General features: G+C 40.9%; 1 protein-coding gene across 2 annotated transcripts; it reads right to left on the bottom strand.

The window, feature by feature from the left end:
- Positions 1 to 23656: 23656 nt before the first annotated feature.
- On the bottom strand, positions 23657 to 185673 carry KCNJ6 (potassium inwardly rectifying channel subfamily J member 6). Of its 2 annotated transcripts, XM_055803180.1 has the most exons (4): positions 185335 to 185673; positions 140744 to 140792; positions 65512 to 66432; positions 23657 to 27016 (listed from the first exon to the last, which is right to left on the bottom strand). In XM_055803180.1, exons 2-4 carry the CDS (start codon positions 140766 to 140768, stop codon positions 26691 to 26693), a joined length of 1272 nt encoding a protein of 423 aa, XP_055659155.1. In that variant the 5' UTR covers positions 140769 to 140792; positions 185335 to 185673; the 3' UTR covers positions 23657 to 26690. The 2 variants fall into 2 exon arrangements, with proteins under 2 accessions (XP_055659155.1, XP_055659156.1); XM_055803181.1 differs by lacking the exon at positions 140744 to 140792.
- Between the last annotated feature and the right edge of the window lie 21891 nt (positions 185674 to 207564).

Genomic DNA, 207564 nt, shown 5'->3' with positions numbered 1-207564 from the left:
GGCATGCAACTTATTAATTAAGGAGCAAATTAATGCAATGGTAATAAAAGCCCATTTCAGACGTGCTGAAAAATTAATCTCATGCTACTTGGCTATCATCACAATATCATCATGAACTATCTCTGCTAGCTTTTTGTAGGGACTGTGTTATGACAGTATTTGAGTGTCACACAGTATTTACAATACACCTAATATGTTCTCAGATTCATAATTTCTTTTGTGGAAAGGAAGGAGAAAGATATTATCCCAAGGCTTCTAGGTGTATTTTACAATGAAATTGCAAGAACTAGCAGCAATGAAACAGCTAGAAGAAACATTTGCTTCTACATTTATTTAAAATTTATTTTTATTAGGAATCAAAGTATCAATATAAACATGATATAGGTCTTAAATGGTATTAGTTACAGTCTGAAAGCAAACACTTCAATATAAATCATACAGGTAAACGGAGGATGAGAGAGGTGGAATAAAGAAAACTAAAGGTAGTACAAAGAAGTAAAGAAGGAACATGAAATTAATGAAAATTATGATTTGTTTTTTAAAAATAGAAAACGCTGTTTGGGAAGGAACAAGTCTCACAGAGCACCACAACGAAATGAAAATTTGAGATGGGATGTTGCAGGAAAAAAGGTGAAGAAGAGTAAATATACATAAGGGAACATTAATGGTAAAGTACAAGGGAGAATGACTCTTGAGAGAACCTGTTTCCACCTTAATGCTCAAGGTTCATTTATTATTTTTTTTTTACTCATTTATTGAGTCTTTACAAGAAGGGGCAAAGCATAAAGGGAAAAGGGCAGAAAAGTTTTGACCTTATGTAACCTTTACCATTTTTCTCATTGTCTTTTTTGTCACCTAAAGAAAGGCAAAAGGAGTGAGAGAGGCTTGTCCATAAGGCTGAGGTGTTTAAAATAAAAGGTTTTCAACCTGTGGATGCCTGGAAACTGAACCACTTAAAAGTTTGCAAAGTTAACCATGGGGAGCAAGCCTACTGTCAGTAGGTTGAAATTTGCTTTTTCTAGGCTGCAGAAAGCACTGGGAACTGGAGCAAAGTATGACGAGGGATAGTAACAACAAAAACCTAAATTCAGGACCTGGTCACTGTGATTATTGGAATGTGAGAAGGAAACACGAGATAAAATTTGAGAACTTAAAGTCTCAAAATAAAATAATTTGTTGATTAAATTTTACTATATTGGGCTTAATTGGAAATGAGCACTGCTAAGCAGTGGTTGAATTATTGCACTAGCTTTCTGCCCTTGAAGTTCAGATTTATAATCTGAAAGACCAGTAAATCATGCTGGAGGACCCTGCCAGATTTCCAGTCAATGTTTATCTATATTACAACAGTATCCTGCATTTTTTTTTAATAGGATATCTATCAATGAAGCATAAAGATACTGATAAAGATACTGAGAAAATCCATTATTTAGGTAGATTTGTAAGATGATTATTACTGAGAGCAGCCCTGAGGTGAAGGACTTGGGGGTGTTTGCTGGTTGATAAGAAACTCAATGTGTCCCAGCAATGTGTGCTTGCAGCCCAGAAAGCCGGCCAGCAGGTCCAGGGAGGGGATTCTCCCCCTCTACTCTGCTCTCTGGAGACCCCACCTGGAGTGCCGTGGTCAGCTCTGGGACCCTCAACAGAAGGACATGGACCTGTTGGAATGGGTCCAGAGGGGGGCCACAAAGGTGATCAGAGGGCTGGAGCACCTCTCCTGTGAAGACAGCTTGAGGGATTTGGGGTTGTTTGGCCTGGAGAAGAGAAGGCTCCAAGGAGACCTTATAGCAGCCTTCCAGTGCCTAAAGGGGCCTACAAGAAAGCTGGAGAGAGACTTTCTACAAGGGCATGTAGTGATAGAATCAAGGGCTAATGGCTTTAAACTGAAAGAGGGTAGATTTAGGTTAGCTATTAGGAAGAATCTTCACTATGAAGGTGGTGAGACACTGGAACAGGTTGCCCAGAGAAGCTGTGGATGCTCCATCCCTGGAGATGTCCAAGGCCAGGCTGGATGGGGCTTGGAGCAACCTGGTCTAGTGGCAGGTGTCCCTGCCCATGGCAGGGGGCTTGGAACTAGGTGATCTTTAAGGTCCCTTCCAACTCAAACCATTCTATGATTATTTTAAAGGTATTTTTCAGGTACATATTATTATTTGTGCAAGACAGTGTCTGTTCAAGTTGTTGTTAATGGTGTGCATCTGATTAGTATTCTCTATCTTCCAGTACACTCAGTCTTTCAATGACAAGTGCAGCTTCTAGTAAAACATATAACACATATAAGGGAGATACAGAGATCACGTAGAATTTTATGGCCCATAACCAGTGTAGAGAAGTCACCACAACTTGCCTAACCTTGAAGACCTGAGGCAGACTATGAATAAATAAGATTTAAAGCAGGGTCAGTCCTTCCCCTGCCCATGCCTTTCTTCCCTACCTCTGCAAATGAGAAATGTTCCATGATAAGATGAGTATTCACACAAGTTGTGCAAATAGTTGAGCATATGTCCATAAAACTTGCTTTCCAGCAGCACATTTGGAATGCAGTTTGATTGCTTGGATGTTCAAGAAGAGCAGACATGAAGTCAGCTGAAACAAATTTTCTGCTTTGGTCTAACAAGTCATTGTTGAAAAGTCTGGCATTTACACAGTTCTAATTATTCTGATATGTTGCATGTGCTGTCTCTCTCATCAAGGCCTTTTGGCATCTATGGTAAATCCATCTTGTTTTATCTTTCTCTCATCTTTCTGTGCCCTCAGGTGAACATATCTAGCCTTGGTCTTTCTGAAAATGAATCTGTTTGTTCACTATGTCTTCCTGTTGATGTTTTTAATAATAAAATGTTTTAGTAGCTTTTCTTTGTAATGGAGGTAGGTTTGTCATGCCAAGGTTCTTGCTCTAGCCACTTGATACCATGTGGAAATCAGCTGTAAAACTGATGTACCCAGTAATGAAATCATCCAATTTAGAGATCAACCTCTGGAAGATGTATTACACTCATCCAAGCGCCAGTTACATGGGTCATGGCTGCAGAGAGTTTAACATTATCCCCCCCTTTCTGGGCAGATTTTGCTTCTTGTTTCGACCTATAGAAGATAAAGAGGCCTCCCATTTGCTCAGATCTCTGCCAATTTGACATGAGTTTCCCTTGGTAAGAGAACTGATGTCGTGACTTTTATCCCTTGCTCTTCATTGCCTTTCACAAAGTAGAGCCTGCGCAATTTAATTTCAGTAAGGGCTTTTCCTGGTTCAAATGCCAAAATGTTTCCTGTTCAAATGTTCAAAAGTTTTTGGCTCTGGAGTTTTTTGGCTGTGTGGGTGTTTTAAAATTGATGCAAAGCATATGCTTAAAGGAAATGTTTTTCTCATCATGGAAAACATTGGGATTTTAGTAATTTGAAGTGATTTGAGTGGTTTAGTTGCTAAATGTAGTAGTTATCGATAATTTGAATAAATGACTGAAAATAGGAACTCAGGATAGAGGTAATTTATGTACCTGATCCTTAATTATCCATCTTACCATAAAATGAAATTATTTATGGCATCTTGTTTTCTGTTTTGTTTAGTAATTTTTTCTCTGATCAAATATTGAATTCAGAAAGATGCAAAAATATTTCTGTAAACAGAAGTCATTGACTTAGAAGAAGATGATCAAGAATGATGAGGTTTTTAGCACATATTGATAATACAACTGCAACTTGTAACTGTGGGATCGCAATATACCTCTCAATACTTGAAGAGATTTTTGTTCAAACAAGCTTGCTTTTCTTTTCTGATAGCTGTTCTAATATTCTCATATGTGCCATCTAGAGGTTGCTTTGGTGGATCAGTCTAGAATAACTTGAGGAGGTCATGTAATAACGTCCACGAGCAGAAGTAGTAATTTGATTCTTACCTTCTTTGAGCTGTACAAAGAAAAACATTGTTGAGAAACAAGATAATGCACATTTTTTTGCTTTAACTATGATGCAAAGCTTACATCCTCATGTAGCTTCTTATAATCACTCATGCCTCTCATGGATTAAGAATGGTAACAAAGAGAAGAAACACAGAAAAGAAAATGTAACTAACTGTATCGTGATCACCCTCAGGAAAACTATGCTCTACTTGGATCATATTTCCACATTCACATCTTCTTCCTCATCAGTATAACCTTAAAAGTCTTTCTGCACTGTGTGCCCACTGCTTTGTTCCCTTTCCACAAAGGGTTCCTTTTCTCAAGATTTTCTAGTTTTGGCAGAAGACAAGAAATGAGGGGACACAATGAATCTACTTGACTGGAGTGCTCCACTTTCGCTTTCAAGGAGGAGTCATCACAGAACCCAAATTCTGAGGATCTGAAGAAGAAAGCACAAGCAGAGGAAAGGGGGAAGAAAACAAGCAGTTATTAATTAATTACATTAAAATTTATCCATCTACCTGCCTACTGCGATACTGTACTTGTGTCACACCATCTGTGTCCAAGGTTGTAAACTCATTGCAGTAGAAACTGTGAAGGGACCGACTGATGCACCTGCAGATGATCATTACAGAATGAGGAAAGGTAGGTCAACTAGATACCAGTGGTCCTTAGGGTAATTTAGGGAGTCCTCCGAACCAGCCGATGCCTCTGAGAACCTCTGTGGCCCCCTAGGCTGTAACTCTACGTGGTTTATTGCCAAGAGGTCCTGCCTCACCCCATTCATCTTGTGAAAGGTTTCCAAAAAATTTTGCATGGCTCCTGTCTGGATGGTCTGCTTTTGGGAAACCCTTGATCCTGGAAACAGAATACTTGGCAACTTTCAATCTGTTGTGAAAGGGCCACCTTGAAGTGACGCTTTTTTGAAACTCCCTGTTGGGTTTCTAACAGCACTAAGCACTCCTTTGGCAGATTGGTAAATGGGGTTCTTCAGCCTTTGGAAACAAATGTACAGTGTGGATGAGCAGCATGTGAAAACTTAAGAGCTCTGATGAAAGTCTACTTGTGAGTCTTATAGCAGTTGTTACACTGTCTTTAGATGGTACCTCCACAGGACATGCCAGATGTTGGTTGCTCCTGCACCAGAACTGAGTAAAGGGGAGATTTCTTCCAGAGTGAACCTTGGACCTGTGCCCACACTACTAATGCAGTCTTGTTTGAATGGAGATGCTGGGCAGTAAACTGTGACAGAGGTGTAGGCACATATTCCCTTCTGCCATGCCTGCTTTGGCAGTGTTATGACAGACAGCTGCAACAAAGATGCTTAGCTGCTGGTGTGAGATTCTCCGAAGATTATCCATCAAAGCTAGGAAGTCTTTATGGGAGCAGCATTTCCAGAGAGGCTTTATAGTATAGTTTGCTCTGGTTTGCTCCCCACCCGACTCCCCGCTTCCAACCCCCCCCCCCCCCCAAAAAAAAAAGTAAAAAAAAAAGTTTACTGAGCTGTTTAGAAATACATTAGGAATGACTGTAAATGGAGAAACAGCTTTTGAGCTAGTATTTCAGGCTTTACAACTGTGGAGTCCAGAACAGCTCACTGTGGTGCTATCTGTGACCATACTTAGATGGCAATCTCAAATGAGGAATAATAAAATAGTTTATCTCCTGCTGTAAGATACATGTGACAGTTGGAGTCACTCAGTGTCTGTAAAGCCATTTATCTTGAATAGTAAGTCCTCTTCAAGCTTTAAAATCTTTGTTACAAGCAAGAAAGTAATTTACATTTCTTAAAGTGGTCTTTCTTATGACACCACCAACTACTTTGCTTTTTTGACAAAATCATTGCCCGCAACTATGGTAAAATAAGAGTTCTGGAATAAATGTTAAATCTTGCAAATGGTACAAAGTACTTCCAACCGATCAGTCTTTAGAAAACATAGATTATGAAGTAAAACAAATGGTTTTGTTTTAAACCTATTAATAATTTTCAAGCATAAGTACCACCATTGAACTGTCTTTTAAGACTTTTTAAAAGCGGGGGAGAGGACAGGATGAGAAATAGAACAAAAGGGACAAGTCTGTTCATCAGTGTTTAAAGTTAGAAAAATAGACAAGAATGTAATCCAAAATGCAATTTATTACCACTTCTGTTGAGATAACATTTTATTTTGTTAAGTAAAGAAAAATTCATGCTGGCAATTGTCCTATAAGGTGCATGATTTCCTTTTTCATTATGATAGTCACAAGCAGATGTGGCTAGTACACAGGGGAATCTGGTTGGGAAGTCACCTTGCTCAGCTTATGTTTTGCTGGGCGTTTCTTTTCTGAGTTTGCTTCTGAAAAAGAAAGTGAAGCCTCCAGGTTGGAGTTTGGATGAGGGTGTATATTAAAACTATATGCATGCACAGTAAAGCTGGAGACATCCAGAATGCATCAGACCAGCAAAGAGCAACTTAAGAAAAAACTGAGTATATTGCACTCGCTGTGTGTTATTGCAGTTGTGCACTGGCTTCCCTGTGCATACGCTACTTATTGTACACATATGCCATTTCGGTAAGGCTTCTAGAAGTTCTGTAGATTAATATTAAAAGTGGTTGTCTGTCACTCAGGTTGTAGACTTAGAAGATAACCAAAGGCAGAAGTAACTTCTGGAAGGTAATGCCTGGATAACAATCACCCCATTTCATCATGGTCAGAAATGAAAATAGTTACTAATAGCTTACGTACTAATCTTTTATCATAAAACTTGGAAGATTACTATACTAAAAATCTTGTTTTGAAGGAAATTGTAATGAGAAAAGAAGTTTTGACATCTATCCAACCCCCTTTCCTTAATTCTCACTTCTGAGGAAGGAGGGAACGCCCTCTTTTGTGGGTGAGTGCTTATGCTGCCCTGAGCTCACCCCCCTACTTGGCCCTGTCAATCTATTTCCTTCACTGAAAATAATAATTTTCAAGAGTATGAACAAGTAGCTCATGAGTTCTGTAGCTGGCTGTAATTTGGACAAGGGCAACTAATAGAGTAAGTGTTGGAAGACCCAGTTTCCTTCCCTTGAGGGAGGGATGGTGAAGCAATCAGACAACATCCTAGGGTCTAAGGCACTGGGTTTGCGTTACAGCAAGCTTTCCAGGCCTTTGTTTGTCCTGTGACGTGGAGGTAGTTGCATTTTCCTGTCTGTCAGGGTGTTATGTGAAAGCAGATCTGGTAAAGATGTCTTTAGCTGGAGAAGAACCTAGTTCCACTGTTGTGTAATCTGGAGTGGTGAGACTCTGGTCCTCCATGTACTGTCAATTTTGTCAGCGCAGGCACATTTCAGGTCCATTTCTAAGCACTGCAAATGCTTCATTAAAACTTTTTAGTTCTCTGTCAAATATTTCCCTGTTTTCTGTTCAGTTTTGTCTTTTATAGGATTCTGTTTTACAGGTGTGAAAAAGGCTGAGAGAACTTTGTTGCCAGAGAACTGATACGGAACTTCCCTGAGCAAAAGACCAGTATTGCCAGGGGAATACTTGGAAGACACAAGCCATTGTGGTCCAAAGTAGAGCTGTCTGTAATTGTCTAACCTAGGAAGGGCTCAAGTCCAGACTTTTCTCATTTTTCTATGATTCTTCTCAGCTAAGATATATTTATGTCCAAGGCAAAAAGAATATGGTATGTCCTTAGCACTGGTGGCTGGTCTTGTAATTACTGACTTGAACCCGACATATTTCCATTGTGAGCTGACCAATCTTCATTTGCAGTATGAGTAGGTTTTGAGCCTTTTGCTTAAAAATATTCTCTGTTTCTGCCTTCAGGTAGTAAGTGGTACCTTCTCTGTGACATGGTGCGAGTACATGTTGAAGATTACGCTAAGCCCATTTAAACTCGTTTTGCATGTGGCTCAATCAGTGTGTACCACGGAAAAGGAAAGGAAGATTAATGTGATAAGTCATTTTACCAGACATTTGCTTCATTGCTGTGTAAATTCAGACCAGAAACCCCAAGTCCTTGTTTGTTTGGGTCAGCTTGCTTCAAGAGCTATCAAAAACTTGACATGTCCTCTTGACTTCCTTAGAAAAGGTGCCGTTCACTGGGGAAAGAAACCAGACTGTGGCACAAGTTTAAAATAAAAAACCAAAAATAACCAACACCCAAAATGATGGTGAGGAGATAAACGGCAAGCTGAATTGTAGTGTCTGATAATAGAACAAATAATAATGGAAGTGCTCTGAGCTTCTCCATCTAATAGAAAGTTGAGCTGCAATCACCATATTCTTTATTTGAATGAAAAGCAAGCAAACATTATTCTTGATAGAGAAGTGTGTGTCTTTTACTCTGTTCCATCATCTGGAAAGCAAAGGGAACAGGATGATTCCTCCCCTATCTGCATAGCTCTGGCTGTGTAGAAAGAGATTGAAGCCATCTGCAAAAATGGTTTCTGCTGTTGAGGACATGTTCCATGGGAGCCTGGGGGTCCCAGAGTACAGCAGAACTCTGTTTTAAAGGGCAGAAGTTACCACAATACAAATGAAAGCAGTAACAGTATTTGAGGTGACAAGCAAAAGGTCCTGGATTAGGACCCGCATCCTTACTAGACATTTGGAAAGAGGGTGAGGAACACAATGACAAATCCTGTAAATGACACGGGGTGGTAGACTTGGGCAAAGTTCATGAAAGCTGTGAGAAACTTGAGAGGCACCTCACCAAGCTGGGGAATTCACTGAGCGGCACGCTGCCTGCCATGGGATATCTGCAGCTCAGTGACAAGGTCCAGGAGGAAGGACTTGGAAAGGAGCAAGAAGAAAGGATGAAGCGAATGGAAAAGCTCTCATGGAGAGAAACTGAAAAGGCTCAGGTTGTTTATTTAATGTGAAGGGATAAAAAGCCTGTAAAGGAACTTAAGAACATGCCCTGGTAGAGTGTAGTGAAACCTTCTACTCACCTTTTTATTTGAAAGGTGAAATATCGTGAAATGGTTTTGCTTGAAAAATTGAAGTTCAAAGTGACAAAGTCAAAGCTTTTCTATGCTTTGCTCTTCTAAGGTGGCGTAACTCCTTCCCATAACTCTCGTTGGAACCAAGGACTGAAGAGAAAGCATTAGAGAGCGTATAGATAATGCTTAATCAAAACGAGTAACAGATACTGAGGAGTATAAGCACGCTTAGGGGAATTAATCAGTTCTAATTATTGCAAGTTAGGAGAAAACTTCCTCGCTACTTCTTGGTACAAAACGCTGCCCGTGCTGCTTTCTACTGTAGCTACTCAGAAACCTGGGGGCTTGCTGCAGTTGGGGAGAAGATAGTGAAGATCTTTTCTATGACCATGTAAGAGCTTTATCAAAGCCTGCCTGTCCTGCAACCTTCTTCATCACCGAATCCACATGCAGCTTCAGCTGTATTACATAAAAAGCTTCTTGTCCCTTTTTTTGAATGTTGGCCAAACTCACACAGCTGTGAGTTCAAGGCGGCATGTGTTAAAATGTGAACAAGGGAGCGAAGGATTTAGGAGGGGTAATAGGAGAACCAGGAAAAAGTAGATCTAAGCATGCACATTTCTACTGACTTGTTTTTCCTCTAGTTTGGAAAGAGAACCCTTACAAGGTAACTCTTCATCATTATCAGAAATAGATTTCAGTCCAACTCAGTGAAAGGGCGTACTTGAAAAACTTTAAGAAATATTTGAATTAAAGTGGGTTCTTAACACATCTGACATGATTTGTTCATGTCTAATTATAGCTACTGCTCTGTGCGTGCATTTGATTTTTGCAGCGTGGCTTGGAGTAGCTGTTTCGCTTGGCAGTGCGTGTGCTGGCCCACCCCCCCCCCCCCTCATTCACTGAATTCTGACACTATGTTTAGAAGCACCAGCCACCCAAATCATAATGGGCCTCATACTTTGCATTTAGACTGCAGAAGTTAAAGCCAATTAAAACAAGTGCCTCAGCATCTGATTTTTTTGTTTTGTTTTGGTTTTTTGGTGGGTTTTTTTTGTTTGTTTTGGTAAACTTCATTTAAAGATATTCTCTTAAGGGGAATTTTTAATGAAATCTGTTTTGGTATGGTACACTGAAGATATGTTTATTTAACAGGCTTATTTTTTTTTAATCCAGTGCACTTCTCATGCATTTGATGTAATTTCCCCTCCAGTGTTAATTTAGAAGAAGGAGAGAATACTTCTTAAACATGGGTTTGAAGAGGAGGGAAGAAAATGTCTTCAGACACATAACCTCTTCGTTCTCCCAGTAACAGTGGCTGGAGCAGTACCTGCCTCTGGGCACGAGAGGGGAGAGTAAATTCATGTGTGTTCAGCCCCCTTACCAGCTGCGGTGAAGCAATGTTGACCCCTAGTTATTCTTTGCGTGTGTGGGGTGAGGGTTAAAGGCACTAAAATGAATCCTGAAAATCAAGCTCTGTACTCAGCTCTCTGTGCCAGCTTTTCAGGGTGGCTTTAGACAAGCTACTTTACTACTTCTGTTTCTGGGTTAAGCACCCTGCAAAAATCTGTAATAACGGAGCTTTTTATAAAAGATTGTTTCAGTCTTGCATCTTTTTGGCTATGATTTCTTCATGCAGTTTGAGTTATTTCTCTTATGGGAACAAACTTACATAGTACATAAGGCAAAATATTATACTTCTCCTGAACGGGTATCTCTGTTCATTCACTCTGGAAACAGAGGAAAGGCACTGTGTAGTTTGTGACTAGTCTCAAGTAAAGAGACAAAGCAAAAGCTTACAGCAGTGTGTCTGCTGAAGAAACAAGAAAACCAGTGAAAGTATGCTTGAGTCCAGCAGTTCTGGACTTTGTCTAGGTATAACATGAGCAAAAAACCTCACGAGGCTGAGTTCCTCAGCTTGGGAAAGCTAAAAGGATATTTTGACATTCATTAAGGAATTTAAAAGGCCATTTGTTACAAAGTAGCAAAGGTGAAATTTGTGCTGTATTTCTGGGGGCAGAAAGACAAAAGTGCTAACTCAGTCTGTGATGCTTCAGGAGAAAATGAATCAAGAATGGGAAGACAGACACAGCAGATTAGATAAAGTGCAGAGGCTGCAACTGTCAACACAGAAATAACTGAAAGTTAATTTGAGGTAAGAGATATGAAGGATGAACAGCTATTAATAATAATGAGACACTGAAAAAATCCCACAGCCGTTGATGGAAGAAATCTGAGAACGTAATGCTATTAGAAGGATTTGTAAAAATAGTAAGATATGTTTGCAGGGGATGTTTCTCAGTCATATCGGTGGAGTAATGGAATATAAAATGCAAGTTTCTAGAGTGGGTGCATCAGAGGTCCATAAGCAAGTTAGTTTCTGGAGCTAACCAAATCCATGCCAGAGGAAAAACCTTACAGAAATAGCTGAACTGCTGTATCGGATGACTGCAGCGAGACTACATTTGATATGGTATGGAAAGTAGAAACACTTGTACACATCAATCAGGAGTGGAACGTGACAGGAAGAAAGCGGAGTGGATAAAGCTCAAAGAAAGTAAAGAATTTAATCTAGCCATGAAAAAGAAAGAAAGAAAGAAAACCCCAGTGAAATCAATCTATTCTTCTCATGCAATTATAATTTTCAATGGGTGGGAACTGTTTTTTTCCAGTCGTTGAGTCCGGACAAGAATATGGAGGGGAAAAAATATAGTGCAGGCTCAGCAGAAAAGGTAACATGCTGGCTGGCTGGGATGATAACAGGTAATGTTTTCCCCATGAAGTACAAGTGAAAGAAGAGCTGTCTGGCTGATAGCTCCCTCTTCTTCACAGCGAAAGTTAAAGAAATGTGTTTGCATGCATTCAGCATCTCTGACCTGATTCAGTTTATAGAAGAAATATTTACCAAAAAAACCCCCCAAACTCCAAATGACTTTCCTCTCATTTTCGGTATTGATATGAACATAGAGGATGTTGCTATCATAGTTTGTTAACCAGCACTAGCATTAGGCATAGAGTACCAGATGGCACTGAGGCCTTCCTGCATGTCCCTTGGACCTTCAGCTTCCAAGTAACCTGAGTCTTAAGAAATTTAAAGGAAAGCATCGATTTTCATGGATCATGACAAAAACAAGGCATAATAAAAAATCCCTCTATGAAATGGATTATTTCACATACATCTGTATTTGCTTCTGTTTGCTGAGAACGAGGAAAGCCTTGCCAAACCAGCAAGATTTTTTTTTTTTCCCCAGTTCCAAATGAAGCAAATCTGCCTGGAAAGATTTCAGCCAGCTCTGCTGATGGCTACTGGTTGTTGCATAAGAGCATCCCTCACTTGGAGGGAGACGTGGCTCCCCTCGCTGACCTCTTGGGCAGCAAAGAGCTCCATGCAGGCAGCAGGCTGAGCGCGGCTCTGGAGTAAGACTGGTAACAATAATAATGCCCTGGTTAATGTTCTGTGAGGAGTAAGTGAAACAGCTTTGCAGCCCACCGTGTTAAATGGAATTCAGTGATGTGTCATTTACAAAACCAAATTGTTTTAAGATTATTCCACAGTGTGCTGAGTGGCTTTCATAATGTTCATAGACTCTAATTTGGGAAAGGTATTTGTGCACGCCCATGACCTTAAGCGCACAGCTCTGTGCCTGTGCTTAAAGACAAAATTTCCTAAATCGGTGTCACAATACCTTCAATTCTCACAGAAAAAAAACCCCCAGAATTAAAATTAAAATGATCAGAATGTTAGTCTTGTTACTCCTCCAGGCCATTTTAGCAAAACACAAGCAACATTATTTCTGCAGGTTACGCTAATGAAACATGCATGTGGTTTGCAGGGTGTAGGCATATAGTTTGTGTGTATAGCAGCAACTTTTTCCTTAGTTTTATGCAAGATTTTTCTCTGAAGATTACGTAATTTTTTGCTATCCTTGGTTCTTTTACAGAAGTTATCTAATGTGACATAAAATTTGGCATGAAAGGAGTAATAATCTACTGACATCATATAAAACTGTATCTGAGTGTACTCAGTTCTTTAAAACCAGCAGATAACTGAATCATGGATAGTGCTGTTTCTCTTCTTTGATTCCATAACAAAATAAAATCATAGAACCTGATTTTTAGCTATTCACTAAGTTAAGGAAAAATGAGTATTAGAAGTCAGGTGTGGGAGTTGTGTATTTTAATGATTCAAATTCCCAGGATTGGGTGGTTTTTTTGTTTTGTGGGTTTTTTTGTTTTTTTTTTTTTCTTCTCCATTCGTTTTGGTACATTACCTACTTTTCATGATTTTTATCAAAAATAGTTTGAATCCAATCATTCAATCTGAATATTCAGTTTAGAGGGGATATAATCCTACCAAGTAGTTTGAAGTCCACTCCCCTGTCATATGGAAAGTAAACATGAACCAAATATTTGCAAAAAGGTGAAAACCAGCTAGAACTTTGGGGAACAGAAGAAACAGGAAAGGTAAAAGGACCTTTTCTTTTGTTCTCTTCTTCCCCTTGCCCTCGAAAGTGTTCCCGTGTTTGATCTCTCCAGCACATTTTTATTCCATCTTCACCTATTTCTCCCTAATCTTTTTTACATTTTATCACAGCATTAGTGATCTTGCCCATCTTCCTCCTCCTGTTCATCTCTTTACTCACTGAGTGCACTGTTTGTAGTCACTGTCATCTTTCTCTTTCCATGCTGTCCCTTGTCCCACCCTGGCTCTCCCTGGCAGGGATGTGGGGAGGCAGCTTTGCAAGCCAATGTGGGAAGAGTGCTCCATCTGCCTCCAGCCTTTGCGTTGGAGGCACCTTGTGGCCTTTTAAACGCCAAACTGCTGTTGCCTCCCACTAGCTTTCTTGCGTGGGATCTCCTAGAGTTCGGCCATCTAGAGGTGCTTCTTCAGCATTTCTACAAGCGTATACCTCAGTCCCTCCAGAATTTGCTGTGGGAGATTATTGGGTCTCTTGGACCCCTTCTCTTCTCTCTGTCCATCCCCATTTCTGTCCCATCCTGTCTTTAGACAAAAGACTAGCAGCCACCTGTGTGGAAAACTCTGTAATCTACCTCTGTGCTTTGGTCCTGCCTTGTCTGTCCCTAGGGTCAACTTTGCTAAAACTCAGACTTATGGGCCCAAAAATTTAAATAAAATTTAAATTTAAAATGCGATTTTCTATATTATAAAATTAAGTGTAAAATATCAAGTCTTCTCATCTTCCTTGTGTTTCCCTTTTGAATTTGAGAATACCTTTCCATAAATAGTAACAGCTTTAATACATAATAGTAATAGATTTAATTTTCCTCTTGGTAGCTTCTATTTTTTTTTGGTGACAATTACAAAAACCTTAATACTTGTTAGTCCACATGTTCACTGATAATGAAGACTTACCCAACTTGAAAATAATGCTGCATCGCTTCTTTTTCTCTTTATATTTATCTGTTGTCTCTAGCTTTATAGTTGAGACTTGTCTACTTAGGACGTCAATCTAAATTAGCTAATAGTATAATTTGAAGTGGATTAGTTTGATTGCACAGAATCAGTTTATGGCACTCAAAATGTAAATGGCTTTAATTTGATTCAGTTTATTCCACTCTCCAAATAATGATCGAACAAGGTTGAGTTAGAGTTAATTCTTATGGGCTTTTCAGAATAAGCAAATTCTAAAGAACTTGAGCAATGAGAAGCAGAAATTTGCCTTGGGATGTGGTGCAATGGGTGGCTGGGATTTAGTATAGCAAAATGGCTGATGAGGCAAGGGATGGGGTACAGAATGGAAAGCTGAGTTCTCCCTGAGAGAACTGAGTTCTGGTAAATTAAAATTCGCTTAAGTATAAAGCACATTTAAAGAAATAACTGTTGATTTGAAATCTGATTTTAGTACATTATGTGACAATCTAGTGTTGCAACATTTAGGGAAAGTATAAAGGAAAATACACTTCGATATAATGTGAGAAAGTGCTACCTGTAACTGTTGAAAAGCAATTTCAAAATGTCTTAGAGACGGAGATTATTACCCACCAAAACTCATTATTTAAAATTTTGTATGTACAATTTATTAGCTGTTTTTCCCGTTTAAATCAAAGCATAACTCCATAGACATATGAACTGTAGAAAATATCTTTATCCTATTGTCCTATAACCTAACAAAGCACTATTAAATTTCAAGTGTCCTAGTAGCAATAATGATGCTCTTCCTAGGACAGTGCTTGGAGGCTGATCTTTCATAGCCATCTTGCCAATTTAGGAGCACAGGACTGACTAAAAGTATCATATCTTTTAAAATATTATGCCTGTTAAGATAATCTCATATTTTTTAACCTTTTTAAAGACTGGAGTTTGTAATATTGGATAATTTAAAAAGCACCAATGGAAAGAGGTTGTATCTCATCTACTAGAAGGTAATTTTAGTGTTGTAGGTGAGACTGACACTTTTTTTTGTCCCTTTCTTTCTCCCTTTCTGCTTTTCTTTCAGCAAATAATCAGTGTTTATGTGAAATGGTCTAACCCCGTAACGGTTAACGGTGCAGAACTATGTTTATAGAAGAAATGTGACCTGGCAGCACAATACACAAACCTCATCAGTTTTGACTGCATGTAGATTCCTAACAGATGATTTCTGTGACCAGATATCCTGTTTTCGGGCTAATGTTGGTGCATATTCCTGTAGTGCCATAAAAGCAGTGACTGATGTACGCCTACATGTGTTGCAGCAGCTTTGAACTGGCTAGTTCAAGCCCCAGCAAGGTGCCCACAGCAACAAACCCTTGGAGACCTCTGGAGCCGTGCAGCCTGTGTTCAAGCCACGTGCACCGCTAGCATTTGCAGGACAGATGACAGTGAGTTTGCAGGCAACCTGGACATGATAAGTCAGATAACATTTTGCTAATTTTATGATAAAACAACTGCCAGATCAACCAAGAGTGAAATGCAACATACCGACGAGGAATGTAGCTTGCCTTTGGCTGAGGTGGGTAGACCGTAAGTCAATGAAAGTTGTGTCCCACTTCTAGACCTGAGGCTGCAATGCGGTTCTTGTTCACCCACACCTGCTGCAGCATCCATCATTTCTCAAAATGTGGAGCCTTGTAGGTACCCCACCTGTGGGTGAACGTAGGCTCACAGAGCCACTCGTTGGTCTGTGGTATGGGAAGAAATCCAGCTCCAGTCATACTCATGCCAAGTTTAATTAATACTGCAATGAATCAAAATCCAGTGAAAAATTGTTTTCAAAACACATGTGTGAATTTTTCCCCTGGGACCTGGAATCGTGTAAGAAATTCTCTGGAAAATCAAAGATCTGAAAAAAGGAGCCTGAACTCTAGGCTATGAACTAAGGAAATCAGATTTTCACTCTAAGCTCTCACCTATAGCCATCCCTCCTGCTAATAGCACACTGGCGTTTCAGTGGGTTAAGCGTAATCAAATTAAATCAAGACAGTGTCCAAAGCTGTTTATTGTTCCAGAGGAAAGGATTTATTTATTAATATCCCTAATTTTCCTAGAACAGCACTTTCATATGTATTTTATTTAGAAATTCAGTTCTCTAAATACCCGATTTTCTTGTGCTTTCTTCATAAATATGCTTTCACCCTTACTCATTCACAGATGTTTTGAAATTATTTCTAGTGAAAGACAAAAGCATGCAAAGGTAGGTTAATAAGAAAATGATTGGTTTTGCTTACCTACCTTGTATCTCTTATCTGAGAGAATAATCATACATAGACACTGCTATGACACCAAGTAGGTAACTGCATCTTCCACAAAAGTTTTTTTCTGATTCCTGCTTATTTACTGGCTAAGATGATTTGTGTATGTGCATGTGCAGTTTTACTAATTTCATCAAAAACTTAGATGTCAGTATTTTAGGATAGATACAATTTCCTAATTTGCTAACCTAATGGTGTTAATATTCAGCTTCTGAGATTTATGCAGAAATACAGACAAAAGGTATGTGATATCTGACTACATTATTATTTCTTACTCTACTGGGAATGATATAGCAGACTTCAGGCTTTGAAAAATTTGGAATTTGTGACTACTGATAAAGTCAAAATCTTAATTCATGTTTATCTGAAGTAGTTGCTTTAATTTCTGTTTGTCCCTTTGCTGGATTATGGATTAAATGCAAGAAAAGATGGTAGTAATTGCCTCTCAGACTCTGACTCTAGCCATTAGTGATATTAAAATATGATACAGCTTACAGGGAACTTAAAATACTGACCCAGACATTTAAGATACTGTCATTTGTTTAGCAGTTAAATTACTCAACATTTTGATATTCAAAATTAACTTTCATAGTGAATTTTTGCAAAATGACCATATAAACAACAGAAAAGTGATTTTAGGTGGCTTTTTTTTTGGTGTCAAGTGGACCTTGTTGATCCGTACCACAAAGATTTTGGGGCACATAATTTTAAAGATGTTTGCCTTTGTCCTCACTGCACCCATGTGAGGTTCATTCTGTGGCACATGGAAAATGCTGAGGAGGGCAGTGCTGAGGGCTTGTTACCAGCTGGCGGCCTGCAGCACAGATGACTGGAGGGCCAGCAGTCTGAGAGGAAAATGTTCCTTGTTTTAAGGGCTCTATCCAGGGCTTCCAAGAAAAGTGTAGATTATTTGCTACTACATACATGAATTGTCAAAAACCACCCCTTTTGTTCCTTTTCCCCTTGTTTCCTTTTTTCCTTGTTTCCTTTATTCTTTTTCCTTTTCCCTTTTTTCTTCTTTTTCCCTTTTCCCCCTTTTTTCTTTTTCTCCTGTTTTTCCTTTTTTCTTTCTTTTCTCGCCCCCTCCCCCTTTTTCCTTTTTCCCCCCTTTTTTTGTCCTGCAATGGAATTTTTCCACTGTGGGACAGCCACAATGCAGAAAAAAAGCAGCCAGTGTTTCTTTGGTGTTTCAGATGCGACTCGGAGTGGGCTTTGCTGGAACACTCCATCATTTCCATCCCCATGCTCATGTAACCCTTTCCCCTTCTCCTGCTGCTCACAGGCTGTCAGCTTTGATCATTTTTTTAATTATTCATTTTTAAATGGCTATCCACTCACTCCAGGTAAACGAGGATAGACTATATTGCCTTTCAGTCTTTAGAGGTACAGCTCCAGTTTCAGCCAGTGCCTTGAGAGAGTCTTTGTATCTCACTGTGAATTTTATAGTAGATTTGACCAGAATTTTTCAACTTAGACCCAATATTATTTTTTTCCTTTTTTCCTGGATACTTCTTCAGATTGCAACAAGCTGACTGATAATTTGTAACCTGGTGGGTAGAAACTGCCAGGGGAGGAAGAAGATCTGCCTTGAGATTTTGCAGCTCTGTATTTAAGATGATCTAAGATTAAAAATTCTTTTATGAGTCAGTTATGGCAGGAAGTTGAGCCTACAATTCCCAGATCCCAGGTGGGTCCTTGATATTTTGGTCCAAAGCCTTCACAAGTCCATTTTTGTGAAAATGTACAGAATATCATATTGGGAAGAGTTTAATTTTAGCTGTAACCAGAGTAATGGAAATGACTGACTCATATTGTAAGGGTGAGCTTCGTGGCAGAATTCTTCAGCGCTAGATACCTCCAGCAGTGCGTTTTATTAAAAAAAAATATTAATACCTATTCATTTTTATAGTAGGTAAACAGACTTTAATTTGCTGGTATGAATTTGTTCATTGCAAAGGTGAGCAAATATGTATTTTTCAACCTCCTTCAAGAAAGTCTCCAGCTGAACAAAACATTTTGTTCTAATATCAAAATACTTCAGTACTTTATTGTGGAAATGTGAAGGGAAAAAAATCTGTGAATGGAATATTTCCTTATGATTTATAAAGTAACAGATTTTAATTTTTGTGATTTTTTTCTCTGAAGCAGTTAGCTATATTAATCTTGTTCTAATTATCAGTACAAATCCACAGATTACTCAATAATTAATAGCTGAAGACCTAAAATAAATTATTTCTTTACAGAACTGGAATTACTTTTGAAAGGTCATATTTTCATGGCCATGCAGTTTTTTAGCAAATTAGAGTGTTTGTTGACATGAAGAGAGAACAAACACTGTCATTTATAGAGAAAAAAAAATTGTTATCTAAAGTTATTAAATAAAGCCACATCTTTGCCAATTTCCAGGAAAATTTCTGTGTTGAAAAATGAAAAAAGAAAATTTCTTTTTCTGTTTCTGTTCTGCTGCTTCTTCTCTGGGAAATGAGGCTAAGCAGAACCTTAACTCCCTTTATATGCATTAGTTATCATATTAGATGATCTTGTGATTTTTCTTGAAGTTGATTTTGAATTTGTGCCTCTAAAGGGATAAAAGCTTTTCTACACTCATTACTGTAGGTACTAACTAGCATACAGCTAGTTCCTTCCTTGTTATGTAGATGGTGGCAAAACCCCCTAAAGATGGGGTCTTGAAAAGGGACAATGTTTTTTGTGCATTGAACATTTTCCTCTTTCTTTTGAATTCAAGAAGTTTAATGCCAATGCCATCTCTTGTTGGTATTACTTGAATGCATTTCACAAGGGGGGAGAAGTGCTGAATGGGGTTTAAGTGATGAATTTTCTCCCTTGTCTCTTCTCATTATACAGATTTCATTTTGATGATTTGGCTAGCCAACATTTTTAAGCAATAGTTTTCATCACACTGTGCTTTAATATATTTATTAACAGTAATTCTGTGCATGTCAAAGAAATGGTACTTGTGTATAAAAAGTAAAAAATGGCCAGTAGCTTGGCTTAGCTTTGAACTCTTGATACCTGTGGCAGTGCCTGTTGGCCAACATTGTTGGGTTTCATCTGCGGACTTTGCAGTTGTTTTTTTTTCTTCCTTTCTTTTTTTCAGGGATCTTTTGTATTTGCTATGAACCATTTTGCCTTTTGATTAGAAAGTGCATTATCTTGTCTTCCCATGTTTTAAGTACTGAGTTTATTAGAAATGAGGATTGCTGTTTTTCTCTGCTAAGTGATGGCTTCCATTTTTTCCTGCAGAAGCTATGTGTGCCTAAAACCTACTGCAGCACGTGTGGGTTCTTTAGGACTTTAGGATGTATTTGGTGCGGATGGCATTTCAGGGAAGTGGAGACCTCTCCTGGCTCCATCACCTCCTAGGGAGCCTAAAAGCAGGAGCAAAAGGCAGCACAAAGTTCTTACATAGTCATCTGAACAGATGGTCTCTCTTCACAGAAATGCCTCCTGATTCCTCTTGATGTTGGTAAGAGCTGGTAAATGTTCAGCATTTCTGAAAATGACAAGCAGAGATTTAGGAGGTTAGCTCTAGCATCCCATCTATCTAAACCAAAAATGTTGCCGTGAAAAGGAAATAATTCTATCACCATCTGAACAAGATTCATTATAATGACTTCAAAGTATAGCAGTTTGGGTTCCCCACCACCAATCTTACTGGTATTTTCAGATTAGAGATTTCTCATTAAGTTATCATAACCTTTTTTTTAGAAAAGGTCCTTTTTATTTAGAGTTTAATTTGATTAGAGTTACATTCTTGGGAAGATTTCTTAGGCATCTAAAGAGCTCTGCTAGTGGTGCAGTGCTCCAGCTCTGTTTCCTCAGCTCAGCAGAAGGTTGTGTACGAAGTGCTGTGTGCGTGAGCTGTATCGAACACTATACGTTGCATTGCCATCCTTTCTGAGCTAGAATGGTGCCATCCCAAGCACCACATCACACATCCTTTGGGATGGATATTTCAGTGAGAAATTTGGGTCCTCTCGGTCACGATGATGGGGAAGCAGGCAGTGAGGGTGGCTGCGAGGCTTGGTGCTCATGTGCCAGGCAACCTCCTTTCCTGAGCTGGAAGAAGTCCAGAGCACTCCAGTCCAACAGACTGTGAAAAACATGTGGAGGAAAGTATGGTGGGGTAACAGTTCTCCACCAGTTCTTCCAGTTCAAACCTTCCAGAAAAGAGTGCAATTGACTGCCTATAATCATTTGAGGGAAACCAACTCTATGGCTTGGAAGAGTGGCTGATACAGACTTCAAAGCAAGCTGGTAGCAGGATGGTGCCTGTAGCTTCCAGAGGACTGCCCATGAGCTGCAGCTGTGAGTTTGGAGCTGCTGCCTTTGATATAAAATGAAAAAAAAAAAAAAAGTGGGGAGAGTTCTCCCCAGTCCTGCCCTCTGAGAAAAAAAATCTTCAAAGCGGCTGGTATTATTTGAAACTCTTCAGTTTTTATTCTGTGTGGATGACACACAAGTTAGGGAGGATGAGGAAAGAACTGTGGTTTATACTTGTGAATTTTCTTGGAATAGAAAACAGATTTCACACTTGAGATGAAATAGCAAGATATACAGTTCTCTTTAAAACACTGTCCTTAGTTATGACGTCTGTGTGCTGTCTGTGTGAAACTGTGTTACAGCATCACTACCCAGGCAATAAATGGGAGAGTGGCAAGTGGTAAAACAAGTACACCATTACACTGAGGTTGCCACTAGATTATAATTTCTGGAAATCTAGAGGATTTGAAAAAATGGAAATTGGTAGAAGTAAGCTTGAACTAAATGTACAAAATGAAGCATGCCCTGGAATGTCTAACAGCACCCCTCCTTCCTCCAAAAAGCCAAATCCTAGAAGTTTAAAATTCACTCAGGATGGATAAAAGATCATCAGTTAATATGAATAATAAATAACAGCTTTCAGGTCTTGTCTTTAAGAATTATTTACAACATGAAACCCAAATTTATGCTTGCTTTCCAAGCACCTCTTTCCAGACAGCAAGTTTACCAGCTGAAGGAACAAGAGTGAAAGAGAACCCAACTGTTGTTCTTGTTTTATTATGTGTGATTTACAGCCTAAAAAGTGTCTGAGTAAGGCAACATGCCTTGTTAAGGAGGCTGGTATTCTGATAAGAAAGGTGTTTTGATGGACAGAGAATACCATTATGGTAAAAAGTTTTTGTTTCACAGTCAGAAGCTCTGGTGGTAGCAGCTAAGGGAAATGTGCTGCCCGAGGTGCCTGACCTGAGGTTGCTATATAGACAAATTTTGTTTTCAGTGTTGAGCCTCTAATTCACATCCACATTAAATAACTGGAGGAAGGAGTATAAATTCACCACCTGCTTAAATTAAATTAATTAAATAAAAAGACAGGAGGCCCAGATACGCCTTCCTCCCACCAGCCGGGATTCTGGCATAACTCCGTGCACTCTCAGGGCTGCACACTGCCGTACCCATCTCACAGCCAAGCGGGAGTGAGGTAAAATGGCTTCCCTCCACCTCAGGGCAAGGCTGGGCTGGTGGGTGGTGGCCAGGGCACATCAGACCCAGGCCTCGCGGGATTTGACCCCCTAGGAGACATGGTAGCTGGTTGCACTCAGAAACATAGGCCAGGGCTGTGGCACTGCCCCTCTGCAGACAGCAGCTGGCTGCTGGCCGTGCTGGCTTTGGAGGTGAGAAACTGGAGCACCATGCCTTTCCCAGCCTGAGGTCTGCCATTTAGCCAGGGAGCACCCTGGTCTATAGGGTGGAGGCTGTTATGGACCCAGGGAATGAAGAATTTTCCATTCTTCTGTTAAAAACACAGGATTTAAAGTTTCTTTGGGATGGCGGGAGAATTCGAGAGGCAGGCAGCCTTTGGCATAGGGGCTGAAGTTCTGCTGTTGCTTTTATGGCAGGCCTAGTTTCCTGAAAGAAGTTGGATGCAGCTTTGAGCCTCCCTGGGCTGAAGAGGGCACTGAATCCAGACCTTCCCTCTCCTAAGTAGGCCAATACTGTGCAGCTGAGCAAAATGGAAACTTCTGTGCTGTGGCTGAAAAGAGAAGAGTGATTTCTTCCCTGGTTTTGAAAGGCCTGATTTTCCCCTTTAATTCCAGCAGAGGAACATGGGCAACCCCAGATCTGGGCACCTCTGTGCACCGGAGTTAAAGCCAGACCCTGCCTTGAAGTTAACTTCAAACCAGGCATCAAGTGTTTTCCTCTTGTGTTTGCCAGTGCCTTGTCCCACCTGGTTTGCCCCAGCTGCCTTCTGAGGACCCTCGTTTGTCACGCCACCTCCTTCCTCCACCTTGCAAGGGATGTGCAGTCCTCTGACTCAGGGCTGTGCAGTCCTCACCGCATACGGTGCAGGTGCCTGCACGCTTGCAGCAAGGACCTTCACAGAAGCAGACATTCAACTTTGATCACAGGAGTTAAATTTGTTGGGATGGCTCACATCAATGCTGATGACTATGGTTTTGTAGGACAAAGATCTAGATCATACCAGCTATACACATCTAAGAGAACATTTGCATTTCTGGATGTTTATTTTGAAATAATTTCTGAAATTCATTTTAATGCTGGTAAGATGGTATTTATTGCTAAATGATAAGCCTGAGTATTTGCCGAAGGTTAAATTCTCGCCCAGTATAAATTTGTGTTGCTTTGTTTAAAGCAGTATGTCTGTGTCTATTATGAACACCTGACAGATCTGGTTTGGAAACTTGGGTGGAGGAGAAACAATTAGTGTGTTATTAAAAAAAAGAAGAAAGGAAAAAAGTGAGAAGGAGCAAAAGAGGACTGTGCAAGGCTGTGCATGAAGTCTGTACAAAGCACCTCTGCAGCATTTGTGTTCATTGGACATGGAACTGAGAGCTGCAGCAGATTACTGAGAGCTCACATGTATCTCTGGAAATCCTTTTGCTCCTGGAAATCACAAGATCCTCTAAGAAAAGGACATCAAGATATATTAGTGAAGTATATAGAGATGTAATGGGTCTTGATTAATGATGTAGTCAATTATATTGAAGTGTGGCATTATTCATGTTCCTTTAATGTGATTTGCCAAAAATATTCCTATAGGGCACTGATATTTCACAGTATAATTTTTAGGATTAGGAGATGAAGTTCCCAGGTTATTTGCTGTTAATGAAAACACCACGCAGTATATACGGCTTGAAAATCCATTGTTAATTAACAGCATTCAATTCTTAATTGTCTTTTTACCAGTTCAGTTGAAATCATTGACACAAAATACATTGTTAAACTGCTTAATCAATCATTGTAGAAAAATAGAGGTGTTTGATAGGGACATTCTAGTACAAAGTTTACGTGAAGCTTCCCCAATGAAAGCTCTGGAGGCTTCTATTATTTTTAAAGCTTATGTTACAAAAATGAGATTTCATAAACTTTACAGTCCATACTACATTAATACCAAAGACGATAAAATACAGGGGGAGAGAGAGAAAGAGATGAACACACACACCTTAAGCTTTAAGTGCCCTATTCACAAAAATATAGCTTACACATGCGCATGCCCCAGTGGCGGAAAGTCTATTTTTTTGTGCTAAAGGACACAAAAAAGGTTTAATTAGGGCCCTGAGCTGCTGTTCTAATTAACACAAACTTTTGTTAAACTGCAGCAATGAATTCTAGAGTGGCCCAGTAAATTACAAGAGCAAAAAGCAGGTTTATCCTCAGAGGAATGCTTTGCTTTCAGCTCATGCACCTTTCGCTAGGACTGACACGTGCGGGCGGCTCGTTGCTATCGATGCCATGCTGCCCCTGGCTCCTCTGCTGTAAGGCTTCTGTCCTCCAGCGGAGCTGTGGAGCCACCCTTCCTTGAAAATGCTCAGTACCCTTCATGGGTGGGTTGTGAAGGATGAACTGGAGCACTGGGCAGCTGCTGATGCTGGGGCAGAAGAATGAGCTTTGAAAGATCTGCAGCCAAATGAGCGCTATCTTACAGAAGTTAAGTGTTAAGTAACCTTTACCAAGTTGGCAGAATTGGCTATCCTAGGTGAAGGGAACAAAAATCCATATTCTGCACCGTTCCTTACATCATGCTGCTTTGTGAAAGCCTTTTAGGGAAAATGTTTAGAGCTGAAACAAAAAACATCTTTCTGTTCAGCCTGATCTACCAGTCCCTGGTGTGCAGCCCTTTCCCCACCCTACTCTGCCTGCCTCAGCAGGAATCACAGCTGGGCGACCTGCAGAAACCCCCACTGATTAGCCACACTGTGAAAATTATCAAGGGGCAACTGTTTCAGCCAAAAAAATGGAAAATAGGTGTGAATTCAATGTGAAAGCTATATCACAGTGCAAATTTTCCACCTGCCCACTAAGTATCTCCTGAGGTTATTTTTTTTTCTCTTCTATTTTAATGTAAATGTTTCTGTACAAAATAGTTTCAGATTCTCTTCAGTGTATTCTTTCTTTCCAGAGCAGGCAGGTATCAAAAAACAAAATTAAGGCTGCAGCTTCTTCTCCTTCGCTGACAGAAATGCAGTTCTTGATGGGCCTGAGCGACAGCCCAGCAAAAGCAATGCTTTTTTCAACAGGTAGTATTTTATGCATGTTGGGCTTGACTGAGCAGTCCTTAGCCCCGCACAGTGCCACACCGTCTGAGCAGCCCCTTACAGAGCATGTCCATGGAACTGTGACACATCAACTCCCCCTGCTCACGTGAATGTTGCCATGTAAGGTACGCAAATTATCACTGCCTCGTTTATTTTAAAGTTGTCAGGTCAGAATGTACAGGATTTACACTGATTTACAACAGCCGAGGAGCTAACCTATGGTGAAGAAAATCATGAGGGAACCACTCTCCTGAGCACGGGTGGCAGGAACCATGTGTTTATCTGAGGAACCCTGCTGAAGGATGTACCCAGGGATGTTGCACCACCCGTGACTCTGCAGGACTGGCCGAGCACTGGTGCTGTCAACAATTGAATTTCATTTATTATGGGTTCAGATGAAATCCAGCTGTTTCTTTCCCAGCTGAGTAGCTAAAATCTGCTTGCTAAGGTGCGACAACAGGTTTTCAATGGCTTGTGCTGTTTGTATACAAACTACTACGCTGAAATCCCATGGTTTGGCTGGGGAGAAGGGAGAAGTTTCCCTAGATATTGCACATAAAGGATAATACCTCCACATGAAACATGCTCGCTATATTAAGAGTATAAAGGAAATTCTGGTTTGCCACAGCCTAAATTTTAGGTTGAACTGCCAAAAAAATAACCGGGAATGGTTTGCCTTATTTGTAAACATTTTCACAGTATATCAGTAATTATGTTACACCCTGGCCTCTCCCAGACTTATGGCTTTTTAGAGTCATTGAAACGATCTGTTTGGCAAACAGTGAGGTACTCTAAATAGCTGCCAGTCTGGTACACTGAAGAAAATGTCATGCACTAGAAGAGCCATAGATATAAGGGGGAAAATAATCAGTATTACACTCCAAATATTTGAAGAGAAATGCCTACTTGATGGGTAGTTAGTTTTTGCATCCCGATATTTCTAGAACTCTGTTTCTAAACCTACATTAATTACACATCTGTGTACATTATTTAGAAGTTCTTTACTACAGTACTTTTGTACATGCGGTATTTATTACTAAATGTAAAGAGAAAATAATTACATAAGGCATATGTACAGTATCGTGTTGGATTGCAGATCCCTCTGCTCACCTTCATCTTAAAGCTGCAAGGCCCATTTCATAGAGGCTTGTCACCCAGTTCGTGAAACTGTCCTGAAACACATAAAAACTGGAGCCAAGGCCCATTACTTCGATGAACATTAATTAGTCTTTCCTTCTAAATCCTTTATGTATATACCCATTGCTTTTGTTTGTTTGTTGGTTTGTTTTGTTGTTGTTGTTGTGTTTGGGATTTTTTAATGTGCATAAACCTGGAGGTCTGAACTTGGAGAGGTGCCGAGAAGGCCAGCAGTCATTACCAGGGTGGGGATAGAGATTCCACCATTGATAATGGGTATTGCAGCTTTAACCCATGCCTTTGCTTAGTCTGTGAATCTCTTGAGTTTAAATTGGGCAGGTAGATATTTTGCATCTTGAGTATTTATTTTCCCAGAATTAAGAATAACACAGAAGGAAAAAAAAAAAAAAAAAAAAGGTGTGCTGGAGAAAGAAAAGGGGAGCAAAGAGAGAGAAGATAAAGGAGGTGGTCTGGCCCTTATGCCCCTAGTGGTTCTACACTTTGGACTCATTCTCCAAGTTGGCCACATCACCGTTTCTTTCATTTTGGTCTTCTTGATTCTTTTCTTCCTCTTCAGTTTCCAGCTCAGCATGCTGGTCCAGCTTGCTGGAAACCGACCATGTTAGGGGCAGTTCTGCTCGGCTGGCCATCTCTGCCAGCTCTTTGGCACTGTAAACTGGTGTGTTGGTCTCATACGTTTCATGAAAACTGTTGTAGTCAACTTCATAAAATCCATCCTCCAGAGTGAGGACAGGGGTGAAACGGTAACCCCACAGGATCTCACTCGTAATGTATGAACTTCGAGCTTGGCAGGTCATTCCTGTAACAGAGAAGGAAGAATTGCTGTAGTAAGGACCCACTGCTTTCCCAAATCCTTAATTATTTTTTCATATAGGAAGACAAATATATGTAAAAAGGCACATGCCAGAAAAAAATTAGGTTTGACATCATATGAGGTTGGGCTTAGAAAGCAATTTTATGGTGTGTAACCTCTTTGACATCCTTTCCTTCTGTGCATATACATAACAACAAGTAGTGGGTCTGTGAGCAAAGATTAAGATTTCTTAAATGCTTCCTGTATTGCATCAACAAGTAACTCACCTGCTGGCAAGTCTCAGATGGCTTATTGAGAGTCTATGGGACTAGCACCATGCCATCCTTTGGTTCCCTGGTGTGTAACGAACCTATGCTACCACATTCAGCACTTGCCCAGGTTAAGTAACGTACACAAAACTTTTTCTCTGCTGGAGTTGACCCCTGAGCCTGTGATCCATGGGTTGACTTGGCTCCCCTAAAGGCTGGAGCCACCTTTCAGTTACGCTGCTTTGAGGTTAGGGCTGGTGGCCAACACACGAACGTCAGCAAAACTCCTGAAGGACAGGAGTGTGCAGTGTTGAATTCAGATAGCTGGGACTAACTTCTTTGTTACCTTCCCTTCATGGGTCTGCTGAACTTCACTCTGGGAGTTGCTATAGGGCAAAGAGATCTGTAAGATACTATATTTTGTTAAAAGGCATGGAGACAGGCAGTTGTTCCGAGCTCAAAGTAGTCCGGAGTATCCTCTGGGTGAAGAAACATTTGGCTATGGCAGGGACCTGTGACTTGGAGAGCCTGCCCCATCTCAGACAGACAGCCCAGGGAAGTACTGCAATAAAATATTAATGCTCAGAAGTGGAAGAGGGAACCCAGATGATGAGGAAAAATGTCAGGAGAAGTGAATTTAAGAGACAAAACCATATTGCTAAAAATGGAAATACATGGAGAGGATGTGATAATTTTCCTTTAATTATTTGCACATTATTAGCTATATATTACTAGGGAAACTTCAGCTGAACAGTATACGTTGAATACTTAGTAAACACAGTAACATACCCCCCTGGACAAACCTGCCACACATCAGTTATTTAGAAGGTAATCATAAGCAATTAAAAAGAATATTTAATTTTGGGCGCACAAATGGCTGTCTGTAGAAATGCACATTGTTTCTCTGCACTGCTGGCATCGTATTAGGTCACATGGAGAGTCTCAGGAAGAGCAAACATTGGTAGCTTTATTTTTTTCAGGGCTGTGCAAACTGCTCCAGGTAATTCTGCCCTCATTCTCTCGAGCCTCCTCTCCGAGCTCAGGTGGCTTGCTTCTGATGGGTGAAAACTGCTGTTTCTTGCTACTCTGTATTTTTCACTTATAACATTAGGTTTAGAAAGACATTTACCAGCTGTTACCACACTGTGGTACTTCAGCCCTTCTGCAGTGTTTCCCTCCACTTACTGCAGCGCCTCAGACCCTGCAAAGCGGTGACTGTCAGGGAAAGCTTTAGCATGAAAACTGCTGCACCATACCTACCTGCTACAGCCAGGCAGAAATGCGACCGTCCTGCTGTGCTTACTGATCTTAATTTCTCTTTCCTTATGCCTAACAGAAATACTCAAGCCTTCAGTTTTTTCGGTGCTGCAGGACAAGACATATTTGCATTTCAATTCTCAAATAACGCACAAATGGAAATATAAAGATCTTACCATTTTTCTGTTCACTTCACAGTTGGGAGGGGTGGAAGGACACGAGACCATATGACAAAATCATCTCTTGTGAGATTTCCTGTGTGATTTTTAGTCTAAAGGAGATCTTCTTTCCCACAAAATGACAGAGGGAGAAGAACCCGGCAGCTCACAGAACACTATACGTGTGAGAAACGTACCAGTTGTGCAGCAGCTTCCCCAAAGGGTCATTTGTGGTTTTTTCCAGCGCTCCTCTGGGCAGACCCAGGAGTGTGGGTGCAGTATTTGATAGGATCTCTCTGCCCTGGGAGGGGGGCATCAGCAGGCTGGGGGCAGAGAGGGGTGGCAGCAACCAGTGTTGGTCACGATGTCTCTCCTGCCATCTCGGGCACCTCTCTGGGCTGGTCTCGTACCAGCTCCTTTGCTGCTCCTCGGTGGTGTGCCAAGACCAGTGACCCCTGGAAAGGTTTCCCCAAAGGAGTGTGCTGTTCCTTAGACTCATGTGTTTCTAATCCCTTTCCCTGCTACTGAAATTCAACTTAGACGTGAATGGGAAGTTTCAAGTTTTCATTATAAGGGCAATGGAATTAAAAAAATAATATTGAAGACTCTTTGAAACACTATTACCTTCCTGTGCTCAGACTAAGTACTCAGTGATCCTGCTGCTTTGATTAGGAAAAATTTGCTTAACTTGTGGGAAAGAGGGGGGCAATTTTGTGCAGAAGTCAAGAGAGTTAATTGGATTACATTAGAGCTAGGGCTCATTAAAAGCAAACACTCATCTGAAATTTTGACCTGTCAGTTTTTAATTTAGTCTCCCATTGAGCAACGCTTTAATACCTGTTTCTTTTCCGCAGTAGTCAAAATACTTCCAGAGCTAGAACGGAAGAGTTAGGATTTTTCAAACAAATAAGTTGAAATCAAGAAAAAGACTTTACCTAGTGAGGGACGTGTGTATGAGAGAGACCTTATTAAGTTCTCTAAAGGTTGAGAAAGCTAATACAGAAAAAAATTGTAAGTGGATTAGAGGGTTTCCAGATTAAAATGTGCAACAGTTGTGGAGACCCTTGCAGTGATTGCCAGTGCACCTGCATTTCTTCATGGTGTGGCTTTACCAGCCTCTACCTGTGCTGGTTCAGGGGTCCTTCAACTCTGCAGTCACCAGAGCTTCTGGACTGGTTTTTTTGCATTTAAGCCCTTATCATATATTATCATCTAATTTACATGTGTTGCATTATACTCCATGGTTTTAATTGTTCTTTAAAAGGTATTGTGACTTTTATCATTTGCTGCAAGTTCTGAGCATGCTCTGGGTTGACAGGGGAGGCTGTGTCTTGAGTAAGGACATTTTAGATTTTAGGTTTCCAAGTATTGTGTCATTTATTCAGTAATTATGTGGTTTATGTGTAGCCATAGATCTGTTGCACAATGGCTTTAAAAATGATGGTGGTTTGACATTTTGACTAGTGTCTCATTTTAATTGGACCTCTTCAGGGTAGATGAGAGCTGGGGAGCCTTTGGAGCTACTTAGCGCAGCATTAGTTGGACTTTTTCAAAATAAGCTGGGAAATTAAGAGACCCAAATAATTCATTCTACATTAATTAAAACTATAACTGGAAGGAACGGTCTATTTGAGACCATTTGAAAACCTTGAGGCTGGGCTCTCAGGCCCTGCTGTGATGGGCATTGAGTGAAGCTGGGGCAGCGGGTGGTGACAGAGGAGCATTCCTGCTGGGCTGGGCAGCCACTTGCCCCTGCACGTCCCAGTATGGAGGCTCCGCAGCTCCCTGCACCATCTGTCCCTGCCGCCCAGCACGGGGGAATGGCAGTGGCAGGATTAGGTTGCAGTGCAGTGGGCTTGCGCTTGCACCTGTTCACCTCGCTGCACACTGTATTTTAAACGTGCCATAAGCTGATGAAACCTCTGATGGTTGCCCTTAACTGCTGTCTCACTCCTTTAAACTCAAAGCATTTTTAATGAGCAGTAATGAGCCTTTGTATATGTTGCAGCTTTCTGTTAGGTCTTAATGACAGCGTTTCAGTCTGTTTGTTTTATGTTTGCACAGGCTGGGGAATCACAACCGAGTGTTGTGCAAATACGTGATTGCTGGGCAAGTTACCTAAGTAGTAAAATTAATTGCCACCTTACTTCATTGTGGGTTTTTTTTATTATGTTTGATGTTCTGTTAGAGCTTTGTGGGCTGTAACCAGCATCATAAGAGTTGCCACTTCTCTGTGAAAGACACACATCATGTTCCTATATATATACTGTTCCTATAGCTCCTGGGTCAGACCTATTCAAGGTGAATTGCAAGCTGAATTTTGGTCCTTATTATATCAGAGGAGACAAACTAAATTATGGGGATTGGGTGAAGGAGACTTTTTTTTTTTAGGTAGCCAAGCTAATGCAGCAACATTTTTATTGTTTTGCTTTCAAATAGGGACAAAAAAAGTCCTGCTGACAGTGCTGGGATTAGTTCTGTGTATCTGAAATCAGCAATTAGTTATGACTAGTTATGACAACCAGTGTAATTAAAACTTTAATTTATCCTCTAAATGTTTATTATTCCAGTTCAACAGGTGAGGAGCTGTACAGAGACTTGAGCAATGCTGGAGAGTGACGAGTGGCTTGTGAGCAGGAGCCGGCCTGCTAAGCCACTTTCTGTCTGCATTGGATTTGACACACAGCTGGGCTCTCGCCACAAGGTACCTGTGCTGGGGTGGGAATGCTGTAGAGGGCTTGGTCACATCTGTGACATTGTGTCCTGTTTGCTTCAACAAGAACTGGGGACCATGCTCTGGCTCCTGGTAACACGTGGGCTGCTCCTCTCCAGAGCACAGGCTGCAGTGGCTCCGTCTGCCTGACTGGCAGCATGGACACTGTTTCAGCGTACCCCATCAGCAATTTTCCTTGCAGCTAGAATGAAAGGTTTTATCAAGCTTAATCTTTGCACCACGCAGTCTAGGAAAATGACAGAATAATTCCCCTAAGCTGCTGCTGATATGCGGGTAAGGTTACAACCAACTTTGACTGATTAGAATTAATAACAAAGTTGACGCCACCTCCAGATTCGTTACTCTTGAAAAGTTGCCCTGTGCAGTTATTTTGAGGCTACAGTTTGTTCATGCTGTCTACTGCTATTTGGCTTATGCTTTCACTGTCTTGCAGTGCTACGAGGGTTTGGTGTGGTGACCCAGAGTGACTTGATGCATTTCCCCCCAGTGCACTTAATTTAAGATTTCATGGTAGCTTACACAATAATATGTTGTGTCATGCACTCTTACCATATATTATTTCACTTTGTGATGGGAGCCATCAAAAATAAAATGCTATAAAAAAGTCAGGGGGAAAAGGGGACTTCAGAATCAGGGAATCAAATATGTTTGGACCAAAATACAGTAATATGCAGCTCTAGGTCAGCCTACTGCAGATTACACATAGCAACAGCCTCATTCAGCTTTTGTTTTACTTGAGCTGGTCTTTGTTACAACAGGACGTTTTATTTTGAAATTCCACTCCTGTGATAAAAAAAGGACTCTAAATGAAATGAAGGGAGCAAGAATTATGGCCCATTACTGACTGCATCTCTTTGGCTGACAGCCACAATGTCAGGCCGATTTTGAGGTTCAGCAGTTTCCTGCTGGCACTTAGCAGAACAAGGCAGACGTTTGGCTGCACAAAATCGAATGGGATACCCCATAAAAGCAACCCATTTCCAGTCACTGCATGGGAAGTTTGCTTCACAGTTCAGCCTGGAGTAAGACCTCAGCAGCAGAGGACTCAAGTGTGCACAGAAATCAGTGGTGTCCCCATTTCTGGGGTGAGAGGAGTTTCGCTCGTGTACAGGAGGCACAGAATTTGGTTGGTGGTCTCCAGCTGAGAGCTGAGACTTCCGTTTGCTCATGCGATGCTCCTATTATATTGCTTTTACCCTGTCTTTATTCATAGCATCCTTTGCTGAGGTTTTGATCTCCTTCATCAGAAGGTTCATTTGTATTGTGAGAATGTTTTAAAAACAAGCCCAGACATGTAGAAAATTCTCTGCCCCTTGAGATGAATTCCTACAGCCTCTGTGTCAGTGCTCATGATGAAACTATTTTGCTGTAGGAATTATGAAGAAGAGGGAGGTGCTGATCTGTAGCATTAGAGCTGACTTGTACCTTGCCTAGGGCAATGGTGAGAAGATGGGAGAATTTTACTTAAACAATGCGATAATAGCACTAATATTGAGGTAATTAGCTGAATGTGCACCTAATGTCTGAAACTCCAGTGTAGTGCTTAAAAAAGCTTACAGTGACTTTCTTGTTTTGTGGCTGAGCTTTGCTCCTCTGCTCCTTAGTGCTACAAGGCAGAGAGATGGTCTCTGCCCGGATGACCTTTTGGTCTCAAATATATTTGGTGCAAGATTTATCAGTCTGTTATTTTTAGATGTTAAAGAGAATGAGAAAGCTATGTCTGCTATTAAAAACAAGCAAAAGGCTAGGAGTCAAGAACTCCTGATTTATACTTTGGTTCTCCTGTGGACATTGTGTGGGCTTTGGCAAATTACCTAGCTTTGCTGGGTCTGTTTTATTGGTGTGCCACAAGGGACATGCTGAGATTTAAAGGCAGTAGATGTACTTGCAGTATATTTTCCTCCTCATCTAGACTTTCACTGTCAGTTTTGTACTAAACAATTCTCCCTGATGTGAAAATGATTGCCTCAAAAAAGGACAGAGTTTTAGAACAAATTTTCATAGTTCCACCAAGTTATTATCAGAAATATTCCACATTAGCTACTTGGTTCTCTTTAATCAAGCTAAAAAAAAAAAAAAAAAAAAGGAATGAAAAAAAGGAAAAAAAGTCATGTTGTACCCTGAATTCACTGCTTTTTGTGAAGCCCAAAGCATCAGTTGTTATTGTTGGAAAATGCTGTAAATACCTGTAAATACCGTGCTCTGGTAAAAGAGTTTCCTCCTCCTTTTTGAATTTAGGTACACTTGAGAAGTAATCAGTGTTGGTTTTCCAGTTTTATTTAATAACCCCATAAATATATATATATATACATAAATATAAATATATATATATATAACCTCTTATTCAGAGCTGGAAAAGGGGAATTCCCAGGGTTTCTGATAATTTGATTAAGAACACACCTGGAAATTGGATGCTTATCTCATCCTGACCAGTGTTTAAAGCTCTTGGAAGAAGTAAAAACTGGACAGGTGCCTGTGAGCATTTTAGTCTATCTTTGCTTCAGCATGCCTAGGAATCTGTGCATGACATCCTCATCTTGTGGGTTATGAATGTTGTGCGTGTCTTCTCCATGTCCCAGCTACATCGCAGCGTGGCCACTGCTGGCGCTGGTGCAGGAACTGGGGAGAGGAGTGTGTATGTGAGTGGGAGAGGAAGGGAGTGGGGACAGATATTTTTTTCTTATAAGGATAAAAGAAATAAGCTTTCATTGGAGTTTTTTTTTTTTGTTTTCTTTTTCCTTTTTTGATGTTAAATCAGGTACTTTTTTCTGTTAGCAATTCAAGTAATTTGGTATTTCTATTTTCATATTTCTTATTTAATCAGGCAAAGAAGCTGATCACTATATTTGAAATTTTATAGCCTTGATCTACTGCCATCTGTGACTTCTGATCAGAGGTCTTTGTGGCATCTTCTGTCTTCATCACACAGGTGATGACGGCACCAGGGACAAACTCGACATCAGAAAATGCGAGTTGCCATGGAGTGAGCCGGAGCAGCTGGCCTGCCCAACACCAGGAGTAATAAAATCACATCCCCCATGGGAGAACACATATATTATTGGGTCATGTCTGCACAAGAGGAGAACATGCATAGGAAATTGAGCTGATGAGAAGCCATAATTTCAAGTCAGTGGGACTTTCTGACACTCCAAAATCTTTTTCGTTCTAAACAAGATAACAAATGTGAGGAAATGGAATTATGTTGAGTTAAATTCTAAACAAAGCCTAACCTGGATTAGTCATTCTATTTTCGTTCTGACTTCTTCACATGTGATATATTGCATAATGCAGCATCTAAATTAGAAGAAGATGGCCATGCTTTAGTCTTTTTCAAAATATTTTAAAATGTACATTTTTCTGCTCAGTAGGAAATTCCAGTGCCAGTGAAATTATATTTTCCAATGGAAAAATGCTGGATTATAAATGTTTGATTTACTTAGTTATCCTATCAGGAATTAAATATACTTCATTGAGTGTCTTGTGTCTAATTTCTTGCTTTCTGACTACATGTAGCTTAGTCTGAGAAATGGTAAATGATAAGGTAGAAAAGCTTGTCTGATTCAATCTCAGATGTGCTGCTACTTTTAGCTAACAGTACCATATACAGTCTCAATAAACAGCTTCTCAAAGAGATGGTACAAATACTATTCAGCCAATATTTAACCTTCATTTAGCCTTATATTCAGGCCAAGCCCAGCAAATCAAGCTGCCTGATGTGTATGAATTTTAATCATTTTTTTCAGCTGTGCTTTTTCAAATGGATGATGATTACATTTTTCTGTCAACTAAATCTGTGAAATTTAATGTATCAAATAATGCAGCGTCTGACCAGAGAGAGAAGCTTGTTCCTCTGAGAATTTGCACTTGGAGTCCTTGGAAATGGGAAACTCAATTCAGTGGAGCCGGAACATGAAGTACCAGGATTTTGTACCCTACTCTTTCTTTCACAAAATCACAGAATGATCAGAGTTGGAAGGAACCTGTGGAGATCATCAGGTCCAACCCCCTGCTAAAGCAGGTTCACCTACAGCAGGCTGCATGAGTTCCCTTTGCATGAGTTCCTGTTGGCTCCCTATTGCTTTTCCACATTCATAAGCCACAGCTTTAATTCTTATACCAGAGACCCTCAGGAAATACATAGTTCACATAAATATTCCCGTTTAGTTACCTCAGCACTTCAAAGCACTTTGGGCTCAGCCTGTTTTATAGTCTCTCTCCAGCCACTAGATTCACTGCCATGGAGGAAGAACGTCTCATAAAAGCACCAGGAGAGGAGAGGACGGGGGACATCCAGCTGCACACTGGTGTGCAGCGATGCTGTGCCACAGCTGGCTTCCTGCAGCATGATCTCAGGTTGGGAGAAGCTAAAGGGAGTCCATTTTCCTCCAGGGGCTCTGGGTGCCCTGCCCTTTCCCTCACCTTTTATGAAGGGGTGGAGAGCCACAGGAAAATCTAGTTTTGGATAAAATAAGGGTGAAGAAGGAAATGCCTGAACTGCTGCATTGCTCATCTTGGGGAAGAAAGCAGTTGAACAGTTCTTCTTCTTCTCTGTTCTGCATAAACCCAAAGGCTAAATGAGGTCAGCACCTCAGAAGCAGGTTCTTCTCTCTCCACTCCTTGCTGGGGAGGCAGAAGATGGGAATGGGACAGATATGAAAGCAGAAAATATAGAACAGAAAATGCATCCTCTAACACTTCTAAGCTTCACAGTTTGATAAAACCCTATGTCTTTTTAAAAACTCCAGCTTTGATTTGCAGTTTGGATGGGAACTACTTGCACCTCTCCAAAACTTTCAGACTAACGTTGCAAGGTGCATGGTCTCCGATGCACCTGCGGTAAGGTCCCCGGGGAAATGCCCGCGGACAGCATTAGTGGAGCTGGATGCTCGGCAGGTTGCCTGCTGAACTGCTGAAAATATGAACCTTAAATGCATTTGGCATTGGAAAGGGGTAGAAACATTGTTTATATGAGAGCTCTTCCAAGATGGCATCCTTTAAGATGTATAAACAGAGAGCCAATCTCTTGTGGAAAAACATAGCTGACTGCTGTATTGGCTTTATGCTACATAATGCACAGCATATGTGACCCTCTTGAGGAGCATGTGTTTAGCACACAGTGGTAACCGGGACTGAGAGTAGAACAATGCGTGTTTGGGCATTGCTGAAATTCCACATGAGCATTAATACTAAGGGACAGCTGGGAGAAAAACCCCTTTAGTGGGAAAGATGCTTGCTGTGAAAGAAGAATTTTCTGTAACAGCTTGTACCTGCTGCACACTTGTGCTGTCATGACTGTGAGATAAACATTTAATTAAAATAGATGTGTGATCTCTTTCACCTCTTGCTGTGCAGATTTCTTAAACATGTAATTTGAGTCTGCGTGTTTGGATGTGTTTTGTTTCTTTTCAAAAATGCTACTTTACAAAGAGAACAGAACATCCAAGGTTTGCTCTATCCTGAACTTTACTGACTTAGAGCTTTTTATAAAAATCTCACATTTTACTGTGGAAATATTTCTGAACCCAGGATTAAAGACAAAACAGTGTGAACACATAGCTTGGCATGCTGTAAAATTCAGGAAATAAGGAAGATCACTAGCTTTTTGACAACAAAATCTGTGAATCACCCACAAAGTATTCTGGTGGTTGTTTGTAGGTTTGTGGCTAATGGCATTGCTGAAGCCTGGTTTAAATGTTGTGAAATCAGAGGAGGAGATGAAAGAGAGTTCAGGATAAAGCACTTATTTCTGCCAGGCAGATGTTTGTGAGAAGTAATGTTTGGAAATGCAGCACAAATAAAGTGAAATTGTGTGCTATCCAAAATCACCTGGATTTTTGGTAAGCAACAGAACGTTTCAGTGGGGTTGCCTGGGCAGTTTCATAATGGTGCATCCTTTTAGGTGGGCTGGAAAACAAGCCTAACGTGGGTAGGTGGTACTTACTTTTAGAAGAGACATCTTGAAGAATTTTTTTTTTCTAAAGATATCTTAGTTTCAGAGATTATATTTTTGATTTATATTTCATCCAAAAGAGTACCAAGAGGACTGGTGTATGGGTGCTCTCTGGTTTTCAGAAGAAAGCTCTAAATCCTGATGGCATTGCTGAAACTATCACAGCTATCATTTGAGAAGGCTAGCTAGTACCACATGGCAGCCTAAAAAAGCAGCTGGGCATGGAGATGTGTGAGAGCTGGATCTGTCCAGCTCTGTAGCAGGGGCTAATAACAGCAGAGCTGCCTTCTGGCTCTTTAACCAAGCAAACAAGCAATGAGCCCTTTCTCTGTGCATTTTGGACAAAGCTGAGCTTGACCGCATTGCCCTTTGGTGATGGCGTTTGGACCTGTGCTTAATTCAGCTGGCACCTCCTCCTCTCTTCTTCCTGGTGGCTTAAGCATGGACCTGCCTCTAGCCCCGTTCCTCTTCCTATGACCTGTTGGCAGTAGAGCTCTTGGCAGATGGAGAAATTCTGCTCAGATACTTTGAAGTATGTCCCTGGTTGGACAAAAGTTGAAGCTGGAGGGGTTCAGTGCTGTCTGAAGGACCCCCACACTGTACATGGCTTAGCGCTAACTTAGCTGCTCTGGGAGGAGGAGGATATCTGGGCTAGTTTTGTTAGTATTTCAAAAGATGTGTTTAGATAGCAGACCTTATATCCTTTCATTTTCTTAATAGGAGATAGTTTAAGCAACCAAACATTTTTTCATGCTATTATTTAGTGTGATTGGTCAAGTTTTTTTATAAAAATCTTTTTAAGGGAAACTGTTAAACACACTAAGCTTAAAAAGTCATCTGTTGTAAAATAATCTTTAATTAGCATTTAAATGAGGTTTATTGATTTGGCTGTTGTTACCTTTATCGTAACAAAAGAATCAGCCAATCCCAGACTTCACACAGCTTTGATTTTTTATGAACTTTTGCAAGCCTTCTAGCGATTATGCAAAGAAAATCATCTACACTGTTAAAATCCTCCCACTGAATAGCAAGCAGGTTTTGATTTTTCTTCTTTTTTTTCTCTTTTTTTTTTTCCCCAGTTCATAGGATGAGACTTATTAAGTTGATGCTTTCAGGTTAATAATATTGGCTGTCAACTTAAGCAGCATATTTTTGAAATGCAGGACTGAGCAAAAACTAGCTGCCTCAGGGAATGAGATGCACAATCTTTCACTTCTGAAACACTATTTAATATTCAAGTTATGTCAAAATTTGTATCCATATTTTAGCTGCTTGGCATCCTGTCTGATAATAGGTGCTATTAATATACCTGCTTGTAGATCAATAACCGTTTTAGAAAAAATAGTACTTCACTTGGTTTTAATTGACTTTGGTTTTATTTGAGGTGGTAAGGAAGAAGCTGATTCTGATCTTTAATTACTGCCTAGGCATTTAGCAATGAGTTCAATAAAGGAGAACAGCAGCAGTAGAGTTGGGATTTTAGGAAAGCTTCAGTACTGCTCTCCTGATATTTCTATTCTGGGAAAAAATAGGAACAGCACACTTCATGCTCTAGCCTTTTCAATCTAGCACTTTCCTCAATACCTGAATTCATTAAAAAAAACCCCAAAAAACAGCACAAAGCCCAGCAAAAAGTTATTTTGCTCTATTCCTTGTTCATGTGTTATAAATATTTAAGCTAACTGTTCCTGGCAGGGGCATAGACAAATCAGTCTCTGAGAATATGTGTCTGATTTTGCCAAAACATTTCTAAGTGGTGATGGAGCAGAGAAATTCCAAGTTTCTTTGACACATGCACCTCATTTATAGAAGCAACAAAGAGTCATTAGGGCTTTTTAGCACCGAAATGTCTTCTTAGTTTAACAACGTTTATCTCAGCTGGTGAGAAAAATTAGTTGTTTTAAGAAGGAAAAAGTAATTGAGAAAAGGTGGCTAGGTATGGGGAAAGCTATTTGAGGAAGCAAGGAGAAGAGGGTGCTCACACTCCAAATTGCACAGTTCCCAGAGGAGAGGTACCTAAGATAGTGCAGAGGAGTCTGAAAGAAAACAACGGGGCTTTTGAAGCAAGAAACACCTCATATAGAAGCTACATAAGGTCTGTTTCTCCTGAGTAATTAATTTCTGTTCAACACCGAGGGTGGGCTTGGTGGTCAGCAAAGATGTTAAGCTTTTTCTGGTGGAGCACAAAGCACTTGTTTGGCAAAGGAGTGTTTGTCTCAGGTGGTTGAGGTGCTGGCTGGGTACACAGGGCATGAGCTGTCCCTGTCCTCCCCGGCAGTGAGCAGCACTTGAGAGCTTTCAGCTTTTCTGCTGTGGGTTGTTTCATTCCTCTGTATCAGTCATGAGGTGGCACTCTTCTACCAGAAGAGATAGCTTACAAAGATTTTGAAGTGTGCATTTATCTAAACTAAGAAAAAAGAAGTGATGCCTGGAAAATATCGTTGAGAGATTATTGCAAAAGTTTTGAAATGTCTGGGCAGGCAGGTGGATCACCACCGGGATGCTGCGTGTTTGTGGCAGGAATGTAGTATCTGGAGGAGATACCTTGCTGAATGCTCTTTGAGCTAGAGGTTAGTAGCTTACTTGGTTTTCTTCTGACCCCCATAGATATTTGAGACATTTCTGCACACCACTTGCAGACTAACTATATTCTTCTTCATGACAAGCACAACTCGACAGTCTCTTTCTTGCAGCTTTTATTACTGCTGCCAGACCACTGCTGATCTGGAGCACTTCATTGATATGTGCTTTGTACAATGAACACTTGGCTAAAACTAGACATACTTCACTCTGATGGTATCCTGCCTCTCAGAAAATAAACTAGACCAGGCTCCCAGTTTCAGAGGTAAATGGGAGAAAAAATTAAACCCAGGCATTTCTGGTTAAAGAGCTCTCTCTCTAACATTGCATAAGAGTGTTAAACGTGCGGTTTTAAAAAATGTATGCCATAGCAAATGGAAAGCAGAGCACCAGATTCTAGTCTCAGCCAGCAGCAGTTCAAATCAGCAGCATCTTCCATCAGGATATAGTTATTCCAGACTGTGCACCTGACTCAGGTCTCCACAGTTTTTTACGCCCACGGGGTCCCTGCTAAGTCCCAAGGCATCTAGCAGATGTTTGCTTGTGAGGCAGCATCCTCTGGCTTCTGCTTGTTCCTAAGGCACGCTTAACCTCCAGGATGGGAAAGAGAAATAAAACTTGGCATGCTCTCTTTGAAAGCTTGCTGACCCCTTCTCTTCATGCTTGCACTGAACCAGGCTTAGGTGGTAGGGGAGCTCAGGGATGGCTTTACAGCTAGTTGTGTTTCCTTCAAACAGTGTAAACCACAACACATGGGAGGAATAAGAGTTTAGAGACAAGGCAGGTTGATGAAGGGGGTGGGAATTTGGGGTGTGAGTTTGGGAGGAGTTCAAGGCAGCATCAGAAGAATGTTGAACCCAACCAGCTCTGTGCCATGCAGTGAGCCTTTCTCTCTCTTCCCACCATAATAAAAGGTTTCCCTGGCTGCCAAATTAAATGCATTGCCACTGCCTTCACCTTGTACTTACTCCAGGCAGAGCTTTTTTAAACCAGAGAGATAAAAAAAGGAAAAACTCTGGACAAGGCACTTTATTATCTAACCAAAACTGGGAGGTGCTCCTGGGACAGGTGACGGATCAATAAGGCCACCTTGGCTTCTTCCTCCTGGTTTTCCTCAAAGTACACTGGAGGATCTGCGCCCTGGTGTAAGTGCTCATCGCTCCCCCCAAGGCTGAACTGCTGCTTGGCTAACCTGAGATCAGCGCAGGCAGACCTGTCTCAAGGAAAGAAGACACTTTTGTCTTTTTGATCACACATTTCTAAAGAGAAAAGGGAGAAAAAAAATGCAGTCACTTATTCCCAGCATGGATGTGACTACTGGAAATGAATTGAAAAATGTAGCAGCTCCCCAAAAAGTCCAAACCCTGACATTATACATCGCTTTAAGAAGCAACTACAGAGCTGGCACATGCTGGGTTTTATGTGCATAGAGCATTAGCTGCTATGCATTCAGCACAACCCGGATTATTTGCTTCTTGTGTTTCCTATCAATTTTTAAATGACATTTTATTCTGTTTTTGCTGGAAATGGAGGTCAATGCAAATACAATACAAGTGCAGAATTTATTATGCCAATAAGTTTACATCAGAATCCAGAAGCCCAGCGGGGAGTGAATTACTGAGGCTCAGAAAAGATAGTACTAGTAATGTTTGGCTTTTATTTCCTGTGACCTTTCATCTGAAAGTCTCAAAAGAAGGGAAATGTTGTTATTTTTGATTTGCCAATGGGGAACTTGAGGCAGTGAATGGTGACTTGCCCTAAGGCCTTATAGAAGGTATGTAGCAAAGAAAGGCTACCGTGGTGAGGATGCATGCATTTTGATAGTCATTTAGGGGCATGCTGGCTATCTGTTGTGCTTTGATGTGAACCAGGAGGATTTTTAGGCCTAAAGCTCAGTTTTCATGGAGAGCTAATGTTTCGGAATGGCATTTTTTTCAGATCCTGTTACTTCAACAAAAGGCAAGATTCTGCTCATTACCAGAGTCTCAGCAGAGCTCAAAATCTTTCCTAAGAACATTTCTCTCCTTTGCTTTAAGCAGAGCAGGGTATGGATGACAAAACTGGAGAGCTTGTTTTGGGAACAGAAGGCAGATGAGATGAATCATGTGTGGAATGTGAATGTGTTTTCCTGGAGTCGCAATTGTGCTTCCTCAGCCTTTTCCTGTTCTCTGTGCAGTGGAGCTCTCCCCTTCTTTTAATTGTGATTGAAAATTTTCTGCTATCAGAATAATGGAGATTTTGCCTGCGGGTGCTGCAATGACACGAGGCATGGCATGCACACATGTACAGATAGAGAGAGATGTACAGAGATACTGAGGTCAGTGATTTTGCAGTTCTCCTATATCCAAAATAGCAAATCCTTGATGTGTCAGCCTTGGAAGTCCTCAGTCACTTCAAATGCTTAATGAGATAGGTTGATTATCATCAAATTAAAATTACTTCTGTTGTATGAAGGGAGGAGAAGAGAATTTAACTGGCAGCAGTGAGAAGACAATTAACAGACTTCAGAGAGGCACTGGGACAGTTAAGACGTTGTTACAAGAAAATGATGGAAATGATGGACAGATCAGGCTATTATAAGCATATGGTGAAACTGAACAACAGAGCACCACAAAATACTGTGGTATGATGGGATTAAATCAGCCAACACAATTAGTGATGTTCTGTTGCACCACCACAGCACAGAAGCATTTGGGTTTTGAATTTTTGGGAAAGTTTAATGGCATTTCCTCCCTCTCCCCCAACATAGAAACATTTGTAGTGCAGAAAGCTTCACTTGATTTCTAATTTGGGAAAATGCTGTACCAAAACTCATAATTCTTTTTCTGCACAGTTTACCAGGGTAGTATTACACATTTTGGCTGCAAGAAAGCCCTGTAATAAATGATAGCTCTTTCAGCCTGTTGGCAGTATACGGTCCAGCCATCAGTCTTGTAAATGTTCTCATAACCATTGCAAACTTGAAATAATTTGGAACTGTGGCTTAACACATTATTAATCAAAGAACAAAGGGTTTGCTTTTCTTTCACCAGGCATATTAATGTAAAAAACCCTGTGATCCTCTCAGGTGTCTGCATAGGGATAAAAGCACAGCTCATCATGATTAAAGTGCTGCTCCCATGATTAAATACAGGCTTCAAGCCCAGTATTCCAGGGAGCATTCCTCAAAGTTTGGTCAAGTATGAAGGCTTTCATTTAATAAATCCCTTTGTGAGCTTGTACAGGTTGTTTGTGTGTTGATGTGCATGTCTGTGAGTGAAGGAGAAGCTGATTAATAGCTTGTTCACTTTCTTGACTGATAAAGAGAGTTATGATATGGTCCCTTCATGAACTGACTGCTCTACCTGCAATGCGTGCCTTTTGTGCTAACCAGTGATTTCATTTCCACAGGCTGTCATCTGGTGGGTCCAAAGCCAATGACAAGGTGATGGCCCAATCCAAGCTTCACAAAAGTCAAAAGTGTCTTGCTGCATTTCTTGGCTTTTGGAAGGAAGTGGTTTAAGTCTGGATAAGAGTGAGTTGCAAAAGCCTCTATAGGAATGGATTTGTTCTTCAGGTTCCTTTACCTTTGGCAAATTTCTCCAGTTTTTCTTGTGTCTGCTGAATCACATGAATGTTTCTGAATCCAAGTGTGGTGATACGTATGGAGTGACAACAAAAGAACTCGTTCAAAGGAAATCAGCCCAAGGTAACGAGGGGACCATGCAACAGCTTTCAACTACATACAGTGCCATGTCCAAGCCAGATCAGGCTGGCCTGCTGTTGTTTGGGTTATTGCTGTACCTTGAACTAAGTTGCTGTGAACAAATATATCAAAAGAAGGAGCACAATGAGAGCCCTGACACTGCAGAAGTACTGAATAACACTGTAGCTTGCAGCTCTGTTGCTAATAGGAGAAAGATGGAGAGTGAGATGGCAGCTGCAGAATAAAATTCACTTTGCAGCCTTTTCACACTGTCATATTTAAGAAAGAAAGCCACTAGTACAACTGATGAGGTGTGATGCTTTAGAGGAGGACAGTTTGGATTTGCAAGAAGCTTTAAATGTTTTGTTTTCCCACAAGAACTGCTATCTCCCTTGATAAACTAATTTTAAAAGTTAATGGACTAGATCCTCCATTGTGTTAATGCTGCATTGTACTGCTTCAGTGGTGTGGAAGAGCACTAAAGTAGTCTCCTTCTGTTGCTGGAGGTTTTCCTCTGTCCCAGGGAACTGCCGGACAATACAGGTCAGCTAGAAGGGATCTTCCATGAGCCCTGATATGTCTGGAGCAAAGACTTCTGGGAAAGAAGTGGGTTGAGAGGTGTAACCGTGTATCTCAGTGACTACTGCTTTAGAGTCATAGGCTGACAGCAAAAATAATTTTATGAGCAACTGATAAAGCAAATATTCCCAAGACTGGAAGAGCATTGAGACTCCAAGTGGTTTTTGCATTGCCACCACACCTCCACCCAACCAGGAGATGTGGGTCCCTGCTACTGTTGGCCACATACTTGGAAGAAGATGTAAAAACCAGTGAGGGATAAAAGAGTCTTTGCAACTTGTTTCCTCAGCTGTGCTAACTAAACAGCCCATTCCCTTGTTTTACATGTGTTACACCTACTGGCACGTGGCTGTGGTCAGTGCACGCTGTGCTGAGCTAGGCAGCAGCTGCTCTGGGATCTGAGGGGGATGCTGACCCAGCGGGGCACCGACATGTCTGCTGTGCAGGCAAAGGGGAGTCTAAACTGAAGGCTAGTGCTGTGGGTTGTACCATCTACTCAAATCCTGCAATGCACCTACTTAGTAACTCCATGCTTACATGATCTGAACCAAGGGGGTTGGAAGGTTTTTGTAGGTACCCTGAAAAACCACAGGGTGCTGCAGCAATGCGACATTAAAACAGTATCAACTGTGACAACATTTGTTAGAAGAGGAGGCTGGCAGGGAGCAGTAACAAATCCAGCTGGACAGTTTTAATCTGCTGTTTTAGGTCAGTCTGACTCCAAGCCAGGGAGAGACACTGAAGGAGGGACTGACTGGATGGAGACATCCCTGAGACCCACTCACCATTACAACTTGGTGTCATCATACAGCAATAGTCAAAACTCCCTGCAGCTTAATTCTGTCATCATTCAAGAGTCTAGACAGGGTCCCTGTTCCTCCAGTTCAGACTGGATGTTTTCCACACAAGAACTTAAGGTTATTGTTACTGTTCTTCAGTTGGAGGAACGAACATATTGGAATTAGTCCAAAGCTAAAGAGATGGACAGGTCTTAAGCACAGCTGATGGTTCTTCTCCATTCTAGGTAAATAGACTGACTTTGGGTCTATACAGTTCTTCTCCTACCTGGACAACGTAACACAGTGTAGCAGGGCATAAGAGCACAGGTCCAATCCATGCTGAATTCTGAAACACTTCCAGAGACAGATCTTACCTGCCATTTCATCTCTATAGCAAAACCCCCGCTTATTTTTAAACCTGTGCTTATTTTCAAGGTGGTCATTACCTGAGACCAGGATAACTGTGGACCATTTCCATCTTGGGTACGGATGGTCAAAATGGAACTTTTCTGTTTTACAGAGGCAAGAGACAGAGAAATAAACTCCAATGACAACTAAAACTCAGTAGTTTTCATTGGAAGTGCCAGACAGGCATTTTTGACCTTGTCTTTTTAATACAAAGAGAATAGCATGGATTAAAGATAAAAAAGAATGAGCCATCACATCTGACACACACTTGTCCTGATGCAGGGAGGCTATGGACCACTTCTGATACATTTCAGTTGTGCAGCATAAAGTCTTTAGACACTGCAGCAACAGGGATCTGTCTGAGAATGGGACAAAAAGGAGCTTCCTGTGGAGGCAGTAATAAGACCAATAGGGAACACTTCTTCCTGGGAAAAGCATCACTTACAAAAGCAGCCTTCTTTCTTGGGGCAGCCAGGAAGGGCTGGCAGGAAAGGATACAGGACTGAGAAATCTGAAGGACAAAATAGCAACCCAAGTGGTCGAGAGCATCTGTTCTTTTTCCCCAGGGTACATGAGCTGCTGGGGACAAGATGAAAGGGCAGGTCTGAATTCTTATTTTCTGTTCCTATTGTGCCAAGTGTGAGGAAGCAGAAGGTCTATCAGCTGGGCCACCCATGAGTGGAGTGGATGTCTCAGTGGGACAAGCCCTCAGGGGTCATGACTACCTAAGCGGTGGGGTTGAGGGCTGATTCTTTGTTTTGCATTAGGTTTTGATACTCTAGAGAGTATAAAATCCCTAGGCTAACCCAAAGACTGCTGCTAACCCACTCTCAAGCTGCACTTTCCTGAAGGACTGCCATGATAGCATCCAGGCTGAGCAAAAATGCTGTGTGATGGAAATCTGAAGCTGTAGAGAAGCGGTTGGCATAGGAGCAGACATGCCTCTTCTGCCTTGTAGGTTAGTACAGCTTCACAGTGTGTCACAGAGAACTTGAGAAAGACATTTTGATCCCAGAAAACATTAGCCCTAAATCCCAGTGTTTTATGGCAACATGGAGAGGCATAACTCTCAGGATGTACCTGTAGGTTGTCAGCACCAGAACGCAGCCTAGAATATGAATGACAATAGCTAGAGAAATTTTGGACTGTGCATATCAATGTGAGCTACAAGAGCAGAGCAAGTTTCACATGTCCAGGAAGGATGTGCATGTGTTTTCTCTGTCCTGAGCCATTCTGATCCTGGTATTGGTAACACTCCTGCTACTGGTTGTACAATTCAGCGTTTTGAGGTGATCAACTCAGGTAAATCTGAAATGAATGTACATCTGGCCTCTGTGTGGCAGATCTGTCCCAGGGGAGGGCAATGGGGAAGATAAGAAAACTTTCTTTGCTTTTTCCTTTTGTCTATTCTTTTCTCTTTCTATCTTTGTCAAGGAATGACAGATGCCTGTGTGTCAAACTGACACACCATCAGGTATAATCTTGAGCTGAATGAAGGCTGTAACTGGAGGGGCCATGACAGGTTTCAAAATAATGGCAGTGTTTTAAGAATGAACATGGAGGATTTAATTCATTAATAGTGTAGGTGCTGCATAGTACAGTTTTCATAAACCTTTCCTACTATAGCAGCTGGAACATCCCTCCATCTACTCATCCTGCTGAATTCAGAGGGACTGAACAGAGCTGAAGGACCTTGTGAAAGGACAGCTAATGAAGTGAAACTTCAGGGAGGTAGGATTCAGCAAATAAAGACCTGCAGTGACTTGACAGCTGCTGAGAGATCTGTGTGGAAAAGAAGCCGAAACTCTCACAAAACACAGAATTGTTTTGAGATTAATTTCTCAGCTCTTAGTTCAGATCAGAGTCACAAAATTAATAAACGACTGTCATTTGACAAAGTCTGTACTTACACATGGGGGCTGGTATAATACAAGTTGAAACTCAGTAAAGTTGATTAAAGTCCATGATGCTGTCAGCACAGATACAAAGCTTGAGGTGAAATGCTGTAGGTCAGAATTGAAGAGATTTTTTTTACTTGTGCTTCCTCAGAATATATTACAAAATTTTTCTTCTGTGTCCCCTATGAGGAGCTTAGCAGCTGGGTGGGAATCAAGCATGTGGATCAGACCTAATTGCTCTAAGTTCCAACAGGTGAGGGGTTCACTTGGACTCTGGTTTGCAGATAAGTAGGTGGGATGACCTTAGTGGAGCCTCCAGGGGAAAGCTTGGTTCATACGTTGCCCGTTGTCATTAATGTTTTGGCTAGAAGGCTTTGGACATAGGCAAGTTAGTTAGAACAACTGAGTGTTTTTCTGTTCATCCAGCACCATAAAAGGCACACAGAGGAAAGGTCTCCGGTTTCTTTCTGATGGAGCCAGGGTTAGATCACTGGGCTCGCTGTGGGACACGGGCTTCACTTCTTTGGAGACAGCCAAAACATCAGAATAAATAATGTCTCCTGGCCCCAGAGAGAAGGAAGACCCAATCCTCAGGTAAAAGGGAGGAAATCTCTTTTTCATTCCTGAGAGTCTACTTCAGTACACCCACGCACTGTTCCTTGTATTGGAAACTTAATAACTTCACTTGAAAATCATGCCTTTTTGATGGCAGTGGAAATAATATGACTTTTAAAGAAGTAGAGGAGACTGTCATTGAAGTCGAGCCAGTTATGTGGGAGTCAGATGATTAAGGTAGATATGATGTAGGAGGGAAGAAATACTATCATTTGGAAAAAAACACTGTATTTTGAACAGGTTTAATGTTCTCTTCCAGGGAAGTAGGTTTGTTATTATTATGTGCATTGCCAACATTAGATGCAGGGCTTGATTTTTCTGTTGACGTGCCTTCTCTATAATTGTTCACATCCATGCAAATCGCCTACAAATAAGTCTAAGCTGTTACTGACTTGTATGGTTGAAGTGTAGGGGAACTTTGTGCTCACTTTTTCAGATGTGGAAACAAGGAGGCAGAGGGTGAGATGATAGGGAATTGCTCTCTCATCCAGGTCATGCCAGTGTCTGCCTGTCTGTCTGTAATGCCGCAGCCTGGGGTATCTATTTTCTGATCACGTCATAAGGTCTGTTTCATTCTTGTTGGCCTGACCTGAGTCCTAGCTCAAGTCTGTGAGATGTTGTTCCTTTTCTTGGGGGGGGACGACAGTGCTGCTCCAGCATGTATAACTTGCCCCTTCAAGGTTTCTTGGGCTTTGAGTCATGTGCGGGTCTCAAACTGGCCTCTGAGGCTGCAGCCCAGCAGCTTTAGAGAGGCTGTTGTGTTGATGTGTGCGAATAGCCCCTTAATTTTTACTTTGTCTTAAGGCATATGCAAAGCTGATGCCAGTGCAGGCAGCCGCATGCAGTGAGAGCAGCTGGAGGGCAGAGGCAGCATCGCTGGTGAGCATGGTGCTGCGTGTGAGCTGCAGCAGCTGGGCACCGACTGATGCTGGAAGGTCTGTTCTTGTTCTGAAGCAGTTTTCACCTCTGAAGCTTCAGGCTCTCTGCTCCTCTCTTTGCTGCCCTCTGAAGATGTCTGGTTTTTGAAGCACAGCTTCTTCACAGGGCCTGGTTTCACTCTGTGCAACCAATCCAAAGCCAAATGGGGCTAAAAGACTCAGATCTGAGCATTTTTTTCTGCCCACATCTTGGGATTTGGGGCAATTTGGGAGCAAAGAGCACCATGCACAATTTAGGAGTTCAAATTTAGACTGTGAAGTACTCATATCTAAGCTTGAAGTACTGCTATACGGTACCTTGTTTTCCCTAATCAAATGGTCTTGCGTTTAATTACTTTTACATGAGAAAGAGGAGAAGAAGTAGAAAACGTGCACTGAAAACCTAATAAATACAACATCTGAGATAGATTTAGTGTAATATCTCATGATCTGGATGCAATAAAATCTCAGTGTAGTGATTATGCAAATGAAATAAGCCCTGGTGATGGTGCGGTTAGACTTGACTCAAAGCAAGAAGAGTCTTTCTGTTGATTTCAGTAAACTCGGGGTGTTCTCATACACAGTGGCAACTGCTTCACCTTAGGGTCTCAGCATTTTAATATAAACAAGTGCCTTCTGGGCAGCAGCCCACAGCAACACCTTTCAAAAGGCTATGTTTCACTACCAAAATGGTTTTGTGCGGTAAACAAAACCTCTCCACAGGCAAAGTTCTTTTTCTTCTCCTTGACAAACTAGTAAAACTTTTAAACTGGTAGAAAAATAAGCTAAACCAGAATCTGTGCTTTAAATACTTTATGTCACGTTGTAGAAAGCAGCTACTTTTTTGCTTGGAACAGTTACTGGCCTCTGAGTTTACAGTGGAGGAGCTAAATGACCCTGAACTATAACCAGAATGACAGCTGACTGCTGTACAGCTCAGCCTCTGAGCTTGCAAGTTGTTCTGTGTTAGCAAGTACAGTTTGATTTGTATCAATCCTTTTGTCTAGCCCATACTTCGTCGAGTATGTAAACCCCAGATCCACAAAATGAGTAAGAGGACCCTGCTACATATTTGTTATTTTGCCTGGCATTTGAGTGACCATATTTATTTGAGTGGCCTCTGGACAAACACTTTCCCTGGGATTTATTGCAATCTTATAAACTCAGTGTTTTTTTAACATTCTGTGGTTAAAAATGCTTTGAGAAAATTACATTTCTTCCTTGGCAGATTACAACTGTTTTCAGGGTCCATTTAGCACCAGCACTCACAATAATGAAAGTCCAAGATTTTACAGTCTGGAGAACAGAAGGGTACTACCCCAGGACAAATATTACTTTTACAAGATTTTCTAGATTGGGCTTACTGTAATTACATGATATATATGGAAAATCCAGCTGCTGTATATTATCCCTGCTGGGAATATCCTTTTTATATTAGCATGACTTCATCATTCAGTTATAGTGTGATGCTACAGGGTCTCATGATAAAGACATTATAACACATATTATAAATGCCAGTATGGTTTTATGAGACAACCTGCATTTTTTGCTTTCATAGCACCAATTGTACACTGAGTGTTAATCTCCTGGCAGTACACCTGTTCCTACTGAGTGCGATTTTCTTCTCCTTTTGTCTAAACAACCTACGGGTATGTTATGTATTTTGTTCATTTAAGTAAGTTATGTCCATTCCCAAACTAAAGATCAAATTGCTTTTAAATTGATTTTTCCTTATCCTCTCAAGTCCTGCATTGCTGGAATAGTGGAGATAAGGCATTCTGTACTGTATTGTGCTGTTTTTACCTGGAAGGTGCCTGGCTGAAGGGTACTGCTCTCCCAGTGGCCAGTGATAGCCCTGTGCTGGCTTTTTTGGGGAAATGTGGCTGGAGGGTGCTACTCAAGGGCAGATGCCAGCTGCCTCAGGACTGCCTGGACCTCCATGGAGTCCCACAGGTTTGATACCTCCTGTATCCCTGCAGGACATTGCACATTTTTTTGGTGTCCTCCCAGGTGCGTGGGGGCAGATGCAGTGTGCTGCCAAGGGTCTGGGCTGTGAGGAGGGAGAGATGTACCTGGCTGCCTGACAAAGCAGGTATTGATAAAAGCCGGGTAGCATCACCGCTCAGTATCTGTCGAATAGACTGCTGAGAGGCAAACCAGACTAGAAAGCTTGCCTTGGTGAGGATGACAATTTGAGCCTCTATTGTCCTGTTAAGGTTTCTGCTTAGCTCCCCAGACAACCTCCCCTCAGGTCCCAAGCCATCAGCCTTTGTGTGACCACAGTGCGGCAAGAAAACAGCTGTCCTGTGAGCCAGGCATTTTGGCACCAAAGTGGTGAACAATCTCTTTCACATTTCCATCCCTTTGCTTTGTTGCAATTCCTTATACCAGTCTTCTCAGCCACAAAAATCCCCTTTTAGCTCAGTGCAAATCAGCCTATAATTTTTCACCTCTACCCTGGCTGCTGATATTGAATCACTGGGGATTAACATCACTGTTTTGACCCCCAAAAGATGAATGTGGTCATTTTGTGTTCCCTCCACATGTGTTTCTATGTCAGTGGAACATCACATAAAGCTGGAAATCAAAACTGGTTGAAGAACATGGGAATGGGAGACACAGCACTAATCTGTCATGCCCTGACTGTTCTGCAGTCCTCAGATGGAAGAGGCTGCATGAGTTGCTAGATAGAAATTGCTATGATTATTTATTGCTTTCTGTGCATTTTATTTTGGTTGCTGTGTAGATATCAGTAAAACTTGGCTGCTGTCTTTTCAGCATCACAGGCTGGGCTGCTGGGCTCTTCAGAAAACTACTTTGAAATCTTAAGATGGTCTGCCCATTGGGTCATCCTAAAAAGAAGTTAGAATATGAAACAATGAGGAAGAGGTGAGCATGGCAATGCTAGAACAGTGACGTCCAGATCTTATATTATAAACAGGGTTTCATGCTCAAGAAAACCCCTTGCTTCTGAATGAAGAAGGGCTTAATCTGAAAATTTTTTCCAAGGGAACTGCTGGAGGTATTTAAATTTTATTGTTCTCAGTGTTCTTCTGGTCTGCTTGATGTGATATTTACACAATGTAATGAAAAGAGTTTTGAGAGAGATTTGATCTCTGTCTTGGCTGCCATAAAAAGGATCAACTTTGAGATCTGTATGTGTTTACAAGAGTCTCTAGCGCTGTGCTCTAGTGCTGTTATCTTTTAAATGATATCGTTAGCACATATTTGTAATGGATCTGCTATACCTGGTGAAATTTTGGCTCTTGGTTCCTTTCTTTGTAACAGATTATGCACTACACCACATACGACAGATGGAAAGCGTGGTAGGAGGCAGTGAACTGAGTACATAAGAAAGGGACATAGAGTAAGGTGTATTTTCACGGACTGAGCATTTTTGTACACAGCAGTGTTTGTATTTGCTGAGAACAGTTTGTATGATAAAATATTCAAGATTTGTTGGGGCTGTCTTTGTGGAACATCTTGTTCCATCCATACACAGAAGGAACAGTAGTGGCTGCAGAGAACAGAACTGCAGGACTGCAGCAATACAGCATACCTGAGGGAAAGATACCCTGCCTGATACCACCATGCCTCCCATAGGTATGGAGTCTCCTCAATTGTTGTGAAGTCTCCTTTTAATAGATGAAATTTCCAGTATGGGTACTTTATCTAGATTATAAACATTTATCTGCTTCTAATCTTCCATTTGCCTTTTAATTAGAGTCTTAATTGCTTCTTTTCTGAGGCCATTAGGGAACTGACAGGCATTGCACAGCTCAGTTTATTCCTTTAGGGTCCTAATTCAAAGGCCAGCAGAGACAGACCTACTCCACAGGTATGGTAGAGCTTCGGATCAGGCTCAAAGCAGCATATTAAACATCCAATACACATTGGTAAGGGGTGTTTCTGGAGGGGATTTCTATCACCATTGGCTTTTGAATACATGAACAGTATTTTATATTCCTTTGGAGGGTAAAAGAAGGCAGGTGTAGCAAGGTTAAGATTCATGTTTTGTGTCTTAAACCCTGGATCTTGATTAATTTAACAGGGTTTTAAAACCCTGTTGTAGTTGTGTTCAAGCCCTGAGGGGAGAGTCTTAAAGAGGAGTTTGAGCACAGTTATAGAATAAGCTGTTCTGGAGCACAGGCAGGCAATTTTAATTCAACTGTTTCTAATTCATCTGCAAGTTGAAAAATGACTACTGGATCTATTTTGAAAGATTTGTCTTTTGAAAGGACTTAGATCTTTGCCTCATTCTTTGCTACAGAAAGAAAATAAAAGCAATTAATTGTAAAATTGGAAAGAACAGACCAGTTGTTCTTCAGGGGAATTCAGGAAATTGGAGGAGGCCAGTTGTGAAGGGTGGGCTTGTGTTCATTCTGCACTAGTTGATGTGATGCCTTCCTTGAACTAGTGTCAACCCCACTCTCTTGGTGTTGGCTTCTCTTCCTGCCGGGCCCCACACTGCAGATCGTGGTGGAAGTGCTGCAAGTGACTGCTTTGCTGTAGTCTTGACACACAACTGTGATGATACTTACAGCCTCTGTTTCTAAAATACTCTGAAAAAATGCTCTGGAAAGGCTTGAGTTGCTGTAATAAGGGTGCACAACACGAGACCAGATCAATCACTTGTAAAGCACCAAACTTGGTTAGTCAGGTGCTGGCAAACTGTGGGGCAATTGTGTTGTGAAGGCAGCTGCTGGCCTCTGTCTTCCCAAGAGAGTCTGCCCTTGACTTGTGGCAGGAGGAGGGCATTTTCCTCAGCTGCAAAGCTAAACCTCCTCGCCTTCACAGCTGTGGAGATGTGGCTACTGCCATTGACGCAGATTTTTGGCCAGAGAAGAATCCTTGACTGACTCAAAACCTTTGGCTTCGGACTCTCCTACACTTTTTCATAGCGCCTGTCATGGCTCTATTGGCAGCTAGAATTATCAGAAAAAGTAGCTCATTTGTTGTCTTCTCACTGTAAAAAAAAGACTAATGGAAAAAGAATTTGAAAATTATGAAAAGGGAAGGGGATTTTCCCATCTTGGAGATCTAAGTGTAATAAATTAATACTTCTTATGCAAAGGTGAAAAAAAGCGAACTTAATGGCTGGTTACAAAAAGTGCCAGCACAATTTAATTGGACTGGATGATTCATAAATCTTTTTTGTTATAGTGGTGCCTGGCAGCTCTGCCATAGTCAGATTGATTTTTCTTCTTTAGTGGTAAGCCCCTGTCTCTTCAGTTCACATTAGGCTGCATCAGTGAGAAATGTGGAATAAAAGTTGTCAACCCTGATGTACCTTCGGGGTCCCCTCAAAGACAAATCTTAAACATCTTGATTCTGTTGCTAGATACAAGGCTACCGGTTGTAGTGGTGGTGATGATGATGATGATGATAACAATAATGACAATGATAGTTGAGCAACTGCTTGTAGCTGGATTTTGTGTTGGCAGCTTGAATCACACAAAGCTTATCCAATTGAGAGAGAAGCAGGCATTCACAGGATCACAGAATGGCCAGGGCTGGAAGGGACCTCTGGAGATCATCTAGTCCAACCCCCTGCTAAAGCAGGTTCACCTACAGCAGGTTGCACAGGATCACGTCCAGGTGGGCTTTGAATGTCTCCAGAGAGGGAGACTCCACAACCTCTCTGGGCAGCCTGTTCCAGTGCTCCATCACCCTCAGAGTAAAGAAGTTTTTCCTCATATTCAGATGGAACTTCTTGTGTTGCAGTTTGTGGCTGTCGTCCCTTGTCCTGTTGCTGGGCACCACTGAAAAGAGCCTGGCCCCGTTCCCTTAAGATATTTGTAGACATTGATAAGATCCTCTCTCAGTCTTCTCCAGTCCCATCTCTCTCAGCCTTTCCTCATAAGGGAGAGGCCATCACAGCAATGCTGGATGCCCATCTCAACCTCCCTCACTGTCTAGAGGGGCAGAAAGATGCAAAAGAGGGTGACTGTGGCCAGGGGATTGGGACAAATCCAGGACAAGTAGGGAATGCTTGGGTTACTGCAATCTTCAGATCACTCTTCAAAGTCTAGTTGTCTGACAGAGTGCAGCCTTACAATTTTAAGATTTCCTCTTCCATCAGACCTCCTGGAGCAAAGCTTGGTTGCACAGGCTGCCTGCCCACCTACAGTAATGAACTCATGCTCCTTACCCAGTTCTGCTTCCCCTTTCTGAGACACTATCGTCTTCAGTGGTTCAATGGTGGCCACAGAACAGCTTTCAAGTACATAAACCATAATTTCTTAAATGGTGACATGGGAGAACAATGCAAGCTGTTAGCTGGGCTATTCATTTTTCAAAGCCATTCAGTTCTTTACAGCTATAAAATACTAGGAGCTGGCTTTGAGTTTTGTAATCACAGACTGATTTAGGCTTGAAGGGATCTATGGAGTCATCTGGCCCTACCCACTGCACAAAGCACAGCCAAATGGTTTGAGTTATTCAGGGCTTACGCAGTCAAGTTATGGGTATCTCCAGGAATGGTGATTCCCCTATCTCACTGAGCCCCTGTTTCAGACTCTTACCAGCATTATGGTAAAAAACCAAAAGTTTTTCCTAGTGTCTAATCAGAATTACCTGCATTGTGACTTGTACATGTTGCCTCTTGTCTTGTCACCCTGCCCCTCTGAGATGTGCCTACCTCCATCTTCTCTGTAATCTCCCCTTGGTACGTTCAGACAGCAGTAAGATCCCCCTGCACTGTCGCTTCTCCACGCTGAATAGTCCCAGCTCCCTCCAGCTCTCCTTGTGTCCTGTGCTCCAGCTGCTGATCATCTTGGTGGTCCTGCTGGACTTGGTCCACTAAGTACATGTCTGTCTTGTACTGGGGAGCCTTAAACTGGACACAGCACAGAGGAGGTGGCCTCACAAGTAGTAAATAGGGAGGATGAGTTGCTTTCCTCAAGCTGATGGGTATACTTTTACTAGCACAGTTGGCCTCATTCACCAAAAGGACTTATTTTTGTGTGTATCATTCTCTTGCTGAATAGCTTGTGCTAAGAGGGGTAGTTTAATGAATTGCTTAGAACTGTGTTTGCAGAGACTTTTACTCATTTTACTCTAATGAGTTTAGTGTGGGTAGCTGTGTTCATCGTACTTGTGAACCTGAGCCAATTCATCTTCTCAGGAAGCCTGTACCTAAGGGCAGAGGTAGGCAGTGGTGCTTGCCAGCTTCCTTCCCCATCTTGTCTTTTTCTTCTTTTATTCTCACTGTCACTTTGGTGACATCAGGAACATTCTGGCCTCTTCCAACTCCATTTAGTAACAGTTATGAATTTGATGACAAATCCCTGGGAGGCTGGTTACCCTGTTAGCCTTGGCCAGTGCCATGAACTCTCCTAAAGCAGATGTCTTGGCTACCCTGACTGCTTCCCTTCCTATGACAGTGGCCTCCATTCATGCCGACCTAACTGTATGTCATTGCCCTCCTCCAGTGCTCATGGTGTGAGATCAAGTCCTGATCAGGCCTGTCTGGGGAAGCCGTTCGTACAGTTCATAACTTTGTAAAATTAAAGTGCTGGGATGAGACTGGGAACCTACAGCTTGGCGTCCTTTGAAGGGCAGAAAATACTCGAGCATGTGATGCCCTTCCCACCATTTATTTCTGAGAAGTTAGTGGAGCTGATCCAAATATTCCCTCTGAATTAGTTTTCTAAACAAATTTTGTCATTCCTCCAAAAACTTAAACAGGTTTTCTCATAACTACTGGAAATTGGTTTTTGGTGATGTCTTTCATTTTTGCTTTGTTTTCATGTTTTGAATGTTTCTTTAAATGAAGTTTCTTTATTGGCTAAATTGTAAGAATGAAATATCTCAAATTCAACAATCCTATATTTATTAAAATCCTATTTTTAAAACTAAAGCTTTGTTGCATTCCACAGTAATCCCAACAAATTAAAATCATCAAACCCAGGAAGAACAGAAATCTTGGAGAGCGTTGTGACTATTTTCTCTAATTCTCTTGGGAGTGGTGGGAATGAAGGAGGGAGAGTGAGCGAGCAAGAGCACAAGGCTGATCACATGAGCTTGGTGTGCCTTCCACATTGGTTGTCACAGTGGCTGCCTCATCGCTCCAGGAAGATCTTCTCTCTTTCTCTCTGATCTGCCAATGTAACAGGTTCAGAGTGACGTGCAACCAAAAAAATGAGATGTGCATTGCTTGACAGTTATAAATGCTGTCACATGAGGAAATGTTTTTTATATCAAAATCAACTTTGTAATAATAAACCATAGCTGTTCAGCATCACTTACTGGGGCATTAGCACCTAAGGTTAAATTACTTGTTTAATTAATCTGACTACTATTGTAAGCTGAGAGCATACCACAATGGGATATGGCTATTTGCTCAGGCTGAAACTCTGGATTGTCGTCCTCAGCCAAAAAAGCAGGCCAGCCTCCCTCCAGGTGTGCAGTACAGACGAATGCTGCTCCGAGTTGCACGTGGGAGTGAGGAGAAACACGTGGCTGCTCAGTATAAGCAGCCCATGTGTGTGTGCTGGGATTGATGGGTGCCTATGCTGCTGCTTGGACTCCAGCTCAGACTCACCAGCGTGGTGTTAGTTTGCTCCTCTTCAGTCACACAAGGGAGTGGCAAACTGAACCCCCTTTGGCTACATGGATAAACTAGAGCTCACCTGCTTTGTAGTGTCGGGGAGGTGAAAATCAGGCAGAGCACACATCAGGGAGTCTGAACTTGTGTTTGGTTTTACTTGAAATGCTGTGATTGAGACCACCGAGACCATTGCAATTCCTGGTGATTTGTTTTTACTGGAACCCCTTGAAGACTTTTTTGTAGTGGCCTCAGGAAACCCAGAAACTATGCCATAATGGGAGATTTTAGTGCTGGTAGCAGCTTTCTAGCGTAAAACCCGTATATTCATACATCTTCCCTAGTTTTTTCATGTAGTTTATGCAGCTGGTGGCCTTAGCTGCTGTCCATAGCCTTGTGCTTTTTAACCTATCAAATGTTGATTTTGAATTTCTGGTTTACTTAACAGTTTTGCTTGCTCATTTTTCAATCTTTTAGGTCACTTTTGACTTTACAGTAACTGTTCTATTCAATTTTGGGAAAAATTTCTTCTGAAGGTAAATAATCTATCTGCTTAAATTCATTAGAAACTGATGTAAACATCTGTAACTTTAGAGAGGCCTTACTATTATCAAGGAGTGTAATGTAACATGTTTAGCTTTCATTACAAGTCAGTAAACAGAACAGGAGGAAACAATATTATACAGCTGGAATTAAATAAGCAGCAAGGGGAGAAGTGAAAAGATCTAGAAATATGAGCAAGAACAGTTTGCCAAAAATATTTCCTGTGGTTTTGAACTGCAGGCTAGTTAAGTATGCTTCATATCTGGAGATCAAACATGAGTGAACAAGGTAATCAACATGAAAGAATCAGTTCATTTCAGCAAAAGTTCCAGGAGTAAGACACTGCCCTGATTCAAATCAGTGTGCACCCGGGATTTCATCACAGGTGCTCAGCAGTCTTCGTCCTCGGATGACCAAAAGCAAGTCTAAAATTAGAAATGACAGCTATATTTTTCCTTTTCCAAATCAGCTGTTTCATCGCTGACCCTTTATTTACACTGCTCCAAGAGCAAGTGGGCAAACTGAGCATGCTCAGGTTAATACCCGTTGTCTTGAAAAGTGCACAGAAATGTAAAAGGCACTTCATTGTCCTGAAGCACTTCTCAGGAGGGCTCAGAAATTATGCCTCCACTTTGAAAGCAGGTGAAGAATGTTCAGTGAGCTAATTCTGCCTAGGGAATCCTTTGACCTGCATAACGCTTCTGTGCCCTTTGCAGAGAATTACCCCTTTAGTTTTGCAAAATGGAGATCTTTGTGATGGAGACTGTGTGGGCACAGAGGACACAAGCCCTGCTCAGTGCAGCTCAGCCTCTACTTTCTTGTTCCTCCAGTAACACACTGTCATTCCTTGGTGTCTGAGCTGGGTCTGGAGACACAAGAACTCCACAGTATCACCTTTGCTGATGCCTTGCTTCTGTGCTAAAGCTGCTGGAAAATGCAGTTGCTTGAAGTTATGCTGGAGGCAGTGGTGTTTGGTGAGTGTCTGGCACCGCAGGGTTTTAGGGACAGTCTGCCTGTGGTGGCCAGTGAGGTCTGGGCTGGTCAAGGAGGAGGGTGGCTGCAGGGCCAATGTTACAGCACAGCTTTGTCATCCTGACATTGCTTTGGCTGTGGAAATCCCAAGCCCTGCAAGGGATGTTGCGTGTAGGCTCATGAGTGAAAAGGACTGGTGAGCAAAGACAAAAGTTTGGACATCTCTCTCTGCTTTCCACTGTGCTAGAAAAGGAGCAGTACTGACAGTGGAGGTCTGCAAGAGTGTGCAAAGAACTGCAGACTGCCCTTTCTCTGTGCCCAGAAAGACTTGATATGGTTTGCAAGGACATGATAAGCAAAATGAAGCTCTTCTGCAGGTCTGATTTTTCAGAACAGAATTATGTAATAATATCTAATTAGCTATATGAAAGTGTTTTTTAATGCAGAGGGGCTCAAACCTGTTTTTAAGGGATCTTGCCTTTTAACATACAAATACCTGTTTGAATCTGAGTATCATATCTGAATGTTTAGAGGTGAGGGAGCAGCGGCAGTTGTGGAGGGCTGAACCAATTAATTAGTGAGAAAGGTATTAAAGATGGACAACAGGTTATTAGCAAACACTTGGTAACATGTTTGTATAGTACAGCACTATTCAGAGAATAAAGCTGTTAAACAAAATGTGTAAAACCTTTTCCCTGCCTTCGCTGAAAGTGTTATAGATGCTTTCACCAAAATTTTGGTTGTAATACTCATAATCAGCGTATCTCTTTTCTCATGAACTTTGCTTCCTGACTTCTTGCCTTTTTGTATATTGTTTTGACTATTGTAAAACTGTAATTGTGTCATTTAAACCTACAGCCTTCTTCACCAAATAGACTCATCTTTTCCACCTGTAAAGAAAGCTTCCTGAAAGTAACATTACGATGAAATAGAAGTGCCTTTCTCTGCTGGCATTCAGAACTCCAGCTCACGACTGCAGTCACTCATGTTAACATCCCTAATTTTCTGTGTTAGAATTAATAACCATGAAATGTCTTGTTAGGATTGACAGAATGAGAATGTGAGCAAGGAATGTAAGTGAAAGGGATTGCTGGCAAGCACTAGGGAAATGGGGATATATGAGAAGGTGAACCTGGATGTCTAGGTCTAATACCTAGCATCAAGGGATGTTAAAACTCTTAAAACAGAAAGAAAGGAAAACTAAAGCCATTGTATCCTGACCATTCCTGGAATGATGATGATCCAGCTTACAGCAGAAGCCATTTATTCTCAATCCTGTTTAAATTGCATTTCAGTCAATATACGTTGGTCGCATCCTGGAGCACAACAACCAAACTTACTTTCACCAGTTGCCTTACAGAAACACTTGAGTGTGAGAAATCCTGGTTCTTTTCTTTCTTTCATCTACATCCCCTTAAGAAGCAATTTGAGAGCATAAACATCTCTTCTTTGAAGAGCAGTAAAAAATTCTAGTGAAAAACTGTAACCCAAGCAATGCTTATTTGGAGAGAGAACAAAGTCTGCTGAGATGTTTTGAAAGGTTGGAACTGCTAACATACATATCAAAGGGAGGTATTTGTTAGGATTGGGCAAGGATAAGGGGTAAATATGGAAATTCATCCAGGAGAAATAAAAAAGACAATAAATCAGGCAGTCAAAAGGGGTGTAGTGAAGAGTGGGAGAGGCTTTATAAAATGTTTGTCTAGTCGATAGCATAATTTACTATATAAATAACCTTCTCTGTGAATGTTTTATTGCTTTCCACACACATTTTCCACAGCTGGCAAGTGTGTTTGTTTACGTATCTATAAACCATTCAGCAAATACTGCTCTCAAGCTGTCCATGTGTCAGAATTGGAAATGCATACTATTATGAGTTTATCTGTAAAATTATCCACACTAACCTAAAGTTATCTGTCTAGCTTTGTTGCTTATTTTTTTGACAGTTATAAACATGTAGATCATTTTCTCTTCCTTGATATGGTTTCAGTTTTCATATTTTTATTTTTAGGCAGAAGGAATTGCCAGTGTCATCTAGTGCACCCTACAGGCCTGATACAACTTCACCAAGATTGAGGGTATTGCCGGCTTAAGTGGGATGAAATACCTCATATTCCTCTCCCGTGTTAGAAAATGCTGTTGTCTGTAAATTAATGCATGTTTAGGTGAGTGATTTGAACCAGTCTGCGTATGATTCAGGAGCCACATTACCAACAAGGCTATGGGCTGTTCAGGGTACTTCTCTTCTTCTTTCTCCTTTTTTTTGTAAATCCTTCTCTTTGAGTTTCTCAGTTTCTTTCTTTCTTGTTCAGTTTCTTCAGCTATCATAACATACGTCACTTTCCCACTTCATACTCCCCAACTTAAAATACTTTCCTTTTCTTGGTCTCAGTTTATTTCCTATATCAGAATTATACAATTGGAAGTCTTGTTTAATTTTTTAAAATTACTAGTTTGCTGCTGCTGATAAGATCTTCCTTAAAAATAGATTTCACCAGGTGAAAAAGGCTTTAAAATTTCAATCCTATTTTTAGGAAGAGGCTACTAAATTATCATTAAAAACTCTTAATAGTATATATTTTTTTTAAATTAAACTTCTTTGAATCCAGGCTTTTGTGCCTGCTGTTTAGGGGAGACAGAGTTTAGGATCTTTGAGCCCAAGTTTTTTTTTGGTCCAAGGAAAAAAAATAATTTCTCAAATTCCATTACTATAAATGTGCATACTCTATCAAATCTCTTAATTGGTCTCTAACAAATCTCTTAAGTGGTATCCAGAAAATAACATGAAAACAGTGGTAGCACTTTAATATAAACCAACTATTTTGAATGGCAAATATCAAATACTGCTGAAATGAGATCAGCATGTTAGTCATGTTCTTTCCAGTTAGTTCATTTGCATTTAATGTTACAGCTCTCCCATGAGGAATGGAGGGATGCCAGAATCCTGCTGTTTAGTACTGCGTTAGTGTGGGACCAGACCCTTTGCTGGTATGGGGCTATTCTGTCAATGCCACTAAAAGCAGCATAAATGCCTCAGAAAAGGCTTCCCTATTAAAGGTGACTGTTACTTTAGTTTTTGCAGAGTTATAAATGATCCTTGCATTGCATTGGCACTTCTACCTGCTGTTAGCATGGTGAAAAATGCAATGGGGGCTGCAAAATGGGGGCTGGAAATAACAGATACGTCCTTCAGATATGGTGAGGCTTGGTTGGACTTTCGCCCCCTTTTCCTGAAGGTTTGTTGGTGCTTCATGGCAGCCTGACATATTTCACACCATGATCGGGTTTTTTGGACACCTGAGAGATGTGCATCAGTATCAGGAAAACCACAGGAATAAATATTTGCAGAAGTGTTATCCTTTGAACCGAAAGGGATACTTTTGAATGTCATTGTACATAAATAAAGAAAGATGCATGTTGGAAGGAAGGATCCATAAACATTTTTAAAAACAGCCTCATTTTGAGTTTTTGCTGATGCTGTATGAAGAAGTCAGATTGACTTCATGTCCTGTTTAAAGTGCCTTATTGAAGATTCTGCCCTCAAAGTAATCTTCATGGTAGAATGAATGTGAATAGTCAAGGTGTAGTGATACTTCCCAAGTTAATATTTTGATATCTGCCTTGGTAAAGTCATAGCTACTTCTTTTTGCATTTCAGAAAGTTATGGTGATGCTTCCAGGGGGAATTAGGGGGTCCTTGGTTTGATCTTTCTGCTGAATTTCGGTTTGGTTAATTATTTCAAATTCATTTAATAAAATGCATTAGTTTTCATTTCCTGTCCTAGCATGCAATGTAGAGTTCACATGACACTACATAAACAATTATGTTTCATACTACAGGTAGATGTGCTTTTGGAGCCCTTGAGGTTGAAAGTATTATATATGTATAAAATGATATCACCTGCTCAGTAAAACTTTAAACAGTATAGTATCAACCTTTAATAAAAATAATAGCAAATGTTTATACTTCACATTTTCACACTGTGTTACTTCTCATTAAAGGCGTAAGTGTTGTCAGAGTGAGTGGGGAAGCTCTGAAAACAGAGAAAGGATTGTTTTAACTTGTCAGCCTTGGGAGTGGCTTTTCTGATGAATAACATAAACTAACGATCTCAGCCTGGTTTTGACCCATGAGCAATGATACTGAATGACACTTGCTGTAACTGAGGTCACAGTTTCTTAGGTTCAGCTTTAATGTTTTTGTATCCCATGACTTTGACCAGTGTTGGCAGGTATGATGGGTAGCGTATTGCTTGCTCTCCAGGGTTGGAGGCTGCTGCTGTTAGCAACTTTTGCTGCTCTCACTCCACATCGCGTGCAAGAAGGACATGTGAATAAACAATGGCCTAAATTTGCTTTCAGTGTTTGCCAGGATGTAACTGGAAAATATTTGTAGAATAAAAGAGGGAAAATGTCTAATTTTGGTAGAAAGTTGGCCTGGTTACACCTTTGACAAAAATAACCCTATGTGTGTGGGCAAAGGACAGAATCACTGGCTACTTCTGCACAAACATGTTCTGGAAATTGTGCTGATAATTATGACATTAATCTTCCTGATGCCATAGTTAAGTGGCATTATTCGATGCCCTCCCCTCATATCTCATGCAGCTAGAGAGCCAACCCAAACAGAACAAAATGGAGCAGCTTAAAATGGTAAATGCGGCTACCTATCCAGTGCCAGGGTAACACCCGAATCTTGGATGGCTTCAGTGGGTTTTCAAATCACTGCATCCAGTTTCTTTGTTAATATGGAGTCTTCTAGCATTTTAACTTAAACTTTGCTAGCCCGAGCAGTTTGAGAGGTAGGCTCGTCCACTGAAGGCTGATAATGGCTGAGTGGAAGATGCGGTCAGTATCCGAGCAGCAAAAGAGAGCCCAGACACCCGTGCTAGTGTGCAGGGGTAAAGATGAGGTAAGAGAGGGAGAATTAACCAAGGAAGAGTGATGAGGCTTGCGACAAGGCTACATTTGATGCACTGCAGAAGTATACTCTCTTTTGATATTACAGGCATTTTCGGAGAGACTAGTTTTTATACTTCTACTACTTGCCAATCATCTTCACGGAAAACTTGGTGTTCAGTAAACCTGAAAATATCCACTGCTCTTTGGGATGTCAAGTTCATTTCACTGCATTTCAGAGATTTCAAAATGGTTTTAGCTAACAAACAGCATTTTCCTCATCGTATCAGCCGAAGGTGATGCAGATGTTTGAAACCTCTGTTCCTACTGCACCTATCAGAAGCTGTAAACATTTAACTTTGATTTCTCTTTAGTACCACCTACTTCCTGGAAAATCTGGAAGCCTTGCATTTACCACTTCAAATTCTCTGCCAAGTTCCTTTCAACTTTTTTTTTTCCTCCATTTTTGTCTCACACGTTTATTATATGGTGACAAATGCAGTTTTCTTCTGACACCACATAATAGATGTGTGAAAGGCACACACATGTTCTAGTAAGAGACTGCTCTTTATTTCCTGGCTCCAGTTGCAAAACATGAGTCACGGTTAGAAAGGTTGTACCTCTGTCAGAGATGTTTAATCTGCATCCTCAAACTTTCCTAGCTTTTGCTACAGTAGTGGGGAAAAAAGGCAAATCTGGTTCTATTTCTATACTCAGTGTTTCCCTCTCCCTAAGCACATCTTTTCTTCATTTTCTAATCACCATTTCCTTGTATTGATTCTGTTTACTGACTTCAGAGAGTCAGATGCTTTCATTAAGAGGGAAAAAATACCTCCACCTCCTAAAACAAGCGTACCAGCACTCTGATTGCAGGAAATATAGCAGTTTTAGAGAAAGTTTCCTCCTCCTATTCTGACTTTAACGCAAAGAAGAACATTACTAGTTCATTTGCTGTGAATTCCAAGCACTATTTTCTCCACGTCAGGTGATATCTGATGTTCTGATATATAATTGTAGGTAATGACCAAATAGCCTCGCAACAAGAGTCTGGTGACATAACATGCCTTGTTTATATATACCAGCTTTAAGTGTTCTGTACACTTCTGCAGTGTGTAGGGGGCCTCAGTGAAATACAAAATCAGACAGATTTTTTGTGAACTAAAGTGGAACAAGCCCCATGTTACAAGTTAAAACAAAACCAAGCAAACAAGCAAGCAAAAAGAGAAACCTGAACATATTATCACTTCCTACTGGATCCAGACAGGCTAGGAATTTCACATGGCAGGCAGTTATTATGCAGTTACCCATGGGTGATAGGAAGCAGCAGGAACTATGGTGCTTCCATGTTAATCATACACAGAGTTTTGTATTGAATTTTGCTTTCTAAATCATTTTATCCCACAAGATCCTAGTGGTTGAGTTGCTCCTGCAATAGAATGACAAATAACTGGGTGACATGCTGTGAAAAATTTAGAAAATGAGAAATACTATCCCATTTTCCAAACAGAGCACAAACAACACTAAATCCATTAGGCAAGATGGAACAGACAATTAAACTGGGCATGCTTTTAATTTTGAAGCTAACCAGACAACTGATGCTTTTTTCAAATGTAATGACTATTGAAGTGATTCCTTTAAAGTGAAGCAAAACCACTGATTTTCCTTTCTAAAATTAAAGCATTTACCTTATACAAAGTATAAGAAATGTTACCTGTTGCCTCCACCATTCCTTCTAGGATTACAACAATTTCTAGCTCCTCTTTGGGCAACTGGGCTTTGGAAATCTCCCAGAAAGGACTCTGCTGGTTAATTTCATGGCTGATGATCAGTGGTGAAACCAAAAAGAGACGATCATCCCCTGTGTAATAACCTACGTTGATATCTGTCTGGTTGAGTGGTATAAATTCCCCCTCCTTTGTCTGTTTGGATTTGATCAACTTGGCTCGTATTGATGCCTCTACAATGTGTGAATTCCTAAGGTCTCCTACTCGGAACATCAGACACAGCTTTCCATCCCGCATGGAAATAACTGCGTTTGTAGAGAAAACCAAGGTTTCTGCCCTCTTCTTGGGTTGGGATATTTTCACAAACATGCAGCCAACCATGAAAGCGTTGACGATAGAACCTAAAACAGACTGCACTAAAAGCAGAATAATTCCCTCAGGACACTTGTCCGTGATGACCCGGTAACCATACCCAATGGTGGTTTCTGTCTCAATTGAGAATAAAAAGGCTGAGACAAACCCATTGAGGTTGCTGACGCATGGGGTCCACGTGCTGTCCCCTATGTGATCCATATCTCCTCGCATGTAGGCAATTAGCCACCATATCATTCCAAAGAAGAGCCAGGTCACAGTGTAAACCATGACAAAAATCAACAGGTTGAACCTCCACTTGAGATCGACTAAGGTAGTGAAGATGTCAGTCAAGTAACGGTAAGTCTCTCTGACATTCCCATGGTGGACGTTGCATTTCCCATCTTTCCTAACATACCTCTGGATTTTTCTCTTGGCACATTCTTTGTTTATATTTTTTGGCAGATCCTCTCTAGCTTGTTTGGGCAACTTTGGCTGATGAATAGTGACAGGGCTCTCTATGTCCTGCTCCATTGAGTCTTCTTCCAGTACGTTAGCTGCCATGAAAAAAAAAAACAAGAAAAAGGCAGGCATTATTTTTCTTATTATTTCTCTAAGTCAACACACACCTTCTTCCTGTATTATTGGCATGAAATTGATATTAATCAATAAAATTATCATTCTAGTTCTTTGATCACCTCTTATATGAACAACACAAATGTCAAATGATGCCAAGCATGCTCACTTTATTGTTAAAGAGAAATAATATGAAGGAAAACTCTTGTTTCCTATCTATCAGGTCATCCTATCTGTACCCATATTTAAATTCTGCATATCTTTCTTCCCCCTACCCTCCTTTACAGTTTAATAAATGAGATTTCTTATGCACCAATAAAGATCTTCTGGGAGATAGCGGATATAAATGAAGAAATGGGTTCACTTGGGGGTTTTAGTCAACAAGGTGAGCAGAGAAAATGAGCGATTGTTGAACATTTTTTCCCATCAATTGAATTGCTATGGAGAAAGTATTAAGTAAGCATAAGGAGTTTAAAAAAAACATCAGTTTGTAGAAAGAACCAGTCCTACCCTTGTTGAAGGAAAGGTGGGCTACAGTGTAATGTATACCAAGAGCAATTCAGGCACATTTCCGTAGAAAATCAATGTCTCACTCGTAATGAGACAGGGAATTGTGTCCTTCTCCCAGTAATGTAAAATATACAGTACTTCAGCACATGATTTCATTTTAATTCAATATGCCTGTGGCCTTTAATTCAAGTGTACCCTTTTCTGTAACAGTATGGGCCTAAACAGCATTACTCCATTAGTGTCTTACAAGAATTTAAAACCCAGAAATGAGAGTAACTGCCTCTTTTTTTTATAAGAAAATATTTTAGTTTCTCAGCCTTTTGACATAAATAGCTTCATTATGTTTATAAGCAAGAAAAAAGAGTTTACTGAGGAGGAGGGTGGTTTAATCAAATGTGTATTGCATGAAGCTGCAGACACAGTGAGGTCTGGGGTAAGTGTTGTCTTTTACTGGAAACCCTACTGCACTCTGGGGCTTGTTTCTGCAGGAATTTCAGCTCTTTAACTCCTAATTTTCTCCCTTCTGGCAAACCGTTATCATTCTGCTGCCAGACTGTGAAGGGAAAAGGCTTCTGCTGGCTCTGCCTAGGCATTTGGCTCTGAATATAGTAGCACTGATGTAATGTTGTACCGTTGGTTTATGGAGATGCTCTTCTTTAACAGTCAGGGCGCTGACCTGCATGTTGTCATTGTGCCCTGCAATGGCCATGGTTTCATAGAACAGTAGAACCATAGAATCATTTAGGTTGGAAAAGATCTTTAAGATCGTTGAGTCCAATCATCATCCCAGGACTGCCAAGTCCATCACTAAACCAGGTCTCTAAACACTGCATCTATATGTTTCTGAAACACCTCCCGGGATGGTGACTCCGCCATCTCCCTGGGCAGCCTGTTCCAATGCTTGACCACCCTTTTAGTGAAGAATTTTTTCCTAATATCCAATCTAAATCTCCCCTGGTGGAACTTGAAGCTATTTCCTCTTGTCCTGTTGCTTGTTACTTGGGGAAAGAGACCAACACACACCTCGCTACAACCCGCTGTCAGGAGATTCCACACTCCAGATCCTCAACATCCCTCTTGAAGTGGGGGGCCCCAAACCAAACACAGTATTAGAGGTGCAGCCTCACCAGTGCCAAGTACAGGGGGACATGTTTACACTAACATGCTGTGGCAACCACTGTGCAGACCCAGGTGTGGACTGCCCAGTCGTGCTCAAGCAGAGAGCTGGGAGCAAGCAGCTTGGGTTGGACAGCACTTCATTTCCCTGAGCTCTGGTTGCCTCTGAGTACCTCTTGCCTGGCTGGGAAATGGGGGCATAAACCCATCAAATCTCCTGCTTGATGCAGCTGTCCTGTCTCTGGCATCCCATGGGCTTGGGTGTCTCCACCTGGCACTGCCCTGGATGGTACAGCCAAACCCTTTTGTGTGCAGGAGCTACCAGGGATGCCTGGGCTTTTGTCCAGAGAGAGGGTTGCACAAGGGGCTGCTCTTGGTGGATCAGTATGGCTCGAAGAGCACTTTAGTCTCTCACTCTTAGAAACATGTGCTACATAGCAGATCGTCTGTGGAGTCTCACAGCATCTGTAGCTTTTTCAAGATGCGCAGACTTGTCCCTGTGGAGAAAGATCACAGACCCTTATTAAGTTTTAGGGGTCACTGAAATACCTAAGGGGAAAAAAAAAAAAAGGTTTGTAGGCTGGTGGTCTGTCCTTCTGGTCTTCTGTACTGCCAGCTAAGCCTCTGTTCAGCCCCACAGCCTTTTCTGTGTTAAAAGAAAAGCTCAACAGTAGGATGGAGACCTGATAGCAACTCTGTGTTTAAGACTGTGAGCTCCATCCTGTGTCACCTTTTCAGTTTGCTGCTGTGTCTAAAGAGCATTATTCAGGCTGATGGTAACAGCAACACTGGAAGTCATGTCACAAGGCAGTCAGTTCTGAAGGAACTTACCCTGGTTAGTGACAGTGTGCCTGTTTGCATTACTGCTAATGCTATATAATGTATGACAAAATAAACACAATAAAAAGGCATTGCAGGAACCTCGTGAGGCAGACTTAAGCCAAAGCCAGAAAATTTGAAGTTAAGGCTTCACACTTCATGCTTAACTCTCCATTGTGCCTAAGGAAATTTCAGTCCACAGGAGCTATCACATCACTGCAGTAATAGACCCCTCAAATACTTTTGAATAGCCTGTGAAGGCTCTGGCTTTTGAGGCTTTAGTGGTCTGTATGTTAGAGTAGTAATGCTGGTTTAATGTGTATCTTTAAGGCATTCTGAATATTTTGCTTTCCCCTCCCAGTTAGGGCCTGGCATGAACACAGAGACAGGGTGCAGGTGTCCCCTGTTGCCTTTGAGAATATACCTTACTTCTGACCTTGCTATTAAAGGCAACCATGTCCTAGACATCCCTGCCTGAGCATCTCTTACCAGAAATGGCAGAGTGAGTAAAAAACCATAGCAGGACTGGGAGGGGACACAGGCGCTGATTTTTATTACTGGCATTAGGAGAAGTCTGAAGGGACAACCCCATCGAGGGATGCCTACCAGTCATATGCTGTACCCCTCTAGCCTGCTTTGCATACAGCGTTTATTTCCTACGGAAGTACTTGCTAGCCATGAAGCACCTTTTATTCATACAACAAATTTTACTGATGCTTTCAAAATGCTTTCTGTTGATTAAGCCCTTGTGCATCATAACCAGCTTTTCCTGCCTTTCCTAGTACATGAGCTGACCCACAAAGAGAGGTTGAAGGGCCACATTTTCTCAAGTGGCCATAAGTTCTGTAGCAGGAGCAAGAAGCCACTGTGTTCACCAGCATGCGATGGTGGGCTGTCACTGTCACTGTAAGTGGACTTCAGAGACCTGCCCCTTCCAACGTGGGAAGATTTTTCTTCACTTTGAGAGGTTACACCAGAGCTGACTCCCATCTGGATATGTAAGAAAGGAAGCTTTGGACAACGAAACCCATTGACTGCATTTAACTGAAGTCTCTCTCAGTGCAGCATCTCACTAATACTCTTGTAGACATTTTAATCTCCCTGGGGGCATCCGGCCATTTTGTAAACTCTTCAGGTTCTTCCCAGTGCTGTCATTTCTCAACTCTCAGGCAGTCTCTGAGAGGGAAAATTAAGGTCAAGTTTTCAGCCTTTTTCTTATTGCAAAATGTCCTTTTACTCTTTCCCTCACCCAAATTCTTCTACTGTGAAACCCAATGAACACCTGTATGGGGAGGTTTCTAGATCAGAATCACAGCCTGTCACCCTTTCCTGGTCTGAGTTCTCACACCAGAGTGAACCCTGGGAGAAGCAGTTCATGAAATAAGTGATCCAAGGATTGTGCATCTGAGTGTTTCCATGGAAATGCTTGATGAATAAGTTTTAAACACATGGTAGGATCCCTGTTCAGCACTAAGGCTGAGGAAAAGCCACATATTGTCAGCCCCTTTTCCACAAAACACTTTGGCTAATTATATTTTTACTCTATATCAACCCAATTAGCCTATGCTGTTTATTTCGTTTAATTTTCCTTTTGGTTATATAATGGCTGTCATGGTTCCAGGAACAGGGGAGTGAATAGCAGCTATCTCACTTGAGAGCTATTTTTAATCTCTCCGCTTTTCTTCGTGACAAAAATATACACATATTATTAATCTGCACGGCACCCCCCAAAAAAAACCACCCAACAAACAACAACAAACAACCAAACCTAACAAAACTGAATGCTTTCCCCTCTCCCAGTAAACATTATGTTTGTTTGAACACAATGGCCAGGTAACAATACTGTGCCAGTTTAGGCCAATTTAGATTATTCTGTTCTAAGTATTTGTTTCAGTGAGTCTTTTAGGCAGATGCATACAAGAGGGATGAGATTTCAGTGGCTTGTTCTGTCAGCAAATGACAAGGATTTCTCCTAAACAAGTCCCAGAATAGTTCTCATGTGTTTCATCATAGCAGTATGTACTGGCTATGGCTGTATTAGTAAACTAAATCTGCCCAGGCCTGTTCTTTAGCTTGGTGGCTAAACGGAGTGGTACAGCCCACACTTTTGTTATTGAACTCCTGCTGTTTTCAAAGCAGGGTAGTCTCATACAATCTGCTTATTAGGAATAGTCTGTGTCCCATGCTAACACCTGAAATGTGGCCAGGAATTGTGTGTACTCAGTTCTGCACTGGTCAAAACACCATGCCAGGGGCTTTTCCAGGAATTTTATGATACAAGGAGTTGGGTGCCAGTGCTTGGGAGCGTTTTATTTTCTAGTAAAGATGCAACCAGTGTTGTTGCCCTGGTCTTGTCTATTCCAGAACAGCATTGGAAAGGTACAATCCAGTGTTTCCAAGCACACCTTTTTATTTGGAGTCTATGGAATAACATGAATGCAGAGTCAACAACAAACTATAAGCTGTACAGGAGATGTTCTCACCACATTTGTCGCTGTAAATGTAACATATTACTATAGTCCCTAAGGAATCATTTTATAATTAGCAATGTGATTTTTTTTTTACATTGGTACTGCTTCAGAGATCTTATTATGGTACTATACAAATACAAAGAAAAAGGAGGTATGTAAAAGGTGTACTTGTCTAGTTTAAATACTTGTAGCCTATTTTGACTGTATAAAATATTAGTGTTGTAGGATGACCTGCAAAATAATTAGGAGTTTCAACAGAGAATATTACAAATTATAACTGACCTTTTAGTAACACAAGCTGATATAGAGTTCAGTGAAGGTTTAACTGTAATTTAGCGGACTAATCTGATCTCTTTTAACATAGTTGTGAATGATTTGTATGCAAATTCATTGAAGATTTGTGAATTTAAAAAAAAATCATTTATAATCTACAAGTTGTTCTCATGGGCTTTATTGCACATATACAAATATTAAGCAGACATAATTTTGACTGTGATTTCTGTCTGCATCCCTACTTTCCTGACAGGATGAGGACAACTTTGAAGTTATGCAGTTGTTTGCATTTGTAAGGTCCAAGCTTGCCTTTTTTGCACAGTCTTCGGTATTCACCTCTCATTTGCTGTGATCACAAGTCTCCCTGACACTGAACTCATCTGTGGAATATTTGGCAGTACCAGGTGGCTATTTCTGGTCCCTGCTGCCTCTGCAAGGTTGTTAGGCTTTGACATCAGGGGAAGAAGGTGTAGCACTGCACAGCAGAAGACATTTTCCACAGTGTTCAACACTCTGCTTTAAGTCTGTGTCTTTGTTTCTTCTCTTGCTTGTGATGGAAGAAGTCAGGTAGAGGAAGCAGACTGGAAGCTTTTGAAATGCTTTGCCTGATCTTGGGCTGGTTTTAGTTACTGTTTCTGAGCTTTGTAAAATCTTATGTCTGATGAGCACTGAGGGCACAGGACCAGATATTCTCAGAATAGAGGAGGATTTGCATGTTTGATGAACTCAGCCTGTATTGATCTCAGTGAGACCAGGTAATCTGTACTGCGAGACGCTGTGTATTTCCACTAGATATGAGGAGAAAGGGTCTTGTTTACAGAAAAAAAATGGAGCCTTTTATGATCAGCTAACAGTTGTAAGCAGTCATTATCACAAAATGCAGATTTTCTTCTGAAAAAGAAAGGAATTAGGATCTGATCCTGCATTGTTGAAATCAATGCAAGATTGTCTATTCACTCAGCTGGGAACATTGTCTAGTCCTCATTTTGAAATGTAGAAATGTTCAATAAACACTGACTTGGCAAATTTCTTCAAGAACAAAATTACTTATTTGCACCCATAGAATCATAAATACAATTTCAGAGAGAGCATGTGTATGACTTAAATTTATTTCAGCAGCAGTTTTCACTAGAAAAGAAATGTAAACTGAAGTATATGCATGATTAGAAAAGAGGCTGTTAAGGATGATACCTTGTTTTTTCACACTACCTGCCTCATCATTGCCTTCTAATCCAACTTGATAAAAATGATGTTCTACTATTTTCATTTCCTTTAAGCCTTTACAGCTGCAAAAAACCAGCCTGAGTAATGCTTTGCCTCTATGCAGTACAAACATTTCCATTTATTTCTCATTCTTGGGCTTTTTATTATGGAGGGTGGAAAATGAAGCTGATACGTGAATTTAAAAAAACACGACTCTTTTTTGCTAGTCATTTGACCTTGCAGTTTTTGTCTTGGATTCTAACCAATTTTGTTACAGAATTTACCACTAAAGGCCTCAGAATGCTGCTTTTACATCTGCTTTGCTAAATGTAGCTTCATTTGAAGCACAGGGAGGCCAAACAGCCTCGGCTCTGTTACATATATGGGCAGTGTAAAAAGGCTACACATTCTGAACCTGCAAAGATGTGTGGAGGCAGTTGATTATGAGCTTCTTCTGCCTTTCATTAGGCTGGGGATCCCGAATGGGATTACGAAACTTGTTTACTACCTGAAGTCTGAGTCTGAGTGCTTGGAGTCAGTGTTAATTCAGACCCATCTCTAGTTCAAATGCTCGGCATTGAAAATAGATTCTTGGAATATGGAAAGTTTGCTGCTACATATCTCTGCTCCTTTCTGATTAGTCTAGTTATACATGATTTTTACCAGGCTTTTCCCTTCCAGAAAAGCTTGAGCTAGAGGTTGTTCAGAGCAGGTAAGGGTTCTCCTGATAGCCTGTGAATCTACACAAATTAACCTATTGTTTTTGATGTCATCATATATGCTGGCCATTGACCCTTACGTATGTGGTGACTGGGACCAATATCCAGAGGGTTTCTGGGGGCCCAGTTCAGTCCAGTCTAGATGTTACTCTTTTGAGCAGACTCAGTGCATTTGTGGGCTACTGCTGATATTGTGTATGTGCTCTGGCTTGTGCCATGTTCTTATTCATCATATTCCCCTGGATGGTACAAGTTATGTCTGTCACAAGCTATATGTTGAATTAACAACTCCTTATCCTTTACAGCAGATGGTCTATCACCCTTATCTAGTCCTTATTACTTCTTCACACTCAACCTCCCCACTTTTGTTCCCTTGCTCTCATCAGAAAGGCAAAAGCAAAGATGTTTTCACCTTAAGCAAGTAATGAATAGGAAGGTCTGAGAATGACAGGCCCATAGAGCTACAAAAGGGAGATGAATAGGTGCCCCATGCAATTTCAGAGAATGTTGAACAATGGGGCCAAAGCTCAATGTGATGGAGGGAGCGGTGGTTACTCTGAAAATCATGGCCTACCATGACTAGACAATGGAGGACTACAAGAAAGGCAGCATGAGGATTCCTGGTCATGATAACTGTGCAAGGCTGGCATTAAACTCAGAGAATCTTGCATGCAATTGCTTATAGCAACATACAAAGAAGTCAGAGAGGTAGTTACCTCTTTTGGAAAAAATCAGATGTCAGTCTGCTTTGCTATAGTGTTCTTGTCCTATCCACAACCAATGCAGAAAGCAGCCTTCTCAGAAGCAGTGTTTCTTCTGAAGTAGTGAGGAAGATAGAAAGGATGCACTTTTTGCACTTGGGAAATGCATACTATTGTCACTGCTGCTGCAAGCAGTGGAGCAAGGTCAGTGGCACAGACAGCACAGGTGTCCAACCCTGAGTCATGCCACCTGGCAACATCAGACCTTGGCTCATGTCTAGTACTTCCATGTGGCAAAACTTCTGACAACTGCTGTAGTAGGGATAATAGGGATCATTAATGAGTCACAGTGCTGACAGGTCTTAGTAGCTGCAAATACTGGCCACATGCTTTCTTTCTGATGCCTCTGTCTCGGATGTATGTCTCCCTGAGCTGCTGTTATGTGTCATTGTCTGATGTGCCCCCTGAGAGATTTCTTTTTGCAGTTACTCAGCTCCAGCTATTTCTGCCAGTTACTATCATGTACTAACGCCAAAATTTTTACTTGTCCGTTGCACTATTACTTCAGAGATTTACTAAGAACTCAGCTTTTCATCTGTGTAGGGTGTACCAGGAAAAGGAGAAAGCGTGAAGGCAGTATACTGACCTGACTGTTATCAGTTTTAAACTTTGTTTACATGCTTTGACTACTAGAAATAAAAAATAAATACGTTTAAAACCTGCTTAACATCACAGAATATTTTGGGTCAGAAGGGACCTGTAAAGGTCTGTTGACCAAACCCCTGCTGAACATGGGACCAATTTTAGAGTTGGATTGTGTTGCTCAGGGCCAAGGATGGGACTTTCCACAGCATCTCTGGGCCCTGTCCCAGCGCTATACCTCGCACATTAGGGAATTTTTTGGTTTTTTTGTATCTTATTGGAATTTCCCTCACTGCAGCTTGTGCCCATTGCTCCTTGTTTTTCCCTGTGCACTTCTGAGAAGAGTATGGCTTAGTCTTCTCTGCAGCTTCTCTTTTGCATCTGAGCTGTTGATTTTCAGGGGAAGTTGTGTGAGGGCTGGTTGAATCCTGGTTTTTCCACATATTTTCCTTACTGCTTACATGGAGAAAGAGTGTTTTCAAGTTTTATGAGAAGAGACTGGGAGAAGAAGCTCCTTCTTCTTAAGATTTTTTCCCATTAAAATTTTCCCAACTGAAAACTCTAGGAACAAAAATTAGCTGATAATTCTTACTCATTTAATTCTGTACCTGTAATGTCACTGATACCTGAGGAGTGCTCCTGGTGGTTTCTGGAATCTGAAGTGTAAATAAGAGCTTGGTTGGCCTGTCCAAGACTGGTTATCTGTACTTCATGTTGGCAAGCTACACATCTTGGCTGTGGCCCATGCCAACTACTGCTCTGAGACAATACATGGGAATAGTTTGGGAGACAGTATGTGCCAGGGACTGCTCCCATTAGACAGCATGGATGAGATTGCATCAAGTTTGGTTTCTTTCACTGTCATCTGCCAACACTGTCCAGCAGATTTTGTTCCCTCAGACACCTCCACAGGCTCTCATGCCACCTCTGCATCAAGCAACATACAACCTTGGTCTGCAACACAGGCTTTGTGTTATTTCAGATGTTTTGAACTGGAAAGAAGATCACTGTTAATATATTAATTATGCCTTGAAACCAAGAGACATAAAGTCCACACAAGACTCAGGGCCAAGTGCTCTGCAATGTGGTATGGACATCCTGTATCACTTGCTCTCAAGGTTGCAGAACAACTCGTGGCCTGGTTTTATTTAGTGTTGTAGGTGTAGTCACATTGGTGATGGGCCCGATGTGTATTCCTGTATGTGAAAAGTTTAGAAATCAAAGCAGGCAGCTGTTGCCCTTGTCGAAGTCTATCTTCCCAGTCATGTCACTAGAGAGGAGAGAAATAGACTTGCACAAGAGGAGCTGATACCACCAATTTTACCACTTTCATTTGGCAGGAGAAGACAGCCCTTCTCTCTCCTTGCTGTTTTCTATCCCAACTCTATTCTTGTCCTTTTTTTCCTCCACTTCCTGAAGTAAGAGTGGCTTTACTTGAATCTTTGTGCTTGAGATAGCCAAATACAGTTTTTGCCTGTATTGCTGAACAACCTTGAGATGGCTTTGTGCCTGAATATTCACAGAGCTATTTGGGCAGGTGTTGGAACCATCTTGACTGCCGCACAGACGTACTCTGACCTCTTGCTTTGCTTTGACCAATGAACTATCATAAATATAAGGCACAGGAAGAATGGAGAATATTTTTGTCAGAAAGGAAGGGCTTGATTCAATCAGTATGCTGTACCAGCTGACTGAAGCCAATGACTTTTGCAGTGAAGTAAGTCTGCAGACCAAGCACAAGAACTTCTAGTACTTTCCTACAGAAATGAGCAGAAGCTGCTATGTATTGATACAGATCTTGGACCTGATAAGCAGCTTAGGGTTAGGGGATCCCAGATGGCTTTGAGAGTGTTTACTTTTTCTCTGCAAAACATCACCTACACTAAGTAAATTTTCCCTAAGTCAAGATGATCATTCACTCGGGCAAGCACCTAGAACTGGCACTCTGGGTAGTGTATGTGCGTGCTACGATGCAAAACAGTGTACACACACACCACTGACTGCTACTTTGCAGCTGATTTTGCCCACCATCAGCTTCCTAGTGAAGCAAGGTTTTGGGAGAGCAATTTGAGTGCCATTGGTAAAGATGAGGTGTTTAAGCTCGAAACAGTTGTCACTTGCTATATCTGCTTTTTCAAAAAATACGGACTACAGAGAACGGAATGCCTTTGAAATACAGAGACAAGATTCTTCCTACCCCCTAGTTCTCAAAAGAAGAATGAAAAAGTGTCACAAACTTCTGTCCTTAAGTTATATTTTTCTTTACCCTTCAGTTTATAACCAGCTGCACCCCAAACAGGCTGCCCCCAGGTCACAGACATTGCCTACACGTCTTGGTTTTCCTTCTGCTGTTACTGTTGCATGAGGTTACAGAAGGGGCTGGAAAGACTGGGAAAACTGAAACAGCAAATAACTTTTTTTTGGTATTTTTAATGTGGTAACGGAGATTTCTTTCTTGATAACTTCTTTGCAGTCAAAGGAGGATTTTGGTGGCTTTTGCTTCTACTGACATATTTCAGAAGAGCAAGGTTCTCCTCCCTTACAAAAATCAGGCAGGATTTTAATTCAGCTTTTTTGCACACTTGAGAAGAAAAATTACTAAATTTTTTTCTCATAGATGCTGGAGAAACAACATATCTGATTGCTGCTGTGTTGTGTGGTGGTGACCTGGTGGATGTCCGCAGTTTTCTGTCAGGTGAGGTGAGTGACGTTCACTTGGCCTAACATACAAAACTCTTGCATCCAAACAGTGCCTCACAAATAACATTGCCGCAGGGACCAGGCAGTTACCCCTCTTACAATTCCTTAGCTTAGCTGAGCAGCTGCCATGTTCTTTCCATCCCCCTCCTATTTCTTAATGCAGCTGATACCGGGATTCTGGCTGCTTTCTTTAATCTAAATAATTAGGCCATCACTAGCTTCATCCTCTTTCCCTGCCAAAGGAAGTCACAGTGAAATACAGAGACCTAGTTTCTTGCTACTGACTTCTCATTTCTACTTTGTGCAGTTTGTAGACTGCAGAGGAAAAATAACTGAGAGATAAGGCTGGAAGTGACATTTAAAAAGATATTTAGAAAAAGACATTTTTTAAAAAAACTCCATAATTTCAGCTGGGTCAATTTTTTGTTTCTCAGGTTGTGCTATTTTGATAACCTGGAAACTGTAAGTGCAGAATAGTACTTGAGCCGTGTTTCCTAAGAAAATGAGCCTCATCCATCACTCTGTCTGGCCTCCCCCCAATCACTTTTGAAACTTTGGCTGGTATTTAGGCTTTTAGATTTCTTTCAGATCTTCAGTTAGATTCTGAAAGTTAGGCATAGCAGCATTTAACAGTCTGTGGAGGTCTCAGAAATACTAAATTCCTACCAGTATCATGACAGCAGCCTGAGTTAACCACACTGTCAGATGCCAAGGAGTCTATATAAGAGGGAGTTACAAGAAATGTTTCTTTTTCATGAGCACTGCTGCTCTCAAAGCTACAGTCAAAAATTTTTGAAGTAGCTTTTCCATTCAATGTCTCTGTGAACTATCTTCAAAAATAGTTGCGTGGAGCTTGAAGGGTTGTGTGCTTTTATTTTCAGGCAATGAGAGTGCAGCTGCAGGCTGGATCTGCCTGATGCTCATATTCTATAGAAGGACCTCCACATTCAACAACAGGTCTGCTTAGGTCAGTCTGTGGCTTTGTCTACAAAGCAAATCGAATGTACGAAAGTAAAATGGACTCAACTCATGGTTTTGGTTTTTTAATATTTTTTTTAGTAGAATCAGAGAAAAAGATAGACATATGTTAGGTTTCAATTCAGATTTTTTCTTACCTTTGTTTGATTTGAATGAAAACCCATATACCCTTTCTGCAATGAGCATCAGCTCTACAGGATTTTATACCCATCTACACATGAATCTTTTAAAAGATATATTTACACAAGTACAAGTACAATATCAGACCCAACATGACTGAACGTGTAAGTCAAAACCACAAAATTGTTTCCATGTCAACAAATAGTAACTTTTTGGTCTTGAAATAAACAATTCAATGGTGTCTAAATGACAATTTACTGTGTTATTTCACTTAAGTTATGTAATAAAGCAAATAGGCCTATAAACTTTTCTGAAAAAAAGAATCAAAGGAGTTGCTGTGAAATTGCTATAATTGCTATAATTGCTATTATCCTTTTTTATAGGGAAATGTGTAGCAAAAAAAGAATTGTAAGCACTGAAACATTTTGTAAATTGGATACAATTCAACCAACAGAATTTTCCAATATATTTTATGAGAGAAAAGACATTTAATTTCAGACTTCCAAAAATGTGGCATTTTGCCTGTGAAGTACTGAAGTGTATGAGCTTTTAGCAAATTTCAGAATTTGAATTTTCACTCCTTTTTCATAGTAAAATTTTACCTAGCTTTAGGAAACAAAGTTGTTCAAAAGGATGAAATAATATATTGGAAGGATTATATGAAAGACTCTGTAATGCCTATTTTGAGTGAGGTAGGAGGTTTCTGTTTGTTTTTCTCACTTTTTATAAAACTATGTAAAAGTCTTTTCGATTTACTCTTGCTTTGTCTTATAGTTTTTTTCTAGTCTGCCTGAAAATAACCCATCATTCTCCAGGATTGTGCCAAGCATGAATCACTAGATCAGTTTCCTCTCTAAAAATAAGGTACTTTGAGAGGTAACTGGAACCTTTCTGAAAGAGTAGAAATACTTAACGGCATCAGGCTCTCATGTTCTCCCAGCTGGCTAGATTGCAACGTCAAGGTTCTGCAAATCTGTTAAAAAGTCTTGATGCCATTTGATTCTGGGTGGCTGCATGTAGAACCTAATACAAAAATAAAATACTAGCGTGGATTTAAATTTTCTTTCTACCGTATCTATGGATCTTACCAGAACAGGCTGAACCGGTATTATGTTTTTTAAATAATGACGTTTTAGATGGTACATTAGCCTTCAGCTAGCAAAGCCCATCTATCTTTATTGGAGCTAGCAAAGCTCGGCATGAAATAATTCAAAGCTTTCATAGCCTTTAGATGTCTTGAGAGAAAAGAGTAGTTCTGTTTTTCACACATGTCCTGATTTGTATAGGGAGAAGATCTACTTCTGAAATGTATGAGCTATTTTTCAGGGATTTTCTCATAGACATCAGAAATACAGATTTCTCTTGTTAAAGCTAGTATGTGAAACAATAAACAAGCTGAAATAAAATGAGAATTACATGTGTTTTTGAGTCAGATACATGTAGTCAGACTCAAAGAGAGTTGATAAAGGAGTTGACCTTTTAAAGAGAAAACCGCTCCTGTGCAGTAAACAAAAGTATTGAGCCCACAGAGGAGAAATTTTGATAAATGTGCTGGTAACAAGAACACACTTCTTGTTCATCCAAAAGCAAAACTAAATGGAAAACTGAGATGGTAAAAATAGAGCTTGGCTGCTTCAGAGCGGCTTTCCGTGCATGAAATGAGTGGAACATTTGCAAACAAATCAGCTTGTGTATTGGTAGGTTTCTTTTTTTCTTCCATTTAAAACTAGCTGAAAGCCCATTTGTGAGGCTGAGGCCAGTGGCAGAAGGGTAATGCTTTGCGGGGAATGATGCAGGATTTCAGCTGCTTGCCTTGGTGCCTGAGTCCCCCAGCAGCTCAAGCACCATGGGAGCCCACCTGGCTGTTCTAAAGGATGTGACTAGTGGATTTGTAGATGCCCAGGGTTTCTCAATAGGGACAGCAGTTGCAAGAGACGGCTTCCGGATCACAGAATGTGAAATGGCAGAAATGCACATGGATTCATTTTTAATGAAATGACAAAAGCTTTACAGGGCCTTCCCTAGAGGTCTGATTGTGCTCTTCTGGTATGTGTGTTGATGTGGGAGCACCAGAGGACATGGGTGTGTATGAAAAAAATGAGGATTCTGGGATGTCAGAGATGTGGCGGAACAGTAGGCAGGCAGAGTGAAATATTTGAGCACTGGCATGGGTATGTTTGAGCAGGCAGAAACAGAAAGCACAGGCAGGCAGCTGGTGAGAAAGGAGGTAGGAAGCACTACAGTAATGGAGCTAGGGGACCAGATTTGTATTTGAGAGGGTGATGGGAAAGAGTTTGCAGTAATCTGACTTGTCTAGCTTTGTGCATAGGATGAGATTCATTTGTGGTGTTACAGAGAGTATCTTTGTCTTACTCCTTTCAAATCTCGTGGCAAAACAGCTCCTTTATGCTTGAGCTATAGCTTCCTTCTCCGTGTCCAGGACAAATGATGATGGGATAAATTATGACAGGACAGATTAAAACAGGTGACAATTCCTTTCAGTGACTTGCCCAGTCTTACTCAACTCCTTCACTCTCATCTGGGTTCACAGCTGGTGCTGGATGCCTCCGGACTTGAATGTACCAGCTATGAGGGTAGAGTACCTGCACAGCTCCCCTAGCATCCCATGGATGGTCAAGATGAATCCTTATTTCCCACCTGACATCTGAAGCCCAAGGGCTGCTTGGCTTCCAAACAGTAAAAAATAAGATGATAGTTGTAGAGGAATTATAGAGGAATGAAGGCAGGTTAATTAACATTGATAATATAGAGCTGTGGGCTGGGTTCAGGGGCAGTGGGTTGGCTGATGTGGGTAAGGTGCAGCTGTGGCTGGTTCCTACTAAGTAGTTAAATAGCTCTGAGGGATATAGAAGAAGAGCCCTGGATGAAGAGAGACCCAGAGGAAGCAGAGGGAGGAAAGAGCTCCTTGGATGTAGGAGAGACAAGAAGTAGGCCCTGGGAGAAGCAGAGAGAGGAAGGGGACCTGGATGAGGAGAGGCTGGCTGGAAGAGGAGCCCAAAGAAAGAAGAATCTGGATGCATCAGAGGCAAGAAGCAGGGTGGACTGGCCTGAAGATAAGAAACAGCACAGACAGTACATGAACTTCTGAAACCTTGTGGGAGATTGGTGGCTGTGCTGGGGCAAGGCATGGGAACTACTTATTGAAGTTAACATGGGGTGGTAAAAGCCTTGTTGCAGCTGGCTAGTTTGGATAGTGCTGTGACAGATAGTTACAACTCCACTTGTTCTCAGGGCTAGGAATCACATCCTAACACCAGGTAACATTGCATTGTACATGTGTGTGGATGGTCACTGGGCCTCACAAGGCCATGGAAGAACTAGAGAAGGCAACAGAGATGGGCAGCTAAATGGGTGGAGTCCCAGCACCTGCAACTCAAAGAGATGGTAAGAAGAGCCTGGACTCAAGTTTAAAGAGTGTGAAGGTTGAGAAGGACTACGTGGAGATAGAGAATAGAGAATCCCGCAGCACCCTGGATCTTGCACAACTGGTAGGAAACTGGTTTTAAAACAGTTGCAAGAAAGTATTCCTTAACAGCAGGTAGTGGCTTCAGAAGCTTACTGCCCTCGGGAGGCTGTGGAGTTGGGTAGTATCAGGAAGTTCGAAAGTGGTTTGACAAGCCCATAGACAAGAGTCCTTTGAATAGACAGTGAAAGGATGGGGCAGGGATACTCCCTCCGAGAGGGTTAATGCAGGAGGTAGGATTGCAGGGGAGTAGGTGGGAAATGGACCACCAGGCTTACATGCTCCCTCTATCACGGCACAGTGAACACTTTTCTTCTTGTATTCTCCCAGTTGTATAATGTACATGTTTCTCTTTTTGAAGTCATTGACATGCCCTCTCAGGTTAATGGGGAGGTTCATGAGAAGTGGATGGATGCTAAGAAAAGTATTTTATCTCTGTTCTGGTGGGTTAACTTTGTTGTTCATGTAAAGGCTGATTGGTTGACATCAGAGGTGATTGGGCCTTACTTCACTGTTATAAAACTATTTATGAGCTCAAAACCAGAGTCTTAGACTTCATTTTTTCCTAGCCTTGCTAGTTTCAAAGGACATAAAACAATATAGATTGTCTGCAAATGTGGTAACTAACCAGCATTGAACAAGATGGATGCAAAGAACTTCTTGGAAAAAAATTAAAATTTCAAAGCAGCTCTTTCTTTTAATGGCTAGTACGCAGAAGGAGTCTGAGTTCCTTTCAGACATTGAATGGGCATCCTCATTTGCCTTCACAGTACGGTTTTGTAAATAACTGGCTTTTAGACTGGTGTCCTCAGATTGATTTGGATGGGATTTTTTCAGAGTATCTGGCAGTTAAAAATGGGATTCAACAAATTATTCTCCCTGTCTATAAATAACAGTTTGGATTTATAACTCAAAAAAAATGATAGTCATAAGTTGCCCCTGAGCCAGCAGTGTGTACTTGGGGCCAAGAAGGCCAATGAGAGCCTGGGGTGCATTAGGAGAAGCGTGGCCAGCAGGTTGAGGGAGGTGACCCTGCCCCTCTGCTCTGCCCTGGTGAGGCCCCATCTGGAGTGCTGGGCCCAGTGCTGGTCTCCCCAGTTCAAGAGAGATGAGGAACTACTGGAGAGGGTCCAGAGGTGGGCTGTGACAATGATGAGGGGACTGAGGGCATTTCCCTTATGGGGAAAGGCTGAGAGAGCTGGACCTGGTCAGCCTGGAGAAGACTGAGGGAATATTATTGATGCATACAAATATCTTAAGGGCAAGTGTCAAGAGGTTGGGGCCAGGCTCTTTTTCGTGGTGCCCAGCAACAGGACAAGGGGCAATGGGCATAAACTGCAACACAGGAGGTTCCATATGAATACAAGGAGAAACTTCTTTACTCTGAGGGTGATGGAGCACTGGAACAGGCTGCCCAGAGAGGCTGTGGAGTCTCCCTCTCTGGAGACATTCAAAGCCCACCTGAACGTGATCCTGTGCAACCTGCTGTAGGTGAACCTGCTTTAGCAGGGGGTTGGACTAGATGATCTCCAGAGGTCCCTTCCAACCCTGACCATTCATGTCATTCTGCGATAGACAGGGAGGAGCAAAGGCAGCTGTGATTCATAAAACATGGTCTTCTCATGTTACACAGACTTGGTTATTACATAGGGTTAGTAGTCTTGGATTTGCCTTTGAGTAAGGCAAAGACAGGGTTTGATCTTGGGCTGTCCTTTATGTCTGTTGCTTACTGTGGGTATTGGGAGTGAGGAAGGGTGCAGGAGAGAGGTAAGCAGGGTCTTAAGTCTTATTGATCCTCTTGGGAATGCCACCTGCATTGCTTTATTAATCTAAACCACAAATATAATACTGTTTCTGTATGTAAAGCTGTGTTTTCCTCCTTAGGAAAAATCAAAAAATACTTAGTTGAAATATATTTACCTAGTTTGACGCAAGTATACAGACTTTAAGCTAGAATACTTAAAGCATCATTTTTTCAGTCAATAAACTATTTCCCACTGAAATGCCTCATAGCCTACATCTCTATATAACTTTTGGGCACATCTAGGTTGATGCTAAAAGTGAAGCTTTAGAAGAGTTGATACTTTGCAGTATCAATTGTGGGAGGATCGATGTGGCTGAGAGTTACCCAGACAGAACCTATAGGTAGAAAAGTGGAAAATCTGCCAGTTTACTCTGGCCTTGTCACTTTGGGAAGTTTTATCATAATTATTGCAATTTTTATAAGGACTAGATTAAGATTTTGTGCTTGTCTCTGACTTTCACACTTCCCATATATCTCAATACAGACCTTATTTGTGTAAACAAATGCATATTTATTTCCATCTACAAAGAATGTGTGGGAGTTGTGTGTGTGAAACTAATAATGAGGGCCTGAGATACGTGGAATACAAACCAATGAATATGTGTTCAGGAAGACTGGGGGAGACACACAGAAACCTCTTTCTTATCTGTATACAAACACATATTTTTTTCCTGTCAGATACTGAGCTCTGAAATGGTGACTAAACCTTTTATTTTGGGGCTGTTACTCCTCCTCCAGCTTGTGCGACTGGTATTTCATTCTGGAAGGCCAGTACATGAAGCTGCATCAGAGACATTTTTATCTGATGCTTCCTAAAGCAGACAACCAGGAGCACTAGCAGACCAAGCATTGCCTTCTGCCCGATGTGTTTGGCTGCTACAGATAGCCCTGGACCTACTGTTTTCCTCTGAAGCCCAAAAGAGCAGCGAGTTTGTAAAACAGCAGAGGAACCTGGAAGGATCAGCAGCACTAAAGTGAAGTGGGAAAAGCACTGCTTCCTCTAGCCACAGATTGCCTCTCTCTCTCCTTGGAGAGTGTCAGAGGTAGCGAGCAGGATTTACCTGCTCACATACGCAACACTGGGAAGGCAGCCTGGATAAGGGTGTTAAATGTAATGCAGTGAGACGTTCACTCCTTTGACACCTCTGCTAATGTTGGAATAAAAAAGAAAATGGCATTAAGTACTTTCTGTGGACTCTTGGGTAATAGGAGATACTGGTCTCCCCACATTTCTCATTTTTGTGTATGTATAGGGACCCTAAACTGAGGGTCCCAGGCAAGCTTCTTTAAGGTTTGGTAAACAGGGGGTTGGGAACAAAGAGACTTGCTGCTGCATGGTCATTGAAGCCTTCCAGGGGCTTGGTCTCACCTCTAAAATAGAGAGAATGTCACTTATGGACCTTCAGGAAGAGCAACGAAACCACAACAACCCACATTGGGTGTTCCTTGTGCAGGTACCAAAGAAGCTGCAATGCCATCTCTAAGTTAATCTTCAGTTTGAGCTCTGATCTGTACAAGGAGCTGATGCCTTGAACTGCCACAGGACTGCTTCCAGTGCACAACATGACAGGCACTACACCTTTACTCTGTTAATATATTTATTATCACTGTCTTCTTATACAGAGCAAGCTCTGCTAGCAACATCTGGCAAGCCATTAATAACAGCTGACTGTGATAAATGTCTATTAGTTACAACTGATTTCAGCATTTTATGGCTGACCTGAGCATAAGCAATCAGACCATACTACTATTCACATGTAAATTAAGTACAAGTTCCTATTGCAAGGATGCTGGGCTAAATGGGCAACCTCTTGCTTCTCATCTGTGATCAAATTGCCTGACTTGTTGCTTTCACTTTCCCTCTCTTACAATTACCTTGATTATTTGTTTTTATATTTAACATTAGTTTATCTTGTCTCTGGTAAAGCCTCCCTGTCAAACCAATATGCAACAGCCCTTCCTCGCTCATCCTCTCAGTACTGTTCAAGTATGCTGATGTTATTGGGTCCAGGCAAAATTAATAATAGGAGATAAAAAATGCAGCTGGGTGCACTGGTAAATACATTTGTAGGAGGCAGCAGTGCATTATATTATCTGCACATTGGCAGGGGATAGGCAGTGCTCAGTGCTGCTCACAAAAGGCTACTTCTTTGGCAGACTGAACAAATTTGATCTTATGTGGTGTTATCCTAGGAACATTAATGCAAACAAGGGTGGCCTGGAATCTCCTCTAAGAGGAGTCACAGCTTAGTCAGGAATTGCAGGGTGAAATTTCAGGGGCCAGACTATGCTGTGTACCGGATTTAGCAATTTTAAAAGACTTTTCAACCTTTTGATTAAAAAGACGCCCAGCATTTGTTCTCCTCCACCTCCTCATAAAGCTGTCACTGTTTTCAGTCCTTCTGTTCTGTTCTCTTCCTACTTAAAATAAAATGAAACTGTTGTCCTTCGGTCAAGTGACTTTGAGCTGGAGAACAAGCCTGTATGCACAGGAGGGAACACTTCCACTCTATTTTCCTATGTAAAGCCAGGACCATTGGATAAAGCAGGGGACTGGCAATTATGCTGCATGGGATCTCCAACCTGGCAAGGCACTTAAGACTGGACCCAGCGCTGGCCTCCAATCCTATTTTACTTGATCAAGTGCTCAAATTCTTGTCAGGTGCAAAAAGCACAGGATGAACCTTCCCCAGACCCTTTGTACTCCTGGCACCTACATGCTTTAGTTCAAGTGGCTGTTGCTGAAGTGGCCCTGGTGCTTTCACAGAGGGCTGCAGAGCCCTGTATGCAATGGGCTTTGGCACTGACAACCGGGAGCCACCAATTGTCACAAAGAGGTGGCCAGCTCTGAGCTGTAACACTTTTGGTTTGGGAGATACTTTTTTTTCCCCCTTCCCTTTTACAAGATGCAACTTCAGAGGAGAAAGAATGTGAAAGCTGACTATGTAGTGCAGTAAACTCCAGGACAGATTATTTCCTACAACTGAGGCTCTGCGCAGCTCCATGCTGTGGGTGGATCTGGGTGCTGGTGAGGACTCCTGGCTCTGTGCCTGCTAACTTCAAGCAGTGCATGCCCAGGGCAGAGGGTTGCCTGGGAGGATGTGTGGGAAGCTACTTTGCCAGCTGCTGGCCCACAGGACTAATGCATATGGGGAGTTTGCGTAGTGGGGGGACTCAGGGGGAGGCAGTTTTCCATTAGTACGCTGGAAAGGAAGATCTGCCCATAATGCACAAGGGGAGAACAGTAAGTAGGAAAAAAAAATAACCGTCTTGGTGAAGGGATCTTGGGTTTACCTGGTTCTCTTTATGTGTTCAGAGTCATATGTGCAGATGGGAGAACAGGGGAAAGGCAACTCACACAGCTCTTCCCACTGGAGGTGCACCCCAGCCTGCTTTCAGGGTGGTGAGTCTTCATTTTTGTAGGCCTTAGCCTACAGGCGGTTTATAGCTCCAAGCCTAGCTTACATTGGATAAGGAAAAAAAATAGAAAGAAGATATATGCAAATTTGTTGTTAAATAGTGAAAGTAACTTTCTGTACCCAGTTAGCTCTCTTGCAAGTGAGGGCAATAGAGAAGGAAAGGGACCTGAGATGTGTTTCATGGGGACCTGAAACATGGGGACCAGGACAGTCGGTACCTGAAACCACTCTGCCCTTTGGCTATAGTACGAGAAGATAATGTGGATGCCTGCTTGGATTTACATTTGCTAATATACTTTGCGGGATTACTAGCAAATCTGCTTGGTTTCATTGTGAAGGGCTTGCTGATTCCTGACAGCCTGATGTACTTCAGCCCTCCCGGAGATGGTGAGCTATGAAGGAGGGGTCTGAAGGGGGTTCAGAGGTGGGTTTAGCCTTCCCTGTCTTTGATAGCATTAGCCTGATAGGAAGCTGGGTGTGAAGTAAAACACTTCTGCAGTGGGCTGGGGCTTGGATGCAAATGTCCCCATACTTGGATATATGTGAAAGGCTGTACTCTCACACATTTGTAGCACTTGTCCTCCACAGAGCGCCTTCGTGGCTGTTATACCAACTCAGAAGCATTTATGTCTCTATTTTCTGCTCATTACCTCGCTTCAAAGACAGTGAAGAAACTTCCAATTAGTTTCATGGTGCAAAAGCAAAGGTAAATACAATTGAGGAAGGACAGCCTTCTGTTGATGTAAATATTCTAATATTCCAAGGAGAATAAAAATTTACAACATCCTATTCCTACTATGGAGACAAGTAAAAAGATCCTGTTATTGACTCCTCGGAGACCATCACTGTGCCCTGATTCTCTAGAGTTTCAGTTTCCTATTGCAATGCAGCTCCAACAGGAACTGATTTGAGTTGTGTTTGCTCCCATGTGAAAGGTTTTGCAGAATTGGTCTGTTGGAGCGCACATTCCATCTTGGGATTTGCAGAACCCTGAACAATCATTTAAAGTTGCATAGAAGTAACCTATTCAGTAATTTTAATGGACATGCTGATATTTAGCTGTAATAAATCCACTTTGATGAGGACAATCAGAATTCCTGCTAGCTGCAAATTCTAAAGAAACTTTTTCTATGGAAAGGAATATTAGAAGTATTGAAAGCATTTCATTTTTCTCCTGGTCCTTGCAAACATCAGTATGAAAGAAATGTGATGATCACTCTATTAACAAGGGATATTATTAGCACTTGCTTACATTTCATAGTTTGTGCTCTCTATGAAGTGGTGGATGCATGTTAACTCTTTGGAATGGAAAAGTGAAATGCTCTGAAAATGCACTGAATCTATTGTTATAAATGAAGGGATTCAAAGAGGGGAAAACTGTAGTTGTGGAAGATAATAAGTTAGTTGCAATGGAATAATGCAGTAAAGAAGACTTAGATGGTGTGTCGATATTTCCTTTTTATTTCTTTTCACTAGGCTGTTCATCCTCAATAACTTTTTGGTCTAAAATCAAAAAGGAATAGAATTGATTTCCAAGTTGAACTAGGATGTCTTTGGATGTAAAAGCCAATGCGGATGTTCTGTTTTCTTTTTCCCTTGCCGTTTTCTTTGCATTTTTATAACTCCTCCTGATTTTTAGAACTTTGTAGCACAGCTTTTGGTTACAAAAATGGGAGAAATCAATATCATCTTAATATCTTGTGTCCTTATGGTCTTTTTAGAATTATGCATTATTCTTGCATGTTTTCAAAGGCATTGTCAAAGTGCCAGTCTGGCTAATGTAATTTATCAGCACAAGCACCCTGAATACTTCAAGTTATCAGATGTTAAACTCTTCTCACCAAATACGCTGAATAGTCCAGCAACTATTGAACTTCATACTTGTGGGTAGAAATGCAGAGCTTTGAAAGAGTCTTAAATTTCTGGGTTGTAGACAGTGTTAATCATGGAGGAAAAATAAGTAACGGGCAATGAGAGATCAGGGAAGCCATAGCAGAGACATTGGTCTGCCTTTTCAAATACAGTTTACTACCCTGGCTCTGTCTAAACAATGTCTTTCAGCATTCAGTACCTAGCATTAAAGTAATTATTCATGCCAAGGTAGTTGTTAAGACTATCAATATCACCTCTACTTTCTATTGTGGAATCTGTCAGCCCATTATAGTATTTCAGATGAGGCAGTTGGCAGCTTTATGTTGAGCACTAGCCTAGTGTGCACACATGCTGTAAATCCAGTCACCTCCTACCAGTTGTGGTCTTCTACATTTTCTTCTACATATTCTTTTTCAGTAAAAAAAAAGAAAAAAAAAAGAAAAAAGAAAAAAAAAAATCCCTTCCCTCATACAGGCTCTGTCTTCTTTCTTTTTCACCCTAAATAATATTTTTTAGACTAATGCCTCCCCCAAAAAGCTCCCTCAGTAATGATGCCCTTTGGACTGAAGTTAAACAGAACATTGCACTCAAGTGGATATGCAATGGTCCATTTCAGACTGGGGTGGATATCAGGGGGAAGAAGACATCTTAATGCCAGGAGTCAAAAACTTGAAAATCTCACTGAAGAAATGTAAATTTGAAACGCACAAACTTTTCTTTTTGTTGAGACTGTATTCTGTAGTAAACAGTTCAGTGCAACGGATAATGCGATATATTTTGCAGGTGTGAAGCCTATTGTACAGAACAAGGGGATTTAGGAAAACTTAAATAACTGTCCTCAAAGAAGCTGCTAAGAAGGGAATGCCATGCAGAGGGTAAGAGTACAGCTGCTTCGTCTGTGGACACGGGGCATATTCAAAATTGCACTTGGCCATGGAGTGGCCTTTTTTTGAGCTTTGTCTCAAGTGACTGTAAAGAAATTAAAACTTTGCTATTGTAAAATTAAGGAGTTAAATGTTTTCACATTGTTACAGTTTTACTAACTGTGACTATTTGGACCTCAATTTCATATTACTACTTTTTCCAGAATTTTCCTAAAAGTTTTGTGTTTTTAAGCACATCCATTTCTCTTCTGTTAAAACTTTCGACACTACCAGACCTAGTTAGTTGTGTGTATCTGTAAACACACTCACTGCAAAAGACAGGATGTGAACTGCAATTTTTATGGCAATGGTAAGGTTATTCTTGGGAATAAATGTATGTTTTGTTAAACCAAAACATCATTGTATCACTTGGTTTTCATTTCTTTTATTGCTTGAATTAGAGGGAAGTACCTAGGAGAAAGAAGCAGCCCAATTATGTTTTCTGTTGTCTGAGGAAAATGCAGAGCTTCCTCCACCTGGAAAATTGAGCTTTAGTGTGAATGTAATTATCACACTCTGCTCCCAGCAGCATTCTGTCTGCAGAACAGCAAGGCAGACTCCTTTCTTTTTCAATAAGAAAACCCCAAACACCTAAGAGTCTTCAAGCATCCCTGGCCTGCACATTTGAAAGTTTAAACTGCATCACTGAGAAGGACAGTCTAAATGTTGTGTACAGGTACTTACTTCCCAGGTAGACATTTCAACAGGGCCTCTGTATTTTCCATTCTGCCCCTCCAAGAGCTCCCATGTAAACAGTATTATTAGAATGAATTCTATACGCAGCATACAGCCTTCTGCTTGTTTATTCATGTACTGCTCTGGCTGAGGGTCTCCTGTCCCCTCTAGTGGCTGGGTGGTGGAAAAAACACCCCACCCTATCTGATCCATGTTTCCAATGCTTCCCTTCTAGTTTTTGGAGTAAACTTATGTCGGATCTTTGCTTTGGCTCTCTGCCCATTTGTGGAACTTCTTACAGCTGGTAAGGAAAACCCCAAGTGGAAAATGAATATGGCAGCTGAACAAGAGATGATGTGTCATATAAGGTGGTTTTTATTCAGCAAGGACCTAGAGTTCTTCCAAAACTATGTCAGAAAGAGAGCAGAAGATAATTTCTGGAGCAGAATCTGATCATTTAGCTTTCTTTTTCTACTCAGAAACATCTCACGATTTCTTGGCACTCATGTTGGAAAGTGTTTGATAAATATTTCTGGGACTTTCTTCCCTTTCCACTTTCCCTTGATGAACCGGTCCTAGAGTTTGCTGCAAATATTTAATATATTGCATTTAAAATCTGGACTTGGTTCTCCATCTGGGACTAGTCACAAAAATCCCATGCCATTGCTGCTGTTCCCTGGTTGGATGGGTTGGAGAACACATGGAAGCTCTGAATTTGTCACCAGAGTCATCAGTGTGGCTGAAATCCCTGAGCTTATGCATTCATGCAGCGTAGTGGCAGTGCCCTGCTGCACAGGAAAACCAGCCTGGCTCCTGAGCAAGCTGTTGGCATACCAGTAGCGCAGGGCCATGCCTGAACTCCTAACTCAGGGAGGACACCTCCTGCTCATGGAGATCTTGCCTTGCACACACCCGTCTCCTGCTGTGCGTTGTCTGTGCCTGGGCATCCCCCGAGGGTGCATGGCAGCACAGGTCTCCAAAGGGGATAATGTACCTTTGGCCTTGGAGCTCCCTGAAAGGTAGTTTGCTGGCACAGTTATGCCTGTGAGAAATAGCACAGTCAGGAGGAGAAAAGCAAAGAGGTTTTTTTTTGTTTAAAAGGTTTTTTTCTGAGGGCTGGCATTGTTCTGAGAGAGACCGAGTTACTGCAAGATGCTCACACTACTGCAGGGTTAGCCATACACTCCTTTTGTTTGCCATTTTGTTATGAAGGATGAAGTCTCATCCTCTAGGAAGAGTTTTGAGAACACTCTCAGAGATGCGGTGAGTCAATACAGCTCACCCAATACAGCTTTTCTGGCAGGGATGTTCAAGTCACTTGGAAATTAATGAAGTCCTTTCTGACAAGTGTCTGCTGAATCTTTTTATATAAATAATTATTTCATTTGCTCTTTAAATGCTTTAGCCTCAGGATGCTGCTTAGAAGAATAAAATGATAGCAGAAGTTGATGCTTACAGGCTATGAAAAGGAACAACAAAACAGCCATTAACTGGTGGTAACCAGTGATTAAGAAAAAGTTGCACAACTTGCTTTCAAGTGGATTATTCAGTGCCCAGTTGTATTTTGCTGCATTTCTGTGCTTCCCATCCTTGGGAAGATCTAATGTGTTCAATAAATTACATCAAAGATTTTTGTCTAGCTGTTGCAAGTTCTATGGGAGCAAATGAAGGATGCTGTGCATTAGCTTTACGGATAATATCACCTGACCATGTTCTGCAGACCTGCATTCACCTCAGCACTGCTTGAGGACCGTGTCGTCTACCTCCCCAGACTATGTGCTGAATATTGCAGGTGAAATCCAACAAATGAATTTGAAGCTTAATTCAAACAATATTACCTTTCGGTTGCAGAACTTTATCAAACATCTTAACAATGGATTTTTTCCTAGCATATAAAACCATGGGAACACCGAGGGACATAAATTAGAAAGGCAAAATAAATTGATTTGCTCTGTTAGTAAAAATTTCTATAAAGGTTTTAAAGGTATTTTTTTCTGTTAGTGGTTTAGCAAATAATGAATTTGAATCTGTTCTGAATACTGGACAAACACCAACAAAATTTTCCACTTTGATTAAGTTTGAAAGGAAAAAGCATTGCATTTAGGTTTTTTTCCTCTTTGCATTTTGATTTTTGAACCTTTATGTTGCCTCTGCAATCGTTACAGAGAAGAAATTCCCTTTTTGTATTGAGATTTCATATAACCATGATTCCAGAAGGTGAAAAACACCCATAGTGTTCAAAGACTTGTAGGCAGCATAGTGAAAATAACTTTTTGGGAGTACTCTGCCTGCTTTCGCTGCCTGCTCAGGCTTCCAGTCTGAGCTGAATCATAGAAACCTGAATATAGCCCTGCCTGATGACCCCACCCAGACTTTAATTTTAATTCATTCTGTAATATGCATTATGTGGATGATTTAAAAAATTAGTAAAGAGGCTTCATAAATTTTTTTTCTAAGCATGCTTGGCTTGCATCTGAAATAAGAAGTGCTTAATAGGTATCCAGTCACCACCAAAAGGCATCCTTAAATTTTAGTGTGAGCTCATTATAAAACCATGGTAACAGGACTTTGAAATTGCTAATCTACAAAAGTGAGATTAAATACTTTTAATCACATCTTTGGTTTTGCTACCCAGTTGCCTACAAAATCCCAGAAATCTTCATGTAGTATGTTTTATCATGCATTGGAACTTGGTCGGCAGGTGTAATTCACTTAGGACTGCTATCAACATACACATTTAAAATAAGCTGGTTGCTTTCAAAGCCCTAAATTAAGAGGCTTAACTGTTAAAGCCAGAAGCCACAGATTCCATGGAAACCAAAAGTACCTTAGTCAACAGAGATATAAAGTCAAATGTACATTTCTTCATTTTGATTGTCCCTTGCAAGTAATTGCCTGAGCAACCGAGGTTGTACCGCTGTCTTTGGAAGCCTGTAAATTAAGTACAATTAACAAGGTTTAAGAAACAAAGCAAAACACTTGAACCTCCAGGAGAGTGACAGTTAAAAAAAAGACCTGCAGAATTTTTAACACTGAAAATGGTTGAAGCTCTTGTTTCAGCTCTGTGGCTGTTCGCTCAACATGGAATGATTTCCTGATCATGACTACAGTGTGTTAGCAGGGTTTGTAGCTGTTCATCTGCTACCTACCAACACACAAATCGCTAAATGTGTTGATTTTCCTGATCACAGGGGCACAGTCCTGCAATCCAGCACTGTACATGGAATTCACTAGTTGCAGTGGGAGTTACATGCCTTGCTCTAACTTCTTTGGGTTCAGTACTTTTCCACGGTGGGTCAGAAAGACTCTGAAAACCAGAAAACTTTCTCTGAAAACTTTCCCAAAAAGTGCTTTCATTTCAGATTTCCAAGATTCTTCCCGAGAGACGAAGTCTAGATCTAGATGTGTTAGAGGTATTGTATGAAATCTTAATGTATAACAGACTTGCTGACTTTTGTGCACCTTCGCAAACCTAAACTTCAGCCCATGGCTGTTTAAAGACTTGCAGGTAAAGCTGGCCAGGGAACAATCTGTGTTTCATGACAGCTTTTGCATTTTTTATGACAGCTTCTGAGGTTGTGAAGTTTTCCTTCTGCACTGAAGGAAAAACAAATCCTTAAGAATGCTTTTTATGAAATGGATCTGTGGGAAACATCTCTTTTTGTCTTGGCAGGATCAGATTTTTCAACCTGTTTTCCCTTCTGCAGTCCCTCTAATCCGAAAGCCCAGGTCAAAGACTTCAAAACCCCTTCCCAGTGCCAGTTTTTCTGAAACTGGACCCCACCTTGTTAGGCATTTTGGCTTGCAAAGAAAAACGTTTTTCAAGAAATTTTTTGTCAGAACCATTCCAACAAGCTCAGCTTTCTGGGGCACGTGGTCCCTGCTCCCCTATCAAGCTACATGTGGAAACAACGTAATATATAGGGACCTGATGGACTGTGGGACTTTCCTCTGACTTTCCTCATGCCCATTTACTTGGACCGTGAAGCCACCATAGGAAATATAGGGTAGGATAAAGATTTTGTGCAAACTGTGTAGAAAGCACTGAAGTTCTGGACATCTCTGGTGAGCTAACCTGGACAGTGGGAACCTAAGGAAAAATCTGGGAAGTGAGGAGGAGCAGGACACATGCTTGATTGAGGGAAGTGTGAAATGTTTCTACAGCTTTACTGTTCCTATGTCTTTTCTATCTTGTATTTAATTAAGCTGTTACTAATATCAAGCTGTTTTGTCTTTTCATGTGAGAAGTAGCATATTGTACCATAGTTTTGAGAAATAGCCAAGGCCTATATGAGACAGAGCAGCGCTTGGAACATTGTCTTCCATCCAGGAACTGCCAGCTGTTGTGCCCTACATCAAGACTAAACCATCCACTGGGGAGCAAGGGACATAAGGAAGAAATTTTCTGGGACAAACAGGCTAATCAGTCAGAGAGGAGGTTTTCTGGGTTACTGCTGATATGAGAAGGCTCTAATGTGACTATTAAGCACTGAGCAGCCTTTGATCTGTGAGTCAGTCATTCAGTATTCTTGACCCAATGAGGGCACGTCTGCTCCTCTTTGATCCATGGGGCAGACTCTGGTCTGATGATCTGCTTTTCCCAGGGGTGTGTGTCTGGTTGCAATCTGTTAAGTGGACACAAAAAAGTTGTCTTAGCAAAAACTGGCAACTTTGTAAAATCCCAGAATTTTATGGACAACAGATGTGTTTGTCAATCTAATTTGCTATCAAGGCTACCTAGATAACTACGGTGTGTGCAGCACATTAGGCATGATCTAAAGCAGAAAATCTATGACATTGGATGACACACAAAGTACAGATCAGTCTCTTTTCTGTTTTAGCTGGGGCACTGCCACTCCCCCTTTGCCACATCTGCTTTTTCAATCCATTCAGTTTAGGACCTGCTGGCACCTGTCACCTCATCCCTGATGGTAACATTCAGATGGATTGACCTGTTCTCTCTTGGCACATACCCAAATGGGTGTGATCCCACTGCACTGTGTTGCTTCCTCCATCTCTCCCAGTCCTGTTCGCCTTTCCTCACCCCAAAATAGCCCCTTTTGTTTGCTCCTACGGAAAACATAGCAGTTGTGGTAAATAAAGCTTATCCAAATTTGTTCTGTTTGGTCCTACCTTTTTGTGAAGAGGGGATGAATTAAGTGTTGTTTATACCCTGAAATAAAACAGAAGTATTTACTGATTTCTATTGCTTGTACTGCAATGACTCAATGTATTAGGACAAAATGCTATTTAGAGTAACGAAAGGAATGGATACTTCAGTGACAGCATTGATTTTGATCTAACACAGATTAATATCTTATGCTGGTACAATGCAAATCACAGCCAAATGAGATTTTCCCTCACTGCAACAGAAAATTATTAAAAAGCAGTGCTTAGTAAATGCATTAACATATGGTGATATGACTGTGGTTTTGTCTGTACTCCACAGTGCTCATGGAGAATGTGTTAAAATCTCCCCTCCCCCAGCTCCTTAAGCAGACATTTCCTACTCTGTGAAAAGCAAGTAAAAAAAGACCAGATCTTCTGTTTCTAATTTTTGTGTTTAATATCAGTTCTGATTCCAGTTGCTCAAGGCCAAAACTGTATTTCTCTTTCACATTTAGCCTGGAGAAGCCTCCAGGGACACCTTAGTGTGGCTTTTCAATATATAAAGGGGGCTTATAAGAAAGATGGAGAGAGACTTTAGCAAGGTCTGTACTGACAGGACAAGGCACAAGGGTTTTATACTGAAAGAGGGTAGATTTAGATTGGACAGAAGGAAGAAATGTTTTACAGTGAGGGCAGTGAGACACTGGAATAGGTTTCCCAGAGAAGTTGTGGATGTCACATCACTGGAAATGTTCAAGGTTAGGGTGGCTTTGAGCAACCTGATCTAGTGAGAGATGTCCCTGTCCACAGCAGGCAGGTTGGACTAGATGATCTTTGAAGGTCCCTTACAACCCAAATTATTCTACAATTTCTTTTCCTTTCCTTTGGATGCTGAGTGGCAACATGTTACTTAGCCACACCTCAGCAGCCATCCATGGTTAACACAGTGTGTTGTAAAACTAAAGATCCTCCACAAGTCCACATGAAAGATTGATCTCAAGTTTATTTAATTTCACTGCCATATTTGTATATGCAATTCATGTGCTTCTGAGATGCAAGGCATTCAGGACTGTATTCTGTAATTCACAGAAGGAATTGAAAACACATAATGTTAATCAGGAAAGACTTGAATTCCAGTCTCATACTCCAGGTATAAATCATGGAACCACAGAATAGTTTGGGTTGGAAGGGACCTTTAAAGGTCATCTAGTCCAACGCTCCCCCCTGTAATGAGCAGGGACATCTTCAACTAGATCAGGTTGCTCAGAGCCCCATCCAGCCTGACCTTGAATGTTTGCAGTGATGGAGCATCTACCACCTCTCTGGGCAACGTGTTCCATTGTTTCACTGCCCTCATTGTAAAAAAGTCTTTCTTATATCTAGCCTAAATCTATCCTCTTCAAGTTTCAGACCATTACCCCTTGTCCTATTGCAACAGGCCATGCTAAAAAGTCTGTCCCCGTCTTTCTTATAAGCACCCTTTAAGTACTGAAAGGCCACAATAATGTCTCCCCAGAGCCTTCTCTTCTCCAGGCTGAACAACCCCAGCTCTCTCAGCCTGTCTTCATAGGAGAGGTGCTCCAGCCCTCTGATAATCTTTGTGGCCCCCCTCTGGACTCACTCCAAGAGCTCCATGTCTTTCCTGTGCTGAGGACTCCAGATCTGAATGCAGTACTCCAGGTGGTATCTCACCAGAGCAGAGGGGCAGAATCATCTCCCTTGACCTACTGGTCACACTTCTTTTGATGCAGCCCCAGGTTACAGTTGGCCTTCTGGGCTGCAAGTGCACATTGCTGGCTCATGTCCAGCTTTTCATCTATTAAAACTCCTAAGTCTTTCTCTGCAGGGCTGCTCTCAATCCTTTCATCCCTCAGCCTGTATTTATACTGAAGTTGTGCTGATCCAGGTGCAAGACCTTGCACTTGGCCTTGTTGAACATCATAACGTTCATATGGGCCTACTTCTCGAGCTTGTCCAGGTCCCTCTGGATGGCAAATAAGACTCCTAAATGAGATTCTTCTTCTGGTCCAGACCGTGCATAGCAATGATGTTGAAAGAGATTTTCAGGTCTTTGGCTTCTCTAGTGTGAAGTAGGAATAATTTTGAACACTAGTGTTTTCTGGAATCCAGATAAACACATGTTGGTGTTTAGTTCTAGAGGACTGTGGGACAAAGTGGAGGAGCTGAAACACTCAATGATTTTTAGGTACATTCACTGAAGCCTCGGAAATTTCTGGGTTTAAGGCTATTAATGAAGAACTGCAAATTTCTGGTGGAGTCAAGTTTAACCAAATCTGGACAGCCCCTGTAGTCACGTGTAACAGTCATTCAGGCTGTTAGTGAGAGGCCCACAGAAACACACAAGAAAAAGTAGGACATTAAAAGAAATGTCATTCTGAGAATCATGAGAGTAGAGAAATTAAGTAGGTGCTTTCATTTTTCCTGAAGCTGGGCTTCCTAAAGGAAATACAAATAAAAGAACATACTTCCTTCATTTGTAGCAAAACCAGCCTACATCCTAATCTACTGGGGTTTCCAAGAGATTCCTCACCTTGTTTAAAAGCCTTTTCAAAAACACAAATGAACTTCTATCATGCTATATTGCAAGATAGGTATTTAAAGTTTTAGGTCTCCCAGCCACTGCATACTTTTTAGTGGGAAATGTCCCTTGCACACACTGGTAGTTAATTGCACAGTTGGAGCACCTTTGGCAAATGAAAGGGTTATAATGACTCTGCTGGAGTTGTTCATTTCCTACGTCTCTGTAACCACTGGCACGAAGCAGCTTTTAGCACTCCCCTGCTGCACAAAGGTTTGCAAACTGCCATGGGACGGGGAGCCCCAGACTGACAGCTAAGAGTGAGGAAAACTGATGTGAGAGGCGGCAAAGAGCTCCTCCAGCTGGGAGCTCCCTTAGGAGAAATGGTGGTAAGGGTCTGATTGCAGATCCTTTACCTCCACACATGGACACTGCTGAGAGAAAACTCATGGCTGTCCTTGTTGTTGAAGGTGCATATGGGGTACCACCACCTGTGGTAGTGTTAGAGGTGCCCTGCCCAAGAGGGCCATCGATAGCCATAGTGTGAGACCTATGTGGCTGAGGGTGTGCTCCATAGCCTGGGAGGTGACAATCCTATCATCTATCAGGTGTCGGTTCCCCTCACGGAGACCTGTTGTATGTGCTGCATTAAAGTCCTCCTCTTCACCAAGCTTAGAGCATGGTGCAATGAACACAACCCCCCACATCATCATGCAGGTGTGACATTAAGACACCAACCTTACAACCATTTGGCCTAAGTTAATGATGGAGTAAGATATAGGTAACTCCCTCTTGGTGAGAAAGCTGGTGTTAAGGTGAGATAAGCATGTGTCAAAGTCTGTCATTCTTAAAAAGGCTGAGAAAATGAAAAAGCATAAGGGATGAATCTCTGCCTGGTAGATACTGTCTTCACTAGAACCCTGTTGATTCATGTTAGCTACAGATCTCATGCAAGGTGTGTTGCTAAGAGTGGTGTGGGAAGAAGAAAATCAGACTTTAAGTGAGGAGAAAGCTCCATGCTTTAAATAATCAGGTGCATATATTTTTATTAATCCTATTTTTTCCCTGATTCTTAAAGTTGGCTGGATCAAAATTCCTTGTGGCCCATCAGCCTAACAGCCTCATATAAAGCTGGGGGAAAAGTTTACAGTCAGAGAATACAATGATAACAGAACATTAAGGCCCATGCCAGACAGGAAGAAGCTATTTTCATTGAGTATCGATTCATATTGGGACCAGAAACTTGCTGAAATGCCCCACTATTTGCCACTAATGTGTTTGCAAGTTCCTGCACTGTCAGATTTGCTGCCTTTGTTGAGCAGTAGGTTGTTGAGCTGAAAGTGCCTTTTTATCACAATTTAAAAAATAGACATCCAATAAGAAAATTGGCTCCTTTTAGATACTATCTGGCATGTAGCTTGCTTTGTTTGCTTTTCCAAATCTATCACCACCAGCTTTAAATATTGCCTTGATTAGAACATATATAGATATACCTCCTTTTTTTCTGTTTCATAAAGCAGAATGAAACAAGATTTCTCTGCAAAAGTGGTATTTTGAGTATCCTAAAAGCAACACGTTAAGGAAATCACCTTTTCTTCAAATAAACTGACAAAACAATTCAGTTCATGGTATGAACAAAGTTTCTAGAAAAAAAAAAAAAGTGGTAGTCACTTGTAATTCTGCACCTGCCAGATGCTATCATGAAATATGGACTTTGTTTAATTGAGAAAGGGTGTCACATTGTTTGAAGAAGTAGCTTGATTTTGTTGGAAGCTCTGTGTTTTGGAAATGGACAAGAAAAAACTGTTTTTTTATCACAGATGACCAGATGCTTATGTACCACACCTCAGCAAAAGATATAATATCTGTATGAAGAAACTCCCTTGAAATCTTTTCATGGATTGCTCAGATTTACGTCTTGGTGGTGCCAAGGCTGAAAAGAAAATTGAAGTAAAATTCACATCTTCCATGATACCTCCTGACATTAGCCATTGCCATTATGATACTCAAGAGCACAGCAGACTGAAAGCATCTTGAATGCACTTTCTTGAATTTCACCAAGGGTGGTTACAAAGAGCATGTCTCTATAGGTAAAAGTGAGACATTGCTTGGTACCTCTTTGGGGTGTAGTCTGAATGTTGCTTGGTATTATGATAAGAGTGATGAATCGTGGTAAAAAGTAACCTTTTTCACCAGCTGTTCTGACTCTTCCTTGCTGAGATATTGACTCAGCCTTTTCCTGCAGCTTGATACCCTGATTTCTGTATTGTGCCTCTGATCCCTCTCTTTGCCTTGGGGCTGGGCTGCACCACAGTTTTCACCGTGGAAGTCACCCATCACAGACTACATGCATTTGTGCACACATTTGATGTCAGGTGGCTACACTTAGCTTGTTTGCCACTGAGTGCTACCTCCTTCTCCAGCTGCACGAGCCTGCAGGTAGCAGGTACCTACCAGGAAAATGCTTTCCAGCCAGGCAGCCATGTCAGCAGCTTCAAACCAAGGCATTCGCTCAATGGATCTACCTAGTGCAGACAGACCTCTCATGGCTTTTAGCTGCTTTACATGAGTGGAGAGAGGGCTGTGGGCTCTTAAAAACAAGGCTTGGGTTCTGTGGCCGCAGAGCCAGGGCAGCTGTCCCAGCAGGGTCGCAGTATGTGGGGCTGTCATGCTGTACTGCACAGTGTGGCGGTGAGGAGTGAAATCCCCCTCCATAAGCCAGTGCCTGAATACCTTTCTGGGGTTTGTTGCTCTTGTTTTTCACCTTGTGCCAGCTGTCTGACCTGACAAACAGGGTTCCCTTTGACATGGAGAACTGCCTGCTGAATAACACAACTCCATCCTTAGCTTGCTGGCTGCCTGCTTGCCTGTCCCCATGTCGTTTCCTATGAAAGATATATTCTTATCTTCTTTTGTGCCCAGATCTGCTTATGTACTCTTTGATTGCCAAAACTTTCCCGCATTCAATGGTTTGATCAGTTCCCAGATGTTTATTTGCATGTATATGTACATCCCAGCAGTCCTCCCCCCACTTTTGTAAAAGCATATAAATATTTGAAACAGAAAACCATGAATGTAATTTCCCCACTTTTCTTATTTTTAAGAAGTACTTCAAATATTTCAGTGTGGGGGAAAAAACAAAAAGCAGCAGAACCCACACTAAGATGTAGCCTTATTACTTGTGCGTTAATAGAAAAGGACTGTACTACTTCTAACTTCTAAAGGAGTTTAATGTTATGTTCTTTCAGCATATGGAGGGTTTGTTTGATACTGACTTGATTAAGATTCTCTTGGGATCTATTCCACATCCTGCCCATTTGTTTCCTTAGACAGATATTGTACATGATCCTCCTCCCTCCTCCCTGGAAATGGCTCATTGCCCTCTGTCTGAACTGCTTTACAAGGACGGTTGTATGGAGACTGTGGTAAAGATGACAAAGCCTGCGGTGCATGCCAAGCAGTGGATGGTTCCTATAGGGGAAAATGCAGTCTGCAGACATCCTGCCTCCAAGTCTGACATCAGAGGCAGCTTTTCCCCTTATCTCCAAGTGCTTACAAATATGCTGTTAGGCATATCTTTTGCGTGAAGTGCTGGGTTTGTAAGCTGAGACAGGTGCAAGGAAGGATGAGATGCATGGGCAAATTAGGAGCTATGGTATACATGGGTACAGATAGAAACAGTTCAGCAAAAAAGCTCGCTTTCTATTCTGGGGTTTTGTTGCTTTTTTGTGTCTCCTTCATTCTGAGGTAGTACTCAGATGTATTTCTTCTTTGTTTGTAATACTGGCAACTTTCTTCTGGGCTTGCATAGAAATCAGAATCAGAAACAGGAAGAAATGATGGGACTGGCAAGCCATATGCCAAACCTAAACAAGAAAAGAGTGACTTATTTTTACCAGGTTTGGAAATTGTTCCCGAAGTTACTCTCACATGGGAGGTAAGGTGACTCCACGTTGCTTGTGGAAGGTAATTGTATCTTCTAACAGATCAACTCATAGAACTGGGCTTGAGAGCAAACAAACAAACATGCTTTTAGGCAGAAGAGTTCTTTTTTAATTTGAAATGGAGTGTAGGAGGAATGCATTAGCAAAGTAATAACCCCTCTACTGGGGTAAGTGGATGAAATATGTTTGCATTATTACAGAACTTTTGGTCTCTTCTGTAGTAGAGAAGTAGGAGAGAAAAGCAGTAGAGAAAGTAGGAAAAAAAAACACTTTCCAGCACAGGAAAGTCTGTATTCCTTGTTGATGTGTAGATATGGATTTATTGAGAAGGGTAAGAACAGCAGAGCCGTAGCATGACCTGCACATCACATGTCCTTTCAAGCTGGTCTTGTTGCACAAGAAGGTGCCCCTCTCTTTCCCCTTGACCGTGCTGGGGTTGCCCCCACCCCCTACCAGTGCCTGAATGATGCAGATCTGTAAAATTACACAATTCTCTCTCTTTTCTGTAGCCAGCTCTGGTTTGGTTTGTGTTTCCCAGGATTGTTGGGGAGATTTCTTTAATGGAAGGAGGTGGGTGTCTCTGAAATCGTTTTATTTTACTTATATGTGTGAGTCACATAAGATTTCTAACTCTGTTCTTTTCTTTGCGGTCCTTTTTACTAGTCCTCAGTTGTCTGCTTAAAGTGCTATAGTGCAAGTAAGACCCTGCATGGGTCTATAAGATACAAGAAACCAGTCTCTGAAAACTGTCTAATGGGGAAGGAGGACAGGTGTCACTTCTGCAGGATCTTCATGTATTATGGCATTATAGCTCTTGCTTTCACCAAAAGAGCTACAGTTGTCCAAGCATTAGTTTAGGCTTAATCCTTCACTATGTCTATGCTTTGGTGTGGTTTTACCATGTGATTTTTCTTACATGAATTGCTGGCCATCTGAAGACACATGGCATCCTCCTGATGCATCATGTGTCATAACTGATATGAAGATAATGCATGCTGGCTGAAGGACCAGAATGCGCAGAGCAGAGTCATGGCCAAATGCACCCTGACGGTGTTTGGAACATGATTTCAGACTGTGCATGTCTAAAGTGCAGAAATATATGCCAGCATAAGTGTAGTTCACCTTTTCACTTTTTTTGACTACTGCTTTCTTGGATATCACCTAAGTATGAATACCACAGCTAATGCAACTAATCAGGCTGGATTGATGAGTTGAGCCCAGTTTTATGAGGTTCAACAAGGAGAAGTGCTGGGTCCTGCACTTGGGTCACAACAACCCCATGAAATGCTACAGGCTTGAGGAAGAGGGGCTGTGAAGCTTCTCAGTGGAAAAGGACCTGGGGGTGTTGGCTGACAGCCAGCTGAACATGAGCTGGCCTGTGCCCAGGTGGCCGAGAAGGCCAGCAGCATCCTGGCTTGTATCAGAAACGGTGTGGCCAGCAGGACAAGGGAAGTGATCATCCCCCCCGTACTTGGCATTGGTGAGACTGTACCTTGAATACTGTGTTCAGTTTTAGGCCCCTCACTTCAAGAGGGATGTAGAGGTGCTGGAGTGTGTCCAGAGAAGGGCAGCAAAACTGGTGAAGGGTCTGGAGCAAAAGTCTTATGATGAACAGCTGACAGAACTGGGGTTGTTTAGCCTGGAGAAAAGGAGGTTCAGGGGAGACCTTACTGCTCTTGACCACTACCTGAAAGGAGGAAGTTGTAGCGAGGTGGTTGTCCATCTCTTCTCCCAGATAACAAGTGATAGGACAAGAGGAAATGGCCTCAAGTTGCACAAGGGGAGATTTAGATTGGATATTAGGAAAAATTTCTTCACTGAAAGAGTGGTCAAGCATTGGAACAGGCTGCCCAGAGAAGGAATTGAGTCGCCATCCCTTAAGATGTTTAAAAAATGTGTTGATGAGCTGCTTAGGGACATGGTTTAGTGGCGGACTTGGCAGTGCTAGATGATCTTAAAGGTCTTTTCCATCCTAAATGATTTTATGATTAGAGCTGAGTGTTGGCAGGTCATTTGTATGGTCAAAGGAGAGAGAATTCAGCACCATCTGGGGATGATTTGGCCACATGTCTGGATAATTTCTCAATGTTTCTCTTCTTTCCTTTGCCTATGAAAGATGGCCATGTTTTTTCTAATGTAGTCCCCTTTGGCAGGTACCTAAAGCTATGTATGATGGAAACAGGTCTAAGAGCTCTGTTTTTAAATCTACACTTCATAAATAGAGCGGTCTCCCTTCCACTCTGTCATGCCTTGTTGAATTCAGCAGGGGTTAACATGGATGCAGGAACCAACACGAACAGAACAAGCTTCAGGGTCACCACCCAAATTATTCTTGATATAGGGAGGAAAGGGATATTAAGAGGGAGGACACAAGAAGATACAAAAAAATACATGGTTTTAGTGTAATGTAACCAATTATTTTAGAATATAATTGAACCATTAATTGGACCTGGGTGTTAACTGAAAGAGGGATATTCTTTGGTAATATAATTATGTACTGCCATTTCTCTTTTTGCTGCCATGCTTTCAAGCCTAGCTCAATTATCTATTATTCCACACAGTCTATTACTAAGGTCAGCCTCTGCAACACAGTGCAAATTTCTGTCAGTTTTCTTTTGTCTTACTGTGGCTCTGTAGCAAAGCCCATGATGAAGTCAGTAATTCTGTCTGCTGAGCTGTGGGCAAATGGTCTGCAAGAAAGAGAGTGTAAAGCCACATTGAATAACAAGAATAAAACAAAATACTGAATATCTTCCAGTCAAGTGAGCACTATGCATATCTGTGCACTGAATGAGACAGGACCCATGGAAACAAGAGACAGTGGTGGTGTGTGATTGCATGCTCTTCCATAACATATGTGCTCAAGCAGATGGGAATGTGAAGTTTTCCTGGACCTTCTAAATAAGCACATTTCTTAATTTCTCTTCTTTTCTCCCTGCCACATCCAGTAAAATAGCTTGACTGAAGTTGACCCTCAGCATGGAAAATTTCAGCCCAAGCAGATTTTTTCATGGGAATTAAAACAAGCTGAAAATGTTGCTGTAATGGGCATGATAAGGCAGTTTTAACAATAGGTGAAACAGCTGAGAACTTCAATTAGGTTAATTTGGCCACATTTAAATCCACTGTGAAGCTGAATAGATGTCCATAACTCCTTATGTTTGCCTGGATGCTAAATTAGGGCTTAGAGTAGGGAGCCCAAATATTTGCTTGCCCCCAGACAAGCAGCAATGCTGCATTTTCTTCCTCTTTTAGCCTGAAGAAATGTGCAATAGCAGGGGGCAGACTATCAGGCTGTAAACAGAACTGCTGAATCCTTTAGCCAATAAATTATCTGTGAGCTACAAGTTAGGAAATGCCAGGGTGAAAATCTTAGCTGTCACAGCATCCCGAGCTGCCTGTCAACCTGCTGGCCTGGAGTAACCTCTGAGCTGAAAGAAAACTGCAAATGAGAGGCTACCGAAGATTAACAGAGGAGGTGCTGGTGACTGAAAGTAGAGAATCCTGAAGTATGTGCTGCTCAGAGGGGTGATGCAGTTTGGGCTCAGTCCTTCTGCTCCACTAGAATATCCCATAATTTATACTCTAGTGTTAATTAAAACCCAAATGCTAACAACTAGCATCCCTTCTAGTATCTTCATTTATTTTAAAACTCAACTGTTTCAAAGTATGAACAAATCAACAGATTGGAGTGGAAAATGCAAGTACCATGTCTATATTGTGCTCTGGGATTAACTGATTCCAAACTTTCCTTGGTGGTCAAGGGAGCTGCCTTTGACAGGGAGTAGCTGAGAGTGGATTCCTGTAACCAGGCCTCCTGGAAATGTGATGAGGTCTCCTTCAGTGAGGAAAGACACTGTCGGTACAGCTGACTTTCTTAACAACACTTGCAGGGGTGTTTTATTATTCAGTTTATTCAGAGCAGGATTAATGTTCTAAGAACTGTTGTCCTAAACAATAATAATGAGTTCGATCTAGACAATGTGCAAAAACCAGAATTCAAATCTTCAAAGATATAACCCACAAAGAGTATTTGAATGAGTAGTCACACTGCATTTATTCTCAAGATGCCTACCAGAAACAAAGCTAGCAGATTAATAGCTAAGTTTGCTGTTAGCTTTGCCTTTCATTCTACTTGTATATAAATTACTTCTGTCTGATGTGAATTACTTTGAAGGAGGAAAATAATTTTTTGATGTGCAAGGTGTGATTGATACGTAAATACAGCTAATATGCAGGAAATGCAGGAAGAGGGATGAAGAACTTCATGTGATGGGAGATATAGTTAGAATACAAATTGCCATAAGATGCGAAGTTTCTTTTCTCCTGCAAGAATGGGAGATGAAAATAAAGCTATTGTTACATGTGCTGAATGCATTTAACATTTTTAATTAGAATGAATTGGCAGATGCTGGAAAATTCCTAATGGTGCTGCATATTGCTCCTCACTATTTTCCTATCAAAATAACTCTGTTTAGTATGAGGGAATCACTGTAGATTTATTTGCCTTGTTGACTTCCTTTTCTCCTTTGGGCTTCCCTGAGCTGCTTTTTTTCCTGTCATTTTGAGACATTAAACAGCCTTTAATCAATGCGCGATAATGCCCAAGGGTTCATTAGTGTTGCTTGGGTCTCCCATCGGCTGCCCTTTTACAATGAAGCAGCTCAAATTATATCACCTCTTCAAAATGTGTAAGGCGTCTAGGCTGCTCCTGTGCTTCCAGACTTCCCACAGTGCTTTCAGCCAGGGAGTGTGGTCTCATGACTGTGTGCTGGTGAGAACTTTGAGTTGTCCTTGCTCGCTTTTGGGGTTGCCGACAGGCCAAATGATACGTAGGTGGCAGAAAATGAAAGTGTGCTAATCTAAACTGCCAAGATGCAGAGCGATTTGCTTTTCTTAGAAATAGTGACTCTTCCCTATATAACAAAGAAAAAAGGGAGAAAGGAGGCTGCATCCTCTTTTTTCAGGGAAGCTGCAACTCAGAGCATCATGTAACTTTTTTGCTATCAGGTTGTTTTAGGTCAGTTATTACTGAATATGGAGGGGCTTGTAGCTCTTGCTCTCCCTTTTGAATTCACTCTAGTCAAATGGAGTATAGCACAAGTATCAGTCAACGTGCACAGTGAAGAGTATCACAAAGTATCCTGCAGGGACCCTTCCCTTCTCAAACTACATTGCAGTAAAGTATGAGAAGGGGCAAGGCAAGACCTTTCCCCCCTGCTCAGCAGTTGCGTGTTCACAGAAATCTGTGGTAGTGCAAGAGGAAATGAAACTGAGTTGAGCACCAATTTGCTTACCTGTAGGTCTTCCTGGTACCTGGGTAGAAGACTGTCCAAAGATTCGGGGAGGCTGAAGGAAGGAAGACTGGAAGGCCTCGGGAAGAAGGTGGTGGGCACAAGATTCGGACTGAAAAATGCCCTGCTGTTAAGGAAAAGGAATTTTGATACACTCCACTTTTGATAAAACAGTATTTGGAAGTTTTACAGATGTGTGAATATTCCTGGTGAGGCATTTCATATGAATCTGAATTTTCTATTTTTGAAGTATCATGGTTATAGCAGAAGGTACCTTGCCATTACAAGTTAACACAGGATATAAGCACCATTCCAAGCAAGAGAATTAATCTTGCATACTTTCGGGAGTATTTTAAAAGTTTTTGCTGAACTGTTCTTACAGGGCTTTATAGGGACCCAGCTGCTTGGAAAGGAATATGCTCAGAAAGACTGTGCTGGGGAATGGAGGAAACATTACTGTGGATTTCATACTTGCTGTATGTCTAGTGTAAGCTGATTTCCTTAGAAAGCTTCCTGATCTCTCTTCTGCTATGTCATGCCTGGCAGAAATGTTGTTGTGCTTACTTGATGATTCTACCACCAATAAGCAGTTGCCATTGATGTATCCTTTTTCTTTAATAAGATTTTGTTTTGTGTTATTTTGACAGTTCATCATAATTTTGGTGGGTTATATAGGAATTTAGATATTAGTTTTGCTTGTTTCTGAAGACAGAAATAGTTTTGCAAGAGTTTTGTTCTCAGGCTGGCTTGAGAAGTTTTTCTGTCAGTGTGAGTTGCCAGTTTCTCAGCTTCAGTGACAACTGTTGAAATTTATTTTTGGTTAAAACCCAAAAGAACTGCTTTTGTTAAGAATAATGAGAACAAAGCTTTCTGTAATGAAAACTTCTGCTAGTAGCACAAGCAACAGGCTATGTTGTACCATAGTTTCCTGTGAAGTTGTTTATTGTTTGCATGTGTACCTAGGGCACATTTGACTGACTTCCTTTGACTGTCAAGTGAAAGGAGCTGATGATGTGATGTGCAGGTAGCTTGAGCTGCTCTAGGTGGACTTAATGGATGGACTTACATGATGCTCATGAGAGGTGGTGTGCAAGAGAGAAGTCTGCAAGGCCTAGGGGACTTTAGCTCCACACTGGGGAAAAAATCATCTCTGCTCTTATGAAGACTTTCACGGCCATCACAGAGCACTGTCAGAAATGTGCAGTTGCACCCAATGCACCACCCATGTGGTCTATTTATCAATCAGTCAACCCTCCAGAGCAGCTTAGATCACATTGCAGCAGGCATTTTCATGCTGCTCAGATGCACGAGATCATGCAGAACGTAAGAGAATTTGCTTGATATTCCATGACACAAACAACAGCTTAGCTTTTGATCGCTTGGAGAAAAATGAGGGAGAAAGGAGGGAGCAAGGAGGGAATGTGAATAATTAAAGCCATATGACTGATGCCTTCCTGTAGTTGTAAACTGCTAAGTCTGATATAGCTGTTTAATTTTAAAGGCAACTGAACTAAGTTTCCAATTTGTAGGGCAGAGCTTGGAACCAACAAGACAACAGCATGCAAGAGCAAAACAACTGATTTTCTCCCAGGTCAGCATTTAGCACCAGTTAAACATTTTTTTGTAGATTATGCTTTTAAATAACTTCCCGCCTCAATTCACTAATAATCCTGAAAGAGAAGAAATGGAAGCCCTTTCATTGTGCTAAACATTTTAGACTCGAGACCCTTGGGGGAAAAGAACAGTTTCTTTCTGCAAGAAGCTAGAATCTGCATAAGAGAGCTGTGCCTAGGTGGTGACAGAGCACATACCACTTTGGACTGATTTTACATCCACACATGTGGTCTTTGGACAGAGTTTACTTCCTCTCCAGTAACAGGACTAGGGATGGCAAAGGCGGGAACGATATTTTAAGGGATCTGGCCCTTCCCTGGAGTCCAGACTCTGGGGTTTAAGTCCAGGTGTGTTCTATTCCTTTCTGGTCTTCAGTAGTCCCATTACTTGGAACACAAAAAGAGCCCTGGGAACAGATGTCAGCCTTCTTCCTTCTGCACCTCTCCCAGGCTGGAACATGTAATTCAAAATGGAGAGGTATCTATCCAAAAGAACTGCTTCAAGGTGGTCCAGCAGCTGGCTGGTTACAGAGACTGCAAATGTCCCACAGCTCCCCCTTGGACAGCAGAGCGATAACTTAAATGGCCAGGAGATCCTTTTGCTGTGCTGATAAGCCAGACAAATTTGTCTGGTGTTCCTCAATGGATAAACCTGTTTATCTTTTCAGTCGGCTTGCAAAATTGATTATATCCTTCTGCCTTTAGCTCTTGGATTTGCTTGTGCTCCCTGAAGGACTTGTGAGACTCTGAGGAAACCTGACATGGTTTGGCATTAATATGACTAGTGCAAAGAACGGGCCAGCCATCTTCTCCAACTTTAAGAATCCTTTTCCAGATCCTCTTAAACTTGGAGTATCCAGACAAAGATGATTCTCTTCGATAATAAATGTTGTGAAGGTGTAGGGAATGGTCTTGACTTCCATCTTTTATTGGTGATCTTTGAAGGCAGGAGGAGGCCTTCTAGCTCCAGCCTGAGAGCAATGGCTGATGGCACAGGATCGGGGCCGTGGCATTTTGTAATGGAGATGTTCCTTTCCTTGAGCTCATTCCTTGAGCAAGAACATCAGTTCCCAAACAGCTGACTAGCTCAGAAATCAGCACCTTTTTCTTTTGCCCAGCCTTTTGTTTTGCCTCATTGAAAAAACTTTCCTTCAGGCTTTGATACTAAAGGAAATACTTTCCTGCAACTGACGTTATGCCTACTTACCTAGCTACCACGTGGTCTTCAGACTAAGCTCCTGTGCACAGAAATCAGACATGTAACCTTTCACTCATTAAATGTGCCTCTTGCATGGAAGCAACAGCTTTAGCATAAAGTGGCTGGGTGACAAATATGGAGATGGGCACTCAGTTCTGAAATCACTGTAACAGAAATATAATGATAGCTGCAAAATACATTTATCTTCTTGTGTGTCAAAAGGGGAAGATAATTTTGGGAATCAATGTTGCCCCTCAATTCTGTGTCTTCTCCCTTTACCCTGAGAATTCTGCATCAAGCTGTGGTGCAACCTGTATTATTAACATTGAATCCCTTGCTATATGAGTCAAGACAGCTATGTCCTGATTCAATGTATGTCACCAGAAGAATGTCACATTGCATTCTCCTTCCTGAAATAGTTAGAGTTATAAAGAAGTTCTGATGTGTTTCCACATGAAAGACGACAATCCTGATGACTGATGAAGGATTCAGCCGGCAGGATGCAAAACTCTTAAAAGATTTTTTAAAGGGCTCTTCAGAAAAAGACTGCTAGGAAAACGACACACATGGGTGCCCTTGGCTCATGGTGTTGAAGTCTTAGCAACTGGTGTATTTCCCGCTGTATTATTAAGGTAAGTTCTCACTGCAGATCTTTCCTCATGAATATCTTCCTTTATGTGGAAGGGGATGTTGTATATTAGTTAGAATAGAAATATTTCTTATCTCACTATGATACATACCCCCAGCATATAGTATGATGCATTGTATTTGCAAAACATTGTAAGTAACCAAAAGACTTTTAGCAGAAGTATTTTTCAGACATTTTTAAAGACTGTTCTATTATATTCCATATATGCTACTACTAGGAGATGACGCATTGTGAAGATCCCGTGGGCTGAGTGCACTACACACAACAGGTTCTCTTTGTTCCACCACTACATTTTCTTCTCCCACAAATTTCCTACAAGAGTCGGGATTTCCCTCACAGGCTTCCCTTTCACTCCCCTGACTAGTCTACAGCCAATGACATTGATGCTAGAGGCCAATGAGTCTTTGTACTGGTTTTGACAGGAATAGAGTTAATTTTCTTCATAGCAGCTTGTATGATGCTGTGTGTTGGATTTATGACCAAAAGAGTGTTGATAACGCAGGGCTGTTATAGCTATTGCTGAGCAGTGCTTGCACAGTGTCAAGGCCTTTTCTGTTCCTCACACTCCACCCTGCCAGCGAGTAGGCTGGGGTGTATAAGGAATTGGGAGGGGACAGAGCTGGGATAACTGACCAAAGGAATATCCCATACCATATGACAACTTGCACAGCAATAAATGTAAGGGGTAGATCAATGGAAAGGCCTAAACACATTTATCAAGAACTAAAATCTGGGTTTCTAAGTCAAAAGGGCAAGCACAAGAGTCTTCTGGTAGAACACATAGTTGCTATTGTTTCACCAAAACAAACTGTATTTTGAATACTTACTAAGGCCCTTAGAAGTAAACCTCATTATTTAAAGTTTTTGGAGGTAATTTAGTAAAGGAACTTAGTTGCCCACAGCAATATATTAGAAGTAACTACTTGATTTCTTTCCTTTACTGTCTTCCCACATGCAGCTTCTTTTTCCTTCACAATAAATGAGTTACTGGACAACTACAGCATGCAGACATGCCTCTCAATGTCTTACCTAGGAAGGTGTAAATTATAGGGTTGTTTCTTTTGTCCACAGTTTTCAAAATTTGCTGGTTTTCATTTGGAAGGCTAAGGCAATTTTTAAATGCTTTTAATTTTACCTGTGAGGCTGGAAGAGGCAAAAGCAAACCTATAGCTAACCCCTACAGTGTCTGAGGGTAGAAGCACACTCCCCTAACTCCTGTCTGGCTGGAGCTGATGATCTGCCTGGGACATTGTTTGAAACATTGCTGCCTCTATCAGGTTTTCAGGTTTTCAAGGACGAATTTCTGTCAGATATTACAGGAAAGAAATGACCGCCCTTTATTTTAGTAAATCCATGTTTTTCTTCACAAATAATTGTATGAAGCATGTTCATTTGTAAGAATTATGCATGCTGAGGTGAAGACTATCGACTTGGGTTTGTAATGGGAATATGGAAACTTACAGTTGAAATGAGTACATGTAGCCCTAGGCTCCACCAGCTTGGATGCTGATCACTGCAGATTCTTTCTGGAGGCACTGGAAGGAGACGATCTCCTCCAGAGCTCCCTAATTCAGAGTATCTAAAATGGACACTTAAACTAACCTATGCAGAAGTCTTGCAAGAGAAGCTTTCAGACGCAGCACTGGAAGTTAGGTGGTGTCATTGGTTATTCTGATGTTTCATAAAATGCCCCGTGGACTATATCAAACAAAGGGAAACAGCTTGAAAACATCAAGAAAAGGATAAAATGAAATTGCTTAGTAAGAAAAATGAGTGGATTTTCCAACCAGTCAGTATTTGGTGGTGCTACAGTGAAGTTTCCTGTTTGTCCATATTTTATGGAGGTAGGGAAATGGGAAGAATCGATTCTTGTAAAAGAATGATGGGCCTAAGGGACTACAGATTCAATTCTCATTTACTGGCTCCTGTATCATGTTGAGAAAGGGTTAGCTCATTTCATGAAGCAATTCCTGATGACTGATCTCCAATATGAGCTCCAGTGTTGCCACTACAGTAGTTGGTCAGAGAGTATGTGAAGCTTTCAGACCAATCTATAGCAGACAAGACCACAAGGACTATAAGTGGAAGGAAGAAGGAATATATGCACAAGCATGCTTTGGTTCTAAAATGCAAATGAATTAAAGTGCCTTCTTGATGACACAATCCAAATGACATTTAATGAAAGATGGTGTATTTTGATGTGGCAGGCTTGGAAAGGAATTCAGTGATAGTTATGAAAACAAGACACTTAAAAACCCCGCAAATTACTGATCTGCATATGAGTATCATATGCCACTAAAATAGATGAAGATAATCTACCTCCCAAAAGAAGTAATTGTATTTTGGAGAGTGAACAAAAGAAGAAAGTAATCTAATGATTATATGACACAGTTGGGTTTGGGTTTTTTTGGTTTTTTTTAACCAGCAGACAAAGAGCTGAAGTGACACAAAAATCACATGCTAAAAAGACCCCTCACAAAATGTGATGGTTGCATTTTGCTTCTAAGGACTTTTTCTGAGTGGCTGAATCATTCTCAGTGCTTTAGTAATAATCATCAGATAAGTCTCCCAGGGGTATGAGGTCCTCCTAATATCTCTTGTTGGGGAAATTTGAGTGTGCTGGGCTCTTTCTGGCTATATTTTTGGAGGGAGTGAACTTCAGGCATTTGTCTTCTCTTTCTAGCTCTGTGCTAAGCAGCCTGGGAGACTTCATGCATATCTCTTCATGTATATCTATATTTGTATTTATTTGTGCATATATGTATTACTTTTTCCTAGTGAAAGCAGGAACAAGATGCTATTAATTCAACGGTTTGGAATACTGAAATAAAATAAAATGGCATGTATTAATATTACTACTAATGATGAGAAAAAGCACATGCTTGGTGTATTTTATGTCCACTTAGAATCAGCAGGTTTTTCGGTATATTTGGTGCTGTAGTTTAGAGTTCAGTTTTATTTGCATTTCATGGCCACCAATTCCATTGCTGGAGATGTTCTGCCAAACATCATGAGGTGCTTCAAGGCAAAGCTTGATTTGGATTGCATCTTGTCTATAACTTAGTGCTGGCGTGGTACTTCAAGACACTGGTATCTCTGCTTTCATGAGCGACACATTTCACCCATCTGCCAAGCACACAGCTCCACCTAGAAGAAAAAACCCCTCTCCTTCGCTTCAGAAGTATTTCTTGCTAGGAGCTGGCAGTAACAGACAATTGTGGGCTCTTAAAATACTGTGTTGTTCTTCTAGCACTGTAGAGTAAGGGTGGTTAGGCTTTTTTGCGTGCGCATGCCTGAGGGAGAGAAAGAGAAATTCTGGATCTTCCCGACATATCATCTGCTTGTCAGAATGACTGCCAGCTGACATGGAGCTGTATTGTCTGCACCCTGAGACTTAGCGCTATTTCTGAGTTGCCTTCAAAATCATTATTCTTTGAAAAGGAATTCACAGCCCACTAAAAACCCCTCCCTGTACCTAAGCAGTCTTTGGGAATTCAATGAAAGAATCACTCCAGGGCATTTCTGACTGAAGATAGTAAGAGCACCTACTCTGTATTTGCTGCTCACAGAGTAGTTAATGGCAGTTTGGCACATCCCTGAGGGCCTTTTCTAGCACAAATACAGAATTCTGCACCTCTGGCCCGCAGGGATCTGTCAGGCCTGTAAGGTGCCTTGGACTCTCTCTCCATGTCAGGAAGCCTATTAACGTATTTCATGCCGGGAACTGCGATTCCTCTTTGCTTTTACCCTTCTGCTTGAGATCTGCCTCTGTTGAAAATATGCATAGAAACCTACCCACGTGGAATATTTATTTGGACTGGGCATACACGCAAACAAGGGAACAGTCTGTGTGCATGCACTAATCATGAAAAGTAAGCTTCTGAACTGTGTGTTTACCGGTGTTTTTCATTTCCAGCTTAGAGGTCAAATGGACACCAGACTGCTTGCAATTCAACAGAGAGGTGGTCATACCCAGACTCCAAACAGCTGTGAACTATAGCACATAGTGAAACAGACTTTGTAAAAGAAAAGCAGTTTTGCTTGTCAAGCTGAAAAAACATATTTTCCACTGGGTAGTACGTACTGAGAAAGTACCATTTCTGTAGGCATAATTCAATTCTACCGTCTCTCTGTTCCTACTTCGTCTTTCCAAATGAGATGAAACTAGATGTTGATGAAGGTAAAACAATAGTGCATTCCTTAGTTGTGAGATGAGTAACAGGATTAGGCTCAAGTGATTAATACTGTATTGGTTTCCTGTGCAGAGTATGCATGAGACTAGATTTCCTCTAAGGTTAAATGGCACATTTACACTATTTGGGGAGCTAGAAATGAGCATTCAAGGTGGCCTGAGGTATTTCTGTTAACAACCTTAGTTACATTTCTATTGTGATGTGTACCAGAAGACTCTACTTGTGCCCAAGGCACAGAATTAGGGAAATCTGTTCCCCACATTCCCATAAACATCCTTTGGGATCTCTAGCAAGTCTTATCAGCAAACAATTTTTTTCTGGCACATGTCCATTGAAACTGGAGGCTTTGGATTTTGTTGCCCCCTTCAAACACACACATTTCTGCTGCAGTGCACCACAGCTCAGCTCAGACTTTTTGAAAATATAAGCCTATGTTTGCACCTCAGGGAGCAAGACTGCCTTATCCTGCAGTACTATAGAAAGTTAAAACTAATGTTTCTGAGGAGCTCAAATAATATGGCATTGCCTTTAAGTAACAAAACAAACAAACAAACAAAAAAGATTTCTCATTGTCAAACATTCTTAGTAAATTGGCTGTTTTCTTTTTGCCCTCAAACATCTGAAGAAGTATTATTAAACCTAAGCGGATACAAATGTTAAGTAATATGAAGAGTTTGACTCAGACCCAGAGTTAAAGCTGGAAATATTTCTGTCCTTAATCCACTCTGTAGTGCCCTGTGGTAATGTTGATTGTCATGCCAGAAGTCTAATAGACTGCTTACATCCTCCTTGGATAGCAGAACAAACTGGCCAGGGCACATTTTCACTGCAACATGCATTGAGCTTCTCATTGCACTCCTAGTTGGCTTTTAAAAGAACATTTACAAATGTTGTTGTTGTTATTATTATTATTACCTGATTATTGCAAGACTCTTCCTTGCTGTATAAATGATAAATGGAAATGCAAGTTCAGATTGCTTATGGAATACAAAACCTAATTATTTTACCCTTGCATACTTAAGTATAGTTTGAGAAGTTATCAGAAGCTTCAAACTGTAGGCTCTCTAGTCTTTTGTTTCTGTATTTATGTCTTTTTTTGGCTTTAATCACTGAATTCCTTTGCTTGGGGAATTTTCATGTGTGACAACACCCAGAAACTATGCACACAATACATTGATATAGAGTTGGTTTGACTTTCAGATATGTGGAAGGCTTTTGGTCATTGAACTAGTCTTTAAATATTTGTAAATATTCTTGAAAATGTATATATATAATATCAGGTGTGCAGTAAAGTTATTTAAAGAAAAAGTAGTTACTCCTTATGCCTGTGGAAATGGAGTTATTGGAAGAGATTGGGAGATACTGGCAAACAGATTACTGAAAAGTGACAGAACAAAACAGGTATCAAGTTCAGGCTCTCTGGTTTTTTTTTTTTTTCAGCATTGATAAAACAGATGAAAATAATATGTATGCCCTGAGATTGCTGCAGTGCTTAATTGATTGACCTCTGCAAAGTTGGATAGCAGTTGGTATATAAAATATTGCTATTCCCATTTGATAGCTGGGAAAGCTTTAGACAGTCATTGCTATCTATAGTCATACTGCCCATCCTTTCATTTTATGCTGCTAATTGGTGAAACTGGTTTGTGATCAGCTGGAGGATCAGTTAATGGATCATGTAGGTTAGATGCGTTTGACTCATTCCTGAAACAGATATGAATTTCTCCCAGGTTAGCTTCTTACTGCTTATGATTTTTCAGTTGACAGGAATGAAATATTTTCCCTGGATCTGTAACTTCAGTGTAAAATAGACATAAAATCCGGAATGTCTGCAAGATGTAAGTTAATAATCAATAAACAGTATAAGAAATAAAGCTCCAATACTTCACTGCTAATTTATCTCTTGCTCTGAGTTGCTTAAGTGGTTTTAGTTTCTCTGGTCCTGTGCCCCAGGGCAGACACTGTATTTTCAGTTTCTGTAGAGTATACACAACATCATGTTTCTTATCAGACAGCTTTACAAACAACTTCTATTGCTGCTTGTGATTCTGTCAAAGCTGTGAGAGTGTGAACTTCTTAGAATGGTGAGTTTACTTAAGACACTGCACTTAAAAATATATATATGTTCCTCGAGCCACACTTGAAATGTTTTTCCTAAGTCTTCTGGTGCAACTGTGAGGGTATCTCTAACCATGGTCTGGTACAGTGTTGGGTCAGGCGGATGGTCCTAGGAAAGGGACTGGAAGGATCTGGAAGCTGTGCTCAGGGCCCCAGCGGGTCTGTGAGGAGAGCAATGTACCTTGGCAGGAAGATCCACAAAACCCCGCAGGCCGAGCTGCCTTTACTGCCACTAAAAGGGGAAGGAGCTGACTCTATTTAGGCCAAACTAACCACTTGAGTAATTACTCAGTTTCTTAATTGACATCGGGCTATAACTGAGCTTGAAATGTCATGGAGACTGCTGATTATTTGCCTTCAAATGCCATGCTGTGAGCTGCAGCGATTGGAGAGCTGCCCCACTGGGCAGGTCAGAGCTCTGGGCAGAGCCCCTGCGGGTGACCTCCACAGCAACATTTGGGAGCATCCGCAGCGTTCACAACACAAGTCCATGCCACCCTCTGCCAGATCTGTCATTTTATCAGCTACATTTTGTGCCGGGTGTGAACTTCCAAGCTGTTACTTTTTTACTACGAGCCAGGTCTAAACCAAGTGGTTTAAAACTAGCAGGGAGTGTTTGCACCAGTTACGGCCACAGCAGGGACTGCGCTGCAGATGAGGTTCCAGTTCAGCAACAAAGTGCAATGGTCCACCCACACCATTTAGGCTTGTTGCATGATTAAGACCCTACAGTCTGTCCTGTTAATACTGAAAACAATAAATGCCTATGATGGCTAATTAGATAAAGATTGTACTGATGTTTTCTTGGCTAATTTCTGATAAATGGAGCTGTGATCTTATATAACCTTCATTTCTCCAGAAAGGATTTTCTTTTATCCAGGTGGATTACATTTCAGATGAAAGTAATGTAATTATGCAAACAATAAAGGGTAAATAAGGGTATGGGTGAAAACGAGCAAAGATAAATAGATAGGCTTAATAGAATGATGTGTTCCTTCACACAGGCAACATCTGTCTAACTTCATCCACTTCTACAACAACTGATGATTTATTTTATTTCTAAGGACACAATCAGGTTTCAAATATTTATGGAATTGTAGAATATCCCAGGTTGGAAGGCACCTTGAGACATCATCTGGTCCAGCCTTTTGTGGGGAAGGGAGCCTGATGAGATTATCTAGCACCCTGTTCAATCACATCTGGAAAATCTCCAGCGATGGGGACTCTACCACATCCCTGGAGAGGTTGTTCCAGTGAATGTTTCTTACTGTAATAAATGTCTTTCTTATGTCTAAATGATGTTGAGATTTTCAATTCTGTTTCCCTTTTCAACAATCTAATGCAAGAAAACACTCTAGAGTCTACCGCAGCAGGAAAATGGACATTTGTAAGTTCAGCTAGGAGGGCCATTAGGTCTAAACCTCTGTATTAGACTGTTTTATTAGGAATTTAGCAATTAGTTTGAACTAGGTAACTACTGACACAGTTTAAAGCAACAACAAAATTATGACTGATGAAATATAATTAAGCATCTCATAAACAGGTAAATTTATTCTATGTCTTTTCCCAGGGGTTTATTAGAGCTTAGACATGAAAACTGGAATACCAAAAATCCAGCCTGCAGTTGGCTATTTTAGTCTAAGGGAAAATACAAATGCATTTTCAAAGCAAAACGTCAGGCTACCCACAGCCATTACAATTATAATGTGAAATGTTATGGTACTTAGTTCATGCATGTTGTTTGTTCATGCATGATATATTTCAGTTTGCTTTGTTCTTATTACAAACATTCCTTTTTCTTTTCTTGGTGCTTACTCACTGCATGTAGTATGTACAAGTACTGTTCAACCATAAGACTTGCCTTGAACTTGCTTGGTTTATAGGCTACTAGTAGGAAGTAGTCTCTGGCCAGGGTCAATAGGCAAAGATGCCCATGTGCATCAGCCTCTGTTGCACCCAGGAAGCATTACTACTCCAAGTAGTTGTCAGCTTTGTAAATGACACAGTGTGGGAGGCACAGTGGTTTTGCCTTATGGGGGAAATTTTGGCCGCCTTGACCTAGGCGGACGCCACATAGCTTTACTGAGGGATACTAGATCTAGGGGAACCATTCAAATGGAAATGTACTCTGATTTTTATTATTATTATTTATTTATACATGATTTTATTTTTGGTCTGTTAATTCATAGACTATAGCTCTTACTTTGGAATATAAAGTATCACGTATTCTGACATGTTGCACCGACTTCAGTATCAGTGACTGCCACTAGCAGTATCAGAAACCTGCTCATGCCTTCATAGCAGAGAGTTTCAAATCCAAACTCCCTATAGGAAGAGTGGTAGCAAAGAGACTTGATAGACCTGTAGCTCTTTATTTATAGACCTTGCAACAGCTACTGAAGAACCTTTGATTTCAGAAGCACCTTTTATCTGTTATGAAACCTTAGCTGAAGTGAATGCTTATTTTTCAGTTTTGTCTGGGATTTATTTTCAGGCAGGTTTTTTTTTTTTTTTGGAAGAACTCTAGGCTTTTGCTTACTACTGACATCAACAGTTCTGTCACTAGAAACTTCTGTTTTCTTTGGGAAGCTTGATATCATTGTGAAGGGTGAATAGGGTATTCTCCTGGCCCTTTCACCTCCAATCCTGTCTGTGGTATAGTAGGGAGCTCTCAGCAAGTGAACCAAAGACAAGACAGGAGAGCAGTGGCTCTCCACAGGGGCTGAGATGTTCATGCCAAGTTTTGGTGGGAGATGTGACCGCCTCCTGTGTGGAAAGCACTGAAAGAAGAAAAAGGTGATGATTCAGTTTGTGTGTTCCCATCGGAGGGCAAAATGCATCATAAGCCAACTGTAATTTCTGCACTTGTCCTTAGAAAATAGTGTGGGCACGTAATATAACTCTGTGGGCTTCCTTGGTGCAGAAGCCAGTGAGGGAACACAGACAGATGGAAAGCTATCAGATACAACTTGTTTTTCCTTAGGAATCTCAGTTGTTAGAGCATTGGTGCCATACTTCCCAGCTACTCTGTGATATGAGTAATGCTAGCCCAGGAGCAGAACGAGGCAGGGAGGCGTGATGGGAAGGAAGGCACTGGTTCACCTTGTTTGTCTCCATAAAGTATCGTGATGGGCTTTTTAGGCTGAGCAAAGAGTACGTGCTTGTAACTTCCTATGAATGCACACTGAGGCAAGATGAAGCTCCTTGGTGGTTCTCACATTTACAGTTGTTGGCTCCAAGAACCACAGACTGCCTGCCACCACGCTGCTTATGTTCTGCTTGGTTGCATTACTGGGAAATAATGACAGCCCATAAATACTGTAATGAATCTTTGCAGTTTGCAAGTGGACCTGCGTAGATGTGAAGCTGGAATGATTGACTGTTCTTTACCGTGTGTTTGAAAGAACCAGGTCCTGCAGGACCAGGAGGGATATGGGAGCATAAGGATGAAGTGTATTGGCAAATTTGTCAGGGATAGCTTTCAAGACATCTTTCTCAACTGTTCCTGGCTTTACCCATTGCATTTGCATTTGCATAAGCACTAAACCAGAACAGAAGTTTAAAAACTCCTAGACAGCAGAGATTTGAAGTACTGCCTATACAACCTTGCTGAAATATGCATGAAAGGAATTTCAACTAATACATTATTAATTTTGGTAATGCCACATCTCTAGCAACATTAGACATATGGAGTAATGAACAAGAATACTTAGAAAATTTGTCTTATATGTGTGTGTATGTACCTGCCTGCATACAGGCTGTGACTCTAGGTTTTCATAAGCACTGTTTAAGATTAAGTTTTGATGCACATTGGAGATAAAAAGATTTGCATCCCTTTTTCCTTTTAACTGTTTAGTTTCTGTTTAGTGACCTTTTGTTCCTAATGCATTCAGGGAACAGAAATGAATGCTTTCACTAGCTATTTATAGAAAAAGTTTTAAAAATAATATTTAAGAGGGATTTTTCATGCAGTATTTTATTTGTATTATAAAGCTGGAATAAATAATTGCACACTATACAGAGTAACAATTCCTACTTGTCATATTTTTATAGTCTTCGTAATAAGTATCACTTTTAAAAATTCAAGTGATAACTTCCCTGTACTGCTTTCCATCAAAACTAGTTAGAATATGTCTTAAAATGACAATTCATTAGGGTTTTGCCAATGTAGCTGCAGAGCTTTCTATGATTTTCTGAACTGTATTGCTTATATAATAAAGCCAGTAGCAAGTAATAATCTTTGGTGACATATTTTTCTGCTCCTGGGATGCATTTAGTGAGGTGAATTTAAAATAATGTGAAATAATGATTACAGGAGGAAAGAACAAGGAGTTACCTCATCAGTCTTCTATACTACTGTAGATTAAATGAGTGCTGCAGTAAAATAATACTATGTCAACTTTGTCGCTTTATTCTCAAGATGGTGCTAAAGGACTGTAATCTATTTAAATAGTTTCAATTTGGAGGGGGAAACTACAAAAAATAAAGATTAAGAGAGACAGGGAACTGCTGCAGAGGGTCCAGCAGAGGGTTATGAAGATGATGAGGGGACTGGAGCATCTCGCTATGAGGAAAGGCTGAGAGAGCTGGGCCTGGTCAGCCTGGAGAAGACTGAGAGGGGGTCTTATTGATGCCTACAAATATCTTAGGGGCACGTGTCAAGAGGATGGGGCCAGGCTCTTTTCAGTGGTGCCCAGTGACAGGACAAGGAGCAACGGGCACAAACTGCAACACAAGAAGTTCCATCTGAGTATGAGGAAGAACTTATTTATTCTGAGTATGAAGGAGCACTGGAACAGGCTGCCCAGAGAGGCTGTGGAGTCTCCTTCGCTGGAGACATTCAAAACCTGCCTGTATGTGATCCTGTGCTGTAGGTGAACCTGCTTTAGCAGGGGGTTGGACTAGATGATCTCCAGAGGTCCCTTCCAACCCTGACCATTCTGTCATTCTGTGATTTTGTTTTGTATGAATTGATACTATGGAAGAATTAATTGATTTCTTTTTATTTTAACACCTGTATATGTATGTGTGCTTGGAGGGCCTGCAGATCTATTTGGTTTGTTAAATACTTTCCTTACAGTGAAATCTAGCTTCCAAACAGATAGCATTCTTAGTCCACCCTGTGGCCATACTTCATGATCATTTTGAGATGAAGTTCTTATTGCTCTTTTCATAATACATAGAGAAGTCAGCTACATTAATTCAGGTCTGAGATAAAACCATATCAATATGCTGGATTTTTATATGGAAACACAGTACAAAGTCATAATCTTTGAATAGTTGCTGGAATTTACCATGAACGCTGTGGGAATTAGCAGCACTGAGACCTTGTAATTCTAAAGGCAGAGGCTTACTGCTGCACCACCCTTCGGAGAACCCATGTAGAGGGCAGATCCTCAGCTCTTCTTGAAACTGGTTTAGCTGATTTGAGGAATTTTTTTTCTGTTTCTCTCAATGAAATAGGAAACTAGTTTACTGTTGCTAGGTTTTTTGAAAATGAATATGAAATGCTTGATAAATCACATCTCTTTTCTATATGTGATTATCTCCAGTGTTGTGCTAGTGCTTGTTATACATGGCTGTAAATGGTGTTGCCCACCATAGTGTGAGGACTGAGAGACGTATTATCTGTCTTGCAGGCAGTGAGAGATGAAAAATTAAAGTGTTTCTCCACTGTGTCTGTGAGAACATATTCCCAGTGATTCTCTCAAATGACTTTTCATATGATATGCAAAGGCAAATACACTGCCAGTGCACCTTTCTTCAGTGTAGTCTCCAACAAGCATTTTAATGACAACCACTTGCCATGTAGATTTATTCCAGTTTATGAAGACTAGTTTCTTTATTCTTATAGGACTAGTGGGCAGAAGTAGCCCAGAAATTTGACCAAAAAATGGAAGAGAAAAGCCTGGATTTTCTGTAGATGTGATTGTGGTGCAGCAAACATCCACCACCACAGGAGATGCAGAGGGCTCGGATAGCCTTCTCTGGCCCTACAGCACCTACAGGTGTCTGTCATGCTGAGGTAACTTGATGCCCTCTACTGTTTGCATTCTTTCTTTCCCCTCTCTCTACACCACCACCCCCTCCTTTTTTTTTTTTTTTTTTTTTTGGGTGGGTGGGGATATTTCTTTGACAAGTTATACTATGTGCAACTTTTTTGCAGACATTTATGTTTCACTGGAGGCTAGGAGTGCCTTGTTCTGGCCTGATGTTAATGTCCCTAGCATTGTCTCAGTAAATGACTTCTGGTTGCCACTTTCTGCCTATCGTTTATGCCATACAAAACTGCAGGATTCCTCCAAATCCATCAGTGGTTTATAGCACTGAGTACATTCCTCCAGCACCTCACTTCTTTTAAAAGACAGGCTGAACAGTCTGATAATAAATAGATACAGTGGGAATGTCTGGTCATGACTACCATGCTTTCTTCTGCCAGAAACCATTGGGTCAAGAAGGAACTGCATTCTTCAGGGATCTGGCATTAGAAGTTATCAGCAAGGGCTCTTCATTAATGAAAGCTAGGCCTTGTCATTCATGGGATGGGGCAGAACTAGTACAAGCACCAGGTCATGGTTTCAGCAGCATCTCTGCCCATCAAACTCACTGACACCGCATTTCAGAGCAAGCTGTGCCTCTTTCCTCCTGAGTATCCTGACTGTGCAGCACAACTCCTGGTGCACAGGTAACAACATACCGGCTGCTATTTCAGTGTACTTTAGTTCTCTAGTGCTTGGTTTGAGCAGGATGAGAGCTGCCTTCTGCCACTTAAGCAGTTATTTCTGTGCCATGGGATGCGGGAGGGAGTCTGCTGCACTAGTGTGGGATCTGTATTTTAATCTGCTGCTGCTGTTGGAACATACACATGTATTCCATCTGTATCCCATCGTAGTATAGATGACAGGTAGCTTCCTCTTCTTTTTTAAAAAAAGAGCTGGTGTGCAAAAATAACTGTATTAAAAGATCCTTTTAAAGCCACAATGTTAGCAAAACTGGGACACGAGTACTTATAATGTGGTCTCTAATCGTGTTTTGCTTTTTCTTTCGGAAATCTCCATCTGCAGAAGGAGTGATGTTTAGTGTGTGAATCAGGGGTAGTTATGCAGTGAGAAAGGTGGCTGGTTGTATATCTAATTTCTCTTTCACTCATAGAATTCACAGATGTAGAAGTAATGACCTTGTAATTTAGTTCTTGGTCTTTAACTCTTGTTTAGTTTTACTTTATGAAAGTTTACAGAAATACTGAATTGTGGTTGGCTGTCACTAGAACCACATACTCTTCATTTCCTGCGTGTTCAGCTGAGACCTGGAGATTCTGGTCTTAATCTTGGTTACCAAGCCTTTGCACCTGACATTGCTGAGGCCTGGCACCTTTGGCAGAAGGCCAACTGGGATAAAAATGTCCTGGGCCTCGGGACATCATTAGTTGTAGCACTCATCTCTGGTTCCTCTAGTGGCCTTCGGCAGGTAAGTCTGAGCCCCCATCTCAGTTTCTGTCTGCAAGGTGGAGAAAGAAATAACTTCCTTTATTGTCTGCAAAGTACTTGAACATCATGTGGAAAGTCCCATGGGACACTCCAGGAGGAAATATGTGAGCAAGTTGTGTGACCTGGGCATGTTAGTAGTGGCACTTCCGAGCTTGAGGGTGCTCTGAAACCACAGCTGCTTCAAGCCTTTCACTGCAGACTGATGGGCACAGAGTATGTATAGACACAACTGCTTTCTCCTGCTACTCTCATACGTCACAGTCATTTACAGATCAGCTGTACATACTTTCTCTTCTATGTTACTGGCAATGTAAGATTTGAAGCCAAAACAAATTCTCACCCAAGTCAATCCATTACCACCTCCTCCAATCTAATCAAAGGTTGTGTAAGATACATATACATTTATATACACACAGATCTGTGCATATATGTGTGTGTATATATATAAATCCATTTAAGATATTTAAGAAATTGTGCACATGAAAATTATTTTAAATAAAAAAAGGGTCAGGTCTTCAATCCCTAGTACATCAAATATTACCTCTAGTTATGTGGGAAGAGAGCTGAGGAGGATATTAAAGCCTGAAATTACTGAGCTGTTTGTAGAAGTAGTTAGGGAATATGGGCAATAATCTGTTGTTTAAAAAGCAAAATCCCCAAGGATTCTGAGTTCATGAGTTGAGTGTGCATGCATAGCATGTCTATCTAATAGATCAATATTTCATAGATCAAGAACAATTTACATGACAGACTGTAAATTATAATGACTCCCCAACTAGCCAGTATAAATGGATTCTAAGCAGTGTGAATCAATAACAGATGCTTCTCTAATAGCTTCCCCACTGCTGGTGGGAAACAAAAGCTGAAACACCACATCTGTTTTTCTGTTGCCACCTAGAGAATGCCTGATACTATATATCCCATCAAGATCTTTTTTCAGGTCAATTTTGTTACATTTTCTATTGAAAATCTTAGCAGGGTAACCTATAATTGTGTACAGAAATTTAAGATCCTCACTGCTTATGCCTAAGCAAATCGAGCTTCTTATATGTACAGGCGTACAGTTAGTATTTATTGAAGCACAATGTCCTGTTGGCTTCATAGCCATGTGTCAGGAATGGGACAGTATGGATTTGTGGGACACATGGTTTTGTCCCCAGTAGTAAGTCTCAGCAACATAATGATAATTAGATAGTTAACACTTCTGAAGTGCTAAGTGTTGATCATGGAGACACACATTATGGCTAGGGATTTCCGAAGTGACACAGTCCACCTGAGACAATCCCAATTGTCTGTCTTCTGCTGTCACACCTATAAAGCATTCACTTGAGCTACTACTCTGAAAGTGCTCCTGCTCAGTTTGTTAATACCCTCTTTCATTTGTTTGTTCTAGTAAAAAAGTTCATCAATCCCTTCTATGGTTTTGTAGATCTGTAATGAATTTTCTGTATTCTTTCTGACTCCCAAGTCCCTTGTTCTTTCTCCTTGGATCTAAGCCATTTTTGAGTTCCTTTAATTTTCTTCCTTTTTTTTTTACAAACCCTCATTCATTCCTGATGATTCTATTATGTCTTCTTCCATGAAATGCTGCATTTTTAAATTTATTTTGTATGAGTTATTAGCAACAAAACAGCCTTCCCCTCAGAAAAACAAAACAAAACAAGACATCCCAAACAAACTGAAACCAACCAAAAACCCCAAAGGCAGCTCCTCCTTCCCCAACAATCTTTGATTCAGCAGCTATGTGGTTTGTACACGTATCTGCTGGTGATAGGGGTGAAACCTTAGCTCCATCCCTGCCATCATTTCTCACTTAGCCCCACTAAGGATCACTAGCTTGATCCCTCTGTTCCCATAGTCTCTACCCCCCACCCCTCTGCATGGTGGTTTTGAACTGTGCGTTATGTGAGGACTTGTCTTCTAATACCTGTGCTTTCAAAGAGGTGTGGATGTTATGAGGTTGCGCAGGTGAAAATAGGGTATTAAGATTCTCACCTTTCTTCCCCCCCTTCCAACTTTTCTCTGTTTTTATTGAACTGCAATTAACTCTCTGATTTCTAGTTTAAGTTTCTTAAGGTCTATCTGGCAGCGGTATGTTAATATGCCTAAGAAAGGATTTCTTACTCTCCTCCTCCCTTCCAAAAAGCCTCTCTTGTCTTCATTCCCAGTTCTAGTTGTTGGTGTGAACAGAGGGTTCTGTTATTTCTGTCTCTACAGCATTTCATCATTTCAGTATCGTCTTCAATTCCCCTGATTTTTCCTCACTTCTTCGCTACTTGGTTAAGTGTTTTTATAATGATCTAGTATGTCTTTTCTATCTAATCACATCACTAAAACTGCTGTAATACATATTCTGTGTAATATACATAGATTGAAACACAGTCTGTAAAGCTGCCGCTAAGATTTTCCCTTCCTCCCCTCTGCACACACATACTCTCACCCTCCCCGCCCTTCACTGTTCACTGTTGCAATTGTGTTCCCAGTTTTTCTGTCTCTCTGCTAGCTCTTTTTCTTTCTATTATTAAATTGAAGCTTCTTCTGCCTTTCAGAAATCACAAGAAATCATATCCTGGTTATAGACCTGCTCTTCTCTCCTCTGTCTATTCACCCTGCATCCTTTAAAAGTCCATTTCCTCAGGCTGTCTCATAGTCATGAAACTGTTGGTCAGTCATGGTCACTGAAGCACATATTCCTTGTTGGTCTCTTCTTGCTTGTGTGAACTCTCCCGTGCAGGAGCTATGTTAATGATTTGCAACAGATTGTCTTTTGTACTTGTCAGTGTATGTGTCTGATACTCTAAAAATTAAAAAATGTAATGGATGACTGGCATGAAAAGGAAGAAGAAAGAGTAGAACGGGGTATGGCAAGTAAATTATTACAAAGGGCAGTTAGTGTCTTTCTAAGCCTCAGAGAAAATACTATGGATCGCTTGGTGCATTTCTGTGTACAAAAGGGACAGGAGTAGAAAAGAGGAAGAAACAAACCAGTCTTTTTTTCCTCTGCAGTAATCCATAGATGCTTGGCTGAGATGGGCTAATATTAAAATGAAAGCACATTGTCACACTCTTCCCACACCTCTGAGCAGCAGACTGAACTATACATAAGAGACAGTACTCCCTAACATCTGACTGAAGCACATTTGCTTTCACTGTGTCAAGAGAAGGATGGAAATGGTATCAACACCTTGCTTTAAAAATGCTGTGAGCAAAGATTAAAAAAAAAAAAAAGAACAGAAGAAGGCGGCTTATATTTGGAGCTCAAATTGTGATTTACACTGACAATTTCAGTGGTAAGCAATTCCATTGTTTGGGGTTTTTTTTCTCCATTTCAGAGGTTTTTACCTTTTAGGTCTCCCTGAAGCTATAAACCACCTCAAGCATAGTAAACCAACAGCAGCTGTAGCTTTCTTTTAGGGAACACTACCTGTTCTCCTTTGCTGGCCTCCCTGCCTCTAAACCCAAGATATACTATGAATATAATATAGTATAATATATATTTTATATATATATAATAGATATAAACCATTATATATATATATGAATATAAGCACCTTACCATCCCTCCCTTCCTTCCTTCTTTCCTTCCTTCCCTCCATCCCTCCTTGTCTTGCTCCTTCCGTTCTTCCTTCCTCTTGTCTTCCTTCCTCTCCCTCTTGCCTGCCTTTCTCCTTCCTTCCTTCCTTCCCTCCCTCCTTCCCTCCTTCCTCTCTCCCTCCTTCTTTCTCCCTCTCTCTCCACCCTTCCCCCTTTCTCTTGTTCCCTCTTTCAGCAGCCCCCCTCGCTCCTCACTGATATGTGGTCTATTGTGATTCCTTAAGACTTATAAATGTCAGTCCTTCCCCCAAGCCTCCCCCCACCAGATTCTGCTGTTTCAGTTCTCCAACATCTCTTGCTATATATAGTCAATTGGTCTAACTGAGTAGGAAAAAAAAAATCCTTTACTTTCTGTAGGGAATACCAGCAAAGCAGCAAATATTGCTATGGCAACAAGCCTCTCAATCCATCAGACTCCTGCAGTATCTAATATATAATCTGTAAGGCGGAGACTAGTGTTGAAAAATGAGCATGACATATTGTCACTTCAGGATTTAATATCCCTTCCCCATGACCTTAATTAGCTCACCTTATTTTGGGTAATTATTCAGTTTCTGATAGAAACTAACTTCTATTTTATTTTGCTTTACTAAGGAAGCTAATGTGTCTTCTGCCTTCATTAAAATGCAACTTTTGACTTTTTCCCCACAAACATGCCACAAAATTGGAGTTTCTATAGTAACACACAATGCAGACTTAATTTGAAATTATAATCTCTTGATAAAGATGAGATTCCCCCAGCCCCCTTCTCAGTGTATTTTCTTTTTTAAAAAAAATGGTTTTGCCACAGTGGTATACCTCTTTTCTGTTCCAAAGGAAGTTTGGAAAGAGTTTCTTAAAATTAAAAACCACCATCTAACAGCACTACTGAAGTTCAAAAAATCACATTCTTAGCACTCATTTTCCTTGTACATTATAAAATTTTTATAATTTGGTTGCTTTTTGGCCTCCTTTTATTTTTAAATTATTAAATTCTTTTGCTATGACTGTTTGTTTAATGCTGTGGAAAAAGCATAACTGCATTTAAACTGGTAAGACTTGCAAGGGTTACTGGAAGGGCCTTTATCAGGTTTAACTATAGGCGTTGGATTTTTACCATAGTTTTCTAAGAGATATACTATTACAGAGTCTGTTTATCACTCATTCAATGAGATAACTTTACAAAAAATTAATCCACTGACCAATTTCAACAGCATTTTAAGAAGCCTTTCCAGGCCTTCTGCTGTTGAGTGGGAAGATGTAGATCTGCAAGATCTTTTCCCAAGGAGTTTGAAATGGAGGTGGGAGGGAGGTAGAAGGGTCTGATTACAGTCGGGGTGTCCAAAATAGGAGCATGCAAGAGTGAAATGTTTCACGGAGAACTGGACCTTGCTAGCGAGGCAGAGGGTGTCAACTGGCTGCCCCTAAACAGCAGGGTGTTTGGGGAAGGAACTGATGCCTACTACAAATGGTGCATATGTGAATGGTTTGACACACCAACTCTTACTAAATCACTTACAGAGAATGAAGCCTAAATCCCACTGTTAATCTCTCCCATCAACAGTGTTTCTCCAGGGCTTCAGGTCAACCTCCTCATGGCCAAGAGGTTTACCATTTGGACTTATTAATTCTGGTTCTGAAAGTGGCCACTGCCTCCTCTTCCTTGTGGCTCTGCGTCTCAGAGGGAGAGACTTTCACTTATGAACCCCTGACTGTTCTTCATGGGCATTTGCACAAAGTTCTACAGACGTTTCTGAACAGTGAACAACAGAGTTGTGCCCACAGTCTGACTCAAGCTTTGCTACTAGTCCACTTATTTACCAACAGATTTCTGCATGGTTGTTTTAGATCTACCCCAAAAGAAGAAAGGGTAAGCTGTACTGATTTGAAGAGGTGTACTTTAACACTAGACCATTTCAAGCTGCTTTGAAATGTGGTCACTTTAAATGTTGCCCCTACATCTGCAAGCCTTTGAGAGTTCTGTAAATGTTAGTCAACTGCATGGTGAAACCCAGAGCAGAATCTCTTGCAGTAGGGGTACAGAATGAACCAAGGCAAAAGCAGGTTTTAAAAAACTTTCACATGCTCAAGAAATGGCAACACAATGACACTTAAGACCCTGACGTGGGCAGTCTTTCCACTGTGTGGACTGTTCTACCTAACTAGCAGTAAGTGAGGTCATACCTTAATGCAGGGGTCTACCTGTTGAAAGTCACTGACATAAAGAAATAATTTAAATGAGTTCATGAGTCTCTCTCCTTTCTTTTCATGTTAACATCATGGGCACCTTATAAAATTAGGGAGGCAGAAAAACAGTAGGAATTTTTCTGTTCACTTTAATGGGTTTTGTATCATGCTTTTCATGAATTCATTTTTAAATATTACAGCCCAGCACATATGATTGAATGGATACTAAAAATATGCAACATTCACCCACAAATTAGTACAACAGCATGAGTTACTTGCGCCTTAAATAGTAATACTCCCCTAAATAATAATGTTATCACCAAAAAGACACTCAATTGCATGCAAGAGCAATATGCCATAAGAAACAAACTGACTTAGCAGGAGGTCTGTAGATAGTTCCTCTCTGCCTTCTTAAAAAAAAAAAAAAAAAAAAAAATAGGAAAATGTGTGCCAATATACCATCATATGTTTCAGTAGGTTTCAGAGGAAATTATTCTTTGCCTATCATCAAAATAACTATTCAAACAATACTAGAAAACAGAGCAGAACAAGATATTTAAACTGCCTCCCAAAGCTGTCAAGTGAAAGTATAGGTTTTCTAAACTTAAAAATAAAGTGCCACTTTTAAGGACAAGTAATCATGCTCTTTGTTGTCCTTTTGATTTGCAGCTAGGTTAGCAAACGTTTCATGACACGTGATGTGACTCTACTGTGTAAGTTCCTGGGAGCAACAGAAGAAACCTGCGATGTAGAGATAGCAGGCTCAGCTTGACAATGATAAATATGTCAGACGGTGACAATCATTCTGTGAATTTAGTTCTTGTGAATGAACAAAAATGGTAATTTAAAGTGTCATGATTTGGAAGCATAATCATCTCTGTACCAGTCATTCACAATCAGTTATAGTAGAACAGAGCCTGATATTGTTCCATGCATAAACTGTGAGCTGCATGAAGACATATGGATACAGATTGGGAGTCAGACAAGAGCATCAGATATGACATTCTAGAAATAACAACCAATTAAATTTCACCCAAGGACTGAGTCCAATCACTTACATACCACTAAAACTTGTCTGACTTGATGGAGATGAGGCATAAAGTATGTGTTTATACAAGCCAAATATGTTGTGGATTTTGTCTTCAGTGTTTTTGGCCACACCACTCTCAGTCCCCACACCAGCTGGGTGAGGAAGAATCCAGCTGGGGAAGGACAGGGCTCAGCGAAAGCCCTTGCAACAGTGGTCAGTGACTCTTCTCAGCTTCAGAAGCATCATGAGTCTTCCTTCTCTTTGTAAGCTGCTACCCTGCCTTTAGGAATTCAATAGGCTCTCTAAGGTCTTGGGACCAAGCTGGAATAGTTTTGTAGCCATGTTTAGAGCTCTTACTACTGCTCAAGTGGACACAGGTGGCCTATATTGGCACTGGATTAAAAGGGTCCCTGGCCGTAAAACTATAGGAAGACAGGGAAAGTTATCTTAACTGCTGAGTGATACTCCTAATGTGAGGCTGATGGTGGTAATGGTAATAGGTGGTGTTCATAGGTGATGAGAAGGGAAATAGAAACCAATTTAATTGCCAATTAGGTGAGTAGGAGCTGCATGCCTCTTTTGCTGATACCAGTATTCTTTTTCTTTTGTGCAAGCCTTTCTGTTTTCCATTATTTTGCTTACAGGTATCTGGATTAGGAAATGTGCTTATGAAGTACGATGATGACAGAGTGGAGGGAGTTCAGCAAAGAGCAACCAGGACTGGAGGCCCTGAATGCTGAAGTGGACTATAAAATCTAACTCTATAGTTTAATTACAGGGTGATTAGAGAGGAGTTCTGCAACCTGGCAAATATTTGGAGAAGAGAGATAGGGGAATTATTTACAGGAGGGATGGTAATAGGAAGAAGGAGCAATATGCCTGTGCAACATGCCTGGGCTGGAACAGCGAAGGGACCAATGCTGAAGTCTGGGATGAAGACTGATGCTGAGGTGCAGAACAGCCCCGTTGCACAATCACTGCTGTCCCTGTCACCTGAAAACACTGCTGCGCTGACTCACAGGAGGGCAGATCTTACAGGTGCCTTCCTTCTTGTTGGTTTATATTTTAAGAGCGCTCTTACTGCTGGCAATGACTCTCGCTGGAGTCTTTTTGGTTTTCTCCTCCATGTAGTTCAAGATACTTTACGTTAAGAGGAATAGTGGTAAATAAAGTTAGAAGAGCCTGAGCTATGAGTACAGGCAGTGGTTCAGAAACAGTACACTTTGAATTAACGTGTTCTGTCCACAAGAGAGAGTTTGACTTATAGGCATTCTTTTGCCTGTAATATGGTTAACATGGCCCCTCTTATCACCTGTCAAATGTTTGAAGAGGAAAGGAGGCAGGTGAAAAATACAGGGAGGATATAGTCTAGCTTTAGGGATTAATTTAACAGCTGATTATAAGACTTTTAAAAGATGTCTGTCTAAAAATACCATGATAAGACCTTTCTCATTGTTTATATTGAATAATGCAACTAGGCTGTTTTTTCCAATGAAGTGAGGTATTTCTCTTTCACATCAAATAGTTTATCCTACCATGCTCTATGATATTTTCCATTCATTGATTCTGGATGACTTTGCAACTCATTTTCAAAGTCTAAGGCTTTTAAAATCCAGTACATTTATGGTACTACCTGTTTAAACAGCTGTTTTTGTACATCTCAGATACCTTTTTTTTTTTTTTTTTTTTTTTTCTGGATTGTTTTTCATGTAACAGTTGACCAGCATTCTTTGCTATTCATCATGCTATGATTATTTCCTAGAACTAAAAGCCATTATGGTCTCTTATCTGCTTGATAGCTCAATAAGCCTGATCCAGATCAGACAGTTTTCTACAGCTTTCAGAAACATTGATCCTGTTTTCCACCATTTAATTCAACCCATCTGCTCTCTGTGAAGACAATTGATTAGACATTTTTAATGACTTCTATATCCTCAGTGAACATGAACTTCCTGCTCTTTACATGTACAGCATGGTGCTTTCTTTCAGCACTGCACACTGCCCTCTTCTCCAGCTGAAGTCTGATGTTGGTTACCACCTCTGGAAAATTTAAGTGTATGTCAAATAAATATAGGAAAAGCTCTGCATTCCAAGGACATTAAAATTGTGAAGCCAAGCCCCAAATAGCTGGAAATAGACAGTTAAGGGTGCAATGCTAACTGGCTCAGATGTGAACATACCCATATGATTCAGGGTATGATGAGAAAATGTCTCAAAAAGGGCTTTAGCCACCTAACTGATGTTTTTGGCAACTCAGTCCAATACTGAGGTCCTCAAAAACTGGTACTTAAAATCTGAAGTGACTTCTGCTTTCAATATTAAATTTCTGTACATGCTTAAACTAATTCTGGTCATGCCCAGAAACACTGGGCATGTATTTCCCCCCAAAACATTGTCTTATACCTAAATGTATCTCATACCAAATCTCATCAGGTTCACAATTTTGCCCTACTGCTGATCAGAAGATGTTTTTGCATTATGACTGTGGATTGGGTTCTGCAGCAAGCAGTGCTGTGGGAAGCTGTGAAAGTGTTTTGTCTAATAGTTTTGTGTCCAGACCACTTAGATTTAGTATAGAAGACGAGTGTTTCAGAAACATTGATCCTGTTCCCAAAGGATCCTTTGGGAAGCATGTGACTGAAAAACCCAGCTTCACTGTGCCACAGGCCGTAGCAATGCAAAGGAAAGGCACTGAGTATTCTTAAATAGTGTTGGACTGACTGTAGCCTCTCTTTTAGGAATGGGTGATCCTGAGCTAAGGAAAGTAAGGGAAATATTGAAACACACACCTACCATGGAAAATTACAACCTCAACAGAACAAATGTTAAAGGTGTAAGTAACAGTAAATACTGTGTTTCTATAAGAAGTGGTATAATGTTGCCTATGTGTAATCATTGTTCCTAACTAGAACACCAGAAATTGTTACTTTATTCATAGTTCAGATCTTGATTATCTCATCCCCAATATTTTGAGTTTTATTTTCACTACGATTTTAGCTTAGCAAAGTAATATTAGCAATGCTATGAAATTTAATATGTTTTTGAAAAATCTAAGCTTCTAGAATCATATGATTAAATGAAAGCCTTGGTTTTTCATTTGGTAAAAACCACTGCTGTCTCTCACAGTTGCAGACAAAAGTTAAAGACAAGACTCTTAAAAGCTTATAGAACACAAAGCAAATACTCTTCCCATTGTTGTATACTGAGGACTAGAAGTACTGTCTATAAGCCTCCTGATTACAACAAGTTCCTTTTGTTTGTTATAGCATATATAAATTCACAGTTCTTCTAAGCCACTGCTATTGCATCACTGAAACAACAGAACTTCTTGCTTTCATGCATAATGAGCTCCTGTTATAGAATTTCATTCTCACAAAGCCTGACCTTTACCATGAAGAACAGACCGTATTTTCATTTAATGATAATAGCATTGTTCTTTCTATTCTTTTCATTATGCACATCATCTATTTCTGCAGAAACAGTAACAACAACAACAACGATATTAGTAATAATAATAAAGCAATACACATTCTGGGTACTTGGAATTCAAATTTGTCCAAGGATTTCAGGAGTTAATTTTGAAGTAAATGTTATCAACCTACATATACAGTATCAAATCAATAGTAATTAGATGTTCCACTTAATAAAACAGTTATCTCTATGGCTTAATATTTGCTACAAAACTACTCCTCCAGAAATAACTGTCACAGCAGAACTCTGTTCTTACTGAAAAGTAAGAGATGATGAAAATACATATTGTAGGAAAACCCAGCCTTCCTATTCTACTCTTAGCATGCCCTCATAAAAAGCTAACTGTAAAAGGATAACAGTGTATCTTGAAAATAAATGACTTCAACTTTCTCAAGCATATGCAGATGTCTTTCTTGAGTGAGTTTTCTGAATCCTTTGGAGTTTTTGCACTTCAATTTTGCATTGTAAGAATCTGTTCCTTGTAACAAATTGATGGTAGTTGACATCAATGGAAAATGTTGAACTGGGTATTTGTACTTAGAAATGCTTTCTGACACTGAAGAATTAGTATTCTAGACCAATGGGGTGGAAATTTGGCCTTTAGGATCTGTTCTTCAAAGTCCTGATTCTATATATACACAGCTGTTGTGTTCACACAAGATAGCATTTATGAATGCACCACCAACTTGTGATGTGATAATAAAAAAGTTAGGTTTCTGAACAAAAGGCAAAGATAAAAGGTGTAGTACTGGGGAAAAAAAAGTTGAAGTAGAAAGGTCACAATGTCCTATAGCAAGAGAGAATATATTTGATATATATTTACTGTAACATACCGTATGTTTTTCTTACATGTCATAAAACAATAATTCAAAATAATTAGAAGTGCTAAAAATATTCCACACTACCCTGGCACACGTAAATCTGAAAGTGCTGTGACTTTTAAGTAACTCAATGCAGAAACATTTTTCTTTTTATAAACTCTCTCTACAAGTATGAAAGAGCAATAGGGACACTTCAGATTCAGACGCTGGAGACAAGAAAAAGGCTTTTGGGAAAAGCACTTCATCACAAAGCAGCTCTCTCTTAGGGTTTGTCTGGTCCTGAAATTCTTTCAGGTTAGCTTGATTATTTTTTTTTTTTACCTCCCCTGAGTAAAATTCATGGCATCCATAATTCAGAAGATTTTATCTGGAGTCATCTAAGGTCTCAGTATTCATTATTTCGCTGTCTTTGGAAGTAAATTTATGGACATTTGGTGTACACATTGTTGTAACAAATGAAGGAACATCCTTCTTTTAAAACAACTATTCTGCCTCCGGCTGTCCTCATGCAGGTGTATCATGTGGCTTAACTCGGAGGCAGAACAAACATGACTGTTTACTGATGTGCCCCTACTGCCAGAGAACATCTTAATTGGATGTCACTTCTCTGTTTCAATGCTTTAAGGCAGCCAGCCGTGCCCATTTTCGATTCTAGCCTGCAGCAAGTTCACACTGCTCATGTCACATATTGATTATGCTGCAGCCATCATATGGCACACTAGATCCATGCTTCTGCGTAATTCAGTGCTGAGACCTTGGACTTCCTCATTACCTTAGGGAGAAGGGTTTGTACAAGCTCCTCTGTACACCAGTGACCGGGAGATCTCAGAGGTCAGTTTGGATGAAGGAGAAGAGACACACTTATATTCTCACTTGGTCTTCAGCAAAGAGCACATCTCTGGCAGGGCTGTTAGAAGTACCAGGACTTTGAGAGCTTTGCAGGTGCTACCTAAGCTGGCAAACCATCATGTTGCAAAAGAAGCAACCAGCTAGTCCCTGGTGTAAGACAGACATCCACAGATACTAGTTAGGGGCTGTGATGTAGGCAGCTTTCTTTCACCCAAGGTAACTCAGAAACATGCTGCACACCTTGAATAGCAGGGTAGCAGGAGGAGAAACTGATGGAATTAGAGAAGAATTTCCTTTTAATGTCATACCGCTGGACACTGAAAGGAATTTTCTAAGGTACTGTCAAGGCATCGCCATATTTGGCTACTCATAAAATGTCTTGTAATAATTGTTATTCCCCGAAGTGTTCAAAACGATGACCATTCCTGAGGACTGTGTAGTTCTGTACAGGATGTTTCTCTGAATATCTAATTTTTCATATTGGCCAAATACACCAGGCTGAACATCTGATACCTTCCTGTACTGCTTAATATTTGCCTTCCTACCTTGCTTGCTGTGCTTTAGCTATTCACGGGAAAGATAATGGCATTATTTGGGTTAAAAATGACCACCGGTGCATGAGAAGCATAACAGGGACAGAAGGAAAAAAAAAAACAAAACCAAAACACAGGAAAAATAATTTGGTTCCTGATTTCATTTATATGCTCATCTTTTAAATATTCTTAGATTATGTGAGGTAAATTGCCCAACTCAGACTATAAAGAAATTTCAAAATGCATATGGATTTTAAGGCAGTATAAAGGAATTCTTGGACAGCTCCCTGGGGCTCAATGTAATTATGGTGGCTTTCTATGAATTCTGTGCTAGCGTTGTAAAGTAATAATTTGGGCAGAGTGGTCTTATTTGGCATGCATTTCTACTTCTATATCAGCTCTAAGGAACTATCCCAAAAAAATTATCACAACATTTCTTTCTAGATTGCACTTTAATTGTTGTATTAAAATGTTTTTCCCTCTCAACTTATTTTTTTTTTAACTTTCAAGGAAGACAGTTGTCTCAAGACATACAAGTACATAAGCTCTGTCATCATACCTCATATCCTATAGAATGGATACCTATATCCTATAGAAGTGGGACAGAAAGTATTTAAACCCTTTTTCCCTTACCAATCTTCCTTACAATGCGACAGATCCTCTGGGGATGGAAATACAAAATGTGACAAAAATACAGACTGCTATCCCTGCTGGCAAAGATAACAGACTTGGAACAACTATTGCATCAGTGTTCTCTCAGTCTTCCTCTTAGCATGCAATGTGACATGGATCTCAGGTGTAGGGATTTTCTCACTGCAGAAACATCCAGAGAATCTTTATGGAGAAGAAGGGGCAGAAAGCAGTGCTTGGTAGCTTCATCAGAGCATTTTGGTAGAGAGAAAAAGATAGAGCAGTGGAGGGAAGGTGGTTGTTTTTTTCTGGAACTGTGCAAAAATATGAACAGAGGAAAAAGACAAAAAGCACAGATTTTGGGTGAAACTGAAAGGTAAATAGTAATTTCCTTATATTGGTACTGTGAACAAGCCATTCCTTGAGGCCTTTAAACCCCTACAAGGCCTCAAAGGCCTTTCTTTATTTTATCACTTCTAAGTAAAAGGCCCTGCAGTCCAAACCAGAGGCCCACCCTATGCCAGCTTGTTGCTACCCCATTCCATTTATTTCCTTTTAATCTGCGCTAGCTTTAAAGTGAGCACTGTGGTACCTTCACTAAGAATTTTCTTTCCAGCTTGCAACACAGTTTATGATTTATTAAAAATATTTTAAAATGTCTTGAAATCATCTGAAAATTTCATAAAAGGCTTGCATGAAGTATGAACAAATCCTTATACAAAGCAGCAGTAAATCCTTTCAAGAAGCATGCTGTCTTAAAGAAGCCAAATAAAAGTAATTCACAAAACAAGCACAAATCCTAAAGGAACTGTACAGTGCTCATGTTCCTGATCAGTCATAAAGTTTTACAGAGGCTGCTTCTCTGACTCTTCAGACCATTCAGAGTCTGCTTGCTTTGTCCTAACACTTTTTGCTGAGATTCCTTCACCTTGTTTCAGAAAGGTTGTGCAAAGCCCAGCAAGTAGCTAACATATAGGGCAGATACTTATCTGCTTTCACCTTTGCTAACAGGTTTCTCCATTGTTCCGTCCATCTCCCACCCATCCATTGAGACAGTTATAGAGCTATCCAGCATCCAGGAGCACCAGAGAAGTGATGGGGTTGCAGGATGTTTCTAAGAATGACATTGTACAACCACAAAGATCAATGGAGCAAAGGAGGAACCTGTTAGTAAAGGGTCTGGTATCATTGCCCTTTTGGGGCCTACTAACAGTTACCACCTAGGCTCTGCTGCGCCATGGATAAATACTTCTTTCTACTTAAGAATACTGCAGAAAGTATAGGAATGTGGATCCTGTTGGCAGCTCAAAAAATTGAAAATCTATGAATCATGATCATCTCATCTATGAATCTGTCTGAAAAACTTGAACTTTGCCAGGTCTTATGAGGTGCAGACAGCGGGGGAAAGAAGTAGTGGACAGAAAAACATTCAGATAACAACACACACCTTCATGGCAATAACTCCAAGTGCTTTAATGAGAGTTTAACTACCCCATAGGAAGAGGAGCTCTCAGGTTGACTTCTGCATCCTGTATCTGCGCACGAAGCATTAGGAGTAGGGCCTTTGCTACTTGGATGCTCTGCTGCCTCTATTGTGTCTCCCAGGTCTGCAGCACCTTTTTGTGAGATAGGTCGTTTCTGATACTGAGATCATTTTTTATAGCCAGTAGTGGTGACTCTGCCCTGCAATGGCATATGTAAGGAGATACAGAGAATGATTTCAAAAGGAAGCAAAGTGAACTGGGAGAGCAAAAATGCAGGGAAGTGCTGCCCGAATGGTACTTTTGTACACAAACAGATAAAATTCAACGGAAAAAAATTTCTAATGTGAATGAGTCTTATGCATTTCTGTGTTTCTGTCTTTCTAGAATCTCTGGTTAAGCACAGTAAAAGATTTCTCCCTCTTAAAGTCAATTTATTTAATCTTCCATAGGCTGTGGAGCTATATAACTTTTGGGAAAGAGACAGTGGCTTGGCAGGATTTCATCCTAAATTGCCTCCAAATTTAGTCCAGAAATAGATTATCAGCCTGAGTCTTTCAGCTACAAGTGTTTGCAAGCACTAATTTATTATCTAGATCCCATATTACAGCAGAAGTACAAGCTATCTCTTGTTGGTTACATGTTTAAGACAATGTACACCTCTTAGAAATCAGTGAAACCAATGGAAGGTTTTCCACATATATCTCTGGGCATAATGCCTGTTGGGTGAATCTGCCAGGTGACAATCCTGAACAATCGCACTGCATTTAGTGCAACCTTTTGTAAGCCTGTGAAGAAATGTATGTGCTAACCTGCATCAAGTAAATTAAGCACTCATTAAATCCACAAGTAGGTACATTCTATTTAAGTAAAACTCAGGCTTATGAAGTCAAACACATAGTAGCTGCTTTGCTGGATTTAGGTCCAAATACAGTTGATTTAAACAATGCATGAAGAAAATAGTCCTTGTTTTGGGGATACCTTATTTTTTTTAGGAGTGGAATGATTTATGATGAAGCTAGGAGTGAACACAGGGCTGAATGAGATCCCTGAATGCAAGCACTATTCTCTGGTTTTGTGGCATTATGTAAGGGAGGGGGACAGATGGAAAAAGAAAGTGGTTGAACTTCCTATTTGTACTCACTCATTGACTCTGTCAATTTGGCCATCTCTGTTTCTCTTTTGGGCTTCTCCTGGGGGAACAGACAAAATAAAAACAAACATATATATATATATAAATGTATATCATATAGATATAAATATAAATACACTTGAGTGCAAGTGGCAATGTGAGGGAAGGACATTAATCCTTTTTATATTTCTATTTTATTTAGGGATTTAACTTCACTCCTAAATAGCTTGCACCTCTAGGGACTTTTTTCTTGTAGTCTTTGCATTGTGTCGGCTGTGAAGTGTGAAACTTGTATTTATTTCTCTGTGTGTGTGTGTGTCTTGTTTGAGTAATTGAAGTTGTTAAAGTGATAATGCAGGAGGAAATCCTCCTCTGTTTCACACTCTGCACTAAAATGTGCAAGTTTGTTAGGACTTCCTGACAAAAGACATAAAATGACCATCCCACAAAACAGATATACTGAAGGAAAGAAGGTACTTACTTAGAAAAATAAATTTCATATGGAAGCTGTAGTGAGTGGTATGGTACTGGGTCTGACACAGAGATGAACTGACTGAAGTACTGCTTCCTTTATTTCTTTGATACATGAGGGACTCCCAGTCAAACTTGCTTGTCTTTGTCACTTGATTTTGGCATAATTTTTTTAATCTGGTTTTGTTTTCCCATTTCAAACACTTGTTCTAGCTGTTGTAACTAAACTTGCTTTGACAGAAGGCTTGGCCAATCAAGAGCCCTTGGATTTTGTGGCATTTCTCTTAACAGAGATCAATGCCCCAAAGCACATCTCAGCCAGAGCAATGGAGGCTGCTTCAGTCTCCTGATTTCAGAGCCAGAGTTTGGCCTGAATTAAAACATTCAGCCCTTGAAAACCATTTAAACTCTAATTAGCTACTTCTGAGAAGATGTGGGGCTGCTGTCACCCTTACAATCCCTGAAAGATTATACAAGCGTCTTCAGTGACTGAGTCCCAGCCCTCTGGGTTATTAGTGGCTACCTGTCCCTTACCCCACAGCTGTCTTGAAAATGCAAAGAGTCCAGGCATTCTCTAGTTTTAACCACAGCTGACAAGTCCAGTTGGAAAAGTCAAAGGGAAAAGGGCCTGGAGTCAACACTGATTAATAATGGGTGTGAGAGCCTGCCTCTGTGGAGGCTGTGAGAGAGGGTCTTGTGCGCAATGAGTGTGCAGGTGTCAGCTCTTGATCCAAGCAGCTTTTTTCCCCAAAAACCTCAGCAGAGAGCATTTCCTCCAAACTATGTCTTTAATGGGCAGCAACTCCAAAGAGAAGCACCCTGCCCCCTAGCTCAACTCTGGGACAAGTTCTAGGTTTCTGGGCAGGGTGGCCTGCAGCAGATGCTGAAATGGTTGGGGACAGGATTCAGCATGGCAACATCTCTGGTTGGTTGGTTATATACCAACAAACGCACTGGGGCAAACCACGGGCTGAGAATGATGTGAGAATGTTCCCTACCAGGTGTTCTTTGACAGTCCAGACCTAGCCTTCCAATGCAACTTGGCTATGACATGAGCAGACCCTGCTGCAGACATTCCATGCTGTCACAAGAGCTATCCCTCCTGCTTTGTTTAAAAGAGTACGATCATCTTATGACTTGAGAGGAGGTGAGGTCATCCATCTCTGTCTTATGCAGTACTGGCTTCTACTGGTGTAAAAAATCTGAAAGAAGTATTTTCTATACCAAATAGGCTACTACTTGCACTTCAGAAGTCTAGACTTCTGCTAGAAAAAATATCACATTTCATAGTGATAGGAAACATTGGAACACATGAAACAGGCAGATAATGCTTCACAACTGTATGCATGCCCCTTAGAGCATTTCATATTAAGAGAAAGGTTTAAGGTTATGTCCTGAATCTGTAGTGAGGTTAATGCTCTAAGCCATGCTGATAATGTAGCATTCAGCATCTGATTCATGCATTACTATGAAAGAAAAAAAAAAAAAGGAAGAAAAAAGAAACAGCACAAGAGTGCCAGTTACAAAAAAAAAAAAAAAAAGTCCTTTATGGCAAATTCTTGCATGGTATTAATCATCAAGGGAAAGCACAGCACTGTGAAAATCATCAGTAATTTCTGTCCATGTTGCTTTATAATGTGACCTTAAAACACCTCCTTGCACTACAGAACTTATAGTTTATCAGGAACGAACAGTTGGGGAAGATCAGTGTTGAGCCCTGAAGATGGAAGGCTGGATTTATTAGATTAATAGCAAGCTGTGATTTTAAATATTAATACTTTGCTCTTGCTTATTATGAAATATTTTTTACTAATGATGAGGTCTATCATAAGGACATAGGAGACTAGAATGTAATTTCCTTTTAAAATGAATGTATTAAATATAATATACAAGGAGGAGGTTATGTGTTTTTCAACCTCTGCGTTCTGTTAATGATCAAAATATTTGTTTTGAAGAAGCTGGTAAGGGCAAGCATTAACAGAATGTACTTTTTCCTGAAGTAATGGTCTGAGACCACTGACAGGTGAGCACAGAAACATTTACATGTAAAGAGACTGCACATCTGAACGGCAGCAGTTAGAGTATAGAAGGCTGAAGAAGAAAGCTAGGGTTCTCAGGCTTGCAATACTGTCACCTGTGTGAATTTCCCTATTAGACAGACAACATGAAATGGCTGACAAGATTCAACTAATTGCTGTATTTGAAAATATTGAAAGAGTTGGGTTTACCTTTCCTAAGAGAAATGACAGGACTACTGAAGTTCTGATCTTGCTTCCATAGAAGATAACAGTAGTCTTGTGTGAATGTCATTTCTCAGTAGTACCGATTAAAAAATGACACCCTTTTCCCAGGTATTTTATTGGAGAAATTAATCTTTTTTTTACTGCTATCACTGAAGTTGAGAATCTGTGTGAAATTATTCTCTCAGGTTCTGCATTTTCCCCTTTCTCTACTGATCACTAGTACATGCACACACACTCTATGGAGTTCTTCTGGAAACTCTAGGTCCCACTCATCTGTTTTATCAAAATGGCATGTTTTAAGAAAATGTGAACACCTCTAAGAAATTTGGGGTTTGATGGCAGATAAAAAAGGAATTCCATCATTTCTGATAGAATGAGTTCTAAGAGTTTAACTTTGGGGCGAAAAAAAAAAAAACCAACATTAACACAAATTTTTGCTCCTGACTTCAGCAGATGAGATTTTGAAAACAGACTGACAGAGTAAGATTTAACTGCCTTTTTAAAAAAAAACAAACAAATAAAATGCAAAAAACACTGTTTCATTTCAGGACAGAATTTGCCTTTAAGGGCAGACTGTGGTAGTTATTCCCTCTTGAGAATACCGGGTAAACAAGAATTGGCATCTCAGAATGCACATCAAGAAAACTAGGCCTTATTTTTCATCTCTCCTAAGACAGTGAGGTTCAAATTTATTTTTATTTTATTTATTTTTTTTTTAGCTATCTAGCCAGCATGGAGTGATTTCAGCAGGGATTTGAATCCACAGGCTGTTGCTGATTGTACCTGTTCTGGGGCTAAGAATCCAAATCTTCCGCAACCTCAGGGGAGCAGCAGAGACCAACTCTGCTCTTTTAAGAGACTGGATTGTGTGCAGACATGTGCTACCCTTGCACACCTGTGTGGCACAGTACTGTCTTCCTGGGTGCATAAAAAGCAAGTTGTTCTGCTTTTCGTATTTTAAGTTATATGTTTATGAAGTGCAAGTGATAGATGAAATTGTTGTGATGCAAGAGGGGACATGTGAAATGTAAATTGGTACATGAAGCATGCTAACTTCAAATAGTAAAAATGGCTATTTAAAATGCTTCTTTATACTTTTTGCACTGTTGGTAAGGTCTGTAATTCAGCTGAGGGTGTAAGAAAGAAGCCACAAACTCTCATTTTCTAGTGAGGTCTTTTTTTTTTTTTTTTTAAGATATCTGCTTTATATAAGCTTCCTTAAGACAAATGAACTCTTTGCCCAGTCCAACAACACCCTGAGACTGTGGTGTCCTGTCTTGCACTGAATTTAATCTTAAATTATCATGCTGTTGCAAATTTCATGGGTTTAATATAACTCTAAGTGCCAACACAGAAAGCATGGCCTTCACATCAGTTTCACTTCTCAGCGAAAGAAAGTCAGGCACCTTTGTATAAAGCTCTACTTGCCTGACTTCCCATGCTGCAGAGTCTGCCATAGGTTCTGTCAGAGGGCGCACAAGAAGATGTCAGTCATGACAACAAGGAAGTGCAGACTTTATATTTTCAAGCATCGTGCATGAGCAGACAGGGAGGATCATATCAAGTACCAGATGAGAATCAAAACATGGAGTACCTAGGTCACTTGTTCGGTAAGGAAAAATTCTTGGGCAAGAGAGTGCATGATCTTGTAATTTTACTAATGGAAGGACATGGACACATCCTGTGATCTTTTCATGGTCTGTTAGCTTCAGCTGGCACAAATTGGTGAGATCATTCACTTTACTGCATGGCTGAAACTTCTCTTGTACTTTTGCCAGTTCACAAGTGCAGAAGTGTGCCAACATGCTAGGAATCTATCGACGTAATCTAGAACTCTGGCTAAGATTTCTAAGAGTTTTTCCTCAGTCTACTGGCTGAGCTATGGATCAGAACTCAAATACATTGTATCCATTACACATACTTTTTGTGAAGCTTTGTAACTTTTGAAAATAATTCAGTAGCAGATCCCTAGTAATTTCATTGATACATCCTTTAAGGCAATAGCTGTTCAATCACTAAATGCAAATTCAATGAGCAAGAAGCAAAGAAGAACCTTTTCTGAAATTTTAGCTTGGAGTAATCTATCTTGGGATATTTCAGATTACTTTTCAAACTACATGGAAATGGCGTTATGTTCGAAACACTATTAAATGAGAATAATAGAATTTCATTTTATGTAGTGTCTTTCATACTCCTGACATCTTCAAATGCTTTACAGTAATGAATTAGATACTGGTTGTTAGGCAATGGTGTGTAGGCAAAGGCAGCACTTATTATGTGTTATTCATTTTAGCAATAGCCTACACGCAGCTCTCGAAAGCATAGCTTATTTTAGGTGGAGAGGGATTTTTGGAAGGAGTTGGACCTCATTTGAAAAACACCATAGGAACTCTCATTTCTATCTGGACACATATCCAACAAAGGAAAAAATAGCTTAATAGCCCATCTTTAGGACCTCTAACAATGAGATGCACTGCGTTATTGCATTATTTTACTGTTATTAAATTCAAGCTGTATGTAAGACCTGCCTAGATTTATGGGAGTTGCTTTTCATGCCTCCCTGTCCCAAAGCTAAAAAATAGTGTATATCTTGTTTATTTTTGTTATTATGCCTTGACCACCCGAAAAAAGGTGGCTGGTCCCAGCTGCCTGCTTTGCCTTGTCTTTTAGAATTAACTCTTAGGGTAGGGACTGTAATGACTATATTTGTGCAGCAGCCAGCACAGTATGAACTCAAGCAAATTGGCTTCATCCTCAGCTTTAAGGGTGAGAATACTAGCAAGTAATCTGCATTCCCTTGCAGTGATCCCAGCATTTGCATGGCTAAGAATATATTTTAGAGGACTATCCTGTGCTTGGCACAAAAGGCGATTTCAATTTGCATCAGTTGGAATGAGTTTAACAGACAGTATTTGAATAGATGGAGTGAGCAGAGTTCACTGAGGGTGTACCTTAGCTGGTTTCGCTGGAGTTATTGAACAGTAGGGGTGAGTATGGCTCATTAATATGTTCAGATATCATAAAGCACTCTCAGTAGCTGTGATACGGGATGCCTTACATGGAGGAAATTTGCATTGACAGCAGGAGGAACTGAATTTATTTCTCTTGGTTCTAGAATATAGTTTTTACATTTCTCATAGTTTTAGTTAACTTACTCATCATTCACACTTGGTCTGTGAAATATGCATGGAAAAATCTCTGTGTATTTTTCCAGGCAGAAAATCAAGCAGCAATTCTAGAGAAGCTTGTCAGCTCCCCTCAGAATCAAGATACAAAGCTCTCAGAGTCCTGTATTAAAGCCATTGCAAATACATTATTGTTCTTTAAGTAGGAAGAAAAAATATTCACATATTAAACAGTGGGGATGGCATGTGGTGTTTCTGAGTGTAGGAAATGTTTCTAAGAACAGAAGCAGCATATATAAATGTTGCTGACTGCTGTTGAAACTGTATGCACCTACCAGAACACAAATAAATAAAAATTTGTTCAAACAAGATAGTTTGCAGGATGGAGAATATTCTTATCTATGAAACAAAACAACAACAACAAAAAAAAAAAAAGAGAGAAACACATTAAGTTTTTGGCATTTTAAGTAAGATCTAAGCTGTAGTAAGCCTCAGGTTTTCATTTTTTCTTAAATAACCTAAAGCACTTCACATTTTTAAACTATTACAATTGATTGTAGAGAACACAAATCTAAAAAAAAATATTAAAAAGTCCCACCTTTGGCAGGAAACCTCAGAACTACAGGCATTTAAGTATCCTTAATTTATTGTGGTAAAGGTGCCAGGAGATGCAGATTATTTTACTAACAATTCTGTTTTATATTTTTATGCTGTTTTATAAATGTTATTTCTGCTATCAACCGTAGAAGAGTCACTTAAGCATTAATATGCAATGGCTATTAAGGATTTAACGGGAAAATTACACAGTGATAGGTTAATATAGAAATATTTTGGATATCTGAAGGACCAAAGGTGAGGGAGTTAAGTAATGTTGTGGTATTATTACATGATTAAAAGCAGGTATAGTTTGTTTTCTCTAGAGGGCGAAGTATATCAGCTTAATTTTCATCTCCTTTCCTGGTTTCATCTGGGATGGACTTAATTTTCTTCTTAGCATCTGGTGCAGTGCTGTGCTTTGGCTTTGGTGTGAGAACAACGTTGATAGCACACGGATGTTTTTAGTTGTTGCAAAGTAAGGTAAGGTTCCTGGATGCTGCCAGTGAAAGGGCTGGAGGGGCACGGGAAACTGGGAGGGGACACAGCCAGGACAGGTGACCCAAACTAGCCAAAGGGATATTCCATGCCATGTGATGTCATGCTGAGTATATAAGCTGGGGGAAGAAGAAGGAAGGGGGGGATATCCAGTATTATGGTGTTTGTCTTCCTGACTAACCGTTAGGTGTGATGGAGCCCGGCTTTCCTGGCAATGGCTGAACACCTGCCTGCCCATGGAAATCGGTGAATGAATTCCTTGCTTTGCTTTGCTTGTATGCGCAGCTTTTGCTTTACCTATCAAATTGTTCTTATCCCAACCCTCGAGTTTTACTTCCCTTCCTGATTTTCCTTCCCACCCATCTGGGTGAAAGGGGAGTGAGCCAGCAGCTGTATGGTACTTCTTTACCATCTGGTAAACCATGACATCTCTCATTACAAAGACCCTATAGAATGACTGAAGATTTATTTGATTCCCAGATCCCAGTAAAAATATATCTCTTCTAAGACAATGAGTTGGGCTGTCTAAACAGTAGGAGAGCTTCCCCTTCTATACTTTGACAGCCAACGAACTATATGTACTGCTTGCTTTTGAGAAGCTCAGCTTGGGTGTTCTAACAAATTATGGATGAAGGTAATTGCAATGGAGTATTTAAGTCTTACACACAACATTTTCAGCCTACATTGTGAAACTAAGCAAGTGTAAGTATAAGCTGAAAATTGAGAAAAATATCCTGGCAACAGAGTGATGTAGTGATGCTATACTAAAAAGGTTGGAAAGCTTTTTACTTAGGGGTATTAAAACTACATTGGACAAACCAGCATAAATCGCATCTTGGAAAACAGTCTTCAAGACAGAGTGGAAAATCTTATATGCTTTGTCATCTAATCTCCAGATTTCAGGTAGGGTGGCTGTGTACAATTAATGCATGGTGCAGAGCTCTATAATCAGTGGAAATTTTCTTAACCAATTCAAAGACCTTTGCATCTAGCTCTTAAGAAACTGCTATTTTCCCTTCTAGGGCATAATTCATGAATATATTCTAAATTGTAATAGAAGAAATGTAAATTACTTTGACATAACAGTAGCTACCATATTTTAAAAAGTTGGTAGAAACCCAAAAGAAGAGATTCACCACAGAAAACAGACTTAAAAATGCTTACCCCATCTTTTCAGCTGTTAATAATGCTTATGTTTAGTTTTTCATGAACTCATTGCTTCTGTGCCCCCATAAGAGAAAATCTGAACTGGTTGTTTGCATTCTTGTTATAGCATTGTAATGTTGTTATAGCATTAAATTCCAGATTTCAATAAGGCACACTTAAAGAAAATTTATAGATTGGGGATTTCACATGAAAAATGATAGGTAGAAGCATGCCTGAACTAATCTAGAACCATTATTTAAACTATTTAAGAGCATAATGATCTAATAAAGTATTTTTTTATTATTACTTGCCTTGATACATTGCAAAAATAACTCATAACTGAATAGAACAGATCAAGCATTTCAAAACTGAACCTATTTCCTCAGGTACCTTGTGAGACTTAAATGATGAACATACAACTAGGGGAACTGACATTTTTCTTTGTTTTGTGCTATCATCATGTTCATTCATTGAAAGTTCTTAAACAAGAACTGTCTTTAGTGTCAGATTTGGCTTCAAATGAATAATACCAAAGCATCTCACACAGTTTCCAATTTTAGCAGCCTTTTGTTGTTAAATCTATTTAAAAAAAAAAAAATCTTCAGAAGCAGATACATTGAGAAGAACAAGTAATGTGTTGATGAAAAAAAATGCTAATAAAGAAAATACCTCACTGTCCTACTGAAAAATACCTGAAAATACCTCCCATTTACTACTCCCTGACAGAAAATTGAACTTTTGCTTGCTTCTGCTGATATTCAGGCTAGCTTACACAGATCTCTTACAGATGAACTGCAAAAGCATTAAGAAAGAGAAATGCTGAGGTAACCCAACATTTCTGAATTTAAAAACCGAGACTTCATTCTCAAGTTGGTGTCTTCCACATAGAAAAAATAGAAAATGGGAGTGCAGCACTTTCAGTATGATTACTTTGTTATTAGTGACCTTTCCACCTTAGGGTGAAACTCCTTCTTTCCCCAAATGTACAAAGTCACAACCCTGGCTTTCAATCTGCCAGCTTTTCAGAGTTAATGAAGATAATAATAGGAGCTGCAGCAGAAACAGTCAAATCATAGACCTTTGGACATACGGCCTGGGGTTCATGTCACCCAAGTTCAGCCCCCTAAAGATTTGGACACACATCTAAGCAAGTTGTTTAGACTCCCTGTAGCATCAACAGAGGGAAACCAGCACCTCCAAAGGCAGGTTAGCCAGGTGTCTCAAGTAGATGAAATTGCTGGTGGAAGTGCTCAGCTCATTTAGAAATACAGCTGACATGACTAAATCAAACTAAAACTTACTTGCTACATGGCTAAAGACGCGAGGTATGAAGCCTCCTGTCTCTGAAACTGCTGTGGTATTGACTATCATCTTTCTGCTGTGCTAAAGGTTTGCTCCTACCCTTTACCTCCCATTCTCCCCACTCCCTTGTACTATTTCTTCTTGTTCTCTCTTGTCTTATCCAGCACATCACCTTTCCTAAAATGCTCTCGCCTTTCCCTTTTCTCTCCATCTAACTTTACAACTAACCTACCTTCTTTTTCCTTCTTTTCACACTCTCCCACACTTCCAAAAACAACGGCTGTGAAACTAGCATGCTGTTTGTTGCTATCACACGGTGCATGCCTCCCTCTCCACCCCTCAAACCCACACGTACTATCTATCTTACCTAAACAGACTGCACATCTTTGAGGCAGGGACTGCCTATTGCTTGAACTGTGCCGGATCAATCATAGCACTACCCCAAGTCTTACGACTCTGTAGAGATATTCTTATTTTGGTATGTACAATATATTATACTGTACATGATCATAAATGACAGAGAAGTACAAAATATTAATTAAGAAAAATGCAAAACAGGGTGAAAATCATTGCACTGTTGATCTCACCGTTCTCCTGGTACTTAGACCAAGCTGACAAAGGGTTCTGACTACTTTAGGAGACTCATGCTTTTTGTTGGCTGAGGCTAGGGATAGCATGCACGTTTATTGTTCCAAACCAAAGGCTGTTTTCTGTAAAGGAATGCTGGCTCGGTATGGTGTAATGCTGCCTAGAGATCCCCAAGCAGCCTCTGAAAGAACAATAACTGTCAACCAGTAAATTAGTCTGCAAGAACCTTGCACGAATATAACTGTGCTGCTAGTACTTGAGTTAGCTTTTAACCTAGACTCATTTTGTATTGTGCCATGTAGACATCTGTATTGTGTCTTGGGGATTTGAATACATTTTAACTGGAATATCCAGACAAACTCTGTGTATAAATCACACTACAGATTTACAAGTCAGATACAGCAAACCTATGTGTTCCTCAGGTAGCGCAGCTGATTGCACTGTATATACAGTGCTGTATGATGGATAGGTTTCAAAATGTACTAGCTTGTGTTCTCTTTAAGTGTAACCACCCCCAAAATAATATATATGGTGCTACTGATAAAAGGTCATCTCATGAAGCTAGCCATTTCTGTTGCTTTTAATCCAATTGTTAATAGTAATAAAACATGAATAGCTATTAGCTTCTAAAGGGAAAATAAGTGTTTTATTAGAGATGGAATGGGATAAAGCATTTTATTCTATTAAAAACATATCAACCGTAATGATATTACCACTAGCAGATACATCTTCTAGGTTCCTCTGCTGTACCTTGATGTCTCTAAGAATGCTGTCCATCGCCTTCCTACATGATTGCTCCTTCCTGAGCCCTCTAAGCTCCTGTATCATACATACTTCCCTGACTATCACTCCAAAGGAGTCCCTGCCTCTTCGGTATTACAAAGCTCTGCCTTTTCCTCCACCTTTTTTGATTGTTTTAACCACTCTTCCCTCCTGTCTGATATGCCTCCATGCACAAAGTAGATGCAGCAGTGTGGTAAGGAGCAATGTCTGAAGCTGCCCATGGGCCTGTGTGAAGGCTGAAGGCTCCCAGTGTAGATAAACACCTTGTACAATGGTACAGAGAAAGCAGAGAGCAGGAGCTCAGGTCCAGCCTACGTATGAAAGAGTGAGGTGCTCACCTGGCCCCAGAGCTGCACAACCAGCTGCCAGAGAGGGTAATGTCAGGTAGTGAAGACTCACAGAAGTATCAGAACTTTATGCACATCTAATTGATTGTCAGCTGAGGATCCTTCCTGGTTTCTGTCACCTTGAGTACATTTACCTGTAAACTAGGACAAATTTCCTCAGTACACCAGCCACAGTGCAGAGACCTCCTGTCTACCACTGATGTGAACTAATACAGCTGCACACCTGGGGGCCGGGGTGGGGGGCTGGGAAGCTGCATCACCATTAACACCGTGGGTGGAGCTCATCAGCTTGGCCCTGGGATGCACTGACGTGACTGTAGCATCTCCACTTCAGGAGGCAGGACAGTTTCTGATCAGCTGAGTATAGCTGCACCATGCTGCACTGCATGGTATAGAAGTCAGAAGTCTCTATGGTTATTTTGTGAATTTTCTGGTACTATTGTGCTGATTTGGAGTTTTCTTGGTCTTATTCTTTATTTATTTGTGGTTAACAATGGTTATCTTTTTGAGAAAAAAACATTATGGATATCTTTTTTAACTCTGCGGTGGGTTGACCCTGGCTGGATGCCAGGTGCCCACCAAACCCACTCTGTCACTCCCCTCCTCGGCTGGACAGGGGAGAGAAAATATAACAAAAGGCTCGTGGGTTGCGATAAGAACAGGGAGATCACTCACCAATTGCTGTCATGGACAAAACCGACTTGACTTGGGGAAATTAGTTCAACCTATTACCAATCAGATCAGAGTAGGATAATAAGAAATAAAACCAAATCTTAAAAAAAAACCACCTTTCCCCTACCATCCCTTCTTCCTGGGTTTAATTTTACACCCTATTTTCTCTGTCTCCTCCCCCCAAGCATTACAGGGGGACAGGGAATGGGGGTTGCAGTTAGTTCATCTCACGTTGTCTCTGCTGCTCCTTCCTCCTCACACTCTTCCCCTGCTCCAGCATGGGGTCCCTCCCACGGGAGACAGTTCTCCATGAACTTATCCACCATGGGTCCTTCCCACAGGCTGCAGTTCTTCCCAAACTGCTCCAGTGTGGGTCCCTTCCATAGGGTGCAGTCCTTCAGAAACAGACTGCTCCAGCCTGGGAAGCCCACAGGGTCACAAGTTCTGCCAGAATACCTGCTTCAGCATTGGCTTCTCTCTCCACAGGGCCACAGGTCCTGCCAGGAGCTTCCCCACAGGACCTCGAGACTTCCCATGGGGTAACAGCTTCCTTTGGGCATCCACCTGCTGTGGTGTGGGGTCCTCCATGGGCTGCAGGTGTAGATCTGCTCCACCATAGACTTCCACGGTCTTCACCATGGGCTGCAGGGAATCTCTGCTGTGGTGCCTGGAGCGCCTCCTTCCCCCTCCTACTTCATCGGCCTTGGTGCCTGCAGAGTTGTTTCACATATTCTCACCCCTGTCTCCAGCTGCAGTTGCACAGGTTTTTTTTCCCCTCTTCATAAGTATGTTATCCCAGAGGTGCTACCACCATTGCTGATGGGCTTGGCCTTGGCCAGTGGTGGGTGCATCTTGCAGCCAGCTGGCATTAGCTCTATCAGACATAGGGGAAGCTTCTATTAGCTCCTCACAGAAGCCACCCCTGTAGCCACCCCATGCACCAAACCTTGCCATGCAAACTTCATTGTCTCCTCCATTTTAAAACTATGAGGTAGTTCGTTATTACTCAGAATTACAAATATATTTCCTAAAAGCTGTTTTGTGAAATTTTAATCAAGAATAAATGCAGTCAGAAAAATTATTAAATTTTTTTCTCCAATTTTCAAAACATCCCTTTTTCCTATTTTAATGGTGTCTTTTCTTCTCCCCAAAGTCTAGATTATGCCCAACATTCATTCAGTTATGTGTAAACCTAGATAATAAAAAGATAAGCACATAACAATTCCCTTTCTGTCCTTTTAACATATGTATTCTACCACTGTGCAAAACAGATGTAATATATAAAAATCTTCTGAGTTTTGCAGCTTGACTTGATTTTGATGTCTGCTGTATAATTCTTAAATGCTTAACACTACAGAAAACTCTAGGTAATTTAAGGCTGAATTAATCTTTACTCACAGAAAATGGGAACAAGAATTAGGCAAGATGTTTCATTGTTTCTTGGTATCTTTTAGTTAAAATTCCAGTTGTTTCTTTATTGTTATTATTTTTTATTTTTGTCTTACGGAAAACAAAGCTTTACTTCTAGTAATGCGTACTACAACAGAACAGTTCCAGGCTTTCCTAACCATTCAACAGAACAGATCATTCTGCTTTGCAAAGCCTTGATGTGTAACTTTATGGACTATTTTTCATCTCTTTCTGGTTTTCTGTTTCTTTCCAGAGCAATTTCAGCTGCAGAAGCCTGGAGAATGTTATCTAACATAGACATATATGCCCTGATTGTGAAATTCAGTGAGTGCAGATCTGTTATATGTCTTCATGAAGCTCTGCTGGATGGGGTCAGAACACAGGCCGGCTCAGTCTAGACAGAGATGTCCCAGTGTAGGGTCAAGGCTTAAGGCTCTGACTTCCTTCCAAGCTCGTTGGTGGTATTTGAAAAGCCCAGAATTAAAGTGACTACCTTGGTTCGCATTCTGTTGGAGAGAAATCACGTCTCCTTCTCTTTTTCTGAGTATACAGTAGTAATAAGATATCTTCATTTTTCTGTCCACCCTCTGAAATCAACTCTGTCGATGCAATTCCTCAGATAATAACGATTTTCACTTTGTTAATTTGATTGCTGTGTAATTACAAATTTTATGCAAGATGGTACAAATCATGGCCACAAAGGGTTTCATATCAAGCAAGGTAAAATGAGATGTTTACCACAGCGATCGTAATAACAATTGGAAAAGCAGGCACTCCAAACACTTATATGAGAGGAAAATGACTTGTTTAGGCTTTATGAGATGGTGTGTAGTTGTTTCTGCAACTGGTCAGATATATCAGGTTTATAGAACATCACCAGAATGGCCCAGATCTTCCCAGGTTACAGCTGCTGGTCTTTTTTGCAGACATGCCCACAGTATACTGGAGGTCAGAATGGCATTTCAGTGTTACAGCCTTGGGGACCAGCCTCTTGTGAAAGGCTTCATCCAGTACTTCTGGGGATCTGGTTAAATCACACCTGCTTTTTCCGTATCATTCCACACTTGCTTACAATCTATCATTGTGAAAAATACAATTTACCTTCAACTTTTCTAGAAACTTTATAATTCAGTTCTAATGCACTGTCTGAATTTCTGTTTCTGCTACTGAAGGAAGTTGCTGGTGTGTGCAATTCCCAGGATGAACAGTTATTACAGCTTCTTTTTTCTTCATGTAAAATGAAAAAAATCCCAAACATTTTCCCTCTCACACTTCTCTATCTTTCTCATTTTTATGGAATCTTTTTTTTTAAAGTTTGTTGTTGCTTTTCATTGTGTTGACAGTCACTGCTACTTTGCGGCTTCCTCATAATTCTTACTTGGCAGTTTTTGCACTGAAATTACGATCAGCGTCCAAATTTTCCAAGCTACTGAAAGTTTTCTGATCACATTAAAGATGTGGGTGAATAATACCTTTGGAAATTAAGCCCTGAGTGTTTTAATAGAGTCATTATCCCTGTATGTTGTCACAACAACTAGACCCTTTCAGTGATTCAGATCCAAATGGAAAATCACATCCCGAATTACAATAAATGTGGGTACATGCAATTATCATCACAGAAGGCACTCCAGTTTCCATGCTCATTTCATCATGTTTTTCTCACCTGAGCCTGCCAACAAGGATGCTAATTAATGTGTTGGGGTTTTTTTTGAAATGTGGACACCTGCCCATTAGGAGCTACCAGTTCTTAGTATACAGAGAAAGCTGTCAAATGGTAATTACCTTTTGTTTTCTGCTACTCAGGTCTCTGAAGGAGAAGTTGTTCTCACATTATCAGATGGGCATGAGACCTCTAGTGCCTTTGGATATTTTTTAATTTTCTGCTTAGGAGGGGTTCCTTTGGTTGGTGGTTTACTTTGTTTGTTTATGGTCTCCATTTGTTCTTATCCACAAGGTCACATAATTTCAAAAATCACTTCTGTGATTTTAGGGGAACTTTAGGCTCAAGGAGAAAGAATTTATTACCATATTACTAAACTGGTCCAGAGAATTACTTTGGCATATCCAAACATGTAATTAACAGTAGTCAAGAACTACTGGATTTATCAGATCACAGCTCCACTTTCAGAAAATGTGTGCAGAATATTTAACCTTGGCACTTTATAATTATCTTATACTTCCTTATTTGAAAAGAGAAACATCCCACTATAGCTTTTTAATGAATAAAATCTGACTTACTACTTTGAGAACCCTGGGCTGTATTCTTCAGCACAACCTTGATTATTATGATTTTAAATCCTTTCTTCATTCTGCCTAGCACAATACAGCATATTCTTTATTAAAGAAGTTATACGTGGTATCTCCGTTAGTGAAAGTCATGATAGCAATCTGAGCTAGTTTAGAGAAACTGGAAAGAGCCTCAAACCACCTACCTTGGGCCCCCTCTGGGCTCTTTCTTGCTAGATGCACAGCCAAATGTGGCACTCTCCGTGTTTTGGTTGTATATTTTGTTAAAACACATAATGATTTAATCCTGATTTCCTTGGTATTCTCTGAATCCGAAGGTCTCTGATCTACAGAATGTGTTGTATTTGAAATACACAGCTTTTCCCTCGCTACCCTTTTTGTTCTTGTTGTTGCTGATGATGCTGGGTTTAGTGAGCTAAAATCTTGAACTCGTTCTTCAAGACCTGTCCTGCCCAGCACAGCCACACGGAGTGGCACTTTCCTCCTCAAGAGATCAGCAGGACTGCTTTCTGTGGGAAGAAACATCAGAATTTGGCTTTCTGTATTTAGTCCTAGTGAGATCACCCTCCTTCAGCAGAACCAGCCGATGCTGCATGAGTAGGGGAGAGGGGGACAGTAGGGGGACAATGCCTGATATGGGAGAGGGAATATCACGTAGGGGTAGAAATGCTTGAGGGAGCTCAAAGGCATGGAAAGACAGGAGAACCCCAAGTGAGTTATGCAAAGAGGGGAGGGTTGCACAGTAGAGCATGGCCCCGGTTTGGAGATTGGAGGCAGAATGTCTGTCTCAGCATGGCGAGACATCCTAGAGGAGCCAGTCAGCCTGCTGGGAAGTAGAGTTTATTAGCTTGGGCATAGTGCCGTGTTAACGTGGCTGTACTGTGTTTGGGTCTTGAACAACTATTTCTGTAAGATGTGCTTTGTGAGGGGTACCAGCCTATTCAGTTCTATCTCAGGAGACTAGACACTGTTTGATGGGTTAGTGCATGATGTTTGAGGAAAAGGAGAAAGAATTGAGCTTTTGGGGTTTAGCTTTAGACCCTGAAGGTCCAAGATGCCAAAAAAAAAAAAAAAAAGCCTAATTTCTTCTCTTTAGAGTCATTGATATTAATACCTTTCTCTATGCCAACTTCTGTGTTGTTGGTGGTGTTTTGTGTGTTTTTTTAATTCAGCCATTTTAAAATAGAACATATTTATAAATGACCCCAGGGCTATCATTATTTTTTATTCTGATTTCCTACTGAAATGTCTGTTGTGACTGAGGTGCCTTTTTTTCACTCTTCTAACAGCATTTCAACAGTTTTGAGGTCTGTTTCAACCACATTCATCAGAGCAGTTACAGGTTTCAGTCACATTAATTTATCAGATTTTTTTTGAAAAATGGCAGCTGAGAAGGAGCCGTTGCTTGGACTGAACTGCTAGGCAGTGGAGAATTCACGTGGGACAGTACAACAGGAATTTGTGCCTTCTGCTGCTCAAAGAAATATACACAGATGGTGCAGAATATGCACCTTCAGGGGCTCAAGCAGTGACAGTTCTGTGATTCATTAAACTTAAGCAGCTTCCCTTAAGGTCTTGGTAAGTCACAGCAGTCAATATGTTTACACCTGGGGCACAACTTCAGCTCTAGAGTAATAGTTGTCTTTTGTGTATTTACTTATGTGGGATAAAAAATTTAATCAGGGAACAATTTATATTTAAATGTATTGCACAGAACCTTGCTTGCACAACTTTCTGTTTCTGTGCAGCTCTTTGCATTTCTCATTTTGCTACAGCCCTCTGTCTTCTGAGAAGAGTATAAAGTTATGTCCTCATTACTCCAGTTGTTATAGGACTTGGAGAATAATTGTGTGAGTCTCCTGACTAGAACAGATTGTCATTGTATGCTTTTTTAAATGGATGTCTCTTAGATTTTACATCACCCATGAAAAATTATTTTGATTTTTCATTTTATCCATACCCAAGTAAAATTGTTCAGTAGTAGAACAAGAGTACCAGTTTAATGTAAAATATGCATCAATTAACTCCTTTTAGAAAGTAATTTAACACTGTTTTCTCCCTTCTTCTGCAATGGTATAAGTTCTTTTGTTCCAGTACTTCCTGAGATGACCTGCTGCTGATTGTACAAAGTACACTTAGTGCTGCAGTATTTTTGGCTAAGCTGAAAATTGCTGGTGGTCTAGAATCCTTGACAAAGTCTATTCATCTGCTTGCCAGCCTTCATCATGGATTAAGGTAGTAATACCACAAAACCTCTCTAGTCAGGAAAGCAATTGCACACCTGTTTAAGCAGATGGTTAAATGCCACTGAAATTGGTTTTTGGTGGCATAATAGAGAAGGGCATGAGGACTCATATTGATAAAATGCTACCATTATGGAATGATGTTCCTGAAATGACAAGCCTCCATGAAGCTATTAAGAGCAGGTGCAGATGGATGAAAGAATGGGTGAGGAGAGGTGGGGAACAGATACCTTAGTGTTTTTCTCCCATAGTGTGCCTATCGGTACAGAAAGTACAGTCCAGATGATTCTGGATAAGAATTAGCAAAGGGCGAATTACTTTTTCACATCACCGTTTGGACTTTTTCTGCTCATTGGGACAGCTCAAGACAGCTTGCATGATGGCAATCCCCGGTGTGCTGTTTGAATATATAATAGGAATAGGATCCAGCAGCATGTGTATACATGGTGCAGAACAAAATGTTCCTTAAACCTTGACAGAAAAGTATATGTCCTTGCCCGAAATACATACCCTTGAAAGACACAGAAAGCTGTTAATATGTGTACAGTCTATCAGGAGTGGAAATTGAAAGGGGGAGGTGAGACAGGGGAGATTTTGTGGCTCTGTTGCTATTTATCACTTTCTTCAAATAGACAGTAACCCATGAAGATACCCAGTCTCCTTTCAGGAGTACCCCAGACTGAATTGCTGAGCTCCCTGCGGAGAATTCATTCATCTGTCTGCCAGTCCTTGTGAATTATTTAACTCCTTCAGGGCTGCTCAGAAGGGTGTCACTTTGGTTTAACCTTGCGGGCTGCACTGATCAGAAAAGGCACCTTCTATTACCTTCTATTTGTGGTCTCCTTTCACTGTTCTTTCACACCCTGCCAGCCTGGGAAGTGCTGTGTCAAATTATAAAAATCATTGATCTTTCTGGAGCACATATGGAGACTGGTGGAAATTTCATCTAGAGAGGTGCTGACACTGAGAAATGAATGACCAGCCAGCTCTGAAGGTACTCTGTGGGACACATCTACTTATTTTGGCACCTAAACACCTTAAAAGTCCTAGACATATTTTTTTTTAATTGAAAACAGTAAAAACGCTTAGATTAAACTACTCCAAACCATAATATATAAGTACAGTACAAGCGTTGTATTGCTACCCTTGTTAGTACTAGAAATACTAATTCTTCAAAAAAGGGAGCTGTAGTCTATGTTGCAAGTAACACCAAGTGTGTGCAGTGTTGAAAAATGGTTTTGAAATATATTTTGAGAGGGTACTTAGGATATTGTTACACACATATGTAACTGTATGTGTTACATATTTTATCCTAATGGCTCTATTTACACGATGATCCCTTTACTGCTATGAGAATACTTTCATATTTGAGTGGAAAATAGCTTCTGGAGTTGTAGGAAGAGGTATCATCTCTGTGTGTCCCAAGTGAAATGAGGTATCATATTATAGAATTGTATTCTTGTTAGAGTAGATGTCTGTGTCCCAGGATATCCTGTTAGGATAGCTATGTCAACAAATTGTCATGTCTCTAACCAGTGTAAAAATAACAATACAACTGATGATACAGTCTCAGCAAATGTTGTTTGCTATTATTCTTTAGTGTGTATTAGCAAAATTGTGTCCTGAATTCTTGTGTTTATCATTTGTTATCAATTGCCCAACAGCATGTTCTGTATTTTTCTTGCTTGTTTGAAAAATAATCAGGTTAAAACATTGATTTTTTCAGGTTGAACAAATTAAAATTTAATAGTAGCAAATGCCAGCAATACTTCCGACTAAGCAAAGATTTCATAAGTAAAACAGACCTTTGAAATACCCATTTTATTTTTGCCCAGAAGTAATCTCTTTAGGCTCTGAGCCAAATATCTGAACTGGCTAGAATAGAAACAAATCTATACAGATTTTCATTGAGTGCCCTAAGGTGTTCAATTATGTCTAAAAAAAATGGGCTGATTTGGATTATGGACAGATCATTCAATTTGGATAAAATACAGACCTTCCCAATACCAAATCTTTAGGGTTTTATGAACTCTAGTCCAAAGGCAATTGCACTGAGGCCTGTCTTCTATCCCAAAAAACTTATAGCAGTCTTCTAACCAGAAAAAGAGAAAGCATAGTATGAAAGATACTATTTCTTTTACCTCTTTGGATGCAGTCAGAAGCATAGTGCCAGAACTCATCTAGAGAAGTTTGTTTGATTTTGTTTTAAACAAATAGATTTCACAAGCATCTGAAAAGAATCTGAAAAATCTCCTATTTACAGTTTTCCTATCCTTGATTTGGGGTGACCTCTCTTGCAAATGAACCTGTTTTTTAAGAACTCTTGGTGCTTTATGAACATTTTCTGAAAGGAAGGAGTTTTCATGTCACGCTGAAGAATTGCCCTGTCTTTCTGCAGAACCAACACTTTAAAAATGCAGCTCTCTGAACCTTTTCTTGCTAGCATGTCTTCTCTTCCTTTGTTGCTATGGTTCTCTTTTTACTTTCCTGTGGAAGCTAAGCTCAGGAGAAGGGTTTCCATTGACCATGTTGAACTTGAATGGATCTACCTAAATGTGGAGCAGGGGTTTGCTTGTGGCATCTAAATCTGCACCATTTGCAGCAAAAGTCTAACGTAAGGATTCTTGTCACATGCTTCTTCTCAATGAAAGATCTCTATATATGTACGTGTATATATATGAATGTGTCTATTTGTCTATCAGTCTGTCTATGAATGCCTACTTAATAATATCAAGACCCAAACTGCATTTTCACCTCATGCAGAGCAACAGTATGATTGATTCATTTATTATTAGATAAGGTTAGTTTTCCATTGGGGATAGCAAGGTAATGGTAATGGTCATATCATGTTTAAGAGTGCTTTATGTGTAGATTTTTTTAAGCCTGTGATGGTAAATCACTTTGCCAAGTGAGATGATACATATTTTTCTTTGGTCAACATTAAGATACATCACCTGAGAACACAAATTGTTTCTTGTCTGCAAAGGGGGAAAACTCTTCCTTTACGTTTTGGAGACTTTTGCTGTTTTTTTTTCTTTCAGAAGTTTTTTTATTCCCTCTGACTTTTCTTGATTTTGCATCTTCCCCGCCCCCCCCCCCCCCCCCCCCCGTTTAATTCTTTCTTTTTCAAGAAAAAAAAGATTGGTTATTAGAATTAGTTATCAATAGATCATTGATTAAAAATAAAATACATGTAAAATAGTACCTAAGGAGTTAATCTGGATAAATTTAAGGCAATGTTATGAGTTAACCTGGAGGCAACACTCAAAATCAATAACAATCTGAAATCAGTTATTTCCTGTACCTAGAACCCATCCTGTACAGATCAGCTATTATTGGTCATATTTATTTTTCTGCTAGGGTCATTTTAGCCTTCTGTACATACTGCATGTTTATAAGGCAGGTTTTTGGTTCAGTTCATACCATTCATTAATCAATTGGTAGGTCAAAGAATAGGGAAAAAAAAAAAAAAAGGATACAGATTGACTCCTGGTTCTGTTTTAACTTTTATTGATCATTGGGAAGGCTGATTTTTTTCCCAACTTGCATAATGTGTGGTTTTGTTTTCTGAGGGTATGCTTCTGTTTTCATTAGAAAAGAGAACAGAGGACTACATCTGACTTGCCTGGTATGTGAAATTCCAGCATTTCAGATGTTTAAGATATTTGCCATTGCATGAGTCTACTAATTTAACTTCCTTTTTCTAGTAGGCTGAACAGGGTGTTAACAGTTGGCAGAGTCCATGACTTTAAACTAACTGACTAATATAATAACAGGCCTGACCTGATAAATAATTTTGACAAATTCTTGTTCTCTGTCTGCTAATCCCCTTTCGGTGGGGAAAGGACATGCATTTTACGGCTTAGAATTACTATAATAATGGAAAGTAGATACATTTTTTCAGCCTGGATAGCTTCTCATGTGTCAGTTTTCTTGCTGATTGTGGAATTAAGACCAGAATGAACTGTGTTCTGTGTTTTTTGCCTATGGATGAGTGAGTCTGTTTTTTCTTTTCCTGGTGTTAACTTTCTACATTACGTTTCTTCTGTAAATCTAATCCACTGACTCAGAATACAAGGGAGTAAATAGATGTTACATTGGTAGGTTTCTATTTATTTATGTTTTGGGGTAGGGAAAAGGTATGGCTGCTCTGAAGCAGCACATGCAGGAAGGCCCCCAGACAGTCTGAACTTACACTTTGAACAAGATGTAAAAAAGAGGAGTAAAGACCATAAAGCAATGGAAATCAAAGGCTCGGTTCTCCACACTCCTGTGTGGACTGCAAATAGCCTTTCAAATGAGGTGTGATTTTTTTTCCTATGCTATTGATGTGTCAACTTCTTGTAGTCAGTTGTGTCATAGCCTTTAGAAAGTATCCTCCGGAACAGGCATATGAATACTTTGCTGTAGGTTAGCCCACACTAGGAAACCAGGGAGAGTATTTGTTGACTAAGAACTAAGCTAGTGTACTATAGGTGGCCAAAGAATAAAAAAGAAGTGTTTGTGGAATCTAAGGACTAATATATAATGCAGTTACAAATTTTCTATTCTCTAGAAATACTTAGCCCCAGTCAGGACTCTCGAGTTAAAAGAAATTATAAAATAGGTGCCATTCCCTTTTAGAGTCATTACCTTTCAGCTCTTACAAATCAAGGACGGACTACCTGAACAGCATAGTAGTAAGATCATCAGTGTCATCGGTAAGTGCTGGATTGGCTTTGCGCACAGGAAAAGTGGACAACAGACTACTGGAATTTCAAAGTCACAATTGTCTTGCAGCTTGGTCTAGCCAGAACTCTGGAAATTCAGGCTGCTGAGTTGAGATGGCTACAGCTGAGGAGATGAGGATGCATTCACAGAATGACAGAATGGTTGAGGCTGTAAGGCATCTCTGAACGTCATCTGATCCAGTTCCCCAAAACAGTGCCACCTAGAGCTGGTTGTCCAGGACCATGTCCAGGTGGCTTTTGAATATCTCCAAGGATGGAAGATTTCACAACCTCCATGGGCAACCTTTGTCAGTTCTCAGTCAACTTCACAGTAAAGAAGTATTTCCTGATATTCAGACAAAGTGTCCCGTGTTTCAAGTTGTGCCCTGTCATAGGGAATCACTGAAAAGAGCCTGGCTCCATCCTCTTTGCGCTGTTTCTTAAGGTATTTATATACATTGACAAGATGCCCCCCTGAACTTTCTCTTCTCTAGGCTAAGCAGACCCAGTTCTCCCAACCTTTCCTCACAGAAGAGATGCTCCAGTCCCTTAATCATCTTCATGGCCCTTCATTGGACTCTCTCCAGTCTGCCCATGTCTCTTGTACTGAGGAGCCTAGCACTGGACACTGTACTCCAGGTGTTGTCTCATCACTGCTAAGAGGGAAACTCTCTCATCTCCTCTTTTTCACCCACCCAGTAGCAGGAGCAGTAGCAAGCTTGGCTCGCCACAGCTTTCACCAGGGCCTCTCTCTACTAGCTTTGCCCATTTACCCTTCTCAGATCAAGAGCAGCTTTGCCTGAACTCCTGAACTCTTCACTTTGGAGTAGTAACCTTTCACCCTGCGATGCTCCTGAGAAGCTCTGAGCCAGCTCTGGTGCAGCAGAGCACAATACAGTCAGCCACGAATGAAAGCAGACACTAGCTCATCGTGTTTCTAATGCAGTCATATTCACACCCCACACACTTAGAGCTGATCCAAGGCCCATTGCAATCAGCAGGAGGCTTTCACTTGGCTTCAATGGGCCCTTGATCAGGCCCGTAATTAGTTATACTTCCATTACTGCTCAGCAGGAGTCTGAAGGCAGAATCTTGTACATTCCTGTCTCTTTTTTTCTTGAGAACACTCCTGTTATTGAAACACGATGTGACGAACCTCCCTAAGGTGCAGTAAAAAGGGCTTTGTTTTTTTTCCCCCCTTCATGGTTACACAAAAATCTATAGCTCCTTTTGTTTTTCTTTTGTTTGTTGCCTCCCACAGTAAGCACATTAATTACCTGCTCCTTCAGCCTTCCTTTTTTTCAGTTACAGTAACCCTACTGGAAAGAACTGATAACAAGAGAGACTTCATAATCCAGACTTAAGTTAAGAGCAGTTTAATATATAAAAGCATGCAAGTGATATAGGTTCTGTTATCCCACTTTGAAAAGTTACATTGAGACTTCTGAGCCTAAAATTTCTGGTACAAGTCCGTGGGTGTTTGGAGTGTAACTCAGGCTAGAAAGTTCTAGCAGAGTACAGTCTGCATCATTGCAATCCCACACAACTACGCAAAGCTAGCTCCAGGAGTAAGGATTATTTTTGAAAAAGGTTTGGAAAGGCAGAGGTGAAGACATCCTAAACTGCACTGAAACAAACATTAACAGTTCCAGGTATACACATCATAATATATGGGCTGTTGGGCTTTTTCTTCTTTTTCTTTCTTTTTTTTCCCCCCTTCTCATCTGTCGAACTCCCAAAGGGTCAGATTGTGTTTGCTTGTTTGCTGACACTAGTCTGGCCTCTATGGGGAATTCACTGTGTGGCATGCTGGGGTGAGCATTTATAGGGGGCTTGCTATCTTGCACTAACTCACTGTGTGAACTTGCTCAGGACAGGATTCACCTCACCTCACTTCAGCCATCCTCACGTTAAGCATCTGCTTCTGCAGGTCATCCTGTCTGTCACTACAGGCCATTGGAAAGAAAAGGCACTGCTTTGCTCCCTCCTAAAGACTGCACGGGGAACTGTCCTCTGGAGGTACCTGCCTCCTTCAGTTAGTTAGAAAGGGTACCTAGACAAGGGGCTGAAACTAGAGGTTTAACTTCTTGGTAAGACAAGTTCTCCTCCTTTTCTTTGGGTGCAGTAAATGTTCTCCATGCGCTCAAAGCACATAATGTCCTCTGTTCTGTTTGACATGGGCATGTTCACATTGAAGGTAAGGTTCAGTATGGGCAAGTGTATTGCAGGCTGTATGGGGTAGACTTGAGGACAAAACTAGGGATAAGACACCTTTGTCAATAAAAATGTAAACTCGTCATCTCAGTGGCTGGAAAACTCCCAGTCTATCTACGGTGTTATCAATACCAAAAGGTTTGGGTGCGATGACTGGGACTATATTTCACCCAGAAGGAAAATCATCTCACACACCAAATACATATGCATCACAGTATTGAGGCATAACCTGTGAAAGCAGAGAGGAATCCATCTGGCCTGCCATTTACGGGCACTGCATTTTTACTGTCACTTTTAAAAAAGTTACGTTAACACCCACCTCCGGGCTAAGTCTTTGCGTATGCAGCTCTGCCCTAAAAACATTCCCTTTCTCAGCTGGAGAACCTGCTCCTGTTTTGCCCATGTCTCTAGCTGTTCTTTCATGTTCCTGGTACAGAACAAGACACTGAAAACAGCTGCATAACATGTATGTGCATGTCTCTGGGGAAGGTGAAGAGAGGCAGCTGCTGCCTTTGCAGAATGTAGAAGTGCTTTAAAAATATTTTTTATGACACTGTCTGAATATGAGTGACTACTACTTGAAATTAAAACCTAAAGTAAAACTTACACAAAAAGATATCTTCTGATTATTGTATACAATTTACCTAACAGACATATTGAAGTATTTTTTATGTGTGACATCTAATACATTTTCAAATCTCAGGCTTCATTGGCACTTCATCTACCATCCTTCATGTCAGTTGCTTTCACTCTGATTCCATATTGTTTGCTTTCCATAAATAATACACTGCTCTTTTCTAGCTGACAAAGGACAGCAGTTAAGAAAAGACTTTCTTGCTTCTCCTTATTTGATAACATCACTGAGGAATCCTAGATGGAAAGAAGTAACTTCTCCTATCATGTTAAGCCTTAACAATTTGCAGGTAATTCCACTGCAGTAAATTCTATTACGTAAAATTGTTGTACCTGAAAAACAGACATCTACCTGCACTGTTGGGTTGTTAAGTTGCAGTTTGAGCTGTGCTAATTGTTTCTTCTTACAATGTATAAGCAGGCATGGGAGACTGAAGGACAGAAAACAGGCTGAAAGTGTTTCTCCTGACCCACACTAAATTTTCCATGTTGCCAAAGGACTTAAAAAAATGTCTCTGATCTTTGAGGGATATGGTTCTTTCCTCTCCAAATATACGAAGTCAGACACTAGTAGCTGAATAAGATAAGAAGTCACAGAAGACGAGTTCTGATATCTGGCAGAGCTAATCAGGTCATACTCTAACATCTGAGCAGAAAATGAAGAATCTTAATTGGAAACACATGCTGGGGCTTGACATCTTCTCCATTTCCATTGTAATGCACATTCGATGGCAGCAGTGTACAATAAGGGTTCAACACCCTACAAGAACAAAACACAGTGTTCTTAAAAGCAGAAAAAAACCTTAGTCATCGACTGGACTTATTAAATTTTCTTTAACTCAGATTTCTGAAGATTCAAAGAGTTTGTAGTATTTGTGCCTCAGAGGTGCATTGCTTGCTTTTTAATTGGGGAGGTAGGTGGATGATCTGTTTAGGAGAACATGGTGGCAGCATTCCCTTCCCTCAAATTTACTGTAATTGCTCCAAGGAGTGAGAAAACAATCAGGGCAGTGAAATTCCGAATCTTGCAGTCTGCTGCGCTGGAGGAATCCTGTGAGACTTTGAGTCACTAAGGTTATTTTTCCTTTGTTTTAGCTCTGTATCTCATGTTATTGCCCTGCCTTCTAGATGCCCAGCTGGGATGGACTCATTCATCTTTATGAAGCATGCATTTTCGAACTGTATCATGACTAGTGTCATGACCAGACACACATGGGCTAATTTCCTTTTGAGGAATGCTAGATGGATGACCTGTTCTGCTGCCAGTATCTGAACTGCTGTCTCCAGGACTCCTTGAACATCTTTGCATACCTCTGTGCTGTGCTGTGCTATCACCTCTTGATATAGGAAGAGCATATGTTTGCCTAGCAATTGACTGTCACAAGAAAGGTGACTGTTGCAAATGCATTTATAGTCAAGCTATTGAATTAGCTGTCCCTTTGAATTTATACGTGCTAGTCCATGAATGTACAGGCATAGATTTCTGTGTGCTCATGTGCACACAAATACACACACCGTCTGCATATTGTCTAAGTTTAATTTTAATTTTACTACACATATTTTCCTTGTATTCCTGCCAGTGATTTTAATGGACTCTTTTCTTTCTCTGCTTATTGATTCCTGAATTCTCTTCATGGCAAATGAATAGAAAAGACAATATATGGAGAAAGAATTTGAGTAAAATAAAAATGTACATTTCTGATGCATGCTGTATATTTTATTCTTGAGTGGGGTATCTTCAGTGTCCTTGTAAGGGATGTTATGCTGACAGAACCAGCGGAGAATGCAAGAGTGATTCACAGTGAAAATTGGTGAGGAAAATTTGCTATTTACAGTCAAACAAAGTCCTCTACAGACTTCTGACTACATAACCTTTAATATAGAAAAACAGTTAATAACAGTTTCTTGTAGATTGGCAACATTGAAGCAGAGGCATGGAACTGCATATATAATGAAATTGGGAAGCTTTCATCATTTTCAGAACTGACAAAAATAGTGGATATTTAAATATTTCATCTTGGCTTATTATGAGCTGGCATTTCTTCGTACTTACTAATAACTGAATGCATTGTGCCTTAAAAAAGCTTCAGTGCAGCCTACCTGAAGATGAATACAGCTAGCTAGGAACCACTGGCAGGGAGGGGAGATTGTTACAAAGGGCGCATGCCTGGGTATGTACTAATAGGTTGTAGAGGTTAGAAGAAGGGACAACACATTTTTCTTATAGACCTGTGGTTTATACTGAGATTAAGCCAGTGTGTCCTGGAAGCCTCTGCCATATGTTGTCTAAATGGAATTATTTGACAATTTAATTCCAGTTCCATAATTAAGCACAGTTCAGTTAGTACTGTGGATATCTCGATGCAGAGGAGGAAGGTGTGTGTAATAAGAAACAACAGAGGGATGTTAAAGCCAGACAAATACAAGCACAAATGTTTAGTAATGTTTATATGGTAACCTGTGGGTCCAGCTGCCAGGTATGACATAGGTTCACCACTTCTTGAGCTCTGGTAACAAGACACGGACATAGCCTGGAAAAATATGTTTTTGCCAAAGACAAGCTACTACTCTAGGGTCATGTGGTATGGTCTGCTTTTTACAGGAGTGAGATCAAATGAACTGATGGTGATCCCTACTCTTAAACAGAAAAACTTTTCAAAGTCATGTTATTCCCTTGGTTTACAGGCTCTGCCCTGCAAAAAGTAGAATTTTAGCTAAAGGCTTAACAGACCTGGGAATAAAGCACTGGCTGAATAATGCATGGGGTTTGACTGCACAGATTCAAGAGAAACATGGGACTTGTGTCTTCAGATGTCCTAGGGACCTTGGTCCCCTCTGCCAACAGTTAAGCATCATTCCATAGATCCACATTCAACCCAGAAGGGAGAGGGAGTTCAAATAAATTACTTTACTTGTCTTTGAATCACCTGATTTTAATGAGAGTGTTCTAAAATACATAACTGTAGGAATGCTTAATGCAATGACAGCTCTCTTCATTAGATAGCAGTCCCTTCTGTGTCCCTGCATGACACACTGTTGTTTTTTCAACTAGTTAATCATCTCTTTTGTTAAGTAAAGATATATTTTTACATTTCTACCCATTGAAAGTCAAGGTCTTTGGCTTAGTATTGAATTATCTACTGGAATGGTCTCCAGCTTCTGGGGGCTTGAAATAACACAGTTACTCATTTTAATTTTGGATTAAATTTAGATTCAAGTCACGTGAAATCATGCAGTAATCTAAAAATACCCCTTGCAGAGTTTTGTCTGTGGTTCCCAAAGAGATATACACAGCATATACAGATATATGATAAATCTAGTATAACTTTTCTGTATTTGTTATAAGAATATTCAGTTTTTCTGTCTATGTTCAGTAGTTATTCTCCATCCTACTCATGTCCAGTGAAATCGGAGAAAGAGTTAGTTGCAGTATATCATATCCTCATATCAGGACCATTTTACTTCAAGTTCACTCCATAAAGCACAGCGCTGCCTGAAAACCTTAGGACTAGTATAGGCAGATATTTCACAAATTATGCATGAGGCTACATTGAATGTATTCCTCCAAACTGCTTTACCACACCATTCTCCCTTTAAAATATCTACTCTTTCCAAATGTAGAAGGTTGTCTCTGCTGGCAAGATCCAGTGTACTGAACAAAGGCTAAAAGCCAGGGACTCCTTAATTCTAGCAGCAGCTTGCTCTTTAGTAACAGATCTCTTTCTTTTCAAGAGGATGCACCAAATTAAATTTTCAGTGGAATTTTCCATGGAACCATGCTTCTCATTGATAATGTACTCACCAAACCTGCAGAAGCTAAAGAAATCCTAGGTGGCAACTGTGGAATTCATTTCACCTACTTTTTCCATTCTTAAATGACATTGCCACTTCTGCTCCTTCTGTAGTCAATGGAGGCAAAGGTAAGCAAGCAACAAGCAGGCAACAAGCAGGCACTTCCAGAGATTCCACTGGAAACAGGATTTGAGAGGGAATACTTATTTCTTCTTTGTTGAGTGACTGCAGAGGGACTAGTCCAACTTAGTCTAAATGCCTAAGTTTTTGACAGCTAGCATGACTGAAATGGTTGATCGTTATTAAGATATAATGGAAATTACGCAATTTTGACCATTGCATTACACATTCTTGATGAAAGAGTAGCACAGAGCAGTTGTGTTCTCCTTTCCAAAGTCAAAGAGGAATAGCTGGCATAATACAAATCAAGATGCTGCTTAGGTCTCCACTGTCCTGTAAGGCTTTGTCTACATGAGTAAGTAAAAAAAAAGTGCATGAAGTTATGGGCACTGGAACTCAGTTGTTTGCAATTCTGAATTGTTAGAGTGCCCATGAGCATAATTTTGGCCTAGGCCAGCTGGCAGTATCCCACTCCTGACAAGTAATTTGGACATAAGTTTTGCAGACTGGGAGGGTTTGGTACATGTCAGAGGACAGTCCCAGGCATCAGTTTGTGATTACAGCAGCTTACTTAGCTGTGTTCCCATTCTTATCTGTATGAGCCTTTTAGCATTAGTAAAGCCTTTGTGTTGGGCTTTGCCACAGCAACTCTATGTGTCCCATAGGCATTAGGGGGTTGGGTGGTGTTTAGATTCCAAGTCATACAGAATTGCTTTTAATATATGACAGGTATCCTATTGGTTCTGGCAAGCTAGCACTATTATATCTATGCAATTGGAAACTGAGTTCATTTAAGATTCTTTTAAACTTTTTATTTCACTCAGCTTTTTATTTGATGGGGAAAAATAAAATGTGTATGGTACTGGCTACCTAAGGGGTCATTTAGTTGAACAGTATCAGCTTTTTTCTTCCCTTCAGAGAAAAACAGCTTGAAAAGGTAACATCTGAACAAACATGGCCTTTCTTTCTACACACATTATGGTAAAAACCATTAAAATGCTCAAGAAGTGTTGAAACACTATTTCATTTAGCATTTCCCCTTCTCTCTTGAATCATGATTGTCTTTTCTAGTTACCAATTATATCTCTCATTTTACTGCTGGAACACCCACCCATAGGATTTACATTATATAGTACTGTCTAGTATTTTATTGTGTGATCTTACAACTTAGAGTGTAGACTGCAGAAGTGATAAGCTGCAAATTGTTCACTTTTGGACTTGTTTTTCCTTTCCTAATGACAATTAACTGAAGCAGAGGAAAAGTTACATCTGATGTTTAACTAGGTGTATGATATTTCAACTTCTTTATATTGTATCAGTGACACATTCCTAATGTTGTACACTTAACTGATAGGTAGATAATTTTTATGTTTGATTTTTTTTTCGTATTTTCCCCAGGAGACATCACATATAGGTCCTAGCAGAAGAACTGCAATCTAGAAGAAATAATTTTTCTTATTCCATCTATCAACGCTGGAATTAATAGTACGCATTCTTCAAATTATTTTATACCAATGACTGTTGCTTTTAAATCATATGTCTAATGCCAGAAGTATTTAACAGTTTATGTAAAATTATGTACTTATGTTAAACATCCAGGTGAAATGTATGACACAGTGCTGGTCTGTTTATCCTGCTTTGCTAATGAAGTTTGAATTCAAAAAGACACTAAGAAGTTAAACTGCAAAGATAACCCTGAAAATGTCCTTCCTTCTGCAGTGGGAGTTAAATGGATGTCATAGACGTCATGGATTTTAAATCTATTTTTCATTAAAGTTTACGGTGCAATAGAGATACATACTAGACTCTGTAAGGATTGGGAAATACCGTATTTGAACAGGGGGAGTGGAAGAGAAGACTGCCAAAACATGGATTACAAAGCAACAAAATCTTAGGCTCAGAGGTTATTCAGAATGGTATTGTGTAAGTAAAGTAAGCAGCTCTGCTGCCCAGCTGCTCCAAAGATGCCAATAGTTGTTTTAATCTTGCCAGGGGGCTAGATGCCAGTGACAAAAATTAACATAGTGTAACATCTGCTTTCTGTGATTGCCACCCAAAAATGAGAAAGGAACATTCAGTTGCTTCAATATGCATGACTGAAAAGGACATAGATTTTTTAGCATCCTCTTTATCAGAATATGCTTTTGTGCACTGCTGCTTTTCCCAGCCTGTTCTATGCAGCGCACATTCTTTATGGACTTCAAGATAATGACATTTTAGGACTGGCATCAGGGCTCCTTCCCAGCCATAGCTGTTTGTGGGGTCTCGAGTCCAGGGTGACTCAGTTGGTGTTCTGGAGCCTTTCTTGGTAAAGGCCTCCTCTCACCTCCTCCTCCAAATGCCTCAGGGAGGCAGCCAAGCATGCTTAATTCTCTCTTAACATTTGCTCACAGGGCAAGATGCTTCTGGCAGACACAACGTCTGTCGTAATTTACAGGCAACTTGATAAAACAGCTGTCCTACATTTCTGAAGTGCTGAACACCTTGAAGATACATTTGGCTAAAAGCAACGTAAAACAACTTTGAAGCCATTTGAAGCAAAAGCTCTGTGGTAGCAAAATGTAAGAAAGAATGGAAAAAGTCATCAGGCATGATCAAACCTAGCTGTTAGATCCTTGTTCTTAGGATCGGGATGTACTGCTTCTCTTGTGCCTAACTCTCTAGAGTAAGAGAGAAACAGATGTTTCAGGGTGGAATATGCAAGATCTAGCACGTTTGGGAAAAGGTATATTGTTTTCCAGTGGATTCCAGTCCTTTGGCTTTGTAGCCAATTATCCTTGTTTTAGGGGAATACTCTGTGTTACTATTGAATTTGAATCTGGTCTTTCAGACCTTTATTTTGTCAAGATAATTTTGAATGCTAACCGTATCTTCTAAAATACTTGCATACTTTACAAGTGCAGTTAATTCCGTCATTCAGAGCATCAATGCGTCTAAGACAGAATTGGACACTCTACAGACCCAAACTGACACATTCTTCTATACTGTCAATGAACCACCAGTAACTCTTCCCTAGCACACTTCTACAACCAGTTTTGTAACCATGACTATGTAATTTCTTCTAGACCAAGTTTTGCTCCTTTCTTATCAGAATACTGTGGCAGATGGTGTAATGTCTTCATAAAATCAAAATATATGACCTTCTCATCTTCTTTCTTAGCCTGTGTTGGTCTACTGTAGAATGAAATTAGACTGGCTTGTTGCAATATGCTGTTGATAAAACCATTTTGACAGCTCTCAGCTTGTATTTTCTGGTGCCTACACCAGTCTGTATTTTTTAAAGATCTTAAGTTAAGGTGAGTGGTCCATAATTCACTAGTTTGTCTTCCTTTTTCTGTGAAACATCTTTCTTGCTAAAGATGCACACCACACTTCCTTTTTCCAGTCTGTTAGAATTTCCCTCATTCTCCATGAATTCTCAGGTAGCTTTGATGTTGTCACAGACATTCCTTTAGTGTATTCTTCAGGTTTAACCGAATTTGAAACACCTAGTTTTTTGTACACTGTAGCCTGTACCTTCCCAGTTATAGGGTAAGATCTTCCTTCTTGGTTTGGACAGTACTAGAACCTTGCTCACTCCAGGCCTTTCCAGTGAAACCTGATGCAAAAACTGCACAAAATACTCTTTATCCTACTAAGTATCATCTCTAGCTTTCCTCCCTGTTGAGAAGTGGGCCAAGACTCTCCCAGTGCTTTCTTTTACTACTGATCTACTTACAGATTAATTTCTTGCTATCACTGATGCCTCTTGCAAGCTTAATTTCTTTTTGTTTCTTGGCTTCCAGAGTTAGCCACTATTTCTTTCAGCAATTATCTTCAATGCTATGACATAGTTTGTGTATGCTTCCTTCTTGTAAGGTCAATGTGAAGTTCACAAGTTAGCTCAGCTGATCTCTTACTACATTTCTTATACTTCATCTGGATTCCTCTGTGTGTGTGCGTGTATGCACCTGTGTGTGTGTGTGCCCTTTCTCTGAAGGACAGCTCTCCTTAACTGCTGTAGTTTTCTACAAAAATTCCCAAATTCCTGTGATCAGCAGCTCCTACATTCTGAGTGATTCTTCCAATTACCCACAAAAGAATGAATCTACTGATCCTTCTAGTTCAGTGATCTACTTTAAATCCCTGATGTATTAGCACCTTGTTCCTTTCCTTTTCTATTATTACCTCGACATTTGTATCTAGTCTTTCCCTATACGTAACATGGCTGGATAAGCACTGAAGAAACCTACTGTGTCAGCCACCTCTTCAAGCCTCTGTTGCACCAGTTAACTTGTTACCTTGATCATTTAGTAAGGTATCTGTGGTAGCGCAAGAAAGACAGGAAATGAAAGGGAAATAATCAGACTTGTTCAATGGATTGACTAATTCATTCACTTTATCCCTTTTATGACGTTTTCATGAATGGCCCTATGCATGCTTTTGATTTTAGGTCCTTGTCAAAGTTACAGGTGCTTACACATACCTAGGATCATAGAATCATTTAGAAAAGACCCTTAAGATCATCGAGTCCAACCGTTAACCTAACACTACCAAGTCCACCACTAAAACATGTCCCTGAGCACCACGTCTACACATCTCTTAAATACCTTCAGGGATGGTGACTCAACCACTTCCCTGAGCAGTTTGTTCCGATGCTTGACAACCCTTTTGGTGAATAATTTTCTCCTGAAATTTTCTGTCATCCTTCCCTTCAAGGGCAGTTAAAATCCTCCTCCAGGAGGAAGTTTGTAAGCAAAGGTGGCCTTCCTTTCTCTTTGTCAGGAGGTGGCACTCCTTTTATCACTAGCTGATGGAACACCATTCTGCAGTCAAAGAAGCCACCCTCCATCCCACCATACCATGTGAGCAGGGGGCCTGAACCCCTGCTCTTATCCCTTCATGAGCCTGGCCCTTCACTAAAAGAACTGGCCAAGACCATATTCCTGATGTTTATGTGTTTCCCTAAGTCCTTTGCTCTCTGAGCTTCCTAATTAATTTTGATTTGCTCATTCAAGGTAGTAGCAGTGTCTAGAGTAAGAAGGGCTATTAGTGGTGCAGGTAAGCCTAACTTTTCAGTTAGTTTAGACTCAGGCTGTTTGGCAGCAACACATCCTCTAAATTCTTGAGGAGTCCTTTCATAATAGATTTGGAATAGATTTTTTTCTGCCTACCAGGATGATGTGTCTGCTCCCGATCTCAGTAGATGATTACTCAGGAGCTGGAAACTGTCTGCCTTCAAAGATGGATGTAGCCAACTTTATCCATCCTCTTCCTCCTATTCTGTTACTGGTACTGTTGCAAAACCTATAGTCATCTACTGTCTCTGTCTTTGAGGTTTCCTGTGTTAAAATGTTTGTGACCATTGTTTCATCTGGTGACCCAATCTTACAGCTTTCCTTCATGAGTCTTATGAAATTCTACTCAGTGGTGTGTCCGGTGCTGAATATCTTTCCCGTTTTGATCTTCATGGAAAGGGAAATACAGCCCTTGCAAATGTAGTCGAAGGCTTCGGATGAAGCATTGACCTCATCTGCCACTGTCAGTGATGCAGTTTGCAAAGAGTTGAGAGACAAGATACTTCTTGTGGAACTGCCTGTGTTCATCACTCTCTTATATGTACATTGCAAAACTTGTAAACTGTCTCCTGAAACTTGTATTTGAGAGCTCTTGAGAGCTGCTGGGCTAGTGGCTTACCAAACTGTTGGCCTAGATGAATTCTGCTGCTTTGTTGTGAGACACTGAATCCTGTGGTGAATTAATGGTGGAACACTTTGTTGTAAGGAGCTGTTAACTTGGGTTCTAAAAGTTGTCTAGCAGCGTTAGCTGGAGGGTGTGCCTGTGTCTGAAGGAGTCCTGCCTCTTGATAGGATTAACTCTCCAGGGAGCAGTGCCACATCAAACTCTCGGATCTGAAAGTAGCTTAGCCACAGTTCAGTCTCTACATTGCATTTTGTGTCATGCTTTATAAGCCCAGAACTCATCTTAATGCGTTATGTGCATCTTAGAAGGATTTTAGTAAGTAATCAGTATTGCTACTCATGATATTTGACCTCTCTGTTTTCTTTTAATCTCTGTTTAGACACATTGGGAGAAATTCACACCCTTGCTGAAGGAAAGACTAAAACTCCTTCACTGAAATTTTAGCAAGTTTACAAAGCTGATGTGTTCTCTTGTACTTTGCTCTCTCCATCCCACCACTTCTCTCATTTTCATTGTAATTTTACTGCCTTTTATCAGCAGCAGACCTGGTTCTCCAGTGCATCATGCCCTGTATATGCAAAAGATGCACATACAAACGTTGCATCTTGGGGAATTAGTTTGACTGAGATGGAGGGTTTAATTTTCCTCATGCTAATGCCAATATGCTGTTTTGGAGACCTGCTCTAGTGTTTCTGCATGCTGTTCACACTCTTGCAAAGTGGCTGTCAAAGTTTCTCATCCTGATTTTCATAGGTATATATGTGACTCTCCAGAGTTCAAGGCAGGGGAGGATTGGACTTAGAACAATTGAACACTGTTACTTTCTAATGGGAACTGGTCAACTGAGAGTTTGTACCTTTGTCCAAATAGATAACTGAATGTGGCTCTGCTGTGTTGAGCTTGGCTCTTAAGCTGGGTTTGCATCCAGCTTTTGCACATGGCTGGTTATATAATACTGCAGCAGCATGGAAAGACAAGAATTACTTGATGAGGAAAGTGACAGTGGAAAGGAGCAATGAATTTCATTATAAAGGTGAACAGCTTCAGTTTGTGACAGCTAAGAGAATGAAGTTCTTTAACAGGGATTATTTGGATTAGAGGAAATTTTACCAGACAAAATGTCCATCTCTCTGTGTATGTAATAAAACGCTGCAGCCTGTGGGTTTAAGTCAGTGACCTGACAAAAAGCAGGCTTAATTGCATAATTAGTATTAGATTCCTGTGGCCCTAGTTTGGTGCAAATAGTTGACCATTTGCAATAGTTGACGGTGGCATTCTTCTGACATTCAGAAATCTCCAAGTGGGCATAGCTTTAAGTCAAGATCACATTGGAAGCTTTTGGAATCTGATGTTCGCCACCCATGGCACTAGACTGAAGGCACCAAGAGCCAGCCGGTATAGTTCAAAGCAGCTGTATTGTCTGTGTCAACAGAGAACCTGACCGAGACTAGGAAAACACTCTGTTTCATCTGTGTGTCAGCTTCCCATACCTGTGCCCACCCATGCTGAGGAACTAGCTCTGTAGGGATACAATTTCTGCCCAGTATATGATTGCTGTATTCAGCAAGTGTCTGAGTTTCTGTCTTCTATGATCCATCCCATACAACACCAGTGAGAATGCATGGCATGCAAATTGGGAGTTACTTAGGCCTGCATCTCTTCTCATCGTATCTTCTTTTTATGGCACTGTCAATAATGTAGAGCTGTAAGATGCTGCGTGATGCATCTACTGTAGCCATGCTAAGCTTGAAATATTCTTCCTTCTGTGGGAGTTGCTAGAGGCAGGGGAGCTTCACTTTGAGATACTACTTAAAAGTTCACAGTGATAGTAATTAGGAGAAATTATTATTTGACTTTAAACTGAATGTGTGTCATCTGAACACTCAGTGTCTTTGATGAGCCTGAGAGAGAATAAACAGAGACCTCCAACATCACTCTCCCAGACACTGTCCTGACATGGCTGCTTTGTTTCCTAAACTGTGACTCTGCTTAGTGGTTTTTTTTTTAGTAAGGACTGTGTTCTTTGATCATGTCCCATTGCCTGTAGAAAGGCTACAGGTTAATAAGGGCCATAATTGCTTTTTGTTTAGAAAATTGAGTACTCTGTCTGCTTGTGGCTAGTGCTCTGAAGTGTCTCTTAGCACTTCTTCGCACTACACCCCTGCATGATCTTGGTGACAAAATATAATTCCAGTAGGAGGCAGAGTATATCATTCCAGTGGGGAAATGAAAATCATTTCAGTATAGGTGAGGACATGTACTAGTGGACAGAGTTTACTCCCTTCTAATGTGGGAAAATTAGAATTTGCCTACTCCTCACAACAGTATACCTTTCCACAACAATCCACTTTTCAATATACTTTTATACCCCCAGGCTTTCATATTAACACACATTGAGGAAAAGAGAACCTTCAGGAGGGATGTGGAAAGGCTCTTCAAGTATGGAGGGTAACCATGAGACATTTCCAGAGGCCCAGTGGGGATAAAGGCTTTGTTCAGCAGCCCTGACAAACTGAATTAAGAAAAAATACTTTTTGGTACAGACATAAGGAGCAGGAGAGGTGCGAGGGGAAGTGAAGGCAAGGGAAAGATCAGCCACTTGAGGGGGAGTAAATAATGAGTATTTAGTTCAAGTACCTGAAACAGCTCTGGTGGCCAGGGTATAATCTAAAGACACTTCTGTTCATAGAGCTAAGAAAGAAGCTGGAGAAACCAGTCTGATCAAAAGCATAGAAGAGCAGGGGTACATCTGTTTCAGAATTCTTTGCAATGCTCTTTCTGTGCTTTTATTAGTGGACTGAAATGGCAGTAGTTTAATTCAAGTCCCTACTGTAGCAGTGTAAATAAGTCAACCAGAAATTTCACTGTCTTAGAAAAAAAACCCTAATTACGTGGTAGTGCAGTTAATTCACATTTTCAATTATTATCCCACAAGGATATGTCTATGAGGAAATTATCACTAAGCTAAAATTCTTCCACAAAGATTGATATAGGTGACAAAATTTAATTAAGGGTTTCAATTTATCCCCACTGAAATGAGTAGGAAAACTCATTCAGTTCAAAAGCAGCAGCTACCTTTTATGTGTGACTAGTATAAAAAATATACAGTTAAATATATCAGAAGAAACAAAGCTCATAGTAAGGACTCAGAACTAACTGAACCAAGACTCCTATACACCTATATATAACTGTATATGCCCAGACAGCTCTATGGACTTCGGTAGCGCAGAGCTACTCACATAACAAACATTTGCCAAGTGGATGATTAAACATTTTTTAACATTTACCTTTGCTTTGCTGCAAATGTGTTGAAAGTTTCTTAAAATTATGTAGCTTCCTATTTCAGTGCACATGCACACAGAAGAATATAGCTGAAGTATTTAGTGAGGGTGGGAATTTTATAAAGGTAACATTTTATAAAGGAAAATTCCAAATCTCTTTCTGGGCTGGGATGCTGTACACCTACTTTCTGCAAGAGAAATCTTTACAAATGAAATATAAACCTAGAAATATGGCACAAATTTGGGAAAGATTGCCAAGTAATCATCCAGTGATCCACTATTCACACAGAAAATGAAGTTAATCCCGGAGAATCAGCAAAGTTAGCAGCAAGAGACAAGGATACTCAATGTGGAAGAAATTATCAAATTTAAAAATGAGAATAACAAACATGAGAATATTAAAAATCAAAATACATAAGGAGTTCCCCTATGACTGTAAACAGGAAAATTATATACCTTCCTTTTAAGACAGATAAGAAGGTGGAACTACGGGCAGATTAGCCTTTCTTCAGTCCTTGGCAAAACTGTGGAGATATTCTCAAAAAAGCTATTTACAGACACATGAAAGACAAGAACATGATCAGGAACACTCAGCTTTGGTTTATCCCTTGGCAAATCATGCTTGGCCAGTTTGACAGCCTTCTACAATAAAATGTCTGGGTCTGTGGATGAGGGGAGTGTAGTAAGTCTTTAGCAAGACTTTCAACACTACCCCATAGCTTCTGCTAGCCAAACAAGGACAAATGAACTGGATGGGCAGACTGTAAGGAGGGGTGGAATATTAGCTAGACCTTTGAACTTGAAGGGTCTACTGTTCCCAGTCTAACAGGTCATGGTGTTCCTTGAGGGTTGATACCTATTGGAGTCAGCTTTAATGCCTTTATCAGTGACCTGGACAACAGGACCAAAGGCATTTCAACCAGCCTCCAGATGACACCAAACTGGAAGGAGCAGTTGATGCACAGGGAAGGTAGGGAAGTTACTCAGAGGGATCTAGACAAGCAAGAGGAATGGGCTAGCAAGAACTTAAAAAAGTTGAACATGGACAACTCCTGTACCTGGAAAAGAGGAAGGCTGGGAACCAACTCACTAGGTAGCAACACTGCATGATAGGAACTGTGGGTTCTACAGACAGCAAGTTGCACATGGATCAGCTGTGTACTCTTACAGCCATGAAGGCTGAACGTATACTGGGATGCATTAGTAACAAATTAGCAAGCAGGTTGAAGGAAGGGATTATTCCCTTCTGCTTGGCACTGGTGAAGTTTGACTAGAGATCTCCAGATGCTCCTTCTAATCTATTTTTTCTAAAGTTCTGTGAAATGATCTCATAATTCTCAGATTCAGTACTGTTTATTAGGTTTCATTTTGAGGTCATTACAGGTTTGTGACAGGGGTTAAGTTAGGGTAATAACTATACATACACTGAATGAGTCTTTTCACAGGGACCAAAATGCTGGAAGTTGGTAGGACATAGAAGCTTAGGTCCTTGATTATTGGCACAGACGAAATATTTACAGGCAATATAAAGGTAAAGCATTCTATTTTCCAGTTAATTGTATAAACATTTTTATTTGGGGAGAGAAGCTTTTTAAGAGTTTTCTTAACTTTTAGTTCTAATAGTTCTAATTTTGACCTCTCTACTAATCATTAATACATGTTTATCTAGCTGCATCAGAACTACACTGTTCTCCTCCTTTTTGCCTCCCACGCTGGTGTGTAGGATTAAGTAGAAGTGCTAATTCTAGGTTATTGAGTATGGTTTTGATAATTACAGTTATAACTGGAGAGTAAGGTTTGAAGTTTAGCTCTGCGTTTTGGAGTGGTTATTTTGTTTGTTATGGTGTGGGGTTTCTTTTGGGGTTTTGTTTTGTTTGTGGGTTTGTGTGTTTGGTTTTTTGTGGGTTTTTTTGGTTTTGTTTTTTTTTTCTGATGGTACATCTTTAACAATGACACTCGACTGACTATGAAACCAACCCATGAAATCCAGTCTTTAGACTGTGACTATGCTGAAATATGAAATATATGCTTTGGGTCCAGCCTCACTCAACTTTAGATTTCACAGAAATGAAAATTTAGCCTGAAGACAGAAATCTAATTGTTGTAGAACGTTAAAAGTTCTTCCTCTTTGTAATTTGCAAAAAGTGAAACCTGATTTTTCTGCCTCTTCTGCTCATAAGGAGGGGTGTGCCTGAGGCCCTGTTTTAAAGATTCCTTGTCATTTCAGTTGCCAGTGTTTGCTCTCACCTTTCGCAATTGCACAACCCAGCTCCTTAGCTTGCCTTTGTCTTGGACCATATGGGGTAGTCCTGCCTACACACTTGGTAGCTACAACATCACTTGACATTTTAATGGGCCTACTGTTCAAGAAAATAATTTTTCATTAGACTTGATCTAATGTTTACTTACTACTGAAGAGGTCCTTTTTACACAGGATCTAGTCCAGCACCCTTATGAGCCATGATATCTCTTTCAAGCATAATATAATTTCCCCTCTCTCAGTTTCTCCTTCATCATAGTGACCTGTATAAACAGCTGATCTAAACATGTTTTGCTTTGCTTTTAAACTGATGGAATGGTTAGACTTGTTGCCACAAATTGATATGGGTCTGATCCTGCACTACTTGTTTATGGCTAACTTAACTAAGGGAAAGTAGCAATCCCATAATTCTGACTTTATTCTGAATTTTTTAAAATAATTACAATGTTTTATTGGTTGGTGTGAGGAAATATAACTGATGACAGTTTTTATGCCTTTGATTTGACAGTTTCAGCTGTGCTTACCTCGATTGCTATTGGCTGGCATTCCATGTAGGTCGCAACAGCCATTCATGTTAAAATTATCTGCTTTGAAATGGAACCTCTTGTTGTTCAATGCTTTTATTCCAGCTATTCATAACACACATATAATAACATTGTATTTCCAATATGAAAAGCATTCTAGTAAAGCATCTGATGCACAGTTTTGAGGAAAAACCCAAGTCTCCCAGGAAGTCACTATCAAGTGGGAATGAGATTAAAACTCTTTTCCTGAGCTTACTGTTTGGTAAATTTAGCATTCATTGTTTAAGAAGGTCTCTTGGTCTCTTTCTGCATGATCAACATTAAAATATTGATACTTAATAAACTAGGAATATTGTTTTCTATTATCAGGCTGCCTCCACTAGTAAAAATCGTACAACATAAATGCAACAAACACATTAGCCTAAACCATATCTATTTCTAAAAACTGCTAGTGTTTAATTGTCCCAATTAAAATGCAACATTCTGTATCAAGCAGATGATGAAAATGCTGAACAGAGCTCCCAAGCTTCTAACAATGAAAATTAAAGAAATAATAACGTAGAAATGTGTTCTCTACAATGCCTCAACCATTATTACTTAAGACATAGTTTAATTTATTTGAGCAAATGCTAATATGAATTCTTTTACTTCTTACTTTTATAGAAGCACATAAACAACTCCTGAGAAATCATGCAACTTGGGAGGCTCATATTGAATGTGGTGTAAATGCACTGGCAGAAATTCCACAAAGAATTCTGTCTTTTACTAAACCAATTAAGGTTGTGCTTGTGGAATTTTCTGTTGATGTTGCTATAATTAATTTATTTAATGTTGCTTATAAGGCAAAATCATTTCGTAATTATCTGATAAAATTATTCTGACACTGCAGGAGTATTGTCTTACATAACAAAATCAATAGCTTCAAGTATTATAAATGATCTGGTAATTGCCCTGAAGAGTCGTGTTCTATTACTTTTCCTCATTTTCCCACAGGAAAGTAATGAGTTCCCAAGCCCATACTTACAGTTCAATCCTTTATTTCCATCCTTTTGAGATAGGTCTGAAAATGTGAGGCCCATCATTAAAAAATTCAGGTCTCCATTTCCATAAAGGCTTAACTGACTAGTTCAATTGGCTTGTCAAGAAGTATAGTTAGGGCAAAATGTGCTTCTACAGTTAAAAAGCCCTGAACCTGTTATTCTTAAGACATGAATTTGCTTGGAGTCCCTGCATAAGTACAAAGCCCAACTAACTCCCATGCTACAGTAAGACTCACCTATGTGGTTGTCTCTGCTAGGCTAGGACTTATTTGAAACAGACAATTTATAACAAAGGAGGAACCCAGTAGCTGGTGTGATTTGACAGCTTGCTTATAGTTAAAGCATAACCTCAAGAGGCTGGGGATTTGGATTCAAAACCAATAATTCTACATGTATCTATAGTTTACTGCCTATCAGGACCGAGGCGAGATTAAATAAATCTTGTTTGCTTAACGCAAAAAGAACATCCTGACATGGTGAACAGCAGAAAAGTGACTAATCCATTGCTATCTTCCCCAGTGAATATTATTCATTATGCTGTTGGCTTTTCTAGAATATTTTTTCATAGTCTCAAGCTATAATTGCATATGTAACTGCTAGCATGAGATATGTATAGGAAAACTAAGACAATAATTTAAAACCTATCAATGCAATAAGTATATCTTGGCTTCTGGTGAATTATCACTAACCTGAATACCTTTTTCCTCCACTTAGTGTGTTTTTTTAAACTGGTCACCAAATGCCTGTGGAGAACAGTTTATGATCAGGAGTTTTTTTTATGATTAGTTGATCGTGTCTGTCTGACTGGCAGAAACTCCACCTGTCTAATTGTGTACCTCAGCAGTGGGATAGCTCCCTGCGCTAAGAGTGCAATTTCTTCAAGTGCAATTTCTCAACAAGTTTTCTTAAGGAAAACAAGTCGAGAATCCATATTTTTCACAATTTCTGCAGGACTCATTTTATGGATGTGCGTGTGAACAGTCTTACTGGGGAAGCAGTTCACCATAACAAGTCACAAAGAACCACTGCAAACGAGTCGTAAGAAACAACCTCGAGCAAGTACGTGTAAAAGGTACCATTCATTAACGTGTTTGCTCTCAGCTCTTGCATGCATTTAGCTCAGGAAAGTTTAGCGGCCCTAGGTGAGGCTTCCTCTGGCTCCCGGCACCCGGCGGGGAGCGGCACTGTGCTCAGGGCTGACTCTAGCAGAGGGAGGCGCGGGGTTCCCCCGGTCCTCCCAGCGCAGGGCCCCGATGCAAAGCCCCCGGACGGCTCCCTGCCTGCCGCCGGGAGCCGTGCTGCCCGCGCTGCCCGCGCTGCCCGCCGTTCCCCCCGCTGCCCCCGCTGCCCGCCGTTCCCCCCCACCCGCGCTGCCGCCGCTGCCGCCGCTGTCCGCGGTGCTGAAGCGGGGTCGGGCCGGGCCCGCAGCCGGTGGCAAAGCCCCGGGGCTGGCGGTACGCGGCGGGGCCGAGGAGCGCCGGGCAGCGGGAGGCTGCGGGGCACGGCTGGCACAGCAATAAGCAGCCACGAACAGCTCGCCTCGAAGCAGCTTCCTCTGCCCGCCGCGGCCGGAGGCTCCGCGCATAGCGACTCGGGGACAGCCGCGGCTCGCTGAGCCTGTACGGTGGCCCCTTCCCCACCAGGGTCCCAAGGCTCTTCGTCGCTCCCCTTTCCAACGAGAGGGAAGTTTTGTCTGTGATATCTTTCCCCCCACCTTTGGGACCGGACCTGGCCGGGAAGGGGCGGCGGCGGGTGCCGGGGGAGGGGAAGGGGGGAGTTATCTCTTACTTATTTATTTATTTAGATTTTTCCTCCCTCAGGTCGCCATGGTGATACCGAGCTCGCTCTCCCTCCGATCAAGAGGAGACGGGCACCCCTTCGTGAGCATCTTCCCTCCACTCCCGCTGCCCCTCTCCCCCGGCGGAGGCTCTCCCTTCCCTGCCCGCCCAGCGGGGCCGGGGCCGCCGCCCCCTCAGCCTAGCTCCGGCTCCCCTCAGCCTCGCCCCGACTGCCCTGAGCGCTGCCCGCCTCGGGCCCAGCGTGACCCCAGCTCCCCGCAGCGCAGCCGCCCCCCACTGCCCTCCCAGAGAAGGAGTGAGATCGGAGCAGCCAAAACAACATCCCCGCCACCCCGCTTTGAAGTTCTTCCCGGTTTCGGCACTGCCGCTGGAGCGCCGATGGGGAGGGGGCGGCCGGGCGAGACGTCGTCCCTTGTCGCCCCCGCCCGCGGGTGCCCGCTGTCGAGCCCCGAGGCGAGGGGAGGCCGGCAGAGCCCCGGCCCCGTCGCGGCGGCAGCGCTGTACCCGAGGGCGTGGGGCCGGGGCTCACACACGGGAGGCTCCCGCGACGGCAGCTGGAAACGGCCCCCCCGGGGCCGGCCCGGCCCTCCCGCCGTGTCCCCCTCAGCCGCGGCTCCCCCGCCGCCACCTCGCCGCTTGCCCAGCGGAAAGCGGCCGAGGCTGCTCGCCCCCCGGTTACATAAGTAACGCACCCCGCATCCCCCCGCACTGCCGCTGTGACTGCCTGGGGGGCTTGAGGAAGGGCGGTTGGGGGCGGGGGGGGTGGGGGGGGGGGCTGGAGGACCGCGGCGGCAACGAGCCGTGAGGGTACAGGCACCGAAACGCAAGCCCCGAGCCAGCACCTCCTCCGCCTCCCTTCGGGTAACCCCCCCCGCCTTACCTGGCGGCGGCACGCTGCTCTCACTCCATGCTGGCTCCCCGCGGGACGGGGCAGGGCGGCGCTGCCCGGCTCTGCACCGGCTCCGGCTCCGGCTCCGGGCCGGTGGGTGCGCGCGTGCGAGCGCCGCTCGCTGTCACACGGCCCCGAGGATGCTGTCGGGCGTCTCCATGCCCCACGCCGCTCGCCCACCTCCCGCGCCGCTCCGCCGCCGCGCAGACGGGCACGCCGGGGCAGCGGCACCCGCCCGCTGCGGGGCTCCGCTCCGGGTCGCTTAGCGCCGCTCGCAGCGAGAGCGGGGGGCGACCGGACGGCCGCGGCGCTGCCGCGCGTGTCTGCGTGTGTGCGGGTGCGAGGGGAGGCGGCGCGGCGGGCGGGCGGGCGGGCGGGGGAGGCGCGGCCCCGCGGAGGCGGCCGCGGGCGGGCCCAGGGGCTGCGGCCGGCGCCGGGGGGCTGCGCTAGCCCGGCCGGCGCGGCGGCGGCGGCGGCGGCGGCGGCGGCGGCGGCGGCGGCGGCGGCGGCGGCGTGTCGGAGCGCGGCTGCCGGCAGCGCCACCTGCGGGCAGCGCGGGGCGGCGGGGGTGGTGCGCTCCTTCCGCGGGGGCGGCCCTGGCCGGTGCCTGCGCCGCCCCCCCGCGAGCGGGCGGGCTGCCGTGGGGGGCGAGGCGAGATGCGGCGCGGAGCGGAGCTGCGGCAGCGGGGAGCGGGGAGCCGCCCCCGCCGGAGAGCCCCGTCGCCTCCCGTGGGGGTGGGTGACACGGCGGGCGTGGGAGGGGGCGAGGCCCCGGCTCTCTCCCCCGCGGGAGTGCGGGCGGCGGCTCCGGCAGCCTCTCGCCCCGCCGTCTGCCCCGGGGCGTCCTCCCCGGCGGGGCGTCCGGGAGAACCGCAGGTGCATCCAGGCGCCCGGTGGAGGCCTGGCTCTGTGTCCCGCAGGACTTCGCTGGTGCATAATAAGTGCTGATCTGGCACCGCAAAAGGACCTCCGCCTCCCCGAGGGAAGGCGGCATCTTTGACAGCGCTTTCCCACTCCCAGGTTTGGTTGAAACCGGCCAACAGGTGCCACGTTCCTGGGAAGAGTGGGCGGCTGCCGGACAAGCAGGAAGGTGCACAAGTTCAGACAGTTAAGCCTCCTTTTCTTAGAAAACCTAGCTGAAAAGCAGAACCAAGGCGGCGTTTGCCAGACATCACTGATCAGTTTTCTTGTAGGATGCGTCCTTTCCGGGCTACTCCACCTTACACTTCACGTGGTGTGCCTACATCGTGTTAAATTACCCATCTTCCAAACCAACACACCTATTCTGTAGGAAGCAGAATGGGGTTGTGGCTTTTTGGGTAACACAATAACAATCTGCACTTTCAGAAGTCATACCAGTTTCTCTGTATTTTTTTCTTCCTCTTTTTCCTAAGATTAGGCTGCAAGCCCAGCTCCACAGTTCATCTGAGCTCCTGGACCATGGAGCACCAGTGATCTTATTTTTTCCCCCTTCTGAGACAAAAGTAGTATTTTAAACCAGCACTGCAACTTATTTGCAACTTATCTCCTTATTTGCATTTCCTTTCTCACCTCACCATTCCTCTTCACACCTTCCTACATTTCCTAATTTACTTTCTGGGAATCTTTTCTTTCTCCATCTAATCTCATGAGTCCATGCGTTTGTGTTGTGGACGTATTATAGCATGCTAGTCTAAAAAAATGGCTGTGTTCTAGTTTCTTAAGCTTTTTCCATAAAAGGGAACCTCACTGAAAAGAGCAATATAAGGCCTCTTCTTCCTTGGAGATTTGCACAGCTATTCATTTCTTCTTGCAAACTACTGTTCTTTAAATCTCTTCCCTTGTGGTAGGAACATATCTACTGGAACAGTGTCTGTTCTCCAAGCTGAAGCTGCTTTTCTAGAGCCTGCCTTACTTGTTACTCATTTTTTGTGTTTTCATTTGCCAACACAGCAAGAAAAGTGGGCATAATCAAAATGGAGAAAGTGTTTCTGTGGAACAAGGATATGTATGAGCTTTCCCTTCCCAACTTAGCAATCCTGACACAATGTGATGTGTGATAGGGCCTTTTGTCTCTTTTATTTGTTAAATGTTTCAGAAGGAGAAGCATATGGATGGTTACACTGAGCTTGGAACCATAATAACATCATTAAATTGCACAAACCCTTGTGCTTTCCAAATGGCACTTTTTCTCTTGGGCCACACAAACTAAAATGGCTCTTGAACAGGTGCACAAATCATTATTTTATACTTAGCCTGCTGTCCCCCTTCAATCTATTTGTCCCAGTTGCAGTTTTCTCTAAGCCAGCTCCATGAATCTTACTGCAGAACCTCTCAGAGTCTATTAATACTTATGCTAGCACACACAGAAAAGATGCCTGCTACTTTCTTAAGGTCCCAGGCAAATGCCTGACTGGTATGTTGCTGAGATTTCTTTTTCCTTTCTATTTCAGTTGAAGGCCAAAGCAGTACTTGAACTGGCAGTCTCTAAATCCATATTGCTTGTTCAGGGTGATTTCAGTTAATGAGCTTTGACTCAGAGATCCCTCCCACCTCCCTTTGGACAGAGAGTCCCAGAAACAACTTGACTTCACCAGACTAGTGCTTTGCCTGAGGGAACAGTTTATGTCAGGAACTGAAGTTTATATCAGCTCAAGACTTTTGGAATTGGTTTTGCACAGTACATTTTTTAAACAATAGCAAAAGTAGAGGCATGGGTTGATAAGGATAAGAGGTGGAGGGGATTGGTACAGCCTCCTTTAGATGCCTGACCTTAGGGATTTACATTAGGAGTCTGTTTTGTTTAGACCATTGAAGAAAGGAGCCCATGAAGGGCTACTCAGTGCACCTAAAATAAACTTCAGTTCTGAATTGCCCTCTGGAGGGTTTTCTCACCCTTGCCTCCTATTAATTGCGTAGGAATTGTGCAGAGGTCGTGGAGAGATTATATGGAGACTGCCTAATCCAGGATCTGATGCATGATTATCACCCTCCAGTTTTCATTTTGCCAATGCAACATGGCATTTATACATGGAGAAATCACTTGCCAGCGCCTCTCTAGGAGCGATTTTGATGTATGCTTGCCAACTGGAGTTACTTACATTTAAGTGAAGCTACAGCTCCCAGTGCAAATTGTGAACACATGTGATATTCCCATGACCTTATCTGCAAGCTTGTGTAGCTTCGTGTTAGCATTATTTAATTCACATCCATAAGTGTACGCAGTGCTTGCCACCTACACTGTAGTTTCTGATATGCTGAATCACCTATGCCAGTCCTGCATGTATGGGTTTTGCTTGCTGTGTGCATTCTGTACATGCAATCCCGTGCATGACAGACAGCACTGCATGTTTGAAGTCTGATGAAATTGAGCCAGAGCTATTGGTTCTTCCCTTTGAGTTCTGAAGTGTTTACTTTTCTTGGTATACATCCCTCCTTTCCTCTGGAAGGGGTGAGTAGATGAACTAACAATGTGTCTGCAGAATTTCAGCCACAGAACACTGTTTCATACATAAACTCTGAGTTTTAACTGTTTTAAAGAGTGGTTTTTAATCTGCCTTATTAAAGGGTTGCTATTTAGCTGTAAGACAAAGTTTGTCCAATGTTCTTCTCAAAATTATGACACTTAGCTGGAGATATCAAAATCACTCCTAAATGCATCAAAAAGCATCTGTTTTTATGACTAAGATGTACACTTTGACAGTCACGGCTAGCTGATCCTGACCCACAGCTCTTAGACAACATCACAAACCCAAAGCACATGAAGATCAGGACTGGGGGTGATTTGATGTATAGAGGGAACAAATTGTCTGGCAGCTTTGGAGAAACCACCTTGCCTAGAGTGTTCTTTTCTCCTCCTCTTGTTACTACATTTCTTCTCACTGGCCTAAAACGTGTAAGTCTAGATATTGCTTCATACCACATGGCGACACTGAGAGCTTTTCTGCACAAGGGTAAGAAAGCTATGGTTAGAAATGTCTGCTTAAAGATCAGCTAAAACAGTTTTGGTTCACACAACTTGGTGGTATTGACAAAGGGTCAAAATTTGCTAATCTAACAGTAATTTTGAATCCTCAGTGGGTTTTGTGACTTGCTGGCGTTGGGGAAATTCGCAGAGCAAGCCATTGGAAACTGACGGGGAGCTAAGGAGAGACTAGTGGGTGGAAGCTGTCTGATTTTGTTTTCTGGCAGGAAGAATACCAGAGGGAATTCTTTTTCCCAGCCTGCCACCCCCATTTTTTTTTCCTTATTTACACATCAATGCATGATTTTTGGTGTCTAACATTTCCATAATGCAATCTGGTAAACCTAGCACAGCTGTTTTGAAAACCTGCCTGATATTTAAGATTGCTTTACTGCACAAAAGCTCCTATTTCACTTGCTAGCCTTCCCATTTCTGGATGTCAAGATAGGGAATGGCTATAAATATGAAGTTAGGTGTCACAGTTGCCAAGATTTATTATGGAGAGGTTTGCAATAACCTTCTCCCCTTTGCCCTTTATCTATCTTCTGTATTCTGCCAGGTAAAGTCTGTCTTTCCTGATATTTTTGGATAGTACCTGACGCAACAAAGCAACTTTCCTGTCTGCAGTCAAGTACGTTTGTAACAGAGGAACAAAACAAAACAAATAAGCCAACCTAAAGCTATTGATCTTCATGGAGCATTATAAAAGCTGCTTATGTAAAGCTGTTTTGCAGCCATTGCAGAGACGCAGTCTGAAGCTAGGAATTTTGCTGCATGCAGAAGCAAAATCTCCCCATCTTTCCCACAGCATCCCATGTACAAACTGTCTTCCCTGCTAATGTAGCTTCATGCTTGGAAAACAAACATTTTTCTGAGTATTCGTCTTTCTTTGTAAACTGCAGGGCACATACCAATCACATGAAACTCACCCCGCCCCCCCCCCCCCCCCCCCGATTAATTAAGGCTTGTTTAATTTTAATTGCCTTCTACTTCTTTTATGAGTAATTATTTCAAGTCTTTAAATCTCAAGTGACTCCCTTCCGCTTTCTTGTTTGGCTGGGATTTCTTAATCAATACTGTATTTTAATTTTCAACAGGTAAATTTTTGTTACGGTCGTCCGGTTAAATACTGCATTTGTGGTCTTTCTTACATATATTATACAGCAATCCATCACTGCTTCTCTGTCACTGCATTAGTCTTTCCTCTCTAGTCCTCTGCCTCCCATTTCTACTTCAGCCTCCCATTTCCTCACATTTAGCTCATAAAATGTCCTGGTTATGCTGTTGTGGTTTAGGGCTAGAGGTCTAGAAGCAACACGCAGGATCATTGGATCACATCTGCACTGTGCCTTACAGTTCCTTCCTTCCAATGACTGCTGTTTACTGTAAAACCAATCTGGTTTTTGTTTTGTTTTGTTTTGTTGTTTTTTGTTTTTGTTTTTTTGTTTTTTTTGTTTTTTTTTTTAATTCCTGCTACAACTCCTGAAGCATTACTCACTTCTCTGATGGTTAGAAGTTCACTTTGACACAGTACTTTAAAATTTTGCTTATCTAGTTGAAATCTTTTTGTTCAGGTAGTAAATTTTTCCCTAATTTAGGACTATGCTTACCTCCTTTTCTCCCTTCCCTTAATCTGATCTAATATATTTATAGTGAAGAGCTTAGTCCCCTCTTAGTTTTTATTTTCTTAGGCTGAACTAGACCAATTCTTGCTGTTTTTCCCTTGTGCCATGAGCTCTCCATTCTTCTTATCAGCCTGCTGGTCTTTCTCTGTACAATATCCGTTTAAATTCATCTTACTGGTGCAGAGGAACCAGAATTGTGACAGTATTACTGGAAAGGGCTCATCAGTGTCATGTACAACAGAAACAATATTCCCCTCTCCCTGCAGGAAACGTCTTAGCTGATATGATGTAGGATCACATTTACTTCTTTACAGTTATATTGCACTCATGGCTCTGTTACCCTCCGACTGAGGAGGATACAGTCAATTCCTTCTCTTTCCTTGTCAGTCCAATCATGTTTATAACTGAGGGCAGGAATTTCTGTTTAATTCATAACTCTGCACTTTAGACTATTAAATCTCGTCCCATCCCTATTATTTTACTCTAGTTTTCAAGGTCATACCAGTCACTGATATTCCCAGTCTTTCTGTTTTACAGACAGTAGTGCCCCAATTTGTGTAATCAACACATTTCACTGGTACTTTCCTAGTCTGCAATATAAAATAGTTTTGGCTGGGTGTCCCCTCCTCTTACTGAATTACTGTCTTGCCCAAAGAAGAGAAAGGAAATAACCGGCTTCAAAAGTTAAAAGCTAAAAACTGTAAAGAGCCTCGTTGTTCAAAGTCTAAAGTAAGGTACTGAAAATGATGGCGGCTCCTTCCTGCTGCAAAATGGGTATGAATTTGTGGTACTGGCTCTGATTCTGCAGTCATTTCATGACAGGGCTGACTGATTGTGTCCACAGGACACTCCTCTGCCATGGACCTCTCCATAGGTGCAATAATTCACTACTATGGACTCAAATAGCAAAATAGTGTTAGAGGGGAATAGGTTGCATATTGCAGGAAAAGGTGGCTGAAGGTAAAGGAAGGTTTGTGTTTGACTGTGGGTAAGAAATGGTGCTCAGCACCCTGCCATTGTGACTGGAAAGCTGGTTTGTTGCTTGGGTTTAATCCTGCCAGTGTTGCAAAAGGCACTGAAATTGAAAGGGCAAAAAGGCTTAGTGAATGTGATCAGTTATAAAAGCAAAGAGGAAAACTAGTTTTTTCTAAGTGATGATTATAAACTGCCCAATTAAGTAAACAAAGGAGTAGTTGAAAACTACTCATCAGATAATAAAATTAATTATAAACAGCAGCCAAAATGCAGCAAGTATGAACTAATCAAAATACTTAATTAGGCTTTGCAGTAGCTACTTTCCTCCCTACCACTATTTATTACAATTTTATCCGGGGGTTGGTGTCTTTGGTAAGGCTCCAAAACTGTATAATAACTGGTTTAAAAGCCTTATGCTCTTACAAAATAGTAATATTTTGAAACACAGTACATTTCAGGCTGACTTAGCATGGTAAGCAAGGAGCCCCTTGCCCTAAATGGAGAGATTTGAAAGCTGGTATTGCCTCTATCTGTTCTGTACCTCTTGTGGTGCTTGAGGCACCTGCCAATATGTTAATTCTTGGCCAGACAGCTGCCATTTGTGTCATTGCAGGTGTCTTATCCAAAGACCACAATTAAACTGATACTGAATTTAAGGACGTAAAAGATCTGTATCAATAAAAACAAATCTGTATAGGAAACAAACTAAAGAAGGTAGTAGCAATTTAGAAGAAAAGCCCATAAATTGTAGTGGATATATTATTGTCATTTGATGTAAAAAATAAAAAAAAAAAAGGGAAAAAAAGAAAGTAAATCTTATTTCTTTAGATTTAAGCACATAAGAAACAGCCACCCTATTTTTTTGGCTCTTGCTCTAGTTTCAAGGTAGAACGTGGTAGTGAGTTCAACTATGACAGACTGATCATATTACTCACAAATAGGTACCCTGACATTGAATGACATCCACAGAGGACAATTCTGCTGAGGAGATTTTAAGGAAGATGGATTCCATCCACCCATCATTTACAGACAATTTGCAAGGAGGCTAAACTCTGTAGTCAAAGTGTGCACATGCCCTTTCAGAGGGTGTCCTTACATAAGCGTAGGCACTGAGCCTGGTGAAATGAGCAAAGCGCTATGTCTGGCTACAGAAACCTATCAGTTCTAAAAGGAATTATATTTAAAAATACATGGTCTCTAAAGCAAGGATGGATTTCTATTTAATTTAAAATAAGACAAGTTGGGATAATGTAAAAGGAACTTTTTTTGTTGTTGTTTCATACCAGTTATAAACCATCGCTGCATAGCTCAGTGTTAGAAATTGTAAACCCTGACAGTATTTACAAGCTGACGCCATTCTTCCTATAATTATAACTACATTTTGACTTTTGATTTGTAAATTCTGAACTCAGAAAAATGGACTTTGCACAGAAAGTAATCGGATTAACATCTTGATTTCTTTTTGTCCAAGTCTATGAGATCACACACCAGCTGTGGTGTTGGTGTCTCTCTTCTCTTGTGCCTCACGAGAAATTAAATATAGTGGAAATACATATAGTGCTACCACTGCTTGCTTCATGAGGCAGTTCGCATTTCGTGGATAATGCATTAACACTGGAACAGGCAATTAGGTGACTGTCCCTTCTGAAGTCCAGCTAAAAGAACTGGTCACTGTCATATGCTGCTGAAAAACTGGAGGTGAACTTGTTACTCATAGTAACAGTCCAGACTGTGAGATCCTTCCACCTTCCAGCTCTTTCATACGGTGCAAAGTGGTATTGAAAGTTTTGGATGAGCTCCTGGGATTCCTCACCTGGCACATCTCTGGAGGAGTCTGCCTTAAATCTGTCCCACAAGGACACACACTCCTGTGCCAATCCCCTCATGGTCTAGGATGGGGGTGGGGGGGCATGTAGGAGTGGGCTTGACACCATTTCTAGGCAAGATTTGGGTTATTGCTGAAGCTTACCAAGTTCAATGCTGTGACGTTCAATGCTGTGACTTTCATAACCTGACAAACTCACAAAACAGTATCTTTGCTGTGAAGGCCTTTAAAACCTCTAAGACAACATGGGATTGGGTTGATACAAAGGTATTAGATCTCTGTTCTCTGGATCACTGGACTCTAACACCCAACAGTGGGATCTAGAGGATCAGACTTCAAAAAAAGTCACAGCACCAGGCCATGGTATATACCAAGGAAAGAGTGCGATTTCCAGTTTTTCTGTTGCTTATCTAGAATTTCTATTGCATGCGTGATGGTTTTCACGGTGAACAAACGGAAGCTGAAAATAGGGTTGATAAATTAAAGGTGTTCCTAAATCATATGTGTTTTCAAATAATTTTTAAAGAGTGCAGGTCCAGATATTGTAGAATAGTTTGTGCTCTAAACTCTCCTACAAACCAGAAACTGTGTTTTTCTCAGTACTCTGTGCATTGTACCAGCACTTGTATCTATGAAAAGTAGATACAGCTAAAGCTGTTATTCCTCCTGTCATCTAACGAGTAAGATATTTTTATGCTTGCTTTACACTTGGCCATTTGGCCGTTTGGGTTATTTTTCATCTAAAAATTAGGTGCACAATGAAATAGACTTCCTGTGTGAACACTGGAGGAGAGCCATTCTGTTCTTCATGCCTTAGACATATCCTACTGAAGATCTACTAAAAGATATTTGGGCTCTTTTTAAAACCTGTTCCCACAAGTGCGATGTTCCTCTAAGGACAGTGGGTGAGGAGGAACCCTTGAAGGGAGGGGAGATTGCCCCTCCTCAAGGGTAGCTGCAGAGCCTTCTCAGGGAAACAGTACCAAAAACCACTGAGTAGCAGAAGCAGAAGAAGCAGGGAGACATTCCCCATCATGGTGCCCAGGACTTGCTGTTCCAGGAGAGCTTGAGAAACTGTTGTCAGGATCAGGAAGGACACGTACTGTGGGAGTGAGAGCAAGCAGGAAGAGTGACGCAGGAGCAGCAGTGTCTGCCAGTGACTGCCACCACTCCCGGGGTTGGTTGAGGCCCCCCATGGAAACAAGGAGAGGAGCAGGGGGTAAAAGCAGTAACTAAATCCGTTCTGTTTCTGTTCTGTCTTTTCTTGTGAAATAACAGCTTTTGCCACCTAAAATTCCATCACCTTAGTTCATGTTCAACTACATCCTTGCCTTTTGAAGTTTAAAAATGTCTCAGCCTTTTTGTGGAGCTTGCCACGAGGAAGAGGTGTAGGCATATAAACCTCAGCAACCTGAGCAGCTCAGAATCTGGTTGCAGTAACGATGGGATGAATTATCCCTGGCCGATACTTCCTTCTATGGGGACTCTCCAGGGGCTTTTATGACCAGTGTGGATTCAATACCTGCTCTAGAACTGCTGGAATTAAGTGAAATGAATTCTGTCCTGGGATACAGTGAACTATGAAGACTGAAAGGTGGCTGAGTAGCATGGGTTCTTGAGAAGTATGAGAAGGGCTGAGGGGGCAAACCTGGAAAAAGGGATCCATCTCCATTCAGTGAGGAGATCACCAGGGGTTTGGGTGGGAGCAGAAGTGTGGCTATATGAGAAAAACTGAGAAGAGTCAATGCAGGGATGGCACTCAGCTAGGAGAAATCTTAAGGTGAAGCAGAAGAGGCTTCTGGTTAGGACAAGAAAAAAATATTAGAGAGGATGTGTGTTCTAAAACAATATTGTGTCTGTTCAGACATGAAAGACAAAGAGAAATACGAAGGTCTAATTTCAGAGCTTGTATTAAAAAAAACCCAAAACAAACTATCAGTTCTCTTTAATTGTTTCATACCCAGATACAACTTAATGTGAAACCTAGCAGGTGTTAAGAAAAAGTGTTTTGGTTACCCGGAGCAAATTTCCAGTGGAGTTGCTTGTTATATTTCCACGTATGCTAAAGAATCTGTAGTCATTAACGTCACTGGAGGATCTGCCTTTGCCAGAAAGTGCTTAGGCAAAAAAACCCAGGCAGCTGAATTTCATAAAATTCACAGATCTACTTCCACAGAGATGTCAGAATCAGCAAATGGATGAGTTAGGAATGATTATAGCACAAAATTTACATTCTTATTTTTTGCTTGAAAACCAACAAAAAACTATGTACATCTTGTTTCTGGGAAAGTCAGAAACTACAGATACAAAATAATAAATGCTGCATTAGAAATAGTGCATTCACAGCCAGTTTGCTTTTGTATGGTATCTACAGCTGAAACTTACTAGCCAATGTTGTGAGATTTATTTCCAACTGAGAAGACCACTTAAAGCTCAGTAACTAATGTGATTTAATAAAACACAGAATAATGCACTCCTGCTTTCATTTTCCCAAATGAATATTAATCTCAGGAAACAACAAAAAAACATGCAATCACTCAAGTGTGCTATTTTACAAATAAATTATATCTAAACCAAAACACATACTGGGTTTAGGAGATTCTTATTTGGCTTGTACAGGCGGTTTCAAAGGAAACAAGAAACTTAGGAACATTTCCATAAGCTTTGATGATACTGTGGGCAGTCTTTGCCGGTCTCTGCATGTCAGCTAATAAGTAATCCCAATTCTCTGTGAAAATGCAAACCACACACACGCACACACACAAATATATAGACTGAGATCCTGTCTCTATTAATGTCAACAGTAATTTTGCCCTTGCTTTCCACAGGATTAAGATTTCACCCAGGTTTATAGCCTCCAGTGCTTTCCACTCCTAAGTGTTGATAAGGGCTTATAATTTAATTTCTGTCAAAGTAATAACGTCTGAGATACAGAAAAGCCTCTCTCTTTCCCCTAGCACACTTCTTTATTACACAACAGGCTCATAAATAGAAGCCAAAATAACAGCAGATCCAAAAGTTCTCCAAACCCAAGAGGTCTGTGCAGGTCTCCTGAAATGTGTGCACCCTGTGCCACTGGGGCTGGTTGCGGTACGGCAGCGTCCTGGAGGTGTACCGCCGGCGTGCAAAGAGCGGCAGGCAGGCAGCCAGGCAAGCAGCCGGCCACCCACACACTGCTGCAGCATGCCTGCCGTACGACGTATGGTTTCTGCAATCTGCTTGGATGCTTTTAACTTTTAGCTTTCTGCTTCGCCTTTAAATCATTGACTTTCCGTGGATGGCAAAAGATGTCTGGATGAGAGCAGGCTGGATGATTTTGGGTATAAAGAAATCCTGTGCCTTGAGTGGCTCCAGTGGAAATGGTTGGGTTAGGAGGGCCAGACCTGTAACTGCATGTGGAGTAAGCAGTCACCTGGGCAGGGGCACAGTCACAGGCTGGCTGATGGACAGCAGGGACCGGGTAAGGGATTGATCCCTGCTGCTTTATCTAGGCCAGCCACAGAGCTGACCTCGTTTTGTGAACGGATTGACGTTATAACAAAACAAAAATGCAGGCAGAGGGCTGACAGAAACTCCTTATAATGGAGAAGACGTGACATTTTTGATGAGCCTTCTCATTTTAATCCTGGTATGAAATGAGTTAAACAAACAAAAAAAAGTGGGCATGGAAATATTGCAGCATCAGTAGTAGGCAGTGTGAAATTGCCCTCTTAATGTAAAATGTAAACAGAAGGCATCCAAGTTGGCCAGTTCTATTTTGTATTACACAGCAAGGAGAAGGTTGCTGTTGTTTTTCCAATCAAGTCCTTCTCCAGGACTTAATGTAAGGTAATACATAATATATAATATTAGCAGGGGGAAAAATAGCTGAAAAGAATAATAAACAAGCTGGAAATATTTGTACTTCTAACTAGCTGGTTCAAATCCAGTCCATGTTGGTAGTGATCAAAAGTTGCTACCATCTGTTGTTTGGCGGCCTTTGTGGGTGAGCTGTATCGCTGTGGTCCCGTGGACAGGTGTTTCCGTAATGACACCATTGCTACGCTTGGCAGTCGCTGTTAACCTTGCTGGTAGCCTCCAGAGAAGCCAAAGACTGCAGTGAACTCAGACACAGAAATATCTTCTTGTTTCCCTGTGTTATACCTGATCAGATTTATGAAGCCACGTGTGGGCAGTTTTGGGTGCAATGACCTGTGTGGGGAAGCAGGACTAGGGCAGGGATCATCCCCCTGTACTCGCCACCTCGAGTACTGTGTTCAGTGTTGGGCCCCACACTACGAGAAAGCCATGAAGCTGCTGGAGCGTGTCCAGAGAAGGGCAGCAAAGCTGGTGAAGGGTCTGGAGCACAAGTCCTGTGAGGAGCAGCTGAGAGAACTGGGGTCATTCAGGCTGGAGAAAAGGTGGGTCCAGGGAGATGTTGCTGCTCTCTCCAGCTACCTCACCGGAGGTTGTAGGGAGGTGGGTGTCAGTGTCTTCTCCCACATAACAAGTGATAGGAAGGACGGGGGAAATGGCCTCAAGTTGCACCAGGGGAGGTTTAGATTGGATATTAGGAAGAAATTCTTCACTGGGCAGTGTTGGGTTGGAGTCGATGATCTTAAAAGTCTTTTCCAAACTGAACCATTCTATGATTCTATCTGACCATCTTGCTTTACACTTCCGTAAGATTTTTTGAGGAGGTGGTATTTGTTCTGTATAAAAACCTTGGCTGAAAAGAGATGTATTTGTACATAGTAGATGTTACAGTTTAGGCGTCTCTTGTCACCACCATTCTGTGGGTGAGCTAATAGCCTGCAACACTCATTCTCTGGTGCATCACAGTTTTTCACTAAGCCCGTGTTGTGCATCCTGTATCTATGGCATGGCTTGGGATGTTTCAGTGACCCAGCTCACAGTCCAGAACAGGGGCACAGGAGTACTGGAACAACTGGATTTTCATGAAAAAATTTTCATGTGGTTTCCTTTACTGGAAAAATGAAAACTTCTGTGGTAGTCAGCTTTTGACAAAAGCAGATTCTTTTATGTTTGCAGCAGATAATTTTAATGAAATTTTGCTTAGCCAAACCTCAGATTTCCTGCTGAAAACCAGTATTGATTGAAATATGTTCAGGTACCTTAGTTTATCTCCTGCTGACTAAGGAAATTTAGCTTGGTCTGTGGAGAGGCCAACTGTACAGATTGAGTTGGATTTTAATTGGGCCTAATGACTTTCTAAATGGTTCTGTGGTTGTGTAGGAAATACTTCTGATCAGCAGCCCCTCTGCAGTCCTGCCTTCACAGGGAGATAGGTGTAAATTGACTAGATTATAAAACCCCAGCCCTGACCTCAGTGATCCACTGACTGAAGGTTAATGGCTGATACTAATTAGGGAATATTTGGATACAGTTGCCTGACACACTCTGTGGTGTCATTTGTGTCACACAAGACAACTTTGCACTCAGTAGGGAAGAAAGGCTGATTGTCAATTTATGGAATATATTTTTCAGCCCACATTTATTCATAGAAACATACTAACTCTCCTAATTATCTGGGGATAAAAAACTGTCACCTATTATGAGAGACCATCTCACTTGCCTGGGGAGATCAACAGGACTTTGCAGTTGTCACTTTTCTTTAGCTCTTTTTCATGAACTGTCACAATTACCCCTCACTCCCTACATGGCCATCTCTTTTATGGCTTATATTGATTCATTTTACGGGTTGGATATGTTTAACTCTCTTTGAAAAAGTGTTTCTTCAGTGGGATTGAGATGAGTTAAATATTAAGGATGTGCGACCTTGCTCATTTTCTTATCTGTTTCCTGGAAGATTTATGTAGTGTTTTATCACCTCTGAAGTGCTCCCTTACTTGTTGATGGGAGAAGCTTCTCAGGCCACTGAGTCTTGGCTGTCCAAAAGGTTTTTTTTTCCCCTCTAACCTAACAGTCGTGATACATATGGGTTCAGAAGTTCATCTGTACTTTATGTCTCCATTCATGGTAAAGAAAGGAGGAGCTGCTTAATATAGGGATGTAATGACAATATGGTACTATAGTACAATATGGCTTATGTTCATAAACTAACACAATTATGAAATGTTAATATACATAAAATTGTAATTGAAGCAGACACTTGCATACTGAGCATGCAAAATGATGTAAAATCCACAGTTCCTGCTTACATACGTTGTTAGGTCTTTGATTCTCTATGAAACTTTGTAGATTCAAAATCAGCTTTATGTTCTTTCAACTCTGATTTACTACTGCTGTGGTTTGCAGCATTGTTTTTATTTCAGTGGAAGACATTTTGTTTCCTACATGGATTTTTGGCTTTTGCACCCTGGAAATGCTGACTGTTTTCCATTTCAGAATTACTGCTGAGACTTGAGGTGTCTGAATAATGTTAAAAATGAAGCACTGGTTTGCAAAAGGAAGGAAGGAAGACAGCCTGAACTTGTGCACCTTCTGTGCTTGTGGCTCCGTGTCCCCTCTGTGAGTAAATGACAGTAGCTTACTCAGCGCAACCAGCTCCCCATTTTCTCCTAGTTGCACCATTTTCTGGCAAGCAGTCATTACAATCAGCAGTGCTTTAATGACGTGCTGAACTGCTGGGGACATGGAGACAGAAGACATGAAAATATTGAGGGACTCTTCAGTAATAATTTCTCAGAGTGTCTGTTCGTTTAGAAATCAAACCCTTACACTGAATAGTGAAATACTACTCCTTGTCAGCAAGACTTTCCCTGAAGACTGACAGAGGCACCCTCATCCTCCTGTTGTGGCTTTCTGTCTCTGTCAGTTATAAATTAGGATACTTTGATCTGGGACTCCTGGATTCTGTTTCTAGTTCCATCACTCATTCAATACGTGGCCATGGGAAAATCGTATCTTTTGCAAAGGAATTGCTCAGTCAGAGGGAAGTCTCAGTACACACTGCTGCAGGCTGAAGTGTGGCTTTACGCTCAGATGGCCGATGAACCCCCTCAGACCCTGCTTTGTCAGGCAGGTAGTCCATGTAGGTTCAAGTTGTCAACAAATCCCATCTGCTCTGACAGCAGGTGATTCTAGCAGCCACACGGGAGGGACACCAGCCCACTTATTTGCCCAGTGTCAGGCTTGTACGTGACAAAGTTGGGACAGCAGATGGGGTATACTGCAGGTAGCTGGGTATAGATATATATATAGATATAGATATAGATAGATACATATATAGCTGTGGGCAAGAGCAGGTTTGGGTGCCCTGCCCCAGCACTGGGCAGAGCTGGAGTTTGCCTTTCAGCCTGCCTAACTGGTTTGCACTTGACTTGTTCCTGAATACATTTATAAGGGCACAGGGCTTATTTGTGGTTTGCTGATTTGCCTTTCAGCTTAACCCTAAAGCCACTTTCAAGTAACCACAGAGATGGAGCCCTTGTGCTTTAAGCATCTTAAGCACTTGTATGAACAACTCTCACTTATAAACAGGCAATACGATGAAAACTGCTTATGTGAGTGCTTATAATACAATGCATATTTTAAATAGAGTATTTGAAAAAATATAACTTGTAGATCTTTGTGATTTATATCAAATGTTTTCAGGTGCAAGAGGTTAAAGAAAAAACGTATCATTGTTTCCACCTTCACTGGACACGTTTGCAAACAATCACATATGTTTAAGGGATTTTTGTGCCAGCTGTAGTTATACCAAATGATACATTATTTCATAAATAAACTGTCACTTATTCAGCATCTTTATTTAGAGGTGCTAAACAAGAGACTTCTCCCTGCCTAGAGAAACACACATGGAGAGAAAAATGTAAGCGAGCTAACCCATGGAATAATTCTAGTTCTCAGGTTTAGTTACAAATAAAAGTCCTATGGCCAGTCAGCAGAGCTTGGTGACTCCTAATGCTTTTAGGAGACCTGCATGAATATGTCAGGGCAGAACTGTGCCCTAACTTTGGCTAATACTGATTAAGCAGCAGCTGGAATGAGTCACGTGGAGGTCGGGTTTTAGTTCACTCTGTGGTTGCACATCTTCTGACTATGACTTGGAGAAAACAAGACAAAATGGTGCATTTGTTTTTGCAAATCTGCATGTAAATATAGGTATAAAATATGCAGTGGTATTTGTAGAGTATGTCTGTGTCACAGATATCACAGCTGATATTGAGTATTTCATAGGAATTTGCAGAACGTATGCCCCATACTATTATATATATATATCTTCATAGAACAGGGCTGCTTGGTACATGATTTTAAAAATATTTAAAAAAAATAATTTTCAAGACATTGAATGATGAATGTAACCGAAATAACCATATTAATTTTACTCAGCATTAAGCTTGATGTTTCCACAACTTGAATTATGGAAGAATTTATGTTCAGCCTGCTTTTTCTGTTAATTACTTTTTGCATATAACATGAGAGCTACTCATGAGTCAATTGCTCGCAGGGTTGCATTTAATATAAACAGAGCTCTAGCAATTGAATTGGTACACACTGCCACTGCTTTTTACCCTTTCCTTCCATCTCCCCATCCTTGAATTCCTCTTCTCACGTGCATAAGGCTTTATAGAAATCTTCAGGTCCCTCTTGTGCTGAAAAGCCCCTGCGTTCTGTATTGTGGAAAGATGAAATGCTGCAATAGGGATTGTTACATTAGAAAAGAGTTTTCCTCACTGTTACTATGGTCAAAATTCTTGTGAATCGCATTGGCTGTTATAAGACTAGCTCCAGTCTGGATTTAAAGCTGTAGTTATAACCATTGCATGCAATCTGAAGGGAGTCTGTCTCGAAACACAGTATGTGAGAAAAGTGATGCTTTTCCTCAAACGGTGGCAAACCAGTGAAAGAAAGAGCATTTATTCAAAAAGCAGTTTCTTGTGTAGTATTCACTCTGCTCAAACAAAATACTTTTTGGCAATGTTCTTTGTAATATAGAATCGTTTTCTTTTTTAATGCCTGCTGATGTTACAAGTTGAGTTATTATGAGATTGCTCTAGACAGGATGCTAGAATAACAAATTTGTGTACTCTCTCAGCAGGGTTTGGAGTGGTGGATGGAAGAGGTGTAAGCATGTGTGGTTATGGGCATTATTCATAATTAGAATATGTGACAAGAAAAATTAGAGAGTACACAGATGGAAAGTAAACGGTTCAATAGTTATATATGACACATTAAAGTTTTTTTTCACTTGGGAATTCAGTATTTGGGTTTGATTTAGTTTGTGTAATTATCTCAGATACTTCTGAGATCATATATCTCTTGGGTTGGACAGAATTAGAAATACCAGCTGTGATTTTGTGCTCATTTGCACATGCACAACCCACACAGTGTTGTTCCTAGTGATAACAGCCTAATGGTGGTTTTATAGATCTATTGGTGAGATGAGTCAACATTTTGTATGGCTGTCATTTTTCCAGGATTAACAGACAAATCCTCCAGCCCTTTGCTGCATTTAAGCAGTTAAGGGAAATATAGGTCTGCATCCTACTAAAAATCTTAATTCCTCTGAACAGTCCAGGTTCAGTGGTGAATGCCATTTTAAGTTAAGATTAAATTGATCTCACTGGAGGTGATTATATAAATAATAACTTAGGATAAAAAGCCATAGACATTGTCCCAAATATTTTCTTTTTACAGAAAAAAATGGATTTTAAAAATCAGAAAATACAATAGGAAAAATTCATACATTTGCTATCTATGATGTTGGAAGGGGGGCAAAATTTGACATAGTTCATTTACTTAAGATGTAGCATCTCTACCTTGATTTCTGTCTCTATAAGAGCATTATGTCAGCTACCTTTGGTTCATGAATACCATGTTGAGATTTTAAGATCACCAAAAATCTAATATTGCATCCTTCAAAACTTTTATGAAAGAATTTTGCCCAGGTTTTGAATCTTTGATTAAAGTGTTCCTTTCAAATAACCACCCTCATCTTCTTGTGAATGGGAGGTATCATAGTATTTTTCACACATAATTAATCACATTTCTGTTAAAAATGTGTGTCTTGAATCTGGTGTGAATTTATTTATCCATCATTCATAAGACCCATTTGCACTAGGCTGAAGTTTCCTATATTATCAATTACTTTCTCATCTTCAAGATATTTAGAAAGAGTAGCTTGGTCACTGGGCTACCTTGATGCATTAAACACAGTATAACCAGCTGGTCAAAAGAGGTGATTATCCTGCTGCATTCATCATGGACACAGCCTCACCTGGAGTAGTGTGTGCAGTTCTGGGCCCCACAATGTAAGAAGGATGTGAAGGTCCTCGAATGCATCCAGAGGAGGGCTACAAAGCTGGTGAAAAGGCTGCAAGGCATGTCCTGTGAGGGGCAACTAAGGACTTTGGGATTGTCTAGTTTGGAGAAAAAGATGCTGAGGGTAACCCCATTGCTCTCTATAGCTTCCTGAGGAGGGGAAGTGGAGGGATGCACTGATCTCTTCTCACTGGTATGCAGTGACAGGACACATGGAAACAGTTCAAAGCTGTGACAGGGGAGTTTCAGACTTGACATTAGGAAACATTTCTTTACTGAGAGGGCAATCAAACACTGGAACAGGCTTCCTAGAGAGGTGGCCAATGCACCAAGACTGTCAGTGTTTAAGAGGCATTTGGACAATGCCCTTAATAACATGTTTTAACTTGGTCAGCAATTGTTCTACATGATCATCGCAGGTCCCTTCCAACTGAAATAGACGATTCTATTCTATTCTCTTCAATAGCTGTCTCATTTTGTCAAACCTCCATCTCTCAAACTCTACAGTGGCTTCTCCAGTCATTGAGTATATTTTTTTTTCCTGTAGCTCTCTATTTTCCATTTATTCTTTCTGGAATGTGGGCCACAGAGCTGGTCATAAGAAACCTGTACTACTCTTACCACTGCCATTGTAAAATCACCTTCTTGCTACTTCGCCCTGTGGAAACGCAAGCATCATGCTAACATTTTTTGTTGAGCTATGTGAATCCTGAGACTTTGAGACCATCGCACAAACTCCGCCAGTCAAGGCTCCAGTGTCTATTGTTGAGGTCTGACAAGTTTTACTGGTGGAACATTACAAGTTTTGTTCCTCTAAGATTGCTTTTTCCACTCTACCTGCATAATATTTCAATATGTTCAGCTTAACAAGCAATTCAGATTGCTTTGTGTAACTGATCAGTCCTCAACATTATTTACCATTCTTTGTGTCCTCTGCAAATTTCATAAATAGTAATTTTGTGTCTCCCACTCTCTCTACATCAGTGAGAGCTGAGCATGCAGAAAAGTATAGTCTATGAAGAGCATGAATTGCAATGATTCATTTGTATGGCACTGTAACACTCCTTTGTTATTTCCCTCTGCTGATTTTCAAGCTTTTACATTTCAGAGTTCTGTCCTGAAATAAGTAATGGAATGTAAAACGCATTTCACAATTGAAGGTTGATTTTATTTCAGTCCAAATTCATCATTTATACATCCACTAAATTCTACCAGTACACCATCTGGTAAGGAGACAACAGGGGTGAATTACATGTAATGCAATTATGGTATGAAAACACAGCCGTTTCTGTTATTCATTAGATTGTATTACTAAAATACTTAGTAAAGATCAGAATGTAAACTAATAATACTTCTCAGTATGACTATAACAATATCTCTACAGATTTTACAGTATATACCTCTCTTAGGAACGTGATTCAGTGTTCATTGAAACCATAAAAGGTTGACCAAACCAGAAAGGTTTTTGAGCATCATTCCTGAAACATAGCTTCCTAACCTCTTTGCTTGCTTCCCTCCCTTCTTTCTATGCTCTTTGTGATTTTTAATTTTAATCCATTTGTTTTAATGATGTATCTACTGTATTGTGTGTATCTACTGTAGTGTGTATCATCCCTGACACATGACACTATGTAAAACATAGATGGCATTGTTCTATACAAGAAGTGACAAAGTTTGAAATTCATAATTGGAAGGAAGCTCTTTGAAGGTATTGATCAAAACATCTTGGGCTTCATGGTGTTTATGCTGGGTGCTGTAATTTGCAGCACTGTATTCTACTTCATGTCCTTTGGTGATCAAATAATAAATGTACACAGATGCTCATACAGTTTATGCTGGGTACACTTGTTGTCTTGCTCTTTACACTTTAAAGCATGCTTTGTGAGACCTTTATGTTATTCTACACAGTTTTCCCATGATGTATCAGGCTGGAATCTGGAAACCTATATTCTCAAATATTTTCCTGAACTTGACACAATTTTGGACAGAAGGGCAATGAGCAGTTATGAATAGCTATATGCTTAATTTTCACCTATGTATTTTTCTATATTCTGATCAAAAACACAGTTCTGATGTGCAACTCTGCTCTTATTCTTAAAAACCATATAGTTAGGTTTTGTCATATACATCTTATGTTCATCATCAGTGAATTGTGGCTGCAAGTCTACCAAAGCACAATGCATATGGCTCAGTAGCATCTTCAAGAGCAACATTCTGCCTGTTGCACTGACAGTGTGCAAATATTTACTAGTAACAGAGCAAAAATGACTGACTGGGTCACCAAAGTGATCAAAATATGGAATATGTATGCATTTCCACATATTTATCTAATTTAAGCAGAGCTGTGTATGGGGTAAACACATGAAGATTATGTAAACGTGAGAGTAACAGAGAAGCCAGATATCCAACATATTAATAAGTTTACTTATTTTTTCCATGCATGCAGGTATGTTTGTACAAACTTACCTCAGATAAATACAGTAAGGAAGTTCTACACTCCACTTTCCCTATTCATACCTGTAATTATATATATATATATATATATATATATATATATATATATATATATAAAATCCTTCTTGTATGTTTACATATTAGGCTAATGTGAAATAGAGTAAAGTTACGGTTTATGAATTAGATCTTAACCATGCAGGGATTTTGTGCAATGATAAATAACACAGCTCTAAATATTTAGTAGAAGGAGTAATGTCTAATATGTGTTTCAGCATTTTCATTTGTGAGGGAACATATTTCCTTGATAAAAGAGACTGGAACAGTGCACATTAGTTTACACTTTCATGTGTGAGGCTTGTGAGATTCTGACAAAGAATCTGGTTTGTTTTCCTTGTTCCTGCCTGCTACTCAGAACAAAACCATCAGATGTAACTAAAAAACGAATAATGGGAAAGCATATTGGGATGGGATTTTTGGTGTTTAATTAATGAATTAATTGATTGAAATTTCTTCAAAGTTCACTTATAGATACCCGTGTGTAAAGGGAGCTAGTACAGTGGTGGGAAAAGGGGAAATGTGAGGTACATGCCTTGGGTCTGCTGAGCGCTATGAGTCTGGACACTAGGCCTATCACCTGTTGTGATTTTAACAATATTTTGTGAGTTGTTGAGAGGTGACTTACTTTCTCTGTTTATGTGCACAAGGTCATTTTAGACTAGATAGACAGACAATGACTGGCGTAAGTTTACTGAAATTATGATCAGTTACAATTGCTGGCAACCTTTCTGAAGTTGCTTATTTGGAGTTGAGCATGTCATCTTTTGCTTCCACAGTTGGCCCTTTTCCTACAGATCCAATTCATATCCTCAAATGGAGGACATCTGCTTTGAAGCAGAGTAAATGACAATTACACTATGAATTCAAGAGTGGAAGAAGTGGCTGTTGATTTTGATTCTTCTGTAGTAAACCCCACAAATACCAGATCTCTGCAATTCTTTCAGAGGACACAGAGTAATGGGCAGGGAAGAGTGGACCTGAATATATCCTGAGAGTTATAACTGCCCTTGTTAAGAAAATCATAATATGTCACTGGATATGTTGAGAAAAACAAGCATGTGTGGTGATTTTTCTTCATATGACAGGGTATATGGACAATATAGAAAGCTTTCTTA

The sequence above is a fragment of the Falco peregrinus genome, chromosome 4 (assembly GCF_023634155.1).
Source record: "Falco peregrinus isolate bFalPer1 chromosome 4, bFalPer1.pri, whole genome shotgun sequence".
Lineage (NCBI taxonomy): Eukaryota > Metazoa > Chordata > Aves > Falconiformes > Falconidae > Falco > Falco peregrinus.
The sequence above is the reverse complement of the archived record's forward strand: the minus strand, read 5'-3'. Positions and strand labels throughout refer to the sequence as shown.

Bases quoted from the DNA above. Each gene is read 5' to 3' on its own strand.
- KCNJ6 (XM_055803180.1), bottom strand. From the start codon at position 140,768: ATGGCCAAATTGACAGAGTCAATGA. The intron at 66,433-140,743 runs GTGAGTACAAAT...TTTTCATGGCAG, and splicing joins CAAATTGACAGAGTCAATGA to CTAACGTACTGGAAGAAGAC. The intron at 27,017-65,511 runs GTAACATTTCTT...TCTCTGTTACAG, and splicing joins AGGAATGGTGGAGGCAACAG to GAATGACCTGCCAAGCTCGA.